Below are 277,847 nucleotides of genomic sequence, written 5' to 3' on the forward strand. Positions count from 1 at the left end.
ACTTTTTGTTTAGATATAATTTATAACTTATAGAAAGTTTATCATATAGCACAAAGAAACTCTTATGATCTTTACCCAGATTCATCTATTATTAATATTTTCCCCATTTGTTTTCTTACTATACATATCTAATATTTTTTCCTGAACCGTTTGAGAATGAGTGGCATACATCATGGCCCTGTACCTCTAGATACTTCAGATAAGGATATTTACTTATTTACTTACATAGCCATAGTTCACAGATGCTGATATGCTATTTCTTCCTGATCCAGTTTTATCAGTTGATCCAGTACAGGAGCGAGGTTGGGATCCTGTGCTGCCCTTAATTGTCTTATTGTCTTGTCTCTCTCTTTTTTTTTTTTTTTTTTTTGAGACGGAGTCTTGTTCTGTCACCCAGGCTAGAGTGCAGTGGCACGATCTTGGCTCACTGCAACCTCTGCCTCCCGGGTTCACATGATTCTCCTGCCTCAGCCTCCTGAGTAGCTGGGACTACAGGTGCACACCACCACACCCAGCTACTTTTTTGTGTATTTTTAGTAGAGACAGGGTTTCACTATGTTGGCCAGACTGGTCTCGAACTCCTGACCTCGTGATCCGCCCGCCTGGGCCTCCCAAAGTGCTGGGATTACAGGCATGAGCCACCGCGCCTGACCTGTCTTTTCTCTTTGTCTCTTTTAATCCAAAACACTCCCTCAGAATATTTTTTTTTTTTTTCAAGACAGAGTTTTGCTCTTGTTGCCCAGGCTGGAGTGTAATGGCGTGATCTTGGCTCACCACAACCTCTGCCTCCCGGGTTCAAGCAATTCTCCTGCCTCAGCCTCCCGAGTAGCTGAGATTACGGGCACCTGCCACCATGCCTAGTTAGTTTTGTATTTTTAGTAGAGACAAGGTTTCTCCACATTGGTCAGGCTGATCTTGAACTCCCGACCTCAGGTGATCCACCCGCCTCGGCCTCCCAAAGTGCTGGGATAACAAGCGTGAGCCACCACGCCTAGCTCCCTCAGTCTTTCTTAGTCTTTCATGACTCTGACATTTTTCAATACACAGTCCCTTTAAAGAAATAGTGTTTCTCAATTTGGGCTTGTCTGATGTTTTTTCATTTTAAAAATTAAAAAAAAAACTCTTTTTTTTGAGATGGGGTCTTGCTTTGTCACCCAGCCTGGAGTGCAGTGGCAAGAACATGGCTCACTGCAGCCTCGACTTCCCAGGCTAAGGCGATCCTTCCTGCCTCAGCCTCCCAAGTAGCTGGGACTGTAGAACGCACACCACCACACCCAGCTATTTTTTTTTTTTAATTTTTTATTTTTTTGATATTTTTGTAGCAATGGGGTTTCACCATGTTGCCCAGGCTGGTCACAAACTTCTGGGCTTGGATGATCCTCCTGTCTTGGCCTCCCAGTGTTAGGATTACAGGTGCGAGCCACCGCGTCTGGCTGATGTCTTCTCATGATGAGATTCCGGTTGTGCCTCCCTGGCTGGAATGCCGCATAGATGATGCTGTGACCTGCAAAGACCTTCACATCTGGAGGCACACGACACCCTCCTGCCTCTCACAGGTGATTTATTTTAACACCTTGGTCAAGATGTCTGATTCCTCTACTGTATAGTTACTCTTTTTCCTTTTGTTACTAATAAGCAATCTATCAAGAGATGCTTCGTGACCGTGCTGACACCCTGCCCCTCACTGAAGTCTTCCCCCCAGATTTAGCCCCCACTGATGAGTTTTGCACACAGGCTGTCTTATTGTGGGCAGCCCCCTCTGCTACCTTTGTTTCTCCGGGAAGGACCTTAGATCCTGGGTAGGTGCTCGTCCTGCCTGGCAGTCGAGTGCAATGCTGCTGTCTTGGCCAACGCCCAGGCTTCCTCATTTGCCCCGGCTTCAAGGCATTGGTTCATAGTCCCTTAGGGGCAGCTAGACCATCTCACAGCAAGCAGCACTCTGGGAGGCTCATCTCATTTCCTGCCCTGGAAGCTTCCCTTCCTCACTGCAGCCACTGAAGCTGCAGGCTAGATCAAGGGGACCACAGAGTTCTCCAGTCCCCCAGGGTGGGGGTGCCAGGAGCCCTTCTCCTCCGTAGCAGGTCTCAGAGGCTGACGATGGGGAAATTGCACTGGTGAGGCTGCCGTGGGGTCAGGAGGAACCTGCGATAAGACGCCCAACAGTTAGGGCAGGTGCTTTGAGGTTTGGAGCCTGGGACCCCACAGGAAGTGACTTGGTGCTGAGCTAATGTTGCTTCGTCCCGGCGCCGGTCTCAGGCCAAGAGCTGCAGGCTGGCATGTCTGGGGGGATGTCAGCGGAGTGCCCTGAGCCTGGGCCAGGAGGGCTGCAGGGCCAGTCCCCAGGGCCAGGCAGGCAGTGTCCCCCTCCCATCACGCCCACCTCCTGGAGCCTGCCCCCGTGGAGGGCCTACGTGGCTGCCGCCGTGCTCTGCTACATCAACCTCCTGAATTACATGAACTGGTTCATCATTGCAGGTGAGGAGGGGATGGCTACCCTGGGCAGCACCTGTTGCTGTGCCCGCCAGCCAGGGGCTGCAGATCCATGGTGGCCTTCCAGCCATCACCCATCTTTCTGCTCCTGGGCCCATCTCTGGTGTTCTCACCTCTAGAGGTGGTTTTCAGCTGTGCTCGAATCAGGGAGGACCAACTGATGTTCCCAATCCAGCCTCAACTAAGAAGGGACACAGGCTGGGCATGGTGGCTCCCGCTTGTAATTCCAGCACTTTGGGAGGCTGAGGCAGGAAGATTGCTTGAGCCCAGGAGTTTGAGACCAACCTGGACAATATAGTGAGACTCTGTCTCTATTTATTTATTTATTTTTTTGAGACAGAGTCTCGCTCTGTCGCCCAGGCTGGAGTGTAGTGGCGCAATCTCAGCTCACTGCAACCTCTGTCTCCCAGGTTCAAGTGATTCTCCTGCCTCAGCCTCCTGAGTAGCTGGGATTACAGGCATGCACCACCACATCTGGCTAATTTTTGTATTTTGAGTAGAGGAGTAGGGATGGGGTTTTACCATGTTAGTCAGGCTGGTCTCGAACTGCTGACCTCAGGTGATCCACCCGCCTCGGCCTCCCAAAGTGCTGGGATTACAGGCATGAGCCACCGCCCCCGGCCTTTTTTTTTTTCTTGAGACAGAGTCTCAATCTGTCGCCCAGGCTGGAGTGCAGTGGAGCGATCTCGGCTCACAGCAACTTCTGCCTCCCAGGTTCAAGCGATTCCTATCTCAGCCTCCCGAGTAGCTGGGACTACGGGCGCATACCACCACGCCAGGCTAGTTTTTGTATTTTTAGTAGAGACGGGGTTTTGCCGTGTGTGCCAGGCTGTCTCGAACTCCAGACCTCAGGTGATCCGCCTGCCTCGGCCTCCCACAGTGCTGGGATTATAGGCATGAGCCCCTGCGCCCAGCCGAGACTCTGTCTGTATTTAAAAAATTAAAAATATTTTAGGGCTGGGTGCGGTGGCTCAGGCCTGTAATCCCAGCACTGTGGGAGGCCAAGGTGAGCGGATCACTTGAAGTGAGGACTTTGTGACCAGCCTGGGCAACATGGTGAAACCCTGTCTCTACTAAAACTACAAAAATTAGCCGAGCATGGTAGCGGGCACCTGTAATCTCAGCTACTGGGGAGGCTGAGGCAGAGAATTGCTTGAACCTGGGAGGTGGATGTTGCAGTGAGCCGAGATCCCACCATTGAGCCAAGATCCCACCATTGCACTCCAGTCTGGGCGACAGAGCAAGGCTCTGTCTCAAAAAAAAAAAAAAAAAAAAAAGAATAAATAAATAAATATTTTTAAAAATTAAGGGAGGGCACAGAGGGGGTGGGGCCAGAGACATAATGAGGGGTGGGTGGGTGAGGACAGCAGGGAGGACTTCCAGGCAGAGGCCCCCAGGTTCTAGGTGGAGGACAGGGTAGCCTGGGCCAGACAAGAATAGTTCCTGCTGGCTGTGTTTCTAGGACAACAGGCTGCTCGCAGACCTCACACGTCCTGTCTTCCTTCTTGCAGGCTTCAGGGCTCAACCTGCTCTGTCTTCTGTCACTCATTCACTAACTCACTCACTCATTCATTCATTCAAGACTGATCAGGGGCCAGGCGTGGTGGCTCACACCTGTAATCCCAGCACTTTGGGAGGCTGAGGTGGGTGGATCACCCGAGGTTAGGAATTCGAGACCAGCCTGGCCGACGTGGTGAAACCCCGTCTCTACTAAAAATACAAAAATTAGCCGGGCGAGGTGGCGGGCACCTGTAATCCCAGCTACTCGGGAGGCTGAGGCAGGACAATCGCTTGAACCCGGGAGGCGGAGGTTGCGGTGAGCTGAGATCGTGCCATTGCACTCCAGCCTGGGCGACAGAGAGAGACTGTGTCTCAAACAACAACAATAACAACAGCTGATTGAGGTTCCACTTGCTCTTCTCTTCTTGTCATTCATTCATTCACTCAGTCATTCATTCAAGACCGGCTGAGCACTAACCGTGGGCAGGACCCCCTGGTGGCTGCTGCGGACCCAGGGAGGAAATCGGACTTGTAGTCCCTGAACTCAGGAATGACCATCTCATGGGGCAGAGATAGAGGCTGGTTGATGGCAGTCCTGCGAGGCGGAGAGGTGCGGCCAGACAAGGGGGAGGCACAGGCCGGGCTGGGAGCTCAGGAGGGTGCCTGCAGCTGCCAGGCATCTCTGAGACCTGGGCATCGATCTGTCAGTTACCAGCTCAGCATGCCAGAGAGTGGCTACGGAATCATGAAACTCTAGGGGCTGCAGAGCCATCCCCAGACCTGGTCATCGTCTTTGAGGAGCTCAGAGGTCAGGAGCTTTTCCTCCTCACTTGAGGTCAGGAGTTCGAGACCAGCCTGGGTAACATAGAAAAACCTTGTCTCTACAAAAAATTTAAAAAATTAGCCAGGGACAGTGATGTCTTCAGCCTCTCGGGAGGCTGAAGCAGGAGGATTGCTTGAGGCTGAAGCGGGAGGATTGCTTGAGGCTGCGGTGAGCCCTCTAGCCTGAGTGACAGAGCAAGATCTTATCTAAACCCCTAAAGACAAAAAGCCAAAACAAAGCAAAACAAAATACATGAAACAAACAAAAAACTCCAAAGGGGTGTATGGGGTGAGAACAGAGCTTCTTGGGTGCCAGACTGGGAGCTTGGACTTTCTGCCTTGGGCAATGGGGAGCCATATAATTGGATTTGAGGCCCTGATGGAGGCAAAATGAGCCAGGGAGTCAGTTCAGAGGCTGCTGTAGTGGATCAGGCCAAAGCTGAGGAGGCCTGAGTTGGAGTGTGGGCCAAGGGCACGCAAAGGCGAGAAGGAGCAAGAGGTGGATGGGAGCCAGGAATCACCAGTGTGGAGCTCCCTGAACCCACGAGCCTGGGGACCCGCTATCTCTGCCGCTAGCCCTGGAGGTCCCTGGCTGGGCCCTAAGACTCCGAGTCTTGCCTGTCCAGGTCCCTTCCCCATCAGCACTTCCTCTATATGTGCAAGAAAGGGGGCTGTGGTTACTGTGGGGATAGAGACCTGGAGAAGTGAAACTGTGCTGAGCATCTGGGAACTGGTGGGGTAAACAGCTAAAATGTTCTTGCAGGAAACAGCTCTTATGGGGCCAGGGTGGTAGGCTACAGATGAAAGCAAGGGTGGGTGCACGCCTGGCTCTGGATCACCTCTAGAGCACCATGGGGCTGGGAGGAGCCCAGGAGGAGAGAAAACAAGTGGATGAGTCCTCATTCCTGAAAATGAGTCCTCATTCCTGAAAATGGAAGATGGGCACAATTTGGAGCATTTTCGTTTAGCTATTTATTTTGCTTACCTGTGTTGTCTACTTTTTTTCTTTCCAATGACTGTCTTCTTTGTGTATTTAAAATAATAAAAGGGGGACTTTGAGAGGCTGAGGCAGGTGGATCACCTGAGATCAGGAGTTCAAGACCAGCCTGGCCAAAATGGTGAAACCCCGTCTCTACTAAAAATACAAAAATTAGCCAGGCGTGGTGGCGGGCACCTGTAATCCCAGCTACTCGGGAGGCCGAGGCAGGAAAATTGCCTGAACCCAGGAGGCAAAGGTTGCAGTGAGCTGAGATCATGTCACTGCACTTCAGCCTGGATGAAAGAGTGAGATTCAGTCTCATAAAAATAAATAAATAAAATAAAAATAAAAAAATAAAATATTAAAAGGGGGAAAAGACATAACAGTTTGTATGCCAGGTTGCAGTGGCAATTGGGGACAAATTAAATGTCTAAACAAAGATTTCTTTTTTTTTTTGGAGACGGAGTCTCACCCTGTTGCCAGGCTGGAGTGCAGTGGCGTGATCTCAGCTCACTGCAACCTCCGCCTCCCAGGTTCAAGCGATTCTCCTGCCTCAGCCTCCTGAGTAGCTGGGACTACAGGCCTGTGCCACGACACCTGGCTAATTTTTTGTATTTTTTAATAGAGATGGGATTTCACTGTGTTAGCTACGGTGGTCTTGATCTCCTGACCTCAAGATCTGCCGGCCTCGGCCTCCCAAAGTGCTGGGATTACAGGCGTGAGCCACCGCGTCCGGCCCTGAACAAGGATTTCTTGCTTTGCTCCTCTGATCCCTTGATCTTCATGTGCATGGGGCAGCTCTTAGAGGTGTGCACGCAGGGCTTTCTTGGTGTGGGTGTTTCTGCGGGGACCCACTTGGGGGCTTCTGCTCCCCTTCTGTGGTTCTGGGTGTGTGGACAGGCTGCCTCTGGCTGAGATTTGAGCCCCAGCTCCCCCAGCTTCAGACGGGCAACCTTGGGCCGCTAAAGCCTCTGTTTCCTCATCTGTAGAATGGGGGCAACGACAGTCCCCCTCTTTTAGGATGACAACTGCGAGTGTACAGCTCAGGGCCTGGCTGTCAGTCACCTCCTGACTCATGAAAGTGAGGATTGTTCTTCTTCATAATAATGACAGGGCCAGAGCCGCATGGCTCACGTGAGCAGGTGCTGCAGACCCAAACCCTTTCTAAGACACCAAGAGGCTATCAGGAAACAGACCCTGGTGTCTGGGAGACCCACTTTCTCTCTCTACGTTAGGCTGGGCGCCCACTGCTGTGCCTCTGGAAGAACAGGCTTGTGTGTGCGCGTGCGTGCAAGCCAGGACACGTTCGTCTTTGTACGTACATGTTCATCTATGCATTTCCAGTGTTTGTGCACGAGCGAGGCCACTGTGAGGCACAGCTCCAGGGACTTCCGTTTACACAGCGGCCTAAGTAAAGGGCTGTGCACTGCGCAGCGACAGGGGGCTGCCGCCCCTCTGACTGCAGTGTGGATGGCAGCCCTGAGCCTGTGCATACGCGGGCAGGCCTCTGGGTGCACATCTCACTGCACACGTGTCTGTGTGTCTGGGTGTATGAGTGAGGCTGGGTGTACATGTCTGTGAGTGTGAGTTCCTGTGTGTGTGTGTGTGTGTGTGTGTGTGTGTGTGTGTATTTGTGCCTCTGCAGGTGTGTTTCTCTGGGAATGCCTGTTTGTATCTATATCTGTGTTCCCATATGAAGAGGAGGGAAGGAGCCGTGTGGCTGCGTGCTTATGTGTCAGTGTGTGTGTGTGAATGTCTGTGCCTTTGGGATGCTTCTTTCTTTCTTTTTCTTTCTTTTTTGAGATGGAGCTTGGCTCTTGTTGCCCAGGCTGGAGTGCAATGGCGCGATCTCGGCTCACTGCAACCTCCACCTCCCAGGCTCAAGCAATTCTCCTGCCTCAGCCTCCCGAGTAGCTGGGATTACAGGCGCCCGCCACCACGTCCGGCTAATTTTTTGTATTTTTAGTAGAGACAGGGTTTCACCACGTTGACTCAAGCTCCTGACCTCAGGTGATCCGCCAGCCTTGGCCTCCCAAAGTGCTGAGATTACAGGCGTGAGCCACCGCGCCCAGCCAAGGGATGCTTGTTTCTTTGAGTGTTTGAAATGCACACGTTTCTCTGTGTGCCTGCTCTCGTGTGCATGGTTGTACAGCTGTATGGGAGAGAGGGGGAGAGAACAGTGGGCTTGGGTGCCATGCCCTGTGCTGTGCTGGTCAGCTGTGGCCCTGTGCCAAACCTGGAGCAGGTGCCTTTAGAGGCCAGGAGGGCTACTTCCCATTTCCTGAGCACTGTCCCTCTGTCTGCAGGAGTGCTGCTGGATATACAGGAGGTTTTCCAGATCAGTGACAACCATGCTGGTTTGCTTCAGACTGGTAAGGAGGAGCCCTGGCTCTGGAGCCGGGGCCCTGGGTTCATGCTGGGGTGGGCTCTTTCTGTGGGTCATGTTCTGTGCCCAGCTCCAGCCCCACTGGGTCCCCTGGCACAGAGGGTGGGTGGGGTATGGGCCTGAGGGACAGTCTAGGCAGGAGCAGGAGAGAGCCCGGGCTGGAACAGCCGGGGTAGTGTGAGTGTAGGGTGCCGCGGGAGAGCAGGGGGAGGTGGGGCTGGGAGAGGTCCCCGAGCCTCAGGTCCTGGCTGTGGAGCTGGCCATTCCTTCCCTTCGTGTTGGTGAGGCTCAGCGGTGCACCAGAGGCTTGCTGGGCTTTGAGAAATCCTGATGTGTGCTTTCCTCTCACAGACCTGAAAAATCTGATTACTGGGACACACAAAGTCAAACAGACAGACACAGACAGACACATCCCCCAGCATGGGCTCAGATGGACTCTGGGCCCACAGAGAGCCTGACACCCAGCAGCAGGGAGCAGCCACACGTCCCTTTACAACATCAGAGCGGTTGGGGTCATGAGGCATTAGCTTTTCCCTTGTGGGTGCCTGGATGGTGACACACACGCACAGTGTGCATATCCACACACCTACATGTGCACACACATGGTCACAACACATGATACGCCTGTGCACACACCAAGGCTGTAACCAGCAGGCACCGAGGGTCCTCACAGTCCATCATCTCAGGGCTTTAGAACATGGCTCTCAAACCGGGGTACAGGGATCACTGGGGATACACAGTCACTTTCCAGGGGTTACATGAACACAGAGAGTTTTGAGAGACTGATTTATTTCTAGATTCTCAAGCCTGTATGTTTTTTTCCTAAAATGACCTGCCTGAGGGGGAGCCTGTGGTCGGCCTGTGGTTCTCCTTCCTCTCCTTCCGTTGTACAATTCCCTGTCTACCACGGTAAGCAGAAAGGGACTCCTCTCCGCATCCTGGATGTGCTGCTCCTGGGTGTAAAAACCTCCAGGGTATCAAACAGAGGCCCCCACAAGGATGCTCGGCTTCTCCCGGGGGGACCTTGGGAGCAAAGCAGAGAGCATCAAGAGAAGCGTGCTGGGGAGATTTGCCTCAGGCTACAAGCGCAGGCAAGGAGCCAAGCCTTATCTAGCTGTTCCCGTGTGCAGTGTCTACTATTTATCTACAAATTAGAATTCAAAGTGAGATAGCGGTCTCAGGGATGCATGTCAACACATTTCTTTCAATGAAAGAAAATGAAGCCAACATTTTTCTTATAATCAGTTTGACGTCTAATTGCTTTGGCAAAAGAGGACAGGCATTATTACTTAGATTCTACTGTAGACATTTCCCATAAACTGAATAAACTCAACCCTGTAGCTCCAAGAGTTTGGATGAAAATACAGTTAAAAAAAATACACAACAACGCTGGAAATCCCATCCGTGGCAACGATTCAAACTTGGGATAAGAACATTTTAATGTTAGCTGAAAATGTGTGGAGGAGTACATAGTTCTAGAAACTTCTTTAAGAGTGACATGAGAGCCGGGTGCAGTGGCTCACGCCTGTAATCCCAGCTCTTAGGGAGGCAGAGGTGGGAGAATAGCTTGAGCCCAGGAGTTCGAGACCTGCTTGGGCAATATAGTGAGACCCCATTCTCCACAGAAAGGAAAAAAAAAAGACGAAAGAGTTACGTGAGCAACAGTTAGAAGATCATGGCTTTAGAACATGCATGGTTTCCAATTGCCCCTCAGTCTTGTGGCCAAGAGGCAGCGGCTGATGCTGATCTTCCAGCCATATCTGTGGCCAAAGTGAGACCATCTTGGTTCAACACCTACAACCTTCTAGATTAAATAGATAATGGTGGTTTAGTCAACATTTCCCTTCACTGGTTCTTTTTTTTTTCCTTTTTTTCTTGAGATGGAGTTTCGCTCTTATTGCTCAGGCTGGAGCGCAATGGCATGATCTCGGCTCACTGCAACCTCTGACTCCTGGGTTCAAGTGATTCTCCTGCCTCAGCCTCCCAAGTAGCTGGAATTACAGGCACCTGCCATCATGCCAGGCTGATTTTTGTACTTTTAGTAGAGATGGTGGGGGTGTGTTGGGGGGGTCTCACCATGTTGGCCAGGCTGGTCTCGAACTCCTGACCTCAGGTGGTCCACCAGCCTTGACCTCCCAAAGTGTTGAGATTACAGGTGTGAGCCACCACACTGGCCCTTACCATAGTATGGTTCTTACCATAGTGGTCAAGATTATTACTACAAGTCCTGGGCCACGGAGGGAGAAGTGTGTGTGTGTGTGTGTGTGTGTGTGTGTGTGTGTGTGTTTGGGAGTAGGTAAAGAGAAGGGTCATCTTTGCAGAAGCAGCTCAAAAATTTCATGAAAGGACAGTGGGCTTGGAGGCCTGATGACCAGGCTGGTCTCTGGTGGCCTCAGGTGAGTCTCTTTACCTTTTCCGGTTGCTGTTCTATGGCCCTAGACCCTGTCTGTCCACAGGGCTGCTGAGAAGTGGAAACTGATGACTGAGGGAGAGGGTGTTGAAGAGATAGAGGGGTTGGGCTGGGCGCGGTGGCTCACGCCTGTAATCCCAGCACTTTGGGAGGCTGGGTGGATCACCTGAGGTCGAGAGTTTGAGACCAGCCTGGCCAACATGGTGAAACCTCGTCTCTACTAAAAATACAAAAATTAGCCAGGTGTGGTGGCAGGTGCCTGGAATCCCAGCTACTTGGGAGGCTGAGGCAGGACAATCACTTGAGCCCAGAAGGCAGAGGTTGCAGTGAGCTGAGATCGTGCCACTGCACTCCAGACTGGGCCACAGAGCGAGACTGTCTCAAAAAAAAAAACAAAAAAAGAGAAGAGGAGTGGAAGGTGAGAAGAGGCAGTGGTCAGGCTCCCTCCAGCCACCCATGGGATAGAGAGGCTGCTGGAGTGAGTTCATTAATTAATAATATTTAAAACTAACACTGACTTGGCCCTTACCACATGTCAGGCACGATTCTAAGTGCTTTAAATACCAACTTATTTAATCTTCACGACAATCCCACCAGGCAGGTTTTACTATTATGTCCATTTTACAGATGGTGAAACTGAGGCTTAGAGAAGTTATGAGACTTGCTGAAGCTGGGATTTGAATCCAGGACGTGTGCCTCCAGAGTCTGTCTTTTAACTCTGGGAGCATTCATTTCACCCACTGTGTCACAGAAATGATTTGAATTAGGAGATCTTGGGAATGAGGAGTGTCTGTTTTCCCCTTGGGAAGGGCATCTGCAGATTCACAGAGCGTCTGCAGGTTTAAGGCACTTAAAACAGCCTGCAAGTGATCCCTGCATGTGAGGAATATGAGGATATATACATATTTGTTGTTGTTTGTTTGCTTTTTGTTTTTTTTTTTTTTTTGAGAGAGACTCTCGCTCTGTCACACAGGCTGGAGTGCAGTGGTGCAATCTCAGCTCACTGCAACCTCCACCTCCCAGGTTCAAGCAATTCTTCTCCCTCAGCCTCCCCAGTAGCTGGGATTACAGGCGCCCACCACCATGCTCAGCTAATTTCTGTATTTTTAGTAGAGATGGGATTTTACCATGTTGGCCCGGCTGGTCTCGAACTCCTGACCTTGGGTGATCCACTGGCCTTGGCTTCCCAAAGTGCTGGGATTACAGGCGTGAGCCACCACGCCCGGCTGGGAAATAGTTTTATAACTTTTGGATAAAGAAGATATGCATAAACAAGATATGAAATAACACTTGCCCCTCCAGAAGGTTAATAAATTTGACTACAAAGCTAAACACTTCCGTATGATGGTGATTGAAATTATGCAATCAGTAATAATAATAGATAACATTTATTGGACATTTACATGAAGCTATGCAGATAACTTTTATGTGCTTTATTTTACTTAATTCTCTCAGCAACCAAACAAGGGAATAGCACTGTTGATGAAAGGGGAACACGAAGAGTTAAGGAATCTACCCAAGGTCACATAGCTAGAAAGTGGCGAGCCAGGATTTAAACCCAGCCAACTTAGTCCCAGAAGTTGCGTTTCTAATTCTTAAAACAAATATAAAAGACTATGGGAACTTATTCCCAAAACATATTAACAAACAACAGCCCAATAGAAAAATGGACAGTGGGCCAGGCGCAGTGGCCCACGCCTGTAACCCCAGCACTTTAGGAGGCCGAGGTGGGTGGATCCCTTGAGCCCAGGAGTTCGAGACCAGCCTGCACAAGATGGTGAAACCCCGTCTCTGCAAAAACTACAAAAATTAGCCAGGTGTGGTGGTACTTGCCTGTAGTCTCAACTACTCTGGAGGCTGAGGTGGGAGGATGGCTTGAGGCCAGGAGGCAGAGGCTGCAGGGAGCTGAGATTGAACCACTGCACTCCAGCCTGGGTGACAGAGCGAGACTTTGTCTCAAAAAGTAAAATAAAAGTATAAATGCAGCTGTGTCCAGGGAACATTTTACCTATGTAGGAAAACCAACTTTTTCCTGGCTTCCTGGAATCATCACTAGTTCACAGTCAATATGCTTATTCTTTTTTTTTTTTTTTTTTTTTGAGTCCAAGTCTTGCTCTGTCGCCCAGGCTGGAGTGCAGTGGCGTGATCCCGGCTCACTGCAACCTCCGCCTCCCAGGTTCAAACGATTCTTGTGCCTCGTCCTCTCGAGTAGCTGGGAGTACAGGTGCCCACCATCACGCCTGGCTAATTTTTTTTTTTTTTTTTTTTTTTTTTTTTTAGTAGAGATGGGGTTTCACTATGTTGCCCAGGCTGGTCTTGAACTCCTCAGCTCAGGCAATCTGCCCGCCTCAGCCTCCCAAAGTGCTGGGATTACAGGCGTGAGCCACCACGCCCGGCCCAGTGTGCTCATTCTAAAGCGTCCTCATCTGCTGCTCAGAGTAGGCCCAGGCTGACTTCCCTCTTTCCCCGCTCCCCGTTGCCCCAGTAGGTGCATGAATGAAAAATCAGACCTGTCGCCATATCCAGGCTCACGGGGGTCATGTGTGTTTGTAAAGCCGGGAAACTGGCATCTGTTCCATGCCTGACGCTCCACATTCAGTTCCCATCTCACCTTCACCATCATGGGAGAGGATGGTGACCTCTCCAGTGTTGGGGTGATACTCAGAGCAAGCGGCAGAGCTGGGCTTTGGGTTTGGGGCCAGATTGAGGCCTCCACACTCTGGGCTGGGGCTGCATGTTGGCCACGCACTGTGAGGTTCAGGTTCACCTTATCTTTTCTTCCTCATACCCTGGGCCCACTGCCAAGATGCCAGCTTGTGGCATCTGAGTCAGGCTCCTTCCCTGGGCCTGCTGGGCCGTCTGCCCTGCCACGGTCGTGGGGGGATCCAGGCTGCCCCTGTGTGTCTCCTTCAGTCTTCGTTAGCTGCCTGCTGCTGTCTGCACCTGTGTTTGGCTACCTGGGCGACCGACATAGCCGCAAGGCCACCATGAGCTTTGGGATCTTGCTGTGGTCAGGAGCTGGCCTCTCTAGCTCCTTCATCTCCCCCCGGGTAGGTGTCCATGCCCCTGTCCAGGCCCCTGAGGCCCCTTCCCCACCTGCTTCCTCCCTGATTCAGCCCCGTCAGAGCTGCGTGGGGACAATTCTGCTCCATTCCTGGCTGTGACTGGATCAGGGATTGCACTGAGGGCTGGGAGAGGAGGTGAGAGCACAGTCTCCAGTCTCCAGCCTGAGTCTGCACAGGGTAGAGCTGGTGGACTTTTTTTTTTTTTTTTAGACAGAATTTCGCTCTTGTTGCCCAGGCTGGAGTGCAATGGCGTGATCTCGACTCACTGCAAACTCTGCCTCCCGAGTTCAAGCGATTCTCCTGTCTCAGCCTCCAGAGTAGCTGGGATACCAGGCACGTGCCACCACGCCCAGCTAATTTTTGTATTTTTTAGTAGAGACAGGGTTTCACCATGTGGGCCAGGCTGGTCTCGAACTCCCAACCTCAGGTGATCCACCCACCTCGGCCTCCTAAAGTGCTGGGATTACAGGCATGAGCCACCATGCCTGGCCAAGCCAGTGGACTTTCTTAACAGGAGGCCTCCTCTCTCCTACCTCTCACTGCCGCACCAGCTTCATTTATGCCCGACTCTGCTGGGGGTGGGGCTGTGGGTAACAGCTGCTGTCTTGGGGAACTGGCCTGGTTAGCAATGGTGGGACCCAGGAAAAGGGCTCCCCTGGGCAGGGGGGCAGGTGGTGGCTGCAGGGGACACACGTTTGACTTTGGGAACCTGGAGTGGAGAGGTGTCTGTAGCCCCGATCCCCTCTCCCTACTCTGGGGTCCTGTGTCATGAGGTCCCCTTGGCTCCTCCGACAAACCCTCGGGTCCCTGGCCCTATGGGTGATTTCTGGAACTCACCGTGGTCTTGTGCCTGCTCGCCCAGTATTCTTGGCTCTTCTTCCTGTCCCGGGGCATCGTGGGCACTGGCTCGGCCAGCTACTCCACCATCGCGCCCACCGTCCTGGGCGACCTCTTCGTGAGGGACCAGCGCACCCGCGTGCTGGCCATCTTCTACATCTTTATCCCCGTTGGAAGGTTGGTATCACCCATGGGTCTACTTCCCCAGGTGGTAAACTGAGGCCCAAAGGAGTCAGAACAGGGGCTGGACGTGGGTAGGAGAGGTCAAACCAGGAGGGCTGGGATTTGAGTCCCAATGCTACCCCTCCCTCACCATGTGAGTCTGCCTCTCCTAGCCTCAGTTTCCTCATCTGTAAACGGGGGCAGTGACACCAGCTGATGGGCTGGGGGAGGAGTAGAGGTGATGAGGATGTGCCGTATAGATTCATACACTCGGCAGTGTGGCCCACCCAGGGAGGGGCCGGCTATGGGAGGTAAGGTGAGGAAGCGTGTTAGGGCCAGGCCCTGCACCCCACAACAGGCTAGGCCAGAGCAGGATTTGCAATCAGGACCCTGGCCTCTGACCCAGGTTTCCTGAACTTGCCTGACTCAAGCAGGGCCCAGCCTTGGGCAGGAGGGTGTAGGGTATGTGTTTCCATAGGTGGAGAGAGTGGCGCTGGGGATGGGCCAGGAGCCAGAGGTCATTGGTGACTTGACCAAGGGCAGTGGACATCTGGGCCTCACGTGGCTTACTTTCCTCAGTGAAACAGCTCTGAGCCTGCAGAGAGCCAGCTCCCTGGGGCATGGGGGGGCACCCTGGGTCATGCTGGTGGTGGGGTCTGCCCTCCGCCTCCCTCCCCTCACAGCCCATCGCCCCTGCCCCTCTGTTGCAGTGGTCTGGGCTACGTGCTGGGGTCGGCTGTGACGATGCTGACTGGGAACTGGCGCTGGGCCCTCCGAGTGAGTCCAGCTTCCTTTTCTTCCCTCTGCTTTCCCTCTGGACCGGCAGGGACTTTCCAGCCTTGGGTGACCTTAGCCACTTGGCGTAGCACCCGGCGCCATTAGGGGGGCGGGGGGGGTGGTCAGGCATTGGCGGCTTTGGACATTTGGGGCCTCATAGGGAGCATGGGTTGTGGAAGTGGTGGCCGTGGGCTCAAAAGCTGGCTGCTTAGTTTACCAGCTGTGTGATCTCAAGCAGATCACCTTCTTCAGAGCCTCAGTTTGCCGGTCGGTAAAGCGGGGGCAGTAAATGCTACCTAAGGCATCTTGAGGATCAGTGAGATGAGAGATGGAAGTTCCAAGCCGCAGGGTCAGGGTGTAGAGGAGGCCCTTGAGGACTGGCAGCTAGGCTTGCTCAGCAGTTGAGCAGAATGCTCAGGAAGATGCCGGGCAGGCCCCGCTGGGGCTCCAGCCCTTGTGTTTCCAACGTGGGCACGGAGAGGGACCATTCTGAAGAGGAAGGAGCTCCACAGTGGAGGGTGCTGAGCTCAGCCCTGGGAGCGCAGCTTGGTGGGAATGCAGGCTGCGCGCAGACCACTGTGGAGCCAGGCCAGTGCCGGGGAGCTGGCGTGTGAAGCGCTGAAGCCAGATTTGGAATCTCAGGGGTGGGGTGGGCTTCAAGGAGGCAGGTCTGACCTGGCTTGAATAAACCTTCTCATGGTCTCAGCTGTTTGAAGGCTGCCCCAAGGTGGGTAGTGAGAGCCCCGTCCTTGGGGTTTGAGCAGAGGGGCCGCTAGGAGAGGATGCCAGGGCAGGACTGTGTGGCAGATGGAGGCCTGGGCCAGGGAAAGATCAGCTCTAGGACAGCAAGTACTCAGGAGGCAGGGCCAGTGTAGCGAGGGTCCCTGTTCTCAACCATCTCAGGCCCACTGACCTCAAAAGAGTGGTGTCTGTACTGGAAAGACGGGAATTACATGAAGTCCCAAAGAGACTCCACTCCCTGGAAAGGCTGCAGTGGTGAGGGCTGAGAAACAGTGGTACATCCTGCTCTGTGGATACCAGCATCCAGGAATCAGGTCACCCCCACTACCCCCAGGGCTTGGACACCAGAGGTCAGCCACTGGCTGATACTGTGGCCAGTTGCCCCCGGGGGTCTCTTGGGCTGTGATAATATGCAGCCCTGAGCTTCCTGGGCCCTCCTGTCCCCAGATCATGCCCTGCCTGGAGGCCGTGGCCTTGATCCTGCTTATCCTGCTGGTTCCAGACCCACCCCGGGGAGCTGCCGAGACACAGGGGGAGGGGGCCGCGGGGGGCTTCAGGAGCAGCTGGTGTGAGGACGTCAGATACCTGGGGAAAAAGTGAGTGTCCCTGCTACCCCCTGCAAGGCACAGAAAAACCTATTTGTCTGCCCCAGCATCACTGACCCCCTCTCTCCACCTCCAGGGAGCCCTCCCTGGTTGTCCCAGTGTTCACAGCCCTCCTCTTTCTCTGAGATCGCACTTACCAACTGAAGTCCCTCTCCCTCCCTTAGGGCTCAGCCTCCATCACCTTGCCATGTGACAGAAATATGGACAGAGTGGAAGGGAGATGGCATGAGCCCCAGCCTTCCCTCTGCCCTGCCCATAAGTGGCTCCAGCACTCAGAGCCTCAATGTCCTTTGTATTCAATGGATGGAATTCTCCAGCCTTGCCCCCTTCTCCGGGTTGCTGGGAGGATGCTGGGAATTCATCACTCACCTCTCCAAGCCTCATGGCATGCATGATCCTCTGTGCCAGCCATGCTGGGGGAGGCCAGCAGGAGTCAACTGCTGGTCCCAGGCCTCATGATTCACTGCAAGGCAGGGCATGGACAGGATTCAATTCTGTTACTGAGCTGTGAAACCGGTCGGGAGGACTCAGAGGAAGATGGGGCAGGCAGGGACAGCTTCCTGGAGAATGTGATGCTGGATGGGGGCCTCCCAGGATGGGGAGATTTGGTCCTGCAGAGAGGAGGGAGGAGGAGGCAAGGTGTGTGAGTTGGGGGGGTCTCAGAAATGTTGGGGAGGCTGGAGCTCAGGGTGCTGCCAGGAAGGATCTGGAGGCTGGAGCTTGGGGTAACCTGAGTGTCTTCTTCGGAGCCTCAGTTTGCCTATCTGTAAAGAGGGGTAGCAAATGCTACCTATGGAATCTTGAAGGTAATGAGACAAGATGGGAAAGTTCCTAGACTGCCCAGGAGTGGGGAGGAGTGGACAGGCCCCTTCTGCCCCAGCCCTCTCCTGAATCCAGCTGGGGCACCTCGTCTTGCAGCTGGAGTTTCGTGTGGTCAACCCTCGGAGTGACCGCCATGGCCTTTGTGACTGGAGCCCTGGGGTTCTGGGCCCCCAAGTTTCTGCTCGAGGCACGCGTGGTTCATGGGCTGCAGCCTCCCTGCTTCCAGGAGCCGTGCAGCAACCCCGACAGGTGAGGGCGTCCGAGGGCCCTGGGCACCTGGCCCGGCGCGGGGGCTCTTGCTGAGGAAGTTCTGAGGTTCTGAGCTCCAAAATTCAGTTTCTTGGGGTGGGGCATGTGGTGCTGTGTGAAGACAGTGGAGCTCAGGACCCAGATGGCAGCAGGAGGCCTGGCTCTGGCTCTGGCCGAGCCTCTGCCACTCTGGGTGGCCATGGCCAGCTCTCTTGTCCTCTCTGGGCTGAATTCCCCATATCTCCACTCTTGGGGCTGCTGTGGGCTCCAGAAGGCACTGGTGGGAAATGGGGGTGAGGCTTCTGTGGGGCGGTGGGATGAGAGGAGCCTTAGGCAGCCACCCTTTAGAGGGGCCTGTAGCGTCTTCCGTGAGGGCATCCCATTTTACAGATGGCAAACTGGGGCCTGGGAGGCCTTGTTACTTCGCTGGTTTTGGGATTTCACGTGTGTGGGAAGGCTGCCGGGAGGGGAGGCGCGGGCACTCTGCCCTCAGGGCACGCCCTCTCCCGCTTCCTGCCTGGCTGTCTGCTGCCCGGCTGGGCTCCACTTCTGTTCCTATCGCCTTTGACCCTGTTCTCCAAGAGCTCCAGTGACCACTTGATGCTGAGTCAAGGACATCCTTCAATCCTCCCTTCCTTCTCTCCTCCTCCTCCCGGAACCCTTCACCCCGGCCTCCTCCCTGCCTCCAGGGGCTGCTCTCCAGCCTCCTTGCGGTCCCTTCCTCCTCTCTGACCCTGTCCTGGTGGGTCCTGGGGGCTCCTGGGGATGCTATCTTCTTCCCTGGAGCTCCATCCTCCCCCAGGGTTTTGGCGACACTCGTCCTCTGCTGACTGCACCTATGCCTACCTTCTCCTTCCCTCCTCCTCCTTCTTCCTCCTCTTTTCTCTCTTCTCTTCTCCTCTCTTCTCTTCTCTCCTTCCTTCTCTCTTTCTCTCTCCCTCCCTCCCTCCCCCTCTCCCCTCCTCTCTCTCTCTCCCTACCCCTCCCTGCCTCCTTCCCTCCCTCCCTTCCTTACTTCTCTTCTTTTCTTTCTTTTTTGAGTCAAGGTCTCGCTCTGTCACCAGGCTGGAGTGCAGTGGTACAAACACAGTTCGCTGCAGCCTCGACCTCCCAGGCTTAAGCAATCCTCCCACCTCAGCCTCCCAAGTAGCTGGGACCACAGGCACACGCCACCATGCCTGGCTATTTTTATTTTATTTTATTTATTTTATTATTATTTTTTGAGACAGAGTTTCACTCTCGTTGCCCAGGCTGGAGTGCAGTGGCACAATCTTCGCTGACTGCAGTCTCCACCTCCCAGGTTCAAGTGATTCTCCTACCTCAGCCTCCCAAATAGCTAAGATTACAGGCATGTGCTACCGTGCCCGGCTATTTTTTTTTTTATTTTTTTTTTATTTTTAGTAGAGATGGGGTTTCACCATGTTGGGCAGGCTGGTCTCGGACTCCTGACCTCGAATGACTGGCCCGCATCAGCCTCCCGAAGTGCTGGAATTACAGGCGTGAGCCACCGCGCCCGGCCGAACTTACAGGTCTTTAAGGGCTCTCTTGGCTGTAAGCGTCTGTGATGCTGGGAAGGCCCTGTGTGGATGGAGGGAACATGAAGGGCTTGGTAGCTGGGGCATGTCCTCTGGCTGCCCCTCCTGCTCAGGGGCTGGCGGGGGTGCCTTTTCAGGCAGCCTGTCTAAATAATCAATCCTAAGTCTCATGAATATCTCGAGAACCTGCCAAGGTCAGCCCAGACCAGGACTCAGAGGCAGCTAGCATACATCCGGGATTTGGGTCATTTGACTGGGCTGAGCCAGACCTCGCACAGCTTGGAAGGCTGGGAAGGTTTGGAAAGCACTTCTTCTTCTTCTTCTTCTTCTTCTTCTTCTTTTTTTTTTTTTTTGTTTCATTTGAGACAGAGTCTTGCTGTGTTGCTAGGCTGGAGTGCAGTAGCACGATCTTGGCTCACTGCAACCTCGGCCTCCCGGGTTCAAGTGATTCTCCTGCCTCAGCCTCCCAAGTAGCTGGGACTACAGGTGCACACCACCACGCCCAGCTACTTTTTGTACTTTTGGTAGAGAATTTAGAGAATTCTCAGTCATTTGTGCAAAGTGAGAGTGGGATAAGAAAGGGCAAGCTACATCGGTCAGCATGGACCAGTCCCACAGAACCATCAGTGCTGGTCAGGAGCTTGCTCAGAGGACGACAGGGAGCTACTGAGAGGTTGGAAAGATCCTGGTTGGACTGGTGTTTTCAAGAGTTCACGCTGGGCACAGTCTCAGCGTTCCCTTTGAGCTCCTTTATTTGTTTTGTTTTGTTTTGTTTTTGAGACGGAGTCTTGCTCTCTTGCCCAGGCTGGAGTGCAGTGGTGTGATCTCAGCTCACTGCAACCTCCACCTCCCAGATTCAAGTGATTCTCCTGCCTCAACCTCCTGAGTAGGCTGGGATTACAGGTGCCCACCACTGTTCCCAGCTAATTTTTGTATTTTATTTTATTTTATTTTTTTAGTAGAGACGGGGTTTTGCTGTATTGGCCAGGCTGGTCTTGAATTCCTGACCTCAAGTGATCCACCCACCTCAGCCTCCCAAAGTGCTGGGATTACAAGCTTAAGCCACCTTGCCTGGTCCCCTTTGAGCTCCTTTAAAAGGGGGCTGGAGGGTGCAGAATGGACCAGGAGGGTGAAGATGTGTATTCAAATCCTGGTCTGTAATTTACCAGCTGGGTAATCTTGGCCTTGACTTTTCTCAGCCTCACCTTGCTCACCTATCCATCTGGGAATTGTTGCCCAAGCTGGAGTGCAGTGGTATGATCATAGCTCACTGTGGCCTCGAACTTCTGAGCTCAAGCGATCCTCCCGCCTCAGCCTCCTGAGTAGCTGGGACTACAGGTGCATGCCACCAAGGCTGGATGATTTAAAAATTTTTTGTAGAGACGAAATCTTTCTGATCTGGAACTCCTCCCACCACAGATCTCCTGCCACAAAATGCACTCCTGGGGAGCCTGTGTGGAGGTTATTTTGGAGGGACAAGTCTCCACAGGAAGGATGTACAAGGGGAAGCCAAGCAGAGTAGAAGTGGCTCTAAAAGTGGGTGGGAAAGGGACGGAAGTCAGGTAGGGGCTGCCTGAGAGGGGTTCAAAGACAGGGAGTGGAAGGATGGGATTCAAGGAGGGAGGGCGTGTAGAGAGCCCAGACAAGGGCCGGGTGTATCACAGGGGCTCAGTAAATACATGTTTGCTTCCCTCCATTCCTCTTAGTACTGGGAGCTGGAAAGAGAGAAGGTTGGAGCCAGGGTGGGACCCTGGAATTCAGATTTTGAGTGGGGCAGTTTTGGGGGGTGAAAGGGTAAGGGTCAATGGAGATGAGGCAGACTGGGACCTGGGGTGCAGGGTGATCACCCACATGGCCAGTGGGATCCCCAGGATGAGACAGGGGATGAGGCAGGAAAGGGGGTGGGGGAGAGCAGTGGGACATTGGTCCCTGGGAGTATCAGTGAGGAGGGTGGGTAAGGTCTGGGTCAGGTCAGGGGCCCACAGCCATATTCCCTGTAGACACCAGATCATGCACTTGAGCCGAGGGGCTAGACCTGGGGCTGGGAGCAGGATAAGAGTCCCTATGCTAAGCTCACCCAGCTGACCAACCCTTCTGTGCTCTTCCCCATCAGCCTGATTTTTGGGGCACTGACCATCATGACCGGCGTCATTGGGGTCATCTTGGGGGCAGAAGCTGCGAGGAGGTACAAGAAAGTCATTCCAGGAGCTGAGCCCCTCATCTGTGCCTCCAGCCTGCTTGCCACAGCCCCCTGCCTCTACCTGGCTCTCGTCCTGGCCCCGACCACCCTGCTGGCCTCCTATGTAAGTGAGAGCCTCTATGGAGGTGGGGACAGGGTCGCGGGGCGAGGAACTCCTGTTTCCACAGGCTCATGCTGTGCCCAGCCTTTATGTACAATTATGTTCATCACTCCTTCTGAGTAGAGCTTGTTATCCCCATTTTATAGATCAGTAAAGAGAAGCTTGGCTGGATGCGGTGGCTCATGTCTGTAATCCTAGCACTTTGGGAGGTCAAGGCCGGCCTGGCCAATATGGTGAAACTCTGTCTCTACTAAAAATACAAAAAATTAGCTGGGCATGGTGGCAGGCACCTATAATCCCAGCTGCTTGGGACGCTGAGGCAGGAGAATCGCTTGAACCCGGGAGGTGGAGGTTGCAGTGAGCTGAGATTGCGCCACTGCACTCCAGCCTGGGCAATGGAGCAAGACTCCATCTTGGGGGAAAAAAACAGAGAAGCTTACCAGGAGTTCCACGGTGAAGAAGGGGCAGAACTGGGATTTGAGCCTGAGCTTTTCTGACTGTAAAAGTTGTCCTCTGAGCACTGGGTTAATGTGTTAATTTGAGAAAATAGGACTCATTTATTGCCAGGGCATATTGTGGGCCCAAGAAGAAATAGAGCAATTCTCCCCAGGTTACAGAGGAGGGAAGCAAGGCCCAGATTGGTTATGGCCAATGTGGACGCTGCTTTAAGGGCAATAATCATGGTAATATCAAGTGTTCCAAATCCACATCCCATCACACCCCTTCATGGGCCTCACACTCTGGCTGTGCCATCCGTGTGGGCACACACACTTCCCAGACTTTGCACGCGTCCATTTCTTCCACCAAGAGCACCAGTTCCTCTTTTGTGCATCCTGAAATCCTCCTTCTGCAAGACTCAACTCAAAGTCTGCTTCCTCCAAAAGCCTTCCCCTACCACTCTATCCTCACACCAGAATTCATGTTCCCACTTGGGCTCAGCACCTGTTTGGGTCCCATGAGGCACCAAGGTTTATGGGGCCTGTCCACAGACAGGGAGCCCAAAGGGCGGGACCAGAGCCAGAGGGTCCCTGTGTGCAGCCGTGTTCCTGGCTCCCCAAAGCCCCAGCCCTGCCTGTCCCCCAACATGGGAAAGGGCGACTGCTTCTGGGAAGATGACGCCAGCCCAGCCACAAGCAGAGGGGCTAGACCTCTCCTCCTTTCCCAGCTCCATGGCCCTGGGCCCTGTGGCTGCAGACACAGATGCACTTGCACATGTTAACCAGGTTTACTGAGCAGACTGGACTTTGGAAAAGTAAACCAGCCACAACTTGATTGTCCTCACACTAGTTTGGCTGCATCTCCCACCCATGGCCAGAGCGCATTGCTTCTCTAGTCACACACATGAACTAAACAGTCTGGTCCCACTGAAATCAAAACAACTTTAGCCCTGCTTCCAAATAAAGCTTTTTTTTTTTTTGAGACAGAGTCTTGCTCTGTCGCCCAGGCTGGAGTGCAGTGGCACGATCTTGGCTCACTGCAACCAACCTCCACCTCCTGGGTTCAAGTGATTCTCCTGACTCAGCCTCCCAAGTAGCTGGGATTACAGGCCCCTACCACCAAGCCCGGCTAATTTTTTTGTGTATTTTTAGTAGAGATGGGGTTTCACTATGTTGGCCAGGCTGGTCTTGAACTCCTGACCTCGTGATCCACCCACCTCAGCCTCCCAAAGTGCTGAGATTACAGTCGTGAGCCACTGCACCCGGCCTTTTTTTTTTGAGACTGAGTCTCACCCTGTCACCCAGGCTGGAGTGCAGTGGCATGATCTCAGCTCACTGTAACCTCCGTCTCCTGGGTTCAAGCGATTCTCCTGCCTTAGCCTCCCAAGTAGCTGGGATTACATGTGTGAGCCACCACGCCCGGCTAATTTTTGTATTTTTAATAGAGATGGGGTTTCGCCACATTGGCCAGGCTGGTCTCAAACTCCTGGCCTCAGGCGATCCGCCTGTCTCGGCCTCCCAAAGTGCTGGGATTACAGGTGTGAGCCACCATGCCCAGCCCCAAACAAAGCTTCTATCAGGACCAGAAAACTGCCTTGGGAAGAGGCAGGGCTATAGTCCGGTTTTGTTCTCCTTGTTCCATCTTCTACCCCACATCCCTGACATCTCCCCTCCCCTTGCGATTCTGTCCTCTCCAGAGATGAGCAGGCAAGGAAGGATGACTGAGAACAGGCCAAGTATTGCCCGTGTCCGGAGCTGTTTCTGCTGACTGTCAGTGCCCCACATGTGGCAGATGCCCAGAGGCGGGGTGTGGGGGGCACTTTGTGGGCGTTTTGGGGTCTCTGGCCCTGGTTTTTGCTTTGCCCAATTCCTTGATGCAAGGGTTGCCTTTCCAGCCGGGCTGTCTTGCCCAGGTAGGCAACCCTGCAAGGCGCCCCCTCTCATGAGCACCATGTCTCCCTCCGCAGTGTCCATCTGAGCCCTGTAGGATGTCGGGAAGGGAGGCCTCCCCCACTGCCGCCCTCTCCCCTCCCACGACACTGCAGACTACTCCATCTGGCATCCCCACCCACAGACTTCCCTTGGGGGAGTCAGGGCCCAGGGTCCATTCTCCCCGAATGCCAGATGACATGCGTCTGAGTGTCCTAAAGACGTCTTCTGTGCACGCCCCTCAGGCTGTCCTGGTATAGGAGGCTCAGCATTTAGCTAGCGTCCAGCCAGGGAGAAAAGGCCAGCTTCCTTCCTGGCAAGCACTGCCCTCTGTGGGGGGGTGAGTGTCACCTGAAGCCCCTCACTCAGCTTAAGAGTAGAAGTCTTTTTTCTTTATTTATTAACTTTTTTAGAGATGGGGGCTCTCACTATGTTGCTCAGGCTGGTCTTGAACTCCTGGGCTCCAGCAATCCTCTTGCCTCAGCCTCCTGAACAACTGGGACTACAGGCGTGCACCACCACACCCGGCTAATTTTTGTATTTTTAGTAGAAATGGGGTTTTGCCATGTTGCCCAGCCTGGTCTCGAACCCCTGTCCTCAAGTGATCCGCCCATCTCAGCCTCCCAAAGTGCTGGGGTTACAGGCGTGAGCCACCGCGCCTGGTCAAGAGCAGAACTCTTTCAGTAAATCCTCCCCTGAGCATGACTTCCATGCAAGCAGTGGGGGGCCAAGTGGGATCGCTCTGTTCTCTCGCCGAGTCCTGAAGGTGTGCTGGCACCTCTCTTGAGATGTGGGCGCTGCTCATCCCTTGTTATCAGCCTTGGGTCTCTGCAGAAATTCCTGAAGACTAGAAAGTCTTGTCATTCTCTTCTGCACGTGCTCTTATTTAGTCCTCACGACTGACACTTTTGTGGGGAAGGTTTTTTCTTTTCATATTTTATTTTATTTTATTTTTTTGAGACGGAGTCTCTCTCTGTTGCCCAGGCTGGAGTACAGTGGCACGATCTAGACTCACTGCAACCTCTACCTCTCAGGTTCAAGCAATTCTCCTGCCTCAGCCTCCCCAGCAGCTGGGATTATAGGGGCATGCCACTAATTGTTGTGTTTTTTTGTTTTTGTTTTTGTGTTTTTTTTTTTTTTTTTTGAGACAGGGTCTCACTCTGTCGCCCAGGCTGGAATGCAGTGGAGCGATCTCAGCTCACTGCAACCTCTGCCTCCCAGGTTCAAGTGATTCTCCTGTCTCAGCCTCCTGAGTAGCTGGGATTACAGGCCCATGCCACCACAACCAGCTAATTTTTGTATTTTTAGTAGAGATGGTGTTTCACCATTTTGACCAGGCTGGTCTCAAACTCCTGACTTCAAGTGATCTGCCTACCTCGGCCTCCCAAGGTGCTGGGATTACAGGCATGATCCACCACGCCCAGCCTGGAAGGTTTTTTCTTATGCCATTTGACAGGTTGGAAAGCTGAAGCCCGCAGATAGAATCAGGTAAATAGTGGGACAGACAAAACTCCAACACCTGGCTGGGTGCAGTGGCTGACGTCTGGAATCCCAGTATTTTGGGAGGCCAAAGTGAGAGGATCACTTGAGCTCAGGAGTTAGAGACCAGCCTGGACAATGTAGCAAGACCCTGTCTCTACAGAAAATTAAAAAATTAGTTGGACATGGTGGCACATGCCTGTAGTCCCAGCTACTGGGGAGGCTGAGGCTGGAGAATTGTTTGAGCCCGAGTGATAGAGGCTGCAGTGAGCTCTGATCATGCCACTGCACTCCAGCCTGGGTGACAGAGTAGGACCCTGTCTCAAAACAAACAAACAAACAACCAACCTCGAACTTGGCCGTGACGCCTCCAAAGTCTGTGTCCTTCATAGTGCACTGATCCAGAAACAGAGCGGGGCACACCCCAGGCACTAGTAAATCCCTTAATGCTTATTGACCGAGGGAGGGGACCATCACTTCTGGCTGGTGGGAGCTGATGGGGGCTGGTGGGGCCTGACCTCGCAGGAAGGCTGGGGCCCAGGCAGATGGAGGCCCCATCAAAGCTGTCCCTGTACCAGCCAGCTGGGGCTGGGGGCCCCCTGCCAGCCCTGCTTCTGCCACTGTCTTGGTTGGTTCTGGGAGGTGCTCCTTGGCTGTGTTTTGGGGACACAGCTGCCCCCCCCTCACCCCCTGCACCCTGCAGCCTGGCGCATCTCTAGAGCTGGTTGGCTCATCCAGAAATGACACTGCGTCTTGGCAGCCAAAGCCAGCTGGAGAAACTCTTCTTTAGGCCTGCCCTGGGGGTTGGGGCTGAGGGGCAGAAAGGCGGGCAGGGCCAGAGTGCATCCCTCCTCTGGCGCTGGGAAGCTGCTGGGTCTGGCATGGTACCCACCGATGCTGAGCCTCTGCGGCCAGAACTCTAACCCTCCAGAGGTGCTGCCATCCCGCCCCCACCCCTTGGCTCTGTCTGTGCCTCCGTAGAATGCTCGGATGTTCTGACCTGAGATTCAGGCTCCAGTTCTTCCTTCCCAACAACTGTCAGTCACAAAGCCCTTGACCTCTCCCAGGCCTACCCTCCTCTCCATCCTCTCTGCTCTTCCCTGGCTCATGCCTTGCTGTCTTTCTCCAGAACTGTTCTAGAAGCCACCTTCCTGGTCTCCGTGTCTTCCTGCTCACCCACTACAGTCTGTTCTTCTGTTCTTCACACACTGCCAGAGTGAGCTAGCTAGCTTGCTTGCTTTTTCTTTCTTTTCTTTTCTTTCCCTCCCTCCCTCTCTCCCTTCCTCTCCCTCTCTCTCTCCCTCCCTCCCTTTCTTTCTTCTTTCTTTCTTTCCATTTTCTCTCTTTTCTTCTTTCTTTCTTTCCATTTTCTTTCTTTTCTTCTTTCTTTCTTTCTCTTTCTTTCTTTCTTCCCTCCCTCCCTCCCACCCGCCTTCCTTCCTTCCTTCCTCCCTTCCTTCCTTTCCTTCTTTTCTTCGTTCCCTCCTTTCTTTCTTTCTTTTTCTTTCTTTCTTTCTTTCTTTCTTTCTTTCTTTCTTTCTTTCTTTCTTTCTTTCTTTCCTTCCTTCTTTCTTTCTTTTCTTTCTCTTTTCCTTCCCTTCCTTCCTTCCTTCCAGACAGGGTCTCCCTGTGTTGCCCAGGCTGGTCTTGAACTCCTGGCCTCAAGTGATCCTGCCCATGCTGCCTCCCGAGTAGCTGGAATTCAGGCATGTGTCACTGTGCCTGGCTGACAGAGTGAGCTTTCTGACACCACCGCCCTTCCCTGCTCAAAAGCCTCGCATGGCTCCCTGGTGCCTGTGGAACTAGGCCCAGCCCCTTATCCTGGCATTTAAAGCCCCTCATGAACTTCTCCAATAACCTTAGGAGCCTTATTCCTCCACTGAAGTCCTGCCACGTAGGCCCCCTCTTGATTCCCTAGTCATGCCTCCCCTCTCCCTCTCTTTCCCCATCCTCACTCCCTTCTCCATGTGTCCAGAGCGTTCTAGGCCTTCAAGGGCCAGCTTACCACCGTCTCTCTATGGATTCCTCCCTGGTTGCTGGGCCTGACCCTCTCTCCCTTAGTACGCCCAGTGTTGTCTTCCTGGGGTCTCAGTTACGTACATTCTGACTCCTCTCCCAGCCCTGTCTGTGAGTTTAGCAGGGTCCAGGTCTGGTTCTAATCCTTCTCTGCACTCCAGCTTGAAGCACAGTGTTAGGCATGTGGACGGGTGGGTGAGGTAAGTCACTGCTGGCTGAGTGAAGAGTCGAGTGACAAACTGTTTGTATTCATTTGTTTATTCAACCAATATTTATCGATTGTCAATTAAGTGGCATACTAGTTTAAATGCTGTAGATACAGGCAGCTGGGTGCGGTGGTTCATACCTGTAATCCCAGCAATTTGGGAGGCCGAGGCAGGTGGATCACCTGAGGTCAGGAGTTCAAGACCAGCCTGGGCAACACAGCAAAACCCTGTCTCTACTAAAAATACAAAAAATTAGCTGGGCATGGTGGTACGTGCCTGTGGTCTCAGCTACTGGGGAGGCTGAGGCAGGAGAATCGCTTGAACCCAGAAGGTGGAGGTTGCAGTGAGCTGAGATTGCGCCATTGCACTCCAGCCTGGGCGACAGAGCGAGACTCCATCTCTAAATAAATAAATAAATAAATAAACCAATACCGTAGATATAGCAGTGAATAAAACAGATAAAAATGTCTCTGTCCTGAGAGAATTTACATTCTAGTTGGGGGAGATAGATAACAAGCAAGATATAAAAGTATTGTGAATTTTATTGTAAAATTCAGAGTATTTCAGATAATAATAAAGGCTTAGGAGAGAAGTATTGTTGGGAAGGAAATAGGGAGAGTGTGAGTATTGGGAGGAGAGGGTAGCAATTTTTTGTAGGGTGGCCAGAGAGACCTCACTGAGAAGGCAGTTGTTGAATAAAGACCTGTAGGGGGTGAAGTAGTGAATTATGTGGATATTCGGGGGAACAGTGTTCCAGGTAGAGGGAACAGCAACTGTGAAGGCCCTGAGTCAGGAGTGTACCTGATGGGTTTGAATAACAACAAGGCGGCTACTGTGATTAGTGCAGAGAGAGAAGTGGGAGAGGGACGTGAGGACAGAGAGATGATGGGTGCCAGATCATGTAGGATGTTGTGGGCATTGGGTGAGATGGAGTTTTGTTCTAAGAAGTGGGACATCTGGCTTTTGTCTTCCACATCTATTGAAATGATCATGTAGTTTTGTCCTTTATTCAATGTCTACAGTTTATTACATTGACTGATATTTATATGTTTAACCAACCTTGCATTCCTGGGATATGTTTGCCATGGTCATGGTGGGTAATCATTTTTATGTATTGCTGGATTTTTTTTTTTTTTTGAGACAGAGTCTCGCTCTGTGGCCCAGGCTGGAGTGCAGTGGCGTGATCTCGGCTCACTGCAAGCTCTGCCTCCCGGGTTCACACCATTCTCCTGCCTCAGCCTCCCGAGTAGCTGGGACTACAGGCACCCGCTACCACGCCTGGCTAATTTTTTGTATTTTTTTTTTTTTTTAGTAGAGACGGGGTTTCACCGTGTTAGCCAGGATTGTCTCGATCTCCTGACCTTGTGATACACCTGCCTCGGCCTCCGAAAGTGCTGGGATTACAGGTGTGAGCCACCGTGCCTGGCTGAATTGCTGGATTTGAGTTTGTAGTATTTTGTTGAGGATTTTTGCACGTACATTCATAAGAGATATTGGTCTGCAGTTTTCTTGTGGTGTCTTCATCTGGTTTTGGTATCAGGGTAGTGGCCTTGTAATGAGTTGGCAAGTGTTCCTTCCTCTTCTGTTTTTTGGAAGACTTCATGAAGAATTTGTTAATTTATCTTTAAACATTTGGAAGAAGTCACCAGCGAAGCCATCTGGTTCTGGGCTTCTGTTTGTGGAAAGTTTTTTGATTGCTAACTCAATATTTACTTGTTATAGGTCAATTCAAATTTTCTATTTCTTCTTGAGTTGTTTCAGTAGTTTGTATCTTTTCAGGAATTTGTACATTTATTCTAGGTTAATCTAATTTGTTGGCACACAATAGTTTATATTATATAACAGTTCCTTCTAATTCTTTTCATTTCTGTAAGGTGAGCAGTAATGTCCCCCCTTTGATTCCTAATTTTAGTAATTTGAGTCTTTTTTTCTCGGTCAGTTTATCTAAAGGTTTGTGGTTTGTCTATCTTGCTGATTTTTTCAAAGAACCAACTTTTGGTTTCATCAATTTTTCTCAATTTTTTTCTATTATTTGCTTTCTTTTCTTTTCTTTTTTTTTTTTTTTTTTTTTTTTTTGAGACAGGGTCTTGCTTTGTTTCCCACGCTTGAGCTCCTGGCTTCAAGCAATCCTCCTGCCTCAGCCTCCCCAGGCATTAGGATTATAGGAGTGAGCCATCCCATCTGGCTGGCTTGTTCTGAGTAGAATCACTCTGGCTACTCTGTTGAGAATAGACCTGGGGGCAAGGGCAGAAGCAGAGAGGAGTGAGGAGGCTGTTGTTAGAATGCAGGTGAGATGATGCAGTTTGAACCAGAGTGGCAACAATGGGGATTGTGAGAGGCAGTTGGATTACGTATGTATTTTGAAGGTAGAGCTATCAGAATTTCCTCATGAATTCCAGGAGGGGTATGAAAGAAGAGTCAGAGGTGAGTTCCAGGTATTGGCATGAGCAGCTGGAACCGGGGAGGGCCCATTAATTGAGGCAGGAAAGTGAGCAGGAGCAGCAAGTGTTTTGGGGAAGGTCAACAGCTTGGTTTTATACATTCTGAGTTTGTCGGGGGAGGTTGATATCCAAGTGGAGGTGTTAGTAGACAGTTGGATACAGGAGTCGGAAGTCCAGGGGATATGGAATCATCCCTAAAACTTCAAAGGGTGAGAACATTTTTGGGGAGCAAAAGGAGTCAGCATTAGGATGGGTGTCCAGAGGGTGCTGAGGAATTGGCTTCTGTTGGGCTTCAAAATATGATGTCACCTTACTTTCTTCTACTCATCCATCCACCCATTCACCAATCCATCCATCCATCCATCCATCCATCCATCCATCCATCCATCCATCCATCTATCCATCCATCCACCCATCCACGAATCCATCCATCCATCCATCCATCCATCCATCCATCCATCCATCCATCCATCCATCCATCCACCAATCCATCCATCCATCCATCCATCCATCCATCCATCCATCCACCAATCCATCCATCCATCCATCCATCCATCCATCCATCCATCCATCCACCAATCCATCCATCCATCCATCCATCCATCCATCCATCCATCCATCCATCCACCAATCCATCCATCCATCCATCCACCAATCTATCCATCCATCCACCCATCCACCAATCCATCCATCCATCCATCCATCCATCCATCCATCCATCCATCCATCCACCCATCCATCCATCCATCCATCCACCCACCCACCCATACATCCACCAATCTATCCATCCATCCATCCATCCATCCACCAATCTATCCATCCATCCATCCATCCATCCACCAATCCATCCACCCACCCACCCACCAATCCATCCATCCATCCATCCATCCATCCATCCATCCATCCATCCATCCACCAATCCATCCACCCACCCACCCACCAATCCATCCATCCATCCATCCATCCATCCATCCATCCATCCATCCATCCACCAATCTATCCATCCATCCATCCATCCATCCACCAATCCATCCATCCATCCATCCATCCATCCATCCATCTATCCATCCATCCACCAATCTATCCATCCATCCATCCATCCACCAATCCATCCATCTACCAATCCATCCATCCATCCATCCATCCATCCATCCACCAATCTATCCATCCATCCATCCATCCACCAATCCATCCATCCACCAATCTATCCATCCATCCATCCATCCATCCATCCATCCATCCATCCATCCACCAATCTATCCATCCATCCATTCAACCACGCACCCACCCACCCACCCACCCACGAATCCATCCATCCATCCATCCATCCATCCATCCATCCATCCATCCATCCATCCCTTCACTTCTCAGATGGCAGGAACCAAAGTCCTTCCTGCATGATTTCTGCTGTGGAAGGAGTAAGTCCTGGGGAGACAGGCTCCAAACTCTTCTTGGGTGGACATGTGTGCTGGTGTGTGCATGCATCTAATCTGAGTGTGTATATGTTCATTCTTGTGTGTAGACATTAAAATGAATATACTGGCCAGGTGCAGTGGCTCACGCCTGTAATCCCAACACTTTGGGAGGCCAAGGTGGGTGGATCACTTGAGGTCAGGAGTTCAAGACCAGCCTGGCCAACATGGTGAAACCCCGTCTCTATTGGAAATACAGAAATTAGCCAGGCATGGTGGTGGCGCCTGTAATCCCAGCTACTCAGGAGGCTGAGGCAGGAGAATCACTTGAGCTCAGGAGGTGGAGGTTGCAGTGAGCTGAGATTGCGCCACTGCACTCTAGCCTGGGCAACAAAGCAAGACTCTGTCTCAAACAAACAAACAAACAAACAAAAAACCAAACCTGAATATACTAGCCAGGCATGATGACTCATGCCTGTAATCCCAGCACTTTGGGAGGTCAAGGTGGGTGAATCACTTGAGGTCATGAGTTCGAGACCAGCCTGGCCAACATGCTCTCTCCCACGCCCCTGTCCCCACTAAAAATATATTAAAAATTTAGCTGGGCGTGGCGGCATGCGCCTTTAATCCCAGCTACTTTGGAGGCTGAAGTAGGAGAGTCGCTTGAACCCGGGAGGTGGAGGTTGCAGTGAGCCGAAATCGTGCCACTGCACTCCAGCCGGGGCAACAGAGTGAGACTCCATCTCGAAAAAAAAAAAAAAAGAATATACTTGTACATACAATATACATTTAGCATGAACATGCTAAATGTATATTGTATGTACAAATATATCTATTTTAATTTGTATGTGTGTGCATGGTGTGTGTGAGTGTGTCGATGTGTGCTGTTTTGTACACTTATCTGTGCACGAGCATGCACACCCAACTCAGGACATGCAGATAACTGCGTGGGACGTGCCTGTGTGCACATGTGGGCCAGCAGCTAAGTATAGCTTTTCTCCTGCTACTTTTGTGCCCGTAACTGCATTGTGTGGGCAGGATGATTTTTGGTGGCACTGTGTGTCTGTTCCCAGATTTCCTGAAGTAGGGGCCAAATCATGCTGCTTGTTTCATGGAAATGAGCTTTTCTGAGAATATAAAGTCTGGTCTGGGGCCTTCCCTGGGGGAGCCCATGCCCTGTGGCCACGTACAGAAACAGAGGGTTCCATCTCTTCCATCTTTCCAGTCCTCTTGGCAAGGGAAGTGGACTTCTCGGCTGTTAATTAGGGTCCAGACACGCACACAGCAGGTCTTGGCTTATACCACCTTCCTTGGCCTTCTTCCCAGAGCTGCTGCCCTTCAGAAGAGAATAGGTTTGTGCTCAGAGGAGGGACTGCAGCCAAAGCAGGGCCTCCACTGTCACTGACCTGATGGCTGGAGGATGTGGCTGAACGTCGGCTATCCCCCCTTAGGTGGGCTTTGTGGTCAAGGTGGAGGGGCAGGAGTGGGACATGGGAGGGAGCATGCCGTGAGCTGTCTGAAAGACCTGGCCATCATTCCTTCTTTCCTTACCAGTTGTGTGACTTGTGTGACCTAGGGCAAGATCTTGACCTTGCTGAGCCTCGATTTTCTTAGCAAGAAAATGGGAGTGCTACTCTTTACCTCTCGGCTTCATTAAAGAGATAAGCAAACTTTTGAGCCTGTTCTTTTTTATTTTTTTATTTTTTGAGACAGAGTTTTGCTCTTGTTGAGCAGGCTGGAGTGCAGTGGCGCAATCTCGGCTCACTGCAACCTCCGCCTCCCAGGTTCAAGCGATTCTCCTGTCTCAATCTCCTGAGTAGCTGGGATTACACGCATCCACCACTATGCCTGGCTGATTTTTGGTATTTTTAGTAGAGATGGGGTTTCACCATGTTGGCCAGGCTGGTCTCCAACTCCTGACCTCAGGTGATCCACCCGCCTCAGCCTCCCAAAGTGCTGGGATTACAGGCGTGAGCCACCACTCCCGGCTGAGCCTGTTCTAATTACTATGCATATGTAACAAAACTTAATGGCTTAAAACAACAAGAACATTTATTTTGCTCACAAATTTGCAGTTTGGGCCAGGCTTGAGAGCAAGAGGAGATGACATCTCTTTTCCACTTGGTGTTAGCTAGGCTGGATAAGGGTGAGGGGCTGGATCATCAAAGGGGTGGGGCCTGCCTGGCAGTCGATTCAGTTGTTGACTGAGACCTTAGCATTGGCTGGTACACCTGTCTGTGGCCTCTCCGTGTGGTCTGTGCTTCCTCACAGCATGGTGGCCGGGTTAAACAAGGACTAATGTTCTGAGATAGCGGGCCAGGTAGAACTGTGCTGCCTTTTATGACCTACCCTTGAAAGTTACCATGAATGTAACTTGCATTCTCTGCATTCTATTTTTTTTTTTTTTTTTTTTACCTGAGCACAACTTTCTGCTCATATTAGTGGGGCAAAGAAATGGACTCTAGGCCATGCGCAGTGGCTCATGCTTGTGATCCCAGCACTTTGGGAGGCCGAGGCGGGAGGATTACCTGAGATGAGGAGTTCAAGGCCAGCTTAGCCAACATGGCAAAACCCCGAGGCTACAAAAATACAAAAATTAGCCTGGCATGATGGCAGGTGCCTGTAATCCCAGCTACTTGGAAGGCTGATGGGGGAGAATCACTTGAACACAGGAGGCGGAGGTTACAGGGAGGTGGGATCGCCACCAATGTGCTCCAGCCTGGGTGAGGGAGTGAGACTCCATTTCAGAAAAAAAAGAAATGGACTCTATCTTTTGATGAGAGTATCAGTGATCTGAAAGAACTTGTGGAACTGGAAATATTGCAGTGACTGTCTTTGGAAAATGCAATCTCCCATCATGCCCCAGGGTTTCCTTCTCTCCTGTCCCCTGGGCCCTGCCGACATCTGACATTGCATGGGAAAGTGTTTTGTGTGCACAGTGGCGAAGCCCCCCAGGGTGGGTCTCTAGTTCCACGCTGCTCTTTTGGTCTCACGGTGAGAAACCCGGACTCGAGTACTCACCCTCACACCCCTGCTTGGCCTCATGGGCTGAGGGAGCAGGTGTGCTTGAGATCTCAAAGGGCCAAGCCTATGGCCATGGCCAGGTGGCTGAGACGCAGGTCTCCACCAGGAAAAGCAGCAATGTCCACTCACGTATGAAATCTTTCCCCAGCGCCTCCTCTTTCCCAGACGCTGTTCCAGGCACTGGAGTACAGCATGAACAAAGCAGGCAAAAGTATGTGTGTGTAATACAATAAACATGGAAAATCAACACCATAGGCCAGGCACGGTAGCTCATGCCTGTAATCCCAGCACTTTGGAAGGCCGAGGTAGGCAGATCATGAGGTCAGGGGTTTGAGACCAGCCTGGCCAACATAGTGAAACCCTGCCTCTACTAAAAATACAAAACTTAGCCGGGCATGGTGGCACGTGCCTGTAATCCCACCTATTTGGGAGGCTGAGGCAGGAGAACCGCTTGAGCCCAGGAGGCAGAGGTTGCAGTGAGCTGAGATCGCGCCTTTGCACTCTAGCCTGGGTGACAGAACGAGACTCTGTCTCAAAAAAAAAAAAAAAAAAAAAAGGCCAGGCACAGTGGCTCACACCTGTAACCCCAGCATTTTGGGAGGCCGAGGCAGGCAGATCACTTGAGGTTAGGAGTTCGAAACCAGCCTGGCCAACATGGTGAAACCCTGCCTCTACTAAACATACAAAAATTAGCTGGGCATGGTGGTGGTGGGCACCTGTAATCCCAGCTACTCGGGAGGCTGAGGCAGGAGAATCGCTGGAACATGGGAGGCGGAGGTTGCAGTGAGCCGAGATCGCGCCATTGCACTCCAGCCTGGTGACAGAGCAAGACTGCCTCTCAATAAATAAACAAACAAACACCATAGTATGTTAGATGGGGATGAGTTCTCTGGAGAGCAACAGCAGGGAAAGTGGACAAAGAGAGCGACAGGGGTAATGCATGGGGCCAGGGGAGGCCTTGTTGAGATGGAGACACTCCAGAAGCAGGTGTGGGAAGGAGCCATGTGGGTGTGGGGTGGAGCGGGGAAGCGCAGTCCATGCGGAGGGCAGCCTGTGCGGAGGCCCTGAGGGAGAATGCATGGCTAGTGTGTTGGGGAGATGTGGCTGGAACAGGGTCAGCCAGGGAGCAGCAGAGGCGATGAAGTCAGAGGTCACGGTGATGGGGGAGTGAGGGTGCAGATTATGGAGGGTCTTGTACATAGATTCACTCTGGCTTCCCATGTCACTGACATTGGAAGCCACCAGACTGTCCAGCGCAGAGGTGAGAGGATCTGACTTAGGGGTTGTATCCGGAATCTACTGTTGCAAAAAACAATCACCCCAAAACTTCGTGGCTTAAAACAATGCCCAATTATTTCTGATTCTGTGGCCTGGCTGGCTGGTTCCTCTGCTGGTTTACCTGTGTCCGCTCATGTGGCTGCTTTCATCTGGATGATTACTGCACTGGAATGTCCACGCTGACCTTACTCACCTCCGGCTGTCCCCAGGGTCCCCTTCATCCTTCTCCGTGTGGCCGCTCACCCTCCCCTAGGCTAGACCAGCTTCCTTATATGACCATCTCAGGGCAATGTTCTAAGATAGCAAAAGTGGAAGTTGCAAAGTCTGTTAAGCCCCAGGCCAGGAACTTGAAAAGCATCACTTCCACCTGATTTATTTAATTTAATTTAATGAATTCATTTATTTATGACAGAATCTCGCTCTGTCGCCCACGCTGGAGTGCGGTGATGTGATCTCGGCTCACTGCAACCTCTGCCTCCTGAATTCAAGTGATTCTCCTGCCTCAGCCTCCCGAGTAGCTGGGATTACAGGCACCTGCCACCACGCCCGGCTAATTTTTGTGTTTTTAGTAGAGAGGGGGTTTCACCACGTTGGTTGGCCAGGGTGGCCTCGAATTCCTGACCTCAAGTGGTCCACTTGCCTCGGCCTCCCAGAGTGCTGGGATTACAGGTGTGGGCGACGGCGCCTGGCTACTTCCACCTGATTTTATTGGCCAAAGCAAGGTATAAGGCCAGCCCAAGTTTACCATGGCAGGGGACTTCATACAAAGTGTGAATGTCAAGAGGCCCGATTAATTTGGGGCCATTTTGTAGCTTATGGACCATGTGGTTTAACAGGCTCTCTCTGGCTGCCACGTTGAGAACAGAATGAAAGAGGACAGGCTGGGCGTGGAGGCACACACCTGTCATCCTAGCACGTTGGGCAGCTGAGGTGGAAGAATCGCTTGAGCTTAAGCTCAGGAGTTTGAGACCAGCCTGGGCAACATAGAAAAAATTAAAAAAACAAACAAAAAATAAATTAAACAAAAAGAAAGAGGACAAAGGCAGAAACAGGGAAATCACTCCAGAGGATTTGTAGTAATATAGGCAGGAGATAGTGATGGCTTGGACCAGGGTAGCTATGGAGGAAGTGTGGAGAAGTGGTCAGATTCTGGGTATATTTTGGAAGTAGAATGAACAGGGTTTCCTGACAGACTGGGTGTGAAAGAAAGGAAGGAGTCCAGGGCGGCTCCAAGGTTTTTGCCCTGAGCAGCTAGAAGCATATGGAGTTGCCACTTACTGTGGGGCAGAGGGCGGTGGTGGTGGGGGAAGACTGAGGGAGGGGCAGGGGTTTTTGTTTTGGAGGGAGGGATTAGCAGTTCCATTTTAGACATGTTACATTTGAGGTGCTTCTTAGGACATTCAACTGGACCACTTTTCTTTCTTTCTCTCTCTCTTTCTTTTCTTTATTTCTTTCTTCCTTTCTTTTTTCTTTCTCTCTCTCTCTCTCTCTCTTTTTCTTTCTTTCTCTCTCTCTCTCTCTCTTTCCTTTTTTTTTTTTTTGACAGAGTTTTGCTCTTGTCACCGAGGCTGGAGGGCAATGGCATGATCTCAGCTCACTGCAACCTCCGCCTCCTGGGTTCAAGTGATTCTCCTGCCTCAGCCTCCCAAGTAGCTGGGATTACGAGGCACGCCACCAGGCCCAGCTAATTTTGTGTTTTTGGTAGAGATGGGGGTTTCACGATGTTGCCCAGGCTGGTTTCGAACTCCTGACCTCAGGTGATCTGCCCACCTCAGCCTCCCAAAGTGCTGAGATTACAGGCGTGAACCACTGAGCCCGGCCTCGGACCTGTTTTCTAAGACAGGTTCTTGCTCTGTCACCCAGGCTGGAGTGCACTGCTGCGATCTCGGCTCACCGCATCCTGGACCTTCTGGGCTCAAGTGGATCCTCCCACCTCAGCCTTCTGAGTAGCTGGGACTACAGGTGTGAGCCACCGTGCCCAGCTAATTTCTGTATTTTTTTGTAGAGACGGGGTTTCGCTATGTTACCCAGGCTGCTCTGGAACTACTAGGCTTGAGTGATCCGCCTGCCTCGGCCTCCCAAAGTGCTGGGATTACAGGCGTGAGCCACTGTGCCCGGCCTCAACTGGACATATTAAGAGGCAATTGGGCCGGGCGCCCAATGCAAACATGGTGAAACCCCATCTCTACTAAAAATATAGAAATTAGCCGAGGGTGACAGTGGGCGCCTGCAGTCCCAGCTCCTTAGGAAGCTGAGGCATGAGAATCACTTGGACCTGGGAGGTGGAGGTTGCAGTGAGCCAGGATCGCGCCACTGCACGCCAGCCTGGGTGACAGAGTGAGAGACTCCATCTCAAAAAAAAAAAAAAAAAAGGAATTGGATATGTATGTGTCTGGAGTTCAGGAGAGAGGTCCAGGCTGGTTATTTAAAGCCATGAGACCAAATGAGATCACCAAGGGCATGAGCATAGACCTGAAGCTCGAGCTTGGACGCATTCCACATGTCAGTCAAGGCTGTGAATGCGCAGTGCTACCGTGGTGAGGTCAAGGGTGGGACCAACAATTCACTGTATCATGTTGTATCAAATGACTTTTATATTTTTATTTGGGAGACACTAAAAAAACAGAAACAAAAGCAGAAAAGTACAGAGAAGAAAATAACCGTTATTCACGTTTTCATCTACAAGAATAAATAATTCTTCACATTTTGGCCTTTTTGCTTCTGTATTTGTTATTTAATTAGGTAACCATCAGTCCGTATATGTGTCTCTCTATACATTCACAGGCTTATGGTTAGGTAAAAATAGTTTTATTAAACTGGGGTTATATGGTAGTGCAATTTTTAAAAACAGATTTATTGAGATACAATTCATATATCAGGCCAGGCACAGTGACTCACGCCTGTAATCCCAGCACTTTGGGAGGCCAAGGCAGACGGATCACTTGAAGTCAGGAGTTCGAGACCAGCCTGGCCAACATGGTGAAACCCTGTCTCTACAAAAAATACAAAAATTAACTAAGTGTGGTGGTGAGCGCCTGTAATCCCAGCTACTTGGGAGGCTGAGGCTGAGAATCGATTGAACTCAGGAGGCACAGGTTGCAGTGAGCCGAGATCACACCACTGCACTCCAGCCTGGGCAACAGAGCAAGACCCTGTCTTAAAATAATATTAGTAATAATTAATATATTGGACAGCTCACCCAATAAAGTGTATAATTCACTGGTTTTTAGTACATTCACAGAGTTGTACAACCATCACCACATCAGTTTTAGAACATTTTGCTCACCCCAAAAAGAAATTTCATGCCTATTAGCAGTCACCCCCATTTCCCTTCAATCTATCTCTCTGCTCCCCAGCCCTGGCCCTAGGCAGCTGCTAAATCTACTTTATGTCTTTATAGATTTGTCTGTTCTGGATAATTCATATAAATAGAATCATATAATATGTTTAATTTATATGAATCCACTTGAATAAACTGAAGTAAAATCAAAGGAATTCAGTTTGAATTAGTTGTAAAACCATGGACTTATTGATGAATACTAGCTATGAAAGAGGACACCAGCCTTCTCATACCTCCTCTCTCCCTTCTCTCCCCAACCTCCTGATTTTTGTTATATTAATATCTTTACTTTTCCAGATGTAGAGCATTCACAGTCTGTTCTTTTTGTTTGTTTGTTTGTTTGTTTTTGAGACACAGTTTCGCTCTTGTTGCCCAGGCTGGAGTGGAATGGCACGAACTCGGCTCACCACAACCTCTGCCTCCCGGGTTCAAACAATTCTCCTGCCTCAGCCTTCTGAGTAGCTGGGATCATAGGCATGCAACACCACGCCCAGCTAATTTTGTATTTTTAGTAGAGATAGGGTTTCTCTATGTTGGTCAGGCTGGTTGTGAACCCCCAACCTCAGGTGATCCACCCACCTCGGCCTCCCAAAGTGCTGGGATTACAGGTGTGAGCCACTGTGCCTGGCCACAGTCTGCTCTTTAAGCATCATCCTTGTAGTGGCTTGACAACAGTTTCATATTTAAGTAGATTCAATGTTATCAGTCTGTTTACACAGATTCTTTATTCCTGAGTTTTTATTTTGCTTCAACTCCTAACTGGGTAGATTTGATGATTAAGGAGTTTTTATCTACACCCTGTCCCCCAAAAGGCTAGAGAGTTTATTTTCTTTTGGTTCATTTATGCGTGAGATTGTCTTTTCTTTGATATTTATTTATTTATTTTGAGACAGGGTCTTACTCTGTCACTCAGGCTGGAGTGCAGTGGTGCAATCATGGCTGTCTGCAGCCTTGACCTCCTGGGCTCAAGTGATCCTCCCACCTCAGCCTCCCAAGTAGCTGAGACCACAGGCATGCACCACCACACCCAGCTAATTTTTGTATTTTTTGTAGAGACAGGGTTTCGCCATGTTGCCCAGGCTGGTCTCAAACTCCTCGGCTCAAGTGATCCACCCTCCTCGGCCTCCCAAAGTGCTGGGATTACAGGCATGCACCACTGTGCCCGGTCTGAATTAATATTCTCATTGCATTGTTTTATAGCTTGAAGCCAATATAAGGAATTTTCTTCTGCTCCTTCTCTTATCACCTATCTTTTAGGTTGGATTTTTTTTTTTTTTTTTTTTTTTGAGACAGAGTCTCACTCTGTCGCCCAAGCTGGAGTGCAGTGGCACAATCTCAGCTCTCTGCAACCTCCACCTCCTGGGTTCAAGCGATTCTCCTGCCTTAGCCTCCCGAGTAGCTGGGACTACAGGCGTGCTCCACGACGCCAGCCAATTTTTGTATTTTTTAGTAGAGACGGGGTTTTACCATGTTGGCCAGGCTGGTCTCGAACTCCTGACCTCAAGTGATCCACCCGTCTCGGCCTCCCAAAGTGTTGGGATTACAGGCGTGAGCCACTGCGCCTGGCCAAGTTGGATTTTTTTCTCCTTGTCTCCCTCCCTTCCTTCCTTCTTTCCTTTTCTACAATATGTATCCATAGTTTACATGCAGAATACTTTCCTCTGAGCTGGGTGTAGGCAGCTCTGCTCAGAAACTGAATTTGCTTTGATGTAAGGTGGATGACCCTTTGTCTTTGACTCTCCCTGCCTTCTCTGTGACCATTCCGTTGTCCAAAGGGGATGCAGTTTGAGTTGAGCTTAGGCTCCGCAGACTTTTCTGTTGCCGGAGGGAAATGCAGGGCTCAGGCAAATGAGGAGTCTGTGAAAACACCTGGGCTCTGCTCTGTCTTCTGGGATTCAGGTAAATGCTCTACAGCATGGTTCATTCTACTTAATTACTGGATGCATTCCCTTCTGAGATGGGGGTTGCCCTCAGGCCTTGAGTGGAGTCCGTGATTGGAGCCATTGTTGGCTTTCTCTGTTTTTCCTCTCCCCAGCAGCTTTCCCTGCTGGCTCTCAGTTAGGGACTACTACTGTTAATTTCTCTCCAGATATGGGGGTTTTAGTGAATGGCTTTGGGGAGGGGAAGCCGAGAAGGGTAATACTCTCTTCTACAGAATTGTCTGCTCTTTTGCTTGGCAGCCTTTTTTTTTTTTTTTTTTTTTTTTTTGAGGATTTTGCTGTCACCCAGGCTGGAGTGCAGGGCAGTGGTGTGATCATGGCTCACTGCAGCCTCAACCTCCCAGGCTTAGGGGATCCTCCCCCTTCAGCCTCTGGAATAGCTGGGATCACAGGTGCATGCCACCATGCCTGGCTAATTTTAAAATTATCTGTAGAGATAGAGGCTCACTATGTTGTCCAGGCTGGTCTTGAACTCCTGGGCTCAAGCAATCCTCCTGCCTCAGCCTCCCAAAGTGTTGGGATTATAGGTGTGAGCCACTGCGCCTGGCTGCCAGTATTGAATGTTTATTTCACTAGGTTTTCTTCTTTTCTTTGGTAAAAAATCACTTTTTTCTGGCTTACTGTTTTTTGCTTCTGTGTGGGAACTCAAGTCTATGACACAACTTTCAATCCTCCATCTTTGCACAGGAGTTGACCCAGGTGATCTTGAAGGCTGCTCCTTGCCCAAACTTCATCATAGCTCTGAGTTCCCTCCTTGCCCAAGGAGAGATGTGGCCACCACTGCACAGAGCAGAGCCAGCATGGCTGTCACTGAGGCCTTTAGATCCGGGAGAGGACACTGCCCTTCCCGGTTTTTTTTTTTTTTTTTTTTAAAGAGAGAGAGTCTCACTCTTTTGCCCAGGCCAGAGTGCAGGTGCGATCTGTCAACCTCCACCTCCCGGGCACAAATGATTCTTGTGTTTTAGCCACCCGAGTAGCTGGGATTACAGGCACCCACGGCCACACCTGGCTAATTTTTGTATTTTTAGTAGAGAAGGGGTTTTACCATGTTGGCCAGGCTGGTCTCGAACTCCTGGCCTCAAGTGATCTACCTGCCTCGGCTTCCCAAAGTGCTGGGATTACAGGTGGGAGCCACTGTGCCCAGCCCCTTCCCAGTCTTGAAGACTCCTGAGTGAGGACCTGGGATGGAGGCCTGATAACTGCCCATCTGGTGTCCACAGGGGAGCTTGCAGCATGGTTGGCAGAGATCAGCCAGGACATGGTCCACCATAGCTGTCATCAAGGGTCAGCCCAGGATGCAGGGGATGGCTGTGGGATCTGCTGTGTGGTCCCTGGAGTGGTGCGGAAACCTGGGCTATGTGAGCTTCCCAACTCTGGGAAGCGTTCCTACCACTTCCCAGACTTGGCCCTTAGAGAGCCTCTTGGATAAGCCCTTTCTACCTGGCTTTCTGGGCTGGACAAACCAGGCCCCACCAGGGGCTGTCTGAGAGGGGCTGAGACAGGCCCACTCGTCCTTCCTCTGAGGGCCCCACCTCTTTGCCAAGATCTAACAGGTGTCTTTTGGCTGGCAGCACGGCCCACCAGAAGAGCTCACAATCTCAGCCGAATTCTCTGGGAGGACGCAAAGGTTTTGCTCCCTTCAGTGCCTCAGTCCCCACCTGCCTGCCCACTGGCTTGTTGGGCTGCTGCCGGCCCGTGGAAACCAGGCGGTGCCCTTGTGCCCCAATGCCAGTCCTTGCAATTACAGGTTGGCAAGCCCAGGGACAAAGCGTGCCAGACGGTGCAGCAGCTTGCTGGCGGCTGGTCTGTGTCCTGGGGCCTGTGTCCTGACTGGCTCAGGCAAAGAGTTCGTCCGTGAGGGAGGAGGCTTGGGTCTCAGCTCTGCCCCAGGGACAGCGAGCCCCTAGGGGATATTGGCCTTCTCCCTTCTCGGTGGGCCCAGAATCCATTCTTTGCAGTTCAGAGTCAGTTACCACCCAGTTGGAAGACTGAGCTGAACCAAGATCGAAGGCACCGCCCCCGCCACCCCACAGGGGCTGACCCTTTCCTCCTGCTTCCTCCTCCTGCTGACCTGTGCGTGCAGGTGGACGAGAGGAGAGGTGTGCGTGTGCGCACATCCACTCTTGTGCATGGATGTGCACAAGAGTGAGACACAAGCATGTTTGTGTACGTGTGTGTGTGTGTGTGTGCATAATTACTATGTTTATGATGAGACCACAGGTATGCGTGGGTACATGCCAGGCTGTTATTCGGCAAGTCCACCCCAACGAGCCTGTGCCAGGGTTTATAGTCATCATCTTTCTGGTGCCCTCGCCACACGTTTTGATATTTTGAATGGCTCCCCGCATATGTACGTAGTTGTGGCGTGTGAGTTCTTCGTGTGTGTCTCAGGTTGTGGGTGTCCGTGTGTGGGTGCATGTGTGTGAGTGTGCTTGTGTGTTGGTCTCGCGTGCACGTGTGAGAGGCCTCGGCTGTGCGTGTGTCTGGGCATGTTTGCATGGCCGCATGTGTGACAGTGTGAGCATGGATACTTCTGTGTGTGGGTCTCTGTGGCCGGGGATGACTAAAGCCAGGGACATTTATCATCACTTTCCTAGCTCGAGGGGGAAATTCTCTTGGTCTGGAATGGCAGAGGCCAGGGGCTGAGGGGCTCCATGTTTCTCAGGCTCCAGGCAGTGTTCCCAGGCCCTATCTCCCAGAGGGATCTAAGTCAGGGTGCAGGGAGGCCACACAGACTCTGAGGAGACAGGGGCAGAGTCAGATTTCTGTTTCGGAAGTCCCCTCCAGGGCTGGTGTCTGGAGGGATGGTGGGGCCTGGGAAACCGGGGAGGAGATGGCCGGGGAGGCCTGGAGTGCACTGGCCAGCAGCCATGGACAGGAGGAAGACGCAAATTCGAGGAACGTGCGGATGCAGAACGGACAGAAATCAGTGATGAGGGGAGTGAGGGTGAGGAAGGCATGTAGGGACCCCCCAACCCCAGCGTCTGGCCTGGGTGATGCGGACCAGGTGCTGTTCCTGAGCCAGAGGAGATCAGCTCCGGCAGCTTGCTGGTGACCAGTCCACGCCTGGGGCCTGTCTCCTGGCTGGCTCAGCCACACTGGGCAGGAACAGAGATGTTTGGGGACAGGGGAGAGAATGAGTTTAGGCAGCTGTTCAGTGTGAGGTGCCTGTGGCCGTCCAGGAAGGACCTGGGACTGCAGAGCTGAGATGCTCCTGTAGGAGCAGCTTCAAACAGTCAGCTGAATTCTACAAACCAGGGCCCTTTTTGTGTGTTTTCTTTGCTTTTGAGTTGTGGAGCTCGGGTTTGAACTGCTCATGGAAGCCACTGAACGCTAGGACCCAGCATGCACTGGCCTGTGAGGAGCCCCAGTGCAAAGCGGGGTTACCAGCTTAACAAGCAGGGGCTGCTGGTGCTGAAGGGCCCTGGTGGAGCATCTGGGGCACCCTGGCGTCGTACCGTTGGGGAAACCAAGGCCCAGAGGCGGGGGCCACCCCAGGCCCGCTCAGCAAGGCAGGGTGGGGCTGCGCCCGTCCACCCCAGGAGGTCACACCCCTTGGCTGTGGAGCGCCTCCTGGAGCTGAGTCAGCCCTGGTGGCCACTGCCCCGGGAGACTGTAATTACAGGATTAGAAGGTGGCCTCTCTGAAGCCGAGCCCTTTGCCCCTCAAAGCTGCCAAGTGGAGACGAGGATTTGTTGGTGCGGTGCCGGCCTCCAGGTGTGTCTGAGGAGACCTGGCATCATCGGGCGGCTTCTTCAGCCTGAAAGGCCCTATTGTAGCTGCAGCCTCCCTCTGATGGGCTCTATTTTGGGGCCGGGATCCACCCTGTCCCAGCTGGAGGAAGGAAAGGGTGTATTTCAGCATGTCCTATGGGTGTGGGGTGGCCAGGGAGAGCAAAACGGGGGGCTGGTTGGGGGACAGCGTGCCTGGGCTGCACAGAGGTCGCAGAGGCAGACGCTGGCAGTGTGAAGCGGGGAGAGGCCTGGAGGGCCAGGTGCAGGTGCCCGGAAAAAGTCAGAGGGAGATGGGTGTGAGTCGGGCTGGGCTTTCATGTGGCCCCAGGAGGCAGCTGGCAGACCCTGCTAGGCTGGAATGTGGATCTGCAGCTGCCCGGGCCCCGCCTGAGACCTGCCTGCCAGTGACTTCCTGATTCCTGCCCCTGTGGGTGCCCGGCCCCATGTCCTAGGCCTGAGGGAGACCCACCTGCCCTCAGGGGCCTCTCAGTTTGGGTGCCAGGGACCAGGCACTGCAGTCCCAGAGGCTGGGTTAGGCCAGGAGAGCACATGGCTGCTGGGGCTCCTTGGCTGGTTCTGCTCTCCCTCCACCAGAGCTGGGCCGCGTTCCTGCCCCGCCCGGCATGGTGGCCACATCCCAGCCCCTTGCCTCCGCTCCCGTGGGTCCCCGGCTGGCGTGGTCTTGTGGCTGTCCTGGGCCCGTCCTGATCCTGACTGTCCTTCAGGGCTCTCCCTGGCGCCACCTCTGTCCAGGGGCCCCCTGCCCATCTTGGGGTGTCCTCTGATTCCCCAGTGCTAGCCTCACCAGGTATTGTGGATGCTGGGAACCCCCCCTCCCCTCTTCCCCCCGTGGCCTCTTCACCCTTACCATGCACAGGCCATCACGGCGTGGGGGGTCGGGGCGCTCACCAGGACGTGGCTTGATGCATGCCCACCGGCCTGAGTTTGTCTGTGAAATAGGTGTAATGACGTCTGCCTTACAGGGCACCTGACCTGAGGGGTTAGACAGGGTCACAAGAGAGGACAGGGCTGGTGCGTGGCAGGTGTTCGGGTGGCAGTCCTTCAGGTCCTCCATCCCGGGTGCTCCCTGGCCACTGATCATCAGGTCTCTGGGTGCCTGAGCCTGGGCTACCCTGGGGACAGCCCCGTGATCCAGGAATGACTAATTCCACCCCTGCAATAAGCTCTTGGAAGCTTTGAGAAATGAGACTTTTTTTTTCTCTCTTTCTTCTTGCTGCTTCATTAAACTCTTCTTGAGTGAGGGGAATGAGGATTGTCCTAATCCCTTGGCACGAGGTGAAGGCAGGGGGGGTGTTCTGGGCTTGTGGTAACCAGAGGACACTGGGAGCAGGGCTGGGGGTGGGCACTGGGCAGGGGCCGGAAGCCTCACACTCCAAGTAGGCTTTACCCAGGGGCAGCTGGTGACCCCAGACAAGCCCCGTCCTCGACCAGGCTCAGTTTGACTGTCCGCATGATGGGTGTACCAGGCCTCGCCCACCTCCCTGTGCTGCTCCAAGGGAAGGGGATGGCCCGGAGGGTCCTTTGGTGGGGTGCCTGGGGCTGGGCACACTGGCTGGCACACGGTAGGTGCCTTATCAGTGTATACGGACTTTTGGGGAAAACAGAGGAGGGGTGGGCAGCCTCCGAGTTGTCTTTTACTCTTTGTCCTCTAAAGTCTGGTTTTTTTTTTTTCACTTTTCCTTTTTTTTTTTTTTTTTGAGGCGGAGTCTCACTCTGTCACCCAGGCTGGAGTGCAGTGGCGTGATCTCGGCTCCCTGCAACCTCTGCCTCTTGGGTTCAAGCTATTCTCCTGCCTCAGCCTCCTGAGTAGCTGGAACTACAGGTGCTGGCCACCACACCCTGCTAATTTTTGTATTTTTAGTAGAGATGGGGTTTTACCATGTTGGCCAGGCTGGTCTTGAACTCCTGACCTCAAGTGATCCGCCCACCTCGGCCTCCCAAAGTGCTGGAATTACAGGCTTGAGCCACCATGCCTGGCTTAAAGTCTGTTTTCTTACCTTTAAAAGTGGCCTGGGAGGAGGCCTAGCTGCTTCCTCCTGGGCCTCAGCGAGGGACTCCAAGGGCTGGACACTCGCTTATGGGTCCTGGCTCTGTCTACCCACCGTCAAGGCTGCTGGAACTGGAAAAATAGTTCTAGGCCTTCCTCGCTCACTCCAATAAGTCTCAGTAATGCCTTTCTCTGTAGCGTCCCAGTCTCTCCTCTCCACAGGTGGGAAGCAACAGGTGGGGTTGGTGACTGGGATCTGGGAATCCTCACCCAGGCCACCCTCTGTCCACAGGTGTTCCTGGGCCTTGGGGAGCTGCTTCTGTCCTGCAACTGGGCAGTGGTTGCCGACATCCTGCTGGTAGGTGTGGGAGTCGGGGTGGTGGGCTGAGCAGGGGGAGCTGGAGAGGATTGGGCCTCTGCTGCTGAGCAGCTGGGCACTGGCGGCAACGTCAGAGACCATACATTAGGGGACCAAAGCCATTCACGGTTATCTTGGACCAGAGGCCTCTCTGACACTCTCAAACATCTCTGACCATTATCCCGATTTTGCAGATGAACAAATGGAGGTTCAGAGAAGGCAGGTGCCTGTTCCAAAGTCACACAGCCCCAACGCAGGGAGCCAGGGCCGGAACCTAGGCGTTTTGACTCCCTGGGCTACTTCCCTCCCTCTTTTCTTTTTTGAGACGGAGTTTCACTCTTGTTGCCCAGGCTGGAGTGCAATGGCCTGATCTTGGCTCACTGCAACCTCTGCCTCCTGGGTTCAATGGATTCTTCTGCCTCAGCCTCCCAAGTAGCAGAGACTACAGGCACCCGCCACCATGCCTGGCTAATTTTATATTTTTAGTAGAGACAGGGTTTCACCATATTGGCGAGGCTGGTCTTGAACTCCTGACCTCAGGTGATCTGCCTGCCTCGGCCTCCCAAAGTGCTGGGATTACAGGCGTGAGCCACCGTGCTTGGCCCCTCCCTCCTTCTTTCTGTAGCATACTGCTTCTCAGCAAGCAGGTTCCTTGGCCTCCACTCTGGGGCGTGCAGATGGGATGCCATCCTTCAGGACAGTAGCCACTGAGGCCCATTGTGCCAGCCCACACCAGCTCGTGTGTCACAGGCTGCCATGCAAGGATCAGCCCTGCCTGTAAGAGGCCTGACACTGTCTTGACCACATGGCTGCTGGTCCAGAGTCCCACACGGCCCCTCCCTGAGCCCCATGCTCTTCGTCCAGCCTCCTTGCCTCCTTCTGGGAGGCATACAGGGAAGGACTTTGAACACATGAAGGGCTGTGCCTTTGTAGATAACGCAGGGCCCTGGGCCTGTGAGCACCCCGAGAGCCTTCCTTCCGCCTCCTGGCAGCCTGGCACAGTCTGGTGCTGGCCACAAGGGAAATGGACCAGACTGGCAGTCGGCTGAGAGCTGTCCTGAGGGCATTCAATGCCGCGGCACCAGCCTGGATTCAGAAAACAGACCTGGCTATCAGCCCTGGTCCTGCCACTTAGGGGCTGTGTGGCCTTAGGCAAGTCACTGTGTGTCTCTGAGCCTCAGTATCCGGATGTGGAAAGTGGGGATGATAATGGCACCTGCCTTATGGATTGATGTGAGGGTGAAATGAGAAGATCCATGTGCCTGGCACAGAGAATGCTGGCTAGGATTCTCACAGCAATCCAGAATTTTCCATTTTCTCATTTTCTATCCCCCAAAGAAATCATGGTACCCTAGAATCTGAGTTTGAAAGGGTTATGGGCATGTATAGTCGTTGAATCCGTCAACAAACCCTGCTTGAATACTACTGTGGACAGGGTGCTCACTCCCTGCCAAGATGTCTGCCCCTCCCCGGCAGATCCCCTGACCCCTCCCCACGGCCCAGGCCCAGCGAGTGTGGAGAGGCCTGCCCTGTCTTTGGCTCCTGGGTGAGTGGATCAGCTGCAGGAATGGCAGGTCTTCCCTGCCCCTCCCTCCAGACAGGAGACTTGGGCTCCAGCCCAGAGTCAGCCGCAGACCTGCTACATGGCCCTGGGCCTCAGTTGCCTTGTCTATAAAAGGGGTAATCACCACCTGCCCGGTAGGGTGAGCAAGGCGGCCTCCAGGAATGCTCAGGAAAGGGGAAGGCATTGACAAATGTTTTATTCATGGGATTGTCCACTTTTAGGCTCAGGGAGATTAACATCCCCCCAGCATAGCTGGTTCTCTCTGAGGTGGTCCAAACAGAGCTGCACCTGCCCCCACAGCTTCCCTGGCCTGCCCCCCACGGCGCAGCTCCCTCTTCCACATGACAGCCCCACAGATATGTGAAGGCTGCACCCGTGTCCCCCAGCGTCTGCGTTTGTAAGAATGATTAACCTGGCAGAGCCAGGCTCTTTGTGGGGTTAAAGAGGAGAGTGTGTGCTGGAGAGGGCAGGTGGGGGAAGGGTGGAAGGAGAGTTAGGGGCTGGCCAGCTGCACAGTTTTACCCATCTGGGGAGCTGCCCAGGGAGCCGGCTGGACAGGAACCAGCCCACCTCAGGGCTCCCCGTGGCCCTTCCTTGGCTTGGAAGTCTCCAGCCACAATGCTTTGCACCACCATCCCAGAGCCTCCCGCCCCCTTCCCTGCCTTCCCACCTGCCCGGAGCCCCGTGGCCAAAGATGCCTTTCGGCCTTCGGGGATCAGAGCTGAGCAATCCTTGTAGCCCCTACAGTTCGGTTCCTCCATGTTGCTGCTTCCTCCCTGTAAAGGCAGGTGGTGGGGGAGCCCTTCTGTGCAGTGGAGGGGCAGATGCCAGCTTGGAGCAGGGTGAGGAGGGCGAGGGAGGGGAAGCAGGACACCGAGGGTAGACAATTCCCTTGAGGAGCTGAGCTGACAGGAGCAAAGGGCATGGTAGCTGGAGGTGGCAGAAGATCCCAGGAAGCTGGCATTGCTTTTCAAGAGGGGAGGACAGAACAGCCTCCAGGGAGCAGAGAGGGGCAAGCAGGAGGAGAGAGGGGGCCATGTTCGAGGGTGAGCTGGGGGTGGGATCCAGCGCTGGGGGAGGAAGTGGCCTCCCAGCAGAGCAGGGGCAGGAAGTGTGTGGGGACAGGGACTGTGGCAGGAAGTAGAGGAAGGTCCCCTTTGCCGGCCGGCACTGGCTCCTGAGACAGGAGATAGGCTTCTCTTTCAGCAGGGGCCCAGGGAGGGAGGAGGACTTAGGGTGTGTGTGAACAGGGGCCACAGAACAAGGGAGCAGGAAGCTAAGGGCAGGGCACGTTCACGTGAACAGCTTTGGGCGGCCAAGAAAGCCACGAGGAGCTGATAGGAAAATGGGTGGAAACTGCAGGTGTCTGGGTGGTTGGAGCCTGTGGGTTAGGTCAGAGGGCAGAGGGCAGCAGAGCCCAGGCTCGAGGACTCTGCAGCAGCCCATCTGCTCCCACTCCCAGCCTGGCTCCTCACTTGCTGTGTGACCCTGGCCAAGTGACTGAACCTCTCTGGGTCTTGGTTTGCTCACCTGTCCAGTAGGTAGAGCGGTGGCAACCACCAATGACACCCCAGGCTATAAGGATAGAATGAACTCACACCTGCGTCCTGCAGATTCCTGAGTGGGTGTGTGGGCCCCACTGACTTCCAGATCATCCCTTCCTTGGGACACTGCTCTCTCTCTCTCTTTTTTTTTTTTACTTTTGAGACGGAGTCTCGCACTGTCGCCAGGCTGGAGTGCAGTGGTGCGATCTCAGCTTACTGCAACCTCTGCCTCCTGGGTTCAAGCGATTCTCCTGCCTCAGCCTCCTGAATAGCTGGGACTACAGGCATGCGCCACCATGCCCAGCTAATTTTTGTATTTTTAGTAGAGACAGGGTTCACCATGTTGGCCAGGATGCTCTTGATCTCTTGACCTCATGATCCACCCCCCTTGGCCTCCCAGAATGCTGGGATTACAGGTGTGAGGACACTGTTCTCTTTGATGCCATCTCCACAATGGGGAGAATCCAGGTTATCTCTGGAGAAGGGACCTCAGGGGCTCTCCGGTCCGGTGGCTTGGAGACGTCATTGTGCATGAGAGTCAGATTTGAGGGAGCTTGTGACAAACCCAGATTCCAGGCCCCGTGTCCTCTGAGTCTGATTCAGTGGGTCCGTGCTGGGGTCCAGGGACCTGCATTTCTGATGAACTTCCCAAGTGATCCTGCCGTAGCATTCCGTAGAGCACGCTTTGAGAACACTGGTCTCGCACCGCAAGCTCCCCAGTCCATAAATGCTTTGCCAAATTCTAGCCATCCCCTTGTTCACATACACCTCCAATGGGGAGCTCATTCTGCATACCTCGGGCAGCCCCTGCCTCTCGGGGGGCTTTCTGTTGATGAAAATGATTTGGCTCAGTCACAGCCAAGACCCACCTCTGCCAGCCTCCCCTTGGCCCCGCTGGGCCATAGAGGGGCCCTGCTCCCTAGAGACTGAGATTGTGTCTCCTGAACCCGCATCTCCCCAGGCAGAGCTCCCGGCCTCCCCAAACCTAGTCATGAGGTCTTCAGCTCCCTCCCAGCCCTGCTGTCTGTCCCCGCCCCACTCAGGATGGCCCAGAGCCAGCTCACCCCAATCCCCCTCCAGGCAGGGGACAGTGTAAGCAAAGGTGTGGAGGGAGGATCCCAGGGGCACGATCTCTGGATCCCAACCAGTTGGGGGGCTAGAGCAGAAGGGGAGCTCATTCGCTCTTTCTCAGGCCTGTCCTCTGGGGTCCTGGAATCCAGCCACAGGCTCATCTCCCACCCCTCAGCAGACGTCCCCACAGTTCCCCGGAGAGTTGTCACCTCTGCGTTCTCCCCCTGCCCCAGGTCTCAATGCTTCCCTGCTCAGCCTCTGCCCCCCAGGTAGCTGTCTGCTCACTGGCCTGTCTCACCCTCCCAGGGGCGTCTGGGGGCGAGGCCTGGGTGGGGGTGCAGGAGGCAGGCTGCCGGGGGAGTCTGTACCTGGTGGCTGCAGCTCTGACTTTCTGCAAGCCCTTGGTTGGCCCTGGTTTTGCCCTGGGCTATAAAGGGAACAGCCCTTCTAAGAAGGGAGAGCCAGAAACAGAGGTGTTTTTGTCTCAGAATAGAGTGAGCCTGGATTTTTGGGAACCCAAAGCCTCTTATTTCTGAAATTACCCCCTGGGCTCTCCAGCTTCTGTGGGCCCAGCCTTGGCTGCTGGCTGCACGGAGACAATGAGGACTTGGAACAGGCTGGGGGAGACCCACCTCTCTCACCACTGGCAGCAGTGACTGAGCTGGGCCCAGCAGGTTGGGGTTCCTGGGAGAGGAGGAAGGGGCCAGCCTACCTGGACCTAACTGTGGGGGTCCCAGCAGCCCCAGCCTCCGTGTGGACCTTTTTGGACATTCAGGTTCCTCCCTCCAGGAAGCCTCACCTGCCTTCCCAGAGCCACCAGTGAGTAATCACATAATTATGGGGTGAGAAGGAAGTCCTTGGGGAAGGTGCAAAGCTGTTGGTCAGTTCCTTCTCAGGCCTGTTGACAGATCCTGGTGATGGCAAGAGGCCCGGTTTCTCTTGCCACCTGCACATGGTGGCTCAGTGCCAGTGACCCTGGGACCAGCGAGTCACTACAGTGACTCCTGCCACTCTGCCCTGCCCACCACCAAACCCCCTGCATCTGTCCCCTGGGATTCTGGAATCCAGAGATCATGTCCCTGGGATCCTCCCTCCACACCGTCGCTTACACTGTCCCCTGCCTGGAATGCCTTTCCCCGTCTCTTTGCCAGTTACTCTGCCATCCGTTTACAGGGCTAGCGATGAACTTGTCCTCCTCATCTTTCTCAGATTTCTGAATGTTCTATTACAAATGCATAAATATTGCTAGAAACACCGGCTCCTCTTTGCCCATCACAGCAGAGTGGTCAAAAGGCCAGATCCTAGAGGGAGAAGGCCTGCAATCCTCTCTCAGCCCTGTTATTTCAGGCTGGGTGATGTTGGGCAAGTCACTTGCCCTCCCTGTGGAGGTTTTCCTCATCTGTAAAATGCAGGTGATCATCATCTCTCTCTCATGGGTTGTTCAAGTTGATATATAAAATGTATACAGTAAGCATTCAATAAATGTTGGTAATTATTATTATTTTATTATTATTTTTTGAGACAGGATCTTGCTCTTTCACTCAGGCTGGAGTATAGTGGTGCCACCTCGGCTCACTAGAACCTCCACCTCCCGGGTTCAAGCGATTCTCCTGCCTCAGCCTCCCGAGTAGCTGGGATTATAGGCACCTGCCACCACACCCAGCTAATTTTTGTATTTTTAGTACAGATGGGATTTTGCCATGTTGGCCAGGCTGGTCTTGAACTCCTGACCTCAAGTGATCCACCTGCCTCAGTCTCCCAAAGTGCTGGGATTACAGGCGTGAGCCACTGTGCCCAGCTAATATTGATTAACTCAAGGCCTCAGATAATGGACACCTAGGTCTTGGGGATAAGGCTCCAGGGTGTAAGCGCCCCTCTGGCTGTCCAGTTGGGTTCATGTGACCATGTGGTCTCTGCTTGAGTCCCCTCCCCCTCCCTCCTTCCATCCCCTGCTGTAGCCCTGGGTTCTGGCGGACTTTCTCCTGGGAATAGTCTCCCAGATGGACCTACTTGAGTTATTTGGTTGGCAAACTTTCAGCTAGTCCCCTCTGTGCCTGGTGTCTTGCAGGGACCCCAAGAGAAATTAAGGGTCTTTGTTGCCCACACAACATAGGGAATAAGGGGTGGTGGACAGAGAAAGGGCCCCTCCCAGTTCTGGGAGACATGCGTTAATTAGGGGTGTGCATAGGAGTTGCGGGAGCTCAGGACAGGTACCTGAACTCTGAGAGGGCTTCACAGAGGAGATGACCGAAATGTAAGTCCTAAATGACAAATAGAGATGCTCCAGCTGGACCAGAGAGTGGAAGGCACGCCAGGCAGAAGGCGCAGCTGAGTTCAAGGGCCTGGAGCATTCTGTCTCAGAGCGTTATTTTGGTCTGATGTCCACACGAAGCCTCCAGGTAGCAGACGAATAACGATAATGAGTAAAACTCTCAAGATCAGTACCATTATTACCCCCATTTGGGGATGGAGAGACTGAGGGAAGAAAGGTGAAGCAGCTTGCTCAAAGTCACACAGCTAGCGAGTGGAGATCTGGATCGGAACCCGAGAGTGTGACACCAGAGTTCTTTTTTTTTTTTTTTTTTTTGAGATGGGATTTTGCTCTTGTTGCCCAGGTTGGATTGCAGTGGTACGATCTCAGCTCACTGCAACCTCTGCCTCCCGTGTTCAAGCAATTCTCCTGCCTCAGCCTCCCGAGTAGCTGGGATTACAGGCATGTGCCACCATGCCGGCTAGTTTTTGTATTTTTAGTAGAGACAGGGTTTCACCATGTTGACAGGCTGGTCTTGACCTCCTGACCTCGGGTGATCCACCCGCCTCGGCCTCCCAAAGTGCTGGGATTACAGACGTGAGCCACCGCGCCTGGCCCAGAGTTCATCTTGTTAATGTTCTCAGCCTTGTCCGTGGAGTCGTGCGGGCTTCTCCAGCAAGGCTGCCTTTGATCTCTGCCCCAGGGGCCTTGAGGTTCCTGAAAGGACTGAGCCCTCCGTACCACCCCTGCCCAATTGCCCGCACATGCAGACACCTGGCATGCACCCACTCTTCGCCCCGCCCGCTTGCGCTGCTGCGTCCTGGGCCCCTGAGCTGGGACACCCCAGCCCCATTCACTGTGGTCACATGCATGCCTGGTTCCTTCCCAGTTCAAGAGCAAACTCTCAAGAGGGGTGGCCCTGATCAGGGGCCTTGGCACCCCCATCCTGGGGCACTGGGGAAGCTTCAGATGGGCTTGATGTTCTGGGGTGGGACTTTAGACCTTGGGGACCGTCGACTCCCTCCCATCCCACTCACCTGAATGGCCTGTCACTCCTCCAGACAGGTGCTTGGCAGGTGGGGAACAGCAGGCAAGGGTGCCCTCACTTGGGGTGCCCCCCTGCTGTGCCTATGTTTTGCAGTCTGTGGTGGTGCCCAGGTGCCGGGGGACAGCAGAGGCACTTCAGATCACGGTGGGCCACATCCTGGGAGACGCTGGCAGCCCCTATCTCACAGGACTTGTAAGACGTGTCTGCGTGTGTGGGGTGGGGAGGGTCTGGGGGCCAGCCTGGTGGGCCTGGCAGACCCACCCCTTCTCCTCCGCAGATCTCTAGTGTCCTGCGGGCCAGGCGCCCTGACTCCTACCTGCAGCGTTTCCTCAGCCTGCAGCAGAGCTTCCTGTGCTGCGCCTTTGTCATCGCCCTGGGGGGCGGCTGCTTCCTGCTGACTGCGCTGTACCTGGAGAGAGACGAGACCCGGGCCTGGCAGCCTGTCACAGGTACCCTATCCCTTGCACCAGGCCCGGCTCAGGGCTGGACACCCTAGGGACAGACAGCACTGGCCACCCCCTGAATCCCTGGCCAGTTTGTTTGTTCATTCATCCAGAAATGCTTAGTACACCCCTGCTATGTACCAGGGAAGGTTGCAGATGCTGGGGAGTGAAAGAATGAGGCCAAGTCCAGGCCCCTGTAGAAACTGACACTGTAGTTGGTGAAGACAGACCAGAAACAGAAAAAGTTAAAGACATAGCATGTTCAGGGTGACGAGTGCTATGGAGAGGTATAAAGCAGGAAAGGAAGGAGAAAGGGGCCGGGCGCGGTGGCTCACACCTGTAATCCCAGTACTTTGGGAGGCCAAGGCGGGCGGATTACAAGGTTAGGAGTTCAAGACCAGCCTGGGCAACATGGTGAAGCCCTGTCTCTACTAAAAATACAAAAATTAGCCAGGTGCGGTGGCACACACCTGTAGTCCCAGCTACTCAGGAGGCTGAGGCAGGAGAATCGCTTGAACCCGGGAGGCGGAGGCTATAGTGAGCTGAGATCTCGCCACTGCACTTCAGCCTGGGCAACAGCAAGACTGTCTCAAAAAAAAAAAAAAAAAAAAGGGACAGGTAGGTACAGGCTGCAAGGATCCCCACTGCACAGGCGAAACTAGAGCAAAGATCTGGAGGAAACGAGGGAGTGAGCCGTTCAGCGACCCGGGGAAAGACGTTTCCGGCAGTGGGGACAATCAATGCAAAGGCCCTGCCATGGGAATGCACCTGATATGTTTGAGGATCAGCAAGGAGGCCAGTGTGGCTGCAGCAGGAGCAAGAGGGACAGTGGTAGGGGTGAGGGATATGGGGCCAGAGCAGGCAGTCCTTGTAAAGACAGTGGCTTTCGCTCAGAGTGAGACGGGAGCTGCTGTGGGGCTTCCAGGAGAGGAGCACCGAGGTGGTCTGATTGATGTCAAAGCATCTCCCTGGCTGCTGTGTTGAGAACAGACTGTAGGAGGGTCAGTGTTGAGGCCGAGAGGCATAGCCGACTCCCCTTCCAGGGGAGAGTGGTGCTAAGACCACGCCGGTGGCATTGAAGGTGATGACAAGGGGTTGGATCTGGAATGTATTCTGCATTTGGGACAGAGAGGATTTCCTGACAGCCCGTGCCCAGGCCTGGTCCCAAAGCACCTTCTGCAACCTTCGGGCAGGCTGAGCATCTTTCCTCCTGCAGGGACCCCAGACAGCAAGGATGTGGACAGCAACGACCTGGAGAGACAAGGCCTGCTTTCGGGCGCTGGTGCCTCCACAGAGGAGCCCTAAGGTCCCTGCCTGCACTCGCCCTGCCTGCAAGCCTCCCGTTGGTCCCCACAGTAGTAGTGCCTCGGTTCCTCTTTGGCTGTCCTCGGGGACTCCGGCTGAGGCACATCTGCCACTTTTGAATTCCCGGCTGGAGAGCTGGCAGGACCCTGTGGCTGGGCTGGGAATGGAGCTGTCAGCACTCTGCGTGGGAGGCCTGGGCCTGTGCCTGCACCCCGCTCAAGGCTGCCCCAGCCTGGGGTCCCCAGCCTGGCTGCTGCTGGGCCCTGAATAAAGAGAGGCCAGTACAAAGCCCATGGATTTTGGGCCTGTAGACGGCCGTGTTATTTATAGCCTCTCGTGACTCTGCTGGAGGGTAAGTGGGTGAGGACGGGATGGGCAGTCCAGACCAAGGATGCAGGGCTGTCCTAAAGTGGGAAAGCTGAGGGGCTGGCTCGGCGTGGGTCTCTAGGGGTCCGCAGCCTGGACCTCCCACTCTGACCCAGCTTCTCCATTCTGCAAAGTCACAGGCACAGGACACCCTCTACATGATTCCACTCTTTGTTTTGTTTTTTGTTTTTGTTTTGTTTTGTTTTGTTTTTGAGATGGAGTTTCGCTCTTGTCCAGGCTGGAGTGCAGTGGCGCAATCTCGGCTCATTGCAACCTCCGCCTCCCAGGTTCAAGAGATTCTCCTGCCTCAGCCTCCTAAGTAGCTGGGATTACAGGCAAGTGCCACCACGCCCAACTAATTTTTGTATTTTTAGTAGAAACAGGGTTTCACCATGTTGGCCAGGCCGGTCTTGACCTCCTGACCTTAGGTGATTCGCCAGCCTCGGCCTTCCAAAGTGCTGAGATTATAGGCATGAGCCACCGTACCCAGCCAACTCCACCCTTTGAACAAAACGTGGGGGCTGAATCTTGCTCTTGGAGATGAGTTTCCACTTGGGCGCTGGTGTGGGGATGTGGCTCCAAGTTCCAGGGAACCATACAGAGGAGCACCCACGCCTATACAGACACGGGCGCAGCTGCCCCAGAACCCTGCTGAGGACTTGAGTGGCCGTGCAGGGATCCTCCTGGCCTGCCCAGTTCTGTACCCCCGGTCTTCCCTGGGTCCACGCTCTGACCCCAGCACAGCGTATGGGGAGGGCTGGTTCTGCGGGGCCCACGCTTGCCACTGGGTTCAGAGCAGCTGGGCTCAGCGGGCCCTGTGGGAGATCGACAGCTTCCAGGCGGGCAGCAGTGGGGAGGCTTGTTCTCATGTTCTTTCCGCCTCCCCTGGTGCCCAGCCAGGCGATCACTTGCTCACTCACTGATGGCCACCTTCGCCGTGCCAGGCTGTGCCTGTCTCCCAGCAACTGCAGGCAGAGCAGTGACCGAGACTCCTGCGCAGCCCCTGATGCTTGCTGCTCTGTCCCTGCCTTCTGTGGGGTGCCCCCCAGCCCTCCCTGTTGGCTGCAACAAGCCCCAGGAGCAGGGCCGCACCACAGCCAGCCCTCCCTGCAGGCTAGCCAGGCTCTTGACTGTGACTCAATGCTTGGAGCTCATGCAACAGGCAGCCCTTCAAGTTACAAGGTAAAAGATCTGTGAGGATATTTTGTTTTTCCTGAGAAGGAGGCAGCAACTGGGCAGGAGCCAGGATGCCACGGTCCCTCTCAGCATTCACTGGCTGTGTGACCTAGGTGGCTCCCTGACTCCCTGAGAGCCACTGACTCCCTGGCTGTGTTTGAGAGGTGTGTTGACATGGCTTTCTAGCCTGGGCCTCATGTGATTAGCACAGGCTGGGTCTAGACCCACAAAACAAAACAAAACAAAACAAAAACAAAAACAAAAAACAAAACAAAGAGTGGAATCACGTAGAGGGTGTCCTGTGCCTGTGACTTTGCAGAATGGAGAAGCTGGGTCAGAGTGGGAGGCCCAGGCTGCGGACCCCTAGAGACCCATGCCGAGCCAGCCCCTCAGCTTTCCCACTTTAGGACAGCCCTGCATCCTTGGCCTGGACTGCATCCTTGGCTCTAGGGTCTGAACCTTCCTCCCAACAGCCCCAGGGAGGACCCCTGCAAGGCGAGGCTCCTGGAAAATGAGTGAGGGCCGCCCAAGGGTCAGAACACTCAGCTGGGCACCGTGGCTCATGCCTGTAATCCCAACACTTTGGGAGGCAGAGGCTGATGTATTGCTTGAGGTCAGGAGTTCAAGACCAGCCTGGGCAACATGGTGAAACCCCGTCTCTACCAAAAATACAAAAACGTACCTGGGCGTGGTGGCACGCATCTGTGGTCCCAGCTCTGGGAGGCTGAGGTGGGAGGATCCCTTGATCCTGGGGATGCGAGGTGGAGTTCGTCGTGAAGGGAGATGGCACCACTGCACTCCAACCTGAGTGACACAGTAAGACTTTATCTTAAAAAAAAAAAAAAAGAACACCAGCCGCCACCTCCCCACCCAGAGTCCAGTAGAGGAAGAGCAAGAACCTCGCTCATGCCAACTCTACAAACATGCATTAGTATCGGCGGGTGCCCATCGGGGTGTCCAGCAGTGAATCAGACTCCAGCCCTGCCCTTGGACCTCGCAGCCCGCAGCAGGACAGGCAAGTGCGGCACACCTATGGGCAGAGTAAGGGCTTCCGTGCCCCAGAAGCCTTCAAGGAAGTGGCTTTGGAGTTGGTAACAAGGTGGGGGGCAAAGGGAATTCTAGGTGCAGGGGATGGACCCACAAAGGGGGAGAGTGGGGCAGAAGATTTGCAATGAGTCATGGAGGGGTGTGGTATGGCCAGAGAGGAGGGTGCATGTGTCATTGAGCGGGGAGAGGAGGTGAGAGAGGCCGTCTGGGATGAGAGGGGCTTCAGATGCAGGTCCAGGAACTGGGGCTTTAATCCTATAATCCAGGGTAGTTTCTTATGACTCAAGTGCATTCTGATATTTGGGTTGCTGGGCAGGGCAAGGCGGTACTTCCCAAGGCTGAGCCACACGAGGTGCCCAGCTGGGAGTTTATAGGAAGCTATTGTCTAAAGTGGTTTGGGGCACAGTGGGAGCTCTGGGGCTGGTGGACACGGCGAGTGACAGAGACCAGTATCTCCTCTGCAGCCAACCCAGACTCCCACCTCCTGCCTCTTTGGGGCCAGTCCTGGTGGGTCGAGGTTACGATAACAGCCTGGGGGAACCCAGCCACTCAGGCTGGAGTGGAGTCTGGTAAACAGAACACATCTTCCTCGCCTAAAGGCCCTTGTTGGGTAATCTCAGCCACGAATACTCTGGACTTGTTTGTTGGGAATGTCAAGAGGAGGAAAAATGCTGCTCAGCAGGATGAGTCCTTAAGCCTGACCTGACTCTCTTTATGTGTTAATTGCTCTTTCCAGACATAAGCTGCATTCCAGCTGTCAGGTATTATCCAGGCATGGAGGTGTCTCTGTGTGCGTGTGCCTGTACCTGTGTGTGCATCACCATGTTGGCCTGTGGCCACATGGGGGTATGCTAGCTATTGGAACCAATACCAACAGGTATTAGTAAAGCCTTTTTTTTTTTTTTTTTTTTTGAGATGGAGTTTCGCTCTTGTTGCCCAGGTTGGAGTGCAATGGTGCAATCTCAGCTCACTGCAACCTCCGCCTCCCGGGTTCAAGCGATTCTCCTTCCTCGGCCTCCCAAGCAGTTGGGATTACAGGCATCCACCACGCCTGGCTAATTTTGTATTTTTAGTAAAGACGGGGTTTCTCCATGTTGGTCAGGCTGGTCTTGAGCTCCTGACCTCAGGGGATCTGCCTGCCTCGGCCTCCCAAAGTGCTGGGATTAAGGCATGAGCCACCGCACCCAGCCTTAATTTTTCGTATTTTTATTTGAGACAGGGTTTTGCCATGTTGGCCAGGATGGTCTCGAACTCTTGAGCTCAGGCAATCCACCCACCTCAGCCTCCCAAAGTACTACAATTACAGGTGTGAGCCAATGCGCCTGGCCTAAAAGCTCTTTTTCCACTTTGTCCTGAAGGTTGTGGGGGTTGAACCTGTGTGTCTGGATTCCCACACCCTAACCCTGGCTTGTTCCTCTGCAACATCAAATATTGGTCTGTTTCATTCCCTGAAGTGTTTGACTTTCCTTTGTGCCTGGGTGGCCTTGGGAGGTTGTTTAATCTAATGCAGCCTCTACAGACAAAGCTGGCAGCAGGCAGCTGGAGGTTCCGGGAGCCATGCTTTATCTCAGCACAGACAGGTGTGTGACCGCGTGTGCTCCTGTGTGACCATATCAGTTTGGGTTGTGGGGTTGTATGCAACAGAAACAGACTGACTACCTTTACCAGGCAAAGGATGCATTGAAAGCACATCAGGAACTCATAGAATTGATGAGAAGGTTGGAGATTCAGGAGCCAGGGTTCCTGGGCCATATTATTTTGGGGTCTGTGCCAGAACTCCAGATATTTTATCCCTATTCTTTTGCCACCCTCCTCAAGATTTAAAGCCCTGGGCAAGAGATTCCAGTTGGGTTAGCTTGGATCCTATACCCATGCCTTGGTTTATAGCTGCATTAAGACCAGTAGACCAGTGTGCTGTTAGGAAGAGGAAGGAAGTCTGAGCACCAAAACAAAACAGGAATTAAAACAAGATGACAGGCCGGGCGCGGTGGTTCATGCCTGTAATCCCAGCACTTTGGGAGGCCAAGGTAGGCAGATCACCTGAGGTCAGGAGTTCAAGACCAGCCTGGCCAACATGGAGAAACCCCGTCTCTATTGAAAATACAAAAATTAGCTGGGCTTGGTGGTGCGCACCTGTAATCCCAGCTACTCAGGAGGCTGAAGCAGGAGAATCACTTGAACCCGGGAGGCGGAGGTTGCAGTGAGCCGAAATCATGCTCCAGCCCGGGCAACAAGAGTGAAACTCCTTCTTGGAAAAAAAAAAGAAGAAGAAGAAAACAAGATGACAGAAAACAAAAACAAAGGTAGCATCCACTACAATATCTCGGGCAGGCCACTGGCTATCTCTGAGGTGCAGCCTCTCCATAGGATGGGGAAGAGGCTGGACTCGATGCCCTTCGGTGGAGTCTTTATTTCTGATAGTCTGCATCCATGATGAAAAGAGACTGAAGCTTCTGTGATGTAGAAAGTGTTAAAAATGTTCAAATGGCAGAACAGGAACTTCTGTGTTAGTGGGGACTCAGAGCCATCTGTTCTGAGCAGGAGAGAGAGGCAGAGACGAAGTGTTCTGAGCAAAGGCAGGCTCGGGCTGGGGGAGGGAACGGGGGCCCCAACCAGTTCTAAGCTTGGCAACAGCAAGAGCAGAGAGGAGGTGCCTTCTCCCCACCGTGGGTGGTGACCTGCGGGGAAGGCTAATCAAAGGGTGGAGGCAAACGGCAGGTGGAAGCTAATGGAGGGTGGAGTCAATCAGGAAGAAAATGCCTTTTCCAGAGGAACCAGGAGACGAATCTGGTTTCTGAGTCATTCAGAGCAACAGACACATGATGCAAATCAATGTACATTTCCTGAGCACCTGCTAAATGTCATTTACTCATTCAATCAACAAACATTCTTTGAGCACCTCCTCTGTACTGGCTCGTGGAGATGAATCAGAAAGGGTATGGGCCCTCGAGGCTCACGGTCTGTTGGTGAAGGGCGGGGGACAGATTCTTGCACAGACAAAAATCAGCAGTGTTGGTGTGATGGAAGGATACACAGGTTGCTCAATAGCCCAGAGGAGGAAATGGTTGTTCAGGTGGGCCGGGGAAGGCTTCCTGGAGGAAGCTGTTTCTGTGCTGGGTTCCTGAAGGACAAGTGGGAAGAGTGAATAGGCCGCACAGGCAGAGCATGCCTCAGTCAGGGTCGGGGTCAGGGGTTGCACGTGGGATGCTCTCCATGGTCCTGAATCATCGTTGTGCTAGTGGGACAAGGGCTTTTTTGTTGATAGGAGGACAGGGGCTATAGACTAGTGCCCCAATTCTTGCCCCTCCCCCAGGCTCCAGGAAGTATTATAACTGTGAGTTCAAGAAGCTCCATGTTCAGTGTGGCAGAGGGTAATTTTGAGAGATGGGCCGTAGGATCTGAGGCTGGAGATTGTCATGGGTTGTGAAAAGTTGTGAAGGCTCTTGGAGATCATTAAGGAAGGTAGTTTTTTTTTTTTTTTTGAAACAGAGTCTCACTCTGTCACCCAGACAGGAGTGCAGTGGCGCGATCTCGGCTCACTGCAAGCTCCGCCTCCTGGGTTCACGCCATTCTCCTGCCTCAGCCTCCTGAGTAGATGGGACAACAGGCGCCCGCCACCACACCCAGCTAATTTTGTTTTTTTATTTTTAGTAGAGACAGGGTTTCACCGTGTTAGCCAGGATGGCCTCGATCTCCTGACCTCGTGATCTGCCCACCTCGGCCTCCCAAAGTGCTGGGATTACAGGCATGAGTCACCGCATCCGGCCAGGAACGTAGACATTTTTAACCCTATAGCCAGTGAAGAGCCTTAGAAAGGTTTTGCTCAAGGTAGTGATGAGGTCCTTTGTGGGATTCAGAAAGTGACTGATAAGCAATATGGAGAAACGACTGGAGGGCCGGCCGAGCACAGTGGCTCACGCCTGTAATCCCAGCACTTTGGGATGCCAAGGTGGGTGGATCACTTGAGGCCAGTAGTTCGAGACCAGCCTGGCCAACATGATGAAACCCCGTCTCTACTAAAAATAAAAAAAATTAGACAGGCATGGTGGTGCACACCTGTATTCCCAGCTACTCAGGAGGCTGAGGCAGGAGAATTGCTTGAACCCAGGAGGCAGAGGTTGCAGTGAGCTGAGATTGTGCCATTGCACTCCAGCCTGGGTGACAGAGCAGGACTCCGTCTCAAAAAACAAACAAAACAAACAAAACTGGAGGGGGATGTGGGAACAGGTAATGTTGAGCTTTACAAGGGTCCAGGTAAGACACAGAGAGGCCTGAGCTAAGCCAGTGGGCAGTGTGGACGTGGGGAGATGTTCAAGAGAGGAAATTGAAAGCCCTTAGATGTGGGTGTTGAGGAGAAGGAGCCCCACATGGCTCCCAGGCTTTCTGCTTGGCGACAGTGTGGATGATGGTGTTTTTGACAAAAGATAAATGATACCAGAGTGGGAGCAGGTTGGGGGAAGGATGACAAGTTCAGTTTCAAATGTGCTGAGCCTAAGGTGCATGTGGGATATCTGGTGGGGAGCACGTGTAGGAGGCTGCATATGGATCTCGAGTTTGGAGATGAGGCCCTGTCTAGAGATGGAGGTTGGGGTGTCATAGTCACATGGATGATCATTGAAAGTTGAGGCCACAGCTGCACATGGTGCTCACCCCTCTAACCCCAGCATTTTGGTAGGCTGAGGTGGGAGGATCACTTGAGCCCTAGAGTTTGAGACCAGCCTGGTCAACATAGTGAGACCTTTTTCCTAAAAAAAAAAAAAAAAAAAAAAAAATTGCTGGGTGTGGTGGTGCACGCTTATAGTCCCAGCCTTTTGGGAAGCTGAGGTGTGGATCCTCAGGAGAGGAAGACTCTTCTTTTTTTATATATATTTTTATTTTTTATTATTATTTTTTTCTCCCTGAGATGGAGTCTTGCTCTGTCACCCAGGCTGGAATATGAAAGTCTCCGTTTCTCTGTCTTTGCTCCTCTCTGTCTTGGCTCTCTTTTTTTTGTTTTTTGGTTTTTTGTTGTTGTTGTTGTTTTGAGACAGAGTCTCACTCTGTCACCCACGCTGGAGTGCAGTGGTGTGATCTCGGCTCACTACAACCTCCGCCTCCTGGGTTCAAGCAATTCTCCTCCCAAGTAGCTGGGATGACAGGCGCATGCCACCACACCCGGCTAATTTTTGTGTTTTCACTAGAGATGGGGTTTCTCCATGTTGGCTAGGCTGATCTTGAATTCCTGACCTCAAGTGATCTGCTCGCCTTGGCCTCCCAAAGTGCTGGGATTACAGGCATGAGCCACCGCGCCCAGCATCAGGAAGCCCCTTCTTAAGGAGGATCCCTTGAGCCCAAGAGTTCAAAGTTATGATGAGCTATGATTGCACCACTGCGTTCCAGCCTGGGTGACAGAGAGAGACCCTGCCTCTTAAAAATTTTTTCAAAAAAAGTAAATTTCAGGCCTAGGTGAGAGGCTGCCAAGGGGGAAGGGAAACAACCGAGGCCTGAGCCCTGGAGACACTCCCATGTGGGAGGATGGGCAGAGGGCAGATGGGCTGAGCTCCCAATTACCAGCCAGGGAGGAGCAAGTGCATTCTAGGCCAGTGTTTCTCAGAGTGTGTCCTGCAGAGCTCTCGTCTTGCAAGACATTCTGTGGTCACACACACCTGGGAATGTGGCATCCTATATCTCCCTCTGGGAGACTCAGAGCATGTATTCTCATAGTAAAGGCTCTCAAAAGTCCCTAAGGAAACCTACTTTTCTGTGTTTATCCCACTACTTCCCAAGTATGCCTGCTCTTTGAATAATGGCCATTAATGTTCTGTGCCCCATTTTTTTTCTTTTTTGTGTGTGTTCTTTTCTTTCCCACCCCCCACTTTTTTTTGTTTTTTGTTTTTGTTTTTGTTTTTGAGATGGAGTCTCACTCTGTCACCGAGGCTGGAGTGCAGTGGCGTGATCTTGGCTCACTGCAACCTCCGCCTCCCAAGTTCAAGCAATTCTCCTGCCTCAGCCTCCTAAGTAGCTGGGACTACAGGCGCGCCCCACCACGCCTGGCTAATTTTTGTATTTTTAGTAGAGACGGGGTTTCACCATGTTGGCCAGGCTGGTCTCGAACTCCTGACCTCAGGTGATCCACCCACCTCGGCCTCCCAAAGTGCTGGCATTACAGGTATGAGCCACCACGCCCGGCCCCCATTTGTTTTGAAGCTGTGATCTAGACCTAATGAATGAATATCAGAAGGTCCTTTAGCCACGGAGTTCAGCCTCCTGTTATACTGATGAGGAAACAGAATCCCGCCCAGGCTGAGGGCAGCGTGCAGTGGAGGAAGTGCTGGATTAGAGGGCAAACACACCTGGGTTTAGTCCGTGCGCTGTCATTTACCAGGTGTTCGACCTTGGGCAAATTACTTCTTTTCCCTGGGCCTCAGTTTCTTCATTGGCCAGATGGGGGAAAGAACCCTACCAGTCCTCTGTCTGACAGCCCCAGGTTACTGCCAGAGCTTCTCAGAAGGCTGTAGGGATTTGTCCTGGGCTGCACAACCAGAAAGGGCTTCTTGTCCTCCCTGTCCCTCTGCCCTTGGTGGCCCCTTATCCCACACAAGGACTTATTCTAGAGACTGCCTTTGAGTTGAAACCCCAGTGAAACACAGTGGGAAGGGCTGGCTTGCTTGGTGGCAGCTCAGAGGTCCCCCAGGTTTGAAAGGCTCATGCCACCCTCTTCCCCTGCTCTGGGACCTTCCCAGTGGTGAAAAGGGAAAGCAGCAGAAAGAGAATGCTCCCCTTTCTGTCAAGGCCGAAAGTGTCCACCTGGACAGGACTGTGGCCTAAGGGATGAGGAGTTTTGAGGCACGGGAAGGGGACCCTGGGGTTGGGTCTAGAGTTGTGGCTGTGCCTCCTTCACCACTAGACACAGTTCCACAGCTGGGCAGCCTCCCACAGCTGGACTCTGTCCACCTGCTGGCACCATCACACACTTATAAGATCATTGCTGGGGCCGGGTTCTAACCCCATGGAGCTCCTAGCTCTCTGTCCTTGTTTGTTAATCACCCGTCATGCCAGGCCACCATGGGGAACTCCCCCCATCCACCTTTGCAGGCCTGAGCTCAGCGAGCTGGAAAGAGGCAGCAGGCAACTTTCAGAATGAAATCTGTTTTCCTAACCCTCCCGTCACAGTCATTCATACCCAGCACACTGAAGCATATTTTTAGTCACTTTGCAGAATTTAAAATACACCTCGAAGGCGCCAAGAAACACCAGCTTGGGGATTAACTCTGCTCACAAGAGACAGTGGAGGGGGGCGGGGGGGGGGTGCCTCGTGCTGTGTCACCCGTTGGCTATGCCGTGACTCACTGTGCCCGACAGCTTCATCAGATGCACCTGCCTGTGGACGTGGGGTCCGGAAAAGCCTGTAGCGGGGAGTGAGCTCCAGCCCTCGGGGATGATGCGAGAGCCTGGGGCAGCTCCAGCCCTGCCACAGTTTCACTGCCTGTTCGTAATGGGTCACGTCCGTGCCCTGGGACTTGTCTGTGAAACACAGGGAATGATTAACTGGTTTGCGAGGGTCCGTCCGGTTCTAACATTCTGTCCTCTGCACTTTATACAGGATTTTAATTTCGATTTTAATTCCCCAAACAGGTGAATGGGGGAGGGAAGGGGGAGATCGCCACAGAGCCCCAGCACCTCTAAGGAGGGGTGAAACCGTGATGGGATGTCAGGAACACAGAAGCACCCCAACCACTCTCCATAGGAGGCAGACCCCCGCCCCGTCCCACCAAGGGGAGGTGACCACCCGTGGATTTCCAGACTGAATCCCATCCTGCCATCTGCCCCCAGATACAGAAACGGAGGCCCAGAGAGTGGGTGTCACGTTCAGGATCATGCCACACACCAGGGCAGAGCTGAGCTAGGACCCAGCCTCCTGTCTGCCACTGGGGGCTTTGTACCCTCTCTAGCACGTACCTGGAAGTCTGAAGCTTGGAGATGTGGTCCCTCAGGAGAGAAAGCCCCTTCTGAATATCCTGTTTCTGTTGGGCCCCAATCACAGCCCTGGCTCTCCCCGCCAGGGGCTGCGGGCCACTCTGTGGGGCAAGGGTAGGGTCCGGGTGCCCACACAGGAATGGGCTCGGGGTAGGTTGGGGGCTGGATCTGGGTTGCCCTGGGGAGGTGGGCGACACAGCCCACCATGACTGGTGGAGGTCTAGGTTCTGGGCCCTCCCTGAACTGGTTAAATCCGGGCGTGTGAGTATCGGAGGAGCCACCGGCTCTCCAACTGGCGCCCCTGACTTTAGCCATCTGAGACTCCTCTCTCCAGTTCTCCCAAATACGCTAGGCTCAAGCCCTCAGCCCGGCTCCCAGAGCCTCCGCCGGGAGTCCACGCCCGAGGCAGGGGTTGGGTGAAGGGTACTGAGTAGGTGCCGGGAGCCCGGTCACCAGCACCCTGCTCCCAGCTCCGTAGCCAGAGCAAACCCTCTCCCGCTCCCCGCGGGCGTTCGCGGCCGGGCGGCCCCGGCGTGACTGCGCCCCCATTGGCAGGAGGGGCTCTGCCGCCCGGGCCCCCAGTCCCCGGGCCCCCCACCCCCAGGGCAGCACGTGCGGGGCGGGGCTGTGGCCCGAGCCCGGAGCTGATTGGGCGCGGGCCTGGTGGGCGGGGCCGGGCCGCAGCTGTCAGAGCCGCGGCGGCGAACGAGGCGCAGCGAGCTGAGCGGTGGCAGCGCCGCAACCGGGGCCGGAGCGCAGGAGCCGACGGGGCCCGACCAGGATGGTGCAGTGGCGGCTCCGCGGCGCACGCACGCGCTGAGCGGGCCCAAGCTGGGCCCCGCGCCCCCCGCGCCCCCCGCCGCCCCGATCCGGGCCGGCATGATGTGCCTGGAATGCGCCTCGGCGGCGGCGGGCGGCGCGGAGGAGGAGGAGGCGGACGCGGAGCGGCGGCGCCGGCGCCGGGGGGCGCAGCGAGGGGCTGGCGGTAGCGGTTGCTGCGGGGCGCGGGGCGCGGGCGGCCCTGGAGTCTCGGCCGCGGACGATGAGGTGCAGACGCTGTCGGGCAGCGTAAGGCGGGCCCCGACCGGACCCCCCGGCACCCCCGGCTGCGCAGCTACTGCAAAGGGCCCCGGCGCTCAGCAGCCCAAACCGGCCAGCTTGGGCCGCGGGCGGGGGGCAGCCGCCGCCATCCTCAGCTTGGGCAACGTGCTCAACTACCTGGACAGGTACACCGTAGCAGGTGAGCGAGTGCCCCACCCAGCCCGAGGACCAAGACCCCACCCCATCCCACCACCCGCCTCGAGGGAGGTACCCCAGAGAGCTTTTGGTCCCAGGCCTGCTATTTCCAGGCCCTACGTGAGGTCCCTACGGACCCTCTGCTCAGGCACAACTGGGCAAGGGATGCCTCCGTGCACCACGGGTACAATCCAGCTCCCCGCTCATACACACCCGGGGCCAAGGGTTAGAGGAGTCCCCACCCCTGGAGCAGCCCGCGCGTCCTCGCCAGCCCTTGACGGCCCATCCGTTGTCCTCTTCTCCAAGAGTCTCCTCTGCGTCTTTCTGTCTCCTTGTCTCTGCGCCCCCTCCGACCCCAGCTGCAGGTTCCCGGGCCTCCTTCCCTTCCCCCAGCCCAGGCCGTCTGTCCGTCCATGGCCCGTCAGTTCCTTCCTTTCTCCGCCGCCTCCACCCCCCTGCGTGCGTGCGGCGAGTACGCGCGCCCCTTGCGGGTGTGCGCTAGGGAGACCGGGTGTGTGTGCGCGTGGCGGCGCGGTTGTGTGTGAGCGCGTGGCTGACAAAGGCTCCGGGCTGCGGGGAGCGGAGGGAGGGGCGGGGCGGGTCCGCGGCGCCTGGGGACCCAGGCTGCGGTTTGCAGCTGGCCCTGTACAGAGGCCTGGAGACGCCTCCCCCTGCTCTATGGTGCTTGGGGTGTAGGGTAGGGCGCAGGCCTCTGGAGCTAGAGACGTGGAGCCTCATCCTCAGGGAGCATCTCTGGGAATCAGCCTTGGGGACGGGATTGGGATCGATAGAACAACTGGGTTCTAGCCCCAGCTTTGCTCTTAATGTGCTTGGTGTGTGACCTTGGGCCAGTCTCAGCGTGTGTTTAGGTCTGTTTGCCCGTTTGTGAGTTGATTGATCATTGGGCCTTTGGGGGACGCACGTGGTTCTGGAATTGCCTTCTGCTGGCTCCCTTCCCCAGCAATTAGGGGTGGGTCTAGGGGTAAGAATTTGCCCTAGACTGAGCTGCTACTGGTTGGGAATGGTGGAGCTTTGAGAGGGAAGGACTTTGGCCAGACTGGCATAGGAAGGGGCTCCCTGCAGGAGGAGAGCAGTACTGTGTGCCTGGCATGCTGGCCCAGAACCTGCGTAACTATAGCTTAGCAAAATCTGGAGCTATCAAACACACACACAACAGAGAGAGAGAGGAGATAGGAGAGAGGGAAGGATTTATTTTTGGACAGACTCTAAAGAGAACTTTGCGGCAATTGAGGGAAGAGAGCCCGGGCATAAACCACATGCCACCTGGTGCCCTTCTCCGGGCCTCAGTCTCCCCGTCTGTTGAATGGAGTTTTGTGTCGAAGGGAAGAATACTGATGGGAGGGCAGAGGCTTCCCCCTCCCCCCATTCCTGCTTTCAACCCCCCTTGGCTCTCTGTCCTTCCACTGGAGGAAATTGGAAGTGGGTACCAGTGGCATCAGTTTCTGGGTCGAGCTATCCCAAAGAGAAACTTACTTTGGTCTAGAGAGCAGGAATATTGAGCACCTCCCAAAAACGCCAGCCGCTGTCACGCATGCACCATGCTGCCGGGGACCTGGGAGCATAAGCGCCATCCTTTGGGGGAGAAATCAGAGAATACCTGGGACCTGTAGTCAGTTCACAAAAGTCTTCTGTACACAGATAGGGGGACCAATGTCCCTGTACAGCCCCCGTTCAAGATGGCCAGGAAAGTGACTGGCAAAGCTGGTGTTAGATCTAACAGTAAGGCTCTGCCTGGGAGGAGGTCTTCCCACCCTTTCTCAGCTGAAGAATGAATGGTACTACTTCTGGCACTGTAGCGCTCTCCAACTTGTTTTTTTTCCGGCCCCAGACCACCCCCTTTGACGTTCTTAGGGGAACTGCCTCTGCCAGGGGCAGAGCCAGAGAGGGTGGGATCAGGGAGGGCTGGCACTTATCTGCTCCCACTTCTACCCAGGTCTCTGAGTCAGATTGTCAGAATGGGGGAATGATATAGGAAATTTGTGGTGAATTGGTAAAGGGAGGTGGGGAGTGGTGGCTAAGAGGGGCGTGGGGCAGTTAGGGAGGAAGGCCCGGAAAGTCCTGTGCAAACACTTGCCTGGGCTGGGCCTCCCTCCCTCTCCTGGCCTGGAGTGGGAGCTCACGCACCACCCCACCCCCAACACACAACAGACACAGGTTTCCTCTCCGGATAAGCCTGGTTGCCCCTCTCTCTATGGTAGATTTCCCCATCTCCACTTCCCCAAGTTCAGTTTTTAGGAATATTTATTATCTCTATGGTAACTACTATGGCTTGATGTGCTAGGGCCAGGGGAGTGCTCATCCCAGGCCTGAGTGCACCTGTTGCTGGCTGGCCCAGCTGGGCAGAGATGGGGATGCAGAGACTCAATTGCTCAGTCTTTGATGCTTGCACCTACCTGGCCCCAGCTCCCCACCAAAGATGGAAGGGAGGTCCCACTCTCCTTCTTTAACTCTGTCCTTTAAATCTGTTTTTTCATAGTGTAGACCAGCTTTGTCCAAAAGAAATATAATGTAAGCCACATATTCCTGTCAAATTTTCTGGTAGCCGGATTAAAATAGTACAAGAAATAGGTGCAATTAATTCATAATATATTTTATTTAACTCAATATATCCAACATATTTCAACATGTAATCAATATAAAAGTTATTAGGGCCAGGCGCGGTGGCTCACGGCTGTAAACCCAGCACTTTGGGAGGCCGAGGCGGGTGGATCACCTGAGGTCGGAAGTTTGAGACCAGCCTGGTCAACATGGTGAAACCCCCATCTCTACTAAAGTAAATACAAAAATTAGCTAGCATGGTGGTGCACACCTGTAGTCCCAGCTACTCGGGAGGCTGAGGCAGGATAATCGCTTGAACCCAGGAGGTGGAGGTTGCATTGAGCCAAGATCGCGCCACTGTACTCCAGCCTGGGTGACAGAGTGAGATTCTGTCTCAAAAAAAAAAAATTATACACACACCCACATATGTATGTTAATGGGATATTTTGCCTCCCTTTTCATACTAAGTCTTTGAAACCCAGTATGTGTATTTTCCATTCACAGCACATGTCAATATCACGGTGGCCAGGGGCCACTAGAGTGGACAGTGCAGGTCTAGAGTCTTTGCTGCCAGAGTTCGAGGCAAGGCTCTTCAGCTTCCCAGCCGTGTGACCTTGAAGACATCACCTGAGCCTTCTGTGTGATCATTCCCCTCCCGCCTGCTTCCCGGGTTGCGTGGGATAAATGAGACTGTATCTCGAGCACCTGGGATGGGGCCAGATTCCTAGGAGGGCTTCACGAGTGCCAGCTGCCTTCTCCTTCATGCCTCTGCTCAAGCTGGCCACGATGCCTTTCCTGGGATTTTTTTTGTTGTTGTTCTGTTTTTTGTTCTGTTTATGACAGTCCTTTTCAGGACACCTTTGCGAACCCCTCCCTTCTCCACAGGGCTGGTCTCCATCCTGGGAACTCTAGTAGCTTCTGCCTCTGCGCAAGCATTCCCAGCGCCACCCGGTGAACCTGCTAATTACGGCCTCTCCTCCGCCCCATGAGAACCCCCTGAGGGCAGCAGGCCTCAGAGCGGGTGAGGAGGGCCAGGCTCCTGTGCTTGCTCTTCTTACCGAGCGTTGCTTCAATTGGATGAAATTGAGGTAGCCCAGAAACCTCTTCTAAATCCTTCCTTGCACCTCCTTGTGCAGATGGGAACACGGCCATCCAGAGAACAAAGACACTTACCCAAGGTCACACGCGGGGCGGAGCAGGGCCACACCAGCCAGAGCGGCATCCTCTCCAGTCCCAGGAGGAGCCCCAGGTGGAGGTAGGGGCATGACCCTTGCTTCTGGCCTGGGAACGCAGAGGCTCTGCTGGCTTAGGGAAGAGCCCTTTGGGTAGATGAATTTCAGTTTAATTGAGCCAAGGCAGTTTGAGCTCCCCTAGGGCACATGGCTCCTGCTCCCATGGTCCCTAGCAGCCACCCACTCTGCATTCTGAGCCCACTCCTCGCTGCCAGGTCAGGAGAAGGAGGGAGTCCCTCAGACGGGGGTCTCACGCCCCCTCTAACTAGCTCTGCTTCCTGGTGCCAGAGCCACCTCTGCCACCCAGGCTGCCATTCTTACCTCTGTGAAATGGAAGCAGAGCTGAGGGTGTAGGTGGCAGCATTTTGCTCCTGGAACCAGGCCCCACAAGAGGGAGGTGGCCCTGGCCTTGTTTATGGGTGGTGAATGACTATTTGGGAACTGAGATCCTTCCCCAACTTCTGTGGGGTACCTGTTCTCTTCTCGAGACCTATTTTCTTTCCCTTTGATCCAGCTTGGGGCAGCCTGGGCACTTGGAGTTGGGGCTGTTGAGGAAAGGCAGAGCCTTGCCCTGGGGGAGTCCTTTTCTGCCAAAGAAGCTGAGACTGGTATCCATGGCAACTGCTCACTAACACAAACCCAGAAGGAGCGATGAGCATAGGGACCCAGCTGGGAACACAAGCTGAGAGGGACTTGGGGGCTTCCCCGGAGCAGCTGAGCTGGGTGCAGGAGGAGGGGGTGCCAGGCTGGGGCTCACTCTCCTATTGGCTTTTTTTTTTTTTTTTTTTTTGGTCTGTCCTGTTAAGTCTATCCAGAATTGAAAGATGGGGAAACTGAGGCCCAGGGTCTTTTACAGGGTCACCTGCGTGGGTAGGGGCTAAGCCAGGCCCTGTCTTGTGGCTCTGTGGCTCTGTGGCTCTCTCTTTAGATAAGAATGGCCACCTTAAGGATAAACAGTGCCCCTGCCTTGCCCTCTTAGGTGGCCTTGTCCTGGCCACTGCCACATCTGCACTGTGGAGAAACCCCAGCTAAGGTCTGAGGGGCAGGGCATCCAGAGTGTCTGACTGGCAGGCTCAGCATCCAGGTGAGGCGCCAGGTGGCCTAGAATGTCAGCGCCCTTGTGACTAACTGCCTGCTGCCCACTTCCTTGCTCCTGCTTCCTTTTCAAGGCACCTTCCAGCAGGCTCTGCCAGCCCCTCCGCTGTGCTGTCATCCATCAGAGGAAGTGCTTTGAAACATAGTACCTTGGTCTGGGGCCCTGGACGGGTGATGGGCCTGGCCTGTGCCTCTGTTTCTCATTTTGTGGATGAGGCAGGAAGGCTGCAGGTCTGCAGGTGATAGGCTGTTCTGAGAGGGAGGCTGCCCTGTTCAGAGCTGCTCAGAGGAGGAGCTCCTTGTCCCTTCCCCAGAACCTTCTGCAATAGGAAGTGGCTTTTGTTTCTGCCTGTGGGGGCCTGAAATCTTGAAGGTAGAAGGGGGATGAGAGTGAGGGAGTCCAGGAGAACACTGGCCCGATCCCTAGGCTTCTGGGGCTGGGCTCCCTCTTGAGCTCCAAATGTCTTCTGGGCTGAGCTTCCTGTTCCTGGCTCTGCCAGCCTTCGCCAGCTTTACTGTGTGACTGGAGGCAAATTCTGACTCTCTCTGATCCCTGAATCCATGACAGATGATTTTTGTCCCTCTCTTGCTGTTGTCAGTGTCTTGCTCCCAAGGATAGTGTGGTGCACTTGGTCTCAGGAACTCCAGTCTGCTGGTCCCTGGCTCTGCCTGCACCTCCTTTCCCCAGGACAACCAGATCTGCTTCCCGGGAGCTACAGTAGCCAACCGCGCTTGTCCCTGGCGGGTCTCAGCGGTGTCCTCTTTCCAGGATGCCATCTCCAGTGCTCTGGGTTGAACCAAGTGCCTAACTCCTGGTTTTGAACTGTGCTCCGCTCTGCCTCCATCACAGCACCTATCCCCATGGAGAGTCACCATCCCCCTCTAGCCATGGTCACACCTGGGACCCCTGCATGCATAGGAGACTGCCCCAGGCTTGAGCTCTGTTGACTGAGTCACAGACTCAGTTGACTGAGACTTGGGTTGACTCATACCTGCCTGACCCAAAGCACATCCTTCTGGGCTGAAAGGGCACTGGTAGGTTTGGACAGCTCAGGTGAAGGGCCAGGCCCCTGTGCTGACATCAGGGTTTCTCCGACAGTGGCTGGTGCTGTCTCTTTGTTCTGACCAGGGCTCACAATGAGCCTCAGGGCCTGAGTCTCCAGGAAGGAAATGGGAGGATGTAGTCAGGCAGTCCCTGTCTACCCAGTCCTCAGCCCTGACAATGAGGCCGCCCAACCCCCAAGCTGGGCAGAGCGGCTTTTCTACATGGCTTTTCTACATTCAGGAGGGCACAGTGGCAGCTTTGCCCTGTCTCTTCTGCAGATAGGGCTGGCCCAGGTCACACAGTGAGGCCGTGTGAGGAAGAGCACCGGTCTACTCTGGGCCTGGTCCTTGCCTGGTGGCTGGGAGGTTGGTGAGTGGGGCCACAGGGGAGATGAGAGTAGAGCATCGGCATCGGGGCAAGAAACAAACCTGGAACGAGGCACTAGCCGGAGCTTGGAGGCTGGGGACAGGGTTCTGTCCTCCTGCCTCCTGCTTTCCTCTGCCCTCTTGGAGCCCTTGCTAGGGTCTCCCCACTCCCACTCCTAGAGCCACGAGGTCTTCGTGATTCCTTCCCTGTCAGGCATGGGGTTCCTGAATGGGCTTCCAAGAGGCAAAGAGCAGGATCAGGCTTTGTAAACTGAAAAGGGCTGTGCCTGGGGAGGGGTGGGGTTACTTGGTCACACAGCTGTTTCCAGCACCCGTGTGGGGATGCTAGGGTGTTGAGGGGTGATTGCTTGCAGCCTTTTTGTGGGGAGTTGGCGGGGTGCAGGTGGGGAACATAGGCCAGATGTGGGAGCCTGGGGACCAGCTCGGCCTGGTTCCTGCAGCCTCTGTCCCGCTCACCTTCTGCATGTCAGCTTCCATCCGAGGCGGGGAGCAGCAGTCCCTGGCCACCTTGGCTACGGAAGCAGCACGTGGGGAGAAGGCTGAGGGTTTGTGGGCTTGAGGGGAGCCATTCTGAGGTCTCTTATCTCTTCCCCACCCTCTTCTCCAGGCCCCTGCCTTATCCTGTGTCTGGCTGGCATATCATGACCCACTGGCCACACCCCCTGTGGGTCACGATAAGGCTGTAGCCACCTTATCCCTGGCCCCTGGTGGTCCTGGGAGTCCCTGGGCCAGGACAGGGCTGGGGAGGCTGAGCTGGGGAAGGAGTAGCCGTGCAAAGCCCCCAGATTGCTCAGGCAGAGCCTGGTTCCAGTAAAGCTGGCCCCAAATGATAGACTAGAACCACAGGCCAGAGGCCCGGCGGCCCGGCCCCGCCCACTCTTGGCATAGAGACACAGCAGGGAGGAGGGGGACACTCTGGGCTCCAGGGTGGTGTCTCTCTAGGGCTAGCGGGGTCTGCGGGCAGGACTCGTGGGTCGGGAGGGGTGTTTCTCTAAGGGGCCAAGGCTTTGGGCTGGGGGCCTCATCCTCATGGTCTCTGCAGAGACTGATCAGTAAGCTGCTCTGCCGTTAATGACCCAGATCTGCAGGGTGGCTTGGGGGTAGGGGACCAGCACATGTAGAACAAACCCAGTTGAGAGTCAGAAATGAACCCAGCAGGGATGTCTTGGGATTCTGGGCCACTTCTGAAATGGGCAACATGAGGCCCAGCTGCTCCTGAAGATCACAGCCTCCTGCAGGCAGACGGGGGCAGGATCTTGCCCTGGGGAAGCCTGGGGGTGAGTAGGAGTGAGTGTGCCTGAGTCCAGAGCACTGGCTCAGGGACTGCCTTGGCCCAGTCCCTAGGCTGGTGGGGTGCCGGCGGGGCCGGGCTGTGGGTTCCCAGCCTTAGCCATCCAGCGCCAGGTCAGCAGAGCCAGGCTCTCAGGCCCCTGTAATTACCAGGGTGGGAGCTGCAGCCGAGCTGGAGCAGGGGTAAGACTCCCAGCGTGAGCCAGCACTGAGGCCTCCACATGGGGACCTGGGTCCCTCTGAGAGGGACTGGTCAAGGGCATCAGGGCCCATCCTTTCAGATTCCTAGGCCCTGTCTTTCCAGGCATCTGCCCCCATTTTGGATAAAAGAAAACCAAGGTGGGAATGCCCCATTGTTCTCAGGTCATAGCTGGGGCTGTGTCCTGTCCCACTAGTTAACGACCAATGATAACATTTATGACATTTATTGAGGACCTACTATGTGCCAGACACTATTCTAAACACTGAATGTGGATTAACCTACTTAAACCTCACAACAACCATATGAAATGAAGCAGGTCTTCAAATTAAGCCATATTACAGAGGAGGAAACTGGCACAGAGAGGTTATGTTATTTCCCCAAGGTCACACAGCAGAGAAAGTGGGAAAACCAGGATTTAAACCCAGATGCTCCAGTTCCAGAGCCCATGCTCTTGAGAATTTAGCTAAGCCACCTGCTGCTCTGAGACAGGCTCAGGTAGGGTGAACATGGGCTGATACTGACTGTGCTTGGGGAAAGCAGGGGGTACGTGGGGACAAGCTTGAGTGCCAGGTGCCCTGTCTGGGCTGCCTAGGAAGGAAGAGACCTCAGGATCACTCTGTTGGCATCTTGCATTTGAGGTTGGCCTGAGCCGAGGGCTCTTGAGGTCAGTGTGGATTTCCTCTCACACCTTGGCCTTTTGAGGATTCTGTGATGTCAGCAGATTGGGCCTGGCTGGAGGAGGGAGGAGGAGGCCAGAAGTCCTGGAATCGGGGCTTGACTCCTCTCAGGGCTTCTGAAGAACCAGCAGTGACGGGGAATCACTGTGAGTGTCTGGGGCAAGCTGTTGAGTGAGTCAGGGCCAGAGTCCATCCAGTTCTGGGGGTGCCCTTGAGGTTACAGGCACCACTTCACCAAGAGCCTCAGAGGAGAGAGGCAGGTATCTTGGTAGATGCGACCTTGGATCTGGGCCCTAGAGGTGAGGCAGGTCTTAACGGCTAGAGAGGGATAGCCCAGGAAGAGGCACAGCTGTGGCCAGGGCTGGGCGGCCTACAGCCTGTGATGTGTGATTCCAGGGAACTCAGAGCAGCCCGGCCAGTGGTTTCCAATCACCTGGGCAGTGCGTTTATAGATTCTTAGGTCCCACATCTAGAAAGGGTGACTCTGCAGATTTGGGGAGGGCCCCAGGAAGCTGTATTTTAATAAGCACCTTCCCTAAAGGTGATTGGGATTCTCAGGCAGGTTTGGGGATCTTCCCAGTCTCTGCATTTACACAGGAAGAAACAGGGGTCCAGGGAGGTGAAAAGTCATGGCTAGCGGCATTTCCCTTTGCCTGGAGTCAGGGGCTGTATGTGTGTGCGGTGGGCACTGTGGTTGGGAGAAGAGCTGGCTTAGGGCCAGACCGTGGAGGCCTCAAATGCTAGAATTCTGGGCGGCAATGGGGCTGCTAAGCGTGAGTGGGCAGCCGTACCCACTGGGCCAACACTCATAGAACAGCGCCTGGCACAAAGTAGTTGGCGGATACGTGTCAATATGTGCATTGTCGCTGTTGTTATTGGTACCATTACTGAGCCAGGGGTCTGGGCCAGTGGATCTTAAAGGACTGATGGACGATTCTGAGGCCAGAGGTCACCAGTGGGCCACAGCGTTAGCTCCTTGAGTCCAGGAACTGTCTCGTGGTCTCTAGAGGCCCAGACCAGGACTTAGAACTCAGTAGGAGATTCGTAAGAGCTTGTGAGATCAGGCAGCAGGAGGGATGCTGGCCGGCCGGCAGGGGCTGGAGGCAAGGAGTCCAGGGAGGAGGCTGGACGATAAAGCAGATGGAGAATCACCGGGGCCCATTCATGAGGTGGAGGGAGCCAAAGGGATATCCTGGCTGACTCCCAGGGTCCTGCAGTGTCCTACAGGGTCCGCTCAGGGAATGGCGACCCAGTGGTGAGCTGAGGAATCAGAGTCAGGAGGCTGGGAAACAGGGATGAGAGCGTCCGGGGGTTGAGCCTCCAGGAGGTGGTTGGTTTCAGAGGAGGAAGGGAGGTGAGAATATTGACTTGGGAAGGGAAAGAACTCTCCAGAACTTCTTAGCCGAGTGTCGTGGTACACGCCTGTGGTCCCGGCTACTCGGGAGGCTGAGGCAGGAGGATGGCTGGAGCCCAAAAGGCTGAGGCTGCAGTGAGCTGTGATTGTGCCACTGCACTTTAGCCTGGGTCAGAGAGCAAGACCCTGTCTCAAAACAACAACAAATGCTGTCACCTGTGAAAGGAGGAGAGGAAAGGAACAGCTGGCAGAGGGGACAAGTCAGAGCTGTTCTCACCACCAGGGTGAGGGAGGTGTGAGCGTGTTTGTGGGCTGCTGTGCAGGAGCCGGAAGCCAGGGAGAGGCTGAGTGCACGGGCCCAAGCCAAGGACTGACCCAGCGCAGCCTCCCTGCCAGGCGAGAGAGACAGTTGGCCCAGAGTAGGGGACGTTGGCCTCAGACAAGAGGTGAGACCTCCCGGGGCTTGGGAGGTACGTAACTTGTCAATGGATGTTGTTCCAGAATGTTTTCTTGGGTGATGAGGACCCTGTGGCCAGGAGACGATTCTGGCTGTGGATTTGGGGTACTGCCTGGAGAGGCCTGCATTGTGGCTGTGTTGGCTGGGGTCTGCATCTGGGGTAGGAACCCCGCTTTGCATGCACGCCTGGCAGGGTGGGCTTGGCCTGAGCTGTGGGAGGCTGCTCCTGGGCGTGAGGCCCATCCTGTGACCCACCAAACCTCAGCCTCCAGGAAAGAGGCTAAAAATAAGGCTGTGGTGAAGAAGGGAGGGGTGCGTGGGCCCGAGCCGTGCTGGAGCCCAAAGGAAAATCTGAGGCGACCCGCCGAGCTGCTGTGACACACGCTTCCCGTGCCAGCGGCCAGCGGGATCTCGCCCTCCTGTGGCTGTGGCCGCCTCCAGGCCCGGAAGAGGGAAAGCAAGCCAGAAAGGTTCAGCCCAGGTCCGACCTTGGGCCTCGCAGCCTGCAGGAAGCCCTGCTCCCTGGGAAGGTTCTCTCTGGTCTTCTTCCTGGAGCTTGGCCTTGGACCCAAGACTGGGCGCTGGGGAGTGGTGGGACGGGAGCAGGCCATGTTATCCAAAAGCTTCCTGTGTCCTGGGAACTGCCCAGGACTTCCCAGAGACCTTAGAATGACCTCCACGCCCGTCTGGATGTGGAGGAATGTTCTCCCTTTACCAGGAGCTCTATGTGGTAGGAAGTCAGGGGAAGGCTTCCTGGAGGCAGAGGCAAATCCTGGACCTTGAAGTCATCGGATGGGGAAGTGTGCAGCTGGATGGCTGGATACTGCAGGGAGGAAGCGAGAGTGCTTTGATTTGCCGTGGACACAGGATGTCGTCATGATGGCTATTTTGATATGGCCTCCCTCCCAGAAATGGAACCTGCAGTTACTGCAGACCCGTGTCCCTCCTCTGGACTATGGATGGGGACCCTCCTGCCTCCTCCTGACTCCGCCCATCCTCTTGTCCACCCGACACCAAAATCGTGACAGTGCCTGCTCTGGGTCCTGGAGATGACCGGCCACGGCTCCTGCCTGGCTTGTGGTCTAGTGGAGGATGAAGACACATTCACCCACGTGTGAAGTCCCTGTGGGCCATGTGTGTGCTGGGCCCTGGAGGACACCAGCAAACCACGCAGAAGGCAGCGTGGCAGGAGAACGAGCTTTGGTTTTTGGCAATAGACCTGGTTTCAGATCTCACCTCCAAAACAGAATGTACTGTGTGACAAATTACTTCATGTCTCAGAGCCTCGGTTTCTTCCTATATAAAATGGGATGAGAATCATAAATACCAGCACAGATAGTGAGGACAGCGTCTGTACCATCTTCAAAGCCTCACGCAGTTCCTTGGAACTTAGCAGGAAGCAGTAACTAGCGGCTCTCAGCTCAGGAGGAGCTCATAGCTGTGCTTCTGTGTGCATTCCCTATAGAACCCACTCATCCTGGTAGGCCCAGTGCTAAAACGAGTTTGGACGGGGGAAGAGTGGGGGCAACTAACTTATTGAGGGTGGTGGGAGGGGAGCAAGCAGGGGAGATATTCCAGAACAGGAGGCATCTGAACTGGCCTTGAAGAAGTGGCAGGAGTGAGCCTGGTTGACGGAGTTATACCAGAATAGAAGAGGAAGTGTGCAGAGTCAGGGGGCCATGAGTAGCTTGGGGTGGCTAGTGGAGGGGTGGTGTCCTGAGAAGTGAGGCCGGAGGGCGGGGCTGGCAGGGCCACACCTTCACCCTGTGGTCTGGTGAAGGGCCTGCACGCAGGGGAGCCCCAGATGACAGTGACTGTGCCACAGAGGGATGGGATCAAACCCACACATCAGGAGGGGGAACAGAGTCCTGACCCAGAAAGGAATGGGTTGTGGCGCTGTGAGCCTCTGGGGCTGAGTCGGGGCACCTCAGAGGTCCCTCTTGCTGGCTCTGCCATCCACAGGCCTAGAATTGGTCCCGGCTTCTACCTTCAAGGCAAAGCCACAGCCTCTGCCTTGGTTATTAAGTCATTAACTGGGCCTCACACAGCCTCTTCATTACGGGTAATTATGGTCAACCCACTCAGGGCATTAACAAGGAGGAAGACAGCTTCTCTGGCTGTCAGGCTGCTGGGACATCTGCCCGTCTGTCCTGCATTCCGGGAAATTGCTCAGGATTCCAACCTGGGTCTCGGAAGGGACAGTGACGTTCCAGCCTCCCCACTCCTTCCACACCCCCAGTCCCAGCTGCCAGCAGGATCCTCATACAGCACCTGGAGATTCCACTTTTTCCCACTTCCCTGTGGTGTGACTTTGAGCCCACGGCCTAACTTCCTATGCTCCAGTTTCCTCATCTGTCAACTTGGATCCTAGTACCAGCCTCCTAGGGCTGTGTGAGGATTAAACAGGCATTTAATGCTCAGTTCGGCAAACCATCATCTGTTGAATGCTGCCATCATCATCGTCATCATGAAGAGCTCTGGAGTCCCCTAAAGGCCTCTGTCCCTGCCTGTGAGGCCCCCAAAGGCAGGGCCATCTCCTCTTCCTTCTTCCGTTGTCCCTTCTCACTGCAGATGTGCTATGGTCAGCGGGGCTCTGGCCTGTGGCCTGGGTCCTCCTGTCTTCAGAGATAATGCAGGCAGGGACCCTGAGGCCCACGGGGATGGGGGTTGTGCTTACTCAGGAGCCCTGGCCGAGTGCTGCGAGGGGTAGAAGGTCCAAGATCCTGCCTGTCCCCCAGAAGCCATGGCTGTGCCAGTCTACTGGAGCTGTGGGTGGTTTCCAGGTGGTCCAGCTGCTGCCCCCACCCCGTGACGTGCAAAGCCCTAAAGTAGTTGGGCTTGGGAGCGGGTGTGGCCTTAAGAAATCCACTTCTCCCAAGAAAGTGGGCCTGGAGCCCCGCCTGCTTCCCTCTGTACCCTGGGCCTGAATCTGAAAATGGGGGGGCTCGGTTATAATCTGAGGGCAGCTGGGGTGACAGCATGTGTGTGTGTGTGTGCGCGGGCGTGTGTGTGTGTGCACGGGCGTGTGTGTGTGGGGGGGGTGTGTGCACGCATGTGCGTGTGTGTGCAGGTGTGTGCAGGTGTGTGCGTGCGTGTACAGGTGTGTGTGTGCGTGTGCGAATGTGGTTGTGCACATGTGCAGGTGAACCAGAGTGAGTGGCTGCCCCTCCCAGGCCAGAGAGCTCCCTACAGCTTTCAGGGCCCCCGCTGCTCTCTGGGTCATGGGCTTTGTGGTCCCCCTGAGGGAAAGGCCTATGTCTATTGCACTGATCCACGGCCTGGGCCACAGGTAGGGAAGAGGCCCAAGCTGGCAGATAGGAGGTGTGGTTGCCCATGGGGCAGAATGACCACAGAGGAGCCCTGCCTTTCCCTGCCCCTCGGGTCCTTGTGAGTGATGGGAACAGGCTGAGGACAGGAGGTCCCTGGGGAGGCAGGAGGGAAGCCTGGGAAACCTGGGCAGGGTAGAGGTCGCAGCAGAGCAGGAGTGCTGCAGATATGGCCAGGCTGGGCCCTGCAAGGCGGGAAAGAGGCTGGGCTGGTCTGTGGGGACACCAGCCATCAGACTCGGCCAGTGAGCACCCTCTGTCTTCCCTCCAGGCGTCCTTCTGGACATCCAGCAGCACTTTGGGGTCAAGGACCGAGGCGCCGGCCTGCTGCAGTCAGGTGAGGCCCACCTCCCACCTTCCCCCCCACCGCCCAGGCGTTGGCGTCGTGGGTCCTGTCCTGTTGGCCGTCATCTGCCACCCGGTCTGTCTTCCCCTGTCCTGACTCCTGGAAAGAGAGTGGGCTTTGCATCCCAGTCTCACTATTGCCGCCTGCCAATGGCACTGCTTCTCTGAGCCTCTGCTGCTTTTCTTGTGTAGCAAAATGAATAATACCTGCCCTGAGGGGCTATGGCAGGTAAAGGAGAGTGCAGGCAGAGGTTGCAGAGGTGAACTTTCTCTGGGTCCTGGGGCCTCATCGGGACCCAGTGATCCAGGCTCCTTCCTGAGGCTGGTGCAGGGAGCTCCTTAATTCAGTAAGTTGGGCAATGCCAACAGAGCCGTGGTGACCCTGTTTTTATCTCCTGCCCTCCCCCACATTCCTTCCAATATCATCAACCCTGGGAATCGCCTCTTAGGTGACGAAGCAGAAAACTCCACCTAGTCAGCCCCAGAGCGGTTCCCAAGCCCGGGGCAGGCGCCTGAGAATCTGGGCCCTGGACTGGACGTGGGCCTGAGGTTCCCTGCCACCCTCTCCCCTGGGGCCCAGGCTTCTGATGGGCTGCCAGAGCAAGGCCTGAGCCCCCAGGCTGCTGGAAGCTGGGCCGGGACAGTGTGGGAGGCCATTAAGCACTTATGGCAGCCCACCAGCCCCTCCCTCCAGGGAACGTGCCTCCCTTGTCCCTGCCCTCCCCATGACATGGCCCTGTGGGAGCTGGGCCCTTGGCTCCCTGGCCTTCCCACTGGCTGAGGCCATGTTGGCGATGCTCTTAGCAGCACCCCTCAGGCCTGGGCAGAGACTAAGGCCAATGCTGCCACCCAGGGCTGGGGGCAGGAGGCCTGGTCCTGACTCTGCCCTAGTCATGCTGTGTGGCCCCAGCCTGGATCCTGCTTTCTCTGGGCCCTTGGCCCTGGAGTCCATCTGGCTGTGAGCCCTAGTCAGATGCAGGATGAGGTCCCCATGGTCTGCATTCCAGTCCAGTCGGTGAACCCCTTCCCCTGCCTGGGCCCTCCTGGGAGGGAGGGGGTGGAGTGAGCTCGTTCTGTCCAGGAACCTGCCTGACCTGTCTAAGTGGCATTCCAGTATGCACAATCCCTCCCGAGCTCACAGAATGCCACAGCCACTCCCCCCACCTCCCTTCCTAGCTGTCCTTACAGCCCAGATGGGGACTCTGGGGCTCAGAGAGAGGGGTTGCGATGGTTCTCAGGCTCAGGTGAGACTTGACTGTTCTAGGATGGGGCAGGGCTGTGCGGTCCAGTATCCCCTATAGGTGGCCAGGTCCCTGCCCTGGCAGACATCATGTTTTCCCAGGCCATGAGCCCAACGCCTCCCCTACCCCTTCCTGGGTCTCCCTGGCTAGGCCAGAATAAGTCTGCCTGCCCTGCCACCTGAGACAGGTTCCTCTAGCCCCCTGGGCTGTGTGCATGCAGTGACCAGCACTGCAGCCGGGAAATGGAGTTCCAGCCACATGGGCGCATGGGAAGGAGTGGGCTGCCAGGCTGGCAAGGAAAGGGTAGGAGAAGGCCTAGCTGCCCAGCCCCCGCCCTGTGTGGCCCCTGACTCACTGGGGACCTGGCCCGAGCCTCATCCCCCTCCTGGTCCCGGCCTCACTGCCTCATCTGGAGCAAGGCTCTACCCCACGCATCCTCCATTTAATGACCACTGAGCATGGTCCGGGCCAGCACAGCCCAGGGTGGGGGCGGGAGGTACAGGGAATGGTGGGGAGGGTCACAGGCCGGGCAGGGGGTGGGGGGCTCGGCTCAAGGCAGGTGTGAGGGTTCCCTGGTTCTTTCTGCGGTTCTGTCCCAGGCTGGCTTCTCGGGCTCATGAAAGAAGTCACTCCGTCCCTCCTCATCCCGGTGGCCTGGCTGGAGGTGGACAAAGCACACACAGGCATTGTCTTGTTTCATTCTTCCAGTAACCCTACGGGCTCTGTTTGTCAGCTGCACTTACCAGATACAGGGACAAAGGCCCAAGACAGGGAAATGGCTTGCTCGAGGGCTGGCAGTGGAGAGCAGCTGGCCTGGAATAGGGACCTGGGCCTCTGCCTCTGCTGCCCATAGCCTGGGGGTGAGCCTGGATACCTGGCATCTCAGTGTCCCCAGGGCGGGTGCCTCTGGGCCATGGTGAGAATTGCCAGCATTCTCAGGGACCCTCTAGTCTGTACACCATGGCCCTCACCTGTCACCTACCCCTGGCACAGCTAGGATGGCTCCCCAGGGTGCCCTCACCCCTTTGGCCACCTAAGCCAAGAAGCCAGTCGAGTAGACCATGATGTGACTCAGTGGACAACTAGGCAAGTCACATAATTGGCCTGTGTCCCAGGCACCTGTGCCTTCCCCAAGCCCGATAAGGTCGGAGCCAGGTGGAGGGCGCCAGCCAGGTGTTGGTGCTTGCCCAGATCAAAGGGCCAGGGCTGAGAGCTGGGCTGCCTGCTTATTTGTGGGCACCAGGGGCTGCTGGGCCAGGAGACAGGGAGTGGGGGTGGCTGAGGGTTAGGCCTGGGCTTGCCCCTGCTGTTTCCCTCTTGGGACCAGGCAGGAAAACTGCTGAGGATGAGCCCACTTTCAGCAGCCCCTTTGCAGATTAGATGGCTGCTGGTTTGGACCTGGCCCCTGGACCCCCTGCAGAAGCCATATCTCAGCCTCTCTGAAAGCCCACAGCAGAATTACAGCTCATAGGCTGGGCGCCTATGGCTTACGCCTATAATCCCAGCACTTTGGGAGGCTGAGGCAGGTGGATCATCTGAGGTCAGGAGTTCGAGACCAGCCTGTCCAACATAGTGAAACCCCATCTCTACTAAAAATACAAAAATTAGCCAGGTGTGGTGGTGGGTGCCTATAATCCCAGCTACTCGGGAGGCTGAGGCAGGAGAATCGCTTGAAGCCAGGAGGCGGAGATTGCAGTAAGCCCAGATTGCGCCATTGCACTCCAGCCTGGGTGACAGAGTGAGACTCTATCTCACCAAAAAAAAAACCAAAAAAAAAAAAAACAAAAAAACAAAAACCGCTCATAGGTTTTGCTGTTTGGGGAAATCAGGAGCCCCCATGGCCTACACCTAGAGAAGCAGCTGCCACTGAACCTACTGCCTGGCAGGTCGTGTGCTGGGCTCTGCCCAGACTCAGTTCTTACCCTCAGGTAGATTCCCTCTATCTATGGGGGCAGAAAACGTATCATCAAGTCACCACCCAGGCACAGGGGGCTGTGGGAGCCTGGGTGGACGGCAGAGCGCGTGCACCTAGCTCTGGCCGGTGGCAGGTGGAGAACACTTCCCTGAGGAGGAGACGTTTGAATGGGGCTTTGAAGGATGAGTTAGAGTTTGTAGTCAGTGTGTGAGATTGAGTAGATGTGTGAAGCCCTCCTTTCCCCTCCAAGCTAGATAAAATATGCCAAGAAAACATGTTGAAATTACAAAGCTGAGCTTGACAGCTAAAGCTAGCAGGGAAATTCCCAGATGCCAGAAGCAGAGAGCTGAACTCAAAAACCGGAGTGGGAGCTAGAATTGAAGCCAAGTGATGCAGAGTGTTTAGGGACCAGATAAATGTCTTCGAAGCTTGTTACAGTATTTTCAATATAAACATTTTTATCATGAAAAATTTTAAACAGACATAAAAAGTAGTGAGAATGGCGCAACAAACTTCCACAGAACACATCACCCAGATTCATCAAGGGAACGCCCGCCTGGCTCAGTTTCCGGGCCTGGGGTTTCTTCGTTCTAACCGTGGGTGATTTTGTTTCCATCCAAGCTTCCTGATTCCAAGCTGTGTCCCCAGGCTGCTGGGTAGTTTTTCTGGTAGAGTTCCCTTTCGAGAATGGGCATTTCCCACCTGGCGCTGGCTAGTTCCAGCCCCTGCTCCGTACAGGCCTGGGGCTTCCACTTCCTTCCCCATAGAGGCCCCCTGTGTTTCCAGGGACCCCGGCAGAAGCAAATCCCAAACCATTCCTTAGGGAATTCTTCATGACCCAGAGCCTGCATGGGACACAGGGGACAATTTCCACTGAAGACAAACTCAAATTCGAAATTAATAGAGCAGGCCAGGCGCGGTGGCTCACACCTGTAATCCCAGCACTTTGGGAGGCCGAGGCGGGTGGATCACCCGAGGTCAGCAGTTTGAGACCAGCCTGAACCAACATGGTGAACCCCATCTCTACTAAAATACATAAATTAGCTGGGCGTGGTGTGGGTGCCTGTAATCTCAGCTACTCGGGAGGCTGAGGCAGGAGAATCGCTTAAACCCAAGAGGTGGATGTTGCAGTGAGCCAAGATCACACCACTGCACTCCAGCCTGGGTAACAAGACCAAGACTCCGTCTCAAAAAAAAAAATTAATAGAGCATACAGTTCTCCCTCATTTTTTTGAGAGGGAGTCAGCTGACCCTGAAGACGGGAAAACAGACTCGTCACAAAGGGACTTCAAAATTAGATGTGTCTAATATTCAAAGCTCTAAAGGAAAGGATAGGACTTGTAAGACAAGAACAGAACATTATGAAAAGAGAACTGGAAAATGTTTAAAAGACTAATATTCGAAAATACTGGAAGTGAAAAATATGTATTAAAATAAAAAATGGAATAATTAGGTGAGTTAATGAGTAGACTACACCTAGTTGAAAAGAAAATGAATTAGAAGCTAGATCTGAGGAAATCAGCGTCAATGCGACACAGGGAAGGGTGAGGGAGAACGAAGGCTGTTTGTGGCACTGCCTGACTCGAGTGGCCTGTGGCCCATTGGCCATGGGTTGGTGTATGGGGAGAACAGAAGGAGAAGAGGCTGGACAGTGGGCAGGGTCTGACTGTGAAAGGCTTGAAGGCCAACATAAGGCATGTAGGTTTTGTCTTGGGGCAGTAGGGAGCCAGAGAAGGTTTTGGAACAGGGCAGTCCATGTAAAATGTGTGTCTCGGGCCGGGCGTGGTGGCTCAGGCCTGTAATCCCAGCACTTTGGGAGGCCGAGGCGGGTGGATCACGAGGTCAGGAGATCGAGACCATCCCGGCTAACATGGTGAAACCCAATCTCTGCTAAAAATACAAAAATTCGCCGGGTGTGGTGGCGGGCGCCTGTAATCCCAGCTACCTGGGAGGCTGAGGCACAATCGCTTGAACCCGGGAGGCCGAGGTTGCAGTGAGCTGAGATTGCACCACTGCACTCCAGCCTGGGCAACAGAGCGAGACTCCATCTCAAAAAAAAAAAAAAAAAAAAAAAAGAAGGCCGGGCGCGGTGGCTCACGCCTGTAATCCCAGCACTTTGGGAGGCCGAGGCGGGAGGATCATGAGGTCAGGAGATTGAGACCATCCTGGCCAACACGGTGAAACCCTGTCTCTGCTAAAAATACAAAAATTCGCCGGGCGTGGTGGCGGGCGCCTGTAGTCCCAGCTACTTAGGAGGCTGAGGCAGGAGAATGGCATGAACCCGGGAGGCAGAGCTTGCAGTGAGCCGAGATCGCACCACTGCACTCCAGCCTAGGCAACAGAGCGAGACTCCGTCTCAAAAACAAAACAAAAACAAACAAACAAAAAAGATGTGTGTCTCAGGATATTCATTCTGGGACCAAGTGTGGGAAGGGGCAGCAGAGGAAGCTGAAGGCTACTCAGGGCCGGGGTTTGTAGGCTCACGAGGAAGTGCCAGGATGGGGATGGGGGAACGGAGGGAGAGTGGGGACAGAGGAAGAGCCAGCTCAAACCGAAACCAGACGGTGCCTCTGTTTTGGGGGTAAGTCTCCTTCTGCCTGTTCTCCCCTCCCCTCTTTGGCCAGCCCAGCGACTCCTGCTTCAGCAGACTTGGGTTCTGAAGGCACAGCCGGGCAGCCCCTGCGGCTGTTCCCCAAAGCCCTCCTTTTCAAGGGGTGGCCCCGAAACCTCATTCACCCTGAGGCCTGAGAGCCCAACACAAGGTTTACATCCTGAGTAGGGGATCACAGAGCAGGTGTTCCCGTCCTTCCACCGGGAAGTCTGAGTGTGGTGAGCTTTCAGGCGCTGATGGGGCCATCTGTCCTGAGCATTCTCCGTCAGCTTGGCCAGCCCAGGCCGTCCCTTGGATGGCAGAGCCTGGCCCCCGCCCCACCCATGCCTGCCTGAGCACCCTCCCTGCCCACAGGATGTGGAGGATGGTGGATCTTCTCCAAATAACAGATCAGCCATGTAAAAATAGCCGTGGTTCTGCCCAGGCCGAAGCAAGGGCTGAATGCAGGCTCCAAGGCCACAGAGTGGGGGCTCAGGGCTCCCCCAAGCTCAGACTTGCCCTTTCCTGCTCCAAAACTGCTTTCTGGGGTCATACAGGCCATGTGTGCCATGGGGCTGGCTCCGCTCACCATGGACAGGGGTCCTGGGGCTGCCCACCAGGATACCGAGTACCCGTGGGGGTTCTGAGCTCTGGGCTGCCATGAGAGGTGGACAGCACTGGCTTTCTGACGGCCTCCTGCCAGCCTGCCGAGGAGGAGGGAGTGAGGCCCTGGCCCAAGACCCTGAGGCAGGCGGGCTGGTCTGACCCCTCCCTCCCTGCTGTCACGGCCCTGCCCGCTCGGTACTGGCTCCCTGCCCTGCCTCTCCATTGTCCTAGACCTGTGGGCTCAGCACACGTGAGCTGAGCGAGGGCTTCCCCACACCCTCCACAGGATGTCCCTGCGGGAACTGCTGGGAAAGCCGCCCCTACCAAAACCAGGGGTGGGGCTGCCAGTCTGCCCAGAAAGCTCTCCTCAAACAAACAAAGACCACGGGATTGCGGGGTGGTGGGCAGGGGAAGCTTCTAGCTTGGAGGCCCAGCCCAGGCTGGTCTTTATTCTCAGCAGAGTTGCCTGCTGGCCTCTGTGTCCCCATCGGACACAGTTCACATGGGCAAGGCTTCGCCTATCCTGTCCCTTCTGCCAGGAACATTCTCTCAGCCCCCTCCCCGTCCCTACCCTGATTGTGTTCAGGCCCCTCCATGGCCTGTGACCTCCAGGGGGCCAGGCGGGGTCCTCCCTCCTGTCTGTCCTGAGCAGAGGGCAGCAGTGATGGATCCCACCTCCCTCCTGACCCTGGACTGCCGTGTCCCAAGGGAAGACACTGAGGGGCAGGCTGGTCCAGACTGTGCCTTCCTAATTTGGTCTGTCATCTCGGGCAACTTCCTCCACCTCTTGGGGCCTCAGTGACCTCAGCTGTTAGATAGGGATGGACGTGGGGAGGATCAGGTGAGCTAAGGGCACATAGGTGCTTGGGCAAGTTCATCAGGCTGGGGCCGGTGGGTGGGGACGGGGCGTGCCAGCTTCTGCCAGGAGTCCACCTGCAGTCCTGAGGACTTCTGCCCATCTAAGTGAGCAGCCAGAAACCAGGGAGAGGTTGAAAGAGCTAAGAAGGGCCCGTGCTTCCTGCTCCACTGTGGGCAAGAGGAGAGAATGGAGCATGATGGCCGGGGTCTGGCGAAGGTCTGGGTCACGTCCCTCCAGTCCCTCGTCACCCCCCCCGGGAGGGGGCTTTTTCAAGGGTCCTACCATGGTGTTGGGGGGTGGGGTGGAGAGAGCGCGCTGTGGTTCTCTGCCGCCTTCTAAACACCAAACCCTGTCCTGGTCTTTAGCTCAGTCCTCCCTCCACAGCCTCATCTCTCGCTGCTTCCTCGTCAGCATCCTCAGGCCATGGCCTGACCTGTCTCCTTGCTGTCCTCAACAGGCCCTGAACTTTCCCTGACCTTGGGAACATCGGCTGGGACCTTCCCCCTTCCCAGCATGGCAGTCTGGGGAGTGATTTAGAGCAAGGACTCTGGAGTCTGCCAAACTGGGATTTAAATTCTGGCTCAGCCGCACACTCGCTGTGTGATATCACTTCTTTTGGCCTCCATTGTCTCCTCTGTAAAATGAAGAGAACAGAATCAAATGAGATCATCTGTGCATATGTCAAGGCTGCATGCTGGGCCTTGCCTATAGTAAGTGCTCCATAAATAATAACTGCAGTTATCATGAACACTAAGCATCATGCCTCGTGAACCATTATACAATATTGCTGATAAGATCTGAAGTTTATATTTCAGTGTATATTCTTGATGTTAAGTATTATCTTAGCGGTAAACTCCTATGCATGCTTCAGTGCCCAGCTTTGACACCACCGCCTCCAGGAGGCCTCTCTTCATTATCCTGGCAGGATCTGGAGCTCCTTGGTGGTTCCCCAGCATAGGTTGTCCTTTAAACAGAGCAACCTATGAACAGGATCTGCCCCTGGCCAGACAGGGGGAAACTTCTCTTCTGATTCCTTCTGTCCACTTGCCACCTAGCACAGACAGGCACAGGGAGAACAATTCCTCCTCCTCCCCCTAACATGTGTCAGTCCTGATGCAACTGGAAATCTCCCTCCTGCCACATTCTGATCTGATCTCAGGCAGGTCCTTGGAGGCAGGCCCAGCAGGAAAAATTCTTTTTCTAAATGTGAGGAAATAATTTCTGCCTTGACTAATTTAAACAAGGGCCCAGTGTTGACCAAGGCCGGCCTGCTCTGGGCAGGGTGTGGCATTAAGCACCTTGCACGTGCTATCCAGCACCCAGACCCACCCTGGAGAGCTGCTATTTTTATCTTCATTTTACAGATGAGGATGTTGGCATGTTGGCACTGGCTCAGGCCAGCTCATGAGAGTCAATTGTTAACATTTCAGGAATGGTGTGTGAGCTAGTCGTAAAATACAACCATTGTTAAAAACTAAATGATATCAGCTTACAATTAAATAATTAGAAACAAGGTAATAACTACTCAAAAGTCCTCACTTCCTAATTATTTTGCTGTGTTTAAGCGTTATCTGTGGTCCTATGGTGAGTGGCGTCTGTTCTATTTGTGTGGTAGAAACACTGGACAATGGCGTGTTCCTGCACATCCCTTTCCAACGCCCATCAGTGACACGACGTGGGTAGCTTGAACTCAGCCAGGGCGGAGTGTTTACACCACAGAAATGGGCAAACACGGCCGGGCACGGTGGCTCACCCCTGTAATCCCAGCGCTTTGGGAGGCCGAGGCAGGAGGATCACCTGAGATCAGGTGTTTGAGACCAGCCTGGCCAACATGGCAAAACCTTGTCTCTACTAAACATTCAAAAATTAGCCAGGCGTGGTGGCAGGTGCCTATAATCCCAGCTACTTGGGAGGTCGAGGCAAGAGAATCGCTTGAACCCGGGAGGCGGAGGTTGCAGTGAGCTGAGACGGTGCCACTGCACTCCAGCCTGGGCGACAGAGTGAAACTCCATCTCAGAAAAAAAAGAAATGAGCAAACACGCCACATCAGGGCTCCCCTCGCCCCTTTTTCAGAGCCAGTTAAACATTTATCAGCACACCACTGAAGGTGAGACACAGAATGGCTGTGGCCTGACTGAGGTCACCGGCTGGGAAGGAGCGGAGGTGAATTTGAGCCCCGGGAGTGTGTCTCATGCCCGGATTTGTGCACCCGCATGCTGATTCTACCCAAGGCCTCTGGAATTAACAGGTCTGCTCGTACACCCACCACCCATGCGCACTCACTGGCCTGTTCTTGCTCGCATGAGAGAGGGGCAGTCACTCCTCCAGCCAGGTTCAGGGGAGCTCTGTCTGGCCCTCTCGCCTCTCTTTCACCTCTCTCTTTTCCTCCTTCCTCCCTCCCTCTTTCTCTTCTCTCAGGTCCCATCTCGCCAGGGTCTCAGGCCCACGGAGGAGCAGCCAGGACCACGCACACATTCAGCCTGGCGGTCAGAGGCCAACTGGCTGCCATGTCTGTCACTCCCAGCCTTTGTCTGGCCATCTGCCCATCAGCTGTGGGACTGCTTTCCGGGGGGAGGGATGGGGGGCCACCTCGCTGTGTGACCTAGGGTCTACCCTACCTTGCTCTGGGCCTCTTCATCCCACCTGGGACCTCCAAGGCCCCTCCCATCACTGGCAGTGGCCTCCCTGTGGAATCTTCTAAACCTCTTGTTCTGGAAGAACAAAGCCAGGTCACGGCCTTTGCTCAACATCCCCTCATGTTTTCCTTTCTCACCCATGGACGTCACAGTCATCACAGTGGGCTCCGGGGCCCCACCCCAGCCTCTTTCCTGCTCCTCCAACATGCTAAGTAAACTCCTGCCCCAGGGCCTAGGCACTTGCTGTTCTTGCCCCAATAATTGCATGATTTGTTTCCTTACCTCCTCCAGGTCTTGGCTGAAATATCCCCTTCTCTGACTGCTCTATTTAAAATTGTGGTGGCCGGGTACAGTGGCTCACACCTGTAATCCCACACTTTGGGAGGCCGCAGCGGGTAGATCACTTGAGGTCAGGAGTTTGAGACCAGGCTGGCCAACATAGAGAAACCCCATCTCTACTAACAATACAAAAATTAGCTGGGCGTGGTGGCAGGCGCCTGTAATCCCAGCTACTCAAGAGGCTAAGGCAGGAGAATTGCTTGAACCTGGGAGGCGGAGGTTGCAGAGAGTGGAAATCGCACCACTGCATTCCAGCTGCCTGAGCAACAGAGCAAGACACTGTCTCACAAACAAATAAAACACCAGCTGACTATATCAATAAATTTCTCTCAGCCAGGCACGGTGGCTCACGCCTGTAGTCCCAGCACTTTGAGAGGCTGAGGCAGATGGATCACCTGAGGTCAGGAGTTGGAGACCAGCCTAGCCAACATGGTGAAACCCCATCTCTACTAAAAATACAAAAATCAGCAGAGCGTGATGGTGTGTGCCTGTAATCCCAGCTACTTGTGAGGCTGAGGCAGAGGTTGCAGTGAGCGGAGATTGCACCATTGCACTCCAGCCTGGGTGACAGAGACTCTTAAAAAATATAAAATCGTGGCATCCACTTGCTCTCATACACACCCTTCCAAGCTCCTGTTTCAGCCCCTCCCACCCTCTGTAGCACTTGCCACCATCTGACAAGCTGTGTTATTGATTTGTTTATTTCTTTATTGTCTATTTCTCCTCATTCGAATGAAAGCTTCATAGGATAGGGGTTTTTGTCTCTTTTGTTGACTGATATATCCCAAACACTTAAAACGGTTCCTGGTGCATTGTAGGTACAAAAAAATTGTTGTTGTTGAATGACAAGACGGTAGAATGGACAGATGGATGACAGTGTTTTCAGCCATTAGGAAAGGCCCTGAGGCACGCTGGGAGTGGGAGCAGCTGTGTGGTCTAGCAGGTGCGAAATCTGGAGTTCCAGGCCCAGTTCTGCCTGATTTGCTGTGTGACCTTGCGTAGATCCCTTCCCCTCTCTGAGCTTCTTTCACAAGTAGAACAAGGGGTGCAGTGTGGTAAAGTATAAGGAACACAGGCTCTGGAGTCAGGCAGCTGGTGTCAGATCCCCACTGGAACATTTACTGCCTGTGGGGTCTTGGCCAAGTCAGTCTCCCTCTGAGTCTGTCTCCGCATCTGTGAGGTGGGAGGGGGCTGGAAAGATACGTAATACATGAGATACAAAGATACATGATGAGATATGGCTGGGCGCGGTGGCTCACACGTGTAATCCCAGCACTTTGGGAGGCCAAAGTGGGTGGATCACTTGAGGCCAGGAGTTCAAGACTAGCCTGGCCAACATGGCAAAACCCCATCTCTACTAAAATACAAGAATTAGCCAAGTGTGGTGGCGCATGCCTGTAATGCCAGCTACTCAGGAGGCTGAGGCATAAGAATCGCTTGAACCCAGGAGATGGAGGTTGCAGTGAGCCGAGAGTGTGCCACGGCACTCCAGCCTGGGTGACAGAGCGAGACCCTGTCTCAAAACAATAAAAATAAACAAAATTTTAAAAAGATATGTGAGATATGACATGGTGAGCCCCTAGCATAGTGTGTGGCATGTAGAAAGTGTTCAATAAATAGATCTTGACTGTTTTAAAAAGTACCCAAAGGGCTCACCCAAACCTGGACAAACTGGGCGAACTGGACATACATGGGAGAGGATGGCGTCATGGACCTGCCTGACCTCGGAAGGCCTTTCCCACCTTCCTGGGGTGCAGGTCGGGCCGAGGTTTCCTCTCTGGGCTGCTTCCTTGGTCCCTTTGCTCCACAGACTCTTGGCCTCAAGCCGGAGTGAAATGGGCCGGGAGGCCGGGGCGCAGGGACCTGGGCCGCCCCTCAAGCTCTCCTCTCCCTGCAGTGTTCATCTGTAGCTTCATGGTGGCTGCCCCCATCTTCGGCTACCTGGGCGACCGCTTCAACAGGAAGGTGATTCTCAGCTGCGGCATTTTCTTCTGGTCGGCCGTCACCTTCTCCAGCTCCTTCATTCCCCAGCAGGTGAGGCCCGGCTCGGCTTCTCCCCGACCCCTCTGTCCTGGTCCCTCCAGCGAGTGGCTAGTCTTATTGGCTTGTTGAAGAATCCAGCCCGGGGCTTCCAGCTCCTTTGCTTGAACCCCACTGTCTTGCCAGTGCAGAAGGACAGGTGGTCTTCGGGTATTTTTATAAACCAGCCCTGCGGCTGGGGCCTTCCCCACGCTGGCCTGACCTGAGAGCCTTCCAGCCCATGTGGCCTCCTGACTCTTTCTGAGCATCCCTCTGATTTGGGATGGATGCAAAGAACAAGTCTGGCCTAGGAGTGAGGGCCTTGCGTCCTAGCCCTGGCTCTGCCATTATCTGGCTGTGTGACCCTGGGGGAGTCACTACCCCTCTCTGGTTCTTGCTTACTTTGTGCTTGGTCTGATGACCAGCTGACTTCTTGGATCGACATCCCAGAGAAGCAAACATCAATTCAACACAAACAAGAGTCTTCTCATTTAGCTCCCACAGGCCTGGGCTTGAATATCCCAACTTTGTTTCCTACTCAGCTTTGTGACCTGGAGGAACTTAATCTCTCTGAGCCTCAGTTTCCTCATCTTTAAAATGGGGATAATACTTCCCAACTCGAAGGTTTCTCTTGAGAAGTAGCTGAGCTGTGAAGGTCCAGACCCTGGAACACGGCGAGTGCTCAGCCAGTCATTGTTTCTGTTCCTCCTTCCAAAGATGAGACTGTTGCCTTGTGAGGTAGTGAGTTCCCCATCTCGAGGCGTATTCAAGCAGAGAGTGGCAATCACATGGCGGCTGCTATAGAGAAAGATGAAGGAAGAAGGGGAGATCATGATCTGTCTTCAAGGAGCTTTCAGGATAGCCCTGTCCTTGGGAGCACCCAGGCTTCGGGGTAGGAAGATTTGACAGGAGCTCCCGTGTTCAGAGCCTAAAAGAGGTGTAGAAAAAGTGCTGAGAGTCCTCACTAAAGAGACAACAGTCTCTTGAAATCCATGGGGTCAGGGAAGGCTTCCTGGAGGAGGTGGCATTTGCGCTGGGCAGGCAGGACTGTGAGATCAGGCCTTTTGGTGAAGGTAGCATGGGCAGAGGGAGCCAACCCACTGATGCAGAAATGGTGGAGTGTGTTGAAAGATTGAGGATTGGGCCAGGTGTGATGGCTCATGCCTGTAATCCCAGAACTTTGGAAGGCCAAGGCGGGTGGATCCCCTGAGGTCAGGAGTTCGAGACCAGCCTGGCCAACATGGAGAAACCCCATCTCTACTAAAAATACAAAAATTAGCCAGGCATGGTGGTGCATGCCTATAATCCCAGCTACTTGGGAGGCTGAGGCAGGAGAATCGCTTGAACCTCGAAGGCGGAGGTTGCAGTGAGCAGAGATCGCACCACTGCACTCCAGCCTGGGTGACAAGAGCAAAACTCCATCTCAAAAAAAAAAAAAAAAAAGAAAAAGAAAGAAAGATTGAGGATTGCATTTTCACTGGAAAGAAAGCAGGGACTGGGTCATGGAGAACCTTGAATGCCAGGCTAGAGGGCCTAGGCTTCCTTCTGTGGCAGTGCTGAGCTCTGCAAAAGTTTGAAGAACAATGGCGGGGTCAGATTTGGGTTGATGGTGGGGACATTGGAGGGAGGGCAGAGAGAATCAGCAGGTTTGCCAAGGACATCCTTGCTTCATGGGGCAGCTTCACAGAGGAGGGTCAGGTCAGGTAAAGCTCCAGGTCCAGGATGGCAAGCAGAGCCTGGTGGCCACAGTCAAAAATAAGAACTGGACCAGAGGCCTCTAGGGCCCCTCAGGACCTCGTCTTGCCCCTGGCCAGGCCCCTGGTCACCAACCTCTGAGGCTGCTCCTGGGACTGACCAGTAAGTCTAGGACCACCATGCCAGGTCCGGGTCCATCTCTGGGTGTGTGGAAGGAGACAGAAGATAAGGAAAGGCAGAGAGAGAAACAGGTCACCTCCAGTGAATCCATAAATGCATTGAAATCACAATTTGCATCCCATAGGGGTTTCTGGTAGACCTTGGCAATGTGATTCTGAAGTTAATTTGGCAGAGAAAATGCCCAGGAACAGCCAAGAACATTGTGAAAAAATAACAGTGAAAGGGGATTTGCCTCTCAGTTATCAAAATACAGTGATTGTAACTAAAACAGCAGAGGGATGGACTAAGATCATTGAGCCAGAGTCCTCATTTCTGTGGGGATTTGGTGTAGGATGAAAGTTGCATCTCAAATGAGTGGTTTGGGAAGAACTATCTATCCATCTGGATTGAAAGAAAAGTTTGGCCTGTGTTCTAAACCATCTTGCAGAATAAAGTCCCGATAGGGGAAAGTAAAGCAAAAAGCAAGCTCTTAAAATCTAGAACTATAAATCAACAAGAAAAAGACAAATAACTCAGTAGAAAAACGGGCACGGGATAGCTACAGACAGTTTCAGGAGAAGACACCCAAACGGCCAATACGTGTAGGAAGAGACAGGGCTCAGCTTCTCTAGTAATCAGGGAAATGCAAATTAGAAAAACAATGAGATCCCATTTCACACCCGTCAGATTGGCAACAATTAAAAAGGCTGACAATACCAAGTGTGATCAAAGCTGTGGGGAATCAGGGACTCCAGCCCTGCTGGTGGGAGTGTAAATTGGTAGAGCCTCTTTGGAGAGCAAAACGGCAGGATATTATAAAACTCTGTTTATCTCCCGTGGCCCAGCCTTCTACTTGGGGTATATACCCAAGAGAGAAACTCCAGCTTGTAGACACATGCATGTAAGAAGCACTGTAATAGCCCAAAAAAAAAAAAAAAAAAAAAAAGGAAGCCATCTAAATGACCATCACCGGGCGTGCACAGATTAATGGTGTGTATGACTCTTTTTTTTTTTTTTTAGACGGAGTTTCACTCTTGTTGCCCAGGCTGGAGTGCAATGGCACAATCTGGGTTCACTGCAACCTCCGCCTCCCAGGTTCAAGCGATTCTCCTGCCTCAGCCTCCCAAGTAGCTGGGATTACAGGCACGCGCCACCACACCCAGCTAATTTTTGTATTTTTAATAGAGATGGGGTTTCACCATGTTGACAAGGCTAGTCTGGAACTCCTGACCTCAGGTGATCCTACCGCCTCAGCCTCCTGAAGTGCTGGAATTATAGGTGTGAGCCACTGTGCCGGGCCCTGTGAGACTCAACAGGAAAAGAATGAACTAGATCTTAATTAACCAGCATAAATGGGTTTCAAAAAGATAAGAATGAGGGAGCAAAAGCAAGTTACAGGATAAGATGCGTGGAGGGTTTCCTTTCATGTCCATTTTATTTTTAAATATTGTTTATTTTGAGACAGTTTCGCTCTTTCACCCAGGCTGGAGTGCAGTGGCGCAATGTCGGCTCACTGCAACCTCTGCCACCCCCTCCTCCACCACCGGGTTCAAGTGATTCTCCTGCCTCAGCCTCCCGCGTAGCTGCGATTATAGGCGACTGCCACCATGCCCAGCTAATTTTTGTATTTTTAGTAGAGAAGGGGTTTCACCGTGTTGGCCAGGCTGGTCTCGAACTCCTGACCTCAGGTGATCCACTCGCCTTGACTTCCCAAAGTGCTGGGATTACAGATGTGAGCCCACCATGCCCAGCCTTAAATGTGTTTTTGAGACAGGGTCTCGCTCTGTCACCTAGGCTGATATGCAGTGGTGTGATCACAGCTCACTGCAGGCTTGACTTCCTGGGCTCAACTGATCCTCCTGTCTCAGTCTCCTAAGTAGCTAGGATGCATCATGATCCCGCTAATTTTTATCTGTTCTTTTTTTTTTTTTGAAATGGAGTCTTGCTCTGTCACCCAGGCTGGAGTGCAGTGGCGCAATCTTGGCTCACTGCAACCTCCGCCTCCCGAGTTCAAGCAACTCTCTGCCTCAGCCTCTCCAGTAGCTGGGATCACAGGCGCCCGCCAACACGCCCGGCTAATTTTTATATTTTTAGTAGAGATGGGGCTTCACCATCTTGGCCAGGCTGGTCTTGAACTCCTGGCCTTGTGATCCACCCACCTCAGCCTCCCAAAGTGCTGGGATTACAGGGGTGAGCCACTGCACCTGGCCCAATTTTTATCTTATTTTTAAATTTTTTTAGAGACGAGGTCTCACTATGTTACCCAGGCTGGTCTCAAACTCCTGGCCTCAAGCAATCCTCCTGCCTCAGCCTCCTAAAGTGCTGGGATTATAGGCATGAGCCGCCATGCCCAGCCTCATGTTTGTTCTTTAAAAGCACACAGGGGGCCGGATGTGGTGGCCCACGCCTGTAATCCCAGCACTTTGGGAGGCTGAGGCAGGCAGATCAAGAGCAGCCTGGCCAACATGGCAAAACCCCGTCTCTACAAAAATTCAAAAATTAGCTGGGTGTGGTGTCGGGTGCCTATAATCCCACCTCCTCAGGAGGCTGAGGCAGGAGAATCGCTTGAACCCAGGGGGCAGAGGTTGCAGTGAGTGAGATCGCGCCACTGCACTCCAGCCTGAGTGACAGAGGAAGACTCCGTCTGAAAAAAGAAAAAGGAAAAAAAAAAAAAGAAATCAATGCAAAAGAGACAAATGACCCACCAGAAAAACAGGCCAAGGCTGTAGGCAGGTGATTCCCAGGAAGAGAAACAGAGGCGAGGAGCTAAGGGCAAAGGAGCTAAGGGCAAATGGGGAGATGGAGAAAGACAAGCATGAAGGGGTCAGAGATGGGCCAACCCAGGCAACACCTGCAGGCACAGCAAGCCAGGAGCGAGGTGAGCAGATGGAAGGAAGTCAGGGAGACCCGGGGGAGGGCTGGACGTGGGTGATGCTGGCCAGATGGGTGGCCAGGGTGGGGCTGGGGAAAGATGACCAGGCTGGGTTCTCAGGCCCCGGGCAGCTGGGGGACGGAGGGAGCAGGTCCACATCAAAGGGGTCATGCTACCAGCAGCTGGCAGGGCCCCACCCTTCCTCACTCAGCTGGGCTTTGCCCTTTGGTGTGTGCAAGGGGAGGGGCTCTGGGTCCCCTGGGCTTCCCTGCCAACTCCCCACTCCCCACTTCACACTGGGCCCTCAGTGCTGCCAGGGCTGGCCTAGCCACCCGGCTTGGGAGAGACACACAGAGTGGAGGGTGGTGGCTTGAGGCTCCCGAAGTGGAGTCAGAACCAGGGAGGGGTCTCCCAGTTGGTGGAGTAGTGGAGACATAGGCTTGTGTCCCCAGTGCCTATGAGGACAGAGGGGGCCTGCCTGGGCCATACCACTCTCAAGCTGGGATAGTCCCGTCCCATACCAGCACTGGGCCAGCCAGGCCCCGTCAGATCCACTATACAGAGGGGCAAACTGAGGCCCGGAGTGGCTGGGGGAGGTGGTCTTTATGGAGGTGCAGCCCACCAGCACCCTCACCCTTCTCTCCCCTGGCTCCTGGGCCCTGCAGGGGGAGGGAGCAAAGTGGGAACAAGGGATGAGAGGCAGACGGCGGGTAGTCGGTCCCCCAGCATCCTCCACCCCTCCTCACAGTACTTCTGGCTGCTGGTCCTGTCCCGGGGGCTGGTGGGCATCGGGGAGGCCAGCTACTCCACCATCGCCCCCACTATCATTGGCGACCTCTTCACCAAGAACACGCGTACGCTCATGCTGTCCGTCTTCTACTTCGCCATCCCACTGGGCAGGTGAGAGCCGGAGATGCCAGGGTCTGGGTGAGGATCTGGGCAAGGTTCCCTTGGACTTCTGAGTTCTCCCACTCCCTGGGGTTCTAGCTGAGGCAGGCGTCCTCAGAGAGCTAAACATGTGGGCGGTCAGCTTTTGAGAATCTCCTGGACCTGCTCCCTGGCCAGCTGGCTGGGTGGGGAGGGTGGGCAGCCTGCCTTGCAGACCAACAGGCACTCCCTGTCCCCAGCCCCTGTCTCCGCTCAGCCTGACGTGTGTCTCTTCTCTGCAGTGGCCTGGGCTACATTACTGGCTCCAGCGTGAAGCAGGCAGCCGGAGACTGGCACTGGGCATTGCGGGTAAGCCCTACGTCCCTTCCCATGAGGACACCCTCCGGTCCGGACCTCGCCCCAGGGTTGCCCAGAGATGTAGTCCAGGCTAGGATCTAGGCCTCCAGGATTCCTCCCCCGGCTGCCTGGACTCTGAAATCCCTGCCCTTCCAGATTAGTCTAGATTGAGGTATCAGAGCGCTCAGATGTCCAGATTGAGGTGTCAGAGCCAGACACAGCCCCGCCGCCCTCAGGGCCCCCAGGCTGAGGGTTGGAATCTCCCGCCCGGGAGTCCCAGGTTGAGAGAACCAAGGATTCTCCCACCACGTCAGGAAATTCCAGGTCCATGGCGGTGCTTCCTGCTTCCAGCCCTGGCGCTGTGCTAGGGTAAGGCTGGGACAAGACCTCTGTGTGGGGGCCCCAGAGTCTGGAGCCACTTCCGGTCTCGCTGGGTTTGGGGCAAGTTACCAAGGCCCCACGACAGTGCAATCGGAGGAAACAGAGATCCCCCGTCTCTCGGAGGAGCGGAAGCTTAAGACAAAGTGTTTTTTCCTAAAAGCAGGAAGGAAGCGGCCTCCGTGGAATTTCTTAGTGGGGTGGGGGGATGGGGAGGCGAGAGGGAGGTGGCAGGCAGAGGAACTCCCCAACCCAGGGGCTCCCAGTCCCGGGGGCATGGGGGAGAGTGTTCTGCGGGGCTGGTGAGATGGAATCCAGGCTGCCAGGATGTCACCCTCCCACCCGGAGAGAAGCCTGGGGCCTTGGAGGTTCTGTTCTGGAAAATGGGCTGGACACGGGGAAGATCTAAAAGGGCTCGTGATCCTCTGTGGGGCCTGCATCGGGCCCCCACCAAATGCCAGCCCACTTGATCTGTCAGTCCAGCGCTTCATACCCAAACAGCACCTTCCCAAGGCCCCGCGGCTGAGGAACCTACGTGGGGAACCTGCTCCAGGAATTTTCTCCTCCCTCAAAGTCATCATCCCATATGGCTATCTACTTATTTTCCATCCGTCTGTCCATCCATCCACCATCCATCTGTCCATCCGTCCATCTATCTATCCGTTCATCCATCCACTCATCTGTCCATCCATCTGTTCATCCATCCGTCCATCTATCTCTGTCCATCTCTCCTCTATCTATCCACCCACTGCTCCACTCACCCACCCCTCCTTCTTCCTTCAGTCTGTCTGGCTTCCCTGCACCTTCCCACCTCTGGTCCTGCCCCTGGTCTGGACAGGCCATCTCAAGCCTCCAGTCTCTTGACTGACCTCAGCCCCAGCTTTTCTCAGCAGCCCAATTAGGAAGGCTGGGCAAATACCTGCTCAGAGGAGAAACCTATGGCCCAGAGAAGGCATGGCTTGCCTAAGTCCCTCCTGCAGCAGGGACGAGGCTCACTGGGCCCTGGTGTCCTAACTTCCTGCTCCCTGGCAGGTGTCCCCTGTCCTGGGCATGATCACAGGAACACTCATCCTCATTCTGGTCCCAGCCACTAAAAGGGGTCATGCCGACCAGCTCGGGGACCAGCTCAAGGCCCGGACCTCATGGCTCCGAGATATGAAGGCCCTGATTCGAAAGTGAGTACCGCGGGAAGGGGTCTGGCGGGAAGAGAGAGGGGTGCTGAGATGAGAGGGCCTGTCCCTGCAGGGCAGCCCACCAGCACCCTCAGCCAGACACCCCACCTCTGTTGTCTCAGTGCTGGGAGGGACATTTTGGCCCCAGAATAGATTATTCCTGCAGCCTGAACGCTCACCCCTGGAGCCTGTAAGAGGAGGCATTTGGGGGCCTCCTGTTCCCCCAATGCATGGGGCTGCCTAGGGGGGCTGAAGGAGGTCCCTGAGCTCAGTGTCACTGCCTGGCCTCTCCCCAGCCGCAGCTACGTCTTCTCCTCCTTGGCCACGTCGGCTGTCTCCTTCGCCACGGGGGCCCTGGGCATGTGGATCCCGCTCTACCTGCACCGCGCCCAAGTTGTGCAGAAGACAGCGGAGACGTGCAACAGCCCACCCTGTGGGGCCAAGGACAGGTGGGGCCCCGTGGGGTGGGCCCAGGGCTGGGCCCAGGGCTGGCAAGGGACCTCGGACAGGAGACCCCCTCAGCCTTAGCCTTGAGCCGCCTCAACTCGTGCCCCACCATCCTCTGTCCCCACAGCCTCATCTTTGGGGCCATCACCTGCTTTACGGGATTTCTGGGCGTGGCCACGGGGGCAGGAGCCACGCGCTGGTGCCGCCTGAAGACCCAGCGGGCCGACCCACTGGTGTGTGCCGTGGGCATGCTGGGCTCTGCCATCTTCATCTGCCTGATCTTCGTGGCTGCCAAGAGCAGCATCGTAGGGGCCTATGTGAGTGCAGCGGGGGGCAAGGGTGCTGGGAGAGCTGGGCCTGGGCCGCGGGAGGGTCCGGAACAGGACATTCGGTCTGACTTACTGGATGTTCCCTTCCCTCGGGGAGGCTCCTGTTCTCTGGCTGCCCCTGCTCATCCCCAGCCTGGCCACAGCCTGTCCAGGGCCTCTGGGTGCCTCAGGGCCGTGGGCATGGCTTGAAGTCTCTGGATAGCCCATGAATGGATGTGGGCCCGGGAGGGGTGTGAGGTTTTGTAGGCTCCCTGCCAGCAGCTAGTGTGTAGGGAACAGAGGCTGTGGCTGCTGCGGATGGAGGGACCGCTGATGGTGGCTTTGCCTTCTCCCCGGCAGATCTGTATCTTCGTCGGGGAGACGCTCCTGTTTTCTAACTGGGCCATCACTGCAGACATCCTCATGGTGAGCCAGACAGGCTGAGGTCACCTTGTGCTGCTGACCCAGGCCTCTTGACCTCACAGGGGTGCCTGGGGAGGGCGGGTGAAGGGGCGGGAGAGCTGGTAGGGGGTTGGGAGGAAGGCAGGCCTTCCAGGAACATGAACCCAGAGGCAGGGAGGGGATCAGAGAGTTTGGGGTCTGCCTCTGGCCAGGGCTGGAAAACAGGGTTGGGCAGGCAGGCAGAGCGCGACGTGGAGACTGAGTGGGAGGGGGCGTCTCGAGGCTCAGGTTAGTGTCTGGGAGGCTGGCAGTGCCAGGCTGGCACTGAGGTGGTGCTGCCTGCCAGTCCTCCTCCCCCCTCCCCCCCACCGGGTCTGAGTATCCATAGGCTCTGCCCTCCCTACTCAGCCTGGCTCCCAGGCGTGCCTGCCTGAGTGCCTGCGGCTGGGGCTGGGCGGACAGAGGCTGTCTTCACAGGGCCAACAATGGGCTCTAGCCCAGCCAGCCGGGGACAAAGGGCTGTCTGAGCGGCCAGCAGGGGCTTGTGTCCCTGGGTGGGGATGGGAGGAGCCAGGAGTGGAGCTAGGAATTCGTGGTCCTCTGGGGGTGGCAGGGGTGAGTGTGACACTTGGTCCTATGCCCAGGGATCAGCCTGGCCAGGGTCAGGAGGGGACAGGGGAGAGTGTCTGGGAGGTGTCAGGGCAGGCTCTGGGGCAGAAAGGAAGGACTCGGGTGGATTCTCAGGGTGCCCGGGTTCGGGTGCCCCAGCATGGGACAGCCCGGGAGATGAGTCTGCCAGGCACTGCGGCCCCTGCTGGCCCCTGCACTTCGGGAAGCCTGCCTTACCCCACCCCGAGCCTCCGGGCGTATCTGCTTCCCACTGGGGTGTCTCTGTGTCCTCCCGAGTCCATGGGCTGGGGTGGTGGTGGGGAGGTCTGACGCAGTTCAGAGCCTCAGCACGGAGCCAGGCGGTGGCAGGGGTGCGCCAGGGTCACTGCACAGGCCCAGAGTGAAGGGAGGAGTGAGTCTGTGTGGATTAAGTGCTCTTGGTGCTGGGCAGGACCCCCCTCCCCTGCCTCCGCCCCCAGGGAGCCCCTGACAGCTGCCGGCAGGGTCAGGGTCCCAGGGAAATCGTGTCCCAGTTTATTAAGTGTCACCATTTATTCCTGTTGGAAACAGGGCCACTCGTTTCATCAGATTCAGGCCCTTTTCCACCCGCCCCCCACCTCTCCCGCAACGGGGTGCCCCGGGGGTGCTGGTTGCTTGCACACAATGCCCACTAAGGCTGGCACTCCAAAGAGGCGAGGCAGCTGGAGCTCGGGGCACAGGGGCTGCCTGGGCACCCACAGAGTTGGCTGTGCGTGTCCCGCCCCCACCCCAGCTCCTCCTGTCTGACCCTGGCCTGCCCAGCTTTGAAGCGAACCTCCTGTAGGTTGGGGCCTGCTTGGTCTGATGGGGATCTGGGGCCCAGCAGTGCCTGGCATTTGGTGCTGAGGGTGTCTGCGGGTGCGAGCAGAGGCTCTTCCAGGCAGGGGCCTGCCTCACCAGCTCCTGTCCCAGGCCAGTTGAGGCCTTGCTTGGTCCTCAGGGAGGGGAACCAAGATGGGTCTTTAGCTTGATGGGAGGTGAGGACAAATGGCTGTGGCGGGGGTTCGGGTTCCCTTGGGAACATATGCCTCTCTAGACCTCAGTGTCCCCGTGACCCAGGTCCAAGGGCAGAAGCCAAGGCACCCTGGTCTCAGGAATGGAGCAGGAGCCGCGCTGGAGAGGCGGCAGCATGGCCGTTCCTGATGGCTCGGGTACTCCGAGGCTCGGAGGACTCTGGGCTAATGGCCTCTAGTAACTGGCACCTGGGCAACCCCCAAAGTATCCTTCCTTGACTGCATGTAGCTGGGAGGGAGGTGAAGATTCCCATTTCAGAAGGGTGTGCTGGGGGCACAGCAGGTTTGAGGCCAATGGATGGGGCAGGTCGCAGTGGTCTGGGTTGGAGGTGTGGAAACCCCTGGGGTGAGGGTGACTGCAGCTGTGTGTGGGTGGGAGGGGCTCAGGGAGGAGAGGGGTGACTGGCGGGAGAGAAGCAGCCAGGCTGGTGGGGTGGGCAGTAGAGGGGAGTGTGGGGAGGAGGGCAGGGCCCAGGGGAGAGAGGTGTCAAGACATAGGACAGGAGAGAGTCTGAGGGTGTGGGGGCTTCCCAAGTGCCATGGCCCGGGGCTGGGGCCAAGTGGGTGAGCCTTTCTCCTCTGGCCGCTGACCTGCCCGCCTGTTCCGCAGTACGTGGTCATCCCCACGCGGCGCGCCACTGCCGTGGCCTTGCAGAGCTTCACCTCCCACCTGCTGGGGGACGCCGGGAGCCCCTACCTCATTGGCTTTGTGAGTAGCCCCGGGGTGGGGCTGGCCGGGGGAGGCTGGGGGGCTTCAGGAGGGCTCTGCCCTGACATCCACCCCCAAATCCTCGCAGATCTCAGACCTGATCCGCCAGAGCACCAAGGACTCCCCTCTCTGGGAGTTCCTGAGCCTGGGCTACGCGCTCATGCTCTGCCCTTTCGTCGTGGTCCTGGGCGGCATGTTCTTCCTTGCCACTGCGCTCTTCTTCGTCAGCGACCGCGCCAGGGCTGAGCAGCAGTGAGTGGGGGGAGGGGAGGCCCTGCTGCGCTGCCAGGAAGCAGGGACCGTGATAGCCACTGTGAGCCCTGCCCTGGCGGGGGGGGGGGGGGGGGGGCGGGGAGGATACAGACCTCCCATGCACCCAGTGGGTGACCTGGTTGCTGGGGTCCAGCCCTGAGGCCCAGTGCCAGGGTCAGCCTGGAGCTGTGGGAGGCCACAGGGGTGTCTGGTGGATCTAGACTTGGGTTTGTCTCTGGACTTAGTGGTTTTCAAAGCTGGGACCCCTCCCCTTCTTCTTACTGACTTCTTTCTCCTTTCCTCTTTACTCCTCTCTCTCTCCTCTCCCCACCCCTGGGCTCTCCCATCTCCCCCTGGGGCTGACGAGGTCCCTGCCCAGCACCTCCGGTCAGCTGGCCCCCACGACGCGATGTGCCAGAGCAGTGCCCGGCCCCCGCTGATGCACCACCCTGACCCCCGCCCGTCTCTCCCCCAGGGTGAACCAGCTGGCGATGCCGCCCACATCTGTGAAAGTCTGAGGTGGTGAGTGCAGGCCGGGAGGCCCGTGGGGGCTCCCTGCGGAAAGGGGAAGGCCAGGGTTAGGCAACAGGGAGCACTTTTCCCCCAGAGTCACCTCCTACCCCAGCACATCCCACCAACTCTCGGCTTGGTCTCTGAAGATGTTGCCAGAATTTACTGATGGAGCCATGGGTGGGACAGCAGGCTGCTCCTTCCAGTAAATTAGCTCCCCTTTCCTTCCTTTCAAGGGCTGGGTGGGGCCTCGCATAGATCAGGGCCAGGACTGGCCAGGAACTCCTCACTCTGTCCGGACTTCTGTTCTCCCAAATCCTCCTGGATGTACCAGGGCCTGACTCCTTGGCCCTTCCCTCTGGGAGCTATAGCTTCCCAGCAGCACGAGACCCAGGGTCACAGCCGCAAGTCCAGGGGAAGGCTTGCGTCTCCAAACAGCAAGAAAAGGGAAGGAGGGAGGGCAGCCTTGGCATGGGCCCCACTAAGCCCCACTGCTGACCTGACACCCCTTTCCCCAGGTGCCATTGGGACAATGAAGAACCCACACTCCCCCCTAGTCTGGGAGGTGTCCTACAGCATCCGGGACCGGCTGGGCTGCCCCAAAGCTTTCTGTGTGATCCACGGCTAGGCACCCACCCTCTCTGGCCCAGGCCTGCTGAGTGGCACTGGCATCAAGAAGAGGCTGTGTCCTCAGTTACCCTGGAAGGATGTGTGTGTTGGAGCCACACGGTTGGACAGATTCCCAGTCCTAGGTTTGGGCCGCAGGGCCCCTGGGGCCAAGGAAGAAGACAGCCCCAAGTGGGTGTCCGGGGAGAGCCTGGCCTGCCACCAGCTTATGTGATCTTGGGCAAGTCCCTGCCCTCCCTGGAACGAAGGGCCAGGGGGCTGGACTTTCCCACACAACTTGCTGGGCAAAGCACGATCTGCAGCTTTGAAGACTCAACAGACCCTGGACCATACAGAGAGCAGGTGGCCCAGGCCTCAGGGCGGCAGTCCCGGCTTTGAGGCTCACGTGAGGGCCTGGTGTGCAGGGACCACTGCTCAGCTGGGCCTCGGACCTTAGGGATATTGGACTCAACCTGGCAAATGAAGCTGGGCGCCCAAGTCTCTGGGTACTCCCTGGAGGACACTGTCTCGGGTTGGCTCCCAGCCTGGAGGTCCCAGATGGGGACTGTTCTGACAAGCTGGCATCACCAGGGGTGAAGGCCCTGGCTGCAGCTGTACACCACCTGTGCCCCCAGGCTCAAGGTCTCTGGGAGGTGCACACCAGCCCACCTCTGCAGGGCTTCTCTCCCTGCCACCACCCCCCAAGCCAGGAACCCACTCCTTCCCCAAGGCTGAGCTGAGCCTTTTCCAGGGGCAGGGCCCAGGAGACCATTCCCAGAATCCATGGGGCAGTAGCCAGGGCTCCGGCTGCTGGAGGAAGCAGCTATCCACAAAGCTTCCTGCCCCAGAGCTGAGGCTGAGGCCCCAGGAGAGGCCGGCCCCTACCCAAACACTGGCTACTGGCATTCCACCAAGTGACCCCGGGGGCCAGGCCTTCAATCACCCCCCTCCCATCCATGCACACACCAGGATGCAGCTGCCAACTTCACACCAGCCCCAACCCGCTTTGGGGGAGCTTAGCCCCCTACGTCACCCACTCCCTGCACTTCTGCTGCAATCAAGGTGGTTCTGGTGCGGGTGGGGCCTTGTGGCCAATAGGAGACCCCCCAAGAGCCAGCTTGGACAATGCTCTTCTTGCCCCTTGGTTACTGGCTGGCTGTGGCTTCAGTGGTGTGTAAGCTAGTGGAATACTCACCCACCAAGCTCTGGGGTACCCCGAGGGCCTGACAAGAGGATGGGGTGGGGGTGGTATCCTCCAAAGACCAGCCTCCACCCCCACTCCAGCCTCAGCGGGGCCCCAGAGATGTTTTCTTGTTGTACAAGAACCAGGTCCGAGTGTTGCCTCCTCTTCCTTCCGGAAGCCAAACTGCTCCTTTATTTTTTAGAGCTGCTGATTGTGAATCTCAGAGTCTTAAGAGAGAAGCCAAATAGATTTCTCTTGTAAATGAAGAAATAAACCTATTTAAATCACCCCCTGGTGGCTCCCTCACAGCAAAAAAGCCTGGGGGCAAAGGGGTGGCAGGCACGAGAGATGGTCACACCTGCCTGCAGCCAGCACATCAACCTGCACCCACCCAGGCAAACACCAGAGCCCTGGACATGGCCCTGGAGCCAGGGTCCCAGCCCAGAACCGGGGGCGGGGAGGTCTCTGCACCCTGGGACCCCTGCAGGAATGGCTCAGGCTGTGCTTGCCAGAGCAGGATGCCCGGGCAGGTGGCAACAGCCACCCTCCCCAGTGGCAGAGCTGGCGCCTTAGAAACAGCTTGCGTATTAAAATCATGGTTAAAAAAAAAAAAAAAAATAGGCGTCTCAGGCAGATGGAGGCAGGGGCTGAGGGGGGCCCGTACCTGTGCTCAGGGCTTCCCTGCCTTCTGCACCTGCGCTTTCTTCTTCTTGGCCCCACTCTGAAGCAGGCTGGGACTCCTGATGACCAAAGACAGCCTTGCCTTTTTCCGTGCCAGCGCGGACAGTGGTGATTTGCCCAAGACCCCCTTTTTGGGAAGAGCCTTCTGATGCTGCTTTTGGCCTGCAGGTTCCGTGGGGGACCCGGGAGCTCCATTCACCTGGGACGGCTTCTGGTTTTTCTTCTGCAGTTTTGGGGATTTGGCAGGGGTGCTGGGGCTCAGGGTGGGGGCGCCAGGGGCTGGACTCTTGGTGGTTGGCGTCCCGTTTGCCTGGGCTGGGACCTTGGCCTTTGTCCTGTTCCTCTTCTTCCTGCCCATGCTGGGGGGCTGGCTCCCGCCAGTGGCTGCAGGTGTGCCATCCTCCGCTGGCGTGCCATCCTCTGACTTGCGTTTCTTGCGCTTCTTCGTCTCTGGCAAGAATCCCTTTTTCTTCCGCTTCTTGCTGATGGGGCTCTGGGTGGCACTGGGGACCTCCTTGGCATCCTTCTTCTCCAACTTGGGGCGCCTGAAGGGAAGTGAGCAAGGTTAGAAGGTGCCCAGCGAGGGCAGCAGCCACCGCCACTGCGACTGCTACCTCCACTTGGATCCTGAGGGTCCTCTGAGGCCCCTAGGTTCTGTGAGGCCTGTGAGGCCCGTGAGGCCCCTGGGTCCCGTGAGGGTCCCATGAGGGTCCCATGAGGGTCCCATGAGGGTCCCGTGAGGCCCCTGGGTCCTGTGAGGGTCCTACAGCTCCCACATCTGAGCATGCGCTTGAGTGCATGTGTGCGCAGCGTTCGTGTGTGCAGCGTGCGTGTGTGTGCAGCAGCGTGTGTGTGCAGCAGCGTGAGGGTGTTCCCAGCCCCTGCCCAAGGTGTGCCTCCCCCTCCCAGAACCTACTGGACTCCCAGGGTTTTCATGGCCTGCCAGTAGAGGTCGTGCAGGCGGCTGGAGCCGGTGGAGTGTGCCCCCTGCTGTAGGCTCTGCTGTTGCCCCTGCAGCACACCCAGGAGCACCGTCAGGTCCAAGGTCAGCTTCTGCAGAGGGTGGGAAGGCAGAGCTGTGGGGGCCGCAGAGGGTGGGAAGGCAGAGCTGTGGGGGCCGCAGAGGGTGGGAAGGCAGAGCTGTGGGGGCCGCAGAGGGTGGGAAGGCAGAGCTGTGGGGGCCGCAGAGGGTGGGAAGGCAGAGCTGTGGGGGCCGCAGAGGGTGGGAAGGCAGAGCTGTGGGGGCCGCAGAGGGTGGGAAGGCAGAGCTGTGGGGGCCGCAGAGGGTGGGAAGGCAGAGCTGTGGGGGCCGCAGAGGGTGGGAAGGCAGAGCTGTGGGGGCCGCAGAGGGTGGGAAGGCAGAGCTGTGGGGGCCGCAGAGGGTGGGAAGGCAGAGCTGTGGGGGCCGCAGAGGGTGGGAAGGCAGAGCTGTGGGGGCCGCAGAGGGTGGGAAGGCAGAGCTGTGGGGGCCGCAGAGGGCGGGGCCTCTCGCGGGCTCCCAGTCTTTCTACCTTTGCCCTGTTGCTGCCTCACCAGTGACCCCTGCCCCTTCCTGGGCCTCAGCCTCTCCTTCTGCCTGTTAAGTCATCCGTGTCTCTTACCGAGGGAGGAAACACGCGCCCCAGGTGTTGGTTCTCCTCCTTCCCATAGCCAAAGGCCTGGTCTCAGAGTCTCGGTGTCCTCCCCTCCAGCAGTGGCCCGGGCCCACCCACCTCCAAGAGGGCCACTCCCCAGCACTCCATCACCACGGGGCTGCCAAAGCGCTTCCCCACCCAACCCTGCCACCTTCCTGCACATCCTGAATGGGTTATTGTTGGAATCCGCTAGCTTCCAGGAGCCCTGCTCGCCTGGCTTCCTCACTATCAGCCAGTTTTGTAAGGCCCCGTCCCGGGCCCTGCCTCTCCCTGCCAGCACACCCTTGGCAAGCTCTCCCTCCACAAGGGCTGAGTAGCACCTATGCTGAAGATTCCCAAACCCTGCCCTCTGGGCCAGACCGGGGGACCCAGATGGCCACCTCCAGTTGCCTCCCAGCCCTGCCCTGATGGCTGCCCACACTCCTGCACCAGGCCTGGAAACCTGGCTGCTCACCCTGAATCTTCTCCAACCCTTCCACAGTCTCCAGCCCTGCCAGCCCCTTCTCGGCTTTCTCACGGGATGTGGCAGTGCCACCCCCTCTCACCCCGCCCTGCAGGAGGAGGACAGGGTGGCACAGTCCCTTCCCAAGTCACTCACCCATCCATGGTTTGGTAACTGCCCAAATGGCAGCCCAGAGCCCTGGCCCAGGCACTCAAGAAGTTTCCCCACATGACCCCCATCCCCGCAGTCCAGCCCGGGCATGGCACTGCTGGCCGGGAGGCCCCAAGGCCCCCAAGAGGAACCCCAACACGACCCCAGACTGGGCCCCTGCCTCACCTCATGTTTGCAGGTCCTGAAGAGAACATTGAGCAGCTCCAGGGAGGACAGTGCCTGCTGATGCTGCGCCTTGGTCTGCGCCTCCCCCAGCACGCGCAAGTTCTAGGGAAGGGTGGCCAGGCTGAGGCACTCCGGAGAGCTGCTCAAAGCCTTTCTGTTTCCCAGCCGGAAGTAAAGTCCAGAGGCAGGGACCGTCTCCTGGGACAACCCCAGTTCTCCCCACTCTGGACTCAGGCTCCAATCCTCACTTCTTTCCCAGAGATCGGTCTCCCGGAGAACTGATTCTGAGGGGGTGGGGAAAGGGCGCCCCCCGGCTGTTACCTCGGTGACCTTTGCTAGGACCTGGCCCATCAGCTGCTTCCACTCGGGGTCCTCAAAGCACGACCTCACCTCCCGCATGGACAGGGTCTTCTGGAGCAGCAGGCAGGCCTGTGGGTGGGCAAAGGTGGGTGGCAGGAGCCTTGGCACGTTGGGTGCTCATGGCTCAGGGATGCATGAGGGCTCGGGGCCCGCTGGGCACTGCTGTGGGCAGCGTGTGAGGCTGCCTGCTGCTCTGAGTCTGGGCTCTGTGACTACCTGCTCCTGTGCCTTTGTGTGCAGGTGGGGACAGCAAGGCCTCCCAGCTGGATAGAGGTGGGACCTCAGGTTGGGACAATTCCTGCCCATTATTGGCTTAGTGCCATCTTCCTCCAGCCTGCCCCCAACAGCCCTGGCACCAGAGCAGACACTACCAGGGGCATCCTGTGTGTGGCCAGATGGGCAGCAGTGGCTGCGGGAGTGAGGCTGGCCCTGCCCCCTGAGCTCCTCTGTGTTCACTGTGTGGCAGGGGCCAGGGCACGGCCACCCCCTTCAGAGACCGTGTACCACAGCCAAGCCAGTGGGGCAGGGACAGCTGTGCCCGTGCTCACCAGGACAGCGCTCTGGGGCCTCACAATATCCAGTCAGAAGAGGGTTAAGTGGGTTAATTCAGACAGGCCCTGGGCTGGGAGCTGGGAAGTGCCTCACCTGATGACGGGGCCGCACCGGGCCTGTGACATGCTGGACCAGGATGGGGAGCAGGCTCTGACAGAGCACCTGGTGGGGAGTGACAAAGGCTGTGAGGTGCAGGCTGGGCTGAGCAGGGACCATGAGGAAGCAGGGCAGGCCCCAACACTCACCGGGTGCCGGGAGAAGAGGCTGAGGAACATGGGAACTGTGAGGGGGCTGTTGCGCTTGGTCAGGAAGGAGCTCAGTGCTGTCGAGTATACCCGGGTCACCAGGTTCAAGTCCAAGCAGCTGGCAGCCTAGGCCAGGGGAGAGCGAGCTGGGTGAGGCCAGGAGAGGGGTCCCTGGGATGGGAGCAGAGCCTGGCCTACCTTCATCAGAAGGCTGAGAGTTGGGCCCTGGGGAAGTCCTGGCCTCCACTCCCTGGCTGTGAAATGCCTGGGGCTGCTCCTGGGCCAGGCCCTGCTCACCTGCGGGCCCGTGGGCATGGGGCTGGGGTCAGTGCCGGCTTTCTGCTTCTCCTGTGTCTCATGCACGCAGCCCTCGGCAGTATTGCCCTTCAAGACCCGGAGCAGGTAGAGAGAGGCGTTGAAGTGGTAGAGGGCGGTGGGGGAGTCGGGCTGGCGGCCAGCCTGCTGCACCAACCGCTCCACCTGGGCGTGCAGGGCCTCTGCGCGCTCACCCAAGTCGTGGCAGTAGCGCCGGGCACGGCACAGGTGGTGCCTGTGGGTGGTGAGGACGAGAGCTGGTCAGAACATTCTCGGTCCACCCTGCTCCGCCAAGCAGAGCCAACCCAAGTCCCACTTTGTAAGTGGGGAAACAGACCTAGAAGACGACAGAGGCGACCCAGGCCACAGAGGAAGGCCCAGGGCCGCCTGCAGGCTGCCTGGAAGCTGTGTGGGCTCAGAGTGCTGGGATGACAGGGGCACTCCAGGGGAGAACAGAACAGCTCCCTGAGTGGAGGCGGCACCAAGGGCCAACTGCCTGCCTGGGGCACCCCTCCTGTCCACACTTGTCTCTCATAGGGCAGTGGCCTTCAGACCTTTTGTAAAGCGAGACAAGGGTTCATGTGCTTAGAACCCTCTGTGGCCCTGCAGGGCCGGGGATACAATGGGGGCAAGAGGCAGGATGCTCAACAAACGACACTGTCCACGCACGCTGGCAGAACTATCTGAGAAGGCGTGGCCCAGGCGGGCCTGGGGTTGTGAAGAATGCACTGCCAGTCACACTCCCCACTCCTCCTGACTATCCACGCAGCGCCCCAGCTCCCAGGCCTTCACCTCCCCAGCACCTGAGCTCTGAAGGCAGGTCTACCAGGTGCCTGCCTGTCTCTCCCACGCCTGCCACCGCCTCCCTCCTGGGCCCCCTGCCTCCAGCACAGCCCCTCCCAAACCCTTCTCCACACTGCCAGCCATTTCTGAAAAGGGAAACCAGACTCAGACCCTTCCCCACGCCAGTGCTCTTGCTGATAATGCCTCTGTGGCCCCCAGCACCGCTAGGGTCAGGGCCTGCGAGGGTGCAGGGGTCTGTGGCCTCGCTGCTTGCCTGACCTTCCAGCTGCGTGTCTGACCAGCTCCCGTCAGGATGCTCTTCCTCCCTTTCTGCCCTGCCCAAGGCCTCCCAGCCTGACAAACTCCCATGCACACTACACCTCCGAGGACTGGGTTGGGTGTCCCCTGACACAGGTGCACCCACTGTCCCCCTCCACCCCAGCACAGCCCCACTTGAGACTGCCAAGGGCAGGGATGGACCCCAGCTCCAGGGCACTGTTGGCACTGTATGGGGAGAACGTGGGGATGAAGCAAGGACTGTGGGAATCACTAAGTGACGTGTGCCTCTAGGGCTGAGCAGTGAGCCTGCGAGCTAGGGGCCCAGGCTGGAAGCTTGGCTCTCTCCTTCCTGTGCAGACAGCAAGCCTAGAGCTCTGGCTCTCCTGTGCCTGCGGGCTGCCGGCCACACCTGCCCGCCCTGCACCCCCGTGCTCACGTGAAGATGCGTGCCGTCTTGTGCAGAAGGTCCTGCTCCTGTTTGGAGCTGCTGCTGCGCAGGCTGCGCCGGATGATGCTCAGCAGCGGCTCCAGCAGCTCCAGGACCAGGGCATTCTCGGGCTGCTTGGTCACTAGCACCTCCACCAGGTCCAGCACCTGCGGCCAGGAGGGCAGGTCAGCAACACGGGGGTGGGTGCGCAGGGAGACGGGGGTGGGTGCGCAGGGAGACGGGGGTGGGTGCGCAGGGAGACGGGGGTGGGTGCGCAGGGAGACGGGGGTGGGTGCGCAGGGAGACGGGGGTGGGTGCGCAGGGAGACGGGGGTGGGTGCGCAGGGCGACGGGGGTGGGTGCGCAGGGCGACGGGGGTGGGTGCGCAGGGAGACGGGGGTGGGTGCGCAGGGAGACGGGGGTGGGTGCGCAGGGAGACGGGGGTGGGTGCGCAGGGAGACGGGGGTGGGTGCGCAGGGAGACGGGGGTGGGTGCGCAGGGAGGCAGTGGTGGGTGCGGCCCGCCCCCAGGCTCACCCGGATCTGGAAGTCGCGCCGCAGAGCCTTCTCCTTCTGCAGCTTGTTCTTCTCGTCTCGCCGGGCCTGGATACACAGCTTCTGCTCGGCAAAAAGGCTGGCGAGGCTCTGGTCCAGGGCCATCATGGCCTCGTCCCCCAGCTCCTCCTCGTTCTCACTGTCCTCTCCACCCTGAGGGACAGAGGCCCAGCCGTCAGCCTGGCCTCGGGCAGGCACACAACACGGGGACACCCGAGCCCTCCCCGGCCGCCCCCCGCCCACCTCCCCCGCTCACCAGCGCCTTCCCAGCCTGCAGCACAGTCATCAGCTGTTCCCGGAAGCCCTGATCCACGTCCCCGTCGCGCTCCTCCTCCTCACTCTCCTCTTCACTCTCTGAGCTTCTGTTGTCCTCGCCTTCCTCATTCTTGTCCTGTGTGGTAGAGGCAGGCGCGTCATACACCTCCCCGATCGTCCCACTCCCCACCGCCCCCCCCCCCGGGCCCGTGCTGGCAACACCTCTGCACCCTTCAGCCGCCGCTCATCAGAATCGTCCGTCACCACCACACGGTCATTCTCATCCTCACTGGTCTCGGGGTTCAGCACCTGGGGAGGGGTGCCAGCCACTGACCCATTTGCGGCCCCCGCCCTCCTCTCCAGGCCCCACTCAGCCTTGACAAAAGGCCTCCATTTCCCAGAAGAAAACAGAGCCTAGGAGAGGTGGCCAGGCCAGGCCAAGGCCTCGTTGAGACCCCTCCCACCGGCGGCAGGCTCCCGGCAGGGAGGCTGGAGGCTGAAGCGGCACCCCTGGTGCAGCTCGCTGCTCAGTGAGCCCCAGCCCACATTCCACTCCCAAAGGTCCCAACTCACATCCAGAATTAGCTGCAGGGCACGTGGGGTCAGGTGGGAGCAGATGTGGCCAAACACGCTCCGGGCCACCTGGCGCATGAGGTGGCTGGGCTGGGCCAACAGGGCCAGCAAGATCTCCACCAGCACCTCTACCCACGGGGGCTCCTGGGGGTCTGCAAGAGGGAGGGGTTGAGCCCGGATAGGGGACCGCTGGCCCCACCCCACCACTCTAGTCCCTCTCATGACCAAGGACACACCCTGTCCCAGGAGCAAGGACCCACCGATGGTCTTGGTGCGGCTCCGGCGGGGCTTCTCTCCCAGACTTTTCCTGATGCAGGTCTGGATGTCACCCAGCAGGTCACAGCTCTCTGCAGGGGACTGTGGGCAGGGTAGGACACACACTGGGGCCAGGCCCTGTCCCCAGCCCTTCTAAGCCAGGCAAGGGGCTGGCCAAATGGGAGCAGTGGCATCAAGAAGCCTCCAACACCCCAGCCACTGGCCTGCCCTGGCCAGTCACCCCCACAATCCAGAACAGAAGACCCCAGCTGGACACCCCAACAGCTGAGGGCTTTTGAGATGGAGTCTCGCTCTATTGCCCAGGCTGGAGTACAGTGGTCTGATCTCGGCTCACCACAACCTCTGCCTCCCAGGTTCAAGCCATTCTCCTGCCTCAGCCTCCTAAGTAGCTGGGATTGCAGGCGTGTACCACCATGACCGGCTAATTTTTGTATTTTGAGTAGAGATGGGGTTTCACCATGTTGGCCAGGCTGGTCTTGAACTCCTGACCACGAGGTGGTCCACCCCCTCGCCCCCCTTGGCCTCCCAAAGTGCTGGGATTCCAGGCGTGAGCCCCGGCGCCCGGCTGAGGGCTTTTTCACACCTAATACGCAGCTACAGGATCCAAAAGCCTGCAGGGGACAAGGAGTCCAACTCCGCCTTGGACACTCAAGAAAGGCAGAGCCTGACAAGGATGGTCAGGGTCCCAGAGAAGCCAGCAAGCCCCAGCCCCCAACTCATAATTCTAGATTATTCCCTCCACGCTTGGCTTGGCATGAGAGACAGAATTGAAAGTCATTAGTTTTAACTAATTTAATTACATTGAACTCATCTGACTGGGGATAACCCCAGACTCGAGTGAGGTGGCGTGGTGTGCGCATGTGCGTGTGCAGGAGCTCTTCAAAACTGTGTGATCTTTGGTACCTAAACAGCAGACTTTCCCCTCATAATGCAGTCGGCAGCTTGAACTAAACGTTAGGCCAGGGTGGGACAAAGCAGCCCAAAGCCCTTGTCATTGCTCTCCGGCTCCCAGGCTGTGTGCCCAAGCAGGTCCCCGTCCTTCTCTGAGCTGCACCTTTTTTTTTTTTTTTTCTGCTAAGACAGAATCTTGTTCTGTTGCCCAGGCTGGAGTACAGTCGTGTCATCTCAACTCACTGCAACCTCCGCCTCCCAGGTTTAAGCAATTCTCCTGCCTCACCCTCCTGAGTAGCTGGGATTACAGGCACCTGCCACCACACCTGGCTAATTTTTGTATTTTAGTAGAGAAGGGGGTTTCACTCTGTTGGCCAGGCTGGTCTTGAACTCCTGACCTCGTGATCACCTGCCTTGGTCTCCCGAAGTACTGGGATTACAGGTGCAAGCCCCGTGCCTGGCCAGGGCTGCACCTTTTATCTAAGGCTCTGACACAGCAAACTGCAGCCTCCTCTGTCCAAGTCAAGTTCAGAGATCCCAAGGCTGGGGGCAGGCTCCACATGTGTCCTGGAATCACCAGGACTCTGCTGCTATCAAAGGCCTGACGCCAAGAATTGGAAGGGGCATCGTGGCCAACCTTTCCCCAAACAGCTCATCCACATGCTGGGCTCAGAATAACCAAAGCTGGCAAGTAAGGCAACCGCAGTCAAGTGGCCAGACGGGAGCAAGCGAGAGACCCACCTACTCAGGCTACATAAGACCTGAAGCAGCCCCAGTAAGAGCCTCCTATGTCATGAGAAGAAAACTCAAAAGAAATCAGCGTACTGAGCCTCGAATGTGGTCAGGGCTTCTTGATGGGAAGAACCGAGCAGGAGAGCCCATCACCAGAAGGTGTTCCCACAGCTGGGGGTACAGTACAAGCTCCTTTGCCTCTGAGTCTTAGTTTCTCCATGTCAAACATGGAGAGGGGGTGTCTGCCTCAAAGCTGTGGGGATTACGAGACCCTGCATGGAAAGCCTAGGACACCAGCTGGTGCCACTAAGTGGCCGGAGGGATGTTTCCACCTGTGACGAGGTTGGCTTCAAAAACCTCCCAACTTAACTCCCCCAGAACCTTTCCTGGAAACCCGCACAGCCCTCAAAAGCCTCTCGGTAGGGGGCCCATTGTGCCATAGAACCCCAGGCTCATGGCCCCTCCCTCCCAGGCCCCAGTACCTTGAGGAGGTAGATGCCCACGAGGAGCAGAAGGTGCTGGAAGGCAGCAGCCCTGGCCTCTGCGGAGTGGGCCTCCAGCTCCTTCAGAGTCTGCAGCATCCTGCGGGGAGACAGGCGATTCCCAGGCCCCTGCACCAGTTAGACTGCAGCGTCCTGTCCACCCCCTGGAAATCCCACGTGCTCACCGGTCCCAGGCCTGGCGCTGCTGCGCAGTGAAGGGTGTCACGGTGGTCACGTTGTGGCTGTGATTCAACAGGAGGTCTGCGAACTTCACCAGGTGGTAGGTCCAGGGCTGCCCACCCTGGGTCTGGCCTGGTGCCTGCTTGAACTGCGTGCTGAGGGTCTGCAACAGACTGGGCGAGGGATGGGTCTTGGGGTCAGCAGACCGGATGAGTCAATGTAGCCACCTCCCTCCGCCCTCCCCAGGGCTCGGTCTCCCGCCACTCCAGGACCTACTAGAACTCCGGGGGCCTCTGCCGTTGTTCCCAGCTTAGGGGACCTGGAGGGAGCAGGCGCCCTCAAGGCATTCCCACCTTCGGACCTCTCCTGGGCTGCCCAAGACTCACCTGAAGAAGGCACTGCTGACAGCCTCTCGGGCCTGGTTTTCCAAAGGGAAGGAGAACGGATGCTTTGTCTCAGGGATCTGGGATGTGGGCTTCTTTGTGACAAAGAACGAGTGGAACAAACAAAACCTGGGGAGGGGGGGAGAGTGACCATAGCCATTCACTGCCACTGGTTTTTACAGGCTCCCCTCCTTGGATGGTACCACCGAGGGTACAAGGCCAGGAGGAGGAGGAGCCCTTCTGCCCTGGGTACAGTCCTCGGGGGCCTGACGGGCAAGGCTGGAGGGGGCTGGGCTGGGCTAGGATGGGAAGGGGCCGTTTCTCTGGTCTGGATCCCCAGCTGAACGCAGTTTAACCCGAGCTAGAGAGAGTCAGTGCCCCTCTCAAGGAACCAACAGATGGGAGGCTGTGTGGTCATGGCCAAGTCAGGTCACTGCTCCTGCGAACATGAGACAGGCCCCTCTTGCAACCGTGCATGTTGAGGGTGACGTGAGCACCCAGCTCTGCACTGGCACAGACGAGACAGGTGTGGGGCAGAAGGCTTCCCTGACACCTCCCACGTGCAAAAGCTGCCTGCAGGGCGCGCAGAGCACACCTGAACCTTTTAGGCCCCTGCAGCTGGGTGCCTCCTGGGCCCCTTCCCTTCACAGGTTCCTGAGGAATTCCCAAGTCCCCTTGTGCCTGCCCCCCACTGATGACTCAACCCAAAGGCTTCTGGCTCCAGGGGATGCAAACTAGGACGAGTTAAGGGGCCCCATTCCTTGGCCACACGCCCATGGGAAGCTGGGAATCCAGCACAGCTCGCACCTGGCCACCTGCTCAGTCAAGGCCTCCTCCATCTCCAGGTGCAGGCTGTCCACAATGCTCACCAATCGAAAGATGATCCATTTCCTCAGCCGGAACACAGCTCGCTCAGGCCTAGCGGGGCAGGAGGCGAGGTCATGTGAGCCACTTAGAACTGGCAGAAACAGGCTGGGCCCAGTGGCTCACACCTGTAATCCCAGCACTTTGGGAGGCCAAGGCTGGCCAATCACTCGAGGTCAGGAGTTCGAGACCAGCCTGGCCAACACGGTGAAACCCCATCTCCACTAAAAATACAAAAATTAGCTGGGTGTGGTGGAGGGTGCCTGTAGTCCCAGCTACTGGAGAGGCTGAGGCAGAGAATCACTTGATTGCTTGAACCCGGGAGGCAGAAGTTGCAGTGAGCTGAGATCACACGCCACTGCACTCCAGCTTAGGCCACAGAGAGTGAGACTCTGTCAAAAAAAAAAAAAAAAAAAAACCGGCAAAAACAGGACATTCCTTTGCCTGATCTTGGAGACAGGACTCCAAGATCTCCCCATCCCAATCGCCAGTGTGGGGACACACAAGTAAACTGAGGCCTCATATGAGAGCTAAGGCTCTTCCCCTCGCTCCTCTCATGGTTTAGAGCCAGGACGCTGTGGAGGGCGGGCTGGGGTCACGGGGCTCTGCAGGCCTAGGAAGCTAACTCCTAAATTAGGTGCCCTCCCCCAGGGTCCACTCACATGTGGAGCGATGAATCCTGGGCTTTCTTCTGGTTGTTGGTGCTGAAGTCAACCAAGGAGTCCAGGTCTGGTTGGAGAAACATGGCCCGCAGCCAGGCCACATAGCCCTGCAGGGCCGGAGGGCTCAGGAACCGCACGACCCGCCAGAAAGTAGGCGTGACAGGGAGGCCTTGGTTGGTGACAGATGAGAAGGCCACTAGCACGGCCAGCTGCCGCTCAGGGTCATCCTGGCACCCCTCTAGGAAGGTGCCCACGTAATCGTCCATCTCTGGGGCAAACTTGAACTGCTTTGGGAGCTGCAAGAGTTAGGCATGGCGCTGAGCCCACCAGCCCAGGGGGGCAGGCGGTTAACAACCCAACAGCCCGGGGGCAGGCGGGCAACAGCCCACCAGGCTTGTGCCCACTACAGGTTAAACCGAGCCCCGGAAATCTCCTGTTGTACACAGCTAGGCTGTGCCTGAACTTGCAACAGTCCCGTCACCCCAGTGCTTTTTTCTGGCGTCAAGGCCTCTGTGGGTCTGACTGCCCCAGCTTCAGCACCTCCGGCCCCAGAAGGCCCCTCTTTCCGCCTTGCTGGATGGGGATGGCCTGTTTTCCTGGCTCAATGCAGGGCAGAGTGGTAGTTAAGAGGTGAGACTGGGTTCAAAGCCCACGCTGCCAATTTGGTGTCATCTTCGGGACCAAAAACAACCACCTCTCAACGCGCTTACTCAGTGCCAGCACCCGCGCTCCGCCTTTTTGGGCGGCAGCTTAGCATTTTTAGCAACCCTCTGCAGTTGCCCAATATTGTCATTGCACAGGTGAATACAGTGAGACACAAAAACACCTAGAGGTAACTTCTCAGGGTCAGAGGCTCCCAGTGGGGTAAAGTCCGGCTTCACAGCCCAAGCTGTTTTCCTTTCAATTTTTTAGACTTGTGCCCCTGGAGTGCAGTGCCATGATCATGGCTCACTGCAGCCTCAAAATTCTGGGTTCAAGGGATCCTCCCACCTCAGCCTCCCGAGTAACTGGGACTACAGGTGTGCACCACCATCAAACCCAAGCTCTTAACCACTGCCTGATACTTCAAGTCTCCCCCTCACCCAGAATGACAGCTCTCTGAAACTCACTGCAAAGATAAAATGAGCTGGTGAGAACAGTCAACCCAGCAGCACTTACTGGGCACCAGGCTCACTGGTGCCCAAACACGGTCATGACGACTGTTCTCATCACTGCCACGTGGGTGGGGGCAGAGGGAGGTCTGAACAGCCTGCTGGCTATCCATGCCCACAAGGGGGCCTGCTGACAGAAGGGCCTGACTTTATCAAAACTGTCAGAGGGAAGCCAGGTACGGTGGCTCACGTCTGTAATCCCAGCACTCTGGGAGGCCAAGGCAGGTGGATCACCTAAGGTCAGGAGTTCGAGACCAGCCTGGCCAACATGGCAAAATCCCGTCTCTACCAAAAATACAAAAATTAGCTGGGTGTGGTAGTGGGGGCCTGTAATCCCAGCTACTCAGGAGGCTGAGGCAGGAGAATCGCTTGAAGCTGGGAGGCAGAGGTTGCAGTGAGCCAAGATCCCACCACTGCGCTCCAGCCTGGGCAACAAGAGCAAAACTCCATCTCAAAAGAAAAAAATTTGTCCAAGGGAAAGGGGTTCAGGCAGCTCACTACTCAGACGGAGGGGACACCCATAGCTCTAGCCAAGCCCCCGAGGTGCCCTGCTCCCCTTTTTGGCAGGGAGAGCTCCACGTCTAGCCTTTCTGGCAGTGTTGAGCTGCACGGGCGTTACCCACCTTAGCAGTGCACACGTGCTCCCCGTAATGGCGGATCACGTCTCCCCGCATCACCAGCTGCAGCTGCTCCTTGGTCAGCAGGGGCAGGGCCGCGCCCAGCAGGCGGAAACACAGGTAGCTAAGGGGGTGCAGGACAGAGCCTGGTCAGAGCCCTTGGTGCCCCTGGTGGGGACCTCAGGACTAGTGGCCTAGCCCACTTCACAGACAGGGAAGGGGGCCGAGAGAGGACACGCGTCGCCCGTACCTGGCTGGCCAGAACTGCATCTTCAGCAGCCCTTGTTCCACCACCTCCTTCCAGAACCGTGAGAACTTGTCTTCCTTGAGCGCCAGGCGGAGCAGGTCCAGAGCAATGGCGGGCAGCTTGCGGTCCTTCTTCACAGAGGCGGCGGCCATCTTCAGCACATTCACCAGCCTGCGGAGGGCAAGGGACTCAGGGAACACTCGCCTCACGGGTAAGGGCCAGGGTGACAAGAGCAGCCGGGACACCCCCAGGCCAAACGACAAATCTGGGCCTGGCCAGATGCAGGCCCTTGGCCCCAGGGAGGGCAAATCCGCCCACCTCCATCACACCTGGGGACATTCTCATCCGAGAATAGCTTCACGGATCCCACCAGCTTCTTGAGCTCGGAGGGCACCTTCTGCTGGGCCAGGAGGAAGAGCTCTAGCTGTTCAGGGGAGCTGAGTATTATATTCAAGTCGGCTTTGAGGACCTCTGGCAGGATCTCCTGCAATGTGGCCTTCGAGACCTAAGGATGGAGGGAGAAGAAATCGTGGCTTCCTCTGCGGGGTGAGCCTGGTGGATCCTGTTCTACTACCTGCTCCTGACACGGGGCCACCTGGTGAGGCACCAGAGTCATTAGAGGCCATTTGCTAACAAAACTCAAATTCCCAGGCAGCGGGGTTTTTGACAAGCATCCCACTGACGCTAACTGGCCCCTGGAGGTACCTGCCCCCTCCCTTTTTTTTTTTTTTTAAGACAGTCTCACTTTGCCACCCAGGCTGAGTACAGTGGTGTGATCTTGGCTTACTGCAACCTCCGACTCCCAGGTTCAAGCAATTCTCCTGCCTCAGCTGGGATTAAAGGTGTGCGCCATCACACCCAGCTAATTTTTGTATTTTTAGTAGAGATGGAGTTTCACCATGTTGGCCAGGCTGATCTTGAACTCCTGACCTCAAGTGATCCGCCCACCTCGGCCTCCCAAAGTTCTGGGATTATAGGCGTGAGCCACCATGCCCAATCAAAGCTACCCTTTTAATTATTCCTTTTTTTGGTATTTCAGAGTACTAGCTCATTTCATATACAAGGAGCCCTACGTGGAGAGCTGGGATTCGAATTCAGGTCCTTCTGGCTCTGAGGTCAAGACTGCACAGTAAGCCCTGGCCTGGGGACCTGCTACCCCTGCCTTTCTCTTCGGTGGCAAAAGGGCCTAGGGTGCTACCTTCCCAAGTAGGGCAGTGGAGGCCCACAATGGGCCAGCCTTGACCAGGATAACAATGGCAAACGTTTTATATACTTGCCACGTGCCAGGCACAGTTCTAGAGCTGCACTGCCCAATACGGTAGCCACAGCCACACAGGGCTGCTGAGCTCTTGAAAGGTGGCTAATCTGAACAGGGGTGTGCCTAAGTGTAACATACACACTGGATTTTGGAGACACCTGACAAAAAGAGTGTAAGATATCTCAACACTTTTTTATACCAATGCACATTGAAATAATATTTTAGATACACCAGATAAAGTCAAATGTCACTAAATGTTACTAAATGACACCTGTTTCTTTTTACCTTTTCAACAAAGTCACTGAAACGCTTCAAATTATACATCTTTGTATTTCTATGGAACAGTGCTGTTCCAGATTCTCATCCGAGCCCCCTTGATGTCTCTGTAACAAAGTGTTGCCTGAGCCCGCACAGCTGGTGAGCTCATACCTCGGAGAGGATGTCTACCAGGGCCTTCCGGGGCTGCTCCTGCAAGTGGTTTTGATACTGAGCCAGGGCCTGCAGCAGCTTCACCGACTTCATCAGTGCCTCCTGGTCCTGGTCCCCACAGAGGGACAGAGGGTATGAGCAGGGCACACTACTGTCCCCCACCCATCCCAAGCCAGCCTACATTCCCCCAGTCCCTCCAAAGCTCTTACCTTCACCAGCCGACCTGACTGAAAGAGGGCGAGCACTCCAAACAGGTTTGCAAAGAGAGCAGGTCTCAGCATTGCCTAGAAAAGGATTCCAGGCACAGGCATGAGGGGCCCTGGGACTCCCCATTCCCCAAGCCTCCCACCCCTGGGGCTGCTGACCTCCCTGGCCCCACTCTCACCTTCTTCACCTGATGCAGGTCATATTTTTCTTGTATCTGCTGCAGGATGCTGCACAAGGGGAGGTCTTCAAAACACTGTAACAGCTTCCAGGAGTTGTGTGGCAGGAGGAAGAGGGTTCAGGAGAGTGGCCCAGCTACGTCTTCACAAACCTTAACCTCCCTTCCCCCTTCAACTTCTCCCAAGAAGCCTCAGGTCCCTAGTCCCACCTTCTATGTACTTTCTATGGCCCCTAGATTACTAGTCTGAAATTCTCAGCCACTGGGTCTTCTCTCCGCACGTGGTCTGAGCTACCCTCAGGCTGATCCTGCAGGCCTGGGTCTTTATTGCTCTGCCCCTTGTCAAGGCTCCTCAGAGTGGTCTACTCCAATCAGCTGAATGCCTCTGCAGGCCGAAGGGAGCCCACCCAGCGCTCACTGCTCCCAGAAAGTGTACCTAAGAGGCCGGGCAACCCAAGCACCAAATAGAAAACCTGGCCAGGCCTTGCTCACACCTTCTCCACTTTCATGAAGAGGCCTCCCTCAGGTTGGCCTCCAGTCACCTCTGCCACTCCCGACCTCTCTCTCGGGCTGCCCCTCCGCCACAGCTGAGACACCACACCGGCCCTCCTCATACCCCACCATTTTGACCTGGATGGCTGGGACCCTGCCAGGAGCACCACCTCACCTGTGCCAGGGCCAAACTGTAGCAGGGCCGGGCTGTTTCTCGCCCGACCCCGAGTCCCGTGATTAGACGCTTCAGGGCATATTTCATCTCGGACCCCTGCGGAACCAAGCACACCCTCGTGTTCAATGGTGACAACAAGGTGCACGCCCCCGCGCACCCTGGCATCCAGGTTCGCGACCACGTGCCCCCACTCTCAAATCCCCGGGCCCGCCGCCGCTTCCTTGCCGGGATGTGCGCAGCCCCTGCCCCAGACCCGGGCCCGCCGCCGCTTCCTTGACGGGATGTGCGCAGCCCCTGCCCCAGACCCCGCCACTCCACCTTCGGCCTGCCGCGCAGATACTCCAGCAGCTTCTCCGTGGCCGCAAGTCGCGTCTCCTGCTCGGGCTTCGCAATGTCCCAGAAGAAGTCCAAGAACTCGCGACTGTGCTTCAACAGGCCATAGCGGTCGGCAGGCCGGGCGCCACTCTGCGTCGCTTCTCCAGGCGACATCGGCTCGGCGGGATCCCGGCTCTCCATCTCCGCCACACTCACCGAAACACGAAACACGTGTGCTCTGGCCCCAGCCGCTTCCAGGTCAGGGCACGGCGCATGCGCACCGGTTTGTGTCGGCTCGGAGGCGGAAGAACCAGGAGGGGCGGGGGAACTAAGAGAGACCGGCCCAAAGAAAGAGCGGCATTTCCGCCGTAGCTCTGAGCGGAAGTCCCTCGCCTAGCGGCGCGCGGGGTTTCCCAGCCTTCTGCTCACACCCGCTCCGCCCTGGCGGCTGTGGCATCTGCCCCTTTGGAGCCCCATGGGGGCATTTCTAAGGGCCCATCTCGGAAACAAACCGAGGTGTAGCACTTCGATCCGCCTCGTCCCAGAGCGGCCCCTGCGCTCCGAACATTGAGCCATTCAACAATTACTGGGCTCCTGCTGGCGAGCCGTGCTAGGCGGTTGGAACAAAGCCTCTGCTCTCGTGGAGGAACACGGAGCCAAATGCATTTAAAAAGATCATAATTATGAAGAGAATTAGGAATGCAAGGGTCAGGAGGAGGCATTTAAATGCTGGAACGTGAATACATCACCCGTTAAAAACACGGCTAATTACTGTTCAATAGGGTCTACAATAATGATTTGAGGGGTTGGTCAGGGAAGGCCTCTGTGAGGAAGTGGCATTTGGGATGAGAGCTGAGTGACAAGAAGGGCCCCCCTCCCCCGTACTCCTGCAAGGATCTAAGGGGACGAAATCCCAAGCCTTGCAACTACAGAGACCCAGGGCTGGAGGGGCTGAGGCTGGCGAGAAGCAAGGCTGCATGGGGCCCTGGGCTGGGATTTCATTCTGAGGGTGATGGGAAGTCACTGGTGAGTTTAATGCAGGGGCAAGCCTGGATCCGATTTACATTTTAACAAGATGATGCTGGCTGCTGTGTGGGGGATGGACTGTAGGTCTGCGCAGGTGGAAGCACGGGAAGACCATTTAGAGACAGTGGTAGACTGGACCCAGGGAAAATGAGAACAGGTCAGATTTGGGCTGATGTGGAGCAGGTGGGGTGGGTGATTGAGTTAGATGTCGGGGGAGAGGAAATGAGGGGGATGCCAGGTTTGGGACTAAAATAACTGGGTACATTGTGGTGCCATTACGGGGAAGAATTTTCTTGGGAGTGGGAGGTAGAGGTGGTGGGATCAAACGGTCTATTAAATCAGAGAAGCCTTTTACAATGGCAGGGGAGGGGAACTGCTACTGGTCACCCTCGCTTCTTGGTTTGAGAAGCTGTTTATAGAGGGCTGTGGTCCAGAGAGGACCTAACCCTTAGGGGAGGTCAGGGCTAACCTTCGCCTTGAATTTCCACACGCTCAGCTCCAAGCCCTTTGTACCCAAGCCCCTGGGGCGCCTTCTCACCCTCTCAGCCGCTTCCCTGCTTTGCTGTCTGTTCTAGAAAGTGAAATGAAAACATTCACCTTGCACATCTGGTGCCCCAGGAGGCAGGAGGTGAGCGGAGCAGGAGGAAGCTGAAAGATACCAACCCAGGCTCTCCCCTCTCTGGTTGTTGGTCACCTGTGCTGCCCATCAGGGAAGCCCTGACTCCACTTGCTTCAAAAGCTGTTGGAAAATTAACCAAGAAGCAGGAATGGTGCTTGGTTTCCAGGAGACTTGATCTTTATTTTGTACCCAGTCTGGTTGAGGAAGATAGGTAAGGGGTGTCCTGAAGGGAAGGACAGAGATGCCAGCAGTACCCTGGGCTCTGCCTGTCCTGCTTCGTGGGGCCCAGGGCCTAGGCAGAGGCTCTGCACTCTTTCCACTGTCCTCCTGAAAGCTGGATCTGAACTCAGTGCTAGCCCCAGGCCCTACTGCTTTTTCGTTATTACCCTGATGTTCTTAGCTGATAAAACAGCTAGAGATTCCATCCAGTGTGGGTGATCTGAAGAATGATTGTGTTAGCTCTGGATGCCAGAACTCAAGTCTAGGTAACTTAAAAGGCCAGAGATTGGGGCCTGAGCCAGCAGTGAGCACATAATAAATCCTTTTTTTTTTTTTTTTTTTAGACAGGGTTTCCCTCTTGTTGCCCAGGTGGGGTTGCAATGGTGCGATCTTGGCTCACTGCAACCTCCACCTCCCGGGTTCAAGTGATTCTCCTGCCTCAGCCTCCCAAGTAGCTGGGATTACAGGTGCCCGCCACCATGCCCAGCTAATTTTTTGTATTTTTAGTAGAGACGGGGTTTCGCCATGTTGCCCAAGCTGGTCTTGAACTCCTAGCCTCAGGTGATCCACCTGCCTTGGACTCCCAAAGTGCTGGGATTACAGGCATGAGCCACCACACCCAGCTATTTATTATCATTATTATTATTATTTTAAAGACAGGGTCTCACTCTGTTGTCCAGGCTGGAGTGCAGTAGTGTGATCCTAGCTCTCTGCAGCCTTGAACTCCTGAGCTCAAGCGAGCTTCCTGCCTCAGCCTCCCAAGCAGCTGGGACAACAGGCATGTGCCACCGCCCCTGGCAAATTTTTGAATTTTTAGTACAGATGAGATCTTGCTTTGTTGTCTAGGCTAGTTTCAAACTCCTGGCCTCGAGGTATCTTCCTGCCTTGACCACCCAAAGTGCTGAGATTACAGGTGTGAGCCACCACACCCTGCGGGTGCACACTCCATTGCTGCTGTGTCTGCTCTGCTCCTGCCCCCATGCTTCAGATAACTCTGCCTTCTGCCAGACCCACCCCCATCCTGTTAGAACCCCTGGAAGGGGCAGCAGGCATGGGGAACACTGGAGACATGGGCGTGCTCTGTGTGGGCTGCCACCTGGAGCAGGGTCCCTTGGCCACAAGTGCTGGGATGCTCTGTTGGTTCTTGCTGACCCTGGTGCTGGTGCTGGGCCTGGGTAGGGGGCCTTGCTGCCAGATGCCTGAGTATGGTGTGAGTCATGGCCCTGGCCACATCAGGGGTCCCTGAAGCCACAAGCCCCAACACATCAGCCTCTGTGTCATCCAGGCTGCCACGGAGGATGAGGGGGCAGGCCCAGGCACTAGTGGTAGACTTGGCCACCAGGTTGCTGAGCAGAACCCCAGTGCTTGGGGACAGGTGTGCAGAGCCAAAGGAGCAGTTGAGTGAGGAGGTGAGAAGGAGCACAGAGCCGCTGCTGTCCACGGCGGCCAGGGCACTGCTCTCGGGGCTCACAGCAGTCTGCAGGAACGGTGGGCAGGGGTCAGGGATGGGCGCCCCAGAGCGCAGGGCTGCCTCCAACAGTGCCAGCACTTCTGGGCCAGCTGAGGGACTAGGGGTGGTGAACAGGATGCCCTGGGGCACAGGTAGCTGCTCTGCTGGTTCCAAAGTGGGCCTGGGCACAGCCGAGGGCACCTCCACCCCCAGGTCTCCCGCCAGCAGACTCAGTAGAGCATCCCCAGCAAGGTCTGAGGTGGGAGCGAGGGCTGCCCTGCGAAGCACAGCTGCCAGTTGTGGGTTGGTGGCTCGGGCCCCAGCGCCCAGGGGTGTCCCATCAGCATGGCAAAGTAGTGGACAGAGGCCTTCTGTGCCCCGAGCCACCAGAGCCCTTGCCAGGGGTGTGTCCACCAGGAAGCCCTCCTGAGCCAGCGTGGTGGGGCCCACTAGCAGGCGTGGCCAGGGCAGGCGGCCGAAGCGTGCATGCAGCAGGTGCAGGGTGGGCAGAGCCGCGGGCAGCCCCAGGCCGGGGGCCAGGGTCTGTGCTGGGCCTGATGTCAGGGCCGTGGAATTGCCTGAGGAACTATCGTGGAAGAGGCCCCAAAACATGGCACCTGCAGGAGACAGAGGGGTCCCTCAGCAGCCGCAGGTCAAGGGTCACTGACTTGTTTCAGTCAAGATCCCTTGACTGAGCCTGGGATCAGGAGTTACTGACCAGGCCTGAGGTCAAAGTTCCACAGACCTGGGCTCAAGGGTCATAGCCTGGGGTTGGACTGCTGCCCAAACCCTAAGTCCTGCTCACTTAGCAGCCTTGAGGTCAGTGCTACTGACTCCCTAAGTTCCAGGTCACTGATCAGGCTGTGGGTTGGGGTTGCAGTCTGGGGTCAGGGGTCACTGACCTAGCCCCGTGGCATGAGGATGCACCACTGCCAGGCACAATGCAGCTCCAACTCCAGCATCCACGACGTTGCCCCCGGCAACAAGCAGCTCTCGGCCTAGGTGGGAGCATGTGGCTGCAGCAAGGAAGGCACTGTCATGCAGCAAGGAGGGGGGCTGGGCTGGTGACCCCTGACCCTCCCCTCCCCCAAGCCACCCCCAGCACTGACTGACCTGCAGGGCTGATGATGGCACCGTGGTGGTATACGCCAGGGCCGTGGGAGTGTCCGCCGGGTGGAGGGGCCACAGAGCCCAAGCTTCCTGTCGACCTGCCCTGATTCTGGAGCTGCCTCACAGCCAGGGAGCAGCCAACAGCCAGCAGCAGCAGGGCTGCCACTACACGGGCCCAGGTTCCAGGCAGCCCGCCAGGCTTGTTCCTGCAGAGGGGGGGTGTCCTGAGCCACGGCTGGGACAGAGGGATGCCCAAGGACCCCAGGAGACCCCAGGGAATATTTCCCAAAAGGTTTGATTTAGCAAGAGGAGCACAAGTCGGCCAAGGAGAAAGGGCTTCTTGGCAGCGGGTGCATCTTGGGCAGACATGGAGATGGGAAAGCACCTGGGGAAACTGAGCCTAGCTAGGGAGGGAGCCTCTGGAGGGGAAATTGGTGGGGCAGAGTCCACTCAGGTGGGAGGGAGGCCCAGTGGGGTGTGGCAGGCAGGAGAGAAGGGGCTGGGGAGCAGGCCCAGCCAGGCGTAGTCAGGCCCCAACCTGCCCAGCAGGTGCCTCCTGCACCAGGACTTGGGGGCTGGGGACCTTTGACAAAGCAGCAGATGGGACAGAGGCTGGCTTGGTACAAATGTCCCTCCAGATGCACAGACTTTTGATTGGGTCAGGCCAAGTCTCGGGCTACAGCCTGGGTTTTCCCCCAAATTGACCATACAGTGCCTGGAGCTAAACCCAGCGGGGAGTCGCCTGGTCCCCCTGAGGGGCTCCAGAGAGAGGGACTTGCCAACCTCAAGCCTGGGGAGCCTGGTGCCCAGACCCCTCCCTTACTTACCTGGAAGAGTCCTGGTGCCTCCAGGGGTTTAGAACCAGCACCTCTGATGTCTCCTCCTCCTCCACTTCCTCCTCCGACTCCAAGCTTGGCTCCCAGGGCAGCAGCTTCTGATAGACCACGGGCTCTTCTGCCCGCTCCATGGCCCCCCAGTGCTCGCCTCAGCCCTCCTGCCTGCCAGCCTTCCCAGCTGTGTCTCAGAGGCCCTGCCCAAGCCTGGCAGGTGGGAGGTGGCAGCGACCTTGGGGAAGGGTGGGGGTGGAATCCAGAACAGGTCTGGGCAGGGCACGGGGCCAAGGAGGCTGCATGTGAGCCTGCCCCATTAGGACACAAGGCCCGAGGAGCTCTCGCGATAGGGTTCCCGGTGTGACTGCCTGTAAGGGGCCACAGCTCAGTGAGGTCGAGAAGGAGTTCAGCCTTAATGCCACAACCTTGATACTCAGGGCACCTGCTGGGCTCCTCCCCTTGGGGGATGTAGCCCATGGATCCCACCTGGGACTCTAGGGACTGTGGACTTGAATTAGAGCTACGGTTACACGGTGGCTTGGGTCAGAGCTCCCACGTGCTTGAGTCTGCACGTGACTAGGTTCTGGCTTAGGGGTGTCTGGTCTCTGGCCGGGGTTAAGGCTCAGCCTGTGGCTACTCTGGGTCTGGGTTTCTTTGGGGAGCAACTTGGTTCATAACTCCCTGTGCGTGTTTTGCGACTCTTGTCCAGAAGGTAGCGCCACAGCCTGGAAACCAACATTTCTAAATTCATTCTGGGATTCCCATCAAGGACTTGTTGCAAAACAGTGCTGTTTGTAACAGCCGCAAATTGGAAAGTGCCCAAACATCCATTATCGTTAGAATGAATGATGTAAGTCACAATGGACCACTCTGCAGCAATGAGAATGAGTGATCTACAATTACATGCAATAATATACACAGGTCTGACAAGCATAAGGACGAGGGAAAGCAGCCAGGCAGGAGACAGCACACGCTATATGCTTTCATTTACACAAAGTACACAAACAGGCAACAACGAAAGAGCAACAACAGTCTGCCCTTAGAAGTCAGATAGTGACTGGAGGAGGTACCAGGGGGTTTCTGGAATGCTGGAGATGTCCTTTCTTTCTTTTTTTCCTTCCTTTCTTTCCTTTCCTTTTTCCTTTACCTTTCTTTTCTTTCTCTTCTTTCTTTCTTGACAGAATTTTCGTTCTTGTTGCCCAGGCTGGAGTGCAATGGTGCAATCTCAGCTCACTGCAACTTCCACCTCCTGGGTTCAAGCAATTCTTCTGCCTCAGCCTCCCGAGTAGCTGGGATTACAGGCACATGCCACCACGCCTGGCTAATTTTTTGTATTTTTAGTAGAGACAGGGTTTCACCATGTTGGCCAGCCTGGTCTTGAACTCTTGACCTCAGGTGATCCGCCCGCTTCAGCCTCCCAAAGTACTAGGATTACAGGTGTGAGCCACCGTGCCTGGCCGAGATGTTGTTTCTTAATCTGAGGGTTGGTGACACGAGTGCCCTGGGTGTGAAAATGCATCGAGTTGGGCATTGATGACGTGTACTTTTCTATGTGAATATTGTCTTTCAATAAAAAAGTAAAAATGAAAAAGCTCAGGTATTTTCTACATTAAAACAACAACCATAAAAATCATCCTTTGAATCATCCATCATCCCATCTGGCTCTCCAGCTGCTTCCCTTTCTCGCGGCCTCTTCACGAGCAAGTACACGGGTTCTTTAAGGTTGGTGTGCATCACGATCACCTGAGGAGCTTGTTAAGTCAGATCGCTAGGCTCCCCTCCTAGAAAGTCTGGCTTCAGGTGTAGGGTCTAGAATGTGCTTTCCTAATTGCCACAGTCCTGGAACCACACCTTCAGTCTAAAAAAAAAGTGTACACCTGCTGTGTTCACTTCTTTCTCTCCTGTTTCTTCCCTTAGCTGGTTTCTGTCTCTAGTTCCCCAGAGAAACCTTTGGTTTCCTTTTTTTTTTTTTCTTGGGCCGATAAAAAACCAACCAACCAACCAAATAGAGCAGCCTAGGGTTGCCACCTTCTAATTTTGCCAATGGTGGGGAGATGGGAATCAAAATGACCATTTTTATGATTTTATGACATTTATGTCATAAAATAATTTGGTTTCACTTTCTGTTAACACAGGGTAAGAAGGTTAGAATCTCAGAATGAAGGTCCATCCTTCCTTCCTGGGAAAAGGATCTGAGAGCCTTAGGGCTCTGTGCTGCCCCCATCTCCTGCCCCAGCCTCAGCCTGGCCTTCGGGCTCCTAGCATTATTCCTTTTGTCCAGCAGGCAGAATTATTTTCGGCCCCTACCCTGCCCAGCCAACATTACTCTGCTCTTAGAGCTAGGTCCTGACAAGCTCTTTGGGACAAGACCTCCACTGGTTGGGTTCTGGGAACATTTCCTAGTTCCCAGAACCTCTCATTCCTTTCTCATTCTTACAGCTCTGGACCTATTAGCTAAGCTCCAATTCGATGCAGCTGGGTGCTGGGGATAAACGCGCTCAGGCCAAAGTAGCTCCAGGGGCAGATGGAGTCAGTCATTTTAGGGCTCAGAGTAGGGGTGGGGGTTGGCAGTGGCTTCAGGAGAACTGGATCTAGTCCTGTGTCTGCTAATAACTGAATATATGACTGCAGGTGAGACATTTAACCTGTGGGAGTCTTGACTCCACTTCTGTAAAATGAGGATAACAATGTTTATCCTCCTAGGGTTGTTTTGAGGATTACACAAGAAAATATGTTTAAAGCCTCTAGACCAGTGCTTAGTACAGAGCAGTCCCTCCAAAAGCATGAGTTCCTTTCTCTCTGCTCTGTGAGCCTCAGTCTCCCCAGTGATTATTATGGATAATCTACATTTGCATGTCCATGCACACACACACGCAAAAGGTGGCTTGAAGTCTGTAGATTCATTCATTTCTTCATTCATTTCTTCATTCGTCCACTTATCCTAATGGTTCTCAACCTTAGATACACATTACAATTACCTGGCAAGCTCTGAAAAATTCTAATGCCTATGCAGACCAGTTAAATAATGAAATCAGGACCTCTAGATTGTAGCTTCATCCGTTTTTGAAGCTTCCCAGGTGTTTTCAATGGGCAGGCAAGATTGAGAACCACTGCTTTAGCTAGTGATGTCTGCAATTGAAATCACCTGTAGCAATTGGAAAACACCCCAAACACCAATATCCTGGTCCCTCCCTTTCTCATACTCCCACGCCAATTGAATCAGCTTCTCTGAAAGTGAGTCTCAGTCATGATGATGTTTTTTGTTTTGTTTTGTTTTGTTTTGTTTTGTTTTGTTTTGTTTTGTTTTGAGATGGAGTTTCGCTCTTGTTGCCCAGGCTGGAGTGCAATGGTGCAATCTCGGCTTACCACAACCTCCGCCTCCCGGGTTCAAGCGATTCTCCTGCCTCAGCCTCCCAAGTAGTTGGGATTACAGGCGTCCACCACCACACCCGGCTAATTTTTGTATTTTTAATAGAGACAGGGTTTCACTATGTTGACCAGGCTGGTCTCAAACTCCTGGCCTCAGATTGATCTCTCAGCCTTGACCTCCCAAAGTGCTGGGATTGCAGGCTTGAGCCACCGCACCTGGCCTCTGACTGCTCCTTCTAACCAAGAAGGGACTCCTGAGACGAGAAACAGGGAAGAGTATGGACCCCACGTGTGTGTAAGCCTTTCCCCAGGTTGACTTTATAATTGGCCTTCTTGGACATGCTGGGATTTAACTCTAATTATAGAATGGAGACAATGAAGTATGCGTATGTGGCAGGGTTGAGGGTGGGGATAGAAGGGGTTTTTCTTTGCAAGGTATCTCTCTCTGTGCAATGTGACCAAAATACCAGAATGTTATTAAAGTACTTTTTAAAAATTGTTCCAGGTGATTCCAGTTGTGATACAATGGCATTCAGAAATTCTTAACTCAGAGCCAGCATCCAATAGTCCCTGAAAGACATGGGTATTCCCATTTCCTGAGTTTACAGTTACCCTAGTACATGGCAAATCCTCATTCTTTTTTTTTTTTTTTTTTTTTTTTGAGATGGAGCCTTGCTCTGTTGCCCAGGCTGGAGTGCAATGGCACAATCTCGGCTCACTGCAACCTCCACCTCCCGGGTTCAAGAGGGAACAAGAGGGAAACTCTGTCTTAAAAAAAAAAAAAAAAAAGTAGTGATTCCTATCATATTTCAGTTTAATTTAGGGGCTTGTACAAGGCAGAAGACAGATGGGCCTTGGAAAATAACAGTAGATATAGTTTAAAAAAAAAGTTACTCAAATTGTAGCTGCTGTTCTAGGTGTTTCTTTTTCTTTCTTTCTTTCTTTCTTTCTTTCTTTCTTTCTTTTTTTTTTTTTTTTTTTTTGAGACAGTCTTGCCCTGTTGCCCAGGCTGGAGTGCAGTGGTGCAATCTTGGCTCACTGCAACCTCCATCTCCTGGGTTCAAGCAATTCTACCTCAGCCTCCCGAGTAGCTGGAATTACAGGTGCCCGCCACCACACCCGGCTAATTTTTGTATTTTTAGTAGAGACAAGGTTTCACCACGTTGGCCAGGCTGGTCTTGAACTCCTGACCTCAGGTGATCCACCCACCTCGGCCTCCCAAAGTGCCAGGGTTACAGGCATGAGCCACCATGCCCGGCCTCTAGGTGTTTCTTTATGGGGAAAATCAACATAGCTCCTAGAAAATGCTTTCTTTCTTTTGGTTTTTTTTTTTTTTTTTTTGAGATGGAGTTAGTCTCTGTCACCCAGGCTGGAGCACAGTGGCACAATCTCGGCACACTGCAACCTCTGCCTCCCAGGTTCAAGCGATTCTCTTGTCTCAGCCTCCTGAGTAGCTGGGATTACAGGCATGTGCCACCATGCCTGGGTAATTTTTGTATTTTTAATAGAGACGGGGTTTTACTGTGTTGGCCAGGTTGGTCTCGAACTCCTGACCTCAGGTGATCTGCTTGCCTCGGCCTCCCAAAGTGCTGGGATTACAGGCATAAGCCACTGCGCCCAGCCAAATGCTTTGTTCTTTATCCCAATAGCCAGATAATCCAGAAGTCATTTGTTTTTACCTGGTAGGGACAGCAGTGCACCTTTACAATCTTGCCTCAGAGTTGTGGCAACACAGTATCTAATGGTCAGTGTCAGGGATATAAACCATGGCAGCTGGTGCTCAGATGAGGTGGAGACAGTGGTGCCTTCCCCAGACAGTTCTGCAACGTGATTTTGAGCATTGGTCTTGGCTGCATAGCCTCTGAGCTAGCTCTCCAACAGCTCTACCCCCATCCACTTTCTGTGCCCATAGATTTTTCATAAATTTATTTTCTATTTAACTCAGGCAGAAGCGTGTCTTTTGTTTACAATTAATAACACTGACTGATGCATATACTTCTAGGAGTCCCTAGAGGGCAGCAAACAGCACCTGCAGTTTGAAGCGGGAACAGGGAGGCAGAAGCAGCGCCGGATCACATTGGATCACGCTGGATCACGTTGGACGCTGGCTCAAAGTCTCTGCGAAGGTAAAGAGGGCATTTGTGCTTTCCTGACCTGTTGGCTCTCAGGAAGAGTGTGTCTTAGACCTGGACTAAGGAGACTCAGACTAAGGAAGTTCAATTCCAGCAGGAGCCCATTGCTTTGTCAATTTTTTTTTCTTCATATTTCTAAAGCAGAAGGGATGAATTATGAGGCGCTTGTGGTGTCTCTTTCCTGGTAGCATCTACTTCTTTATTCACTGCTTTTACCTCTTGTCAAACGTATTCTAGTTGCCTTTGGGCCTCAGCCTTTGTCCTGTACCGAGAGTCTTATTTATCTTAGACATTACCTGTGTGCCACCACAACCAGGTTCCTGGCTGCCTACCCTCCATTCTTCTCCCTAATAGCATCCAGATTTTCTTTTTCTTTTCTTTTTTTTTTTTTTTTGAGACAGAGTCTCGCTGTGTGTGCAGTGGCGCTATCTCAGCTCACTGCAATCTCTGTCTCCCAGGTTCAAGCGATTCTCCTGCCTCAGCCTCCCAAGTAGCTGGGATTACAGGCATGCACCACCATGCCCGGCTAATTTTGTATTTTTTTAGTAGACACAGCGTTTCTCCATGTTGGTCAGGCTGGTCTCAAACACCTGACCTCAGGTGATCTGCCCACCTTGGCCTCCCAAAGTGCTGGGATTACAGGCGTGAGCTACCGTGCCCAGCCCAGATTTTCTAATAGGGAATTATTCCTTGCTACTGTGTGTCGAATCCTGGGGAGAGAAGCCAAGGTCATTAGCAGTTCTAGGGTTTGGGGCTGACCTAGAGGAAAATGACCACGAGATGGCAGTAGCAGGCAATGAGCTTTATTGGGATGGCTCTGGGACAGAGTTACCTGTGAGGGGAAGTCCCCCGTAGCAGGGGTCCTTCTAAGGATAGTGATGCAGGGCCACCATCCAGAAAGAGAAGACAAGAGAGCTTCTGGGGAGAGGGGTATCAGAGAGGGGGTTTACATGTCTAGATGAGGAGGGGTGTCTCCGGGTCACAGAACTGCCAAGGGCAGCCCTGGCTTGGGCTTTTATAGCCCCAGGGTTTGTCCTCTCTATGGCCAGCAGATGTTGGGTGCAGTTTGGCAGGGTATATAAAGCAGGCAGGCTCTAAGTGGCTAGAAATATGTTTATTTGGGCTTTTTAATTTAAAGCAATTGGATGTGTAAAAAACTGAGTTTAGCTCTCATGGGGTTTTTGAGCTAGCAGTCCTGTTGTGAAGAAGTAAACAGCATAGGACTCAAGGTACAACTCATTTATATGACAGAGGTGAATAACAGTGCCTGCCTCCCCCACTCTCTCCCACTACAGAGGTCGAGGGAGCAGATCCTTCCTCAGTCTCCCCTGCTTGTATAGCCAAGGGCAAACATGGGGCCTTAGCTCAGTCAGTTCGGGAATTGTCCCCAGGTCTTTAAAATTTTATTTATTTATGTATTTATTTTTGAGACAGGGTCTTGCTCTGTTAGCCATGCTGCAGTGCAGTGGTGCAATCGTGGCTCGCTGCAGCGTTGATCTCCTAGGCTCAAGTGACCCTCCTGCCTCAGCCTTTTGAGTAGCTGAGATCACAGGTATGCACCACCATGCCCAGCTAATGTTTACATTTTCTGTAGAGATGGGGTCTTGCTATGTTGCCCAGGCTGGTCTCAAACTCCTGGGCTCAACCAATCTGCCCACCACCTCCCAAAGCATCTAGATTTTCTTTTTCCTTTTTTCTTTCTTTTTTTTTCCTTTTTCTTTTTTTTTTTTTTTTTTTGAGATGAAGTCTTGTTCTGTCACCCAGGTTGGAATGCAGTTGTGCGATCTAGGCTCACTGCAACCTCTCCCTCCAAGGTTCAAGTGATTTGCCCACCTCAGCCTCACAAGTAGCTGGGACTACAAGTGTGCACCACCATGCCTAGCTAATTAATTTTTGTATTTTAGTAGAGATGGGGTTTCACCACGTTGCCCAGGCTGGCCTCGAACTCCTGAGCTCAGGCAATCCGCCCACCTTGGCCTTCTAAAGTGCTAGGATTACAGGTGTGAGCCACCGCGCCCGGCCTAGATTTTCTAACTGGGAATTATTAAATAGCCTGGGTTTGAGCCACTGTACCCAGCCCTCCCCAGGCCTTTTCATATGTGTGTGTGACTTCAGTATTTGGAGATTTGGAGATTAGAATCATTGGCCAGTCTGACCCTATCGAGAGACTCTGCCATGCTGCTTCTCGATTCTTTTTATTTACGTATTTATTTTAAGACGGAGTCTTACTCTGTCATCCAGGCTGGAGTACAGTGGCATGATCTCAGCTCACTGCAACCCCCACCTCCCGGGCTCAAGCGATTCTCCTGTCTCAGCCTCCTGAGTAGCTGGGATCACAGGCACGCGCCACCACAACCAGCTAATTTTTGCATTTTTTAGTAGAGACGGGGTTTCACCAGGTTGGCCAGGCTGGTCTCGAACTCCTGACCTCAGGTGACCCGCCCGCCTCAGCCTCCCAAAGTGCTGGGATTACAGGCATGAGCCACTGAGCCCGCTACTTCTCGCTGCTTGATCCTTTAGAGCAGGCTTTGTCAACCAGGTCACTCCTCTGAACCACGGAACACAGGAATGATTTTCCCAATTCTCCAAAGAGCCTTTGCCCTTTCGCTTTCTTCCTGCTGGAATTCTGACTCTAGGCCTGGGCCCCGGGGATGGCAAGGCTGCGCCAAGGACAGTGCGGCAGGCAGTAAACGGAGGCTGGGCCTTACTGACCTCTCAACCAGCGGTTTCAGCACTGGACTCTAGATCTTTACGTTTCTTGTCACATGGGCAAAATAAAGCTCTCCTTTGTGTAGCTGTGAGGTTGAACAAATAGGACTCACAGTCTGCCTTTATTTTAATCTCCTAATCTCCATTCAAATGTGTTTTGTGGGGATGGCCCATCACCATTCTTTTGAATGGAATATAGGGCAGGCCCATGTCTTTTTGGGACACTCTCTTTTGGTAAAAAGTTTTTGGGTCACTTCAAGTTATAAAAGTTTCATTTCAACCAGGCGCAGTGGCTGCTCACACCTGTAATCCCAGCACTCTGGGAGGCCGAGGCGGGTGGATCGCCTGAGGTCAGGAGTTTGAGACCAGCCTGGCCAACATGGTGAAACGCCGTCTCTACTAAAAGTACAAAATTAGCCAGGCAGGGTGGTGGGCGCCTGTAATCCCAGCTACTCGGGAGGCTGAGGCAGGAGAATCACTTGAACCTGGGAGGCAGAGGTCGTAGTGAGCTGAGATCGCACCACTGCACTCCGGCCTGCGAGATTGAGTGAGACCCTGTCTCAAAAAAAAAAAAAGGTTCATTTCAATAATTGCAATTAAAAAATAAGCGTGGTCCCATTCATGGAGCTGGAGGGTAGAGCAGTGGTCCAGGGGCTGGGGGAGGCAGGCTGGGACTTGTTGTTTAGTGTGTGTGGGGTTCCGTCTGGGATGATGAGTAGCTTCTGTGGATGGCTGCGCAACAGCATGAGCATATTTGGGGCCACTGAAATGATTGTAAATTGGTTAAAATGGTAAATTGTGTGTTATGTATATTGTATCATGATGAAAAAATGCAAAAAAAAAGTATAAGCCAAAAAAACCCAAAACACCCCACAGCCCCTCCCCCAAATGTAAAAGTCCATTTAAAGTTAAAAACTTCTCCCTTGCACCTTCTCAGTCTGTTTTGGGCAAGTAGCATGCAACAGGAAAAGGCTGGGTGTGTGTGTGTGTATGAAAGGGTATGGTGAAGAGGGAGAGACTCTAATTAACTTCTCAATGTACCCTCCAACCCCCACCTGCTCCTACGCCCTGGGATTCTCCTCCTCACTCACTTGGCTGCTTTTGTACCCCCAGGGTTGACATGGCGGGGGAAGAGTTAAAAAGGGGCAGGAAAGATCTGATTTTGTATTGTACGAGCTGGTACAGAAGCTTCCTGGGCTGTTTATACAGCTGACTTTTTATCTATTGGGACACTTTTTAAAGTCCTTCCAAGACCTCCAGCTGACCCCATTATTGGGGTCTCACCTCCAATTCCCCAGGTATAGCTGAACTCTTCTTGGCTCACAAGCAGCTCAGGCATCAGTTTCTTGCTGCTGGGGCCGCATCTTTCTCTCCAGGTGGTGTTCCTGGGCAGGTTTTATTCTTTTTTTGTTTTGTTTTGTTTTTTTAAATAACTCTCGCTCAAGGTTGGGCAGGTTTTAATGTGGCCTGATGCTGGTTCTCCCTCCCCCATAGCTCACATCTGGTCCATAGGAAACAATCACATATCCTTTTCCTACAATAGATTTTAGGGGTACCAGTTTCCAGTGCAGCCAACTCTCTTCAATATGTGATCAAAACCACTATCAGCCAGCACATCTCTCATGCACTGAATTTAAAAACTTTTTTTTTGTAGAAATGGGGTCTTGTCATGTTCACCAGGCTGGTTTTGAACTCCTAGGCTTGAGCAATCTTCCCACTTCGGCCTCCCAAAATGCTGGGATTATAGGCATAGCCACTGCTCCAGGACTCGGATTTTAAAAATCCGATTTATTGAGGTGTGTATATATATATATATATATATTTTTTTTTTTTTTTTTTTTTTTTGAGACGGGGTCTTGCTCTGTCACCCAGGCTGGAGTGCAGTGGCACAGTCTCGGCTCACTGCAACTTTCGCCTCCCGGGTTCAAGCAATTCTCCTGCCTCAGCCTCACAAGTAGCTGGGACTACAGGCGCCCACCGCCAAGCCCAGCTAATTTTTGTATTTTTAGTAGAGACAGGGTTTCACCATATTGGCCAGGCTGGTCTCGAACTCCTGACCTCGTGATCCACCCACCTCAGCCTCCCAAAGTGCTGGGATTACAGGCATGAGCCACCGCGCCCAGCTGAGGTATAATTTACATAAAGTAAAAGTCACCAATTTTTGTGTATATTGCCAGCAACTGACACCACAATTAAGACAACGAAGGAACCGATTTCTCCCGCAGCCAACACTATAGTTCACCATGGAGGACCCCGTGGACAGTTCCAAGCCTCCCTCTGCATGACCATTTCCTGGGCGGAAGTCCTTTGAGCTAAGTGGGAAATTTGGGCAGTACCCAACCTATGTAGATGAAGCCCATCCTGGCACTGGGGAAGTGGAAAATTTACAGCACCCAAATTGATGCTCGATCCAACCCATTGATCACACCTCATCCCATCACAGCAAGTTAGGTGTTTCTCTGCTTTTTGTTTGAGGTGTTAACGTGAGAATCTCTTATCTGTAGGACTCTCCAGGGAGTTGTATCTTGTGATTCCAGTACTGGAAAGAACAAAATCAAAACACCGTATGGCGAAATCCTCAAAGAGAAGGACCCAGAATTCACATCCTTCGAGATATCATCTGTACCTCAGCACTGTTGTGACCCGGTGGGCAACATAGTAGCAGGGTCGAGGGACAAAATGCATGCTAATAGTCTCCAGGCTCAAAAATGATTCAAGACCCTGATGGTGTCTCTCCAACGACCAACACACAGGGATGGTGCCAACCTGTCACTCAATGACAACGCAGGGCTAGCGACTAACTGGTTAAATTCGAGACCGTGGGTCGGACCACTTGTCTGTGCTTTGATAACGGAGAATTCGAGTCCCCAGAAAAAGAGCTACTCGACCAGGTTAGACTAGTGGCTGGTAGAGTGCGAATGACAACATACTATACCATCAAGATGTTCCTGGATCAGTGTACCGACCGATCTATTGCACTACTGTCAGTTGTAACCAAGATTGTTGTATTCGAGGAGAAAGACACTTGCCTGGAAAACACACAGAAAGTTTTTTGAGTATGGGGGAGCCCTGCACCACCCCATTATGATTTGAGGTCTCTCCTTGGATGCTCCCAAATCTGGCAACAGTGGCAAACTATTGGGCTGAAAGACTCAATCCAGTGTATTCTGGATTCAAGGCTCATGACATAATGCCCGGAGCGAATATCACACTTCCACTTACTCAGATGGCTGCCTCTCACTGAGTGTCAAGAGAAACAGGGACGGGCATATAGTCACTCCAACTTTGAACATCCTAAAGAATTATGGGGTAACAGGCTACGAATGAGTACGGTCAGTTCCCTATTAAAAAAAAAAAAAAAGCCGCTCATCAGACCTCAGCAGCCAAGATGGTAAAGATCAAGAGCAAGCTTGCTTTTTAGGAAGCCTTGGATGCCACAGGCGATAAACTTGTAGTAGTTGACTTCTCAGCCACGTGGTGTGGGCCTTGCAAAATGATCAAGCCTTTCTTTATCCCCTCTCTGGAAAGTATTCCAGCGTGGTATTCCTTGAAGTAGATGTGGATGACTGTCAGGATGTTGCTTCAGAGTGTGAAGCCGAATGCATGCCAACCAACATTCCAGTGTTTTAAGAAGGGACAAAAGGTGGGTGAATTTTCTGGAGCCCATAAGGAAAAGCTTGAAGCCACCATTCATGAATTAGTCTAATCGTGTTTTCTGAAAACATAACCAGCCATTGGCTATTTAAAACTTGTAACTTTTTTAATTTACAAAAAAATATAAAGCATGAAGACTATAAACTCAAATACCATCTGGGTGACAATAAAACGTTAATTCTAACACTTTAAAAAAAGACAAAGACCATTTCCAACAACCAAGCATTTTCCTAGTACCCCTTTGCTCCACCCCTCACCTCTGCTCCTTGACAACCACTCATCTGATTTTGATCCCTATATGTTGCTGTTTACCTAAGAAATCATGTTTTGAGGACTTATATATTGTAAATGGAATCATACAAGATGTACTTGTTCATATCTGGCTTCTTTCACTTAGCGTGAAGCCTTTGAGAAGCATCCATGTCATTGCGTGTGTCCGTTTTTTCTTTTCATTGCTAAGTAGTGTTTATTGCATCTATGTACCACAATGTATCGATTCACCCACTGATGTAGACTGGATGGTTTCCAATTGCTTACTATAATGAATATAGGCATTATAAGCATTTGTGTACAAGCCTTTGTAGGGAGGTATGTTTTCATTCTTCTTGGATAAATATCTGAGTGAGATTGCCAGGTCATATGGTAAGTATATGGTTAACTCAGCAAGAAACCACCAAATTATTTTCCAAAATAACTCTGCCATTTTGCTTTCCCACCAGCGTTGGATGAACGTTCAGTTGCTCTATATTCTTGGCAACACTTAAGTATTGTCAGTTTTTAAGGTTGTGCGTGTGTGTGTGTATGTGTGTGTATATGTGTGTGTATGTGTGTGTGTATGTGTATATGTGTGTGTGTGTGTGTGTGTGTGTGTGTGTGTGTAGTGGTATCTCATTATCGTTTTAATTTCCATTTCCCTAATGTCTAATGATATTGGACATCATTTTATTCACTTATTGCCACTCATATATCTTCTTTGCTGAAGTGTCTGTTGAAATCTTTTGCCCATTAAAAAATCAGGTGATTTTGTTACTGAGTTGTTGTTATTGTTGTTGTTTTTAGATAGAGTCTCACTCTTGTCACCCAGGCTGGAAGGCATTGGCGCGATCTCGGCTCACTGCAACCTCCGCCTCCTGGGTTCAAGCGATTCTCCTGCCTCAGCCTCCTGGTTGTGAGGTTATCTGGAGAGTCTGTAAAAAACCAAGGCCATCTGTTGGTGGCCTCAGCTTGGTTCATACTGGGCTGGGCTCCAGACAGAGGTTTCCTCAGAAGTGTCTACTATGGGTCTCCACCTCATGTGAGTGATGCATTTCTGGGAAAGTCCCTGTGAGCTTGGTGGCTCTGCTGAGCCACAGGCACGTGGCGTGGTCTTTGCCATGACCTTGGAGAGGAGGCGTAGCCACTCTGGCTCATGCTCACTAACTGGCAGCGTGGGTCCCAGTGCCAGCCAGGCTCAGGCCCCAGTCCTGCTCGGCATCTACACCGTGGCCCATCCCCTCCAACTTCAGCCCTGCTGTCTTCCCCGCCCCCAGAGACTGCCAGCACCAGCTCCTGTCTCCCCTGCCTGCTCCTGTCTCCTTTCTCTTAAGGAGAAGTCTCCATTTTGGGTCTACAAAACTGTCTGTCTTTTGTTATTGATCATGTTTGTGTCATTATTACTTTTTAAAAGATCTCATGTCTATATGTTTGAAGCAGAAGGAGATGGTTTGAACTATCTCAATCAGAAACATTGTAACTTATCTACGTGTGTGATACCGCTGCTGTTAACTAAATTTTGTTCCACAAGCAGATCTGCAGAAATGCACATACCCCGGAGCTGTGTGTTATTCTTCAACTTGCATTAAAACAACTCACATCAAGCCTGTTTGGACCTGTTGGTGACCAAGGTCCAGCTCAGCCTGGGGCAACAGGACAAAGGTGAAAGCAACCTCTAGTTTTTATTGAGTCAATTTTAAACATATATGCATATTCTTTCATTTTCTTGTGTGTGTGTGTGTGTGTGTGTGTGTGTGTGATCACTATGTAGCAGACATAAGGGCCTTCGTAAGGGACTTACAGACATAAGCTAATTTAATCCTCATAACAATCCTAGGATGCAGATACTGTTATTATGATCCCCATTTTACAGATAAGGAAACTGAGGCCCAAGGAGTGGTGAGCCATGACTGGGATCCAGAGTCCCGCGGATCTCTCTGCTGTGTGTGCACCTGCGTGCCCTCGTGCCTTAGCTTGCATACAAGGGTGGGGGACATGAAGTCCACGCTACCTCTGACAGTGGCGTGCTTGTCCACAGCCAAGAGTGGAAGGGGGAAGGACTGGAGAGTGGCAGACTCAGGGCCTGGCTTGGGGACACCAGCCCTCTGACCCAGACATGCTCTGCCCACTTCCCCCCTGCCTACTCACTAGATTCAGACGCAAGAGTCCGAGACTGCCAAGGAGGCCTGGCTGCAACAGGGTCAATGGGGTCTCTCTCCCACTCTCTCCCATCCCCAGCCCACCATCAGGACCAATCTGTTCCCTGCAGGCTGTAGGGACCAGGGCCTGGAAAGGAGGGAGATATGTGAAGACAGCTACCTCCTTAGAGGAGAGGGCTACCATGCCACCTCACTGCGGTTCTTTATGTCTAGAGACACAGCAAGATAGAGAGAATAAGGGATACAGGACCCAGGAGAGAACAAAGAATACAGAGGAATACAGAAATACAGGCTGGTGGCTCACGCCTGTAATCCCAGCACTTTGGGAGGCCAAGGGGGGTGGATCACTTGAGCTCAGAAGTTCGAGACCAGCCTGGCCAACATGGCGAAACCCATCTCTACTAAAAATACAAAAAAAAAAAAGAAAAAAAAGAAAAGAAAAGAAAGAAGAAAATAAAAATTAGCCAGGCGTGATGGTGGGCACTTGTAGTCCCAGCTACTCAGGAGGCTGATTCAGGAGAATTGCTTGAACCTGGGAGGCGGAGGTTGCAGTGAGCAGAGATTGTGCCACTGCACTCCAGCCCAGGTGACAGAGTGGGACTCTTGTCTCCAAAAACAAAAAAAAAAACAAAAAAAATACAGAGAGCCAAGACGGAGAGGAGCAAAGACAGAGAAACAGAGACTGGGAGGTGGAGGGAAGTACCTGGAGGGCATCTGAAAGTGAGCCTGTCGGGAGAGGGAGCTGGGGTGAGTCAAAGCTGGTACAGGAGGTGGCCGTGCAAGGAACGAGTCCCCGGCCATGGTGGGTTAGAGCTCTGGGGAGTCCGAGTCAAAAAGGCCTGGAGCCAGGGGTTCCTCCCACCACCCGTGTGGCCCGGTATCAGGTGGGGCTGGGCTGGGGCTGGAGTAAGCGTGCATATTGTATCTAGTCCCTCCTGGCTGCTGGCCTGGTGTCCCTGGATCTGGGGATAGGCGCCCGGCCTCGTGGTGCCCTCCTCCTGCACGGGCCAGTTGGCTCCACCCTCCCGGTGCCAGTGTCAGGTTCCAGGCTGTTCCCCGGGGGAACTTTGATCTGGAAAGAATGAGGGTGACCGATCTGGCTGCTGCGCAGGGCCGAGCCGTGTCACCAAGACCTGGCCTGAGCTGCCCCTGCCACCTTCCCACCCACTGGGACACCAAGCGGTTACCCTGGGCTCAGGAGACACAGAGGGGGTCTTTCCTGCTTCCCTTCCCTCCCTTCTCCTCTTCATCATCCATTGTTTATTCAGCAATTCACTCATTCATCAAGTATTGGCTGATGGAGTGGGGGTGAGTGATGGGGACAGAGGGACAAGGAGACAGGGTCCTGCCCTTTAGAGAGCCCCTCACCTGATAAGGGGGCAGGTGGCCCACACAGACACACCCTAAACAGAGACCACTGCTTGAGAAACACAAGCCCTGCTTTGGAGGAGGAAGATGGGGAGTGCGAGGAGGGATGTGTCCTAGTGGGCACCATGCAGGGTTAGTGGAGGTAAGGAGGTAAGGACAGGCTTTATCAGGGAGGGCTTCCCGGAGAAGGGGGTGGTTAAGCTGGACCCCGATCTGGAGAATGAGCAGGAATGTGTCCGTTTGAGAAGCAGAAGGTCAGGCACAATCACAGAAACACAAAAGAGTTTTGTGTTTGTGCGTTTGTGGGCGGCAGCGGCTGAGAAAGGGGGGTTGGAGAGGTGGGTGGGGGGCTGGTTAGGAAGGGCCTTGAATGGCCCCCTCAGGCATTCCCCTGTTGGCGAGGGGACCCATGAGTCAGGGGTAGGGGTCCTAGCTGGGACAGGTTATCAAATCAAGATACAGCTGGGGGCTGTAGGGGAAGCGGCAGCTTGATGGCACCTCCAGGCCTTGCCGAGGACGGGCTGGTGCCTCCGAGACCTCCCCTGCCAGCTCTAGCCCCAGTTAGTCTCCACAATGCTTTTGAGGAAGCCCAGCTGATCTATGGGCTGCAGCGGCTCCAGTGGGCTCCAGGCCCAGGGCTCAGCCCAGCCCCCTGCCTTGGCCTGGCCTCCCCACCCCCACTGCCCACTCTGACTGACGCAGCCTTTTGCTGGGCTGAAAGCGGACACTGCCTGGCCTGTGAGGCCCCTGGGGAAGGCCCAGGGAGCAGAGCCCTGGAGCTCGGGCTCCTCTTGTCCTGAAGGCTGCTGAGCCGGGGCCTATAAATAACCCCTCCCCCGGCCCCCGTCTCTGAGAAGGGGGAAGGGAGGCAGGCCCAGGCCAGGCTGAAGGCACCAGGTCTTTTGGTGGGAAGCTGTGGAGGGGGTGAGGGAAGAAAGGGACAGGGCCCACGGTTGGAGATCCTCTGGGCTGGAGCAGTCAAGCTCCACAGGGAGAGTGCGTGCAGGGAGTGTTGTTGTAAGAGGAGCGGCCAGTCCTCCTTCCTCCCATCTCTGGGTGGGTTTCCGGAGGTCCAAGAGTCCAGATATGAGCTCTGAGGGCCACCCAGGCTGGGCCTGGCCTGCCCCCAGAGACCCCTTCTTCAATTCCCAGTGGCCCAGGACAAACTTGTCCCTGCTTTGCCTGAAGACCTTAAACATGTGCCTGTTCTTCCTGGACTCAGTCTCCCCTCCTGGCTTTGCAGTTTTCAGGGTGGGAGCTGAGTGGGTCCGTGTAGAGCCCTCTCCAGGCCATGGGGCCAGGGCTTAGGGGCTGGGACCCAAGGGGGAGGATCCTGGAAATGGAAAATCTGAGCCCAACAGCCTTATCTGGGCTGGAAGCAGCTGTCTCCACCCCACACCCTGCACAGCCCCCTCCTCTCGGGGGAGGACAGCAGCCCCTCTGTGCAGGAATAGGTGATGTTTGTTCAATGGGTAGCCTGGGCCTCCACAGAGGCCTGCGGGAAACTCTTCCTTAGTGGGGTCAAGAGGGCCCAAGGTTGGTGCAGGAGGGCAAGAAACTCTGCTCACTCTCTTCTTTCCCCACATCACAGCCATCCTGATTTTTTTTTTTTAGACGGAGTCTGGATCTGTCAGCCAGGCTGGAGTGCACTGCCACCTCCACTTCCCCAGTTCAAACGATTCTCGTGCCTCAGCCTCCCAAGTAGCTGGGATTACAGGCGCATGCCACCACGCCCAGCTAATTTTTTGCATTTTTAGTAGAGATGGATTTTCTTCTTTCTTTTCTCTTTTCTTTTTTTTTTTTTTTTGAGATGGAGTCTTGCTCTGTTGCCCAGGCTGGAGTGCAGTGGCGTGATCTCTGCTCACTGCAACCTCCGCCTCCTGGGTTCAAGCTATTTTCCTGTCTCAGCCTCCTGAGTAGCTGGGATTACAGGCACACGCCACCATGCCTGGCTAATTTTTGTATTATTTTAGTGGAGACAGGGTTTCAACATGTTGGCCAAGCTGGTCTCAAGCTCCTAACCTCAGGTGATTCGCCCACCTTGGCCTCCCAAAGTGCTGGGATTACAGGCGTGAGCTACCTTGTCCAGCCATATGCTTAGAATTTTAGCAGACCCCAAAGCAGCCAGGATCTGCATCTTCTAGAAACCTACTTCTGATTAGAGTGAGCCAGAACTGGGGCATGTGATATACGTGTTCAAACTCATGCTCACACAACATTATACATGCAAACATTTAATATATGGAAGCATGTGTACACATGTGACACATGTACAAGCATGTGGACAGTATCAGCTGCATAGGACACTTCCTGATGTCTACACTGACACAGGTACTGGAGGCATATATATGTATGTGTGCATATAAACACATTCCCTACCTACAAGCAAGTGCATTGAAAAACCCTCCTGTAAACACGGGTACTTACAAATGTGCACATACTCCACACACCAGCTATCCTCGCCGGTAAGGAGTATAGACGCCTGAACTCCCAGCTCTTTCCTCTACACAGACACACCCACACATGCACATGCAAGCATCACAAATGCCCAGACGCATCCTCAGATACACGGGAAAGAGATGAGCATTGAAAGGTAGACGTGTGTCTGGCAGAATGTCTGCTGGGACGGAGGGACGGCATTTAAAGGAGGGTTTGGTGGAGCGGAGTTGAAGTTATCCAGAGGGCAGGAGGGTCCCAGGATCAGCCCCTGTGGCTCCGCTTCAGGCAGACAGAGCTGTGGGACTAGGGCAGAGACCCATACATCCCTCTCCTGGGCACTGCCCTGGGACCCAGCTGGAGATAAGACTTGGAGGCTCCAGGACGTGCCCAGCATGGGGCCCCCGCTCCTGCACAGCCTCCACCAAGTTCTCTACCTCCCTCTTTATCGCTCTTCTTGGCTCCTGAATCCAGCAACCTGGCAGGAAAAGATAAATCTAAGCCCTGTGTTCCCACCCCATGGATCTCATAACAAGGCAACCGTTTCCAGGGCAGAGGCTGGATTTCAGGATTTGGGAGGGGGAGGGGTAATGGCGTGTTTGCCAGGGTGGTGGGGTCCAGTCCTGGAGTGCACGTCTCCTCTGAGGCCTCATTAGCTTGCTCCCTGTGGGTGCCTGTGGCTGCAGACCACGACGCGTCAGAGGGTATGGCAGGATGCACACACCTTCCTGATTGTGACCTTGATGGCCAGGCCGGCTAGCTGCCCCAGACAGTAAGACCTCCGTGGGGGTGTGCCAGGGCCAAGAAGGGCCTGACCCTCCAACCTGACTCCTTCCTGGTGGAGGGGCTTGGAGGGATCCCGAGTGAGGTGTGCAGCTGCCTTTGACCCAGTGAGGAGGCTGATGCGAGCTTGTAGACAGGCCGGGGAGCCCCACAGCTCACGATCCCTCTAACGCACCTTCTCTGAGACCCATTTTATTTTATTATTTTATTTCATTTTGAGACGGAGTCTCACTCTGTCACCCAGGCTGGAGTGCAGTGGCATGATCTCAGCTCACTGCAACCTCCGCCTCCTGAGTTCAAGCAGTTCTCCTGCCTCAGCCTCCTGAGTAGCTGGGATTACAGGCACACACCACCATGCTTGGCTAATTTTTATATTTTTAGTAGAGACAGCGTTTTGCCGCGTTGGCCAGGCTGGTCTCGAACTCCTGACCTCAGGTGATCTGCCCACCTCGGCCTCCCAAAGGAGGGATCCACGCCTGGGATTACATGCGTGAGCCACTGCACCCAGCCTCTGTGACCCATTCTAATGAATGGTACCTCCATATCCCCAAGTCAGAATTTGGGAGCCATCCTTGCCTCTCTCCCTCCCTCATTCTCCATTGTCCATCCATCCAGCATCCTATCGGTTCCACTGACTCCAGTGAGTCCCCTTTTCCAAGAGGACCCAACTAACACATGTTTATTGAGCCATTACTAAAGCCAGCTGCTGCCCCAGGTGTGGGGACAGCCTAATGGCTGAGACAGCTCCTGCTCTCCAGGGATGGAGTCCAATGCGTGATCGTGTATGTGTGTGTGTGTGCACCATGCATGTGGACCTGGGGTGCAGAGGGCTGGAGGGGTGGCGCCAGGCAGGTGGACAGAGCCCACTCCCACCTCAGTTGGGGGATTCAGCCATCCCACTCCTTCTGTCCTTTCCCCATGCTGTAAGCCCTGCTTGTGTTCCCTCAGACCTGAGGAGTCTGGAGAGTGTGTGGGAACTTCAGGGGAGAGGCTGGGGGCAGGCGGAGAAGTGGGAGTCGTCAGCACTGAGGTGCAAGCACTGTGCAGGTGTGGGGGTGAGTGAGACCACCCAGGCAGGTGTGCAGGTGAGAGGGAGGAGGCCCAGCTCAGAGCCCTGGGGACCACCTCGGTGAAGGGAGGAGCAGAAGCACAGTCACTCAGGAAGGTCACTGGGGAGGGAAAGAGGAGAATCACGTAAGTGAGGAGGAGGAGGGAGTGGTCCTGGGGGGTCCCGAGGGCCATGGGGGGCACTGGAGACCTCTGAGGAGCAATTTCAGGGGAGTAAGGCCTCTGGCCAATCCGGGGAGCAGGGAGGAGCTGCTCTGACCTGGTGGAACCTGACTGCTGTACTGGGAGGTGAGCTGGGACTGGCGTGCAGGAAAGAGGGTACTGCACCTCGGGTGTGGGGGCAGGGCCCGGGTTCCAGTACTGTCTCCGCATGCCTTGCTGTGTGGCCTTGGGCCAGTCCCTGCCCCTCTTAGGGCCTCAGTTTCCCTGCCTCAGGCCCAAAGATGGTAACTTCCCTAACTGTGGATTTGATTTTGTGAGACATTGGCAGGGGGGCTGGGGAAAGCTTGTCCTGCATCCTGCATCCAGCCTAGACTCAGAGCAGAGCAGGAGGACGGTGGGCAGCAGCAGGGGCAGAGCCAGGAGACTGGAGTGGGAAGGGCAGGCGCCAGGGCCCCCAGGCCTTGGTGGGAGGTTGGCCTCCACTTGCTTGCTGACATCAGGGCTGGTGAATGTGCAGGGAGTCCAGCCAGGTTCACGGGCCCTCACCTCCCTCGCAGCCTGGTACTGGGCAGGAGTGGAGCTAAAGGAGAGTGGGGGAGGGGCCTGCAGGGAAGGCTCACAGGAGCCCCTGGGCCTGGGAACAGAGCTGCAGCCTCGGTCCATCTGTCATGGAGCCAGGTCGGAGGGTGGTGCTGACCCTCCATCCCGCCCCCTTCCCACCCCAGAATCACTCTCTTCCTCATGCTCCTGGCTCTTCTCTCCTCTCCTGGGTGCATCTCCAGCTACTGACTCGGGGATCTGACTGCTGAGAAAAAGGAGCCAAGGGGGATGGTCTTGTACCATCTGCCTTCCCAGAACCCACAGTGAGCCCCCATCTCTGCCCTTGACAGAGTCCCGCCTTCGGCCCCAGAAGCAGCCATGCCCTGTCCCCGAGAAGTTCCTCCTAGAGATTCCCATGTGGCTCAGGAGAGACCAGATAACTAGCCTGAGGCTGGAGAGTGTGGATGGATACCAGGCAGCCACAGGCTCTACAATCTGTCACCTCCTCCTCCCTGCCAGGCTTCCCACCAATGGCCCAGCCAGCCTGCCTTCTCCCGGAGGATAGAGAGAAGCCTAGAGACCAGCCTGTCCAATCCCTCTCAAGGCTTCTCCACACGGTCCTTCCTTGGATCTTACAAGGGAAGGGACTGGGCTTCTATGGCTGAGACCAGGGTTTTTGAACTCCAGGTTCTTGTGCTGAGACCTGGAGGGGCTTTGAGTGCTGTCTGCGGCAAGAGCAGCAGCAGCGTCTCTGGAGGCTGCTACTAAAGATTCCACCTGGAGAAAGCATTCGGGGAGCAGTTTGGCTCACCCTGTCCAGATGGCTACCTGGAATGCACACACATGCTCACACATATATGCAGCATGCACGCCTTTTGGCATTTGACTTTTTCATGAAATAATTGCTGGAAGGCTCCTTGGATTAGGTAACCCAGCGTTCCTTCCTGTCCCCTTGGGGCTGGGGGCGGGGGAGAGAACCAGCATTTAGCATCTGTCAGGCTGCTCCAGTTCCTTTGGGGCAATGATGGCCAGTCCAGGAGGGTTTGTGGGCTCCAAACAACCTTGGGAGCAGAACATGATATGAACAAGCCTTTCAGACTTCTCCTTCCTGCAGGTCAGCTGGCTGTGCATGCCCAGCCTCTGGGCCTCTTCCAGGCAGGCCAGGCTTGGGAAAAAGAAGGCCAATTAGGAAAGGTTTTTTGCACAAAGGAGGATATGTTCCCATTTTCATTTTAAATCAGCTTTATGATATAGCGAAAGCATAGAGTTAGCTTTGCCCATCATCCCATCGTCCTAAAGCAACACCTGTTTCCCTTCTTCCCTTTTCTGGTGATGGTTTGGGGTGTGCATTTGGAAGGGAGAACTATCTGGGTTCAGCCATGAAGAGCATTGAGAAGGAATAGGGGTAAGACCCCTGGCCTGCGGGTAGAGGCCAGTGACTGAGACTCTCATTGCGGGAGCGGGCGATTAGTCGCAAAGCCGCCCATTCCAGGATTTGGAGATTCAGCTCTAGCACACCCTTCTTTCTCTGTCTGCCCTTAGCCTCTCCAGGATCTCCTAACGGAGGTCCCTTGGTGGGTCGGGAGCCTCTACCGACCACTAGTGGGAAGGGCACGAAGATCTTGCTATACAGAGTAGGACTGGGAGGGGAGAGCGCATAGTCGCAGAGTCAGGGAGGGGACCTCACCACCTGTCTCCTCCCTGAGGTCTTAGAACAGATACAAGAAATTCCAGGCGAAGGACCCACAGGTGAGCGTGTGCCTGCGAGAGCCGTGGCCGCTGCATAGGGAGGGCCCCGCGGAGTGGAGCGGCAGCTCTGGGAGCTGTAGGTGTCCCCATTAGCGCGGGAGTCTCCGCCCCCGGAGGAACCTGGGCCTTGCGGGTGAGTCCCGAGCGAACGCGTCAGCCCGGGTGTGCTCTCTACGGTCCAGGGGGGCCAGGGCCTTCTTCGGGTGGGCCCGCCGCCCCTCCCGCAGGCCGCACGCCGCTCCTCCGGGGTCGCAGGGCTCAGTTAAGAGCCGGGGAGGGGAGAGGCTGGGCGAGCTCTCCCTCCGCACCGTCCCGCTGGGCGCCAGGGCAGGGGGTTGTCCCGGAGTCGTCCCCGGCTCCGCCCCCGAGGCCCCGCCCCGCGCCCGCCTCCCCGGCCGCCCCTCGAGCGAAGCCAGCCGCGGACGGCCAGTCGCGGCCCGGAGCTGCGGAGCTCGGATCTTCTCCCCCGTCTGGCCCGCTCTCGACCCGCGCGCTCTGCTGGGCCATGGAGCCGGCCCCCGACGCCCAGGAGGCGCGCACTGTGCGCGAGGCGCTGGGCCGCTACGAGGCGGCGCTGGAGGGTGCGGTGCGCGCGCTGCACGAGGACATGCAGGGGCTGCAGCGCGGCGTGGAGCGGCGAGTGGCAGAGGCGATGCGCCTGGCCGGCCCCCTGGCGCGCACGGTGGCCGACCTGCAGCGGGACAACCAGCGGCTGCAGGCGCAGCTCGAGCGCCTGACGCGCCAGGTGGAGGCGCTGGGCTTGGCCAGCGGGATGTCCCCGGTGCCCGGCACTCCCGGCACGCCCAGCCCTCCGCCCGCGCCCGGGGTTCCCGACCGCGCGCCCCGCCTGGGCAGCGCACGCTTCGCCAGCCACGCCACCTTCTCGCTGTCCGGCCGCGGCCAGGTGAGCCCGGGGGAGCGCGTGCGCTGGCGCCAGGGAGTGGGGCTCCGAACCGGGTGCCGCCCCTTCGCCCCGACTGCCTGCGTCTGCTCGCGTCTGCGGGGTTGGGGCCTTCACCGGCCGCTCGGACTAGGTGATGGGGGTCCTGCCGCCCCTCCGGAGTTGGAGAGGGCGGGGGGAGGACCGCTTAGCCTGCCAGCTGCACCTGTCTTGGTCCTCCGCCCTTTTTTAGAGCCAGGCTCTGTTTGCTCAGAGTCCTGTCTCCCTCTGTCCTCTGTCCCATGACATCAACGGCTTGGGCGCCGAAGTCCGGCCCCTGACTGTTCAGCACTGCCTGGAGCCACGCGGGGCATGTTGGAATGGTCGACACCCCTGCCTGACCCCCACCCTCCATTCACGCTCCCCTGCGTTGCCGCTTCACTGAGGCCTGACGGCTCCGGTTATTGATTAACTCAGATCGAGAACTCAGGCCCCTGGATGGGTGGGGAGGGGGGCCAAGGGGGACGCGATCAGCAGCGGCTTTTGGGAACTCTCCATCGCAGGGGGCAAATCCCTTACCGTGAAGGGAGAGAGGTGGAAACCCGCCTTGAGCCGTGTCTAGATTCCTCGGGTCAGTGACTAGCCAGAGGCCCACACCACGTGGGGATGGGGCGGAGACCGACGTGGACCAGTCACTACCTTGCGCATGGGCCACCCAGAGCAGTTAGAATGTTTCCATGGTGTGTGCAGTGGCCCTTTGGTGGGATTTTCCATCCTGATCAGGCATGTGCTCTCGGGTTGGGTTCCCAGGATCTGGGGCTGTGTAGCCTGCACCTGCTCCCTCCTTGGTGCAATCCCTGGGGCTCTCAGATTTCCCGCTGTGGGCTGGGCTGGACCTCAGGGGGCCTGGAGGAGGGTATCAGACTGGGCCTTCCCCCTGGAGGTCCCATCCAGGATGGGAGATGGCCCCAGACAAAGTTTGGGCAGCCAGAGATGTTTTGCTCCAAACACAGTAGTTAGCCCCTTCTCAGTGGGTATCTCAAGCAAGGCTTTGTGCTGGGGGCCTGGGGCTTGCTGCTACTGGTGCAGATGGGGGTGGGGTGGGGGCTGTGCAGGAAGCCTCAGAAAGGCTGAAAGTACTCACTGGTGAGTGCAGCCTCGAGGTATGCGAGTGGAGTGGGCAGTGGCGAATGCCCCTAGTGTGCTGGGCAGAGGAGTTGGGCTTTGTCCGGCCTGTAAGAAGTTCTTAAACATGTCATGGTGGCAGAACCCGGGAGTGTCCCAGTGCTCCGTGTGAAATGTCTGGAAATGTGGATACACTTAAGTCTGTCTTATGAACATGACACTCTACATGACCATGGTCTAAAATCACCACTGTGAGCTCACACGTGCCTCATCAACTGTGTCATCGGTTGTTTCTGAGGTTTTATTTGAACATGCATTTGCTATTTGTCTGCTCATAGCAGCAGCTGTCCAAATTAAAAAAAAAATGTCAGGTTCACATGTACATGTAGATGTGTGTGTACACACAAAGAGAAAGAGAGAGAGAGACAGAGAGACAGAGAGAGAGAGAGAGAGAGAGACAGAGAGAGAGAGAGAGGGAATTCTCTCCAGTCGTGATTTTTGTCAATGGAGATTAGCCATTGTTCACTGGCACCAAGCTAGTCCACTGGGTTAGGAGTTGGTGGGTGAAGCTCAGGATGAGGGTCTTCTTTGTGTCTGGCAAGCCCTCTAAGGGGTGGATGGAAGGTGGAGGGTGGCTGGAGGTGGGTAACTTGATTGTGATGGTCCAAGGAGAAAGGAAAGGTCTGAGCTGGGCCGTGGGCCTTGGTGTGTAGAGGGGCTGCCTTGGACAGGGTTTCAGAGGGGGAATGAGCAGATGGGGTAGTCTCAGAGGGGAGCTCTGACTTGGGGGACTGCTGGGTCACAGATCTGGGGTGAGATGCTGGGTTCCACCCGGGTCGTGCTGAACATAAGCAGACTATGGGAACTCCAGGTGAAGCTGTCCCAGAGCAGGTGGATTCATGGATCTGGTACTCCAGACAGCGAGCAAGCCTGGAGATTAGGGAGCTCTCTGGGCAGAAGCAAAGAGTCTGAAGGAAATAAAAACCAGACCGGGGAACTGCCAGGGAGTGAGGAGGACCTGAGTGCACTCTCAGCAAACCCGAGAAGGAACCCTCCTGGAAGAAGAGGCTGGGGTCAGCGAGGATGCGTCGGCCTGTTGGGGAGTGAGGATGGAGACCCAGGCACCCAGGGGTGTGAGCAGCAAGGGTAGCTGAGCACTGTGGGTGGAACATGGCTATGGTCCCCAGTTGGGTTAGAGGCTCTGCACCCCTTGAGCCCTGGCTCCTGGGGCCTGAGGCAGCTGCCGCTGGGCTGACCCCCGAAGCACCAATCCCCATCTCTCTTGCTGTCCTCCGTCTCAGGAGCATTGTCACAGCCTCCAGACCAGTGTCCAGCATTGAGAGGAGGGACTGTGTGGAGCCATCCCCATGCCCTGGCTCGTGTCCTGTGACCAGCACCATGTGATCAAGAGCTTGGTCACACACAAGGGGCCAGGGCTCAGGGTGAGACTGGAGTGTGGACCATGGACAGAGAGTCACAGCCGCACACCAGGCTGCTGGGTGTCTGACCTCTCAGACTTTGTGTCTGTGTAGTGGGGGTCTGGGTGGGACAGTCTCATCCCATCCACATGAGCCAGGGATGGCTGTACTACCTGGCATTGTAGAGGTTGGTGTCACACTACCCCTCTGTAACAAGCAATGACATTTAGAGACCCAGTTCCTTTCAAACTGGGGACTGAAGGATTGGAGGTAGATTGTCTCCAATATATAAATGTCCCCTGAACTCAATACAGGAAGGGTTGATCAAGTAATCCTGTCTGGCTGGGAGCAGGGAGCTGGGAGCCAGCTTGGGGCCGGGGGTGGATGGTGGCAGCTTGAGGCCAGGCCCAGGCCTCAGCAGGTTGGGCCACAGCTGTGGCCTGGAAATGTCATCCTCAGCTGAGCTGGAGCCACTGGGTCCCTATGCCCGAGGCAGCGGAGGCCCCAGGAACAGCTGCCAGGAGCCCCATGTCAGAGGCCCGACCATGAAAGAAGCCAGACTCGCCTTATCTGCCTTCCTTTCCCAGACACACTGTGCGATAAGAGAGTTAAATGCTTTAGGGAGAGGTTTGAATTAAGTCCTTTCAAACGGTGGTGTGAGTGGAGGAGGGCCGGGTCAGCAGTGTGAACTGTCTTAGGATGGGGCTCTGGCCCTGCATGGGTCTCGTCCCCATGGATGGGCCCGTGCAGATCAGGCAGCACCCAGAAGGCCTGAAATATTCTTCCTTCCCCTACAAAAATGTCTAAAAGCTTTTCCAATAAGAAGGTCCCTGAAATCAGACTTAGCTCATCACCCTTCCGCCTTTCCCGTGAGTGTCTCAGGCCTGGGCTCCCTCATGGGACACCTCCCCTTTCTCAAAACAAAGCCGAGCTGGGGAATCTTGGGGGGTACCAGGCCAGCTCAACAGGACCTGTCCCCAGCCCCAGGGCTCTCCAGCGATTTCTGCCCGGGTCCCAGCATACCGAGGCCCCTCCCTGGTTTCCTTCCGCATGATGGCGACAGGCTGCCCCCATCAAAGGAGAGCATTAACCCGCTGGGGACTCTGCGGGGACAGCTCATTCCAGCCCAGCCCTTTGGTTGAAGAGCTCTGAGTTCTGTGAAGGTCCCACTGGGTGGCGACCCCAGTCCCCCGCCTTTTCCTCACACTCATTGGCTAAGACAGATCCCGTGGGGCCGGGGCTCATACTGACCCAGGTCCTGGAAGACAACTTTGCCTTGAGTTGTCCTCTCTGCCCCCTAGAAGGCCAGAGCACTTTGTGGACAGAGCCCTGGTTTGGGGTGGGAGACCCGAGTCCCGTACTTTGGCTCTGCCACTACCTTTAGTCATGGTGTGGGGTTTAGGGGTTCCCCCTGCCCCGCCCCATGTCTTGCTTTCCCCATCTGTGTGATGATGGCTTGGAGGGTGGTCCCAGAATAGCCCCTTGCGCCTTGACCTAAGGCGCAGGCAGACCCCTTTCCCCAGGTGACGAATGCTTCTAGTCATGGGGCAGGGGAGCTTGGGAGTCTGGGCTCAGCCCCACACCCCAGCCTGCAGTAGCCCAGCCCCTTCCCCTCCTCCCTTTGCCGGAGAACCCTTAGCAGTGATCTAACCAGAATAGAACTTACTCCCAGTCTGGTGTAGCGCCTGGTCCCCTGGGGCATCATGGGGGTTGTTGAGGGGGCTGCAACGTGCAGGGACAGGCATCTGTGGAGGACCCCCCACCCACCCATAGAGAAACATATTTCCTGGGAAAATGGTTTCACCCTCAGCCTTTCTCCCCAGGGCCCCGCCTGGACCTGTGGAACCTGTCAGACGAGAGCAGGGTGGGTGAGGGGGCACGGAGACCCCAGAGCCTGGTGACCGTGGGGGCCGGGGTTCCAGCTGGACTGGCTGGTTCTCCTCCTCCTGCCGACATGGTCTACACGGCCACGGCATGGCTCTAGGGGCACCCATTCTGCTCTGCGTGCTGGGAGACGCCCTGTGCTTTTCTTGCGTTCCTGAGAATGGGCCTGGCCTCTCCTCCTCCCACTCTTGAATCAAGAGCTGAGGGGTCACCTCCTCTCCAAGGCTGGCTCTTCCCAGGCTCTGGGTCCTATCTGCTGTGAGCTCCCCAGTGACCCCACTCTGCAGATGCTCCCCTCACCTTTCTCAGCCTATAAATGTGGTCTTGCCTCTTCCTTCTGGAAAAACCCCTCAGACCCTTTCCCCTGGCTTCGCTCAGGGCTAAAGTTACTGTGCTGTCTTCATTTCTCTGGGACCTCTCTGCTAGGCCATCTCCTGTCCCCCGACCTCCTGTCCCCCACCCCATGCTTCTGATCACCCATGACCTCTTCTTTTGCTGAACCCAGTGGATGCCTGGTTGGATTTCCTCTTCACCTTTTCCTCAACCCCAGGCTGCCTTTGGACGCACCTGGCTGTTTTTTTTTTTTTTTTTTTTTGAGACAGAGTCTCGCTCTGTTGCTCAGGCTGGAGTGCAGTGGTGCAATCTTGGCTCACTGCAACCTCCATCTCCTGGGTTTAAGCAATTCTCGTGCCTCAGCCTCCTGAGTAGCTGGGACTACAGGCACCCACCACCATGCCTAGCTAATTGTTGTATTTTTAGTAGAGATGGGGTTTCACCACGTTGGCCAGGCTGGTCTTGAACTCGTGACCTCAAGTGATCCACCCGCCTCGGCCTCCCAAAGTGCTAGGATGACAGGCGTGAGCCACCGCGCCTGGCCCCGTGCCTGGCTTCTTGACTCCCTTCCTTCCTGGCCTTGGCTTTCTCACCATTCTTCAGGGGCTCCTCCTACATCTCTGGCTGCTCCTCATTCTCTGCAGACTGCTCTGTTGCTTCCTGAAATGTGGGGGCCTCATCCTAGGGCCTCTAAGCTGCTTTTCCTCTGCTGGGCTTCCAGGAGCCCAGTGGATGCCCCTGACTTCTGTTTTTCCATGTTCATCCTTCTTTTCTCTTAAACTCCAGACTCAAAAATCCAGCTACCTCCTCAGCTCCCTGATGCTCCAGGTGCCCCAGGCCCTCAACATGTCCCAACTGAAACCCTCATTTAGCCCCTAAACCTGCCCTGACCCACCAAGTCTGGGCTTGGGAGAGGCTTGGCACCCTTCCTCTTCCATGTCCACCCAGTCTCCCAGCCAGATCCCTTTTCCCCAAAGCTCCGAGTCCTTCTTGCCCGTGGCCCTCCCAGTGCCCCATCTCCCCTCCCCAGGTTCCTGCCCAGGACCAGTGAAGTGTCTTGCCATCTGGTCTCCACTCTCTGGCATCTTCTGAAGGGTGTGCCTGAAACACAGAGCCGAGGACCTTGGGCTCCTTCTTGTCTAAGGCATCAAGTACCCAGGGCCGGCAGCTTGGGCGGCAGGGCCGGCAGCTTGGGCGGCAGGGCACTTCTCCATCTGCCTGCGTCCTGGACGGGCGTGATCAGGATACCTGTGCCTTGATGTCTCTCTGCAAAAGCAGACACTAATCACTCTGCTGGGTGTGCCCTCCCTTGCTCCTCCACCTGGCTCACTCTGGATGTGGCTTAGGCACCCCTGCCTCTGAGAAGCCCTCCTTGCCCCACTGGGTCAGATGAAGCCTGTGTGAGGCATCCTTATCCTGACACGGCCCCCTCTGTTCACCAGCCTGGCTCCCCTCCCGGACTGATTCCCCCACGGCAGGATGGCACCTCCCACACTGGTTGCAAGAGGAGCTGAGCCATCTGGGGCCAGGGATGCATCATCATTTGCCTGGGAACCTTGTAGACCAGGAGGCATCTGGGAGAGGCACAGCCGACCTCTCAAGCCACTCGTCCTGGGCTCGTGGTGGAGGCCCCACCAGCCCCACAGACACTTTCGGCCGTTCACATGCCCTGGCTGTGAGGAGGGCAGGACCAAGGTTGAGGACTTCTCTCCTGGCCACACATCCCAGCTGTTTTTTGCTGTATAACTTTGGGCAGGGCACATGCCCTCTGGGAGTCCTCGGGCCCCATCTCTTAAATGGCTCTGGCAGCACCTACCGGGGAGGACAGTTGCTATAAGTGGTGTTTATATGGTGTTGCTATAAGGATAGCACCAGAAAAGGGGCTGGATGTTTGGTAGATGCCGAGTGGCACTTGCCTAGCCTGCTCCCGTTTCTCAAACAGGGAAACAGACCCAGAGGGGAACTGATGTGGCACAGGTCACGTGGGTGGGTGGCAGCACAGCCTGGATCCCAGGCTCCCCACTGGCTCTTGGCCTTGGCTGTCTTGTCTGCCCCCACCTGCCCCACCCACTACTACTGCCCAGCTGGGATGGATGAGTCGCACGGAGCTGATCAGGCGCTTGCACTCTGCATAGCCGGGTAAATCTTGTGTCCCCGCCTCCCATGCAAAGACCTCATCGTGATCAGGGCTCTGTGGCTCATCGTTGGCCCAGAAGGACCTGGTGCCACTGGTTCCTGCTGCCCCTGCACGGGTAGCCATGCCGAACTGGCCCAGCTGAGAGGGGCAAGGGGTGAGGCACTCCTGACCCCATCATCTGGTCCAGCCTGGGGGAAAAGGTGAGGTGGCCTAATGTCATTGGAAACCTCCATCTTGACTTCTGTCCTCAGCTTTTTGGGACTCTGGGAGGAGCCCAGTGGAGGTGTTTGCCTCCCAGGATCACAGGGGCTCAGCAGTTGGAGTGGGGCCATCCCAGCTTTTGCTGTGTGACTTGGCCCATCACTTTCTTCCTGGGGGCTGTTTTCTGTCAACATGATTGGTGTTTTGCCAGAACAGGAGGGGATTTGGGGGTGGGCAGCTTTTGGGGGTGGGCAGCTGGCCCTAGCTGATGGGGTCTCGGTGACATTTGTGTCTCTGTAGAGTTTGGATCACGATGAGGCCAGTGAGTCGGAGATGAGAAAGACCTCAAACTCCTGCATCATGGAAAATGGGCACCAGCCGGGGGCAGGTAGGGCTGACAGCAGAGGAGGGGTGGCTGGGTAGGTTTAGGGGTTAAGTAAGGCCTGTGCCAGGCTGGCCCTTGGCCTGGCATCGGGCGGACTCTATCCTGAACCCCAGCAGGGAGAGAGGCTGCCAGGAGAGCAGCGTCATTCAGTAGAACTTGTGAAACACAGAGGGAAGTTGGGAGATCTCAGGAGGTAGTGAGCTCTCCTGTTTCTAGAGGAAAGCAAATAGAGGCTGAGGAGCCGACTAGTATTTATTAAGCTGGCCATGAGGGGAAGTTGAGAAAAATCAATTCTGGTTGGAGCAGTAAGATATCCCTGGTAGGGGAGGTCAGAGAGGCTGGAGCAGTCAGGGAGGCCTTCCTAGAGGAGGTGGGAGGAGGGCCCAGGGAGGCTAGAGCCCTCCTGGGAGGTCTCAGGCCCCTGTGGCTGCCACAGCTGACCACCCACCCATGCTGGTCACATGTTCCAGGTCCAGGCGATGGACCCCCTGAGATTGCCCAAAACTTCTCAGCACCAGATCCCCCCAGGCCTCGTCCTGTGAGCCTCTCCTTGCGGCTGCCCCACCAGCCAGTCACGGCCATCACCCGAGTCTCTGACAGGTTCTCTGGGGAGACCTCAGCTGCGGCTCTATCACCCACGTCTGCTGCCACCCTGGGGGGCCTCAACCCAAGCCCCAGCGAGGTCATCACGCCCTGGACTCCCAGTCCTAGCGGTATGAGCTGGAGAGCGTGGCCTTGGGGAGACCTCCCCTTGGGATGGGAGAAGGAAGGCCGGGGCTGGGGAGAGGGAGTCGGTGGGTGACATGGAAAACGAGGGGCTAAGCCCAGCCCTGCCTCTGCCTGCCATGTCAGCCCCTTCCCTTAGCCCATCCTCCCGGGCTACTGCCCAGAGATGCTGTGAAATAGCGTCATCCCCTGGTGGGGGCGACCGTGGCTTTTATTACAGTTGGAAGGTGGCCTCTTGCCCTGCACGTTGGGCACTGTCCCCTCCCTCAAGGCCCCAGGCCTGACTTGGGCCTGTGGCCAGTCCTCCGTGGTATGTCATGGGGGAAGCCGTGTGGGCCTCTATAGGGAGGGTTTGGGAGCAGTGTTCGCTGGATACGTGGCACGGGCCCTGGGCTCTGTGCTCTCAAGACCAGGGCGGGGACAGTTGAAAAGACCTCTTTGATGTTGTTGCTGTGTGTGCCCATCCTCCTTTCTCCTCCACTGTCTGCTGAGGCAGGGCCAGCTTAGCCCAGAAGGTTAGCTCATCCATGCAGTGATTCCAGGTAAATGAGGCAGGGCTGGGTCAGAGGAAGGGAGGCTATGGCGGGCCCTCCCTGGGGCCAGGGTTTGTTACTTCTCTCCCTCTCTCTTCCACAGAGAAGAATTCCTCTTTCACGCGGTCTGTGCCAAGCTCTGGCTACGGGGCAGTGACAGCAAGCAAACACAGCAATAGGTGAGTCAGGGCCCGTGTTCCTGTGGGGTCGCTGCGCCCCAGGTGTCTTCTCTGCTTTGGACGCAGGCCGCCCAGGGTTGGCCCTGGGGTTGGTGCCTCCAGGTAAGGCTCAGGGCTGGATCTCGGGAGCACTGGGCGGCAGGATGGGGGGAAGGTCTGAGCAGGGGGAGTGAGGCAGTGGGCCTCGGTGGAGAGTTTCATTTGGAGAAATATGGTCACAGGCTGGTTTCTTTGTGGGCCCTTCAAGTCAGTCAAAAGATTGGAGGAGTGGCCGGGCGCGGTGGCTCACGCCTGTAATCCCAGCACTTTGGGAGGTTGAGGTGGGTGGATCACCTGAGGTCAAGCGTTCAAGACCAGACTGGCCAACATGGTGAAATGCTGTCTCCACTAAAAATACAAAAATTAGCTGGGCATGGTGGTGGGTGCCTGTAATCCCAGCTACTTGGGATGCTGAGGCAGGAGAATCGCTTGAACTCGGGAAGCGGAGTTTGCAGTGAGCCAAGATGGTGCCACTGCTCTCCAGCCTAGGTAACAGAGTGAGGCTCTGTCTACAAAAAATAAATAAATAAATAAATAAATAAATAACAAAAAAATATTGGAGGAGGCCTCTCAGCCGGCAGGAGGGAGAGGACAGGAGCTTTGTCTTCTTCCATCCCAGCCAGCTGGGGTCCCTCAGAGCCCGGAACTTCCTGCCCATGGGCTGCGAGCAGGGGCAGGTGAGCAGGTCCTTCCCTGTGGCACAGGCCTCCCCCCAGCCAGCCAGCGGGACTGTGATTGGGGATGGGGGTAGGGTAGCAGGCTTGGCTTTTTTTTTTTCCTTAATAATAAAAGGAGAATTGTGACTTTCTGGCAAACCGTTCTGGGGAAAACAAAGGGGGTCTTATCGCATGGTGGTGGAGGCGGGAGGCCTGGTCCCTCCGGGGCTGGTTCTGAGCACACCTCCTGCCTGAGGAGCGGGTCCCTCTGTCCTCCCCAGGCATTGACACCTGCAAAGGGGTGGTTATGTCCAGATCGGGCCCAGCGTCTCCTGAGTTGAGCCTATTGGCCAGTCCCTCCAGCCAGCACAATTCAGAAAACCTGTCAAACCAGCTAGGGACCGGAGCAAGGGGGCCTCTTCTCTGAGCGCCCATCACGGTGCAGGCTGCCTTGTCCACACTCAGTGCAATGGAGACCTTGGGGCCTGGTGAGCTAGTGATGGCTGCTGGGCCCAGGTCCCAACTCGGCGATTCTTTCCTCAGCCCACTGCTGGTGACACCACCCCAGTCGCCCGTGTCCCCGCAGCCGCCAGCCGTAACTCAGGTCCATCGGCAGGGGGAGCGTCGCAGGGAGCTGGTGAGGTCGCAGACGCTGCCCCGCACCTCGGAGGCGCAGGCCCGGAAGGCATTGTTTGAGAAGTGGGAGCAGGAAGCGGCGGCCGGCAAGTACGGATGCCCACTCACAGACAGGCCCGGCCCCACGGTGTGCCCAGACCCAGACGGGGGTTGGGTGGGTGCAGCAGAGCAAGGTTCAGCCCTGTCCTGTTCCCCAGGGCGCTGTTGCCCAGGACAAGATCTCTTGGGCAAGGCACAAAGTTAGGGCTGGGCCACAGGGCAGCTTGGGGGGACAGGGGACCCCAGTTGTTGGGGGAAGAAGGCTGTGAGGCAGGGAGCCAGGAAGGCCTGGTGAGAGCCCCTCTCTCCTCCTCCATTCCCGAGGCCCCCTGTCCTGTCTCTGGTGCCGCCAGGCTGCCCTCACACCCACATTCCCCAGGGGTTGTGGCTCCTCTGGTTTCTGGGCATGACTGGGGACTGGATGGGGACTGGGATTCCTGGCCAGAGCTGGGAGCCCCAGCATGGGGTTGGTCTTGCCCGAGGACCGAAGGTGATGCCACGGGGCCGAGTGGCCTCCAGCCTGCTACTAGGTCTCGAGAGACGGCTCCTCTGGCTCCAGCCCACCTTTGCATATTCAGCCAGTCCTCGTGTCAGTGCATGGTATTGATGCCTGCTGTGTGCAGAGTGTGGCCCAAGCGTGGTATTGATGTCTGCTGTGTGCAGGGTGTGGCCCAAGCATGGTATTGATGCCTGCTGTGTGCAGAATGTGGCCCAAGCGTGGTATTGATGCCTGCTGTGTGCAGAGTGTGGCCCAAGCATGGTATTGATGTCTGCTGTGTGCAGGGTGTGGCCCAAGCGTGGTATTGATGCCTGCTGTGTGCAGGATGTGGCCCAAGCGTGGTATTGATGCCTGCTGTGTGCAGGATGTGGCCCAAGCATGGTATTGATGTTGGCTGTGTGCAGGGTGTGGCCCAAGCATGGTATTGATGCCTGCTGTGTGCAGAATGTGGCCCAAGCGTGGTATTGATGCCTGCTGTGTACAGGGTGTGGCCCAGGCCTTGTGGGATAATGAAGACGACAGCCAGTCCCTGCTCGACTCTAGTGAGGGGGACTGACCCAGGACATCTCCCCACTGGCCCCAAACAACCTGGTCTAGGCCATTAGGGACTGTCCTTGGGGCCCAGAAGAGGAACTCATCCCTCCTGGCTAGGAAAGAGCCATCAGGGAAGGAGGCACCCCATTAAGAGGGGAGCTCAGAAGGAGGGGTGGGAGGAAGGAACTGGGAAAGGTGTTCCAAAGCAGAAGGCAGGGGCCTAGGGCCATGTGAGCCAAGGTCTTCTGTCTCAGGATTCCCAAGTGACCCCTGCTTCCTGGATGGGGAATAAACAGGGGACCTGGAGGGCTGTAGGGGTGTGGATGGTCCTGCCACATACCATCAAAGGAGGCTGTGTCGCTGGTATATGGGCCGTGCCGTGGACGTGGGCACAGCTGAGCCCACGTGTGCCACCAGCATCTCCCCTGGGTGAGCAGAGCAGGTGGGAGCACCCTCCCTGGTGGTGCCGGGACAGCCTCCCCTGCCCCAGACCCGCACTGGGAGATGGCAGCTGGAGGGGCCCCCGCAGCAGGCCTGCCGTCTCTCCGCAGGGGGAAAGGCGAGGCCCGGGCCAGGCTGAAGCGGTCGCAGAGCTTCGGCGTGGCCAGCGCCAGCAGCATCAAGCAGATTCTGCTCGAGTGGTGCCGCAGCAAGACGCTGGGCTACCAGGTGAGCCCTGGCTCCCCTCCGGCTGCTGGGACGCCCCAGCCAAAAGCTTGACCAAGCGTCGCCCCTGTCCTTGTTCTCCCGCCTGGGCAGGAGCCCGCTGAGGCTGGGGTTAAGGGGTAGGAACCACGGTAATTACGCCTTCCGAGTGCGTGCCCAGCTGCCCTCCCGCACTGACCCCACTCACCCTGTTGCAGCACGTGGACCTGCAGAACTTCTCCTCCAGCTGGAGCGACGGCATGGCCTTCTGCGCCCTGGTACACTCCTTCTTCCCCGATGCCTTTGACTACAACTCCCTGAGCCCCACGCAGCGGCAGAAGAACTTCGAGCTGGCCTTCACCATGGCCGAGTGAGTATGGTGGCTCCTGCTGGCTACCAGCCCCAGCCCAGTCCCTGAGCCCAACTTCTTCCCCAGGTGGGGCATGGGGGCGAGTGGGATGTCGGGCCGCTGTCTGCAAAGCTGAAGGACCCTGGGGCCATGTGGTCTGTGTACCTCTTGTGCAGATGGGAAGACTGAGGCCTGGAGAGGGATTTTCCCAGAGTCACACAGCACTCAGTGGTGGAGGGGGACTCTGTTCCTGGGGACCTGCCCTTTTTGCTAGGTGCCCAGCTTCTGAGGTGCACTCTGGGAAACCAGCCACAGACCAGGCATGAAGGGCAGCAGGACAGGGTCCCCCAAAGCTCTGAATCTGTCCTCTCTGGGCTGATGGAGAGATGCCGTTGCTTGTATGAGCCACAGCTGCCAGTTAGCAAGGAACTGGATACGACCTGGGCCACTTAAAAGGAGATTTTTGCTTCCAATAAGATGTTCCTTCCCGAAATGGTGTTCTGGCATTTATTGTGAAATTGCCTAGCTTCTTAGGTCCCACCTCTAGGGTTAAGATTTGGGGGTGGCTCTGGGGTCAGGAGGCACCTGGAAAGCCAGTTCGGGATTTGGTTTTTGGCCGAGGGCCTCAGGAGAGTGGGCAAAGTCAGGTCTGTCTGCCAGGGCTCCAGCGGGGGACAGGGGCACAGTCAAGAACTGGGCGAGGAGAGTTTAATAAAGGGACCCTTTACAAAGGTGTGGGCAGGAATGAGGTCGTGGGTCAGGCCTCATGCAGCAGCCTCGGGATAACAGCAGTGTGGCGGATCCCAGCCCGTGGCCTGGGTGCGGAGGACTGTCTGATAAGAGCTGCGCTTTGGGCAAATGGTTGCAGTCAGCTTGCTGCGACTTGGCAGGGAGGGAGCTGTGGATAAGTGTCCCAACCTCATTCCCCTCCTGCCTCACGCCAGGGCCTCATGGTGACTGAACCCAATCTGAAGACAGAGGGCCAGGGCTGTGGTTCATCCTGGCCCCCAGGGCAGGGAGCAGGACACAGATGAGTGGTGTTCGGGGCTGCCCAATGCTAAGCTCTCTGAAGCCCAGAGAGAAGTAAGGCCGTCCCCAAAGCCGAGTCTTCTGGAGGGCGCGTTTGTTATTCTCTCCCTGCCTTTGTGCCTTGTGTTGTCAGCCTCTGACGTCGGTCTACAACCGACCTTGTTTGTTTCTGGTCTGAGTCCTCAGTGCCCACATTTAAGAGTGGTCCTTGGCTGGGCACGGTGGCTCCCACCTGTAATCCTAGCACTTGGGGAGGCCAAGGTGGGTGGATTGCCTGAGCTCAGGAGTTCGAGACCAGCTTGGCCAACACGATGAAACCCTGTCTCTACTAAAATACAAAAAATTAGCCAGGCATGGTGGCAGGCGCCTGGAGTCCCAGCTACTCAGGAGGCTGAGGCAGGAGAATTGTTAGAACCCAAGAGAAAGAGGTTGCAGTGAGCTGAGATCGCACCACTGCACTCCAGCCTGGGTGGCAGAGTGAGACTCCATCTCTTAAAAAAAAAAAAAAAAAAGTGGTCCTCATGGGCTTGTTGGGTTAAAGGAGCCTCACCCCAGGCCTCACCTGCCTTCCTCATTCCTTTCCCAGCCCAACCACCAACCACCTGGCCCCGGCCCTGGCCCACCACCCCGGCCCCTGAGCCTGGCCAGGGAAAGAATCAGAGCCAGTGGGTCTTGTAACCTGCACTTGGTATTGTAAGTCTCGCTTTGACCTGAGACAGCTGCCCCTCTCTGGGGCAGCAACTCTGTCTCCGAGGGCAGAATCGAGACTGGCTCTGAGCTCCTTAGCCTGAGTTTTTGGAATATCGGTATCAGCCCTGTTATGTTGCCTTGGATGACGCGCTTGGACTCAGCCCCCTGGGGTCACAAGAACTCCTTGTATACTTTAAAAGCCTTTCTGTCTTGGCTGCTTGGGGTTAGCTGTCATCCTAATTGCAGAAACAGCTCTGGAGGAGCGTGTTGTGCAACTGGATCCAGACGATGGTGAGGTGGAGCCAAGGGGAATGGGTGGTGCAGGGAGCGGGCAGCTCATGAGGATGGGGCCCAGCTGCCGAAGCCCAGACGTGGCAACCGTCAATCAGACTGTCAGAGGACACAGGGTCAGGGTATCGGGGTGGATACCCCAGCACCCACCCCAGCGGCAAGGTCACTCCAGCACCCACCCCAGTGGCAAGATCATCCCAGCACCCACCCCAGCAGTGAGGTCATCCCAGCACCCACCCCAGCGGTGAGGTCATCCCAGCACCCACCCCAGCGGTGAGGTCATCCCAGCACCCACCCCAGCGGCAAGGTCACTCCAGCACCCACCCCAGTGGCAAGATCATCCTAGCACCCACCCCAGCAGTGAGGTCATCCTAGCACCCACCCCAGCAGTGAGGTCATCCTAGCACCCACCCCAGCCGCAAGGCCATCCTAGCACCCACTCCAGTGGCGAGGCCACTCCAGCACCCACCCCAGCGGCAAGGTCATCCTAGCACCCACTCCAGCAGTGATGTCACCCCAGCACCGCACCCCAGCGGCAAGGTCACTCTAGCACCCACCCCAGCGGTGAGATCATCCTAGCACCCACTCTAGCGGCAAGGCTGTCCTAGCACCCACCCCAGCGGCAAGGTCACTCTAGCACCCACCCCAGCGGTGAGGTCATCCTAGCACCCACTCCAGTGGCGAGGCCATCCTAGGACCCGCTCCAGCGGCGAGGTCACCCCCACACCCACCCCAGGGTGAGGCCACACTGTCTTGCCGGATTCTTCCTTGTCTAAGTCCAGTGATGCCCGCTTATGCCCTGGTCACCTTGGTCACCCTCTGCCCTAGACCAGGCTAGGCTGTGGCAGGGAGAGGGATGCCCCGGGCCATGGGGTGGTGGCCCCATGCCCCAGCCTGCAGGGAACACAGCTCCCCTTGGCAGCCAGAACCAGAGCGATTCCGGGCTGTGTTTCCCCAGCACGAGGTTTGAGTTCAGGGAGCTTCTAGACTCCAAACAGATGTTTCTTCTATTCCCAGCTTGGTGGGGTGATGGGGAGGCAGCGGCGGAGGCTGGTCCAGGTTTTGCCTTCTGCCTTCCCGGAGCACACAGCAGGGTAAAAACGTGGGCCCCGCCTCCCCGTGGCCTGGGCCTGCTCCAGCTGTGGAGGGGGCAGGGAGGATGGGTCTGATGAAGCCGCTGAGATGAGTTCTTGCTTTTCTGCTGACTCGAGGGCGTGGGGAGGGGCGTCCACCGCAGGCCTGTGCGTGGGGGGTCGGGGGAGTTTGCTCAGAGCCTGGGAAGAGGCCTCCCCTCATGACTCATCCGTAAGATTATCTCCCAGGTACTAGGGGGAGAGGGCTGGGAAGACTGGCTCGCCTGCCTGGGGCCTCTGGGGAGGACGACAGCTTGGATCACCTCCTTTCTTGGACAATAGGCTGGTTAGAAGAGCTGGCGGGAAAGCGCAGGGACACCTGCCTGAGGGTACTAGCTGTCGGTGTCCTCACCGACGTTCCTGAGGTTTGCGGCAAAGGCTGAGCAGACGCGCACATGCTGCTAAAGCCACCCAGGGTCGTGCAGGCAGCAGGACCACAGAGCTAAGAAAGGCAGCCTGGGGGCAGGCAGGGTGGGATGAGAGGAGCCTGGGGTCTGACAGTGACAACTTCTGGAAGGGAAAGGAGGACACAGGTCCCCAAACCACGGGTTCACCTTGCATGAGGAATGAAGCATTTCCCCGAGCAAGTGCCTTAAAGGCACAAGGATCAAGGATGCACCAGGGACCTTTGGAGTAAAAGTGGTGTGTGCTGCCCTTCCCCAACCCCCACCTGATAATTTATGGTCCCAGAGATTCCCGGTGGCCTAATCTGTGTGAATGATGCGGTGTTGACAGCACAGTGAGCTTCCCTTGCCTGACAGGTGTTCAGGGTCTGGAACGAGGGAGGACCAGCCCCTTTTATGGAAGGGGCTGAGTCGGGCGGGCGCCTGACCCTTCTGCACCCGTCCTTTCCACCTCTGCAGAGGCCCAGTGCAGGACGTGCAGCCCCAGGCTTCCCGCTTGCCCTGCGGGGAATGTGTCCTGCTCTCGGGTTACGCTGGAGCAGAAGGGCCTTCCAGGCTATTTGTAGTGCCCATGTGTCTCTGTCTAAAACCAGATAGGAGGCAGTAGTCCCAGTCCTGGCATCCTGGTCTGCATTTAGAGCAGGCTTAAAAAAATAAAAATAACCCCCAAGCCCATCCTCCAGCTCCCTTACAGGACAGCCCTGTGGTAGCTGAAGCTCACAATAGACAGGAGTAGGAGAAAACCCTTTCAGCCTTTTCCCCACCCCACTGATGCGGGGCGTAAGCAAAGGCACTTTAAAAATGGTCGTCGGGATTGGCCGCGCACAGTGGCTCATGCCTGCGATCCAATCCCAGGACTTTGGGAGGCCAAGGCAGGTGGATTGCTTGAGCTTAGGAGTTTGAGACCAGCTTGGGCAACGTGGCAAGACCTCACCTTTACAGAAAATACAAAAAATTATCTTGGTGTGGTGGTGCACACCTGTGGTCCCAGCTACTTGGGAGGCTGAAGTGGGAGGATCGTTTGAGCCCGGATGGCAGAGATTGCAGTGAACCCAGATGTTGCCACTGCACTCCAGCCTGGGCAACAGAGTGAGACCTCATCTCAAAAAAAAAACATGTAGTCAGCCCATGTTAACTCTGGTTCTTGCTATGGAATGGCATTTAAAGTGATTTTTACTTTCTCCTTTGAACTTTCTGTTTGAATGATTGATTGATTGATTGATTGATTGACACAAGATCACACTTTGTCTCCCAGGCTGGAATACAGTGGTGCAATCACAGCTCACTGTAGCCTCAGACTCCCAAGCTCAAGTGATCCTCCTGCCTCGGCCCCCCAAGTAGCTGGGACTACAGGCACACACTCCCACACTTGGCTATTTTTTTTTTTTTAGAGATGGGGTCTCACTATGTTGGCCAGGCTGGTCTCAAACTCCTGGCCTCAAGTGATCCTCCCGTCTCAGCCTCCCAAAGCACTGGGATTACAGGCATGAACCACCGCACTTGGCCTGTTTGAATCATTAAAACAAACCTGTATCATTTTTACAAAAGCAGTTGTTGTTTTTCTTTAATTTAAAAGGCAATTGGGACCTCTAATATTTGGAGACTCAAACATTTTTTATAAATGTCAATGCTGATCATCACTTTCTTTTTCTCCTGTCTCCCGAGTTTTGTCCAGCCTATGTCTGCAGCTTCCAGGAATCTTGCCATCACAGGTCAAATATCCCTTATCCAAAATGGCCTGGGACCAGAAGTGTTTTGGATTTTAGATTTTGGAATATTTGCATTATATAATACTTACTGGTTGAGCATCCCAAATTTAAAAAATCCAAAGGCTCAAAAGTCTGAAACTTTTTGAGTGCCAGACACAATGCTCAAAGGAAATGCTCACTGGCGCATTTTGGATTCGGTACGATGAACCTGTGCCATTGAAGCTGGCGCCATGTCTCTGAGAGAGAGTGCTCCTTTTGCAGGGACAATCTGAGGTGGAAGGCAGGTGCTTTTTTTTTTTTTTTTTGAGATGAAGTTTCGTTCTTGTTGCCCAGGCTGGAGTGCAGTGGAATAATCTCAGCTCACTGCAACTTCCACCTCCTGGATTTAAGCGATTTTCCTGCCTCAGCCTCCCGAGTAGCTGGGATTACAGGCATGCGCCACCATGCCCAGCTAATTTTTGTATTTCTAGTAGAGATGGAGTTTCACCATGTTGGCCAGGCTGGTCTTGAACTCCTGACCTCAGGTGATCCTCTCGCCTCAGCCTCCCAAAGTGCTGGGATTACAGGCATGAGCCACGGCACCTAGCTAATTTTTGTATTTTTAGTAGAGACGGGGTTTTGCCATGTTGCCCAGGCTGGTCACGAACTCCTGACCTCAGGTGATCCATGGAAGGCAGGTGCCCTTGAAGGTCTGCTGTGAGCTGTGCTTCAAACACACACATTCTGCCTGTGGGAGGCGGAATTTGGAGCTCCCCAGGAAAAGAAGTGGGTGAAGAGCAAAGGTGGCAGGTGAAGAAAAGAGGGAGCCAGGAGACGGTGGTTGCGTGTTGCATATTGTGACCCCTCCCTGCTCCCCTAGGAACCCCTATACTCTCATGTACTCAACTTAGAAATAACAACAGTGGGGACCAGATGGATCATGGCCCAGTGCTCTGGTTGCCTGCTGGGGAAGCTGGCGATCTGGACAGCGGAGGATGACACAGGGCATGGCATCCACTCCCATCCTGACTGCCACCCTGGACTTGAAGACTTGCCACCAGGGCAGGGGCCCACCAGGGGTCATTATCTGAGGGTAAATGCAGCCTCTAGAACGAGGAGGGGGTCAGCTTGCTGTCTTCTGCAGAGGCTGGACAACACCCGGAAAATGCCGGCAATTCTGAGGGCCTCCTGTGAAGTGGGTTAGGGAGTGGCAAGACCTGGTTCAGAGAGGTGGGTCCTGGGTATCCTTTGTGGGGACAGTTAAGGAACCAGAGCTGTTTAGTTCAGAGAAAGACATGGAAGGAAGGTTTTCTTCTGGCGTGTGAAGGGTTCTTACATGGGGGAAAAAATTAGACTGAGAATAAGTAGCCTTATGGGGTCAGTAGGTAGAAAGTACACACAGGCACAAACAGCTTAAGAAATGTTAGAAGAACTTTCTCGTGGTCAGAGCATCTGCAGAGGGTTCTGAGCTGTCCTTGGAGGAAATTGGGTCCCCTTTCCCTGGACCCTGAGATGAACAAGCTGAGGCAGGGCCTTTATAGCGGTGATTGGTGCTTCTGATGGGGGTGTTTGGATGGTTGGAGGTCCTAGAGTCCTCATGCTGTCCCTACTTAACATGTGGCACCACTGAGGCCACCGCTGTCAGTGCTGATAACCAGAGCATGTGTGGAGCCTGTTTCTACACACCTGGGATCCTCCAAATAGCAGGTGTGGGAGTGGAGGTGCCCCAGCTGTGTGGCAGGTGGAAAGGAGGGCACCAGATATGAAATGATCGCTCAGGAAGGTGAACTCAGGTCCCCAGCCTCTCTGAACTCAGATTTTCTTTTCTTTCCTTTTTTTTTTTTTCTTGAGATAGAATCTCACTCTGTCGCCCAGGCTGGAGTGCAGTGGCGTGATCTTGGCTCACTGCAACCTCTGCCTCCCGAGTTCAAGTGATTCTCCTGCCTCAGCCCCCCGAGTAGCTGGGACTGCAGGCATACGCCACCACACCCAGCTAATTTTTGTATTTTTAGTAGAGACAGGGTTTCACCATGTTGGCCAGGCTGGTCTCCAACTCCTGACCTCAAATGATCTGCCCACCTCAGCCTCTTAAAATGTTGGGATGACAGGCATGAGCCACCGCGCCCAGCCTGAACTCAGATTTTTCAATCCTTTATCGTCGACAAAGCACCTTTGCATGCCTGCTCGCATCAGAGGGCCAACTTCCCTGACATCGAGCCCTGCCCTGGCCTGTCCCAGGGAGAAAGGGTGCCCGCTCATTGGGCCAAACCCACTCATCACCCCACAAAGCCTGTTGGATTCACTTACAGGCCACCCGCTACAACTCCAAGCAGGAGGTGGGGAGGGGATCCAGGACAGATGTCTCCATTTCGCCTTGACATTTGGTTTCTGATAGGAGGCCTGGCGTCCAGCCAGCACAGCAGAGCAGGGCCTGCGGGTAATGTTACAGTCTTGTCTCTGGAGCACACAGCCGCGTGAGTCCTGGTAGAAAGTGCTGAGTGCGTCGTGCCAAACTGGGATGGGTCAAAGGAGTCTTGCTCGCTCACTGGGGTCTCCCCTCTGGCTGGGCTCTCTGGGGAACAAGATGCATAAAGACACATTGTGGAATCACAGCCTCACAACAGGCCCACTGGGAGGGACAGCAGAGGTGGTATTCTGATTTTTTTCTTTTTTTTTTTTTTGAGACGAAGTCTCGCTCTGTCACCAGGCTGGAGTGCAGTAGCACGATCTCGGCTCACTGCAACCTCCACCTCCTGGGTTCAAGCGATTCTCCAGCCTCAGTCTCCCAAGTAGCTGGGATTTCAGGCGTGCACCACCATGCCTGGCTAATTTTGTGTTTTTAGTAGAGACAGGGTTTCACCATGTTGGTCAGGCTGGTTTGGAACTCCTGGCCTCAGGCGATCTGCCCGCCTCGGCTTCCTAAAGTGCCGGGATTACAGGTGTGAGCCACCGTGCCCGGCCAGTATTCCGATTTTGTGCTAAGGAAATGGGCACAGAACAGTGAAGCAATGGGAGGAGTCGGGGTTTGAACTCTACTGTTTTGATCTCACATTCAGGCCTCTTCTCTGTGATCCACCCTGCTTCTTAAAGCAAGGCATGATCATCAAAATGGCAACAAGAATAATCTCTGACTTTTTTGTTTGTTTTTGTTTTGTTTTTTTTTGAGACAGGGTCTGGCTCTGTACCCCAGGCTGGAGTGCAGTGGTGCAATCTGGGCTCACTGCAGCCTCCACCTCCTGGCCTCAAGTGATCCTCTCACCTCAGCCTCGAGTAGCTGGGACTACAGGTGCACACCACCATGCCTGGCTAATTTTTAAAACTTTTGATAGAGACGGAGTTTTGCTGTGTTGTCCAGGCTGGTCTCAAACTCCCAGGCTCAAGTGATCCTCCTGCCTCGGCCTTCCAAAGTGCTGGGATGACAGGCATGAGCCACTGTGCCCGGCCTAATCTTTAACATTTATTAGCTCTTTCATTGTGCCCTTTGCTGTTCCACCTGATTTGCATGGGTTTATAATTTTCATACCACTCTTTCGAGGTGGATATAATTCACAGATGGAGAAACTGAAGCCCGGAGAAATGAAGTGTGTTGCCCACAGATATACAGCTCGGAAGAGATGGAGCTGGGATTTCAACCCTGACAGCCATGCGCTTATTGATGGAAAAAAAAAAAAAGACTGGAGACCCCTGGAACTACAAAAGTACACACAGCTGCTGAAGGAAGGGGCACTGACAATCGGGCCAAGTGCGATCGTTTTTGCCTTTTTGGTTCTGCCCGATAATGTCAGGCCGGCTCCATCTGGTGCCCAGGGCACCCAGGCATACTGTAACCAGAGTCAGAGGAGGCAGGGGGCGCAGGGCTGGGCATTCCAGAGGCTGGCTGTTGTTATTTCAGGACTCGCTGCTGAGATGAGCAGGGCGATGTGTCTTGACTGTTGATGTTCCTCCTCCCACGTCCACGAGGCCTTCAGCCTCCCTCTGAGCCCCAGTGAAAGGCCACAGTGTACACACGAGTCTAAACCAGTGAGCCAAAAGTTAAACCAGTATTTCCCAGGGCAGGAGGCAGAGGGCCCTGGGGGGCTGGGGGGTGAGGCGGCAATGATTTTAAGCAATCTTTTTTTTTTTTTTTTTGAGACGGAGTCTTTCTTGCTCTGCCCCCAGGCTGGAGTGCAATCGCAGGATCTCGGCTCACTGCAACCTCTGCCTCCTGGGTTCAAGCAATTCTCCTGCCTCAGCCTCCCGAGTAGCTGGGACTACAGGCGCCCGCCACCACGCCTGGCTAATTTTTTGTATTTTTAGCAGAGACGGGGTTTCACTATATTGGCCAGGATGGTCTCAATCTCTTGACCTTGTGATCTGCCCTCCTTGGCCTCCCAAAGTGCTGGGATTACAGGTGTGATAAGCAATCTTTTAAACTGCCAGATATGACTCATTAGTAGACTGTAAAATCAATTTAGTGCCTCATGACCAGCATTTTTTTTTTTTTTGAGACAAAGTCTCGCTCTTGTCCCCCAGGCTGGAGTGCAGTGGCGCAATCTCGGCTCACTGCAACCTCCGCCTCCCGGGTTCAAGCGATTCTCCTGCCTCAGCCTCCCGAGTAGCTGGGATCACAGGTGCCTGCCACCACGTCCAGCTAAGTTTTGTATTTTTAGTAGAGACAGGGTTTCACCTTGTTGGCCAGGCTGGTCTCGAACTCCTGACCTCAGGTGATCTGCCCGCCTCGGCCTCTCAACGTGCTGGGATTACAGGCGTGAGCCACCACGCCCGGCCATGACCAGCATTTTAAAGAGGTGGGGTTGGGGAGGGGGCAGGGGAGAGAAATAAACACGAAGTATCATGAGAAAATACAGGTAGTGGTAAAGGTAAGTATTTCTGTGAAACTTTATTTCCACATACATGTAAGCATGTGCTGGACCATGATAAAAATATCTTCCTTACTCTGGGTCACAGTAAAAAAAAAAGGTCTAAAAGCACTTTCAGGAAGTAAATGGGTAATTTATTTTTTGCTTTATTAGTTTTACATTTATTTTAATAACTTGGTGTTCCATATACTATTGATATTTATTTATTTATTTATTGTTGAGACAGAGTTTCACTCCATCGCCCAGGCTGCAGTGCAGTGGCGCGATACCTTCGCCTCTTGGGTCCACGCAATTTTCCTGTCTCAGCCTCCCCGAGTAGCTGGGACTACAGGCACACGCCACCACGCCCGGCTAATTTTTGTATTTTTAGTAAAGACAAGGTTTCACCATATTGGTCAGGCTGGTCTCGAACTCCTGACCTCAGGTGACCCGCCTGCCTCAGCCTCCCAAAGTGCTGGGATTACAGGTGTGAGCCACCACATCCAGCCTACTTTTTTTTTTTTAACTTAAATATAGTTTCACTTCAAATTTAAATATAATATGCCAGGTACTGTGGGCGCCTGTGCCTGTAATCACAGCTACTCAGGAGGCTGAGGTGGGAAGATTGCTTGAGGCAGGCGTTCAAGACCAGTCTGGGTAACATAGTGAGACCCCATCTCTACAAAACTATTTTTAAAAAACTAGCTGGGCCGGGCGTGGTGTCTCACGCCTGTAATCCCAGCACTTTGGGAGGCCAAGGCAGGTGGATCACCTGAGGTCAGGAGATCGAGACCAGCCTGGCCAACGTGGTGAAACCTTGTCTCTACTAAAAATACAAAAAAAAAATTAGCCAGGCGTGGTGGCAGACACCTGTAATCCCAGCTACTCGGGAGGCTGAGACAGGAGAATCGCTCGAACCCGGGAGGCAGAGGTTGCAGTGAGCCAAGATTGTGCCACTGCACTCCAGCCTGGGCAACAAGAGCAAAACTCTTGTCTCAAAAACAAAACAAAAAAACAAACAACTAGCTGGGCATGGTGGTGTGTGCCTGGAATCACAGCTACTTGGGAAGACAAGGCGTGAGGATCACTTGGGCCTAGGAGATCGAGGCTGCAGTAAGCTAGGATCGTGCCGCTGTACTCATGCCTGGGCAACAGAGCAAGCCCCTGTCTCTAAAGAAAACCCCAAATTAAATAAAGTAAGCCTGTTTAAATGAAAACATGAATTGTACAGGTGGCTCATAAATCTGGGAGTTTGGGAAACACTGTATTGGAGTCAGTGACTCCAAGGGTTCTGCCAGGGTTATCTGAATTCCCCGCTGGTGGGTCCTTGGGAACCTCTGGCTGCAGGCTGAGCTCTGTTCCCGGGACCGAGACACCGGCCCTGTCGCGGCTGTGGGGCTGGCTGATGGCTGGGACCGCCGTTCTGACGGGGCTTGTGTGTTTCAGGAATCTGGCCAACTGTGAGCGCCTCATCGAAGTGGAGGACATGATGGTGATGGGCCGCAAGCCGGACCCCATGTGTGTCTTCACCTACGTCCAGTCGCTGTACAACCACCTGCGTCGCTTCGAGTAAAGCCCCTGAGCCTGGATTGCCAAAGAGCAGCCCCAGGAAGAGGCCGGGGGTCCGCTTGCGATTCCCCAGCCAGGATGCCCCCAGGAGCCTTGCCGTTTGGTGTGAGCGCGCTGTTTGTTCTGTGGCATGTGACCGCACTCCCCTTCGAGCCCAGCTGTGTTACTGATTAAAAGTACTGCTGAGCTGTGGTCCGACAGCGCTGATCACAGCCAAGGGCTCGGAGGAAAAGGAAAAATTATGAGAGAGAGAGAGACATTGGTGCTAAGTAATGATCTTCCTAAAGAAATGCTTGTGTTTATAGCTTCCAGAATGCTAATCTACAATTTTCCCTCTGGTGAATTCGATACATCGGCTTTACAGGGTTACAGTGATTACCAAGTGTTTTTTTTTATCAAAATACCCAGAGTTTTTTACTTCCTCACGCGATTGTAGGTTCCTCTCCTCCCTCCCTCTGGGCCACTGCCAGGAAACAGAGAGACCGCTTAATCAGCAGCTTGACAAAGAAGACCGCAAGTCTTGGGAAGAAACAGTTTAATCACTCCCAAGTCCTGGGCAACAGATGACCTTCAAGTCACCTCCGCTCTCCGGGGAGATGGGAAGGCTCTCCTCTTGGTCCCAAAGTCCTCCTGTTCTTCCCAGGAGGCCCCACAAGTGTTTGGCTAAGCACAGGCTCTCGGGAATTTAACACTGTTGGGGAAGGAATAGGCCCTTTGTGCTGAGAGAGAGTTTTTATTCACATCTTTTTTAGGGGATTTGCTGCAGATATTTATAAAAAGTAACTCCCTCTGTACCACTGACCCATTTGTACATAAAAAAGATGTGTTGAATTTTGCTTGGGGTTTGTCATTTCTGTTTGGGAGATGGGAGTTCTGTGAATAAGAGACTTTGCACACCTTCCAAGTGAATATCCACTACATTCCACCCCTGTTCCTGCACTTAAATCACTGGCCTGGAAAGTTGAAGATGGCATTTGCTGTCATCTCTGAGTGTGCCTGTCTCCCATCGCCATGTTGTGGAAGGAGCGTCAACAGAAAGTTCCCCTTGAGATCCGTCCTCTGGATGTAGACCGCAGTGTTTGTGATAAACAGTGGCCCAAGACAGCAGGGTTTGGGGTGGTCCCGCACTTGGAGGAAGCCCATCAAGGAACGTTGGTTTATTTTCACAGCTGTTTGGTGGTAGGACTTTCATAGAAAAATCTTGAGATTCTATAGAGCTCCAGCCATTAGCTTATTCTCAGCCAAGAATCATTGTATAATTGGGTTGGATTTTAGCCATGCACTTCTAAACCTTCCCTTTAAGGAGCGGATCTGTGTCTTCACCTCATGCAGCCGGCTCTCAACACCAGTGCCTGTGTGCCTTTGTGGGGTCCCACGTGTCCCTTGGGTGGTATATTGGGGGGTGGGCAGGAGATCCCTGGGGGTGTCAGGAGGAACATGGCAGAGCCTGCAGGTGGGTGAGCAGTATTCTCCATGGATTGGTTGGTCCAGCCTGCAGTCTTGCCCTCTCTCTCAGATTCTCCCACTCTGGAAACCATTCCCTTGCTAGCTCTCTCATCTCTTGTACGCTTGGGGAGGTGAGACCTATTATTAACAGGACACATAACTGAAGCTTAGGGTTTCAAACCTGAAGCCAATCTGGGAACACAAGGGCTCTGTAAAAAGCATGCCTATATGTTACTGAGTCCTCGCACACGTTAAATAGAGCTCTCCTGAGTTGCAGACATGGCCATACGCTCTGCGCATGAAACAGAGCAGATCCTGCCAGAATGCAGAACAATTTCTTTTAAACTTTAGGAATGGTGTCCCTCATGTCTCACATTCAGAATGAGACAGACTCGAGATTTTAAAGTTGGTTCCATGATGTTCTTGTCTGTGGTCTTTGTTGGGGGTGGGGGGTGAGAGATCATAAGACAGTTTGTGAGTTTCAAATGTGATTTTACCTCTAAGACAAAGCATGAGAAGAAAATCGAGGAAGGTCTCACAATCCTAAGATATTTGGAAACCACCATTTTAGGTCGGGGTTACGTGAATGTTCCCCATTTGTGAGACCCAATTTCATCTTGCTTTCTACCCTGGTATGGAGGAATTCACATCTTTTTTCCCCTTTCCCGAGAGAATTATTTCTTGGAGCTGCTCATAAGAGTCTTCTGTTTTTCCAGATAGGTTCCTTCACCTGGATTTTGTTAAACTTATTAAGTCGGACCAAATTGGCTTGTGTGTTTCCCTGAAGTGAACGTTTCACCAGAGCCACGATGGGTTTTAGCTTTTGTGACAGCTGATGGATATTTTTCAAGGCAAGCGAGAGCCTATAAGCACTTTCTGAATATGACAGAGCACATGCTGCTGAGAGGAGACCGCACAGGCCAGGTGTTTGGGGAACAGTTTGTTAAAGCCAATGAATTTCGCAAATGTGCTAGATGATGAAGAGTTCTCAGCTTTCCCGGTTGCAGTGATCAGAACTCTGTAACTGGAGACCGGTGTGAGAGAAGATTTTATTCTCTGCCATCATGACCGGGTCTATACGGCTGCAGGCAATTGCACAGAAGACTAGAAATGCTGATTCAGTTGGTCAGTTTGGGGTGGGACATCTTACCAGTCCAGCAGAACCAACTCTGGCTTGGGTTTTTCTAGCTGGTGACAGGTGACCAACTCATTCTGATGAGTTGATTACACCTGTGGACATGGCCCACTTGATTTATTTTTTCTCCCTCTGCTAGCTGTGCTCTCCCAACCAGCTGATAAATGGACCCAGTATGATTATTTCTGAGCCATCTTATCTCTCTCACTTTTAAAGCTTGGATTGGGTTTGCTTTTAGAGCTTTTGATCTCTTATCTCTTGGTTCTTGGACTTGCTTTGACACCAAACAGCCCTCATAGTCTTTTGAAAGAACACCTTAACAATTCCTAGGCTGGGCGCGGTGGCTCATGCCTGTAGTCCTAGCACTTTGGGAGGCCGAGACAGGACAAATATTTGAGCTCTGGAGTTTGAGACGAGCCTGGGCAACAGAGTGAGACTCTGTCTCTACAGAAAGTTTTAAAATTAGCCAGGTGTAGTGACACATGCTTGTAGTCCCCATTACTTGGAAGGCCAAGGCGGGAGGATGGCTTGAGCCCAGGAAGTCAAGGCATCAGTGAGCGATGGTTGTGCCACTGCCTGAAGATAGAGCGAGACCCTGTCTCAAAAAAAAAAAAAAAAAAAAAGAAAAGAAAGAAAGAAAGAAAGAAAGAAAGAAAGAAAGAAAGAAAGAAAGAAAGAAAAATCCCTAAGACCTGACCTGCCTACTCCCTAGAAAGCACCAAATAAGGAAAAGCACTCTGGAAGAATGAAGCTAAGAAGGCTGCGCTCTCCGAGGCATCCGGGCAGCCTTCACTGGAGGGACAAGGTCCAGGTAGGTGGGATGACAAGCTGGGAAGGGGCCCTGAACCAGAGGCAGGTGATGTGGGTGGTGGCACCAGAGAGACGCCAGACGGTGTTACCGTAGGTCTTGACTGTCCACCTTCATTCCTGAAGTTGACCCAGCTTTCTTACTGTCACATAGGTGGATATAAAATCGATCTTTAGGGATCTGATTTTTTGTTTGTTTTTGTTTTTGTTTTTTTTGAGACGGAGTCTCAGTCTGTCGCCCAGGCTGGAGTGCAGTGGCACAATCTTGGCTCACTGCAACCTCCACCTCCCGGGTTCAAGCGATTCTCGTGCCTCAGCCTCCTGTGTAGCTGGGTGTACAGGCGCCCGCCACCATGCCAGGCTAATTTTTGTATTTTTAGTACAGACGGGGTTTCACCATGTTGGTCAGGCTGGTCTCGAATTTCTGACCTCAAGTGATCTGCCTACCTTGGCATCCCAAAGTGCTGGGATTACAGGCATGAGCCACTGCGCCCGGCCGGGGATCTGAGTTTTAATCACTCCCAGTGCAAGCGTCCTTATCTGGTTTGCAGACTGAGTGGCATTTGCGCTGCCGAGGCTCTTCCTGGCTTGCCCTCCTCTCTGGCTGTTGCTTTCCCTCCTCTGTTCATTAGAGCCTCCTCTCCTCGGCTTGTTGCTCCTATGTGCTGTCACCTAAGCTCTATGCTCCTTCTTCTACATTAGGGTTCGTAGCCCAGGACTTTGGGGAGTCTGTGGATGTCCAAATTGAGTGTTTTACCTCAATTTGGTTGAGGTTGCAGTGAGCCGAGATTAAGCCATCGCACTCCAGCCTGGGCAACAAGAGTGAAACTCTGTCTCAAAAAATTGTATTTCTGGCTGGGCGCGGTGACTCACGCCTGTAATCCCAGGACTTTGGGAGGCCGAGGCAGACGAATCACGAGGTCAGGGGATCGAGACCATCCTGGCTAGTACGGTGAAACCCCCGTCTCTACTAAAAATACAAAAAATTAGCTGGGCGTGCTGGCGGGCGCCTGTAGTCCCAGCTACTCAGGAGGCTGAGGCAGGAGAATGGCGTGAACCCAGGAGGAGCTTGCAGTGAGCGGAGATTGTGCCACTGCACTCCAGCCTGGGCGACAGAGAGAGACTCCATCTCAAAAAAAAAAAAAAGTATTTCTTTGATGTTTACTGGCTGGCATTCTTCTGCAAAGAAAGTCTTTCCCTCCCTCTAACTCAGCTTTTGAGTGTTCCTGGAGGCCCATGGATTCTTTTTTTTTTAATTCAATGTGTTGTAATCGCTTACTGTTATAATTTTTTTTTTGATGCTCAAACTGTTCAGAGGGAAAAGACAGCTCTTTGTGTCTTTTTGCCATATTCCCATGGTTCTTTGAACATTTTATTTTCTTTTACTTTTTTGAGACAGAGTCTCACTCTGTTGCCCAGGCTGGAGTGCAGTGGCATGATCTCAGCTCACTACAACCTCCACCTCCCACGTTCAAGCGATTCTCGTGCCTCAGCCTCCTGAGTAGCTGCAACTACAGGCATAAGCCACCATGCCTGGCTAATTTTTATATTTTTAGTAGAGACGGGGTTTCACCATGTTGGCCAGGCTGGTCTTGAACTCCTGACCTCAGGTGATCTGCCCACCTCAGCCTCCCAAAGTGCTGGGATTACAGGCGTGAGCCACCGTGCCCGGCCTTTGGGCACATTTTTGCTTTCTGGCAGAAGGCGCTCCAGACTGAACTTTTACTTTCTTTGCCCCAACTGTGGAATCAGTCATTTATTCAAATCCTGGTCTCTTGTGGTGGAGAATTTTTATTTCCCAGTGAAGGTCCAGGAACTCGGTGTGCCCGTTTTGCTGGGTGTCCTGCTTCTAGGCCCTGGCAGTGAACAGAGCTAAGATGTTTTAGGAGAGCCTCCAAGTATACTGAAACCTCCAGCTTCAATTCAGCACCACAGGCCTCACCTGTACATTAGTCCATATTTTTCCTTTTCTCAAACCGTCCTGATTCCCAACAATTTCAATACACTTACAGATTTCTTCTGTACCGCAATGTCCAAATTCTGAAACAGTAGTTTCCAAATTCTTAAACTGATGTCACTGCCAACAACAAACCCACCAAGTAAGGTTTGGGATTTCCCTTCAGCCCCTTTCCCCACCTTTGGGTATATTCCCTAAGGGTGCACAGGGTGGTGGATTCAAAAGTTACTTGAGGCCGGGTGCAGTGGCTCACGCCTGTAATCCCAGCACTCTGGGAGGCCGAGGCAGGCGGATCACTAATTTTTGTACTTTTTTGGTAGAGACGGGGTTTCTCCATGTTGGCCAGGCTGGTCTCGAACTCCTGACCTCAGGTGATCCACCCGCCTTGGCCTCCCAAAGTGCTGGGATTACAGGCATGAGCCACTGTGTCTGGCTTTTTCACTTGATTTTTAAGAACGTGTGTGTGTGTGTGTGCATGTGTGTGTGTCAGAGTCTCACTCCCATTGCCCAGGCTGGAGTGCAATGGCATGATCTCGGCTCTCAGCCTCTGCCTCCTGGGTTCAAGCGGTTCTCCTGCCTCGGCCTCCCGAGTAGCTGGGATTACAGGTGTGCACCACCACGCCCAGCTAATTTCTGTATTTTCTGTAGAGACAGGGTTTCACCATGTTGGCCAAGCTGGTCTCAAACTCCTGACCTCAAGTGATCCGCCTGCCTCAGCCTCCCAAAGTGTTGGGATTGTAGGCGTGAGCCACCACACCCAGCCAAGAACTTTTTCTATATTAGAAAGATTTCTGGGCTGGGCGCAGTGACTCGCATCTGTAATCTCAGCAATTTGGGAGGCCAAGCTGGGAGGATTGCTTGAGTCCAGGAGTTCAAGACCAGCCTGGGCAACATAGTGAGACCCCGCATCTCTACAAAAAGTTTAAAAATTAGCCAAGCATAGTGGTATGCACCTGTAGTCCTAGCTACTCTGGAGGCTGAGGCAGAAGGATTGCTTCAGCCTGGGAGGGCAAGGCTGCAGTGAGCTGTAATCGCCCATTGCACTCCAGCCTGGGCAACAAAGTGAGACCCTGTCTCAAAAAAATAAATAAATAAGAGATTTCTGTATCTCTCCATCCCAGCTCTCTCCACCCACTCTGCCTGTAACCTGACCTAGCTCATGTCACTTCTCACTTGGATTAGAACAACTACCTCCTAAAACTGGTTTCCAGGCCTCACTCTTGTCCTTCTCTAATCCATTGTCCATATTGGAACTAGAATGATCTTAAAATGCACATCTGATCATGTCACTACCTCCAGTGACTGGATTCCTGTTGTCCTTGGGATAAGCAGTTTCTTAGCGGAGCATTGGGGACCACCTCCCCTGGCCGTGTGCTCTGTCCTCTTTTGCCTTCACAGCGCCTTTTCGAAGAGCTGTATGTGGTCACAGAACGAGGGGCTTTGTGAAATTACGCTGGCAGCAGAAATGAGCAGACCTGGTTTCTTAGGTCGGCTACATTGTCTCATTGTCTAAACACCATTTCCTTGGCGAGGCTTCATCAACATCCCACCATCATCTCTGTTCCCGGGGCACCGTGAACTTCATCCTGTCACTCACAGCTCCTGTTTTATCACTAGACTATAAGCTCCCTGAGGGCAGAGCATGCGCCTGCTTCCCTACCGGATCTAGCAGGCGCTCCAGCAGTACTTTTTTTTTTTTTTTTTTTTTTTTTTTTTTGAGACGGAGTCTCACTCTGTCGACCAGGCTGGAGTGCAGTGGTGCGATCTCGGCTCACTGAGATCGGCAAGCTCCGCCTCCCGGGTTCACGCCATTCTCCTGCCTCAGCCTCCCAAATAGCTGGGACTACAGGTGCCCGCCACCACGCCCAGCTAACTTTTTTGTATTTTCAGTAGAGACGGGGTTTCACCTGTTAGCCAGGATGCTCTCAATCTCCTGACCTCGTGATCCGCCCGCCTTGGCCTCCCAAAGTGCTGGGATTACAGGCGTGAACCACCGCACCTGGCCTCCATCAGTATTTCTTAATAGATGGCTTGTACTGCTGAGTGGACAGGTTGTTTGGTGCCAAGTAAATACAGGAGGAATGGAATGAAAGAATGAGTGGTTCAGCCCAAGCTCCTGAAGGTTAAGTGCTTACTTTCAGAATTAATCAGGTGCCACTGAATTTCTTTCCAGTGGGACCTTCTTACTCAAGATGGCTTCAATTCCAATCACCAGAGAGTTTTGAGAACCAGTGGGAGGGGTTCCTGGGCAGCAGGGCTCTGCTCCCACCGGGATTTGTTTATTCAGCTGATGTTAATAAATGAAGCTGAAGGTAACAAGCTGTCACTTAGCCTCTCCAGGCTGGACCAGAACTGCCATTGGTTAAGTTTCAGATTTCAGCCCCAAAGTACAGTGTCACCACCTTGGATGAAGGATATTAATTAGTGTCATGAGGGAGATCACAGTCTCATTCCCCTCCGTCACTAGCACGAGACTGAAAAAAAAAAAAAAGAAAATCAAATTCAGTTAGAACAGAGACGTGCTGAGAAGCTGGGCCAGAGACCCCGTGGGGAACCTGCCGTTGTTTGTCAAAAAACGAGGCCAGCGAGGAAGAAGCCAACCATGCCTCCCGCTCCACTCGCTTTGGAACCCACAGAATGTTGAACAGGGCAGCACCCTTCAGTTAATAAGACACTCAGATTCCACCCTGGTGCAGTCAAGCAAACTGGATTAACCACGCGGCACGTGGCAGAGCCACAGCGCAAACCACGGCTCCTGCTGCTGAGGAAAATGCAGGCACCTCGGCCACTCCGGGCTGTGGGTCCGATGTGAGCAGCCTCGGGGCAGAGACGGATTCTGTTCATGTCTGTCCCCTCTGCCATCCCAGGTCTCAGGGGCTTCTGTTCACCTGACCATGGCAGAGTTGTTTTGCCCGCCTGTGAAAACCACTCCAACCATCACAGTTACCATTGCATTGCATGTTGGCATATTTGGGGAACATCACCTTCCAGGCCACTTACAGCACTCGAATAAGGGCTTTGACAAAACACAAGCGTTATTATGAATATAATAATAATCAGGGTTAGTTGGCTGTCCTGGTGGTTTCTGGTCTGCAGAGGTTTAACAATGATGACAATAACGTTGCCTCCCGGGCTAGGTTTCTCATCTACTCTATCAGGCCCACCCCCTACTCCGGACTGATTCTCCACATCCCAGATTCATGTCCCCCACCCCCACCGCACCAAGGGCAAGAGAAAAACCCGAAGTTCTGCTCAGAACCTTGTCCCCTGCCCCGTACTCCCCTCACTGCAGTTTTCCTGTTAGCCAAGGAATTTCATTCCACAGATCTGTTTGCTTCTTTCTGTTGCTTTAGCCAGCAGGCTTACCCTGACCTGAGGAGGGTGACTAACGGGAAACGGAGTATTTTCAGCCAGGGGCCATCACAGTTGCTGTATCAAGTATCTTTTCCAGGCAGTGGATTTCATGATAGGCGTGTCTTTATTCGGGAAAATCAACGCACTTAATTTAGAGGGATGGACTTCCCTTCCAGGAACGTTGCCCCCCTCATCTGTCCCCCATGCCACCTGCCGGATCATCTACAGTGACAGCAACCACCATTTTTATCCTGGAGACACCATTAAACTTAAGCCAGGAGGTCTGGCTTGTAGTCTGCACTCCACTTTTGATGAACACGGGAACTCACAGAGCCAGTTTTCTCCTTTGCAATGGGCATGAGGCCGGGAGGATCGGGGAGGGGGTTACTGGGCACCGGAGACTCGGGGAGCTGCAGTGGTCCTTGGTGGGAGATCCACAAGGTGAACTGATCATGTGAATCCGAGCACTCTTTGGAGCCAGAGACACCAAGGAGAAGGCACAGAGGGGAAAGAGGACTGGGCTGGAGTATTTCCTAAAATTGCACTTGCCAGGCCGGGCGCAGTGGCTCACGCCTGTAATCCCAGCACTTTGGGAGGCCGAGGCAGTGGCTCACCTGAGGTCAGGAGTTCGAGACCAGCCTGGCCAACATGGTGAAACCCCGTCTTGACTAAAAATGCAAAAAAATTAGCCGGGCGTGGTGGCGCATGCCTATAATCCCAGCTACTCAGGAGGCTGAGGCAGGAGAATCGCTTGAACCCAGGAGGCAGAGGTTGCAGTGAGGTGAGATTGCGCCATTGCACTACAGCCTGGGTGACAAGAGCAAAACTCCGTCACACACACAGACACACAAAAATTGTGCTTGCTATAGGGATGGGGCTATTTTTTATTTTTTAACTTTTTAAATTTTTGTGGGTTTTTTTTTTTTTTTTTGAGATGGAGTTTTGCTCCTGTCACCCAGGCTGGAGTGCAATGGCACAACCTAGGCTCACTGCAACCTCCGCCTCCCGGGTTCAAGTGATTCTCCTGCCTCGGTCTCCCAAGTACCTGGGATTACAGGCACCCACGACCAAACCCGGCTAATTTTTTTGTATTTTTAGTAGAAATGGGGTGTCACCATGTTGGATAGGCTGGTCTTGAACTCCTGACCTCAGATGATCCACCTGCCTCGGCCTCCCAAAGTGCTGGGATTACAGGCGTGAGCCACCACGCCCAGCCTTAATTTTTATTTTTTAACAGACAAGGTCTAGTTCTGTAGCCCAGACTGGAGAGCAGTGGTTCAATCACAGCTCACTGCAGCCTCGAACTCCTGGTCTCAAGCAATCCTCTCACTGTAGCCTCCTGAGTAGCTGGGATTACAGATGCTCACCACCATGCCCAGCAAGTTATTTATTTTTATTTATTTATTTATTTATTTATTTTGAGACAGAGTCTCGCTCTGTCACCTAGGCTGGAGTGCAGTGGCACAGTCTCACTGCAAGCTATGCCTCCCAGGTTCACGCCATTCTCCTGCCTCAGCCTCCTGAGTAGCTGGGACTACAGGCACCCCCCACCACACCCGGCTAATTTTTTGTATTTTTTTTTAGTAGAGATGGGGTTCCACTGTGTTAGCCAGGATGGTCTCGATCTCCTGACCTCGTGATCCACCCGCCTCGGCCTCCCAAAGTGCTGGGATTACAGGCGTGAGCCCCGGCACCTGGCCTAATTTTTATTTTTTAGAGATGGGATCTCACTATGTTGCCCAGACTGGGGGCATTTTTTTCTCTCATTTTTAAAAATTTTGAGTTAAAAAAACTTTTTTTTTACATAAAAGATATATGGAACACTTCATGAATTCACGTATCACCTTTGCTCAGGGGCCATGCTAATCTCAGCATCATTCCAATTCTAGCATATGTGCTGCTGAAGTGAGCACTGTTCTATCATTTTTAACATCAATTTTATACAAATGAAATTTACATCCTTTTAAAACAGTTATTTTACCAAGTAATACATGTACACAAATTAAAAAGTCAAATGGAGGCCAGGGACAGTGGCTCATGCCTGTAATCCCAGCACTTTGGGAAGCTGAGAGGGGAGGATCACCTGAGGTCAGGAGTTGGAGACCAGCCTGGCCAGCAGGGTGAAACACCATCTCTACTGAAAACACAAAAATTAGCCGGGCATGGTGGCGTGGGCCTGTGGTCCCAGCTACTCAGGAGACGGAGGCATGAGAATCGCTTGAACCCTGGAGGTGGAAGTTGCAGAGAGCTGAGATTGCACTACTGCACTCCAGCCTGGGCAACAGAGTGAGACCCCGTCTCAAAAAAAAAAAAAAAATCAAATGGTACTAAAAACCATATTGAAAAACACTGGCTGGGTGTGGTGGCTGATGCCTGTAATCCCAGCACTTTGGGAGGCCAAGGCGGGCGGATCACAAGGTCAGGAGTTCGAGACCAGCCTGGCCAATATGGTGAAACCCCCATCTCTACTAAAAATACTAAAATTAGCTGAGCGTGGTGGGGGGTGCCTGTAGTCCCAGCTACTCGGGAGGCTGAGGCAGGAAAATAGCTTGAACCTGGGAGACGGAGGTTGCAGTGAGCCTAGGTTGTGCCACTGCATTCCAGCCTGGGCAACAGAGTGAGACTCTGTCAAAAAAAAAAGAAGAAGAGAAAGAAAGAAAGAAGGAAGGAAAGAAAGAAAGAAAGAAAGAAAGAAAGAAAGAAAGAAAGAAAGAAAGAGAAAGAGAGAGAGAAAGAGAGAAAGAGAGAGAGAGAGAGGGAGGGAGGGAGGAAGGGAAGAAAGAGAAAGAAAGAGAGAAAGAAAGAAAGAGAACAAAGAAAGAAAAGAAAGAGAAAGAAAAAATAGAAAAAAGAAGGAAGGAAGGAAGGAGAGAGAAAGAGAGAAAAAAGAAAGAAAGAAGAAAGAAAAGAAAGAAAGAAAAAAGAAAGAAAGAAAAACACTAACCCCCTTCCCCCACCATCCCATTCACCCCGTCTTACTCCTGGGAAGGAACCATCCTTATCTCTTCTATGTATTTCGCTTTGTATTTATCCCCGGATTTCTGACATTGTCCTACTCTTCTTTCTTGATCCTTTCTTTGTATGTGCCCATTGATTTCCCACTGTGGGGGCTGGGAACTGGGCCCTGTCCCAATGTGACCCCATCACTTCCTCTGCTCAGTCCTCCCACAATGTGGTCATATCACAACTTTGGTTAAATTGATAGTGTTTTTATTTTAATCACTATGCAAATAATATTCAACTCAAAATGTTCCTCAACTCTTACGGTCTCCCCAAAACCTGCCGAGGTGGTTTTAAAACATATCTGCAGATTCTCGGACTCTCCTCTCGTCAAGACGGGGAATCTGATTCCCTCCCGCCTTGCACATGGTGGCTGAACTCTAAGGAACACAATGCCACTGAAGTGACGCTGTGTTGCTTCTGACACAGGTCGCACAGCACGATACAGCTTCCCTCTCATTTTAGGACCTGAGCCTTTGGAGCCCTGGACCACCATGCAGGAAGCCACCAGCCACCATGCTGGAGAGATCATGTGCAGAGACCACGTAGAGAGAGGCCCAAGGAGCCCCTCCTAGTCCATCCTCGAGCTCTAAGAGTCTTCTAGTAGACGCACCAGACATGTGAGCAAGGAGGCCTTTGAGATGACTCTAGCCCCAACCACCGAGTGAGACCTGCCTATCTGAGCCCAGTCAACTGCCAGGGTCACCAGAGCTGATAATAATCAATGACTGTTGTTTTATGTCTGTAAATTGAGGTTGGTTCAGTAACAGGTGATGGGAACACTGTTCCAACTGTGGTCTCCTCATCTCATTTGACTGCAGCTTCATCCCTCCAGCTGCTCAGGCCATCTCTGATTTATCTCTTTCTTTCATACCTTGCATTCTGTATGTCAAGGAATATTTGGCTCTGCCTTCAAAATATCCAGAATCCAATCGCTTCTCACCACCTCCAATGCTTCCACCCTGGTCCAAGCCACCATCATCCAATGGGGCCATCAGTATGGTCTTTCCCCTGGATCACTGCAGTGGCCTTCTGACTGCAATAGCATCCTACTTCCACCTAGTCCCTCCTACCATTTATTCTCAACACATAGGCAGAATTATTCTGCCAACATGTAAGTCAGATCATGTCACTTTTCGGCACAAAACACTGCAGCAGCTCCCATCTTGCTCAGAGTCAATGCCCGAGTCCTCACAATGTCCTGACCCTTCTTGTCTCTCTGACCTCATTGCCTAGTCTCCTCCCCCTCTCCAGTTCTGCCGCAGCCCCACTCTTCTTGTTAGTCCCTGAATGCATTAGGCTCACTTCTACTTTAGGCCCTTTGCATGAGCCATACTCTTCATTTATTTCCTGGAATTTATCATTACTTTTTGTTTGTCATTTGCCTACTATTCTATGTGGCAATTGCTCATTTTTTCCCCAAGTGCTTTCATGTTTCTGGATACTATTTTCCATATCCTCAAACGTGTCATTTTCTTTGATTCCTTGGGTGCCTCACTCCTGGTGCCTGCCATCCTGCTCCCCTCTGGACTGGTAGCTCTCTAACCACTATCATCCTGGCATTTCTCTTCACTGCTGTTCAGCATTGAATCCCATGACTTCTAGTTCCACATTATTTTTCTTAGTTTACTTTCTCATTTTGTGGGTGCACATCCTGCAGTAGCTACTTAAGAGAGGACATACATGTGAGGTAAAATTTGACTCCTTGCATGTCTGAGATGCTTTTATTCCACCTTCCTATTTCATTGATCATCTGGTTACAAGTATTCTCAGCTGAAAATCATTTTCACACAGAAGCTTGAAGGCATTGTTTTCTTTCAGTGTGGCTATTTAGAAGTCCAAGGCTGATACCTGATCTTTCGTATGTTTTTTTCTCTCAGGGAGCTTTAGAAATCTATTCTTTATTCTGGGTATTCTGAAATTTGTGATGATGCACCTTGGGGTGGGCATTTAGTTGGGCCTCTCAATCTGGAGACTCACATCTTTCAATTTTGTGAAGTGGTATTATTTTTACTCTCACTCTCTCTCCTCTATTTTCTCTTTATAGAATTTCTATTAGCTGGAAATTGGACTTCCTAGAGTGGTCCTCATTCTTATATTTTTTCAATTATTATTATTTTTAAATCTCTGTTTATTTTTGTTCTACTTTATCTTCCACCAAACTTGCTTTTAAATATTTTATTCTTACTCTTCTTTTGAACAATTTCCAAAATTTCATTTTTGATTTTTCATTAATTCCTTTAAAAGTAACATCCAAAATAGAGAATAAAGCATCTAACTCTTGTTTAATGGATATAACATCTTACTTTACTTTTCTGAAGAAATTATCAAATTTTTTTTTCACTTTTTTTCTACTCCTTCTATCATCTCTGCTTTCTCCAAATTCCTTTATCCTATTTGTCTGGATCCGTCTCTTCCAAGTTGGAGGCTGTCTTTAAACATTGGGTGATCCTGGGCTGCCTGTTCTTGTCTAAGTGTGACTCACTAAACACATGAGTGGGAACTCTGAGTGAGTGGGTGAGGCTTGTCCATAGAAGGACTTACAATAAGGTCATTGGATAGCAAACTGGCTTCTTTCTTTTCTTTCTTTCTTTTTCTTTCCTTCCTTCTTTCTTTTTCTTTCTTTCCTTCCTTTCTTCTCTTTCTTTCTTCTCATTCTTTTCTTTCTCTCTTTCTCCTTCCTTCCTTCTTTCTTTCATTCTTTCTTTCTTTCTTTTTATGGAGTTTTGCTCTTGTTGCCCAGGCTGGAATGCAATGGCGCAATCTCGGCTCATTGCAACCTCTGCCTCCCCGGTTCAAGTGATTCTCCTGCCTCAGCCTCCTGAGTAGCTGGGATTACAGGCATGTGCCACCAGGCCCGGCTAATTTTGGTTCTTTTTTTTTTTTTTTTGGTAGAAATGGGGCTTCACCATGTTGGTAAGGCTGGTCTCAAACTTGTGACCTCAGGTGATCCACCTGCCTTGGCCTCCCAAAGTGCTGGGATTACAGGTGTGAGCCACTGCGCCCGGCCCAAACTGGCTTTCAAATTGGGGCAGGACTCCAAGATGTCAGAATGTGGAGGTCTTTTCTCTGGAGCCATTCAGTTATCCAGAGAGAATGTGTCAAACCTCCTGCTGGCAGTGAGGGTGGGGAGGCGTGCAATGGGTGGGTGGAGACAGCTGGGGTGCGCCTGCTGTAGGAGGAGGAAGGGGGTCCATCCTCCCCCTATACAGGCCACGTAGCCCCCCTGTTTTTAGTCCCATGCCTCATGTCCACCTTCTGTAGATTTGGATCTCCCCGTCCTCAGCACCTAGAGTTCTACAAGACCACCCCGCTTCTGCTTATTAGTTTCCTCATCTGCAGGGAGCCAGGTAGTGATCCTCAGCTCTGCCATGTCAGCTCCTGCTCCTCTCCCTCTTCCAGATATTTGTGGGACTCTCTCATCCATGTTCATCTCTTCCCTCATTTTATCCCCTTATGAGTTTATATATTCTTGATTCCTTTATTGCCATTTCAGTGGAGTTTTGGAAGGGGGAAGTGAGCAATCTGCCGTGCTTACTCAGAAGTGGGCTGCATTTTAAAAACAAAGTTGGCTGCATTGCTCAAAGATGAGGGAGGGTTTAGGAAAACCAATTTGTGTACAAGACATGCTTTCTCATGCATATATGTACACATGCCTTACATGATGCAACTCCTGTGAGAGGGGCCAGCCCGTGAAATTCCCAGATGGTGAACATAGGCACCACCTCATTGAATTGCTATGAGGATTAAATGAGCTAACACAAGTAAAATGCTTAGCACAGGGCCTGGCATTTGAATTCTCAAGGGATAGCAGTGATGATTATTCGGATAGTTTTGGGATGAACTTGACTAAGGGCTCTGGGGATTTAGGGGAACTTCTCTCCGTCCTCTTCTGTGCCCTGAAGGAGGAAACACCTTCTGCAGGCTTCTCCTGGGAACCCCACCAGCTTGTGGATCTCAGAGCTCTTTGGAGTTTGAGAAGGCAATGGGGAAATCCCTCTGGTCTTGGCCACTCTGACACTGCATAATTGGCATAAATGGGGCATCCCAGCTCAGCCTGGAATGTTCTTGTTTCTTGACATGAACCTGTCTTTTTGCAAACACAGTCACTTTGTGTCTGTCCCATCAGCCGTCTTCCAAAGGTTTATGCTACCCAGTCCCGCCATACACATCGTTTTCAATATTAAAGTCATTCTTTAATTTGTAACAAAGAGATATGGGTTCTAGTTCTGTCTTTGCCACCAATTGCCTAGAAATAGCTCAAACTTGGGATCTAGATTTGATCTGCCCGGTTTGAATCCCGACTTTGCATCTGCCATCGATGAGCCGTGTCCCACGGGCAAGCACTCAGTCCTCTATGGGCCTTGGTTTCCTCGTCTATCAAATGAAGATAATAATAGTTCCTAACTCATAGAGCTATCATGGGTCTGAAAGAAATAATCCATGTAAAGCGCCCAGCCTGGTACTCAGAGTTCAGATAAAGCTGGCTGTAAGGATTACTATCTTTCCCAATTTAAACTCTCCCGCAAACTTCGTAGCTCCAGGCACAACTGGAGGTGAGGACTCAGGCATATGAAGCTTTTCCAGGGGCTGAGACAGAGGAAATGTGATCTCCTGGATTTTGTTTGTAGCTTCTACTAGACCACATAGCAACCGAGCAACATAGCAACGAATGAAAGCAATTCCATTTAATTCCAAGTCAAGCAACTTACTTTTTCAAAAGTATGTCATTCCGACTTGAAAAAACCAATCTTCCTGAGTAGGCTTCATGTCATAGAGACAAACACTTTATGGTAAAAATGCTATTTGATTTTGTTTCTGCTCAAAGCAGTTCTCATCACAATCTTTTGTTTGTTTGTTCGTTTGTTTTTTGAGACGGAGTTTTGCTCTTGTTGCCCAGGCTGGAGTGCAGTGGCGCGATCTCCGCTCACTGCAACCTCCGCCTCCGGGGTTCAAGCAATTCTCCTGCCTCAGTCTCCCGAGTAGCTGGGATTACAGGCATGCGCCACCACGCCCGGCTAATTTTTTTGTATTTTTAGCAGAGACGGGGTTTCACCACGTTGGTCAGGCTGGTCTCAAACTCCCAACCTCAGGTGATCCGCCCGCCTCGGCCTCCCAAGGTGCTGAGATTACAGGTGTGAGCCACCGTGCCCGGTGCTCATCACAAATTTTAAAACTGTTCACAAATGTTTTCCTCTGCTCTTCCGAGCCTACTGTTTTATAAACGAGTTACTATACTGCCCTCTCGTGGAACATAATGATTTCTGTGAGTCTAAGTCCGCTTGGATTTTTTTTTTTTTCTTTTTTAGATGGAGTCTCACTCTGTCACCCAGGCTGGAGTGCAGTGGCACGATCTCAGCTCACTGCAACCTCCACCTCCTGGGTTCAAGTGATTCTCCTGCCTCAGCCTCCTGAGTAGCTGGGATTACAGGCACCTGCCACCATGCCCAGCTAATTTATGTATTTTTAGTAGAGATGGGGGTTTCACCATGTTTACCAGGCTGGTCTTGAACTCCTAGCCTCAAGTGATCCACCCGCCTCGGCCTCCCAAAGTGCTGGGATTACAGGCATGAGTCACTGCGCCCAGCCGTCCTTGCTTAGATTTGAAATAGGACTCCCATTTATAATTTATCATTCATAGTATTAGGCTCATCGGAAAGTATGCTTTATCCACATATTTCACAAAACTCTTTTAAAAATTAATTATGATTTCATTTTCAGTTGTTCGAACTTGGATACTTTATGTTCACTGATTCTGTCTTCCTACAGCGATTCTAGCTGATGGGTATGTCAATTCTGCTCCTCGAGCTTCCTCTGGGTTCAGAGGGCTATTCATAAACTAGTCCACAGCAATTCAGGCATAGTGGGGACAGCAGGCCACAGGCCACAGGCCAATTGTTCTGCAGGGGTTGCGGTTAGAACTCAAGGAAACTGCCTGAAAGCCTCCTTTGTGCCAGTCCCCGTCCAGCCTCACCCCAGCTGGAGGTGCTGATGATCCTAAAGAGGATCACAACATGCCACCCCCAAAATATGCTACCTCGGCAAAAGACTACTTTGAGCTATAGACAATGAAGAAACAACAGATGCAGTAAAAGTTCTCTGTCCTCCCTTATCTGCCTAAATGCAGGACCTAAATTTTGCTTTGAGGAAGATGCCCCTCTGTACCCAGAAGAAAGAGAGTGACTCTTATCACCAGTGACAGGAGTTGCATCGAGAGAAGTCTACATAAACCAACAAATGGAAGAGAGAGAACTGTTCTCGTCCATTAATTTCTCTCATATATTCCTAAACACTTTCTTACAGCTTATTACCCCGGAAGCCCAAACATTCTTTCCTTGATTCAGTCACTTCTCTATAACCTATCACCCTTTGCTCAAATACTATATAATTTCTCAAGTCTAAACACTTATTGGAGTTTTCTACTTCTTTTTGTGAAGCTCCTGTACCCATAAAACATTAACATCCGTAAAATTTGTATCCTTTTTCTCTCGTTAATCTGTGTTCTGTCAGTTTAATTTGCAGGTCCCCAGCAATAGAACATAAGAGAGTATGGGATAAATGTTTCCTCCCCTCTAATCCCAGGTGTGGAGTTGGTCGGCAGAGGGACAGGACGAGGGTCAGCAGCCTTCATGCCCTTTTCCAGGAGAGCTTCTTGCAGTTGGTTCGGCTCTTGAAAGTTACTCACCTGCTTCAGCAACTGCAGCTGCTGTGCCTGACAAATGGCAAAAGACAAGACACCAACCACACGAGATCCCAGTGCGCACATTACCTGCCTCATCTTGACTTTCAGGTGGCTTTATGTGCCTATGCAGTGTTGCAATGTTAATCCTCAAGGGTGAAATCCAAGCTGGTTTATCCGCAGAGCTACCAGGGCCAGTGGTGATGGTGAGCAACAAGGCACCAAATTTCTTCTCCTAAAATACAGAGGATCTGTTCAACACACTCGCAGTCACAGCACAAAAAGCTATTCTGTATTAGGTCAGCAAAGGAAACCAGTCCAAGTGCAAAGGGAATTTTAGATCTATTCCTGTTTCCTGTGGAAACGCGAAACTAAAGGGAAGCTCACTGGTAGGACAGAGCAAGCACCCGTGAAGGTGCAGCCTTTTTTAAACTTAAGTTCTGATTCAGCGGCAGGTCCTGCAAATCCATCCTTTAACAAGCATCCCCTGCGGGAGGGGCTCTGATGCAGAGTGTAGGAGGGCTGCCTGTATTCCGAGAAACACTGCATGGTGTCTGCCACGATTCAATAGCAGACATTATTACAGTTATTGGGAGACACAGGCTGTGCCAAATAGTAAAATAAGAATAAATATATTTACATTTCCCAGGGTTTGGCCCAATCAGACTGCTTGGCTCACATAAATGCCAGCACATAGATATTTGCAAACAATAAACAAATGTTTAGCATCCTAAACTCTACTTTTAAATAAAACATTAAGTCATTATTTATGCAATTAGTAAGCCCATAATTAACACTGAAGACAACAATAATTAACACATAATTTTTACTATGCAATACTAATTTTAAAATACCTTTCACAACTCAAGGGATCAGGCAGTTGTTCAAATTTTTCTAGAAGGCCTGGCTTACACCAGCATCCATGACCATCTTCCTTTCTTGGAAACTAGACCTTCAGATCTTATTAATGTGTTTGATAATTTCATCATAAAGAGCAAATACAAATGCGATGTGCAGACATACTCTGCCATAGTGCGAAATCGTTCTTTGTAAAAGTTTGTTCAATACAAACTTTATATGAAAAAAATTGCCCTTCAAGAAAAAAAAAAAGCCCTCAAAAGTTTTTCGTGGAAGCCCCTGGTATTTGCATTGGGAAATATGATCCAGTTGAAACATATATTTTTAATTTTTTTGCTCATTAACTTAAAAAAAGATTACGGAATGCCTATTTTGTTACAGGTGTACTCTTCTCAGTATTGGCCTAGCACCATCCTTAAAGCAACCTTCAGTGAACATAATATATATAGATATATATATATTTTTTGAGATGGAGTGTCTCTCTTGTTACCCAGGCTGGAGTGCAATGGCACGATCTCAGCTCACCACAACCTCCACCTCTCGAATTCAAGCAATTCTGCCTCAGCCTCCCGAGTAGCTGGGATTACAGGCATGCACCACCATGCCTGCCTAATTTTGTATTTTTAGTAGAGATGGGGTTTCTCCACGTTGGTCAGGCTGGTCTTGAACTCCCGGCCTCAGGTGATCCGCCCGCCTTGGTCTCCCAAAGTGCTGGGATTACAGGCGTGAGCCACTGCCACCAGCCAGGAAATATTATTTTTAAAGTCTGAAATCCAAAATTGCTTTCAAGGTGAATAAAAGGATTTTAAAAGATTGTAACAATTTTATTTCTGTGATGATCATTGAGTGTAAATTTTACATTCTCTATCAGGAAATCCATCTAAGACTTCAATAGAAGTGAAAAAATATATAGTTTTTTAGTCTGTGATTAAGGGGAACTATTTCATGGCATGAGAACTGATATAGGCCAGGCACGGTGGCTCACACCTGGAATCCCAGCACTTTGGGAGGCCGAGGCAGGCGGATCACCTGAGGTTGAGAGTTCAAAACCAGCTTGGCCAACATGAAATCCCATCTCTACCAAAAATACAAAAAATTAGCTGGGTGTGGTGGCGGGCACCTGTAATCCCAGCTACATGGGAGGCTGAGGCAGGAGAACCCGGGAAGCAGAGGTATCAGTGAGCCAAGATTGCGCCACTGCACTACAGCCTGGGCAACAAAGTGAGACTCCGTCTTAAAAGAAAAATCAGACCAAACATTGCCAGTATGTCTTCTGTAGAATTAAACAGAATCAGAGGCAAGAAGCAACTTTATTCACATTATAAATGAAACACTTTTGTGTATACTGTTAGTTTGTTTTAAAATACTCACAGATGATCATATTAAGAAATAAAGGCCGGGTGCAGTGGCCCATGCCTGTAATCCCAGTACTTTGGGAGGCCAAGGCAGGTGGATCACCTGAGGTCAGAAGTTCGAGACCAACTTGGCCAACACAGTGAACCCTTGTCTCTACTAAAAATACAAAAAAATTAGCCGGGCATGGTGGTGGGCGCCTGTAATCCCAGCTACTTGGGAGGCTGAGGCAGGAGAATTGCTTGAACGCAGGAGACGGAGGTTGCAGTGAGCTGAGATCGCACCACTGCACTCCAGCCTGGGTGGCAGAGCGAGACTCCGTCTCAAAAAAAAAAAAAAAAAAGAAAGAAAATTTCCAAGTTTATTTTCCCCAAATTGTAACATGATACAGAAGTTGAAGTTCATTGAATCTGTTGTTGTACTCATTATGATAATAATGAAATGTTTAGTCTTCTTCCAGTTAATTATATTAACTTGCAGCTTGCCAACTGGTGAACGGCAGATGGGTTAAGACACCGATGCCTCAGGCTGAAGTCCTAAGGCCACGTATCTCCAGCCAGGAGCAGCTTCTTCAGTTCAACCAGCTGACTTTTTCATATTTTCTGCTTGAGCCTTGAAATGAAAATCTTCAGAGTCAAACATTCTTAGGACTCACTATGTTAATGGTTTCCTTTGTAGTGTGTCTGGTTTCAGGACACAAGTTAAATCCTATCCAGTTAGAAGACAATTTTTGTTTAATTTTTAAAAATTTTTAGGCCGGGCAGGGCGGCTCACACCTGTAATCCCAGCACTTTGGGAGGCCGAGGCGGGCGGATCACCTGAGGTCAGGAGTTTGAAACCAGCCTGGCCAACATGGCGAAACCCCATCTCTACTAAAAATACAAAATATTAGTTGGGCATGGTGGCAGGCGCCTGTAATCCCAGCTACTTGGGCGGCTGAGGCAGGAGAATTGTTTGAACCTGGGAGGCGAAGGTTGCAGCGAGCCGAGATCGCGCCATTGCACTCCAGCCTGGGCAGCAAGAGCAAGATTCCGTCTCAAAAAAAATAAAAATAAAAAATTTTTAATTCTTTACCACATCAAGCATATGAACCCAGAAAAATTTTTCGATGCTCTATATTCTTTTGCCAATATTTTATTTAAAATAGTTCAGTCCTAGTTCTTTTCCATCTTTAGCGTAAAACAACTTTTTATTATTGTTAAACTCAATTTGGGTTCAAAATCCTATTTCCAGCCTAGGCAACATAGTGAGGCCCCGTCTCTACGAAAATAAAAAAATATTAGCTGGGCATGATGGCATGAGCCTGTAGTCCCAGCTACTCAGGAGGCTGAGGTGGGAGGATCATTTGAGCCCAGGACACTGAGGCTGCAGTGAGCCGTGGTGATGGCACCACTGCACTCCAGCCTGGGTGTCAAAGTGAGACTCTGTCTTAACAACAACAAAAAAATCATATTTGATTCATAAAAGGTGTGGAGTAATATGTATTATCCCCCTATTCTAGCCTTGAAATGGTTTATATAATTGTGGCTATTTGCCGTATAGATCTGAATGAAGAAAGAGGAAGAGAGAGAGGAAGGAAGATAGGAAAGGAGGGAGGAAGGAAAGAGGAGTAAGGTCCCAGGTGATGCCTCTAGAGTAAAATGTGTTCACTGGGTGCAGAGACCATGAAAAGGTGCCCCTCTAGGGAGGGTGGGACTTGGGAAGAGGGTGGGACTTGGGAAGAGGGTGGGACTTGGGAAGAGGGTGGGACATGGGAAGAGGGTGGGACTTGGGAGGGCAGGGCTGTAACCACGAAGGGGTCAGCTTGTGGCTTGGGTGATGGGGGCTGAAATAACCAAAGGGTGGCGACGCTTAGATGGCCACACTGTTTTCCACCACGCTGGGCCGCAGGTACTCGTAGGGCATGTCCAGCTTTGCATTCCGGATCTCAATTTCCTTATCCAGGGCAGCCAGCTCCTCCCTGAACTTCTTCAGCACAGCCTTAGGCTCGGGGCCCGAAAAATACTCCTCCTCATGCTGGCCCACAGCCACCTGGGAGGGAGAGGAAAAGGTGGCTGAGAGCCTTATGACCCCCAGTCTGGGATGCCACACGTCCCCACAGCTGCCTCCTTCCTTAGGGCCCTGGGCACTCAGCTCTCACCATAACGGGCTGGCGTCTGCCCAGCTGCCAAGTGATGGACATCTGGAGAGAAGCCTGGTGGAAGTTGGGCAGTGTCGCCATCACTGTCTCCAGCGTTGCATCCTTGGTGGTTGGCGGGGGCAGCCGCATCGTGCAGGGTGCATTAGGCACCCAAGAGTACCAGTCCAGCTAAGGAAGGGCAGGGATCCAGAGTCAGTGCCTGCCAAGCACGCAAGCCCTGTGGTCCACCTGCACACAGACCCCTCCCTCACTCCAGGCCCCAAATTCCCAGCTGCCCATCTCTGGTAAGTACCTGGCCCAGGTGCACCGAGGCGTGTTGGCCGGTGCAGGTGAAGATACACATGGTGACAAAGTGGCAAACCTGGTCCCGAGCCTGTAAAGAGACAGGAAACCCTGCAAGGGGTGAAGAGAGTTAGAAGCTGCGAAGGCAGGAGTAGGGCAGCGCTCAGAGGAAGAGGCCAAGAGAGGAGAACAAGGGCGAGAAAGAGCGGCAGGAATGCTCAGTTAACTCTTACAGGAATTACCATGACAGCAGGTTGGGGTGGGGGAGTGGGGAGCTCTGCTGGGAGGGTCCCACTCAGTGGGGTGCTGCTGCTGACTCACACTAGCTCGCAAGAGTCAGTCCATGACGTTAGGTGTTTAGCAAGCTGGTCAGCATCACCTTGGTAGTCACAGTAAAAATATTTATACCATGGAAATGTGCAGAAGCTACAAATCAGGACAGTTCTTCCCGAGAGTCAGTTGTTAAACATTTATGAGCAGCCACTGGTCCCGCTGCATCTGGCACCTAGGGGTTCTCAGTGTGTAGGACGGGGACCTGTCTCTAGGTGACAGGGAATGGAATCTGAGAAGGCCTCTGGAGTTCTCATAGGTGTTGAAAATGCTTCTGGGAGATTTCACAGAAGCACAGGGGATTCCGGAAAGATCTCTTGGGCTTTGTATCTGAGATCTCAGGGCAGGGGCTCCTCTTACCTCGGTCCTGGGCCCCTTGCAGCCCGATTTCAGTGATCTCTCGACACCAGGTCTGCAGCTCTGGGTCATCTTTCACAGCCACGTCTGTCTTATAGTGGAGACTCACGATTCCTTCCACATACCTACCAACCAACGGAGCAGGGCCAGGGAGCTGAAGCCAACTCTGCCCCTGCTCACATGGCCAGGTCAGGGCTTCAGGCCCCCAACCAGACGCAGACCTCCTGCTCTCCTACATGTCTTCTCCACCCCCACTTGCACCCCCACTGGCCTTCCCGCTTGCCTCACCGATAGATGATTTCCCAGAGCCGCAGTGCATCTTGGGCATAGAAGGAAGACTTCACTCCCAGGAGTCCCCGGTCAGCCAAGTCATCAGGGGGACAGAAGGAGCTGTAGGTTAGGAAGGCTCCAGCTTGCTTGAGCAGCTGCACGTGGCCTCCCCCACCAGTGCTCATTATCTGAGAAGTGAGGGTGAGCAGGGTCAGGCGAATCAACCTGCCCTGAATCCAGAGCTGGAAAAAAGACAGACCCAGAATCTCCCTTTCTCTTCCCATACCTGGTCGAAAATTCCCATGTCAGAGACCAGCCCAGTCCTGGCCCGGACGTTAATTTCCAGGGTGTATCGCAGGTGGGGAATTATAAGCTAGAGGGAGAAACACAGGGAAGGGCAGAGTCAGAGGAGAGCTGCAAGATCCCTGCAGGAAACAAGGGCTGACAGCAGGAAAGGCACTAGGTCTTCAGAAAAAGCACAGACGTAAAGTTCAGTGGCCTCTCAACAGTGAGTTTTCAGAAGTACCATTCAACCCAGCAATCCCATTACTGGATATATACCTCCCAAAATATAAATCGCCTTACTATAAAGACACATGCTCACGGATGTTCATCACAGTACTACTCACAATAGCAAAGATACGGAATCAACCTAAATGCCCATCAACAATAGACCAGGTAAAGAAAATGTGGTAGACATATGCTGTGGAATACTATGCAGCCATGAAAAAGAACAAGATCATGTTCTCTGCAGCAACATGGATGGAGCTGGAGGCCATAATCCTAAGTGGACTAACACAGGAACAGAAAGCCAAATATGGTATGTTCTCACTTATAAGTGAGAGCTAAACATTGAGTACACATGGACACAAATAAGGGAACAACAGACACCAGCATCTACTTGTGGACAGAGGGTGGAAGGAGTGAGGGGATCCAAAAACTACCTATGGGATACCATGCTTATTACCTGGTGACAAAATAATCTGTACACCAAGCCCCATGACACACAATTTACTTACAGAACAAACCTGCCCATGTATCCTTGAACCTAAAATTAAAGTTAAAAATAAATACATAAAAATAAAACCACCGAGCTTTCAGTTGATTTGCATCAACTATTTCCATTCCACAAACCAGACTTAGTGCTTTATGATAATTGAAAGAAATCATTCTTTGTTGTTGTTGTTTTGTTTTGAGATGGAGTCTTGCTCTGTTTCCCAGGCTGAAGTACAGTGGTGTGATCTCGGCTCACTGCAACCTCCGTCTTCTGGGTTCACGCAATTCTCCTGCCTCAGCCTCCCGAGTAGCTGGGATTACAGGCGTGAACCACCGTGCCTGGCCTCCTTTTCTTTTCATATTTTTTCATAGGTCTAGACAAAGATTTCTCAACTTTTTTTTTTAATCACCCACTAAGTACCCTTTTGAGATGTTTTTTCCTAATCTCACTCCACCTCATTAAATATTAATGCTACATATATACTGTATATCTATGTATTGCATTATATCTGTGCTTTATATAGATATATATCACATTGTATCTGTGCTATATAAAATAATAAGATTTGGCCGGCCACGGTGGCTCACGCCTGTAATCCCAACACTTTGGGAGGCCGAGGTGGGCGGATCATCTGAGGTCAGGAGTTTCAGACCAGCCTGACCAACATGGCAAAACCTCATCTCTACTAAAAATAAAAAAATTAGCCAGGCATGGTGGCAGGCACCTGTAATCCCAGCTACTCGGGAGGCTGAAGCAGGAGAATTGCTTGAACCCAGGAGGCAGAGGTTGCAGTGAGCCAAGATCGTGACACTGCACTCCAGCCTGGGCAGCAATAATAATAATAATATTCTTCACACACATTTTCCAACCATCTTCATCCCTTGGGGGACATTGTGCCCCCACTGAGAATGGATGTTCTAACCACTGCCTCCCTCCAGAGCCTGGTCTCCTCCCTCTCTCCTTCATCCATTACACTCGCCTTCTTTCAGTTCTTTAAAGAAGACAAGCTTGAACCAGGCACAGTGACTCACGCCTGTAATCCCAGCACTTTGGGAGGCCGAGACAAGCGGATCATCTGAGGTCAGGCATTGGAGACCAGCCTGGCCAACATGGTGAAATCCTGTCTCTATTAAAAATACAAAAAAAAATTAGCCAGGCGCGGTGGTGCGCGACTGTAATCCCAGCTACTGGGGAGGCTGAAGTGGGAGAATTGCTTAAACCTAGGAGGTAGAGGTTGCAGTGAGCCGAGATCGCACCACTGCACTCCAGCCTGGGCAACAAAGGGAGACTCCAACTCAAAAAAAAAAAAAAAAAAAATCAATGACTGTCTGGAAAAGATCTTTTTAACGTTATTTAACGGGTTCCTCTTGTTGGATGGAATCCTTGGTCATTTGCATGTACTGTGCTTTACATATAAAAAGAATAAGATTATTTTCACCACTTTCCCAGATGGGAGGTGCTATCCCCTTTGAAAATGCATGGCCAACCCTGCTCATTCTCTGTTGCTCTCACATTGTCCATTCATTGTTTCTCTCCGTACCCCGAGACCCCACAGAGAGGGAGCCTCCAGAGGTGGGAACGTGCCCTGGGGCAGAGATAGTGGCAGGCAAGAGAGAAGGGGATAAGGTGTTACCTTGAACATAGGATGTATCGACGGCAGGCACCTCATGGTGGCCACAACAATGACCTCAGCCATCAAGTGTCCCCTCAGAAGATGAGACTGCAGCTCATGGAGCTGGAAGTCAGAGCTGCGCACCCAGCATTTGGCCAGAAGCCAGGCCATTGGGGGATCCGTGGGCAAGAAAAGGGGAGGTGGTGGGGATCCTGTGCGGGGCAGCTGGAGCTGGAGCAGGGACAAGTGTGGGGAGAGAAGGCATGAGTGCCGGGCACTCAGCGATTCCCGCCCCCCTTGCACGTTAACCTCGTCCTCCAAACCTGTTCCGCTTTCCCCATCCCACTCCTGCCGCTCCCTACAGCTCCCATTTCCTCCCCTCCCCTTCCTGCCCACTCAGTGCATTAGCACCCTGCAAGCTGCTTTGCCTCCAGCATTCTGCAGAAACTGCTCTTCTGGTGCCTCCTCCAGTCTCCACTTCCTCTTTCAGTCCCCGCATTGTGGACAAGATTCAAACCGCCTGCTTCCTTCATCCCACACTGTTTTTTGAAATCTCATCTTTTGGCCCCACTTCTACACAAATGACTGAATCTCTTGTTCTCAGCTGCCTGCTGGATAATTTAAGTGTCTTCCCGTTACCTCAACATTGGCCAGACAAAAATCCACCTGGGCACCCTGTTCTCTTTATTGGTGCTATTTCTGCAGGCACCTGGCCTGGCTCCCCTTTCCCCTCTCCTTGATCTCCCTCTGCACTCGCATCCACTGGTCCTCTCCATCCCGACGGTCACTACCCACATCCGAGCTCCCCTCCTCCTGGGGTCAGTGCTGGGGCATGTTGCCCCAGTCCCTATTTCTAGCATCTCCCCTCTCCAACCCACCCTAAACACCACTGCCCACACCGTGTACCCACAGCACGTTTCATCACAGCCTTCTCCAGCTTCCCACCTCATACTCCTCAGCCTGGCTTAGTCTGGCTTCTGGTCCAACTGTCCCCTAGGAATCTCCTGACTCCTCTACCTCAGCCTCTGCCCAGTCTGTCTTGCCCCTGAGGACCGGTCCTTCCTCTCCCTCCTGCTTGTCTGAGACCTGGCCCTCCTCCAAGGCTCGTTGACACCCCACCTCCCCAATCCCTCCTGGGCTGTCTCTGTCCTCAGGGACTTCCTCAGTCCCGGAGCTTCTGCAGACTGGCCCAGTCTGTCTCTCCAGCTACATTGCAAGGCCTTCGAATAGAGACTTGGCGCATTTCCTCCTTTCGCATCTCGCCGGTGCCTTAGCCCAGCGCCTTTGAAGATGGTGCTCAGTAAATTTTGATAAGGGGCTGAGCTTTCTCAAAAGCCAGAGACTGGGAGCAGAAATCCTGAGTCCTCTCACCTGGATGACCATGGGCAAGAGTTTCCCATCAGGCTGCAATTTCAGCATGACTAGAGGGGCAGCCAGGTGCTGCTGGCTACAGAGAATGACGTTGGCCTTGATCCCATCCAGCAGGGAGAAGTCAGCTTCGAACAGTGTGCCTCCCTGGGTGGGGGAAGAGGTCAAGGGCTGCTATCAACATAAAGCATCTTCTTCCTACTCGGATTCCTCCAAGGGGGAAGAGAGAGGAGCTAACTCGTCTCCATCATCTACTTTATATCAGGTAACGGATCATGTGCTTACTTCCTCATATCACTTTTTTTTTAATTGGGTCTTACTCTGCTGCCCAGGCTGGAGTGCAGTGGCAGGATCACCACGGCTCACTGCAGCCTTGACTTCCTTGGGCCCAGGTGATCCTCCCACCTCAGCCTCCCAAGTAGCTGGGACTACAGGTGCATGCCACTACACCAAAAATTACAGGTGATAATTTTTGTACTTTTGTAGAGACAGGGTTTCACCATGTTGCCCAGGCTGGTCTCCAACTCCTGGGCTCAGGTGATCCTCCTGCAGCCTCCCAAAGTGCTGGGATTACAGGTGTGAGTCACTGTGCTCAGGCTTATAATTTTTATACCTAGTTGAATGAGCCTCAGTTTTACAGAAGAGGAAACAGATAATCAGAGAGGTTGGGTATTTTGCCTGAGGTCACACAGCTTACAAATAGCAGAACCAGGATTCACATCCAAGCCTATCTGCCCTTAATCCCATGAATTTCCTCTCTGTTGTTCCATATCGCCTCCTGATGAACAGCCACAGCACTCTGATCCCGACTTTCCTACTCTGCACACTCCCCGAATCCCTAGCACCATGGGCCAGTTACATTTCTTCATTTGACCCTGTTTCTATCAACCATTCCATCTTGCACGCCCTCCCTCCACAGCTACTGTCGTGTGGGAAGGAGGCCGAGCAGCTGAGCTTCTCCAGGGTCCCTCAGGACCTCTCCTGCAGAATCCGTCCTTGCTGGCTGGCAGCAAGCCAGGCCCACAGTGGGTCCTGCAGCAGCATCATTGGCACTAGGCCACCCCACTTCACTGCTGAGCTTCCTCAGGGCTCTGATGTCCATACCTCCAGCTCCTTCTCCAGCTGAGCCTGCAGTTCCTCCATGCCTGGAGGGAACACTAGGCGAGCAGGAAGGTGAGCAGAGCGCCTCAGCACCACGGGGTTGGCGCCATTAAGAAACTGGTACCCAAATAAGGCATCTTCCTTCCAGGAGTCCCGCACGCGCTCTGGGGAAGGCAGTTGTTGAGCAAGTTGTGGGATCTGAGCTCTTGGTCCTTCCAACCCCACCAACCATGCCCCCTTGACTCCAGCCCACCAGAGGGACCCAAGTCTCTGGTCTCCCCACCCTGCTTCTTTCAATTCCCCTGGGTTGGGTGGGATCTGGGTGGGATCTGGGGGGTTGGGAGACATACTGGGGTGGGGGACTGACCAGCCAGCTTGCTCTGACCACACCAGAAAATCCGGTTGAAGTCATCTAGATCCTTCCAGCAAGTCAGAACATTTAGAGAGTCTTTGATAGCGAGGTCGGCCAGCCTTCAGGGCAGGATGGGGCAAAGGGTTCGAGCATCATTCTGAGACTCCAACATGACGACCACAGGCACTGATCTTGGGCCGGTCCAATGCAGTGCAGCCCATAAGCCCCTTGGCTTCCACTAGACCAGGACACCTCCCTCTCACCCAGCCTCCCCTTGCTCTCACCCCTTGGCCAGCGAAACCTCAAAGTCAACTCTCTTGTCTTCCAGAAATCGCTCATCCACAGGGAGGTCATATAGTTTGGCCCCAGCCATATTCAGAATTAACCCGTCCTTCCAGTTTCCCCACCTGTGGGGCAGGAAGGAAATCAAGTATGGGTGCTGGAAGCATCAGCAGCTCACGTGGGGTCAGGGGAGGAGGGCTCACCGGTACAACTTCCTTCTCTCTTCCAGCTCTTCTTCCCGGTGTTTCTGGAACAGGCCCTGAGGGTCCTCGCCCACAGTGCGGCCTAGAAGGACAGAGGAGGACTTGGCCAGTGACTTTTGGTGAGTGCCTCTTCTCGTCTCTGCCAGGAGAGCCTCAGCACCCTGTCCTTCTGTGTGGCCTCTGCCCCTCCAGCATCACGCCCCTCCCCCAGGCTCCAGCCACCGCCCCTTCGACACCCCCAAAGACCCCTGCGCTCCAGGTTCCAGCACCCCCATCCTGCGCCCTCTTCTCCACACGCGCATCCCCCCAGCTTCTCACGCAGCCCAGAGGTCTCCTGACACCCTCAGCCCCGCGCTTACCGGTGCCTTCGGGCAGGCTCAGGACGCCGTTGCCCTCCACCCAGCGGTAACAAGGGAACCTGACCTCGTCCCCGGCTCCCGGGCCCTGCACGGAGATCCAGTTGCAGAACCAGGCGTCGTCCTTAAGGAGGTGCCGTTTGCGCAGTTTCACAAACAGCAGCGGCCCCAGATACTCCGGTACTTCCACCTTGAATTCTGTCTCCTGCGGGCGACAGAAGAGGCTCAGCCCCGGTGGGGCCTGGCGGGAGGGGCACCCGGCTGAGCCCTGCTCCCTCCAGCGCCCACGCCCTTCCTCGGAGCCTCTGAGAGGAGGAGACGTATCGGGGTGGGGGGACTGAGCCAGAGAGAGAGAGACCGCCCCGAGCGGGTGGCCCCAGGACTCGGTTCTGAGGGGACTGGGACGGCAGGTGGGAAGGTGCGCTCCTGCCTTCACTTTCTCCTCGCTGTGGTCATTGACTGTGCCAAGCGCTGGGCTGAGCGCTGCCGCGCCCTGGACGAGCGCGCTGTGGATCCCGGACGCACTGGTGGCAATTCCGGCTGTGCGACCCCCCAACCCCACCCCGCCCGAGGCTGAGGACCTGCAGGGGCCCCACCGGCCTGGGGACAACCTTCCCGGAGACCTGGAGGCGGAGAGGGCTCAGCCAGGCAGAGTGACAGAAAGGGAAGGCAGGGGAAAGGCGCGCCGGGCAGAGAGAGCGGCGGGGAAGGGAGGGCGAGCAACATCTTGGAGCTGGAACTCAGAGCCCAGGTGTGGGGGGTCAGCAGGTCCGGAGGCTCTCGAAGGTGGCGCCAGGGGCTTTGGATTTGGTCCCGAGAACAAGCGGGAGCCGTTCGAATGTGTTAAGCAGGGGGAGTGAATTAGGGGGAAATCATTCCGGCTTCAGAAGGGCTTGGAAGGTCTGCAGCAGAGGTGGCGAGGCCGCTGGAGGTTTGAAATGGCTTTTAAAATAGAGAAAGCGGGAGGACCGACGACCGCTCCGGCGACAGCAGTTTCCAGACACCAGAGCTGTTTGGAATGAGGGGCGCTCAGGAGCATCCTCTTAATTCCAAGGAGATCGAGTAGCGGGAGCATTTATTGAGCCTTTACTGTGTGTCACCAACTGCCCACCATAGGGAGGAAAAAAGGGAGGAGGGAGCGCGCCTTTCCACCTTCCGTGCCCCGTCCCCTCACCATGGAGTAGCGGGGCCACCTGCTCCGTGCACATTTTCTCTCTTTCTGGCTCCCTTCGCCCCGCTTTCTCGGAAGCTCGGAGCAAGGGCGTGGGGTGCGGGGAGCAGGGCTCCGCAGGTTCAAGAGGACGCGGGCGGTCGGGGGCGGGACGGATATTGGGCAGGGACGCGGGAGATGCTCAGGGTCCAGAACTGACTGCGCCGGATTCTTGTTTAGAGGGAGGTGAAGAGAGGAAGGAGGCGCGGGTGACACCGGGGGAGGCAGGAGGAGAGGGCTGGGAGGTGGGGAGAGGGGAGGACCTCATCCGGGCATGTTCCTTTGACGTTCCCTGAGACAGACGTCCGGATTTGGGGATCTGGGAGAGAGCTAGAGCAGTGATGGGAATTTGGGCTTTCGCGGAAGAAAAAAAGTAACAGGACCGGGTAGAACACCCGGTAGATATGACATGAGATATGACGGGAGGTGGGTCGGGAAATCGAGAGCGTTCTCCCGTGTTGACTCCCCATCCCTTCCCTCTCACCACCCACTCCACCCCAGGTGATAAAGCCTGAAAGGTCAGAGATCCAACAGCGCTAGCGGTTGAAACGGTTTTTAAAATAAAGAAAGCTAGAGGACCGACGGCGGCTCCGGTGACTGCTGAGTTTCCAGACAAGGGAGCTCTGTGCAATGAGGGGCGCACAGGAGCATGCCCTCAATTCCAAGGAGATCGGGTAGCGGCAACATTTATTGAGCGTTTACTGTGTACCACCAACTGCCCTAAAGCCCCCCACCCCCGTGGCCTCCGCGCGCTTTGAGCCCAATGCGCGGGCCCTTGGCAAAGACGGGGGCGCATGTCCTCCCCGGTATTTGACTGACTCGGAGCCAGGGGCGCAGCCCACCCCGCCCGGCTCTGGGGAGCTCACCTTGCCCCGTGCGGGCCACAGTCGCGTCCCGAGCGCCGCCTCCCCGTGCTGGCCGACCAGCCACAGCTGCACCTGGTTGTTGGAACCGGCATAGAGCGAGGCCCCAGTGGACACGCGGATGCGGTAGAGACCCATCTTGCTCAAAGATGTTTCGCTCCTTCTGGTGGAGAAGGGTGGACGAGCTAAATAACCCAGCCTGAGACCCCGCCCTCTCGGAGGTCGCTTGCGGTCGGAATGTGGGTGGCAGGTCTCCAACCAACTCCGCCTACCGCTGGGGCCCCCAGCTCCAAGGAGCAGAGCTTCAAGGGGCAGAATTCAGCCCCAGTCCAAAAGGCGGTGTCCTGGCGAGAGCAGGGAGTGGAAACCACTATCTTGACGGGAGGGAGAAAAAGAAAAGGATTTGGACCGAAAACACGCAGGAAGAGGGAATCAACGCCTGGTACAGCAGGCAGGGAGGTGGGGGTAGGAGTTATGCACGTGTGTACCACGGACTTTGGGCCAAGCCTGGGTGGCTGGGAAGCTAACCTCCATCTAAACGCACGTGTGCACACACACACGCACAGACACGCACACACGCACGGACACACGCGCGCACACACAAGCACACACACACATGCCTCACAAGTTGGATTGCAGGAGAGGGTGAAGTGGGCGAGGAGACCCAGTTTGCAGTGGCATTTGAGGAAGGTACATTCAGGCCACGGAATTCATTCGACCAGCTTTGCACACTTGCCTTCTCTGTGCCAGCCACTGGGACTCATTCCTTTTGAGCATAAAAGCCGCCGCCTCCCTGTTGCCTGCAGAATAAAAGTCCAGATGTTTCTGGCATTCAATGCCCTTGCTAACCTGACCTGCCCTCCTCACCTCTCATCCCACTGCACCCTGGCATCTCCTGGGCTGGAGCCATGTGTTCCCCGGAACCCCCCCTCCCCCCGCCGCCCCTGCTGTTCTCTCAAAGAACTCACTTCTGGGTTAGTCTGGTCATGCTTCTAAACCCTAATTCGTCTCCAGTTTCTTTTTGGGCTGGAGCCATGTGTTCCCCAGAACCCCACCTGCTGTTCTCTCAAAAGAACTTCCTCCTGGATTAGTCTATTCATCTATTCATGCTTCTAAACCCTAGTTCACCTCAGGTTTCTCAGGAAAGTCTTACCCGGTACTTCACCCCCCATCACCCCACCAGAGCGAATTAGCTTTCCTTTTTTTTTTTTTTTTTTTTTGAGAGATAGAGTCTCACTCTGTCACCCTGGAATGCAGGGTGGAGTGCAATGGCACGATCTCGGCTCACTGCAACCTCTGCCTCCCGGGCTCAAGCAATTCTCTGCCTCAGCCTTCCGAGTAGCTGGGATTACAGGCGCCTGCCACCATGCCTGGATAATTTTTGTATTTTTAGTAGAGACGGGGTTTCTCCATGTTGGCCAGGCTGGTCTTGAACTCCTGACCTTGTGATCCACCCACCTCAGTCTCCCAAAGTGCTGGAATTACAGGTGTGAGCCACGGCGCCCGGCCCAGCTTTCCTTTCTAACACTTTTCTCCTTGTGCACACTTCTACTGTTGCACAGTTAATACTGCAGTGTGAGCATTTGTTTGTATGTGTGTATCCCCCACTAATGTGAGCCCATCCTAGGCAGGGACTACACACCCAGCAGGACTCTCACTTTTGTTTCCCCTGGAGACGGCACAGTGTCAGGATTTGTGGGTGTCAATAAGTGTTTGCTGAAACACACTGAGCTTAAAAATTCATTATAAATGAATGCTTCCCTTGGGGGAGACAAAGGTAAATTATCAGGCAATGTAAACAAAAGGGGACTACTAACAAACTTCATGGCATGGATTACAATCAGCCTGGTAACACAAATGAAGTCCAGGAAAATATGTCTGTGATGCATATTTTCTGGTTTGCTTGTTTTTTGTTTTTTGTTTTTTTTAATGAGATGGAGTCTTGCTCTGTCGCCCAGGCTAGAGTACAGTGGTGTGATCTCGGCTCACTGCAACCTCCACCTGCCGGGTTCAAGCGATTCTCCTGCCTCAGCCTCCAGAGTAGCTGGGATTACAGGCACCCGCCAACACGCCCGGCTACTTTTTGTATTTTCAGTCGAGATGGGGTTTCAGCATGTTGGCCAGGCTGGTCTTGAACTCCTGACCTGAAGTGATCCACCTGCCTCGGCCTCCCAAAGTGTTGGGATTAAAGCCATGAGCCATCATGTCCGGCCCTGCTTAATTGTTTACTGGGAAGTACATTCATGTGATTCAAAATTCAAAAGGTACAAAGTGATATTCACTAGTTTCTCCCTCCTCTTGGCCCCAAGCCACCCAGTTGCTCCACTCCCAGCAATCACTGTTACCAGTCTCTTCTGCGCACTAATATTACTGAGCAAATACACGCCTATCTTTTTGTCTTTTTCTGCACGTTGTAGCATGCCTTATTCTGCATCTCGTTTTTCCATAGTGCAACAGGAGGTCATTCCATATCCATGCATAAAGAGCTTCCTTGTTCTTTGCTAAGGCTGCCATTTGCTGTAACGCCATAAATTCTACTAGTCTCTTGTAGTGGACACAGGTTATTAGTAATCTTTTGTAGCTATGAAAAAGTGCTGAAAAGAAATAAACCTTGCATACACAGCATTTCTCGTATGAAACTATCTCTGTAGAACAAAACCCTGGAGATAGAATTTCTGGACCAAAAGCATATCGAATTTAGGCAGAAACTGCTCAATTGCCCTCTGTAGAAAGTTGTGCTGATTTAGACTCCCACCAGTGGACTTTGTATGAGAATGCCCATTCTTCCTCACTCTTGCCAATGGTGTGTTCATAACCTTACCTTAGCCAATCGGATAGGTGAAAAATGGTACCCTAGTTTTAATTTTAATTTGCATTACCCTTATTATGAGTAGAGTTGAGTTTTTTTTTTTTCTTTTTTTGAGAAGGAGTTTTGCTCTTGTCGCCCAGGCTGGAGTGCAGTGGCGCGATCTTGGCTCACTGAAACCTCTGCCTCCCGGGCTCAAGCAATTCTCCTGCCTTAGTCTCTCGAGTAGCTGGGATTACAGTCGCCTGCCACCATGCCCGGCTAATTTTTGTATTTTTAGTAGAGATGGGTTTTCGCTATGTTGGCCAGGCTAGTCTCGAACTCCTGGCCTCATGTGATCAGCCCGCCTCAGCCTCCCAAAGTGCTGGGATTACAGGTGTGAGCTACCGTGCCCAACCAAAAGGTTTTTTTTATAAGTGAAATTCAGAAAAATCAAAATGTGGTGGGTAAAATTCATCTTCCATAGAAATGGCACAAACCCAGTAATTTTCTTGCAGATTAAAAATGTGATTGAAGAGTTGGGAAGACTTCCAAAAGTAATTCACAGTAACTTGTGGGTAGACCGAGTGAGGTTAGATTATGACGCAGTTGTGATGGGAGAGGGAAGACCCAGGCCATTTCTTCCCGTCTTGGATAGGGATATCTATGGTGGTTAGCCTATGCCTGTTCCAACATTGTATGTTGGGGGTGGGCTCAGATGACTTTCTCTTTAGTTTACAGGTCTTCAGAAGAAGAGGAGCCCAGGCACGGTGGCTCATGCCTGTAATCCCAGCACTTTGGGAGGTCGAGGTGGGAGAATCAGCTGAGTTCAGGAGTTCAAGACCAGCCTGACCAACATGGTGAAACCTCATCTCTACTAAAAATACAAAAAGTAGCCAGGCATGGTGGTGGACACCTGTAATCCCAGCTACTCAGGAGGCTGAGGCAGGAGAATCGCTTGAACCCCAGAGGCAGAGGTTGCAGTGACCCGAGATCGTGCCACTGCACTCCAGCCTGGGCAACAGAGTGAAACTTCTTTAAAAAAGAAAAAAAAAAAAGAAGAGGAATTGTACTCTGGAAGTATACTTAAGGTAGTACAGTTGAGAAATCTCATCTATACATGGACCTGATTTAGATGATGAAATTCTAGACTTTGAGCTGATGCTATAATGGGATTCGACTTCGGGGTAGCTTGAGAGGGGGCGAGTGTATTTTGCATGTGGAAGGAATGTAAATCACTGGAATTCAGAGGGCACGCTCGTGGTGGCCATTCTTTAAAACATCCCCCAGTGATTCCGACCTCCTGATATGCATGCCTTTGCATAGTCTCCTACATTGTGTCTGGGTTGGTCTGCAAAGCCAATGTAGTATGAAATGATGTGTATGACTTCCAAAGCTAGGTCCTAAGAGACATTAGGGCTTTCCTTCTCCTCCCTCCCCACTCTCCCTCTTTCTTGTTCTGCTTTCTCTGAGAGAAATTAACTACTATGTCATGAGGTCACTCAAGAAACTCTACGGAGAGGTCCACGTGGCAAGGAACTGAGCCCTCCTGCTACGAGCCAGTGAGGAACTGAACCCTCCAACTAACAACCATGTGGGGCAGCCATCTTGGAAACAGATCCTCCTGCCCCGGTTAAGACTTCAGATGACTACAGCCAATCTCTTGACTGAAACCTCATAAGACTCTTGGACTAGAACCAACTGACTCCCAAAACTGTGTAAGGTAATGGGTGTTTTTTGTTTTGTTTTGTTTTTGAGACAGGGTCTTGCTCTGTCACTCAAGCTGGAGTGCAGTGGCATGGTCACAGCTGACTGTAGCCTCCACCTCCCAGGCTCAAGTGATCTTCCCACCTCAGCTTCCCAAGGAGCTGGGACCACAGGCATGTGCCATCACACCACTAAGTTTTGAGGTCGTTGTAAAGCAGAAGTAGATAATACGGTCTACATGCTTATTTTCTGAATCCTCAAACTCCCAAGCTTATGTAAAGCCAAAAAATATTCAATGAACTGACCACTTTCAAAATTAGTTCACTCACCTCTTCCTCCTTTTTTTTTGTGGTTTTTGTTTTTTTGTGTGTGTGTGTTTGTTTGTTTGTTTTTGACCCGGAGTCTCGCTCTGTCACCCAGGCTGGAGTGCAGTGGCGTGATTTCGGCTCACTGCAACCTCCACCTCCCACGTTCAAGCAATTCTCCTGCCTCAGTCTCCCGAGTAGCTGGGACAACAGGCGCTTGCCGCTACGCCTAGCTGATTTTTTGTATTTTTGGTAGAGACGGGGTTTCACTGTGTTGCCCAGGCTGGTGTCAAACTCCTGAGCTCAGGCAATCGGCCCGCCTTGGCCTCCCAAAGTGCTGGGATTACAGGCGCGAGCCACTGCACCCGGCTCTTCCTGCTTTATTAATGCCAGCTACCACCTTTGTCCATCTAACTGGCTACAGAGTGAAATTTCAAGTCTTGAAACATTAGAAGACTTTGTAAAGTCCACAGAAGTACTGTTAGAAAACGGATCAGTCAGCAAAGCAACTGACAAATAATGTTGATGTTGAAAGAAGAGGCATCCACCTGAAGTGGTTCAGATGAGCTGAGCAGGGACAGGAGAGGGCCAGTCAATAGGTGACACATTGGCTGCAGTCAAAGCGACAGGCTTGGACAACGAACAAAGCTTTTCTATGCTGGTGATGTCCACTGGTCACTTATGTGTACCCTCTCTGTCCCGATGTGGCTCCAGGACACTGACATCAGATGGTATTTCCAAGATAAGTGCAGAGAAGACCCTGGATGTGGACTTTGCTTCTCCATGGGCCTCCTAATGCCTGGGTTTTTAAAACTCAAAAATCCAAAACTGAGCTCAAGTGCAGTAAGCCCCAGCTGAGATTATGAAAGTACCAGGATCATAAAAATACATGTGTCCACTGGGTGCAGTGGCTCATACCTGGAATCCCAGCACTTTGGGAGTCTGAGGCGAGAGGATCACTTGAGCTCAGGAGACCAGCCTGGGCAACATCGTGAGATTCTGTCTGTACAAAAATAAAAATAGGCTGGGTGCGGTGGCTCACGCCTGTTAATCCCAGCACTTTGGGAGGCCAAGGTGGGTGGATCACCTGAGGTTGGGAGTTCGAGACCAGCCTGGCCAACATAATGAAACCCTGTCTCTAATAAAAGTACAAATATTAGCCGAGCATGGTGGTGGGCAACTATAGTCCTAGCTACTTGGGAGGCTGAGGCATGAGAATCACTTGAACCCAGGAGGCAGAGGTTGCAATGATCCGAGACTGCGGCCACTGCACTGCAGCCTGGGTGACAGAGCGAGACTCCATCTCAAAAAATAAAAACAAAAATAAAACATATTAGCTGGGCATGATGGTGTTTGCCTGTAATCCCAGCTGTGTGGGAAGCTGAGATGCAAGGATCACTTCAGCCCAGGAGTTCGAGGCTGCAGTGAGCTATGATTGTGCCTGTGAACTCCAGCCTGGACAACAGAGTGAGACCCTGTCTCTAAAAAAACATCAAAAAAATATGTTAATATTGTACTTTACAAGTATTATTTTGTCAAAGTGGTGTCGACAATGTCAAATATTGCTTCTCAGCTGCGCACGGTGGCTCATGCCTGGAATCCCAATGCTTTGGGAGGCTGAGGCAGGTAGATCACCTGATCAGGTCAGGAGTTCGAGACCAGCCTGGCCAACATGGTGAAACCCCATCTCTACTAAAAATACAAAAAATTAGCCAGATGTAGTGGCAGGCGCCACTACAGGATTACAGAATCCCAGCTACTCAGGAGGCTGAGGCAGGAGAATCACTTGAACCTTGGAGGTGGAGGTTGCGGTGAGCTGAGATCGCGCCGTTGCACTCCAGCCTGGGCAACAAGAGCAAAACTCCGTTTCAAAAAAAAAAAAAAGTATTGCTTCTCACAGTCCTAGAAGAAAGGTAGCAGGATATGGAGGGAAAAAACATCGTGGAATGCTCTGTGTTGCATGATGTGCTTCCTCCAATAAATTTCGGGAACTTCCATACAATTTGTAAAATGCTCGATGTAATGTGAAGTGATTTGGAATGAAGTAACTGAATTTTGTATCTAAATGTCCACCAGGGCCATCCAGAGACATCATATTGGGGTCTGGGATTAGAAGCAAAAGACAAACTAAGGCCATAAGTCTGAACGCTTCCACAGAAATTTGGGGGAACCCTTTAGATTTCTCCAGGCCATTAAAATGTGAGGGGTGGATAAGGAAATTTCTCCTAGAATGCAAGGGACAGGGGTGTCCCTAATTGACCGTTATGCTATTTTTAGGTCCCATCCAGGATAGTTTGAGATAAGGTGGGGTAGCCAGCCATGTGTTGGTCCTGAGCCAGAAGTGTACTCCCACTACTGCCAAACTTTGGATAATTGTTGCAAGGATATTAATATGAATTCCATACATGGCTCTATGGTCCTAGGAAATCCACTTCAAAGACAAAGGGAAGTTGTGTTACGCTGAAATCAGCCTTCCAGCCTTCAAGGAATGAATGGGTGCACAATCTCCAACTGAATGTTTAGACATTCAACAAGCAAGCCACACACACATCATTCCATGAACTTCATAGGGCCACTGAGCCTGAGCTGTTCCCTGGTGAAATCACTGGTGGCAGAAGACCTCAATATCTGGTGTTTACCGGGCTCTACAAACATCCCATTTCATACGACTTTTAGAATCTCAGGAAGTGCTTGTGACGTGCTTGAAATTAATCAGCCTCCACTCCATTCCTTCGGCTGAGATAAGATTCCCTGAAGGCTGATTTATGTGCACAAAGGCGCACTCTGAAACCTTTGGTTAAGATCACCTGCTACCAGAAACTAGAGATATTGACATTCTCAGGGGGTACAGGATTGGGACTGAACAAAAGGATTTGGAATTGTGGTCAGAACATGTCACTGAAGGCTGGACATGGTGGCTCACGCCTGTAATCCCAACACTTTGGGAGGCCAAGGCAGGCGGATCACCTGAGGTCAGGAGTTTGAGACCAGCCTGGCCAATATGGTGAAACCCCATCTCTACTAAAAAATACAAAAATTAGCCAGTCATGATGGTGCACACCTGTGATCCCAGCTACTTGGGAGGCTGAGGCAGGAGAATGGCTTGAGCCTGGGAGGCGGAGGTTGCAGTGAGCCGAGATTCCGCCATTGCACTCCAGCCTGGGCGACAGAGCAAGACTCTGTCTCAAAACAAAACAAAGAAAAAGAACATGTCACTGAAGTGTAGGCCTGAAGGAAAGAAGCAAACGATCACTGGAATTTTTTTCTGCCCAGTGTTAAAAATTGAAATTGACCTCCAAGCTGTCAATGCCTTCAACTCTACCATTGCCTAACAATTCTCAAAAAGATACAGGGTTTGGACATCAGACTTCAGATAAACATACTCCCACAAGCAGGAGGAAAAACCACTCTGCCCGTGTGGGTTAAGGCTAGGGGAGCTTTAGATGAACAAAAGCACCAAATAATATGGAATGCAGTTTGGAAAACAAGGATCAGTTAGAGGAAGATGGTAATTTACAGAGGAGCTTCATTGGGAAAATTCAGACTTCAGAATAACCTGAAGATCTTCCTGAATTCACACAAGAGAAGGAGAGGGTATCTTCTACCTTAGAAAATAAAATAAAACAACAGAGTTGGTCCTGGAGGAACCACCTTAGATTTTGGAGCAGAAATTGATGTGAATCTGGCCCAGCCTCTAAGGGCAAATTCTCAACAATCAAGATGTCAGGGAGTGGGGTTCAGTGGTCCTCCCACTTCTGATTTCCTAAGAACAAGCTGATTGGAGGCTGTTGGCGCCAAGAAGCTATAAGCAGAACTAGAAGCAGAGCAGGCTGTATGATTGATTAGGGGTGCATATTTGCCTTTCTCAGTTGGTCCTAAGTGGAAGTGGAGACAGAAATGAAGAAATCTGGCAGTTATTGACCAAGCCCTGACTGTTTGAGGCCAATTGCTGTAGAGGATTTGTTTGGCTTCCTTCTGGGGCTGGTTGCTACAGAGGTTATGGGACAAAGGTCTGTGTTTATATTTGATTCTGTCCATTGTCCTTTTGTATAGTCAGTCTCTCACTAGCGATGTATGACAGTTCCAGCTGCTCTGTATTCTCACCAGTACTTAGTACTGTTTGTTTATGGAAGCAAGGGATGGTTTGTGGGGGAGTGGGGAGGGATTAGCCATTCTAATAGGTATACAGTGGTATGCCGTTACAGTTTTAATTTACATTTTGCTAATGACTGACTATACTGAGCATCTTTTCAAGTGTTTATTTGACATTTGTATATCTACTTTGGTGAAGTATCTATTCAAACTTGCGTGGATTTTTTTTTCCTCGTTGTTGAGTTTTGAGAGTTATTTATATACTTGTGGAGCAACTCCAGCTTGGATGCTAAGCAACCATGTTGACTTTTTTTTTTTTTTTGTGGAGACAGAGTCTCATTTTGTCACCCAGGCTGCAGTGCAGTGGTGCGATCTCGGCTCACCGCAACCTCTGCCTCCTGGGTTCAAGTGATTCTCCTGCCTCAGCCTCCCAAGTAGCTAGAATTACAGGGATGCACCATTACGCCCAGCTAATTTTTGTATTTTTAGTAGAGACAGGGTTTCACTATGTTGGCCAGACTGGTCTCGAATTCCTGACGTCAAGTGATCCACCCGCCTTGACCTCCCAAAGTGCTAGGATTCCAGGCGTGAGCTACCGTGCCTGGCCTCATGTAGACTTTTGATTAACCACAGTTCAAGGAGCCTGTAAGATTTCCAGTTTATCTATTGTTCCTTGTGTAAGAGTATGTACTTACCATAAAGCCTGCCCTTCAGCAATTGTCCTATATACCCCTTCTGAAGCATGCACCCTTTCCCTATGATATATAAGGCCTGGGTCTAGAGAGTAGTGGAGAGGGGATCCACGATCTTGTCTCACCACCACCTGAGACACAGATGTGGCTTCTGTTCCTAAGTTTCTATTAAATGTTTCTTTCTGAGAAACTAGATATGTCAGCCTCTTTCTTCGGCCTCTCAGCTTCCTCAGACTTTTGCAGATAGGTTTGCATAAGTCTGCCCAGCGTGGAGCAATATTTTAGATATTAAGTCCTTTTTTATTTATTTATATTTATTTATTTTTTTGAGATGGAGTCTCGCTCTGTCACCCAGGCTGGAGTGCAGTGGCGCAATCTTGGCTCACTGCAAGCTCCGCCTCCCGGGTTCACGCCATTCTCCTGCCTCAGCCTCCCGAGTAGCTGGGACTACAGGCGCCCGCCACCACGCCCGGCTAGTTTTTTGTATTTTTAGTAGAGACGGGGTTTCACTGTGCTAGCCAGGATGGTCTCGATCTCCTGACCTCATGATCTGCCCACCTCAGCCTCCCAAAGTGCTGGGATTACAGGTGTGAGCCACCATGCCCAGCCTATTTTTTTTTTTTTTTTGAGGCAGAGTCTCACTCTATTACCCAGGCTGGAGTGCAGTGACACAATCTCCGCTCACCGCAATCTCCACCTCCCCAGTTCAAGCGATTCTCTTGCCTTAGCCTCCCAAATAGCTGGAATTACAGGCATGTGCCACCATGCCCCGGCTAATTTTTGCATTTTTAGTGGAGGCAGGGTTTCACCATGTTAGCCAGGCTGGTGGTCTTGAACTCTTGACCTCAGGTGATGCGCCCTCCTCGGCCTCCCAAAGTGCTGGGATTACAGATGTGAGCCACTGCGTCCCACCAGATATTATGTCCTTTGAAAGATGTGTGATTTACAAACATTTTCTCCCCACAAGCAGCATCTCGGAGTGAAGATGCCTTTTTATCTCTTAGCAGTGTCTTTAGCAGAGGAGTTTTGAATTATGATGAAGTACAGTTCATCAATTTTTTTCGTTAAGGATTGTGTTTTGCCTATGCCTAACGAAAGACCATAAAGATTCTCTCCTGTTTTCTCTAGAAAGTTTATGATTTCACACTTTATATTTAAGTCTGTGATTCATTGAGTTAAATTTTGTATGAGGTATGAAGAATGGGTCAAGTTCATTTTTTGCGTATGAATATTCATATGCAAATATCGTTCCAGCACCATTGCTTGATTCCTCCATTGAATTGCCTTTGCATCCTTGCCAAAAATCACTTCACCATACCGATGCCTATGTTTGGGCTATTTTTCTCCATGATCTACGTGCTTATCGTTCCACCAATACTACACTGACTTGATGACTGTGGCTTTATAAGTATTGAAATCAGGTAGTACTAGTCTTGAAACATCGTTCTTCATTTCCAAAACTATTTTAGATATTCCATTACCTTAGCCTTTTGCTATAAATTTTGCAATCTGCTTATTGATATTGATAAAAATTATTAGCATAAATTCCTACTGTATTTTTGGCTGGGTGCAGTGGCTCACATCTGTAATACCAGCACTTTGGGAGACTGAGGCATGAGGGTGACTTAAGCCCAGGAGTTCGAGACCAGCCTGGCCAACATGGTGAAACTCCGTCTCTACTAAAAATATAAAAATTAGCTGGGCATGGTGGCGGGCACCTGTAATCCGAGCTACTCGGGAGCTGAAGCAGGAGGATTGCTTGAACCCAGAAGGTGGAGGTTGCAGTGAGCCAAGATCATGCCATTGTACTCCGGCCTGGACAACAGAGTGAGACTGTCTCAAAATAATTAAAATCCTACTTTTTTTTAAAATTGGGATTGCATTGAATCTATATATACATATATATATATATCTATATATACATATATATATATATATATTTTTTTTTTTTTTTTTTTTTTTTTTTTTTTTTTTGAGACGGAGTTTCGCTCTTGTTGCCCAGGCTGGAGTGCAATGTCACAATCTTGGCTCACTGCAACCTCCATCTCCCAAGTTCAAGTGATTCTCCTGCCTCAGCCTCCCAAGTAGCTGGGATTACAAGCATGCACCACCATGCCTGGCTAATTTTTGTATTTTTAGTAGAGACGGGGTTTCACCATGTTGGCCAGGATGGTCTCGATCTCTTGACCTCATGATCCACCCACCTCAGCCTCCCAAAGTGCTGGGATTACAGGTGTGAGCCACTGTGCCCGGCCGTGACTTCTGAGACTAGGTCAAATGCCATGCAATTCCTTTCACTTTGCTGCCTTGGGATCACTCTTGCTAACTCTGAGCGAGCCTTTGCTCACTCTTGGAACGGTCACCATGCTGTGAGGAAACCTAGGTGGCATGGGGAGACCATGTGTGGATGTCCCAGCCGATAGCCCTAACTCAAGATCCAGGTAAAAAGCCAGTACTGACCACCAGTATGACTTAGGAAGTCTTCCAGATGACTCCAGCCTCAGCCACTGTCTAACTACAACCACATGAAAGTCTCCAAGTAAGAATAATTTAGCTGAGCCCTTGTCAATTGTCAAAACTCTAAACGCTAATAGTAAAATAATGATTGATGTCTTCAGTCGTCATTTTGGAGTGATTCATTATGCAATAACTGGAACAGACATGCAGAAGTCAAAGACAGAAAGTAGGAGGCCTGGAGAGATGAACTAAGTCACTCCTTGTCTCAAGAAGTGTTGGCCAGGCGCAGTGGCTCATGTCTATAATCCCAGCAGTTTGGGAGGCCAAGGCGGGTGGGATCACCTGAGGTCAGGAGTTTGAGACCAGCCTGGACAACATGGTGAAACCTTGTCTCTATGAAAAAACTAAAAATACAAAAATTAGCTGGGAGTAGTGGTGCACACCTGTAGTCCCACCAACCAGAGAGGCTGAGACAGGAGAATTGCTTGAACCCGGGAGGTGGAGGTTGCAGTGAGCCCAGATCACACCACTGCACTCCAGCCTGGGCGACAGAGCGAGACTCCATCTGAAAAAAACAAAACAAAACAAAGTGTTGGTGGAAACCACAGGCCCCCTTGCCCTACAGGAGACAGAAGCCTAGGGGATAAGGCATACCAGCTGCAAACAGGGCAGACATCCACCCAGTGGCACTCCACTTTGTGGATGTCAAGAGATGTGTGGTGGCCGGGCATAGTGGCTCAAGCCTGTCATCCCAGCACTTTGGGAGCCCAAGGCGGGTGGATCATGAGGTCAGGAGATCAAGACCATCCTGGCTAACACGGTGAAACCCTGTCTCTACTAAAATTACAAAAAAATCAGCCAGGCGTGGTGGCGGGCACCTGTAGTCCCAGCTACTCGGGAGGCTGAGGCAGGACAATGGCATGAACCCGGGAGGTGGAGCTTGCAGTGAGCTGAGATTGCAGGAAACAAACAAAAAAAACATGTGGAGCCCACTAGGTGAATCTAGTGTGAACAAACAAACAAAAAACAGGCAGGATATACCAATAGCTCTCCAGGTCATCCTTTAACTGATTATTTTCCAGCCCCACCCAACATTAATTAGCCATATGTACTGATGGAAGTCATGTAGGTCGAGCACAGGAGACATCACAAAAAGAGTGAGGAAATTTAACCAGTTACTAAACAACCAGAAGGAACCAGGAAATAATCCCCCAAAAAAGGGCCTTAGGGAAGGATCCTGTCCAACCAACCCTTTTGGAGGAAATGAGAGGAGTACTGGGCTTAATCATTGGCTGTAAGATGACGATGACTCCAGCCTTGGTCTAAATACACTGTCCATCATCTGGGTGAAGCTGAGGAAGACGACGCGAGTTCAAGAACTCCAGAATTCTTATTAAATCCCAAGGCTTTGATGTGGAAATAAAGTCTAGGAAATGGTTATGAAAGAAAAATGCCTTGTAGAAAACTTCTGAATAATTTTAAATTAAGAGGAACAGTGGTTGAACTAGGTAAATCAAGAAGTATGAGTACATTTATGTTTACAGAAATAAAGATTGACTAAAATATGAAATACCACAAAACCAAAGAATGCAGCAAGTAGGACAAATTTTGATTTTATCTTCCTTTGTCTTGAAATAAGTTACTAAACATGGAAAATTCAATGAATTAGATTTCTTTTCTGTCTGACTAATGAATAAAACCCATGTGTGTTATGTGTGTTGTGTGTGTGTGTGTGTGTGTGTGTGTGTGTGTTTTCAGTTCTATTCAGGACATAAGTCAAGCTATTAAAAACAAATATTTACAATATTGGCTCAAACTGTGCCTGTTTTCAGAATGAAGTTATCAGGATTTTGGTCATTTGGAAGTAATAAGGTTATACTTGGCTATAATGTATTAAAAGCATTGCTGAGAGACTTGGAAAGAAATAAGGTTTTTTGGAAACCTCAGAACCTGAGAAAAGAGCTGGCAACTGGAAGATTTTCTAGTGAAATTCCAAGTGATATGGTGTCATTTGAAAATGATACTTAATCCTGCAAACAATTTACATGAAATTAGTTGTTTTCAGTTCAGCTGGTTCACTTTGAACTTAAAAGTGAAAGATAGGCCGGGCGTGGTGGCTCACACCTGTAATCCCAGCACTTTGGAAGGCTGAGGCGGGTAGCTCACCTGAGGTCAGGAGTTCGAGACCAGCCTGGCCAGCATGGTGAAACCCCCGTCTCTACCAAAAACACGAAAATTAACTGGACGTGGTGGCATACCTGTAGTCACAGCTACTCAGGAGGCAAAGGTGAGAGAATTGCTTGAACCCAGGAGACGGAGGTTGCGTGAGCCGAGATCGTGCCATTGCACTCCAGCCTGGGCGACGGAGGGAGACTGTCTGAAAAAAAAAAAAAAAAAAAAAAAAAGGTGTAGTAAGAAGCTTTGACCACCCAAACCCACCCATGACTTGTGAATGTATGTGCAATTTTGGGAACACCTGAGATTCAATATAAGGTAAACTGGGCCATAGATACCACAGTAAGATTAAGAAAAACAAAATACTTGTAAATGTTCTAACTGAAATGTTGAACTGAAGACAGTATGTAAACATAAAGAGGAGGCTAGAGAGCAAGTGTACCAGGTCAAACTATCACCATGATATCTGACAAATGTCGCTACCTGAAATGCCTGTGAGGAGACAGATGGGGAAGAGCCTTTGCAACTCTCTCCTTGTGGCAAACGGTAGGCTGTGGCTCAAAGATGAGCCAAGGAATAGGGTTGTGTGGAAGTCCCTACAGTCTGCCTCAAGCACAGAACACAGTACATAAAATAAACACACGGAAGATTGGCACCTATTTTTTATTCCCAAGGTGATACATCCATCCATTCTACACTATGCCTGAGAAAGCTGGCCTCAGTAACCAGGGTGACAACACTACCTCTCAGTCCAAAGAGATACTGCAGACGGTCCTCATTTAAAAAAAAAAAAAAAAATGGCGAGGGGAGAGAAGGGGGCACAGTGGCTCACACCTGTAATCTCAGCACACTGGGAGGCCGAGGCAGGTGTGTCACCTGAGGTCGAGGGATGGAGATCAGCCTCACCAACATGGAGAAACCCCGTACCTACTAAAAATACAAAATTAGCTGGGCATGGTGGTGCATGCCGGTAATTCCAGCTACTCAGGAAGGCTGAAGCAGGAGAATCACTTGAACCTGGGATGCGGAGGTTGTGGTGAGCCGAGATCACGACATTGCACTCCAGCCTGGGCAACAAGAGCAAAACCCCGTCTCAAAAAAGAAAAAAAAAAAAAAAAAAAAAAGCCAGACGCCGTGGCTCATGCCCGTAATCCCAGCACTTTGGGAGGCCAAGGCGGGCGGATCACCCAAAGTCAGGAGTTCCAGACCAGCCAGCTCAACATGGTGAAACCCCGTCTCTACTAAAAATACAAAAATTAGCTGGGTGTACTACCACGCACCTGTAATCCCAGCTACTGGGAAGGCTGAGGCAGGAGAATTGCTTGAACCTGGGAGGCAGAGATTGCAGTGAGCCAAGATTGCGACATTGCACTCCAGCCTGGGCAACAGAATAAGACTTCATCTCAAAAAAAAAAAAAATTGTTTTAAACATATAAACTCATAAGAAAAAAGACAGTAAGAGATTACAACTGCAGGTAAGATTTAACAGATTTTGTCACCTGGAAGCAGCCAGGTGATAACTGACTTAACAGATTAGAAAATGATGAAAACGGTGGGCCCGGAATTAGTGGATTCTTGGGCTCACCAACTTCAAGCATGAAACCGCAGACCCTCGCAGTGTGTAGCAATTCTTAAAGGCGGCGTGTCCGGAGTTCGTTTCTTCTAATGTTTGGATGTGTTCGGAGTTTTTTCCTTCTGGTGGGTTCGCTGGCTCAGGAGTGAAGTTGCAAGCCTTCCCGGTGTTACAGCTCTTAAGACAGCGCATCTAGAGTTGTTTCCCCTGGTGGGTTCGTGGTCTCGCGGTTCAAGAGTAAACCTGCAGACCCTCACGGTGAGTGTTACAGCTCATAAAGGCAGCGTAGACCCAGAGACCAGACTCCCTACAAACACCAAAAAAAAAAAAAAAAAAACACACACAACATGCAGAAGAGTAGTCGAGCTACTTGCCTCTGCGATCTCGGGCAGCCTGCTTTTATTCTCTTATCTGGCCCCACCCACATCCTGCTGATTGGTCCATCTTACAGAGAGCTGACTGGTCCGTTTTACAGAGAGCTGATTGGTCTGTTTTCACAGGGTGCTGATTGGTGCATTTACAATCCGTGAGCTAGACACAAAAGTTCTCTATGTCTCCACTAGATTAGCTAGATACAGAGTGTAGACACAAAGGTTCTCCAAGTCCCCACCAGAGTAGCTAGATACAGAGTGTGGATTGGTGCATTCACAAACCCTGAGCTAGACACAGGGTGCTGATTGGTGTGTTTACAAACCTTGAGCTAGATACGGAGTGCCGATTGGTGTATTTACAATCCCTTAGCTAGACATAAAGGTTCTCCAAGTCCCCACCAGACTCAGGAGCCCAGCTGGCTTTACTCACCCGGTGGGTGGATCCCGCACCGGGGCCGCACGTGGAGCTGCCTGCCAGTCCCGCGCCATGCGCCCTTACTCCTCAGCTCTTGGGTGGTCGATTGGACTGGGCGTCTTGGAGCAGGGGGCGGCGCTCGTCGGGAGGCTCGGGCCGCACAGGAGCCCACGGAGCGGGGGAGGGGAGGCTCAGGCACGGCGGGCTGCAGGTCCCGAGCCCTGCCCCACGGGAAGGCAGCTAAGGCCCGGCGAGAAATTGAGCACAGCAGCTGCTGGCCCAGGTGCTAAGCCCCTCACTGCCCGGGCCGGGGGCTCCGGCCAGCCGCTCCGAGTGCGGCGCCCGCCGAGCCCACGCCCACCCGGAACTCACGCTGGCCCGCAAGCACCGCGCGCAGCCCCGGTTCCCGCTCGCGCCTCTCCCTCCACACCTCCCCGCAAGCTGAGGGAGCCGGCTCCGGCCTTGGCCAGCGCAGAAAGGGGCTCCCGCAGTGCAGCGGCGGGCTGAAGGGCTCCTCAAGCGCGGCCAGAGTGGGCGCCAAGGCCGAGGAGGCGCCGAGAGCCGCCGGCACGCTGTCACCTCTCAACGAGATGTGCTGGGGGGCAGAGCTGGGGTTGTGAGACCACCAAAATGCATGCCAGTTCCTGACGCAGTGTTACCGAGTGAAAGGGCTCGCTGCCCCATGCACTAGAAGCCGATACTATGGCACCAGGTTTTTGAGAAAAGGAAAGCTTTTTATCGCAGGTCGACCAACAAGGAGACAGAAGTCCAGCTCAAATCTTTCTGTGCCAGCTTTAAGGCAGTGTCTTCATTAGAAAATGTTTAAGCCGGGCGCGGTGGCTCACGCCTGTAATCCCAACACTTTGCGAGGCCAAGGCGGGCGGATCACGAGGTCATGAGATCGAGACCATCCTGGCAAACACGGTGAAACCCCATCTCTACTAAAAAATACAAAAAAATTAGTGGTGGCAGACGCCTGTATTCCCAGCTACTCGGGAGGCTGACGCAGGAGAATGGCGTAAACCCGGCAGGCGGAGCTTGCAGTAAGCGGAGGTCGCACCACTGCACTCCAGCCTGGGTGACAGAGCGAGACTCCGTCTCAAAAAAAAAAAAATGTTTAGCGGGTGGATTCTGAGATGAGTAGGTGATTGGTGGAAGGGAAGGAAAGGTCTGGAAAGTCCTCGGGCCTCCACAGTGGTATCTTCATGCCTCCTCATGGGTCATAGTTGCAAATTTGGGGGGCGCTAGTGTGAAAGGTGCAGTGGAAAGGCTGTGAGGTCAGCGGGCTTATTCTGCATAGACTCCAGCTGGCCATATGGATTCCAACTGATTTCAGCCAGTTTTTTTAATCTCATAAGCAGAGGAAGTTTCAGCATTTCAGCAAGAGGTTTCTTTTCTTATCTGCCATCCTGCAAACTTAAGAATTTCTGTTAGTCATTGGTTTCTTTCTCTTTGGGGCATAGATTCAACAGAGTCCTGAAAAAGCTCAAAAATTGAAGGCACCAATTACCTCTGAAGGCACAGACATAGAGTAAGATTGGACACAGAAAATCAGCTGAAAATAGCTAAAGGCAGCAGTTAGACCCCCAGATCTCTTTCCCCAGTCTGCACAGCCAGGAAATTACCTCTGCCTAATCCTGGGGGAAAGATAAGATTATTTTTGGCTGGGCACGGTGGCTCACGCCTGTAATCCCAGCACTTTGGGAGGCAGAGGTGGGCTGATCACAAGGTCAGGAGTTCAAGACCAGCCTGGCCAATATGGTGGAACCCTGTCTCTACTAAAAATACAAAAATTAGCCAGGCATGGTGGCGGGCGCCTATAGTCCCAGCTACTCGGGAGGCTGAGGCAGGAGAATCACTTGAACCTGGGAGGCAGAGGTTGCAGTGAGCCAAGATCGCGCCACTGCACTCCAGCCTGGGCGACAGAGCCAGACTCCGTCTCAAAAAAAATAAAATGAAATAAAATAAAGATTATTTTCTGGGGAAACCAGGCACAGCTGAGTGTCAGGTTGCAATTCTATGCTGAAAACAACATACTGGACAGGGGGATTCCCCGCCCCCACACACCCAAGCTTCCTGGACACCAGCAGCCTGGCTTACACCCTCTGAGTCAGAGATAAGAGATCTGGGGAGACTGAGCATAACCAAGAGACATGGCCTAGAGATGCTGGCATCTGGCATCCCCATCACCCCCAGCAAAGTCCTCTAGTTGAAAAGTTCCAGTAATGCACACAGTTTCCAATGAGCTCACAGGGCCTTACTTTAACTATGACAGCCAAGCACCACCAGATATTTAAGGAAAGCTCCCACTGTGAAATAAAGAGACCAGACAGAAAGGGAACTTGGAGAAAAGACAGATAAGAGCGTGCAGAGGAAAACTTTTTCAAAATATTATCGTAACGTACAAAGAGAGATAAGATATTGCAGCCATGAAGCAAGAACAGGAACCTATTTACTACAGCAACAAGAAGAACATTCGGATTATAAGGAATCTAAACACTTGGAAATCAAAACTTGATAGCAGAAATTAAAATTTCAAAAGAAGGATTGGAGGAAAAGTTGATGAAACATCCCAGAAAAAAAGACAAAGACATAGAAATCAAGAAAGAAAAAGTAAGTAAAATTAGAAAGTCAGTCCAAAACTCAACGTCCAAACAATAGAATTTCCCGAATAAGAAAAAAATGTGAGGAAAACATTTAACATAAACAAGAAAATTTTCTAGACGTGAGGACATATTATTAGTTCCAGGTTGATACAACCCACCAAGTGCCAACAAAATGAACATAAACAGACCTGGACCCACGCATAGCACTGCACAATTTCAGAAAGCTGGGGACAAAGAGCAAAATCCTAAAAGCTTCCAGAGAGAAAAAAACAACAACATTGCTTACATACAAAATGACAAAATGAGCCAAAACGACCTCAAACTTTTTTTTTTTTTTTTTTTTTTTAGAGAGAGATCAAGTCTCACTCTGTCACCCAGGCTTCAGTGCAGTGGCACACACATGGCTCACTGCAACCTCAACCTCCTGGGCTCAAGCAATCCTCCTGCCTCAGCCTCCCGAGTAACTGGGACCACAGACGTGCCCCAGCATAGTCAGATAATTTTTTAAATTTTTGTAGAGATAGAATCTTGCCATGTTGCCCAGACTGGTCTCGAACTCCTGTGCTCAGGCAATCCTCAGGCCTCTGCCTCCCAAGGCGCTGGGGTTATAGGCATGAGCCACCAGGCCCATCAGACTTCTTAATGGCAACATTGGAAAACAGAAGAAATGACAAAATGTCTACAGGATTTTGAGGGAAAAGAATTTCTGATCCTTGTACCTGGCCAAATTGTCAAATAAACGTGATGATAAAGTTATTTTCAGAAATGCAAGGAGTAAACCCTTTTACCTCCTACACACCCGTTCTTAAGAAGCTGTTGGAGGATGTGGTCCACTGAAATAAAGAAATAAGCCAAGAAAGAGGAACGTATGGGATCCAGGAAACAGAAAGGCAAAAGGAAATTCCCAAGGATGAGGAAGAGAAGTTCAGAATAAAATAGGAGGAACAGTCAGTCCAGAGTGCAGCAGGAAGTATATCTCCAAGAATAAATGACCGAATGAACGAATGAATCTTACTTTGATTAAATATAAATTATAATAAGATGCAAGGCCGGGCGCGGTGGCTCACGCCTGCAATCCCAGCACTTTGGGAGGCTGAGGCGGGCGGATCACGAGGTCAGGAGATTGAGACCATCCTGGCTAACACGATGAAACCCCGTCTCCACTAAAAATACAAAAAATTAGCCGGGTGTGGTGGCAGGCGCCTGTAGTCCCAGCTACTCAGGAGGCTGATACAGGAATCGCTTGAACCCAGGAGGCAGAGGCTGCGGTGAGCCAAGATCACACCACTGCACTCCAGCCTGGGTGACAGAGTGAGACTCCGTCTCAAAAAAATAAGGGCCTTCTGTGTTGTTACAAGAGCAACTGTATTCCCTGTTCAGCGTGACCCACAAGTTCAGGAGTCTTTTTCAGTGCCCACATTCAGTACTCTGCAGAAACTGAAGAAATAATCCCAGGAATAAAACTAAGCTGGAATTTTGTTTTCCGGGTTTTTGTTTTTGTTGCTGCTGCTGTTCTTGCATTCCAGTGGTCAAAGGCCCCACTCTTGATGAGCGTGTGGTCAGATGAGAACAGAGAGAGGACTAGTGGGATCCAACCATCTGCTAACCTGTCAATTCTGCCACAACCTGGACCTTATCTTTGCCTGACAATATACAGCATTCTTGTTCAACAGGCATCCTTTTAGATAAAAGTTGTAAGTTTCCTGTCAGTTGGGATTATTTTTGCTTTTGACTGGAGAGACAAAAAAATGTGAGGCCAGGCGCGGTGGCTCATGCCTGTAATCCCAGCACTTTGGGAGGCCAAGGCGGGCAGATCACCTGAGGTTGGGAGTTCGAGACCAGCCTGACCAACATGGAAGAAACCCCTGTCTCTACTAAAAATACAAAATTAGCCGGGCATGGTAGCGCATGCCTGTAATTAATCCCAGCTACTCAGGAGGCTGAGGCAGGAGAATCGCTTAAACCCAGGAGGCAGAGGTTGCGGTGAGCCAAGATCGTGCTCCAGCCTGGGCAACAAGAGAGAAACTCCATCTCAAAAACGTTTGGAGTTCAAGACCAGCCTGGCCAAGATGATAAAACCCCGTCTCTACTGAAAAATACAAAAATTAGCCAGGTGTGGTGATGTGCAACTGTAATCCCAGCTACTTGGGAGGCTGAGGCAGGAGAATCACTTGAACCTGGGAGGCGGAGGTTGCAGTGAGCCGAGATCCCACCACTGCACTCCAGCCTGGGTGACAGAGCAAAACTCCATCTCAAAAAAAACAAACAAACAAACAAAAAAGCTTTAACGGCTAAGTAGAAGTTAGCACAGGTGGTCCATGCTATAGAGATTCAGCTAAGGGCCATGAATAGATACATGTAGGGGTCAGGGAAGGAATGAGCTTAGGGATGGGATAAGGGACAGAGTTCGTGTCAGGGATGGGACCTGTGAATTGGTGACATAAGAAGCTGAAATTCACAAACAGCTATGAAAGACATTAATGGGAAAATTCACATATGGACAACATATTAGATAACAGTATTCTCTCATTTGTTAAAATTCTTGACTGATAATTGTATCGTGATTGTGTAAGAGAATGTCCTCAATCTTGGGAAATACTATATAAATATTCAGGAGTATATTAGTGTTTAAGAATAAGGTATCATGATGGTGCAACTTACTCTCAAATGGTTCAAGAAAGAAAATTCAGATATCGCCAGGCGTGGTGGCTCACGCCTGTAATCCCAGCACTTTGGGAGGCCGAGGCGGGCAGATCACGAGGTCAGGAGATCGAGACCATCCTGGCTAACATGGTGAAACCCCGTCTCTACTAAAAATACAAAAAATTAGCCGGGTGCGGTGGCGGGTGCCTGTAGTCCCAGCTACTCGGGAGGCTGAGGCAGGAGAATGGCGTGAACCTGGGAGGCGGAGCTTGCCATGAGCCGAGATCGCGCCACTGCACTCCAGCCTGGGTGACAGAGTGAGACTCCGTCTCAAAAAAAATAAATAAATAAAAATTAAAAAAAAGAAAGAAAAAGAAAACTCAGATATCAAGAAAGTGAATGTGGCAAACTTTAATATTTGGTTAGTCTAAGTTCAGGGTAGCTGTTGAACTGCTATTGTTATCTTTTCTACAGATCTGAAAATGTTTGGGGAATAAATGAAGTTCTAGATGTTTGTCAGCTGAAATACTAGTTTGCTATAGTATAAAGGTCAAAATGTCCCGCTTTTTGTCTCCAGCCACGTAGGATTGGTAGAGCTCCCCAACCTTCTTCTAGCCAGAATACCTGCCTCTCAGACGGTCCAAAACACAGGCACTACTCTCCAAAGCCCTTCTGATATCTTTATATCTTCCCACCACCTTCAACCCCTTAATGGACCTGGCAGCTCTCTCTTGGGGCTCCCATTTGTACTCTATTACCTAACAATTTCCCTTCATTGTATTTATCCATTTACCTTTCTCTTTCTCGGGAGACTGAGAGACCCCTGGAGACAGTGACTGTGTAGTTTTCATTTTTATCTCCAACATCTAGCACAACATGTGGCCTGCAGGAAGTACTATCTGCATGTTGCGGAAGGAACAAGTGAATGAAAGGCTTGCTGGGTGGAAAAGCAGACAGTGTAGTTGCAGTATGACAAATGAGGCCGGGTGCGGTGCCTCACGCCTGTAATCCCAACAATTTGGGAGGCCAAGGAGGGTGGATCGACTGAGGTCGGGAGTTCGAGACCAGCCTGACCAACATGGAGAAACCCCATCTCTACTAAAAATACAAAATTAGCTGGGCATGGTAGCACATGCCTATAATCCCAGCTACTCGGGAGGCTGAGGCAGGAGAATCGCCTGAACCCGGGAGGCAGAGGTTGCAGTGAGCTGAGATCGCGCGCCACTGTACTGTACCCTAGGCAACAAGAGCGAAACTCTGTCTAAAAAAAAAAGACAAATGAAAGCAGGGCTGGTTGGCAGGAACTGAACTGGTCAGAGTGTAAATGAGTGCAGGTTCTTAGTGTTCAAGACCCAAAAGTGTGGCTTCAGCACCATGTTTCACAGGAGAGGCTGAGAAACCAAAGACATGGGAGACTTCAGGGAGTTAGATGTCCGAAAGGTGAAGAAATCTGGGGCAACACTGAGTTCAAGTGTTGGGAAACATTAGAACAGCATGAGATAAGGCAGACCAAGGGTCTTTGCAAAGCACTGAAAACGAGAAGAAACCTCCTGAGCTCTGGATCCCATGCGGGAGCATTTCATTGACTTCGTGTGCACAAATATCTCTTTATGCTGAGTCTTTTGCCAGGAACCACATGGAGAAAAGAAGGCCTAACACACAACCCTTGTCCAGGGGGTCTACAGATAAGTTGCTATTTAGGGAAATCCACTGGGCAGCTTGTAGGGAGCTCACTCATCCTGTATTTGAAAACAGATTTGCACTGGACCCAGACAGGTCAAAGACTAGAAGTGGAAGTGACCCAGGCCCCAGGACTGAGGATCCATGAGACCCCACGGTGACAAAGTCCTAAGAATGGCACCCTGTGGGTTCCCTAGGATCTGTGCCCTGAGAGCTGCCCCTCAAAGTCTCCTTGGCTCGCAAGGGGTGAAGTGGGGGGAGGGTGTGCCATGCTAGCGGTGCCCTACCACCCCAGCCCATTCTTTTTTGTTGCATTCAGTCAAAAGGGAGCAGGCTGCAACAGATGGTGTGAGAGGAACCCGAGCAGCTAAGCTCCCACCAGAACTCAGTTTCTCAATCCGCTCTAGCAATGCACATCCACCCCGCTGGAGAGGGAGCCTCCCCTGGTTCTTGCAGAGCTTATCCTACTGCAGGTGATGGTTTGCTTATCTCCCACGTTCAGCTCAAGGAACTGAGGAGGAACCACAATTAGACATTCATTTGTTCATTGGTTCATTCATTCATTCGTTACTGAGCCCCTTCTACATAACAGGAATTTGGAACTGGGGATGCAGCAACAGACAAACCAAGAATGTCTCTGCTCTAATGGTGTTTACATTCTATTGTGAGGAGACCAACTAAATATTCAAAAATATATATCATATATATCAGCTGGGGGTGGGGGAAGCAGGAGCTAATAAGGGGAGATGGAGGCAACAGGGGTGTTTTAGACAGGATGGCCAGTTAAGGCTTCTGAAGAGAAAGCATCAAACCTCTCCCTCTGTTGGGGTGGCCAGGGCCCAGAAGCCTGAGATCTTGGAGCTCTGCCTCTCTGTCTCTGCAGACTGAGAAGGAACCATAGAGAGGCTGAGGAGCAGCTGCTCCCTGGCCGACAGAAACCATTCAAAGAACATACCATTCAGGAACCAAGTAGGGCCGGCGCCTGGGTCGCCACAGTCCCTGTGCTGAGGTGCGAGTGGCGGCGGAGCAGGGCCGGCACCTCACCGCACCATCTTCTCTCCTTCCTTCACGAGGTCTTACTCTTCCCCAGATCCAATGGACATTTCTCAACAGCACGATGTTTTCTCTGTTTTCTGCCTCCTGTTTGAAGTTCTTTTCTGGGACATGGCCCTCTCCAAGTCCTCTTCACGCTCCTTAAAGGGGCTCCTCTTGCCCCTAAAATGTGGTGTGATGTGGTTCCACTTAAGCCCACGTCTCTTTCTACTCCAATCATCCTCCCTGGGTGTCCTGCCCCCTCCCAAATCTTCTCCAGCCCTGAACCCTGTCCTCAACTACACACCTCACATATCCAGCTGCTTCTTACCCCAGAGGTACTGCTCATTCAAATGTTCTACATTATTGTCAGCCTGTGAATTCCCTTGGAGCAGCATCTTGGATAATATGCATTTCCCCAATGCCTGGTGCCCTGGCTTGTGCACCATAAGTATTCAATAAATGCTTGTTTAAATCTTTCTTCCTTTCCCTTTCCCAACCCCAAACTACTCCTATCTTGGCTACTCCCAGGTCCAACTCTCCTCCACAGCCTGCCAAAGCTGGTCAAAAATAGGAGTCACTTCCCTCAAGGATGAACTGTAAAGGAATGCCTGCTACTTAGAACACAGCCCAAGTTCCTGAGCACAGCTTTCGAGGCCCTCACCACCTGACCCCCATAAACCTGTCCAGCCACATCCTCATGCCTCCTTTCCTGCATCACCTGCTCCAGAGGACTAAAGCAGCAAGGTGCCCTGAAGGTCTCCACCCATCTCTGAACCCCGCTATTTCTGCTAAGCCATTATCTTTCTCCTGCACTTAACACAACTGAGGGGCTCAAAGACAGAGCCATAGTCTAAACCCTGTGAAATTTCACCGTGCAACTTTTTGAAAATCCTTGTCAGACAATTCCAAATAGACGCTAGCCATCCAATTGTGTCCCATGCACCCATGCAAATTTAATAAATAGATCGACACCCAAGCTATTTGCAGTGGTTGCAGTGGTTTTTGGTTTTGAGAATGGGTCTCCCGGTGTTGCCCATGTTGGTCTCAAATTCCTGGGCTCAAGCGATCCTCTTGCCTCAGCCTCCCAAGGATCTGGGACTTCAAGCATGCACCACTGCACCCAAGAAACCTTCTCCAGGATAACCCTGATCTATTACCCTTTGAGTATGATTATTAACTGTTTGAAGAATTTAACTATCCTAACACTCAGCCAACCCTGTCCTCGAGCACAGGGCTGTGCTTGTCATAGACTCTTGAAGAGCCTGTGGAAGTCAATATCCTGCCCGTATTTCCCCAACTAGCAATTCCAAAACCCAGGACTAGTCTGACAGGCTCTGTTTGGAACTGCAGACCCATTCTGGCCCCTACCAATTGTTTTCTTCCCTAGATCAAGCCAAAACACACCTGAATAACCTGCTCTTCCTCCCAGATATTGGAACATATCATGAAACCACAATAAATATGTGCACACAGGCAGATCGATGGAATAAAACACAAGGCCGAAAATAAATCCAAATACACATAGGAATTTAGAATATAATAAGAGAGGTGTTTCAAATCATGAAAGGGTATTTTGTTTACTAAATGACATTAGTACAAAACTGTAAAGTTAGATTTGTACCTCATGCCTTACGCTAAGATAAACAAATTCCAAATGGATGAAAGCTTTGCATGGGAATACTAAAACCGTAAAATCACTAGGATTGTGAAAGCATTCACGCATTGTAAGTGCTTATTAGCATCAATAAGACGTCAGGAAAAAATGTGAGAATATTCCAATAATCTTCAAAGCCCTTTAAAAAAATACTGTCCAAAATCCAGGAGCTTTTAAAGAATAAATTCAACTAATGAAAATTAAATTTTCAGCATGGCAAAAAAACAAACCCACTAAAAGTCAAGAGAGAAAAACAAACTCCTTAAAAAAATGCAACTCTTATTACAAAGAGCTAATGTTCCTAATATACAGAGCTATGAACTGAGAAAACAAAATCAACTTAATAGGCAAAGGATATGAACATTTCACACACACACAAAAAAAGGAAATTCAAAGAGTTGTTTTTTGTTTTTTGTTTTTATGGAGTCTTGCTCTGTCACCCAGGCTGGAGTGCAGTGGTGTGATCTCGGCTCACTGCAACCTCTGCCTCCCGGGTTCAAGCGATTCTCCTGCCTCAGCCTCCTGAGTAGCTGGGATTACAGGCACCCACCATCATGCCTAGCTAATTTTTGTAGAGATAGGGTTTCACCATGTTGGCCAGGCTGGCAAAGAGATCTTAAACACATAAAAAGAGGCTCAAACTCTCTCACAAGAAAAATGTAAATTAAAACACATTGACGTGCCAATTTCCATTTAACATATTGGCAAAGATCACAAAGTTAACTGTGAACACACTTTGGCAAAGGTTCGGGGAAACACCCATACTCCTGGTGGGAGCAAAAATTGATACAACATCCACGAAAGAACTCAGCATTTCTGCTTCTTGGAATTTATTCTACAAATACTCACTTATGTGAAGAATGACATGTCCACGTGGCATTTTATACAAATATATGTCTGTTTTGTGGCAGCAAGAGATAAAGCATCAACCTAAATATTCATCATCGGGGACTAGTTTAAAACATTATGATACAATGAGATTCTAGGCAGCTGTCAAAAGAGAATGAGGAAGCTCTGTATGAACAGAAATGGAATGATCTTCAAATTCTGCCAACTCCACCTTCAAAAATTATCTAGAATCCAACCACTTCTCTAACACCTTAGTGGAAGGTATCATCTCTTCTAGCTGAATCTGCTTCCTAGCTGGTGTCTCTACTACCGTTTCTTTTGTTTGTTCCCCAGGAGCAGTCACATGGGTTCTATTACAACATAAATTATGTGACATCAATTATCGGCTTAAACCCCTCCAGTGGCTTCCCACCTCACCAACTAGAAACCATAGACCCTGCCTCACTGCCCCCCCATCCCCCAGCCATCCTCTTTCACCCTATTATTACTCTGACCTCATTCCCTTTTCCAACCTCACTGGCCTCCTTGCTTTCCTTGAACACACCAAGAATGCTCCTGCTTCAGGATCTTTGTACTTGCTGTGCCTGGGCCCCAGAACTCCACACAGCTCTCTCTCAACCCTTTAGGGTCTTTAGAGTCTTTATTCAACATCACCTTCTCAGCAAGAGCTTCCTCGACCATTGTAATTAAAACTGCACACACACACACACACACACACACACACACACACACACACACACACACACACACACACACACAAATGTAGTAACATGGTAGACATGGGTGTTCTGGGTGTAATTCTTTCAACTTCTCCGAATGTTCAAAAATTTTCATTATAAAATATTGAAAACAGGCTGGGCGCGGTGGCTCACACCTATAATCCCAGCACTTTAGGAGGCTGAGGCGGGCAAATCACGAGGTCAGGAGTTCAAGACCAGCCTGGCCAACATGATGAAACCTCGTTTCTACTAAAAATACAAAAAGTAGCCGGGCGTGGTGGTGCATGCCCGGCTACTCAGTACTCAGGAGGCTGAGGCAGGAGAAGTGCTTGAACCCAGGAGGCAGAGGTGCAGTGAGCCGAGATCATGCCGCTGCACTCCAGCCTGGGGCAAGACTCCATCTTGAAAACTAAATAAGTTAAAATTTAAAAATTCAAAATACTGAGAACAATACACCCACACGAATCTATCCCTTTCCTTGCTTTATTTTCCCACCGTGCTCACCATCAAATATACATCTTACTTATTTGTCTACCCCCCACCCCCAAAATATCTAGAATATAGATCCCACAAGGGCAGGGCAGAGATTTCTGCATTTTGTTCACTGCTGTATCTCCAGCTTTGTAAAACTGCCTATCAATCACTACCAACATCAAATTTCTGGTTTTACTGTAATAATGTAAGATGTAACCACTGGAGGAAACTGGCTGAAGGACAGCTTGTCATCCCTACCCTCTCATTAGCATCTCTGCAACCTCCTGTGGACCTATAGTTACATACATTATATATATACACATACATACATATATACACATACATACATATATATACACACATACATATATATACATACATGCATATACACACATACATGCATATACACACATACATATATATACATACATGCATATATATACACACATATATATACATACATGCATATATATACACACATACATATATATACATACATGCATATATATACACACATACATACATATATATATATATATATATTTTTTTTTTTTTTTGAGACAAAATCTCACTCTGTTGCCCAGGCTGGAGTGCAGTGGCGCGATCTTGGCTCACTGCCATTTCCGCCTCCTGGGTTCAAGCAATTCTCCTGTCTCAGCCTCCCGAGTAGCTGAGATTACAGGTGCACTCCACCACATCCAGCTAATTTTTTTTTTGAGATGGAGTCTCACTGTCGCCCAGGCTGGAGTGCAGTGGCGCGATGGCTCACTGCAAGCTCCGCCTCCCAGGTTCATGCCATTCTCTCACCTCAGCCTCCTGAGCAGCTGGGACTGCAGGTGCCTGCCACCACGCCCAGCTAATTTTTTGCATTTTTTAGTAGAGACAGCCTCTGATTTATGTTACGTGATAATATACTACCATTTGCATTTAAAATTATATATATATTTGTATGTGCATACAATATCTCCAGATGAATATGCAAAAACTGATCATACTGGCTGCTCTGGCAGAAAATCTCATGGCTAAAGAGGACTTTTCAACAAACCTTTTGTACCTCTTGAATTCTGAACCATGCGGATGTTTTACCTATCCAGAATACCATTCAAATGAGAAAAAATTCTGTTCTAGCCTCTTCCCCAGAATCAATGTCAACTTCACCTATCTACAGTTTCCAGAAATCAGGTTCTTTCCCTTTCTGAAAAACCACTATTGCACTTTTCACACTACACCCTTGTCCTTGCAGTGATCCTTAAACCTTCCAGGGCCTTCTCCACCTAGAAGAAATTCCTCTTGAACTCAGAGGAGAAAAAAAAAAAAAAAAGCTATTAAGACATTTTAGGAATTAATAGGAAAATTTTAATATCACAATTATCACTGGATTACTGTTATTTTTCTTAGGTTTGATAATGGTATCAGGATTGTGCAGAAAAACATTCTTAATCTTAGAAGATAATTCATGTTAAAGAATCTGGGATGGGAAGGGCCACGATGTCTACAGCTTACTTTCACGTGGTCCCATAAAAAAAGAAATGTGTATAAATACAGATGTATAGATTAGACAGATATATGGGTGTAATGTAGATACATGTCTACATGTAGATACGCAGTTTATAGGGATAAGAGTTAACATGACTAAATGTTAATTGGCAAATCTAGGCAAAGGTTATCTATTATACTGTTCTCACTTTTCTGTTTATTTTGAAAACAAGTTGAGGGGTAACTTTTTAAAATCCTACTGGTTTCCAAAAATTAGCTCAAATGCCACCTCCTCAAAGGGCTCTTCAGGATACATGTTGGGAGAAATGACTCCCTCTTCTGCATTGCGAAGGCACTTTACTTACGTTCATGATTCAATTGACTGAGCAAAAAAAACCACAGGGCCCCTAGTTCAAGCCCACAAATCTTGGTACCCTCTCACAGACACATCTCTCGGTTCATCCTCACACGTCCATCCCAGCAAGGCCTAGAATAGGATTAGTGCTTAAAGAAAACAGACACGGGGACGGTCAGGTGCGGTGGCTCATGCCTGTGATCCCAGCACTTTGGGAGTCCAAGGCAGGTGGATCATGAGCTCAGGAGTTCAAGACCAGCCTGGCCAACATGGTGAAACCCCATCTCTACTAAAAATACAAAAATTAGCCAGGCAGTGGTGGGCGCCTGTAATCCCAGCTACTCAGGAGGCTAAGGCAGAGAATTGCTTGAACCTGGGAGGCAGAGGTTGCAGTGAGCTGAGACCATGCCACTGCACTCCAGCCTGGGCAACAGAGCAGGAGTCCATCTCAAAAAAGAAAAGAAAAGAAAAGACACTGGGTGGGAAATGTCCACACCTCAAGAGTGAGCAGGAAGGCCTGGGGTGAGCTTATCAAACTCCTGCCAGGGAGCTGTGAGGGGAACCATCATTAGGAGGACTAGCCCCAAAACAGGTCATTCCCAACGTACCCGCTATGGATGCCCTTTCATCTTGGGGTAAGGTCCAAATTTCCCAGAATTCAATGACTAAACTGCTCCACACCTTTTCCTAATTTTCTAAACTTCCACAGACTGAGCCATCACTCAGCCTGCCCTTTCAGACCAAGGGGCCGTATGTTTGAGCACGCATGCGGGTGTTGACACAGGTCCACACACTAGGATGCACTCTCCACACATTTCCCACCCCAAATACAAACACGAAAGCAGGGCTGTGTCTCTAACTCCTCATTCTTAACCCTACACACAATTCTGCACGTTTAGCATCCAGCCAGAATCCTACAATTCTGACACCATCGTGCTGAGTGATGGGACAGTCCATTACACCAGTATGTCAATGGTTCCTCTCTGGATCGTCAAAAAGAGGACAGCTATGGAGACATCTGGGGAATACTATGGACACCCTGAAAAGCCCGGCAGACACTTGAGCTTCTGGCTGGGGACCCAGGTGTGGCAAAAGGCAGAAGCAGAAGTCGCTATCTAAGGACATAACTTTATTGGAAACAAAGAGTGGGGTGCAGAAGATGGCTAGGAGTCAGGCTCTGTGGGAGGTGGTGGCTTCTCATCATCAGGGGGACAATCGATGAAGTCGGCCAGCATGGCAGCTGTGTCATCCTGCTCCTTGTAGGCACAAAGATACAAGATTCAGAATAGTCACACACACATACACAGAAGAATGGTTCAGGCTGGGCAAACCTCTCCTAAGAGAAGCAGCTGCCACCCCTTCTCCCGCCAGCCCCACCTTCTCGCCCAAGGAACCTTCCCTGCCTGGCCTCTCACCTTTTCCTGGAGAGCTTCGGCCTCTGTCTCTGTCTCCATCTCTTCTTCTGCAGGTGTCTCTGGTGGGGGCTGCACCTTGTCACTCCCATCCTCAGTCTCCTCTTCCAACAGGGTTGGGGGAGCAGAGGGCTCTTCTTCAACAAGCTCCTGGGGAGGGGGCCCTGCCGCAGGGCTTTCCCCTTCCCTCTCCACCTCTCCCTGGGAGGGGAGCGCTTCAGGGGCCAGAGTGGGAGCTGTGTCAGCCCCACGCTCCTCCTCCGTCCCTGGCTCCTCCACTTCCAAAAGCAGCCCGGGTTCGGGTTCGGGTTCCGGCTGCACCTTTGGGGGAGACTCAGGGGGAGGCAGAGCTGGAGGCAGGGTTGGGGGTGGAGGTGCACCTTCTTCTACCTCCCCTCCTGCTGTGCCAAACTCCAGGTCTTCCACCTCTTCCAGTTCTTCTTCCTCCTCCTCATCCTCCTCTTCTTCTTCTTCCTCTAACTCACCTTCTTCTTCCTCAAATTCTTCCTCAAACTCTTCTTCCTCCTCTTCTTCCTCTTCAAAATATTCCTCTTCATCCTCTTCCTCTTCCTCAAAGTCTTCCTCCTCTTCCTCTTCTTCCTCTTCTTCTTCTTCCTCTTCTTCCTCTTCCTCCTCCTCTTCATCACTGCTGTTGATATTAATAACTGTCAAATCCTCTTCCAGGGCTGGGGGTCCTCCCCCACCAGGAGTCCCTTCAGGGACCAACTGGGGTGGAGGGAGCGTCACAGGACCAGGAACAGGCGGGGGCGGAGGTGGGGGTGGCGGGAGAGGCCCTGGGGCTGCAGGAAGTTCTTCAGGCTCCTCCTTCGCTGGCACAGGAGGGGAGGCTGTTGGTGGCCCAGTGGGGGCTATAGGGGGTGGTGTGGCACCTGAGGGTGGTGGGGGTGGCAGGGGGGGAAGCCCCTCGGGCACGATCACCACACTGTCATCAGAGTCACTTTCCAAGGAGATCTCCACATCAGATGCCTCCTCCTTGTCATAGTGGACAAAGGCTGGTCTGGGCACTCTCCCCCCAAAAGTTTCATCTGGGGGTATAGTAGGTGGGGGAGTCCCACTAGGGGCAAGGATGGGGTCCTCATTTGAGCCTGCCCGGTGGTTCTCAGGGCCAGGAAGAAGCCGGGGAGGGACAGACACTAGGCCTGGGACAGAAAGGCCTAGGTGGTTGGCTGTGGTGGGAGGTCCAGGGCGTGCCGAGGGCACAGGGCCTGCTGAGGGCATGGGGCCTGCTGAAGGCATGGGGCCTGCTGAGGGCATGGAGCCCACTGAGGGCATGGGGCCCGGAGGATGGAAGGGTGGGGCCCTGAAGGGCGATGGGGCCTCAGGAGGGGGAACTGGAGCAGGTGTGGGGCAGGTGGGGCCCATGGGCTGCAGGGGAGGAACCCGGGGGTGGGTCAGAGCAGCACAGGTCACCAGTGCTTCTGAGCAGAAAGAGGAGACCTGAGGAAAGAAGAAAGGGCAAGTGTGAGCACCAGAAATACTGGGAGTCTCTTGGAAACAAGAGACTCCAGGAACCAAAGAGGGGCCTGGTCCGTCACAGTTACCTCAAGGCTATCTTCTCGCTGGCCGAGGGAGAAGGCTTGCAGGGCACAGGCAAGAGGAGGTGGGCAGCGAGGAGATGGGGCCAGCAGCAGCGCCAGCAGCAGGCAGTAGAGTTCACGGCGGCAGCGGGAGCTCGTGTACGGGGAGCTGCCTAGGACCTCACCCTGCTGTACACCCATGACCAGGGGGAGGACCAGGTCATGCAGTCTCTGAAAAGGACAGAGCACACCTGGAAACATCCCCAAGACCACCCAACCCTTCTCCAGAGCCTACTCCCAGGTCTGAATGGACCCACCTCTGGGCCACACCCCCCAACGTGTACAGAGCAGGGGCCCCTTCCCCTATCTCCACGGAGACGAGGCTCCACTAACCCTGTGAGTCTCCTCCTTGATGAGAGGCCCACACATGAGGATGGTCCGGCTGAGGCCTGGGGAAGAAGAATGGTGTGTAAAGGGTAGGCTCCCAACAGGACTGACGGCAAGGGCTTCTGAAGCACACAGCCCAAAATGGGCATCAACTCTGCCACTGCCTATCTTGGCCAAGTCATTTAACTTCTCAACTAGAAAATGGGGATCATAAAAGTACCTCTACTGTATAGGGCCACTGACGGTATTTAATTGAGACAATGTAAGTAAAAAATTATAAATTTTATAATTTTGCATTTATGTATTTGGGAACAATCGGCTCTCCCCTTCCCATGGGATGGGGTGGCAGGCAGTGAAATATATGGGACCCAGAGGAAAGGCATCCATTAACTGCACAGTATCCGACTAGCAACCTGTGGACAGGTCAGTGGTTACGGTGAGAGCAGGGAGCTCCCCCAGGCAGCCTGCCCTTGGAAGAATGTCAGCTTCACAGGGAGGAGCCTTCCCCACATGCTGGAACTCTGCCTGATAGAAAGTGGCTATGCCCCGCCCCGTCCGGGAGGTGAGGGGTGCCTCTGCCCGGCCGCCCCTACTGGGAAGTGAGGAGCCCCTCTGCCCGGCCAGCCGCTCCGTCCGGGAGGGAGGTGGGGGGGGTCAGCCCCCCGCCCGGCCAGCCGCCCCGTCCGGGAGGTGAGGGGCGCCTCTGCCTGGCCGCCCCTACTGGGAAGTGAGGAGCCCCTCAGCCCGGCCAGCCGCCCCGTCCGGGAGGGAGGTGGGGGGGTCAGCCAACAGCCCAGCCAGCCGCCCTGTCCGGGAGGGAGGTGGGGGGTCAGCCCCCCGCCCGGCCAGCCGCCCCGTCCGGGAGGGAGGTGGGGGGGGTCAGCCCCCCGCCCGGCCAGCCGCCCCGTCGGGGAGGGAGGTGGGGGTGTCAGCCCCCCGCCGGCCAGCCGCCCCGTCCGGGAGGGAGGTGGGGGGGTCAGCCCCTCGCCTGGCCAGCCGCCCCATCCGGGAGGGGTGCCTCTGCCCGGCCGCCCCTACTGGGAAGTGAGGAGCCCCTCTGCCCGGCCAGCCGCCCCGTCCAGGAGGGAGGTGGGGGGGGTCAGCCCCCTGCCCGGCCAGCCGCCCCGTCCGGGAGGTGGGGGGCGCCTCTGCCCGGCCGCCCCTGCTGGGAGGTGGGGAGCCCCTCTGCCCGGCCACCGCCCCGTCTGGGAGGTGTGCCCAGCAGCTCATTGAGAGCGGGCCATGATGACGATGGCGGTTTTGTGGAGTGGAAGGAGGGGGAAAGGTGGGGAAAGGATTGAGAGGTCGGATGGTTGCGGCGTCTGTGTGGAGGGAGGTAGACATGGGAGACTTTTCTCTGTACTAAGAAAAAATTCTTCTGCCTTGGGATCCTGTTGATCGGTGACCTTACCCCCAACCCTGTGCTCTCTGAAACATGTGCTGTATCCACTCAGGGTTGAATGGATTAAGGGCGGTGCAAGATGTGCTTTGTTAAACAGAGGCTTGAAGGCAGCATGCTCGTCAAGAGTCATCACCAGTCCCTAATCTCAAGTACCCAGGGACACAAACACTGCGGAAGGCCGCAGGGTCCTCTGCCTAGTAAAACCAGAGAACTTTGTTCACTTGTTTATCTGCTGACCTTCCCTCCACTATTGTCCTGTAACCCTGCCAAATCCCCCTCTCCGAGAAACACCCAAGAATGATCAATAAAAAATAAAAAAATAAATAAAAAACTAAAAAAAAAAAAAAAAAAAAAAAAAAGAAAGTGGCTATGCCAAGGACGTGCTGAACGCAGGAGGAAGCGAAGGCCTTGGAGGGGCTGTGTCGGCTACCAGAGCTCCCGGTCTAACCGCAGGACCTGAGGCCGCCTGCAGCCCTGGCAACGGGGCGGCTGCTTGGGTGCCTCCTCCTGGCCTCTCTGCGGGCTTCCGCCTGGCTCTGCATTTCACAGGCACCTTCCCCTTCACCTGCTGTTTGGGGGATCACTTATCGCAGTGGACGAAGACTGGTCAGGGCACTCTCCCCACAAAAGTTTCATCTAAGGGTATAGTAGGTAAGGGAGTCCCACTAGGGGAAAGGATGGGGTCCCGTTTGAGCCCCAGTGGTCCAGGGCACAGGCCTCACTCACCTCTGAGTGCAGCCGCACACACGTCGCTGTTGGCATTGCTATCCCCTTTCCGGTGGCTTGGCGGGGCCATAGCTTCCCCCACATCCAGCTTTAGCTTCTTGGGGGCACTAGGCTTCCCAGTCTGCAAACTCCCATCAGGGCTCCCCCGCGGGCTACGCAGCTGGAGGCAGCGAAAACATAAATCACATCCACAGGCAAACAAGAAGGCAGGACAGCCACAGCAGACAGTGTTTCCTGAGCAGGCACACTTGGTCAAAGGGCACAGGATGAGTCCTAAGGCGGAGCCGAGGCCTCCTCACCTTAAGGGCATCAGCTGGCGGGGAGATGTCGCTGAGCAGGTGGGTGAGCAGGGCCTCTCCAGAGGCTCCTCCCTGAAGCATTCCTGCCGAGGCCCCACAAACCTGCACCCACAGCTCTAATATCGCATACACCTTGGTCCGAACCGTGCTGTGTCATGAGCAAAGATGGCAGTTATGAATGGGGGGTCAACATGCCAGAAGCCCCAGGCCACCTGCACCCCCTCACCCCCCTCTCCTCTTTATTCCCTTCCTGCCTTCCTGGATGGTCACCTGTAAGGCCTCTCCTGGCCTGGAGAGAGGGAATCTCTACCGATGCTCCAGGAATTGAGGACCTGGGGAAGCAGGCGGCTGATCAGGATCCCAAAGCGCAAGAGCCGGCTTCCACACCTGGGGCAGAGAAGGAATGGTGACCCTTGTTTCTGGCACGCCCTATCCCTTCACCACAGCCAGCCCAATCCCACTCACGCGAGGATGAGTGCAGACAGCAGGTCCAAGGCCTCAAGGTGGATAGAGGGCAGCAGCAGCAGCCGCAGGGGACCATCTCCATGCAAGCTCTGGAGAAAAAAGTGGCAGAGATAGAGTGGGGGAAGAAAGTGAGAGCCAGAGAGAGACAGAAACAGGGACAGACCATTTACACATGTACACACAGGTAAGAAACCCAACCCCTGATCTCAGCTCTCCCAACAAAATCAAACCCCTATCCTCTAAAATAGACCCTGGATGGAAGGTAAGAAGGATGGCTGGGTCTCTCAGCAATGACTCAGCTGATCCCCAAATTCACCCTCCCCCAAGGAAGCATTTGCTACACTCTGACAGTGTGCTCCTGTGTCACGACACATAGGAAGTAATGTTATTTGGACAAAAGTAGGAAGCTCTCTGGGACGACTCCAGGATGACACTGTTTGGGGAGACTCAGGTCCCCAGTACTTTCCTGGTTGCCTGGTATCCTGAGCAAGGGCTGTGAAGAGATGACAAATCCCACTTACAATATTCTTGCTACTGACGCTGAGGGTCCGGCAAATGAAATCCAGGATTTCCTGCACAGGGACGGACACGGGAGCTCCAAACTCAGAGCTAAAGAGAATCAGAGCAGGGAGACCCTCAGAGCAGGCTCCCTGGCATAACTCCCACACCCACCCTCATCTCCTTTCTCCTGATGAAGGCGACACTCCCTCATCAATCCCTCCTGCTCCACACCTCCGCTCCCTCCAATACCCACACACACCTGAGCATGAGCCCTAGGCAGCAGGCCAGTCCCGAAAACCTCTGCCGAAGCTGGAGAAGGACATGGGCATCACCATCTTCTGAGGACAGCAGCATCTCCACCCCAGGGCCTTCATTCTGCACAGGAGCTGGCAGAAGCACAACTACCCTGTACACTGTCTTTCTTCCATCCCCTCCTCTGTCATTTCTGGTGGACGACCTGCCTGTATTCTAACCCATTTTCCCCAAAAACCAACTGCTCCATGTCTCTGGGCTCCCCTCCTGTTCCTTCCTGCCACGCTTCCTCACTATTGTTCCACTAACTAGCAGCCCTGGTCCCTACCGGTCTCTGCTCCCTCGTACAGGGCCCCCAGCAGGGTGTGCAGTGAGGCCAGCAGACTGTGTAGCTCCTGCTCCCAGCTCTCGGTGTGCTTCAGGCCTTGGGAAAAGCCAGCCCCTAAAGAGGGCAGCCGGGAATAACACTCACAGGCCAACTGCGGGAGAAAGGACAGAAACCTGGTCAGATGGGAATCCAGCCCAGCCACAGACCCCCAGCCCCACTGACACCCAAAAGAGATGGAGATCAGAGAGAGCTCTGAGGGAAACCTGAGATGGGACAATGAGGCCGAAGGACACAGATGGGCATATGAAGGCAGGACAGAAAAGCTGGAGGAGGAGCAGCAAGAGACACTCCAGGCTCAGATCCCCGGGCTCTCCCTCTCCCTCCCTGCCCTTTACCTGTTGGAGCTGAGGGCTCAAGGCATCCACCCTAGACAGAAAAAATGAGGCCAGCTTGCCCTGGATGTGGAGGAAAAAAGGAAGAGGCCGGTGAGCCAGCTCTGAGAGCCAGAGATGTACATCCCATCCGTTCCCAGCAGCAGACTCTAAGCCCAGGTCTCTTTTTCCTGTAGACACAAGAAGCAAAGCCCTCTATGGGGCATCAACACCGGGCACGGACATGCTTTCATGGTAAAAGACTCCTCAACGCCAGCTCTGGTCCTCGGCTTCCTGCTTGGGAGCGAAAAGGGCCTGGCCCTGTCCCAGAGACAGCTGGGCTTCCTCCTTGACAGTTTTTGCAAAATTTTTCCCTCAAGCCGAAAGGACATAGTACTAAAAAACAGTCTCCACACTCCAACTCTCTACCAGCTCACACACAAAAACGAGGGTCCAAGCTGGAAGTTAAGACACTAACCAGAGGTATGAGGGCAAGACAAGGTCAAAAAAGAAGGCTGCTAGAGCAGAAGTAAGGCAGCAAGTCTCGGAGTAGCAATCTGTCATTCAGCACTTTCTCTGCCTGCTGTGTGAAGGTGCTAGGGCAGGAGTGTTTAACCTGAGAACCACAATTTAGTTGGATATATAATCATAGGGGGCCTGTGAACATGGATGGGGAAAAAAATTACTCCCACTAGCCTATTTGTAAAATGTAGTGTTTCCTTCACTTATAAATGCAGACAAATAGCCACAGTAGTATCAGCAGTACCTGTGACTGTCACTAATAGAATCATTTTCATGTCACATTATAATTGTAACACATCCTGAAATATCATTCACATGCATCACTAATTTGCAATTATAGTCGTTGTAAGACCTGCTTCTAGATCTTATTACTTAACATGTCAATAAAAAAGCACATGCTGGGGGCAGTAGCTCACGCCTATAATCCAGGCACTTTGGGAGGTCAAGGCAGGCGGATCACTTGAGCCAAGGAGTTTGAGACCAGTCTGGGCAACATGGAGAAACCCTATCTCTACTAAAAATACAAAAACTTAGCCGGGTGTGGTGGCGCATGCCTGTAGTCCCAGCTACTTGGGAGGCTGAGGTGGGAGAACCACCCAAGCCCAGAACCGAGATCACGCCAGTCAGTGTACTCTAGCCTGGGTGATGAGAGTGAGACCCTGCCTCAAAAAGAAAAAAAAAAAAGGCCAGGCACGGTGGCTCATACCTGTAATCCCAGCACTTTGGGAGGCTGAGGTGAGCAGATCACGAGGTCAGGAGTTCAAGACCAGCCTGGCCAACATGGTGAAACCCCATCTGTACTAAAAATACAAAAATTAGCTGGGCACAGTGGTGGGCACCTGTAATCCCAGCTACTTGGGAGGCTGAGGCAGGAGAATTGCTTGAACCCAGGAGGCGGAGGTTGCAGTGAGCCGAGATCACGCCACTGCACTCTAGCCTGGGTGACAGAGCAAGACTCTGTCTCAGAAAAAAAAAAGAATTAGTAAGGACAACAAGACAAGCATATGGAAAAACAAGAATGTGGAGCCAACACTGGCAACATACAGAGAAGGGGAAAGAGCAGGCTCACGCTTTCCCCGAGACACCCTAGTGGTGCACACCTGTAGTCCTAGCTACTTGGGAGACTGACGTGGGAGGATCACTTGAGCCCAGGAGTTCAAGGTTACAGTGAGCTACAATCTTAACACTGCACTCCTGGGTCACAGAGTGAGACCCTATCTCCAAAAACGGCTCAAAAAGCTGGACTGAGGCCAACAGAAGTCTGCTTATGTGACTGCAATAAAGCAGTGTACGGTGAAGCAACACGGCTCTAACCACAGGTTACCCTGGCTGACCCACAAAGCAAACCAAAGCGATGACTCACTTGGAACAGTTCACTCAAAACGCGCACACACACAGCATGTCCTGGGGCTCTCTCAAGAGTAGGTCAGTCTTCCCACCCATTCCGAGGAACTGCTCATCAATGTGGCAAGGAGGAGGAAGTGAGTTCAAGTCTCTGCAGGAACTGACCTCATGGACTCAGAATGCTTGATTCACATTACTTGGGAGTAGTAATCCTGAGCTTGGAGTCTACAACTACCCTGAGAGTATCCGGGGAATGTAACAGAAAACACAGACACTTCAAAACGGCAGTTACCAGTTTTCCTAAGTACTAGTCTGCGAGATTTTCCAAGTGCAAATTGCCCCTGGAGCCTCTGCATGACAGATTCTTATCTGAAGTGCTGGCAACCGACAAAGCCAAAACCCTCAACACCCTCAACAGAGGGAAGTTCTCCAGATAACCTTTTTTTTTTTTTGAGACAGGGTCTCACTCTGTTACCCAGGCTAGAGTGCAGTGCCATGATCTCAGCTCACTGCAACCTCTGCCTCCCAGCTTCAGGGGATCTCCTGCCTCAATGTTCCAAGTAGCTGGAACCACAGGCACACACCACCACACCCAGCTAATTTTTTTGTATTTTTGGTAGAGGTAGGGTTTCACCATGTTGGCCAGGCTGATCTCAAACTCCTGGCAGATGGCACTTGATTCTTAGGGAAATAAAGGTAAGACACTCCCTGGAAGGACACAGGAACATTTGTTAGTTTGGAAAGGGTACTCAAAATGCAGGCCTTAAGTTCAACTGTCTGACAAAAGGTTGAGAATTACAGATAAATTCTCCCGACTACTCACACTGAAAATAAAAAAGCAACAGCAGAAGAACACTTAGCATTCTAGTCTCCTTAACTCTTACTATTCACACTTCTACCCTGTTAAGTAACACTCAATTTCCCCTCCACTTTCATGGGGGATGCAGGTAGATAAAGATAATACCTAACAGAGCTGAATCAAAATACACTTTTGCAGTAAAACCAAACCTTTGTTCAGGGACAAACTGCTGGCCTGTGTCATTTGAGAGGTTAACTTACAGAACATTTGACAAGATAACCAGTTTTTACTAAACTTAGTAAAACCTCAGTAAATAACCTCTGCTAATCTTTAATAAAATCGATGAGTCACTCCAAATACCTTCTTGACAAAAAGTCCTGCCCTGCCTACCCAAAGATTCTATTAGCTGTGATTAGAGGCATTCACATGAAAAGAAGGAACCAGCAAGGACACAACCCCACGCTCACTCAAACTAGCATCTGCTCAGGCACTTTTCAGATACTGCGAGTAACCAGTTACTAACGACACTGCAGGCATCACTCCCTGATCACAGCGCTCAGGCCGATGGAACTCTGACTCACAGTCCTTCCCAGGCCAGCGAGCTACACAGCCACTAACGATTGACTGGAGCTGCTATCTGCCCCGGTTTTACAATTACCAGATAATATAACCTTTGGTTACCTCACTTAAGTCCCTCTTAGCTGGTTTTCTCCTCTGTAAAATGCAATGATACAAATTCCACAGAATAATTACAATAATAAAATGACACAACACATCTTAGACACTCAGGAGAGTGAATGGCACAGTGGACACCCACTAAAGACCAGTTCCCTTTCCCTCCAAGAGCTTACTTTCTTGCTTTGGTCACAGAACCACATTAATCTCACTCTCTTTTTTTTTTTTGGAGACGGAGTCTCACTCTGTCACCCAGGCTGGAGTACAGTGGTGCAATCTCGGCTCACCGCAACCTCCGCCTCCTGGGTCCAAGCAATTCTCCTGCCTCAGCCTCCCAAGTAACTGGGACTACAGGCACACACCGCCGCGCCTGGCTAATTTTTTGTATTTTAGTAGAGGCGAGGTTTCACTGTGTTGCCCAGGCTGGTCTCAAACTCCTGAGCTCATGCAATCTGCCCGCCTTGGCCTCTCAAAGTGCTGGGATTACAGGCATGAGCCACCACGCCCGGCCTCATAATCTCACTTTCAAGACAACCTGAATAGCAAACTCCCCGTTGACTAACAATACTAATGGCAAATACAGTTAACTCCACCAGTTAAACAAAAAAATTACTAATTTGCCACAAATTCCAGCTCTCTAGAGATTTGTGTTTCCATCTGAGTAAGCAGGTGTCCAATCGTTTGTCAAACCAATGGTGAATATAACAAAATAAGAGAACATTTAATCTACAGGGGAACACCTACTTGTTCTTAGGTATAGTTGGCATCCAATTATACTGCAAACAACAAATGTGCCAATTACGCATGGCCCTTTAACTGTGACTGCTTAGGTAGAATTTGTAAACCATTCATGTTTGTTATTGTATCTCCCTAAAAACAACACTGTAATTCTTCTCCTGACCTCCTCCATCATCTGACCCACATACACCCTGACCTGCCTGTCTGACCTACTAAGGCTCTTTTGTAGTCACCTTGTATGTGTCATGACAACTGGGAGGAAGGGGTCAGGAAGCGACAGAGGGAGTTTAAACAGGAATATACACAGAAAGAAGTGTTGGGGCAATTGTCCTAGGGAAGTGATATGTCAGGAAGCATTCCCAGAGAAAATTACAAGACCTTCAAGAATAAAGTAAAGGCTGGGTGCGCAGGTGGCTCACGCCTGTAATCCCAACACTTTGGGAGGCCGAGGCGGGAGGATCACGTGGGGCCAGGAGTTCAAGACCAGCCTGGCCAACATAGTGATACCTCGTCTCTACTAAAAATATAAAAATTAGCTGGGTGTGGTGGCATATGTTGGTAATCCCAGCTACTTGCATACGTCTGTAATCCCAGCTACTTGCATACGTCTGTAATCCCAGCTACTCGGAGGCTAAGGCATGAGAATCACTTGGAACCTGGGAGGTGGAGCTTGCAGTGAGCCGATATCACACCACTGCACTCCAGTCTGGGCGACAGAGACTCTCTCAAAAAAAATAAAATGGCCAGGCTCAGTAGCTAATGCCTGTAATCCCAGCATTTTGGGAGGTCAAGGCGGGCGGATCACAAAGTCAAGAGATCGAGACCATCCTGGCCAACATGGTGAAACCCCATCTCTACTAAAAATACAAAAATTAGCTGGGCGTGGTGGTATGCACCTGCAGTCCCAGCTACTCGGGAGGCTGAGGCAGGACGATTGCTTGAACCCAGGAGGCAGAGGTTGCAGTGAGCCAAGATCACGCCACTGCACTCCAGCCTGGCAACAGAGTGAGACTCCGTCTCAAAAAAAACTAATAAAATAAGATATGATGTGAATTGGTTGCACGTTAAAAATTTTTAAAAAAAAGAATAAAGTAAGATAGGGGGCCAGGCACAGTGGCTCACACTTATAATCCCAGCACTTTGAGAAGCTGAGGCAGGAGGATCACTTGAGGTCAGGAGTTCAAGACCAGCCTGGGTAACATGGCGAGACCACCTACAAAAAATTTAATGATTAGCTGGGCGTGGTGGCACACGCCTTAGTCCCAGCTACTTGGGAGGCTGAGGTGGGAGAACCGCTTGAGCCCAGGAGGTCAAGGCTACAGTGAGCCAAGTGTGTGCCACTGCACCCCAGCCTGGACAACAGAGTAAGACCCTGTCTCAAAAAAAAGACAAGGTGGTAGAAAAGTGGGTAGGGCATTTTAAGAGATACGGAAAAGGCAAGGCAGAAAAAGGAAGGAGCCCATGGTTCAGAGTCTGGCTTAGGCATCAAACAGATACAGGTTCCAGTGCCTGCTGATCTTAGCAAGTTCTCGATTCCAACTTCTTTGGAAAAACGAGGATTAAATGAGGTAAGTGCTACAAAGTGGTAGAAGTGTGCTTGTGGAGATAGGTAACTTTAAAGGATAATCAGAAGATAGGTGCTTAGGAATCTCAGGACAGGAATCTGAGGTAAGAGCTCTCAACGCTTACACTGGTGGGGAGAAGAGTGCATAAATACTTACTTTGAGAGAACCACAAGCCCGAGGGAAATAGGTCATACAAGCCTTCATTCCTTCCAATGCTGACTGCTCACACTGTAGGAAAAACAAAGGGAGAAACGAGAGGCTGAGAGCACCATGTCACCATATTCCATCTCCCCCAGCACCCCACAAGGGCCCTTCTCCAGAAATCACTTTTTCTTGGCCCCTCCCTCTTCTCACTTCTTCAATCCTATTCCCCAGTCACTTCCATCAAACAATTAAACAGTGTGTGAAGGTGAGGACTGCGGGGGGCCATGGGGAAGGGTCCAGGGAGACATCTCACCTCTGGCCTGAGGCCCAGCAGGGAGGTGAGAAGGCCAGGGAGGTGGTTCATGGAGATGTCCCGGAACAGTGCAGGCAGCTGGGCTGCATATCGGAGAAGGTCCCTCAGGACAGCCACGGCCAGCTCCATTGTGGCAGGCGGGTCCTGGGTCTAAAGGAAAAATAATGTCTCGTGCTTCCAGCCTCACCTTGATTGTCACCAAAGAGCAGCAGGAGAAAATACAAGCCTTCTGAGAAATGCCACGGTTAATGTCAGTATGACCATCCAAGCCACTACCTGGCGGAAAAGAGGGTGTGGAGACATGGATACCGTGTTTACATTTTACTATTAAGGGTATCTGGGGTCCTAGGAATTTGTGTGGGGGAAAAAAAGAGTAACAAAGCTATACCTTAAAGACCTGATTAACTGAAGAGTTTTCTTTTTTTTTTTTTGAGACGGAGTCTTGCTCTGTCGCCCAGGCTGGAGTGCAGTGGCGCGATCTCCGCTCACTGCAAGCTCCGCCTCCCGGGTTCACGCCATTCTCGTGCCTCAGCCTCCCGAGTAGCTGAGACTACAAGCGCCCGCCACCACGCCTGACTAATTTTTTGTATTTTTAGTAGAGACGGGGTTTCACCATGTTAGCCAGGATGGTCTCGATCTCCTGACCTCATGATCTGCCCGCCTTGGCCTCCCAAAGTGCTGGGATTACAGGTGTGAGCCGCCGTGCCCAGCCGAGTTTTCTTTTCTTTTTTTTTTTTTTTTTGAGACAGAGTCTTGCTCTGTCCCCCAGGGTAGAATGCACTGGGGCAATCTCAGCTCACTGCAACCTCTGACTCCTAGGTTCAAGTGATTCTCATGCCTCAGCCTCCTGAGTAGCTGGGATTACAGGCATAGACCATCATGCCTGGCTAATTTTTGTATTTTTAGTAGAGATGGGGTTTTGCCACATTGGCCAGGCTGGTCTTGAACTCTGGGAGTCAAGTGATCCACCCACTTCAGACTCCCAAAGTGCTAGGATTACAGGCGTGAGCCACAGTGCCCAGCCTTTTTTTTTTTTTTTTTTTTTTTTGAGACAGGGTCTCACTCTGTCATCCAGGCTGGAGTGCAGTGGCGCAATCTTGGCTCACCGCAGCCCTGGAAAGATTTTCCAATGATCTCATACTAATGTTCCCTGCTAGAAAGGGAGAATAGCACTTTTCAGACTGAAAAATAAGCCTCAACCATAACAAGACTGTGCCATCTCTTCGAGGTTGTTGCTAGCTGGCTCAAACCCACCCTGGAACCCATGGAGAAAAAACAATTTGAATTTAAAAGGACTTCCTTAGAAAATTAATATGTATCTAAGGAAAAAACATCCAGCATATATCTCCTGCTAGACGAGAGGAGGCCATGTGTCAAAAAAATAGAATACTTATGAAGCAAAAACAGGCAGGCCTACCAACGACACAGGCCCTCATCCCTGTCCAGTAATCCTACATTTCTCTGGTTAACGCTGCTACTAAAGTTTTCTCCTCCAATTTCCAAATCGCTACTTCTCCCACCACTGTCACCTCTGTTTAACCTTGCCCATAACTTCACAGAAAAAACTGAAGCCCAGAGATAATTACAAGTAACTATAAAAACAGCAATTACTTTTGCATCAACCTAATAAAACAGCCTTCGCTTCCCACTCCCAAACTTCAAAATTTCATCTTCATCCTACCCACCCTCTCCTGCCCTCTTCCTACCCAAAGACAGTCCCTCCGCTGTGCTTTCAATACTATCTTCCTCCCTTCCTCTCAGAACCTTACACTGTCACTCGCTTTATCTCCCTTCAATTTCTAACCAGTCCCCACCACATGGACTCTTCCCACTGACATTTATACAGCTCAAGTCTCTCCCATCTTAAAAAAATCTTGTCTTTTTTATTTTATTTATTTATTTTGAGACGGAGTTTCCTTCTGTAGCCCAGGCTGGAGTGCAGTGGTGTGATCTTGGCTCACTGCAACCTCCGCCTCCCGGGTCCTGGTTCAAGCGATTCTCCTGCCTCAGCCTCCCTCGTAGCTGGGATTACAGGCACATGCCACCATGCCCAGTTAATTTTTGTATTTTTAGTAGAGATGGGGTTTCACCATGTTGGCCAGACTGGTCTTGAATTCCTGACCTCGTTATCCGCCTGCCTTGGCCTCCCAAAGTGCTGGGATTACAGGGGTGAGCCACCAAAAAAGTCTTTTCTTGAGCCCATACTTCACTTGCCAAATCCCAGTAATCACCCAATTTCTCTCCCTCATCGTTAGAGCCCAGCATCTCGAAAAGATTTCCCATCTTCTCTCCTTCCATTTCCCTTCTCCCGTTGGCTTCTTATCCCGTGTCAGTCTGGCTTCAGTGTCCACTGCTCCAGCAAAACCACTCTCACTGTGGTCTCACCACCCATGCTGCTAATCTGATCAACAATTCTCAGTCTGCGTCTTGTCCCACCTCAGGAGGCACACACAGAAATAACTCCTCCCTCGTCCCTCAAGTAGTCTTCGCTTGGCCCCCTCCAGCCCGCAATCCTGGTTATCTTCTTCTTTCTGTTGGCCTGTCTCAGTCTCCTTAGTCAGTTCATCTTCCTCTACCTGACCATTAAGTGTGGTGTGCTTTAAAATCCAGTCCATAAAAGGACTCATTTTGATAATCTCATTCTCAGCTTCAACTGCCATCTAAACACTGAAGACTCTTCCCCCTAGTAAAAGATGCCAGGCCAGGCACGGTAGCACATGCCTGTAATCCCAACACTTTGGGAGGCCAAGGTGGGAGGACTGCTTGAGCCCAGAAGTTCGAGACCAGCCTGGACAATATAGCAAGAACCCATCTGTACAAAAAAAATTTTTTAATTAGCGGGGGGTGGTGGTACACGCCTGTAGTCCCAGCTATTGGTGGGTGTGGTGGGGGGTACTGATGTGAGCACCAGAGGTCAAGGCTGCAGTCAGCCATGATCACACCACTATATTCTAGCCCAGGTGACAAAATGAAACCATGTCTTAAAAGAAAAAAAAAAGAACAAAAAAAGGGCTGGGCTTGGTGGCTCACACCTGTAATCCCAGCACTTTGGAAGGCCAAGGTTGGTGGATCACTTGAGGTCAGGAGTTCAAGACCAGCCTGGCCAACATGGTGAAACCCCGTCTCTACTAAAAATACAAAAATTAGACAGGTGTGGTGATAGGCGCCTGTAATCCCAGCTACTCAGGAGGCTGAGGCAGGAAAATCATTTGAACCCGGGAGGCAGAGGTTGCAGTGAGCCGAGACCACGCCACTGCACTCCAGCCTGGGCCACAGAGCTAGACTCCACCTCAAAAAAAAAGCCAACTAAAGCCTCCACCCACTGAACCATCAGGGCTACACTGCGATGCCTGGCCACTTCCACTGATGCCGGATCAGGGGATAGTTACTAATGGTGCTTCTACTGAATGCTCAAGGCCACAGCCATGGTATTTTCTTCCCACACCTCCAAACCTGTCTTCCAGTGTTCAGGAATCCAGGAGTCACCCTGGACATGTGTTCTACTCGATGCTAATCTATCCTCAGCATCTGCCACTCTGACACTAAATCTCTCTCAAACCTATATCGTTCTCATCAGTTCTACTGCCACAACCCTAGTCCAAGCTACTATGAATGTTCTCCTAGATTACTTTAGCAGCCATCTACATAGAGTTTCTGCTTCCAATCTGTTCCTTTCTAATCCATTATCCACAGGCAGCCAGAGATATATTTTCTTTCTTTCGTATTTGAGATGGAGTCTCGCTCTGTCACCCAGGCTGGAGTGCAGTGGCGCGATCTCGGCTCACTGCAACCTCCACCTCCCGGGTTAGAGCAATTCTCCCACCTCAGCCTCCCAAGTAGCTGGGCTTACAGGTGCCCGCCACCATGCCTGGCTAATTTTTGTATTTTTAGTAGAAACAGGGTTTCACCATGTTGGCCAGGCTGGTCTCGAACTCCTGACCTCAGGTGATCCGCCCACCTCGGCCTCCCAAAGTGCTGGGATTACAGGCGTGAGCCACCACGCCTGGCCTCAGAGAGATACTTTCTATCACCACCACCACCTCCTCATCCTGCTTAAAACCTTCCATGAGTTGCCACTACTCCAAGAATAAAAGCCAAAACCCTTAGCATGGTCTATAAGGCCATACACAACTTGGTCCCCAGTCTTCCTATCTCCCCAGCCACATCTCATCAATTCTAGCCACATGCTGGAATTCTTCAAACAGGCCATGCTCCTCTTCTCTCACGGCTTTGGCACATTAGAACACTTTTTTAACCCAATTAACTTCTATTCATCAGTTCAGAAAAGCTCTCCCTGGACTGCTGGCCCTGAGCACAAATACCCACACCACCCCAGCTGAAGTCAGATTCTCCTGTTACATGTTTTCCAAGAACTATAGTCTTTACCTCCACAGCACCTACCTCAGTTTATCACTTCACATTCATTTATATAATTATTCAATTAAAGTATCTTCACTGGGTGTGGTGGCTCACACCTGTAATCCGAGCACTTTGGGAGGCCAAGGCGGGCGGATCATGAGGTCAGGAGATCGAGATCATCCTGACTAACACGGTAAAACCCCATCTCTGCTAAAAATACAAAAAATTAGCCAAGTGTGGTGGTGGGAGCCTGTAGTCCTAGCTACTTGGGAGGCTGAGGCAGTCACGCCACTGCACTCCAGCCTAGGTGACACAGCAAGACTCCATCTCAAAAAAAAAAAAAAAAAAGGATCTTCAACTAGAACAGGAATCAGTAAATGATGGTCTATGGGTGCCTGTTTTTGCATGGCCCACAAACTAAGAATGGCTTTTACATTTTAAAGGATTGGAAAATAAACAATATACAATAGAAACTATATGTGGTTCACAAAGCATAAACATTTCCTATTTGTAAACATTTACTTCATAGAAAAAGTGCTAGACTCTGAGTACCATGAAAGCAGGGTCCATGTACATCTCACTGTCTCCCCAGAGCTTGGTACACTGCCTGCTATATGTGCTCAGAAAATGCTTGTTAAATAACTAAGTGGAGATGTTATCAAAGGATGTAAAAGTAGGGGAAAAAAATTAAAACGTTAAAAGAGCAACAAAGTATGACAAACGCACAACCAACCTTATACTGAACAGGAAAAAGTTGAAAGCATTCCCCTTGAGAACTGGAATAAGACAAGGATGCCCACTTTCACCACTTCTATTCAACATAGTACTGGAAGTCCTAGCCAGAGCAATCAGACAAGAGAAAGAAATAAAGGGCATCTAGGCCAGGTGCAGTGGCTCACACCTGTAATCCTAGCACTTAGGGAGGCCGAGGCAGTCAGATCACCTGAGGTCAGGAGTTTGAGACCAGCCTGGCCAACATGGCGAAACCCTATCTCTACTAAAAATACAAAAATTAGCCAGGCGGCGTGGCAGGTGCCTATAATCCCGGCTACCTGGGAGGCTGAGGCAGAAGAATTGCTTGAACCCAGGAGGCGGAGGGTGCAGTGAGCCAAGACTGTGCCACTGCACTACAGCCTGGGCAACAGAATGAGAGACTCCATCTGAAAGAAAAAAAAAAAGGAAGAAAGGAAGAAATAAAGGACATCTAAATTGGTAAAGGGGAAGTCAAACTGTCGTTATTCACCAGTGATATGATCATATACCTAGAACACCCTAAAGACTCATCCAGAAAGCTCCTAGATCTAATAAATGAAGCCAGTAAAGTTTCAGGATACAAAATCAATGTATACACATCAGCAGCACTGCTAAACACCATCAGCAACTAAGCTGAGAATAAAATCAAGAACTCAACCACCTTTACAACAGCTGCAAAAAATAAAATAAAATACTTAGGAATACACCTAACCAAGGAGGTGAAAGACCTCTATAAGGAAAAACTACAAAACACTGCTGAAAGAAATCACAGACGACACAAACAAATGCAAACACATCCATGTTCATGGATAGGTACAATCAATATTGTGAAAATGGCCATACTGCCAAAAGCAATCTACAAATTCAATGCAATTCCCACCAAAATACCATGATCATTCTTCACAGTACTAGAAAAAACAATCCAAAAATTCATATGGAACCAAAAAAGATCCCACAAAGCCAAAGCAAGGCTAAGCAAAAAGAACAAATCTGGGCACATCACATTACCTGACTTCAAAATATACTATAAGGCTACAGTTACCAAAACAGCATGATACTGATATAAAAATAGGCACATAGACCAATGGAACAGAAGGGAGAACACAGATATAAAGCCAAATACTTACACTCAACTGATCTTCAACAAAGCAAACAAAAACAAGTGGGGAAAGGACACCCTTTTCAACAAATGGTTCTGGGATAATTGGCAAGCCACATGTAGAAGAATGAAACTGGATCCCTCTCACCTTACACAAAAATCAGCTCAAGATGGATCAAGGACTTAAATCTAAGACCTGAAACCATAACAATTCTAGAAGATAACATCAGAAAAACCCTTCTAGACATTGGCTTAGGCAAAGAGTTCATGACCAAGAATCCAAAAGTAACAAAAACAAAGATAAATAGATGTGACTTAACTAAAAAGCCTCTGCACAGCAAAACAAATACTCAGTAAACAACCCACAAAACGGGAGAAAATCTTCACAAACTATGCAACTGACAAAGAACTAACATCCAGAATTTACAAAAAATTCAAACAAATCAGCCAGAAAAAAACAAATAATCACATCAAAAAGTGAGCTAAGGACATGAATAGGCAATTCTCAAAAGAAGATATACAAATGGCCAACAAACATGAAACATCACTACCATTTGATCCAGCGATCCCACTACTGGACATCTACCCAGAGGAAAAGAAGCCATTATATGAGAAAGACCCTTGCGCACAATATTTTATAGCAGCACAATTCACAATTGCAAAAATATGGAACCAGCCTAAATACCCATCAACCAACAAGTGGATAAAGAAAATGTGGTGTGGGCCAGGAGTGGCGGCTCATGCCTGTAATCCCAGCACTTTGGGAGGCCAAGGCAGGTGGATCACGAGGTCAGGAGTTGGAGACCAGCCTAGCCAACATGGTGAAACCCCATCTCTACTAAAATGTAAAAAATTAGCCAGGAATGGTGGCGCACGCTTGTAATCCTAGCTACTCAGGAGGCTGAGGCAAGAGAATTGCTTGAACCCGGGAGGCAGAGGTTGCAGTGAGCTGAGAGTGTGCTACTGCACTCCAGCCTGGGCGACAGAGCAAAACTCTGTCGAGAGAGAGACAGAGAGAGAGAGAGAGAGAAAATGTGGTGTGTATATACCATGGAATACTACTCAGCCATAAAAAGGAACAAAATAATGGCATTCGCAGCAACCTGGATGGCGTTGGTGACCATTAATCTAAGTGAAGTAACTCAAGAATGAAAAACCAAACATCGTATGTTCTCACAACTGGGAGTTAAGCTATGAGGACGCAAAGCCATAAAAATGATATAATGAACTCTGAGGACTCAGATGGAAATGTGGGAGATGGGTGAGGGATAAAAAAACTACATATTGAGTACAACGTAAACTGCTCGGGTGATGGGTGCACCAACATCTCAGAAATTACCACTAAAGAAATTATCCATGTAACCAAACACCACCTATTCCCCAAAACTACTGAAATAAAAATATATATGTATATAGGCTGGGCACAGTGGCTCACACCTGTAATCCCAGCACTTTGGGAGGCTGAGGCAGGCGGATCACTTGAAGTCAGGCATTTGAGACCAGCCTGGCCAACATGTTAAAACCTCGTCTCTACTAAAAATACAAAAATTAGCCAGGCGTGGTGGCAGAGGCCTGTAATCCCAGCTACTCAGGAGGCTGAGGCAGGAGAATCATTCAAACCCAGGAGGCAGAGGATGCAGTGAGGCAAGATCATGCCACTGCCCTCCAGCCTGGGTGACAAAGCCAGACTCCATCTCAAAAAAAAAAAGTTTCTATTTGAAGCTTATCCTCTCTGCTATCAGGGAATTGTTTCCAATTATTCTGTCCTCAGAACTACATGTCCAAGTTGAAAAGAACATGCCACATCCAAGATGGGGAATAAGGTGGGGGAGGAGGAGGAAGTAGGGCAGCAGCTGAAACCTCACCTGTAACACCTGCTGAATGCTCCGAAGCCAAGACACACAGTGCTGCTGGAATAGCTCTGTGGGGCTCTCCCCTACCAGCAGGGACAGCAGACACAGGCCCTCGAACCTTCAAAGAAAGAAGAGAGTCATGATAAGTGGGCAGAGGCTAGACTTCAGAGAAAGTGACTGACTGCTCTTTTATTCTCACTAGGCTACAGCAAGACTTCACCCCCAGATCCACTGTGGTTTCCAACTCCTGAAATACTTGGAATGAGGTGGAAGAAGCAAAGAAAGAAGGGAGCAGAGGTAATCCCAGCGGGGAATAGGACATCTGGGAGCTGGAAAAGGTAGGGTTCAAATCAAGTGAGCTCACAAAAGGAATGTAACTCTCCACACTCTTGGGAATAGAGAGAGGTATTGAATCCTGGGGACGGTGACAATGAAAGGAAAGATGTACATATGCCCACTTTCTAAGGGAACACGCCCCTGGAGAAAAAAAAGGGCCAAAGACTTACCGAGTTTTGATGGAACTGAGACGTGCATTACTGAGACTCACCAATGCCCCAAGAGCTGAAAGGTTCTGGAGGAAAGAAAACAGGGAAGCGAGTCACAAACGGGATGTTAAAAATGCAGAAGATTCTTCAAGCCCTTCTCTGTCCCAGCACCTATGAAGCCTTTCTGAAGTCGCACCTCCTCTGAGGCCAAAAGGCCATCCCACTAGAAGCCTTGAGCTTTTCCCCTTTTTTCCTGTGGGAAAGGCTGTTTCTCGGCCTTTCCTCGAGTTATATTTTGCCTGATCCTTCCCCCCATGCCCCACCCAAGTAGTGCCAAACAGAGAACTGCCCAACTAATCCCACTACCAGACTTCAAAGATGGGTCTGCTTCACCTCTATATGTCTGGGCAGCACCTAATAGGAGACATCCATAAATGCTTGCTGAATGGACACTGAACTCATCCATTATCCTTCCTTCACCCTCAAACAAATCCTCCTCCCCCTATTCCTGGCTTCCTTACAGCTGTAAAAATGCCAACACAGACCGAGTCAACAAGAATCCTCCTTCCAGTTCTCCCCTTCTCTCACATTCTGGAAGCCCATGAAAGATGTTTCCTCATCAGCCCCCCAGGTAACCTCTCCATGCCCCAAATGGCCAGCCTCCTCTCACGGCACCCGTGTCTCCCTAACGGCGTGCATCGTTCCTTCTTCCAACACACACACTATGCATGAGGTTACGTGAAGGAATACAGAGCTGAATAAAATTAATAAGGTCTCTCCCTTTTGTGGAGGGAAATATTTATTCATTTGTTAAATAAATATTTACTTGACATGGCCGGGCGCAGTGGCTCACGCCTGTAATCCCAGCACTTTGGGAGGCCAAAGCAGGCGGATCACGAGGTCAGGAGATCGAGACCATCCTGGCTAACATGGTGAAATCCCGTCTCTACTAAAAATACAAAAAATTAGCCAGGCGTGGTGGCGGGCACCTGTAGTCCCAGCTACTCGGGAGACTGAGGCAGGAGAATGGCATGAACCCAGGAGACAGAGTTTGCAGTGAGCCGAGATCGCGCCACTGCACTCCAGCCTGGGCAACAGAGCAAGACTCTGTCACAAAAAAAAAAAAAAAAATATTTACTTGATATATACTTCATGTGAGACCTTATTTTAGGTGCCAGGTACTTATTTTCTAGTTAAGAGGAGACAGAAAATAAACAACTGACAAAGTAAATACATAGTATATCAGAGGGTGCTAAGAACTCCAAGGAAAAATAAAGCAGAGTAAGGAAGGAAAGGAGTGCCCAGAGTAGGCAAAGGGGACAGGATTTTATTTAGGAGAGTAGGTACAAAAAGCATCTCCAAAAAGGCCATTTAGGCTGGGCGTGGTAGCTCATGCCTGTGATCCCAGCACTTTGGGATGCCGAGGCAGGTGGGTCACCTGAGGTCAGGAGTTCGAGACCAGCCTGGCCAACATGGTGAAACCCCGTCTCTACTAAAAATAGAAAAATTAGCTAGTTATGGTGACATGCGCCTGTCATCCCAGCTACTCGGGAGGCTGAGGCAGGAGACTCGCTTGAACCCAGGAGGCAGAGGTTGCAGTGCGCTGAGATCACACCATTGCACTCCAGCCTGGGCAACAAAAGCAAAACTCCATCTCAAAAAAAGAAAAAGCCATTTAGCAGAGACCTAAAGGAAAGTGAGAACAAGATGTACTGATACTCTCAAACATTTACCACAAATATAAAATGGCGCAGCCACTCTGGAAAGCAATCTGGCAGTTCCTCAAAAAGTTATACAGAGTGAACACATGACCCAGCCATTCCACCCTACGTATATACCCAAGAGAAATGAAAACCTACATCCTCACAACAACTTGTACACGGACGTTCACAGCAGCATCATTCATAATAACCAAAATGGGAAAACAACCCAAACGTCCACCCATTGGTGAACAGATCAAATATAGTGCAGCAGTGCCCCCTTATCTGCAGGGGGTGCTTCCAAAACCCCAGGCAGGTGCCTGAAACCTCAGAAACTTCGGATACTACCAAACCCTACATAAACTATTTTTTTTCCTATACATACAAGCCTATGAAAGATTTTATCAGTTAGGCACAGTAAGAGATTAACAACCACTAATAATACAGTACAGCAACTATAATAATATGCCAGCATCTCTACTCTTATGCTTTGGGCCATTATGAAGTAAAATAAAGGTGACTTGAACACGAGCACTGCAATACCGCCACAGTGGATCTGATCACCGAGATGGTTACAAGGTGACCCTCAGGCAGGGAGCGTGTGCAACATGGATACACTGGACAAAAGGATGAATCATGTCCGATTCACATCCCAGGTAGGATGAAGCAGAACTCCTCGAGAGTCCACCACGCTGCTCAGAATGGCATGTAATTTAAAACTTATGAATTACTTATTTCTGGAATTTTCCACCTAATATTTTCAGACCATGGTTGACCACAGGTAAGTAAAACCATGGAAAGGGAAAGCACAGATAAGAGGGGACTACTGCATAAAAGGCCATAAATAGGAATGAAGTTTTAGCCGGGCACAATGGCACCCGCCTGTAGTCCCAGCTACTTGGGAGGCTGAGGCATAAGAATCACTTGACTAATCCTGAGAGTTTGAATCCAGCCTAGGCAACACAACAAGACCCAACACAGCAAAACAGAAAAGAGTAATAAAGTCTTGACACATGGATGAACCTTGAAAACTGACTGCTAAGTGAAAGAAGCCAAACCCAAAGGCTACATATTATACAATTCATTTCTATCAAATGGCCAGAATAGGCAAATCTCTAAAGAAAAAAAGTAGATTAGTGTTTGCCTAAAGCTGGAGGCAGCCAGGGAGGGCTTGGTGGGCAATGGGAATGACTGTAAGTGGGTACAGAATTTCTTTATGGAGTGATGAAAATGTTCCAAAACTTAGCACAGCAATGACTGCACAACTCTGCAAATATACTAAATCCACGGAATTGTATACTCTAAGTGAGTGAACTGTGGCCGGGCGCAGTGGCTCATGCCTATAATCCCAGTACTTTGGGAGGCCAAGGTGGGCAGACCACCTGAGGTCAGGGGTTTGAGACCAGCCTGGCCAACATGGTGAAACGCCATCGCTACCAAAAATACAAAAAAAAAAAAAAAAAAAAATCAGCCAGGCGTGGTGGCAGGCGCCTGTAATCCCAGCTACTCCAAAGGCTGAGGCAGGAGAACCGCTTGAGAACGGGAGGCGGAGGTCGCAATGAGCCAAGATCGTGACACTGCACTCCAGCCTGGGTGACAGAATGAGACTCTACCTCAAAAAAATAAAATAAAATAAAATAAAAATAAAATGGGCCAGGCGCGGTGGCTCACGCCTGTAATGCCAGCACTTTGGGGGGCCGAGGCGGGTGGATCATGAGGTCAGGAGTTCAAGACCAGCCTGGCCAACATGGTGAAACCCCGGCTCTACTAAAAATACAAAAATTAGCCAGGCGTGGTGGTGGGCGCCTGTAATCCCAGCTACTCGGGAGGCTAAGGAAGGAGAATCGCTTGAACCCGGGAGAATCGCTTGAACCCGGGAGAATCGCTTGAACCCAGGATGCAGAAATTGCAGTTTGCCAAGATTGCACCACTGTACTCCAGCCTGGGTGACAATGCGAGACTCCATTTCGAAAAAAATAAAAGGCCAGGCACCATGGCTCATGCCTGTAATTCCAGCACTTTGGGCAGCCGAAGCGGGTGGATCACGAGGTCAGGAGTTTGAGACCAGCCTGGCCAACATGATGAAAACCCATCTCTACTAAAAAATACAAAAATTAGCCGGACATGGTGGCGGGCGCCCGTAATCCCAACTACTAGGGAGGCTGAGGCAGGAGAATCGCTTGAACCTGGGAGGCAGAGGTTGCAGTGAGCCGAGATCACGCCACTGCACTCCAGCCTTGGCAACAGAGTGAGACTCCGTCTGTAAAAAATTAATAAATAAATAAATAAAATGGCTAAATTGTATGGTTTGTGAATTATTTCTCAATAAAGCTGTTTTGGCCAGGCATGGTGGCCTGTAATCCCAAAATTCTGGGAAACCAAGGCAGGTGAATCACTTGAGGCCAGGAGTTCCAGACCAGCCTGGGCAACACAGAGAGACACCATCTCTACAAAAATTTTTAAAAATTAGCCAGGTGCAATGGCATGCACCTGCAGTCCCAGCTACTCGGGAGGCTGAGGCAGAAGGATCACTTGAATCCAGGCGTTCAAGGCTGCAGTGAGCTACGAACACACTACTATACTCCAGCCTGGGCAAAAGAGTGAGACCCTCTCTCTTAAAAAAAAAAAAAAAAAAAACTGGCAGGGGGCAGTGATTCACGCCTGTAATCCCAGCACTTTGGGAGGCCAAGGTGGGCAGATCATTTGAGGTTAGGAGTTTGAGAACAGCCTGGCCAACGTGGCAAAACTAAACATCTAAAAATCTACTAAAAATACAAAAATTAGCCAGACGTGGTGGTGTGGTTTCACCATATTGGTCAGGCTGGTCTCCAACTCCCGACCTCAGGTGATCTGCCCACCTTGGCCTCCAAAAGTGCTGGGATTACAGGAGTGAACCACCATGACCCCCCCCCCCCAGTAAAGCTGTTTTTATAAAAAGGCATACTGATAACCATAAAAAAAGAGTGTTCCGGGAAAAGAAAAAAAAAAAAACAGGCTGGGCAAGGGGCTCATGACTGTAATCCCAACACTGGGAGGCCAAGGTAGGAGGATCGCTTGAGCCCAGGAGGTCAAGATCAGCTTGTGCAACCGAGGGAGACCCCCATTCTCCACAAAGAATTTTTAAAAATTAGCTGAACATGGTGGAGGGCACCTGTGGACACAGCTACTTGGGAGGCTAAGGTGGGAGGGCTGCTTGACCCCGGGAGGTCAAGACTGCAGTGAGCCATGATCGCCACCACTACACTCCAGCCTGAACAGCAAAGCAAGATCCTGTCTCAAAAAAGAAAAATAAAAAGAGCGAAGACTCTGAGATGAGAGCATACTTCGTTATTTCCAAAGAACAACAAGGAGACAAATTGTTGATGGAGAAAAGTGAGCAAGGTGGAGAGGAGTAACCAATGATGAAGGTTAAGGGAGTGGGACCAGACTGTGCAGAGACATACAGGTTATTACCGACTTTCACCCTGAGTAAGATAAAAGCCATGAGGGGGAGAGAGAAATTGCGCACAGGAGTGACAATATCTGACTTCTGGTTTGCTTTTTTTTTTTTTTTTTTTAATCAACAGCATTTGTGTTGTCTTGTTGAGAAGGCAGAAGCAAACAGATGAGGTAGAAGGTTACTGTAATATTCCAGACAAATGATGATGCAGCTTGAAGAATGTGGTAACTGTGGCGATACAAAGCAGTCAAAATCAGGAAGTATTGTGAAGGTAGAGCCAACGAGATGTGCCGTCAAATTGGATATGGGTGGAAAATAAAAAGAAGGGTCCAAGATAACGCCAAGGTTTTTTGCTGAACAACTAGAAAGATGAAGCTGCCATTCACCGAGAAGGGAACTAATGCAGGAGGAGCAGGTTTTGGGGTGACAATAGGGAGTTCAGTTTCAGATCTGTTCAATCTGTGATGTGTATTTAACATGAAAACGGAGATGCCAAATAGGCACTGGGTAGACAAGTGTGAAGAGAACTTCTGGCTGGAGATGTAAACTCAAGAGGTGTGGGCCTTGAGACTGGATCAGTTCACCAAGAGAATAAGAGTAAAGAGAGAAGAGAAACAGTGCAAGGCCTGGGTTGTAGGCACTCAAACCTTCAGAGGTCACAGAGGTGAGGAGGGATCAGTCTTTACTGGAAAGGAGCAACCAGTGTGGTAACAGGAGAATCGAGAGGAGAGGAGAGGGGCTGGGAGGGTGACTAACGCCTATAATCCCAGTACTTTAGGAGGCTAAAGTGGGAAGACTGCTTGAGCTCAAGAGTTCAAGACCAGCCTGAGCAACATAGCGAGACCTTGTTTCTACTAAAAATTAAACAGATTAGCCGGGTGTGGGGGCACACGCCTGTGGTCCCAGCTACCCAGAAGGCTGAGGAGGGCGGACTGCCTCAGCCTGGAAGATCAAGGCTGCAGTAAGCTATGATTGCGCCACTGCACTCCAGCCTGGGCAACACAGCGAGACCCTGTCTCAATGAAACAAACAAACAAAAACAAAAAGACAGGGGAGAGATATCCCAGAAGTCAAGTGAAGACAGTTTTTTAAATAGGAAAGTATAATTAACTGTATCAAATGGTAGCGATAAGTCAAATATGATGACCCAAATTGACCTTTGAACTTAATGTCTTGATGGACACCAGTGATCTTCAAGAGTTACCATTTCACCCAGCAAAGGGTTGTTTCGGCAGCATTTAGGCTAAAAGCCTGAATGTAATGAGTTCAATGGAACAACCATCATAGTAATAATTCATTCAGGGAAGAACCTTTAATAGATGTTAAAATGAGTGGGTGAAAGGTTGACAAGACCTAAGACATTCACATTATCTCCCCCCAAGACACTTAACTACAAATGAAAAAAAAAAAACCATACCTTTATAACAGTGAAGAAACCTGGCAGAGACCTGCTTAACCTAGAATACGTGCTCCTGATATGATGCACCAAGAATGACACATCATTTCTGCAAGGTTGTTTTTTTTTTGTAGAGATAGGGTCTTGCCATGTTGCCCAAGCTAGTCTTGAACTCCTGCACTCAGTGATCCTCCCACTTCAGCCTCCCACTAAGCCTCTGAATCTCATGCTGGGATAACAGGCATGAGCCCCTGCACCTGGACGACTTCTGCAGTATTCTTGCTGAAAACGCACAAATCTCCAGTTTAATTTGTCTGCTGTTTCCTCATGATTAGATCCTAACCTGAGGGGCATCCTACGAAATAACTATTCTGTACTCTTTAAAAATATCAAGATCATAAGACAAAGGCTGAAGAACTATTTCAGATTAAAGAATACTAAAGAGACATTATAACTAAAAGCAAGCTGGGCGCGGTGGCTCACGCCAGCACTTCGGGAGGACAACGCGGGTGGATGATCTGAGGTCAGGAGTTCAAGACCAGCCTGGCCAACATGGCGAAACCCCATCGCTACTAAAAAAAAAAAAAAAAGAAAAAAAATTAGCCAGGCATGGTAGCAGGCGCTTGTAATCCCAGCTACTTGGGAGGCTGAGGCAGGAGAATCGCTTAAACCCAGTGGGTGGAGGTTCCAGTGAGCCAAGATCACGCCACTGCACTCCAGCCTAGGCAACAGACTGAGATTCTGTCTCAAAAAAAAAAAAAAAGGCAAAACAAACAACAACAAAAAAAACAACTAAATGCAACGTGTGATCCTGCATTAAATCCTGGACTAGAAATGTTGTTGTTGTTGTTGTTATAATGGATGCCTTTAGGAGAACTGATGGCAAAACTTAAAAAAGATCTGTAGGTTAAATAATTTATTGTACCAATATTAACTCTCTGATCATGATGATAGAGTATGGTTATGTAAGAGAATGTCCTTGTTTTTAAGGAAATACACACTAAAATATGTCAAAGTAAAAGGACATATCTGCAACTTACTCCTAAATGGACCCAGAAAAAATATCTGAAAGAATTCCTGTATCCTCTTCACCCAGAATTCTCCAGTTTTCAAATGTGCATTTATGTTATTCTCAGAATGATAGTTTAGGAGATCTGTCATTATCAGAATAACATAAATATGCATTTAAAAACTGAAGAATCCAGCCAGGTGCGGTGGCTCAGGCCTGTAATGCCAGCACTTTGAGTGCCGAGGCAGGTGGATCACTTGAGATCAAGAGTTCAAGACCAGCCTGGCCAACATGGCATAATCCTGTCTCTACTAAAAACATAAAAATTAGCCAGGTGTGTGGTGCAGGCCTGTAATCCCAGCTACTTGGGAGGCTGAGGCAGGAGAACCGTTTGAAGCCCGGAGGCAGAAATTGCAGTGAGCTGAGACTCCTCAAAAAAAAAAAAAAAAAAAAAAAAAAGGCTGGGCGCGGTGGCTCACGCCTGTAATCCCAGCACTTCGGGAGGCCGAGGCGGGCGGATCACAAGGTCAGGAGATCGAGACCGTCCTGGCTAACACGGTGAAACCCCCTCTCCACTAAAAATACAAAAAAATAGCCGGGCATGGTGGTGGGCAACTGTAGTCCCAGCTATTTTGGGAGGCTGAGGCAGGAGAATGACGTGAACCTGGGAGGCAGAGCTTGCAGTGAGCCCAAATCGCACCACTGCACTCCAGCCTGGGCAACAAAGTGAGACTCCATCTCAAAAAGAAAAAAAAAAATGGAGAATCTAGGAGAAGGGTATATATTGAAATTCTTTCAAATATTGTTCCAACTTTTCTGTAAATTTTCAGTTATTTCAAAGTAACGCTAAAAGAAGAATGAGAGACAAAAAGTACAGATAACACTTTCAAGGAGTTTTTGCCATAAAAGGAAGTACACAAATGCCAAATGAGGCAGTAGCTACAGGGTGATTTGTTTGTTTTTTGAGACAAAGTCTCCCTCTGTTGCCCAGGCCAGAGTTCGCAGGCGCAATCTCGGCTCACTGCATGCCTGCCTCCCAGGCTCAAGCAATTCTCCTGCCTCAGTCTCCTGATTAGCTGGGATTACAGGCATGCGTCACCACGCCCAGCTAATTTTTGCATTTTTAGTAAAGATGAGGTTTTTGCCATGTTGGTCAGGCTGGTCTCGAACTCCTGGCCTCAAATGATCTACCCATCTCAGCCTCCCAAAGTGCTGGGATTACAGATGTGAGTCACTGCACCCAGCCCTAGAGGGTGATTTTTTTTTTTTTTTTTGAGACAGAGTTTCACTCTATCACCCAGGCTAGAGTGCAGAGGCGCGATCTCGGCTCACTGCAACCTCTGCCCCGAGTTCAAGCGATTCTCCTGCCTCAGCCTCCTGAATAGCTGGGATTACAGGATTACAGATGCCTGCCACTGCGCCCGGCTAATTTTTGTATTTTTAATACAGACGGGGTCACCATCTTGGCCAGACTGGTCTTAAACTCCTGACCTTGTGATCCACCCACCTTGGCCTCCCAAAGTGCTGGATTACAGGCGTGCGCCATCACGCCTGGCCGAGGGTGAAGTTTTGAGCTGTATGCTGATGAAAATGATCCAACAAAAAGAGAGGCCAGGTGCAGTGGCTCATCCCTGTAATCCCAACATTTTGGGAGGCTGAGGCAGGAAGATTTTTTTATTTAAGTAGGAGTACACTCTAAAATATGACAAAAAGTGGTCAGATGTGGTGGCTCACGCCTGTATTCTCAGCACTTTGGGAGGTCGAGGGGGGAGGATAACTTGAGGTCAGAAGTTCGAGACCAGCCTGACCAACATGGTGAAACCCCGTCTCTACTAAAAATACAAAATTAGCTGGGTATGGTGGCAGGCGCCTGTAATCCCAGTTACTCAGGAGGCTGAGGCCTACGTAGAAGACAGAACAAGACACTGTTTCTGTCCTTCAAAAGAATATACAGGATAAATGACATTTGGGATTTGCTTTAAAATGGTCCACCAAGCTGAGCACGGTGGTTCACCTCTGTAATCCCAGGATTTTGGGGGGCCAAGGCGGGAGGATCACTTGAGTTCAGGAGTTCAAGACCAGCCTGGACAACATATAAAGCCCCCATGTCTACAAAAAATTTTTTTTAATTAGCCAGGGGTGGTGGCACACCTGTAGTCCCAGCTACTCGGCAGGCTGAGGTGGAAGGATTACTTGAACCTGGGAGGTTGAGGCCAAGGCCGCAGTGAGCCATAATCTGGCCACTGCACTCCAGCCTGAGTTAGAGTAAGACCCTATCTCAAAAAAAAAAAAAAAGAAAAAAAGAAAAAGAAAAAGCAAAGTTCCACTAAAAAAAAAAAAAAAAAAAAAAAAAGCCAAGCTATGGGAGGAATGAAATAACATTGGCAAACGTTCACTGTTAAATCTGAGTGATGGAGGCAGCATAGGGTAGGGTGGGGAAAATACTATTTATGTCTGAAATTTTACATAAGTTTTATTAATTACAAGAACAAATCAAAGACTTGCTGAGTGTAGGGGAGAGAGGTTATAAGTATATGTGAAATAAATAAACAGACAGTAGGATAAAGAGCAGTCAATCATAGGTGGCCAAGAAATATATCCCAAAGGCAGTGACAAATAAGCAAAGAATTGAGAACACTGGGAAGGAGGATGAGAGTTGGGGGGGTGGGGGCGCTGCACAGGGAGGGATTCCAAGAGAACAGTAAGTACAAAGCCTCTGAGGAAAGAACACCCAGAGGCTGAAGGATTTTTAAAAGCTGCAAACAGGATCAGAATTTTACTTTAGAAAGCTCACTCCAGCTACTGTGTGGGGAAAGGATTACAGAGGGCAAGACTGAAGGTAAGGAGACCCGTTAGAAGATTGTTGCTATAATATACTCCAAGCTAGACATGGAGCACTGTGCTAGGATCATTCCATTTTGGAACTACTGAGCTTGCAGTACCTGCGGAAAAGCCATGTTGGTAGGTGGATGATCAAACAGTGGATCCCCCTTGCTCGCAAGCTCCAGGTCTATTGCTGACTTTCATTTCTCATCTTAACTAGACTAGAAATTCTCTGAGGGAAAGGACCATGTCTTATTTATCTACCTAGAGACGAGGAACAGTACGTAAAACATAACAGATACTCAATAAATGTTTGTTGAATGAAACCTTTGGGGAAGGAAAGGAAACCCTCCACATAATCCCATGTATTGAGGATCCAATTCAAAGGACACAAGTAGAAAAAAAATTCAAGGCAGGATGTATCTAAAAATGTAGCACAGGAAATATTAAAGGGCGGCCCTAGTTTCCCACATCACTCTTAGCTTCTTTACTCAAAATTCTACTAGACTTCAGACATGTAAGAAAAATAAGCAAGATGTTAAGTTCATGTAGTTGACTTTGAGGGAGGAGAGGAAGTCCTGAAAGAGATGATGAAAGAAATCACACATTTATAGGCAGGATAGGTAATATTTCACAAATACTTATAAAAAAAATTTCTGGGGGGCAAGGCATGGTGGCCCATGCCTGTAATTCCAGCACTTTGGGAAGCCAAGGCAAGTGAATCGCCTGAACTCAGGACTTTGAGACCAGCCTGGGCAACACGGCAAAACCCCGTCTCTACCAAAAATACAAAAATTAGCCGGGCATGGTGGCGCATGCCTGTGGTCCCAGCTACTCTGGAGGCTGAGGTGGGAGGATCCCTTGAGGCTGGGAAATGGAGGTTGCAGTGAGCCAAGATCATTCCACTGCACTCCAACCTGGGTGACAGAGTAAGACCTTGTCTCAAAAATAATAATAATTCTGGGATTATTGTGAGATTAAAAAAAACAGAAAAACCCCACTGTAATATAACTGACTGATGAAAACCACATAAATTAGAAGAGAGGAATTGAGAGACAAGAGAAAATACATAATCAGCTCCAGCCTCTGATACTGGGCTGAGATAGCAAAGACATAGTTTTGTCACCCTCAATTATGCAGAGTAATGTTAAAGACAAACAGATAGGGTTATCTGCGATAAATCTGGGGCTAAGGTTATTGAACCACCCAGCAGATTGTGACAACCATCTTCCTGGAAGGTAGCATAGAGCTGGGAAGGTCCCAGGAATGAAGGGTGGGCACAGAAGATCTCGTGTTTATGGGTCTTGAAGGATGGGTAGAATTTGGGGAAGGTTTAGTGGGAAAGAAGGGAAGATAGGAGATTGTTAAAGGAGCAGCTATTATGGGCTAGAAATATGCCTTCTTAGAATCAGTGCCTTCACCTGGACAAGATGGTGGGGGTTCAAGCTAGAATGGGAGCAATGAGAAAGATGGAAAAGAGTGGACAGATCTGAAAACTACTCAAAGGATAAAATCAACAGGACTTGACAGATTGCTTATGGAGGTGTATGAAGAAGAGTTTAGAATTACTTGAGTGTCTAGCTTGCAGAACTGAATGGTTATTAGATTCCATTCTTATAGAAGTCCAAAGGCTCCTAACCCGGCCTAAAACGCTCTGCATGATCCGACCACTGCCTACCCATCTCACCAGTCTCATCTGTACCCACTCTCTTCCCCTCCACATCTGAGCCCCAGGAACGATGCCCTTCTTTCCAGTTCCTTCCTACCACAGGGCCTTCCCACATGAGCTCTCCTCTGACTGAACAGCCCCTCCCATATTTTTTCCCTACCCAACCCCTATTCATCCTTAGGGTCTCAGCTTAAACGCCGGTTTCTTTGGAAAAATCTCTGCCAGTCTTCAGATAAGGTTAGAGACCCCTGATATTCAATTCTCATCTTGTTTCGCAGCATTTTGTGTATCGCCACCACGTCTGTAACCGGAGCGCCTAGTACAGTATCTGACCCTCAATAAGAGCTCGGTAAATGTTTATTGTTGAATGCGTCATTAAGTCAGTCGAAACAATCCCCGAAACAGACATTGCCAGAGGAAAAAGAGGCTTTTAGATTATACAACTAGTGAGTGACCGGGCCTGGAACCTAATCGATTCCTGTGTGCCGACCAATAGCCTAACAACAGAAAAATAAGGCCCATTTTTCCCCCGGAGAAACTCATGGCCGATAAAGGAGAAATACGTGCATCCCGTCCGGACTGATACCTGGATCCCCTTTCTGCCCGCAGCTCTTCTTCCTTCAACCTCCCTATCGCACTTGCACTGCACCGTAATCGCGGCGCACAGGTGCCGCGCCAACCTCCCCACAGGGCCGCGGGCACGCGGGCCACGGACTCACCTGGGCCCCGCCCACCGACCCATGCAGCCGCAATAGGCACATGAGCCCGGGCAAATGTGGGGCCGAGCGGTTTGGGGGATGCACCGGAGCAACGGCAGACCCCGTTCGAGGTTGCAGCAAACCAGAAACACTCTCCAGCAGCAGCAGGCGGAGCCGCGGGCCCGAGCTCACTGCCGAGAGACCCCCGGTCCCGCCAGGAACCCCAGCCGCGGAGCCCGCAGAGGGCCCACTCAGAACGGCTGCCGCCATCTTCCCCCGGGTTCCAGTGGTGGCGTGGCGCGATGACGCAAACACACCGCGACGGCCGCCTACTGGGGAGCGGGCGTGGGGAGGGGGTTGCGGTCTTGCGCACTGAGTGAAGGCAGGCTGGACTCGTGGGCTCAAGCTGGGAAGGAGCATGCGCGGAGAGAGCAGCCTGGGCGCCAAAGCAGCGGGGTGCTCGGTTCCCGGAGTGATGGCGGATGAGGCTGCCCGTGAGCGTGTCCGAGGCGGTCCTGTGATGTTAAAGGTACACGTGGTCCGGACAAAAGGCGCCAAAGTCGGAACGATTTCCATTTAGCGGACGGAGTCTTGGGACATCTTCGCTGTAGGAATCAATAACTCTCATTTTTTTTTTTTTGAGACGGAGTCTCGCTCTGTGGCCCAGGCTGGAGTGCAGTGGCGCGATCTCGGCTCACCGCAACCTCCACCTCCCGGGTTCAAGCGATTTCCCTGCCTCAGCCTCCCGAGTAGCTGGGATTACAGTCGCGCGCCGCCACGCCCGGCTAATTTTTTTTGTATTTTTGTAGAGATGGGGTTTCACCATGTTGGCCAGGCTGGTCTTGAACTCCTGACCTCAGGTGTTCCGCCCGCCTTGGCCTCCCAAAGTGCTGAGATTACAGGCATGAGCCACCGCGCCCTGCCTAGGAATCAGTAGTGTGTGTGTGTGTGTGTGTGTGTGCGCGCGCCAAAGATTTCTTTCTTCATTTCTTGCATTTCAAGTACTCTTCGATGACATCCTTGGCCTGAGACTCCTTGCCATAGTCCTTAACTACTACACAACTGCAACCAACCACTTTACGGGGTTTCCCCTCTCTGTCGATTTTACAGAGCCCTACCCATTCTCCTAGTTTCTTGTTGTCATCAACCTTAATTAGGTTGATTTGGTGTTCAGCACAAAGGGCCTCCACCAACTTGACATATATAGTAGGCTCATCATAGTTGGATGCAAGCACACAAAGATGGGCTTGGCGTTTGTCTAAGGCTTTGGCAGCTTCGCCAATTCCACGTGCTAGGTCATGGTGGATGAGGGCGGTCTTCAGCACCTCTTGCAAAGCAGTATTAACGTCCATTACACCTCCAGCAGCAATGCCTTCCTCGGCCGTGGCGGTGGGTTAGGAGTGAAGCTGAATCTTGAAGGTACCCAAGCCTCCGCCTCCGCGCAACTCGGCAGCGGCAGGGAAAGAGAAGGAATCAATAACTCTCTAGGTAACTTGAAATCACAGACATTTTTAACTACATTTGCAACTTCAGAAATGATACAAGATGTGCGCCTTGCAAAAGCCAATTCAAACAGTACAGAAGGGCATAAAGTAAAAAGAAAAACTGCTCCTCCCCGCAAAGCCCTGCCCCAGTAGCGTGTATACTTTCCTAACATTAGTCTATGCACAAGCACATAAATGAGTATTTTACAAGATTGGGGTCTGCGTGTGGCTTGTTTTCACTCATGGCCTTCTTTATGCTGTTTTTTAAACTGTGGTATGAATGAAATGGGTGCACCATGATTTAATTCTATTGCTGAATTAATGCTTAAAGGCTGCTCCAGCTTTTTGCTAATGCAAACACTGTAGTGAACACGCTAATACCTCTATGTTTATGTTTGTGTACTTTTGTGATTGTTACATTCAAATCCAAGAGTCTTTTTTTTTTTTTTTTTGAGGAGTCTCTCTGTCGCCCGGGCTAGAGTGTAATGGCACGATCTCAGCTCACTGCAACCTCTGCCTCCCAAGTTCAAGTGATTCTCCTGCCTCAGCCTCCCAAGTAGCTGAAAGTACAGGCACCCACCACCATGCCCAGCTAATTTTTGTATCTTTAGTAGAGACAGGGCTTCACCATGTTGGCCAGGCTGGTCTCAAACTCCTGACCTCAAGTGATCTGCCAGCCTCAGCCTCCCAAAGTCCTGGGATTACAGGTGTGAGCCACCCCACCTGGCCCGTTTTTCCTCTTACTGCCTCCTCTCCAATCCTTCAAGTCCTGGCATTCAAGGCCTCCAAAATACATTAACCCAATAGCGTTAATTTTTCTCCATCTCCACTGCCGCTCCGGTCCAAATTATCATTCACTCTCACCTAGTCTCTTACAAAGCCTTCGTTGCTCTGCTTCCCTCTTAGCACCCTGTAGTCCCTTCACACAGCAACCAAAGTGGTCTTTTCAAATGTAAACAAGTTCTTGTCACTCCTAGCTTCAACCCCTGTGGCTTCCAAATGTGATGAGAATGAAATCCCATCTCGTCACTGAGGCCTAGAAGAATCCACCCAATCTGACTCATACCCACCTCCCTGACCTCAACACATACCACAAGTACCACTTTCCTTCTCTTCCTATTCGTGAGCCACACTAGCCTTCTATTTTCCAGCAAAGCCCATTGCTCACATCCGAACCTTTGCACATGTTGCTGATTATGCTGGAGAAACTGTCCTTTGATTCTATGTAACGCCATTTTGCCATCCTGAGACGACTTCTTTTTCGGTAGCTCCCACTCCAGCCCCCATCAGCCTCCATCACATTTGCCTGCTTATAATTCATGTCATTACCAGAAATTTATTTGCTTTATTAACTATCTCTTGTCTAAAATACAAACTCCATGAAAGGGCTCCTGTCTCCTACACTATGCTATTCCTATCACCTAGAACAGTGCCCGAT

General features: G+C 52.5%; 8 protein-coding genes, 1 long non-coding RNA gene, 1 other non-coding gene and 1 pseudogene across 22 annotated transcripts; 4 read left to right on the forward strand and 7 right to left on the reverse strand.

Moving 5' to 3' along the window:
* The first annotated feature begins 2,038 nt into the window (after positions 1-2,038).
* On the forward strand, positions 2,039-56,861 carry SPNS3 (SPNS lysolipid transporter 3, sphingosine-1-phosphate (putative)). Its single transcript, XM_019013495.4, has 12 exons — positions 2,039-2,475; positions 8,098-8,163; positions 13,501-13,637; positions 14,515-14,666; positions 15,362-15,428; positions 16,617-16,765; positions 17,693-17,845; positions 21,494-21,683; positions 47,217-47,282; positions 54,854-54,952; positions 55,038-55,209; positions 56,420-56,861. Exons 1-12 carry the CDS (start codon positions 2,277-2,279, stop codon positions 56,506-56,508), a joined length of 1,539 nt encoding a protein of 512 aa, XP_018869040.2. The 5' UTR covers positions 2,039-2,276; the 3' UTR covers positions 56,509-56,861.
* Positions 55,081-67,759, reverse strand: LOC109023892 (uncharacterized). Its single transcript, XR_002003372.4, has 4 exons — positions 67,036-67,759; positions 66,427-66,600; positions 58,733-58,854; positions 55,081-55,169 (listed from the first exon to the last, which is right to left on the reverse strand). It is a non-coding gene; the product is annotated as an uncharacterized lncRNA (long non-coding RNA).
* A 173-nt stretch (positions 67,760-67,932) lies between these two features.
* On the forward strand, positions 67,933-108,327 carry SPNS2 (SPNS lysolipid transporter 2, sphingosine-1-phosphate). 3 transcript variants are annotated; one of them, XR_008673121.2, is made up of 13 exons: positions 67,933-68,293; positions 82,184-82,249; positions 94,341-94,477; positions 99,937-100,088; positions 100,358-100,424; positions 101,823-101,965; positions 102,259-102,411; positions 102,537-102,726; positions 103,078-103,143; positions 105,391-105,489; positions 105,578-105,741; positions 106,109-106,263; positions 106,770-108,327. XR_008673121.2 is itself a non-coding variant. In XM_004058314.5 (13 exons), exons 1-12 carry the CDS (start codon positions 67,933-67,935, stop codon positions 106,257-106,259), a joined length of 1,641 nt encoding a protein of 546 aa, XP_004058362.1. In that variant the 3' UTR covers positions 106,260-106,263; positions 106,770-108,327. The 3 variants fall into 3 exon arrangements, 1 of the variants encoding a protein (XP_004058362.1); XM_004058314.5 differs by having other exon boundaries at positions 106,217-106,263; XR_008673120.2 differs by lacking the exon at positions 82,184-82,249.
* On the reverse strand, positions 108,196-125,648 carry MYBBP1A (MYB binding protein 1a). Of its 3 annotated transcripts, XM_031003239.3 has the most exons (26): positions 125,015-125,648; positions 124,697-124,792; positions 124,033-124,116; positions 123,857-123,931; positions 123,648-123,755; positions 122,290-122,465; positions 121,964-122,131; positions 121,720-121,837; positions 119,946-120,241; positions 119,227-119,337; positions 118,423-118,548; positions 118,042-118,209; positions 117,857-117,956; positions 115,736-115,832; positions 115,476-115,627; positions 115,125-115,211; positions 114,904-115,038; positions 114,630-114,800; positions 114,104-114,261; positions 112,588-112,840; positions 112,291-112,416; positions 112,139-112,207; positions 111,455-111,562; positions 111,134-111,235; positions 109,638-109,774; positions 108,196-109,266 (listed from the first exon to the last, which is right to left on the reverse strand). In XM_031003239.3, the coding sequence occupies exons 1-26, from the start codon at positions 125,210-125,212 to the stop codon at positions 108,711-108,713; spliced, it is 3,975 nt and encodes a 1,324-aa protein (XP_030859099.3). In that variant the 5' UTR covers positions 125,213-125,648; the 3' UTR covers positions 108,196-108,710. The 3 variants fall into 3 exon arrangements, with proteins under 3 accessions (XP_030859099.3, XP_030859100.3, XP_055223160.2); XM_031003240.3 differs by lacking the exon at positions 109,638-109,774 and having other exon boundaries at positions 125,015-125,309; XM_055367185.2 differs by lacking the exons at positions 123,648-123,755; positions 123,857-123,931; positions 124,033-124,116; positions 124,697-124,792; positions 125,015-125,648 and having other exon boundaries at positions 122,279-122,400.
* Positions 125,649-126,811: 1,163 nt separating this feature from the next.
* Positions 126,812-130,478, reverse strand: GGT6 (gamma-glutamyltransferase 6). Of its 5 annotated transcripts, none has more exons than XM_004058315.5 (4): positions 130,263-130,478; positions 129,439-129,641; positions 129,228-129,323; positions 126,812-128,942 (listed from the first exon to the last, which is right to left on the reverse strand). In XM_004058315.5, the coding sequence occupies exons 1-4, from the start codon at positions 130,400-130,402 to the stop codon at positions 127,900-127,902; spliced, it is 1,482 nt and encodes a 493-aa protein (XP_004058363.3). In that variant the 5' UTR covers positions 130,403-130,478; the 3' UTR covers positions 126,812-127,899. The 5 variants fall into 5 exon arrangements, with proteins under 5 accessions (XP_004058363.3, XP_004058365.3, XP_018868577.2 ...); XM_004058317.5 differs by having other exon boundaries at positions 129,228-129,341; positions 130,263-130,476; XM_019013032.4 differs by having other exon boundaries at positions 126,812-128,352; positions 130,263-130,475.
* Positions 130,479-140,997: 10,519 nt separating this feature from the next.
* On the forward strand, positions 140,998-142,999 carry LOC134757574 (thioredoxin-like; annotated as a pseudogene).
* Positions 143,000-152,547: 9,548 nt separating this feature from the next.
* On the forward strand, positions 152,548-178,322 carry SMTNL2 (smoothelin like 2). 3 transcript variants are annotated; one of them, XM_004058318.5, is made up of 8 exons: positions 152,548-152,646; positions 160,925-161,012; positions 161,480-161,722; positions 162,372-162,447; positions 163,686-163,868; positions 165,402-165,519; positions 165,714-165,865; positions 177,364-178,322. In XM_004058318.5, the coding sequence occupies exons 2-8, from the start codon at positions 160,958-160,960 to the stop codon at positions 177,488-177,490; spliced, it is 954 nt and encodes a 317-aa protein (XP_004058366.4). In that variant the 5' UTR covers positions 152,548-152,646; positions 160,925-160,957; the 3' UTR covers positions 177,491-178,322. The 3 variants fall into 3 exon arrangements, with proteins under 3 accessions (XP_004058366.4, XP_004058367.4, XP_018868453.4); XM_004058319.5 differs by lacking the exon at positions 152,548-152,646 and adding an exon at positions 153,046-153,550; XM_019012908.4 differs by lacking the exons at positions 152,548-152,646; positions 161,480-161,722 and adding an exon at positions 153,046-153,550.
* Positions 178,323-187,994: 9,672 nt separating this feature from the next.
* Positions 187,995-188,098, reverse strand: LOC115931402 (U6 spliceosomal RNA). Its single transcript, XR_004067900.1, has one exon. It is a non-coding gene; the product is annotated as a U6 spliceosomal RNA (small nuclear RNA).
* Positions 188,099-199,193: 11,095 nt separating this feature from the next.
* Positions 199,194-225,960, reverse strand: ALOX15 (arachidonate 15-lipoxygenase). Of its 2 annotated transcripts, XM_055367227.2 has the most exons (18): positions 225,597-225,959; positions 224,095-224,213; positions 222,280-222,401; positions 210,535-210,598; positions 209,802-209,961; positions 207,729-207,930; positions 207,370-207,451; positions 207,169-207,291; positions 206,900-207,003; positions 206,536-206,696; positions 205,435-205,578; positions 204,085-204,294; positions 201,741-201,827; positions 201,473-201,642; positions 201,188-201,309; positions 200,508-200,608; positions 200,216-200,383; positions 199,194-200,106 (listed from the first exon to the last, which is right to left on the reverse strand). In XM_055367227.2, the coding sequence occupies exons 1-18, from the start codon at positions 225,774-225,776 to the stop codon at positions 199,927-199,929; spliced, it is 2,499 nt and encodes an 832-aa protein (XP_055223202.1). In that variant the 5' UTR covers positions 225,777-225,959; the 3' UTR covers positions 199,194-199,926. The 2 variants fall into 2 exon arrangements, with proteins under 2 accessions (XP_055223202.1, XP_055223201.1); XM_055367226.2 differs by lacking the exon at positions 222,280-222,401 and having other exon boundaries at positions 225,597-225,960.
* A 15,009-nt stretch (positions 225,961-240,969) lies between these two features.
* PELP1 (proline, glutamate and leucine rich protein 1) lies at positions 240,970-275,426 on the reverse strand. Of its 2 annotated transcripts, XM_055367217.2 has the most exons (17): positions 274,947-275,426; positions 262,213-262,277; positions 261,719-261,824; positions 253,643-253,792; positions 253,342-253,413; positions 247,567-247,626; positions 247,172-247,322; positions 246,851-246,977; positions 246,612-246,699; positions 246,091-246,179; positions 245,896-246,012; positions 245,626-245,773; positions 245,327-245,486; positions 243,205-243,260; positions 242,836-243,042; positions 241,277-242,731; positions 240,970-241,117 (listed from the first exon to the last, which is right to left on the reverse strand). In XM_055367217.2, the coding sequence occupies exons 1-17, from the start codon at positions 275,343-275,345 to the stop codon at positions 241,025-241,027; spliced, it is 3,543 nt and encodes a 1,180-aa protein (XP_055223192.1). In that variant the 5' UTR covers positions 275,346-275,426; the 3' UTR covers positions 240,970-241,024. The 2 variants fall into 2 exon arrangements, with proteins under 2 accessions (XP_055223192.1, XP_055223191.2); XM_055367216.2 differs by lacking the exon at positions 247,567-247,626 and having other exon boundaries at positions 274,947-275,235.
* Positions 275,427-275,883: 457 nt separating this feature from the next.
* Positions 275,884-276,319, reverse strand: LOC101148666 (small ribosomal subunit protein eS12-like; the record flags this gene model as incomplete). The annotated part of the gene is made up of 1 exon (XM_031003510.3): positions 275,884-276,319. A coding segment is annotated over one exon (411 nt), but the record flags the coding sequence as incomplete, so codon positions are not given.
* Positions 276,320-277,847: the final 1,528 nt, after the last annotated feature.

Source organism: Gorilla gorilla, chromosome 19, assembly GCF_029281585.2.
Source record: "Gorilla gorilla gorilla isolate KB3781 chromosome 19, NHGRI_mGorGor1-v2.1_pri, whole genome shotgun sequence".
Lineage (NCBI taxonomy): Eukaryota > Metazoa > Chordata > Mammalia > Primates > Hominidae > Gorilla > Gorilla gorilla.

Coding starts and splice junctions, on each gene's coding strand:
- SPNS3 (XM_019013495.4), top strand. CDS start 2,277: ATGTCTGGGGGGATGTCAGCGGAGTGCCCTGAGCCTGGGCCAGGAGGG. Junction 2,476..8,097: donor GAACTGGTTCATCATTGCAG/GTGAGGAGGGGA, acceptor CTCTGTCTGCAG/GAGTGCTGCTGGATATACAG. Junction 21,684..47,216: donor CCACCCTGCTGGCCTCCTAT/GTAAGTGAGAGC, acceptor CTCTGTCCACAG/GTGTTCCTGGGCCTTGGGGA.
- ALOX15 (XM_055367227.2), bottom strand. CDS start 225,776: ATGCGCTGTCTTAAGAGCTGTAACACCGGGAAGGCTTGCAACTTCACT. Junction 201,643..201,740: donor ACATGGGAATTTTCGACCAG/GTATGGGAAGAG, acceptor CTCACTTCTCAG/ATAATGAGCACTGGTGGGGG. Junction 200,384..200,507: donor CCTCGGTGCACCTGGGCCAG/GTACTTACCAGA, acceptor GCCCTTCCTTAG/CTGGACTGGTACTCTTGGGT.
- MYBBP1A (XM_031003239.3), bottom strand. CDS start 125,212: ATGGAGAGCCGGGATCCCGCCGAGCCGATGTCGCCTGGAGAAGCGACG. Junction 115,212..115,475: donor CCCTGCAGCTAATTCTGGAT/GTGAGTTGGGAC, acceptor ACCCCTCCCCAG/GTGCTGAACCCCGAGACCAG. Junction 111,563..112,138: donor CGGTGCGGCCCCGTCATCAG/GTGAGGCACTTC, acceptor GCCCACCCACAG/GCCTGCCTGCTGCTCCAGAA.
- GGT6 (XM_004058317.5), bottom strand. CDS start 130,402: ATGGAGCGGGCAGAAGAGCCCGTGGTCTATCAGAAGCTGCTGCCCTGG. Junction 129,342..129,438: donor TGCCATCATCAGCCCTGCAG/GTCAGTCAGTGC, acceptor TCCTTGCTGCAG/CCACATGCTCCCACCTAGGC. Junction 128,943..129,227: donor TCCTCATGCCACGGGGCTAG/GTCAGTGACCCC, acceptor TGTCTCCTGCAG/GTGCCATGTTTTGGGGCCTC.
- PELP1 (XM_055367217.2), bottom strand. CDS start 275,345: ATGCTCCTTCCCAGCTTGAGCCCACGAGTCCAGCCTGCCTTCACTCAG. Junction 262,278..274,946: donor GGTCGGTGGGCGGGGCCCAG/GTGAGTCCGTGG, acceptor TCTTTCCTCCAG/AACCTTTCAGCTCTTGGGGC. Junction 253,414..253,642: donor TGCTGGGCCTCAGGCCAGAG/GTGAGATGTCTC, acceptor TTTTTCCTACAG/TGTGAGCAGTCAGCATTGGA.
- SMTNL2 (XM_004058319.5), top strand. CDS start 153,152: ATGGAGCCGGCCCCCGACGCCCAGGAGGCGCGCACTGTGCGCGAGGCG. Junction 162,448..163,685: donor GCAAGCAAACACAGCAATAG/GTGAGTCAGGGC, acceptor TTCTTTCCTCAG/CCCACTGCTGGTGACACCAC. Junction 163,869..165,401: donor CAGGAAGCGGCGGCCGGCAA/GTACGGATGCCC, acceptor GTCTCTCCGCAG/GGGGAAAGGCGAGGCCCGGG.
- SPNS2 (XM_004058314.5), top strand. CDS start 67,933: ATGATGTGCCTGGAATGCGCCTCGGCGGCGGCGGGCGGCGCGGAGGAG. Junction 101,966..102,258: donor ATGAAGGCCCTGATTCGAAA/GTGAGTACCGCG, acceptor GCCTCTCCCCAG/CCGCAGCTACGTCTTCTCCT. Junction 102,412..102,536: donor CCCTGTGGGGCCAAGGACAG/GTGGGGCCCCGT, acceptor CTGTCCCCACAG/CCTCATCTTTGGGGCCATCA.